At 49.1% G+C, this 288,358-nt stretch overlaps 2 protein-coding genes across 12 annotated transcripts in view; both read right to left on the reverse strand.

Annotated features, from left to right (window-relative positions):
• Positions 1–23,004: 23,004 nt before the first annotated feature.
• Positions 23,005–179,459, reverse strand: Mob2 (MOB kinase activator 2). Of its 3 annotated transcripts, none has more exons than XM_072287946.1 (5): positions 179,266–179,459; positions 46,170–46,342; positions 44,317–44,413; positions 39,478–39,602; positions 23,005–33,777 (listed from the first exon to the last, which is right to left on the reverse strand). In XM_072287946.1, exons 1-5 carry the CDS (start codon positions 179,268–179,270, stop codon positions 33,293–33,295), a joined length of 885 nt encoding a protein of 294 aa, XP_072144047.1. In that variant the 5' UTR covers positions 179,271–179,459; the 3' UTR covers positions 23,005–33,292. The 3 variants fall into 3 exon arrangements, with proteins under 3 accessions (XP_072144047.1, XP_072144046.1, XP_072144045.1); XM_072287945.1 differs by lacking the exon at positions 179,266–179,459 and adding an exon at positions 149,580–150,103; XM_072287944.1 differs by lacking the exon at positions 179,266–179,459 and adding an exon at positions 46,837–47,021.
• Positions 179,460–204,903: 25,444 nt separating this feature from the next.
• Positions 204,904–288,358, reverse strand: part of LOC126537915 (mediator of RNA polymerase II transcription subunit 25-like) — a 105,657-nt gene continuing 22,202 nt past the window's right edge. The window contains exons 10-26 of one of the 9 annotated variants that reach the window (XM_055074535.2): positions 287,480–287,561; positions 286,363–286,602; positions 283,985–284,379; positions 281,420–281,568; positions 272,563–272,902; positions 260,135–260,149; positions 257,426–257,470; positions 253,651–253,671; positions 249,034–249,090; positions 245,937–246,026; positions 244,226–244,258; positions 232,137–232,199; positions 229,091–229,216; positions 226,995–227,237; positions 219,372–219,497; positions 211,134–211,298; positions 204,904–210,117 (exon numbers count right to left, since the gene is read on the reverse strand). In XM_055074535.2, the coding sequence (XP_054930510.2) occupies positions 209,926–210,117; positions 211,134–211,298; positions 219,372–219,497; positions 226,995–227,237; positions 229,091–229,216; positions 232,137–232,199; positions 244,226–244,258; positions 245,937–246,026; positions 249,034–249,090; positions 253,651–253,671; positions 257,426–257,470; positions 260,135–260,149; positions 272,563–272,902; positions 281,420–281,568; positions 283,985–284,379; positions 286,363–286,602; positions 287,480–287,561 (2,382 nt within the window). In that variant the 3' untranslated portion in view covers positions 204,904–209,925. Of the gene's footprint in view, positions 210,118–211,133; positions 211,311–219,371; positions 219,498–226,994; positions 227,238–229,090; positions 229,217–232,136; positions 232,200–244,225; positions 244,259–245,936; positions 246,027–249,033; positions 249,091–253,650; positions 253,672–257,425; positions 257,471–260,134; positions 260,150–272,562; positions 272,903–281,419; positions 281,569–283,984; positions 284,380–286,362; positions 286,603–287,479; positions 287,562–288,358 lie in introns of all 9 variants that reach the window. The other 8 variants (XM_055074533.2, XM_055074534.2, XM_055074539.2 and 5 more) reach the window with 8 other exon arrangements.

Below are 288,358 nucleotides of genomic sequence, written 5' to 3' on the forward strand. Positions count from 1 at the left end.
CTATAGCGCCGGTCAAGGGTAACATGAGATTGCTCGAAGAGAACTTCGTCTTGCAGTGGACATAAAAATAAGCTGGTGGTGGTGATGATGAAAACTAAGTATACTAAGTGTCGAACCCTAGACCTTTTCCTCGGAAGCGAAATGGCATGCGTGGGATACTGCGGCGGGTGACGCACTGGGTCAAAAAGGAAAATCAAGAGCCGAATTCACAAAGCTGTTCGTTCGTAAGCGCCTGTTTTGCATTGGCCGGCCGCCAATGCATCAGAATTGGTTGGTGTATCTGCTCTTACGAACAATTCTAGCGTACGAGGTCCTTGTGAATCCGGGCCCAAAAGCACTCGATGGTCTTTAACCAACTCAATTATCTGCTGTAGTGCTGGCGACTGCACTGACGACCAGCAAATTTAAATGTAGCTTAGACACAGGACCGACGCTATTTAAGGCGTCGTTCGGTCTACTCCAATTTGTCCTCCGCTCACCGTATTGACAGCGTCCCCACCGCCTGCATTTAGCGCGGGTGCTCTAAGCGGACGTTCATTTTACGGCAGTAGCAATAACAGCTTCGAAGTAAAATTACTGTGCGAAAGTTCCTGAAGATCTCCAATGGGTTCGATTAGTGGGCTCGACGTGCGAGTGCTCTTGTGCGATCATCGCGTGCAGTCAGCGTCGCAGATATATTTCCCAGAAAGAAAACTGTACTACAAAAAATTTCCAGCGCTTAGTAGAAAAGAGCAAGTACAGACAAAAGGATAGAAAGCAACGGGAAAGAAATAACGCTGGGAAGCTTTCCTTCTGTCCTTTAGTGTTCCTCCTGTAACGCAGTTTTCTTTATTTTTGTCTTTCGCTTTCCCACTTAATAAGCGCCGAAATTTTCTTAATATCGTTATGGTTACAACTAGCCCAACTTTCTGTAGAAACAATGTGCCAGCGGACACGCAGTGCCCTAATTCCTAAATTTTCGGTGGAGACGTGCAGTCGTCGTCAAAAGTTCACGGGGCACGGGTTCTGCAATATCTATGAACTTCTGCTACGTTAAAGCACACGCAGCTCCTAATAAATCGGCGTATACAGGCCACGCAAACCGCTGCCAGACTGCAGCTCTCGATTCTGGTGTTTGCCCGAATTAAGGTTTTCGGCGAATCCTGTGTCCCACGAACTCCTGAGGCCGACTGTAAGTTCTCCCTCTGCGCCCAACAGCAGTGAATATAATGCGTTGCGGATACGAAACCACTCAATAATGGTTCTTAATAAGCCGTGTTTGTCGCGCATTATTGGTCATCGACCTGGTGGCCTTTTTCCTTTTTTTATTTAACGCAGCGCACTTAGGTGCACAAGGCGCTCCTGACAGGAAAGAAGCGAGGGCGCAGCGTGAAACGATCGAAACGCACGCAAGATTTATGAAGGTAGCTGAGACGGGAGACAAGACTAAACCCCTGAGGATGCCGCAGTGTTTAAGAACGTCTTTTGTGTTGCTGCTCGCGCAAATGGTGTCGCCATCCTTCACTTTATTAGCGTGTGGTTCTGCCGAGACACTAGAACTGCTTTCGAGGTGTCCGATCTTGCGGCCAAATGTGTTCACCTTCCACTCATTATCTTCACGGGACCCATAGTTCACCAGGCTCGGAGACAAACCTATGCCGAACACGAATGCGTGCGAGGACGAATATTAAGCGAATGATCGTAGTCTAACGAGTTCTACTGTGTGAACGTGCCTGAAAGGAATTATGAATTTAAATTTAAGCTGCGCCAATAGCTGGTGTACGCATCGCGCCTACTACGCAGGCTCCGTCGAAGTAAAAATTACAGCACTCTTGGACGCCATGTTTTAAACACAACCTATATTTTTCGTTCCTTCAATAGCGAAGCGACCACTCTGATCATGGCAGGAGGCTCGGTAAGACAGAAAAGACAACAAAATAACTAGTGGCGCCACCCGCCGCCCCCACATTTTGAGCAACAGCACGCCGCTACGTCACGGATTTTAACAGCAACAACACTGGTCTGGTCAAATAATTATCGATAAAGGATTCGGTTACATTGGATTCAACCGGAGACCCAACTTAGATAACTTTCCCTGCACTAAAAGGTCTCAAATTAAAGAAAATGCACTGAAACTTGTGGCATTGCACTGACGTACCGGCGCTGTGGTTATGGGAAGAAATTACAAAAATAAGTGGCGGTTACTCCCGAAATGTGAAGCATTCATAGCGATATCAAAGTATTAGAAATCAACACGAACTAATGTTCGTAGTTCTGTCGACCGTATAAGTTGCAGTAAGCATTGGCTAAGTTAAATTAACAAGCGTGGTTTCACGCGCTGTTACAACGCTGACATGATGAAGAGCGCCGGCAGAAGAGAGCGAACACCTCGTGATGCCTTTCGCTTGAACGCGTCTCCGAAAGTTCAGATTGCGCGACCTCGAACACTGCGCGCGCTGGAAGACAACGCACGTGAAGTCACCAGCCATCGCGGCTCGCTGAAGCTTTGCACCCGCCGTAGATTACCTCCTAGATAGGCCACGTGACCCGCGTATGCACTCAGCCGCGTGGACAGTTATGCGCAGCACGGCAGAGGTAGAAGAGGAAACGCGCTCTCTACGGCTGTCCCCCCCCCCCCCCCCCACACCCGCTAGCGCGCGTTTCATCACGTGACCTTCAACAATGCCCACGCGAGAGGACGGCGCAGATCAATCCACCATCCTTCTCGGCTCTCTCGCACGCTTTCGTATGGGTTTCGAAACTAGCGCCAGCCTCGGAATTCCCAGCAACAAGGGCGTGACCTTTAGCCACGATCGGTTTCTTTTCCTGAAGTACATCGTGGGCGATAAAGTCGTTAAACGTCGACAAATTCAGTTAATCGATATGTCCGTTGTGGCTAACCGCAACTCTGGGACAACATTTCTCTGAAACACTTTGCCGGCGCCTGATAGCATAGTCCGCCAGATTATATATTACAGGGGCAATGAACTACACTTATGCCAACAAAAACGGCCGGGCAAATGCAGTCACATTAATGGGACACTAAAGAGAAAAGTTATTTTGCACACTAACAAAAAAGCCACTCTCACCGTTGTAGGAGTCATGGTAAGCCGGAAAACAAAAACGAAAAACTGGTGACGACGTTACCTCAAAGTTCCAGCACCAGCCCCCCGTGACATCATTAATTTTGACGGCGCCTAATCGGGCATGATAATTTTCTATCGGTAAGTATGGACCGGACAAGACTAACCTAAAAGAGCCAAAGACTGAACTTCACAAGTTTCGACAACATTTACAGAGCCCCGAATGCGAATGCTACTTTGAAATCCGTGACGTTACGTCGCACAGACGCGCTGGCTCTGGGTCTTGGGTGCGATATAAAAAAAAAAAATTAAAATTCATTCCCCACCCCCCTCAATTATCAACATCTACAAGCAGCATTAACAAAAATGGAGATTTAAAAGAACACTTTATCAGTATTCTTTTAAACCGATAACCACCGATTCTGACCAAGAATTTCGACCAGTGATTTAGTGAACTCTTTAGTCTTTAATTAACGCTAATATGGCAGATACGCGTTCTCTTTTTTACTTCCTTTTTTTTGCATCTGGCTACAACACAGTCACCTGCATGTAACTTAGAAATCATTATGCTGCTTTGGATGTGCTCAGCATGTTGTAATTGCTGAAAATTTCCGCAGTGGGCCCCACAGCACTCTTCCAGTGCAGTGAACGAACGCACGTTTCTGTGGACCCTGTTCACAGTCGTGCAGATTCTATGAAGAAAATCGTGCAGCTTTTCTTTGTTAGACGAGATAATACGGTAAAGCGACACAAGGAACGAAAGCAGAACTTACAGGGGATCATATGAGTGTGACACGCGGATAAAGGTTACTGTGAATGGTTAGGGCCTACACACAAGAGTTAGAAGCACGACAAGAAGAAAACAGACTTTATCACAATGCAACAGACGACAAAAAAAGGGGGCAAGCTATAGCTCTCAGGCATTATAAAAAGAAAATATCGTTTAATTATTCTCATATTGGCAGAATAAAATGAAAAACTTGGGACATTTGGTCGCCTCTGAGTGGGTCAAGTCGGGACTCAAAACATGTACTCAATAGCCTGAACGGTCCCGCTAAATGCAGGACGGTTGGTAATCTCAACCTGAACAAGCAACTTTTGGGACACTGTGTGTATGCGACTGAATGTGTGCCCAAACAGAGAATTTGAACCACTGGATGCGTGCCAATGGCCCAAAATGTGTGGGTACATGCCCGAACAAACAAGCAGAACAAAAGGCACGAAGTGGAAAAAAAAAATGGCAGCAAAAGCATCCGAGTGCGTAGAAAGAAGTGAACAAAATGGAACGACAGCGCGCTCTGAGTGAAGAGCGTTGAGCTACATAAAGAAATTAAGAAATTGGCAACATGAAATTGCAGGAGGCATCCTTTAATCCTTCAGAGAAGTGCGTAAATTGCATTGTTTTTGGGGTGATTTCGTACGAACACTTCCGGGATTGGCATTACGCTCACATTACATTTGCTTTAACATTTTCGCGAGAATCGTAGGAGACTTCACTTCAGGGGATACCGAAGCGCCCCTCAGGGTTGGTGAAACAACACGGTCCACGGGTTGCATACACTGCTGTGAGCACTTCAGCATAAATTTGCAGTCGTGCGCGGCTTGTGGAGCTCGCAAGGGAAGCGCTAAGTCATCTTTCTCTGAAACGCTCTGTTTTCAACAAAAGCCTGCTCTTCATTCTTTTTTGGACGTTTTATTTCGTAATATAACAAATTCCCATACGTGGCTGCCATTGGCCTGTAGCTGGCGTCGATAAAGAAGCTAGGGTGTTCGGGTCAGTGAGCTTCTTCCTATCGTCAATGTGTACATAATACTGGCGTGAGTGAAAATCTGCTTTCGAATTTCGAAAATTACGTACTTTCGGAAGAAGCCGACTGTCCTCTGCTCACGCTCAGCCGCGGCCGCCCGCGTAGGAATTAAACTTTTGGTCAAGCTCATCGGTGTCGCAGCCGTCCGTCTCTCTAATTTCGTCTAGTTTTGAGCACTCAACTAGCCTAGAACCAAGCGAAACTTAAAGGGACTCTAAAGCAAAACAATAAATCAGTTTATACCAATAAAGCATTGTTTGAGACCTCTGCAGTTAGTCATTTCAAAATAGTAGTTTGATTATTAGATTACAAAATGGAGGTCGATGCATCAGTATTTGAATTGCGCGCCGAAACCCCGACGCCGGTACGTCAGTGTGACGTCAGGGATTCCAGAGTATTGTTTCGCATTTGGGCCGCGTTGGCTGAGTAAAGGTTCCCGAGATTTGCAATGTTTAATATTTGGTTCCTTCAGAACACAATGTAGTGAATCTGTACCGCGATATATAATTAGTAGTCCCTAGAAGATGCCATCAAAATCCATGACGTCACAGCGACCAGGTGCGGGAGCCTCAAGGAGGCGTCGCCACCCGTGCTTCGTTGTTGCGCTTGTTCTGGCTTACCAAGCCTCTTATCGTGCTAAGAGTGGTGCTTTTGGTGTCGTATAAAGGTAATTTACTGATGCAGAAGAAATCATCTGTCTCTTTAGTGTCCCTTTAAGGTCAGACCACAAGCACGCTTGCAAGTGCGCGCACACTCCTCGCGCCTCCTGGTTAGACGCCTCGGCAGACTCCGCTTCGTATTGAGCTATATACATAGTATGCACGTACGTCATTCAAGGATACTTCGCGACCTCCGGTTTACGGCGGCGCCATGTTGGGGTACCAATAGGCCTATGCGGCGCCTGTTGATAAGGTTCCCCAAGATGGCGGAAGGTAGCGGAAACAGACGACAGCAACGGATGTGACGTCACGTGCATACTACGTATTGATAGTGCATCAAAATGCGCAAGTTGGATGTCCATTGGTCAAGCTGGAGCAGGACAAAGCCGGTCCGCACCACGTCGCAAAGCCTGATTGGAGCACATCAGTGCGAGCGCGCACTAAAGCTCTGTCGTGCACGAAGCAAACGCGGCCCAAACGCACTACACTTGCGTGTAGCTGCGGTCTACGACGTAGTGTAAATACCGCGGCCACCGCGGGTCGCCGCGATGAGTCCGCTGGCTGAGTGCATTGCGGCTCGCTCAGGGCAACCGCGTTTGACAACGTTTGGCGCACGGCAGGCGCCAAACTAGGAAGTAGCGGCCTCTACGTGAACATGAAAAATCAAATTTGAACTGCGCGCCACGGTGACGTTCAGTATAGGCACTGCGTTGTGGGCAGGCCCCGCTCCGCCTTAGCCTTCGCAGTGCAAGCCATTGAAGAAAGCGCGGAAGCACCACGTAGGGCACGTATGGCTGCCAATGACTACGCTCCCGCTGAACGCATCGAAGTACTTTTTGCGGCAAAGTATTTCTAAAATAGCCTACTTTAGATTCAAGTGCATATCTCGACTTTGATCAAAAGTGGTTCAGGGCCCTTTTAACACCAATTTCCACAAGCGTGGGATCCACTGAAATTTCTGCAAGAGCCCAAAAGAGGAAAGGTTGAGTTATTGCTCAATTTGTAATATGGCGTAATCATCCCTTATTCTTAAAACGCAATCGCCCTCTACAAACAAAAACTAAATCGTGCACGACGTATACTTGGCATAGAAAGACGTTCGACAATTAACACCCGCTTCACACCCCCTTACCTAGCTTTTAGGGAGGCCATCCCCCCTCCCCCCATACCCCAATGCCGAAAAATATTAGAGTACCTCACAGGCCCTTACTAAGGTCTTTGACCGATGAAGCGATGTCAGTGCGGATCGCTCTGGAAAGCGATTACCAATTCAATCATTACTATATTGTTTAACTCACGTAACATTATTTTTCGGTATGCCAGAAGAACTTGTGAGCAAGTTCGATTTTCCTTGTTGTGGAATGCCGTATATGAACTTTGTGGGGTCACAGCTCGAAATTTCCCTTTATAGTTTCCCCCTGACGACCATAACGCATAAATGTATTATCAGAACAAGCTGTCGCGGATGTACAATCATTTGTGACTCAAACCTCCATAGCATATCGCCGAGCAAACGAATCAGAATCAAATCTCATGCGCCTTACAGTGCACGCCGGTAAGGTTGGTTTGTCCAGAAGCCAGGCGGCCGAAGCTGCATGCGCTGGTAGACTGCATCGACCCCGTGGCGTGCTCGGTACGGGGACGACGCCGGACGCCTGGACTCCACGTAGCGGTACTGAGTGGTCGAGGCGCCGCGCGCTAGCCCGGCGATGACGGGCGCCGCTGCCGGCGGTTGCTCGGGCGCCGATTCAGATTCCACTTCGACAACTTCCCTGGTCACTGTCTCGATGACGTCGTTCTGAGGTCGCGGGTCCCTGTCGGCGTCCTTTAGACGGCGCGTGGTCTTCACGGTCTTCTTCAGGGCTCCGCTTGCCACGTTCTTTTTAGCCGACAGTTCGACAACTGTGCCCCCTGCTTTAGCGCCGTCAGGCTGTTTCTCGACAGCGGCTTGTTTCGCTTCTGTTTCGGCAGGTCCGATCACTTCCGTGATGGTCCCTTCGACGCCATCCGAAGTGTCGGAGTTCCTCCCATGCTTGTGGCGATTCTTCGGACGGCGCATTGTGGTCACAGTTTTCTTAACGGCTCCTCCGCTGGTAACGTTACCGGCCACCGATGTCGAATCCTTGCTTCCATCGGCATCACTTCGATCATCTGCGGCTTCCTGTACTTCTTCTGTCGTGGTCTCCTCGGCAAGCTGCCTAGAACGCGGTGTCCTGCTCCTGTCACTGTCCTGAACACGTCGCGTAGTTGTCGTCGTCGTCGTCGTCGTCTTCTTCTTGACGACTCCACGCGAGTGCTTTTGAGCCGGCGTCACCACGGGGGTAGCGGCGATCACAGCGCCATATTTGCCGATTTGGAAAGCCTGCATTGCGCCATAGGAACTTGGAGGAGCGTTGCTGTCGCACAGACTGCATGATGACGGCGAGAACAGCAGGTGGATGGGCGGTCCGGCCGGTGCCATCTGCGCATCTTCTGGGTTCGTTTGCACCGCTTTGTTCCCTCTGGAATGGCCACGTTTCTTGCGCTGCTTTTTGCCCTCGTGGCTCTTGGCGCTGATCTTGTTGAAGGTTATTGAGTTCTTCTTCTCCTGCGTCTTGGGCGCCTTCGCGTCCGCTTCATCGTTCACCGCTGCAGGCGTCTTCTCCTGGTTACTTACCTCTAGTGCTGGCGACGACGTCGCGGGGGAAGTTGTGTCCTTTTCTTTCGCCCCACCTTTGTTTTTTTCCTTCGGTACGCTTTCCTGCGAGGGCGGTGCTTGCTTTTTTCTTTCAGCCATGGTTTCGATACGTGGTGTCACAAAAAGAGTACTTTGAGCGCTGTGAAACTGGCTGTCGTCCGCATTTTCCGGGACGGCCTTTGAACCGTCGTCCTTGGGCTCCTTTGGCCGACTTGATTCACTCCTATCGCGGCTAGTGAGAGTTTTGTCTGCCCTGTCTGCCTTGACGTCGGTCGTTGTCGAACCGCCTTTCCCGACGGCAGCGCCCGAAGGCCGGCGTGAAGTGCTCGGTTCAGCGACGAGCGGCCGCTTCCCGGTGCCGTCATCTTTCGCATCAGCCTTCGATGCCGGGTCACTACCCTGTACGAGACTGCGTCCCTTCAACGACTTAGCGCTGCTACTCGCCTTAGAGGGGGAATGGAGCCGATGCGGCATCTTGGTGCCGAGCGCCTTCACACCGGCCTTAGACGCAGCATCACTACTCTGTACGGCGCTCGAAGCCTTCGACGCCTTAGGGCTGCCACTCGCCTTGGAGTCCGATACGGGGAGAGGATTCTTGCCGTGACTCTTGCCGCTGGAAGGCCTCCTGCTGTCCGTAGACTTCATACTCCGGCGAAATGAGTAGGCCTGTAGAAAGAAGCGCTGCTGCTTCAGCGCGCTCGCAGGGCTTCTTCCTCTTCTTCTACATCGAAGCGGTGTAATCTGTAGTCAACGGTACAGTCTCTGAAGTCAACTCTAAATCCAATATCTTGGAGGAGGCAGTTGCTTCTGCGGTGCTCTAATCACCGGAACGTAGATGAGGGTGCTACAGTGGAAGTGCAGATCTACTTCGCTGGTTCTGCCGGTTTAAACGTTCTATCTTTTCAACCTAATCCAGATGTAATTTTACTGCAACCAATTTTGTTGTCTCCTGAAAAACTATTTTGTTTGCATAACTTTAGCGGGGCGCCTCGCTGAGAGATGGTAAGCCGCCGTCCTCAGCTAGGCACCCGAAGACCAGGAGTGGGCCGTCCAGCGGGCCAGGGCCGTTGCCGTAGATCTTCAAAAAATTTTCCTCGAGCGATGGACCCTTCGCAGCCTAGCCCCGGGCACCAACATCAATAACCGTTGGACAAATAAACTTTATTCCTATCCTATCCTAGGTCGTTTCGCTTAGATCGCCCGTCTATAGGTGGGCGCTTGTCAAATATGGTCTCAAGTAAATTTTGCCACAAGGCAAATACTTCGTTCCGGCTGATGTCTCCAAAATGTGAAATAAATTGGAACATTTAAAAGAACGGTCATCATCATCATCATCATCATCATCATCATCATCATCATCCTGTTTTATGTCCAGTGCAGGACGAATGCCTCTCCCTGCGATCTCCAATCACACCTGTCCTGCGCCAGCCGATCCCAACTAGTGCCCGCGAATTTCTTAATTTCATCGCTCCACCTAGTCTTTTGTCGTTCTCAAGTGCGTTTTCCTTCTCTTGGTACCCATTCTGTAACCCTTATGGTCCAACAGTTATCTAACCGGCGCATTACATGACTTGCCCAGCTCCATGTTTTCCTCTTGATGTCAATGAGAATATCATCTATACCCGCTTGCTCTCTCATCCAAACCGCTCTCTTTCTGTCTCTTAACGTTATGCCTAGGAATCTTCGTTCCATCGCTCTTTGCGCGGTCCTTAACTTGTTCTCAAGCTTCTTTGTAAGTCTCAAAGTTTCTGCCCCATATGTCAGCACTGGTAAAATGCACTGATTGTACACCTTCCTTTTCAATGATAATGGTAAGCTTCTAGTCAGGAGCTGGCAATGTCTGCCATGTGCGATGCAGCCCATTTTTATTCTGTGAATTTCCTTCTCATGATCAGGGTTCCCTGTGACTAATCGGCCTAGGTAAACATACTCATTCACAGACTCTAGAGGCCGACTGGCGATCTTGAACTCTTGTTCCCTTGCCCGTTTGTTCATCATTACCTTTGTTTTCTGCATATTAATCTTCAACCCCACTCTTACTCTCTCTCTGTTAAGGTCCTCAATCATTTGTTGCAACTTGGCTGCATTGTTGCTAAACAGAACAATGTCATTGGCGAACCGAAGGTTGCCGAGATATTCGCCGTCGATCCTTCCTCCTCAGCCTTCCCAGTTTAATAGCTTGAATGCTTCTTCTAAGCACGCAGTGAAAAGCATTGGAGAGATTGTGTCTCCCTGTCTGACCCTTTTCTTTATAGGTATCTTCCTGCTTTTCTTGTGTAGAATTAAGGTAGCTGTAGAACCTCTGTAAATATTTTCCAAGGTCTTTACGCAAGCGTCCTGTACTCCTTGATTACGTAATGCCTCTATGACTGCTGGTATCTCTACTGAGTCAAATGCCTTTTCGTAATCTATGAAAGCCATATAGAGAGGCTTATAATACTCTGCGGATTTCTCGATAACCTGATTGATGACATGGATGTGATCCATCGTAGAGTATCCCTTCCTGAAGCCCGCCTGTTCCCTTCGTTGACTAAAGTCCACTGTTGCCCTTACTCTATTGGGGATTATTTTGGTAAATATTTTGTATAATAGTGGGAGAGAGCTAATAGGCCTATAATTTTTTCAATTCCTTAACGTCTCGTTTTTTTGTGGATTAGTATAATGTTTGCATTCTTCCAGTTTTCTGGGACCCTTGCAGTCGATAGACACTTCGTATAAAGAACCGCCAGTTTTTCAAGCATTATGTCTCCTCCATCTTTGATTAAATCGACTGTTATTTCATCTTCTCTTGTCACTATTCCCCGTTTCATGTCTTGCAAGGCCGTTCTGACCTCATGTCTAGTGATAGGAGGAGTTTCTGTATCCTGTACATTATTGTTTCTAATGGAGTACCCCTGACTCCTCTGGGTACTGTACATGTCTGTATAGAATTCTTCCACTGTTTTTATTATACCGCGAGATTGCTGATGATATTGCCCTGCTTATCTTTCAGTGCATACATCTTGGTTTGTCCTATGCCAAGTTTCTTTCTCAGCGATTTCAGACTGCGTCCATTTCTTAAGGCTTCTTCAGTCTTTCTCACGTTATAATAGCGAATGTCACTTATTTTCGCCTTATTGATCAGTTTTGACAGTTCCGCTAATTCTATCTTATCTCTTGAGTTGAACACTTTCATTCTTTGTCGTTCTTTTATTAGGTCCTTTGTTACTGGTTGCCTTGGTGCGTTGCCTCCCATTTCAATTGCTGCCTCTGAAGCCAGCCTCGTTACGGTTTCATTCATTAACTCTGTGCCATCATCATCATCATCTCTATGTTCTAAGGCTGCATGTTTGTTTGCAAGTACCAGCCTGAATTTGTCTGCTTTTATCCTTACTGCCTCTAGGTTGACCTGTTTCTTCTTGACAGGTTTAACTCTTTCTCTCGGCAAATTGAGGTGAATCCTAGCCCTCACTAACCTATGATCACTGCACTTTACCCTACCTATCACTTCTACATCCTACACTATGCAAGGATCAGCATAAAGTATGAAGTCAATTTCATTTCTTGCTTCACCATTAGGCCTTTTCCAGGTCCACTTTCTGTTGCTACACTTCCTGAAAAGGGTGTTCATTATTTGAAGCTTATTCCTTTCTGCGAGTTCTACCAGCATCTCTCCTCTAGCGTTCCTAGAATCGACGCCGTAGTTGCCAATTGCTAGTTCTCCAGGCTGATTTTTCCCCACTATTGCATTGAAGTCGCCCATTACTACAGTATATTAAGTTTGCACTTTTCTCATCGCTAATTCAACATCTTCATAAAACTGATCTACTTCCTCATCATTGTGACTGGATGTTGGAGCGTAGGCTTGTACTACCTTTAATCTATACCTCTTATTAAGTTTGATTACGACTGCAGCTACCCTCTCATTATACCTAGAATTCGTCAACGTTGCCCGCTATGTCCTGATGGATTAGGAATCCTACCCCGTATTGCTTCTTTTCTAGGAGACCTGTTTAGCAGAGAACATGTCCGTTATTCAGCAATGTATAAGCCTCATCAGTTCTAATCTCACTAAGGCCGATGATATCCCAAACAATGCTGTCAGGATTGGGGGCTCAATCCCATCGCTCGTGGTCCGTTGTCAAGATTGGAGTCCGGCATGAATTCGAAGGTAGCTGGCCCATGCCGTCGTCCAACTTATCCACGCTGAGGACGTTGATGAAGGGAAGAACTGCTTCTCATCGAGAACGAGGAATATGGGTTTATTTACAGTATTTAAATCAGTCTAACATGACTGCTTGAGAAAAAGAGTGCCAGTCCAACATGACTGCACGAGAGAAGTGTGTCGAGCATCCGCACAACAGCCGTTTTTAAACACTCGGTCCGCCGGCGATACAAGGTGACGCGAACGTTCGTTTACTCATTGTAAATTCGCCGCCGCCCCGCAGAACAGTTTACGCACACAAAGGCACACACATTCCGATGTCCGGAGCCGACGTCAGAGGGGAGCCGTTCCGGGTACCACGGAAACATTCTGGGTAGCTCGTTGTCCTGTGTGCCGGCCGGCGCGTGAGAAGCAACCAAAAACGGCTTTCCCGCGGCAGCTCACGCACGCGTAGCAGATCAGGTACGCGCTGGGGAGTTCGGGCACAATAGTTCGCCCGACGAACTCATTCCGTCACAACGGCGCTGGGGCTGGAGGATGGCGGCGGTGTCAACACAAAGCCCGCTTCATCGAACGCATCCTAGCTGAAGCGACGGAGAGTGGGGGATGCGTGTCTTGTTCCCCGGTCGTAACTGGGTGGCAATCTTGCATTGCAGCTCGCCATTATTAACAATGCCTGATAATTCTTCAAAGAGTTCTGCTAACCTAGCCTCACTCGAGAAGGTTCGGGTGTTAAACGTTGCAAGGGTCAGTTTCCCTTTGGGGGCCTGTCCGGATCCACAGATTCTTGGCACCCTCTGCTGCGTTAAGGGTCGGACCGCCGCATGGGTCAGGTGCTCCGCAGCTGCTGGGGACTGAGGGCCATTGGGTAATTGAATTAGCCATTTGGGAGGGGGTGGCCGAATACTGCACCAGGGAGGCCAATTCCTGATCTGGTGAGGGAGTATGCTGTTGAAGCTTTGTTGGCCTTCCTAATTTGGTTGTACCTGGATTAGTATAGCCCCACTCGTTCTCGGCATCTTTTGCCGGTGACAGGCATCACTCCAGGCCTGCGGACGCTGTGTGGTATCTTAGGCAAAAGATGGTTACAATGCCTTTCCAACTGAAATTTCTTTCAAAGTCAAATAATAAACGTGCATTGTGTCAGTTTTTAAGACCTCAAAAAATTGATTCCGCGTCCCTTGAACTTGGAGTCAATAGTTTTAACCACCAGTGATCAAGCTGACTCTCTAGATGTAATTTCGAGAGGTTAGGAGACCCGATTCGCCACATGTCTTGCCTCCTCCCCTTAGACATAGGGCACATTACAAGATTTCTAAGAGATTTCTCAGTCAGAATTGTCCCACGCTGCTTCACGTTTACCAGCTGCAGCCCCAGGTCCCGATGGACTCACTGCTAAGATGCTTAAACTTTTTTTCGACGTTGCTCCTAACGTTTTGTTAGACGCCGTAAATTATTCTAGATACATTATGCATGGATCCCTCCTGTGTGTAGTATTGCGAAGGTGATTCCACTGCTCAAATACGAAATCAAAGGGTATGTTCTAACAATATTCGCCCTATTTCTCTAACATCAAATTTCGTAAAATTAACAGGAACGATGGAAATATGACAGAATGAAACGCATATGATTAAATTGGCGACCACATGAGAATCGTTGAGCCACGCGCCCTTCACGGAATCGGAAATTTGGGATGCCTTACAAGGCCTCAACGGACGCTCCACTACGGGCCCGGACGGGGTCTCGAACAAACTGGAGGAACCTAGACGGAAAGTCGGTCGAGAAGCTCACCGAAGAAATCAACAGAGCGTGGGAAACGGGACGAGTACCAGAGGTCTGGAAAGAGGCCTCGGTCATACTAATATCGAAACCAGGTAAACCACTTGCGGCGGAGAACATGCGGCCAATATCGCTAACCTCGTGCGTAGGCAAGACGGCCGAACATGCCATACATAACCGAGTATCGCGGTCCACAGAGAGAGAGGGCCTCTTCCCACATAACATGGTGGGCTTCAGACCGGGCCTCTCCACACAGCACGTAATGTTACTACTCAAGAAGCATATAATTGACGGCGTGACCAGAGACACCAGGGGCATACTGGCCCTGGACCTAACGAAAGCGCTCGACACGGTCAAACACAGATTTCTAATGGAAACGACCTCGGTGATGGGGCTCGGCCGGAAATTCCACTCTTACATAGGCTCCTTCCTCAGAGACAGAAAAGCCACGATCAAAATAGAACAGGCCACGTCCGATTGGTACACGCTGGGCGCGAGGGGCACCCCACAAGGGGCGGTGTTCTCCCCACTATTATTCAATCTGGCAGTGAAAGGGCTCTCGGACCGGCTGACGACCAACGTCAATTCAACGTCAATAACGCCCTGTACGCAGACGACATTACGGTGTGGTGCACGGGAGCGTCCGACGCAGAAGTCGAGCGGGCTCTTCAAGAGGCGCTGGACACAACGGAAGAGTACCTGAAGGAAACGGGACTCCGTCTGTCACCCAACAAATCGGGACTGTTGCTGTACAGGCCCTCGAAACAAGGCATGAGGAATTTGACGCCGATCGGTCAAATACCGATCAAATTACACACGAGTGCCGGCCAGCCGATTCCCAGAGTGGACACTATAAGAATCCTGGGGCTGCTAATTGAGGCTAAAGGCGGTAACACGCAAACTGTCATGAAACTCACGTCCAGAACGGAGAACATGCTCCGGCTAATCCTCAGGGTGACGAAACGCAGGGGAGGGCTCAGCGAGAGCAATCTCATCAGACTTTACCACGCCTTCCTCATGAGTCACGTAAATTACGTAGCCTCGGCGCTAAAATGGACCAAGAGAGACGCGGCCAAGATAGAGACACTGATGCGCAAGAGCATCAAAAGGGTGCTAGATCTTCCGATCACTACAAGCACGGAGCGGCTCGATCGGTTAGGGGTCCACAGTTCACTATCAGAAATCATCGAAGCGCAGACCAAGGCACAGGTCGTGCCACTGTCGACCACCAGGCCCGGCAGACGCATCCTAGAAGAAGCAGGGATAAATGCAGAGGCAGAGTGCAACGCACGCAAGGTTGCGCTCAGCGCGGCCGTCTCGATACGCTGGGATGGTACGATAATTAACGCAGCGTCGTTCAAGGGGGTAACGTCCGAAGTGGCCGAACAGGTGGCAACAGCCATGGCAATGAGGGACCCCGAACGTCCTTACGTCTACACAAATTCGCGATCGGCGGCCAGAGCATTCGCCTCGGGCTCGATATCGCGGGAAGCGGCGGCCGTCTTCGGCAGCGAGGGAGCCGCGGGTCATCACATCGTCAAATGGTTTCCAGCCCACATGGGGGCCGACGTGTACCCCGAATTTCCCAACGCCAACGAGCTGGCGCACGGACGCGCGCGAGGACTCACGCACCGCGGCGATCGTGGCGAGCGAAGTGGCGGGGAGGGAGGGGAGCACCGAGACCCGCTGCTCACCTTCAACGAAATAACAACGCACTATCAGCTGTCGAGGAGGACCTTCCCGCTCCCCCACGCTAAACTAACTAGACCACAGTCATCGATATTCAGAATGCTTCAGACAGGGTCGTTCCCCTCGAGAGGCAGACTGAGCCGTTATTCACCAGAAGTAGAGCCGCAATGTCCGGATTGTGGCGAATCGTATTGCTCGCTAGCGCACATGCTCTGGCAATGCTCCGCGTTAAGCGGCACCGTGTTCAGCAAAGAAGAAGACTGGGTGGACGCCCTGCGAAGCGACGACCACCAGACCCAGCTCCGGGCCGTCCAGAGGGCTCACGAAAGGGCGGAGGCTCACGGGCTTCCCGTCCCAACGTGGGTGCGGCCCGCGACCCCTGCCGACCACTAAACCAAGAGTGGGTGGGGAGGGGTTCCTCAGGACTCAATAAAGTTATTTCCTCCTCCTCCTCCTGCCAAATTGGATTTAGGCCAGGGATGTCAATCTGGTGCGCACACATCGACCTGGAGAGCCGAATTCAGTTGGCCCGGTACCGCAAAGAATGTGCTGCTTTAGTTGCACTAGACATTTCTAAAGCTTACGATAGTGTAAAATACTCGATTTGAATAGAGAGGATGCAGCATATAAGGATTAGCTGAATACTTTGTAACGTGGACTGCAGAGTTCTTGTAGGGCAGGGAGGTTTACTGTGCTCACAGTGGAATCTCATCATAATAATTCAGACAAATGCGCCGGCTTCCGCAAGGATCAGCTTTAGCAGCGCTGTTAATATCTTGCTCAGCTCCATTCTTTGTCATCAGAATGCAAGCACGTTCGTTTACGCTGATGCTATAGCGTTTTTTTTTCCTTTTTTTGCTTCGGCAAATGATGTTCAGTCACTGTACGAGTGCTTCCCGGAATACTTATGCGAGTTAGAAGCATGGCTGGGCAATATCCACTTGTTTCTTAATGTAAATAAAGGCGCTGTTCTTGTCTTTCCTCTACAAGACCCATTATTATATCCCTTCCATGCCGTCGTTCCACTGTTCCACAAGTGTAAAAAGTCGGGTACCGTGGAATTGTTTATGATCGAAATCTTAACCGGCGTCCGCATAATGAACATATAACTTCAAAAGCTTCCCGTGCAATAGGGATATTGAGACGGATAAGCAATTATCGATAGAGCAGGCGCAGAGACACACCGATAATGATTTACTGCATGTATCTCCAACCTATTCGCTTGTGTGTTATTCTCCGGCTCCCCTGCTTATGCACTTTTGTCTACTAGTTTTGCTGGAACGGGAAGCGCTCCGCTTATATCTGCGGCTACCAAAGTTTGTAGCAAGCGCCGTGCTCTGTAAATAATCACGACTACCTTCCCTAAGAAACGAGATTTAAAATACCCACCGTTCAAACATTCATCAGGCTCTATGAATCTCCAGTAAGAAGGTCCCAGTCGAGCTTTATCAGTCAACCAGCTCTACTTTTCGGGGTCTCATGGCCTCAGTTTCACACACCGCAGATGATTATAACAAAATCGTTAATAAGCCTGCCAAATGTAAATGTAAATGATGTAACCACGGTAAGCAGTACCTCAAACACATTGGTTATTACTTATTATGATGACATATACCCCAAAAATTCAAAAGAGTTTCCCTGGCATATTCTTAACGGCATACTCCAGGATCACTTGAACCAGCTCCGCACAAACGTAATTATTGCAACGGATGGTTCACCTTGTGAGGAAAAGGCCGTAGTTGGCATCTTTTCATCGTCATTAGATTTGACTTTTTCATTGCAGCTCCCAGACTTCCTTACAATATTTCTGGCGGAATGACTAGCTGTTCTCCTAGAATTGCGCTTACACTACAGCCTTCCACGACAGCAACGGTAGTAATCAGACTCTTTATCGTTGTGCAACTCGCCTACTGCTCTCGGCGAGTCACATGCTTAAAACTTTACACTCACTGGCTCCAAGTCATCTGCGAAGTCTCCGTGTAGTATGGGTGCCTGGACACAGACGCATATTTATGAATGAAGCGGCAGACAGTTTGGCCAAGACTTCTCTAGGAGCCACTGAGAAGAACCAGATGGACACCCCTCTCGTCACGGTCCTAAAGGTAGCACTGGCACTACCCCAACATGCGTCTGTGCAGCTCCTGGACGCGCTAATGCGGTAGCCCTAGAGCTCGCTAACCGGGCGCCATTGGAAGAGCTGTCCAAACCAGACGACGCACCATCAGAACCAATAGACTACACTGAAACTCTACAACATTACAGCGATAGCAGGAGACGCTTCCCCCCACCACACCACTCCCTTAACCGAGAAGATGGCGTCGCGTGGCGACAGCTACAAACTAACTCATCCCCGTGTCTCTTTTACCTTCACCTCTTCCACCCCACACAATATCTCTCATAATGTCCCTAATGTGGAGCAAAGCCCACAGTATATCACTGTACCTGGGAATTCCCACACCCTCCGGGCCACTCCCCTATTCCTTCACCTTCCTCCTGGGAGACTGCGCTGACCAGCTTAGACCCGCAAGAGCAGCGACGGCTGATCCAGCGGGCACGAGTGGCGCGTGCCAATGGGGCCCTTAGGGGCCCTGATCTAGGGGCTGCACCCTACGAGAAAGTCGCCCCGCCTTATTAACAATCAATGTTCTCTCTCTCTCTCTCTCTCTCTCTCCATGTCATCTTCCTCGGCCGCCTTTTATTGCGATACCGATTATATGGTGTTGTGCCCGGCGGTCCTTCACAGCGGGGGGATGCCAACCCGGACACATGCAGTTGTCATGCCTCATCATTTACTTCAAGGCAGCTCGCTTGAAGATAGCAACGTCGTCTCTCTTGACCGTCACGAAGAGCCAGCCCATCAAGGCCGTTATGGTCGGCCGTTCACTGCGCGACAAAACTCCGGTCACGGATGAAGCAATTATGGGAAACGAGCAGACGGCCTCGTCAAATGGGTTGTTGAACGTCCACGCCGGAGATGAGGTCCGTGCAAGGCTACGATTTTTCGCACCTGTCAGACGCACAAAATGGCACGACCACGCCGGAGACGGAGTCAGCGTACGATCCCGGTTCCCCTGTTTGTGCCCAGTGATGTGCTTGTGTTTCGACAAAACTCCCGTCGGAGGGAAAGGGTAATAAACCTCTGGATTGGTGATACCTGAGGTCATCGGTCTCCTGATGCCGGATTGGAGGAAGCGAGTGAACAATGACGACGCAGGGCATAAAAAGCGGATCCAGACGGCTGTGGGTAAAAAAGAAAAAAGGGGGTCACTCGGAAGCAGTGAGACACTCGGACATGCAAAGACGCTACCATAGTGTGCTCCGATAGTTTGAGCCGTATTGTAAAACTCAACCATGTGCTTTATTAAACATATTCCTTTTCTTTCCATTCTCTTAAACGTCGCTCGGAACCCTTTCTCCCGGCACCTGGCACGGCACCATCCATGGAAACTTCGTTTGCCGCACGGACCCCAGACTTCCCAACAATGGACACTCCAGGCGCTTCTCTGCCGTTGGCGTCGCCGCGAGGCCCCGTATATAGTCCCAAGGGCGATGAAATCGTCGCCGCGCGCCGTATGCTGTATGCACGAGTGAAAGCGTGCGAGGGCTAGCCGGCGATCGCGGCTCAATCTTGCATACGCAAGGGAGGAAAGCGGAGAGAAAGCGCGCCGTCTGCCATCGCGCGCAAGGCTCCGTGTGGCGTGGCTTATACCGGCAGGATAGCTCCGGATCCCGATTGTACTGCTGTATTCGCACTTCTGGAAGAGTAACCTACCAATCTACATCAGCTTCTTTCATCATCAGCCTATTATGCCCACTGCGGGACGAAGGCCTCTCCTGGCTAGCTATCTTCAATTGTACCCGTCTTGCGCTAGCCTGTCGTGCCTGCAAATTTCCTCATTTCATCACACCGCCCAATTCACTGCCGTCCTCGACTGCGCTTCCCTTGCCTTGGCACCTATTCTGTAGCTCTTGACCACCGGTTATTTGCCCTATGCAATACATGGCCCACCCAGCTCCATAATATCGGCTACCCCCGTTTGCACTCTAATCCGCACGACCGTCTTCCTGCCTCCGAGTGCTATATAAGCCTAACATTTTTTTCGTTAGATCACTGACTGCGCGGTTCTTAACTTCCCGAGGAGAATCACGGTCACTAACCAAGTCTGATGAAATATCCGACGTTTCGAAATCGCCTACGGGTTCCTTGTTCACAGAGTTGGACAGCAAACTGTCGTCACTTGTGTAGCCAGCACGTGACTTGCACGAACAAACAACACGAACGTGCGCAAATGGCAGATATATTCCCTGCTGTCCGGTTCATCGCAGCTGGCGTCGAGTGAATGATTAGCGATTCCAGGAGCCGCCGGGGTGACACGTTCTTTTCCTAGGCGACAACAGTGCCGTTGTCCCAGTGACGGCGTTCGTCATGGCGTTCGTCATGCGACTGTTATTTCTTCCGTCACGTTTGGGGACCTTGAGCCATCTGGAAAACTTCCCCGTTTCGCCAATATATATACTTGATGGCAATCAGCAGATAGTATCTTATACACGACCCTTGGGTATGATTCAATGGGCAACTTGTCTTTCACATTCATTAGCTGGTTCCGGAGTTTGCTGGTCGGCATGTGGGCAATGCGCAAGTCGTATTTCGAAAACACGCGTGACAATGCCTCGCTGACACCCTGGACGTAAGGGATGGCTGCACGTGCACAGATTGTCGTGTTGTCCGTAAGCTTGGCTGTAATATCAGCTTCTCGGTCCTGCATATGAAACGACTAGATTAGTCGTTGCGGGTTAGCTCACGGAGGACCGTCCGTAATTTATTTTGCAATGCATCGCCGCCTGAGCAGACGCTTACGGCGAGTGTTATCAAGGACGATACTACGGCCGTCTTGCGGCAGATAGGATAATAGGAATTAAACTTGAGGTAACGACCCGTGTGCGTAGCCTTCCTGAAAACCGAGAAGGCGGGAGCGCCCTCATCCCGGCGAACCAATACATTTAAGAAAGGCAGCAACTTGTTCCTCTCGTGTTCAACGGTGAACTGTACGTGCGCATTATGTACAGTCGCGGACAGAATAAAATGGACCACGGGATCTCCGAAAACGTTCAATTCCCGAGCAGCCTGTAGCAGTAACCAGTAAAACTGCCCACGACAACGTTGTTAGCATATTCTAGTCGAGGTCCAAAATGCAAATACCAGATTGCGTTGTGAGGTTGCGGAGATATTCAGCTTTTTCTTAGATTTCATGGTCCATAATATTCTGTCCGCGACTGTACGTTCAGGCAGTCCAGAAAGCGTGGGACGTCCTGCTTCTTCAAAATGCAAAATCAGTCATCCACGTTGTGATAAAAAAGCTTTAGGTGTCGGTTTGCATGCGGCCAGTACCTTTTTTTTCAAGGCTTCCATTAAGATTGGCCGTGGTAACCGATATTGACGCACCCTTCGGCGTGCCATGCGTTTGCTGATAAAGGCTGCCACTATAAGAAAAGTATGTGTTGCTTAGACAAAACCACAGCAGCTCGCCATGTTCGGGGACATCGAAGGGCGTGCAACCAGGAAGATCACTGTCTGCTTTTTTTGACAACCTCCACGTTCGTGCCCGATACACAAGATTGGCAGAGTGCAATGATTGTATACCTTTATTTTAAACAGCAGCAGTAAGCTCCCGGTGATGATTTGGTAATGCCTGCCGTATGCGCTCCAACTCATTTCTTTCGTGTACCTTTAAGGGAGTACTATCATGACGCTTTCGACTTGTCATTTCTTCTGCGTGTATAAAGGTCCAAAACGTGTGAACTTAATAAATGAAACCAAATGAATAAATTGAGAAGCTCTTACTTACTCTCTCTATTGTATGTATATACACTCGAGCGCCTCCTACAGCGAAATGACCTTTATAAAGAAGGAATAATTATGTCCCGGTACTATTGCGCGCTGTGCTGCGCGCGACCTTTACAACAATATTACCTGTAAAACGAATTATTTTGGAGGCCCCAAGCACTTCGCTATCAAGGCGTTCGACGGTAGTTTATTCTAGCCTCGCCCCCTGTCCTATTTGCTCCACCCCCACAACCCCCCCCCCCCCTCCAACTTTTGACCGCCGTTCAGATGACGGCAGCTATATAGACTGCAATAGACAGTTACAGAGCGGTCAGAAGCAAATTCCCTCACTTCATTTATTTCATTAAACAACAAATTACTACTTAGTACTACTACTATGCGAGGGGCGTGCGGCAGAGTATAGGGATTTAAAGGGAGAGCAGAGTCAAGCTAAAGTGATAGATTAGTATTCGATAATTATTATCGGACAGATCCTTAATAAACGAGAAATTAATGTAAATGCAGGACATGATTAGCGACTTTACTGAAGTACTATAGCGCCAAACAGACAACACAAGAACATTCCCCGGAACATTCAAGTACTTGCCCGATGACGAAACATTCCTCAGTTAAATTCTATCACTAGTACTCAACCACTCGTTGCAAAAAAAAAAATCCTTGTATCGTATTACAAGACGAAATAAAATGCTACTTGTCCAGTTTGATTCCATTTTTAGAAAGAATAACTCATTAAAGTTACCCTCGACAACGACTCGGGCGGTCTAAAGGTTTGGTTTGCGCTCGACTCCGCGTCGCCCACGCTATCGCGTTTCAGTAGTTTCGTTATCGCATAGTGCTGCGCTGGTTTTGCTGGCTCGGGAAGCTCGCACAAACTGCATGTAGCGGAGACTTCAACATCCATGTGACGTCACCGGATGCCAGAGTAGTTGCGCCACATCATCTGCAGCGGCAAATCCACCGCTCTGTTGTGGTGGGCCATAGCTCCGTCTTGGCTAAGTACCGCCGTCTGTCGGGCGCCGTTTTACTCACCGACGGCAATACGCCGTGGACGGCAGCAAATGGTGGTGGTTATGGCGAATGCAACGTCCCCCCCCCTCCAGTTGGATGGCGGGAGATCTGAATTCCGATAAATGTATTCGAACCCTTCATACGCAATTTTCTCGTACACTAAGTCTTGGCACGAAACAAGCGTTGCGAGCTTTTGTAATGGTACTTGGACAGTACACGTCGACTTAGTATCTGCCTTTAGTGTCTCTTTAAAATTTGTGCTAGCATACTGCATTTAAAGAGCAAGCGAATGCAGTGAACGTTGCAAAAGAATGACACACAGGACGCACAGGCTGGTACCATTGTACTAAACTTTATTGTACTTGACTAGTTCCCTCGAAGGTTTTTTATTCCTCTCTCTCTCTTTCTCTCTCTCTCGGTCTATTTACAAAGCCCGCCGCAAAACACAGTACTATATCCTCGGCTCTCCTCTGCGTGTGTGTGCACTTGTGTGTCGATTATCAAAGGCGAACAAGAAGAAGAAGAGGGGATAGCACACATGCGTCTCGTCTATGTGTAGAGTGTGTGTGTGTGTGTGTGTGTTTGCGCATGTTTGTGTGTGCACATCGCCGCCACACAGCATCACGATCACCAACATAATCACTCTCGTCAGTCGCGGCAAAGGCCGCAACCTAGCGCGCGCGCGACATCGTCATCAACACACACATAAGCGCCACTGGCGCGACACGCACGTACGCCACGGAAACAACAAAAAAAAAAAAACACAACGAGAAACTGACCGGCACGCACGGCCGAACGTACAGAAGATGGAAACGAAAACAAACACACCGCTGCGCTCTCCAGCAAAAACAAATACACAGTACGACAAACGCAGAAAGCACGCCGCCCGCTGACCTCCACGCGCAGGGTCCCCCCCCGTCCCCAATTTGGTCGTGCCTGCGCGTGCGTCGTGATCACGCAATGCTTAGCCAACGTCCAAGCCGGGTCAAACGTGAGCCGCCATCGGCGCTTGGACTACTAGGTTTACACCACGGAAGACCGCGTCGGCATTTATTAAGAGTGCGGCCGATTACGGGGAATGCCGAGATCACTTCGAATGTCGCGCATTCGTGCAGACCCAAATGTCCGTGTGCGTCAGCACGAAACGAGAAAAAAAAAAAAAAGCGACCGCAAACACTGGCGCTATATTCTGGACATTGTGGAATTACGCCATACTGTCGAATTTGCCATCTGTTACAGTTCCCACTGGCTCACGCGACTACCAGATACGTTTTACTCCTCTCTCTCTCTGTCTATTTACAAAGTCCGCCGCAAAACAGAGCACCATATTCTCCCTACCCGATTGGTTCGAAGACGCCGTCAAGGCGGAATTCGATTGCAGGAACAGGGCGAAAAGACTTGCGCGTCTTCCGTTTCGTTCTCGCATCTCTTCCTTGAGCTTGTATGCCGCAGACTTGAAACGCAAAGCGAATCGCAGTTCGGTTTCTACGGCCGGCTTTTAACACTGAACTGGTTTAACCGCCACGCATGTTAGAAGGAGGGGGTAGGGGGGGGGGGGGGGGGGAGGCGTACACGGAGCACGCGGGAAACGCTCGATCTGTTTTCGAGTCTCGGCGCCGACAACGAGCAACACTGGAGCGCTGTTCATCGACCACTGGGAAGATTCGACAAGAGGCGCGCGATCCTGTTCACCGCGTTCCTGCAGTGCATGGCCAGCAGTGAAAGTTTTTTTTTTTTTTTATTTGGCAACCAAGCACTGGCGTGCAGTCACCTTCGTTCTCGAGTCATGGAGGAAAAAGTAAATCCGAGCGATAGGAACCGTTCAGTCGTCGGGGGAACATACTGTTCTAGAACGGTTCGGCTCAGCAATTCAATACGCATGGTTTCGAAAACGCAATCACGTTCCGAAGCACTTTTCTCTAAAGCACTTATGCCACAAACGTATGCGCCTCTTGCAGATTTCAGCCATTTCCGCGAGTATTCGCCGTGGTTCCGAATACCGGCTCGTTCGTGATTGTCGCCTGCGATTCCGCCGTTCGCTTTCGCGAAAACGTCACGAATCGACACGCCTGACGCCCCGTCGACGTCACACTCCCGGGCGGCGCCAGAAAAGCAAGAAAGAAATCGGCACCCCACTCAAACGTCTGCAGGACTGAACGCTGCAGCCATTTGCGCAGCGACTCTGCGCCTGGAGGTCACGTGAGACGTGCGCCGCGACCGACGTCACAGCAGCGCAACGGCGTCTGCATCGGCGTCGAGCTGACGTCACACGCGGTGGTGGCGCGCGCGGGACGAAGGCAAGAAGAGAGACGCACACAGGCACGCACTGTGGAATGCACGCACAGTTTCTTTTTTTTTTTTCGATAAGAAAGGCACCAACGGACAGGCGTGTACTATTTCTCACACACACACACACACGCATCGTCATCGTCATCGCTGCTGCTGCTTCGCGTCGCAGCGCACCAGTAACGCTCCACATTTTTTACCCCCCCTTGACCCGCACTTTTGCGCCTCTTTCCCATTCAGGCGAGCCCCCGTAGAAGACACGCTTGCCTCTGCATTTTCCTTGTATGTGTGTTTTTATGCGTGTGAGGTGCTTGTATCGTTTCCATGTGTGAAGAAGTAAGTGCTCACCTACCCTTCCCGTGTCCAATTTTTTTAAACAAGTCTCTGCGCTTGAAATTCCACACCAGGATGTGGCCCAGCCGATTCTCGGATGTCGGAATTTCCAAGCTACTACCCTGCCGCTGACACATGCCAATAGAATTTCTCCGACAAAATACACCTCGCCAATGTAAAGGTAATTCTGTCATAAAGGTTTCACGCAGCTGGCTATGCTGACGTGATGCAAGTCTACGACTTTAGCAACGTTCGTGCCACACTTAATTAGAAGATTAGCCTGTGATGGCGCCTCTTACAAATTTGACATTCTTCCTACAGCATTCTGCAAGCAAGATCTGACATCGGAGAGTCAACTGGAACCCCTGTCACACATGGGGCACGAATGAGGCAAAATGACAACACAAGAGAAATGTATGGACCTTTTAGCTGACCAATTAAGTGGCACAACCAGCTTTACTAAAGCCGGTTCACAGCCACACGTCGTAAAACAACAACCAAAATGTTGTAGAGGGGTATCGAATGAAAAATATAAAATAACACCTTGCTACAGCTTACACAGTTCTTTTTGTGGGTGTGCGTCTGCCACCTAGTGTGACAGGGGTTGGACACTGGCCAGCACAGATAACTTAAGGTGTGCACAACAGTCGGGAGCGGTAGAGGTGCTGTCACGTGTCTGCGCTCTCTGTATAGAGTGATGGTACTATAGACATCAAAGGCCCCATAGGAAACAGGCAGGGGGAAAAGACAGAGGTGCATTTAATTCAGGTGCACAGGTAGCACACCTTGGCTCTGCTGCTTGGCACGTGGAGGCGAGCCGTGCGAAGCCAGCGGCATGGCCGACGATGCCATGCTGCCACAAGACCTGCACAGCACGCACCCCGAACAGTGCAGGCGGAGAGACTCGAGTGGCCACCGGCAAAAGGTGGTGATATCGTTGCCGAGAACAGTGGCTGCTCAGCTGTCCATAGTAAGAGTTGTGGCAAGGCAAAGACGAGAGACTGGCTTCGAATCGGCTCAGCCCGAAGCAAGAGCTGTGCTTGCTCAATGGTCGGGTTACTTCGCCCCCTTCACCCGTGTGCCATCAAGTGTCCTACACCAGGCGAAACGCTCCCGATTCCTGCCCCAGGCAAATCTCTTTGTCGCTATAGGTCAATGGTAGAGATAGAGATATATATATCTATATATTATATGTATGTACATCTAACACAGTGCTCACTTTTCAGCTCATTTAAACAAAATAATTAACCAACAACGGTGACCTGTCCCTCCTACCCTCGTTCGACAGTCAACAAGCTACATGCAAGTGCGCCTTCCGTGCTCGCCGAGATAATAAAACACCGCAACTGCCACCACCTGAATGATACAAAAATAATAACCAACAGAAACGGGAATAATACAGTCCAAGGGCAGAGGCACTGCTCCCTCAAATGCACACACAAACACACACAGGCCTTGCACCATACGGGGAGCTCACTGGTGCATGCAAATGCGGGATGAACTGCGCTGGCGGGCAGCATAGGCCAAAGGTCTAGGCTACTGGGAGGTGAAATTTCGCTTAAAGTTCGACTTTTCTCTGTACAGTGCATGATGTGGATCTGAGCAGCATGCAACTACGAGAGAGGGCAGACTGTGCCCTTTAATGCTTTGTTCTCCGTTAAGTGCCCCCCAAATTTTCTTTTGCTCTTTTGTCTCTCCCAACTGGACTATGCCAGCCCAGAGAGGGTACAGCGCATGACAACTTGAAAAACACAGTCACCCTTCTATACCATACTTAAATTAGCAAGAGGCTTCATCATTAGCAAAATTAACTTATCAGACACGTCAAGCAATGCCTAAACTCCAACTTGGATAGTAATCTTTCGCTCAACTCTTTAACTAGCCATTCCCTGTCATGAGCATAGAAAACTGCCTCTGACGATGAACACCAGAGGTGTCGCACTGCGTGCGCCTTGCTTTTAGGACTGCTAGCATCATGCGTTTCTACATGCTACACTGTGCTGGTATTTTTCTTTTTCTTCGCAAGCTTTATGCAAGCGCACAAGTGAGTTCTACAAATGGCATGAGCTTCCCATCCAGACAACTGCTATTTGGGCAGGAACCTCCGCAAAATGTAGCTCTAACAATTGCAATGCACCGGCAGACTCTCCTGATGCACATCCACTCACACACGGACAGTTGAATGCGATAACTAAAATGTGAAAACAAAAAGAAAAGAATGTCAAATGATGCACGCTTGCAGCCTCTGTTGCAACTCGTTCCTTGTGCAACCTATGCCACCTTTCTGTTTCCCGACAACAGTGCCTTGCACGGCAGCATTTGCCATCCGACACCATAATCACAAGAGCCAGTAAAACAAGTACACAGAGCAACACAAACTCGGGTCTGTACATACTCTGATGGCCATGCCGGCACATGATCAAACGAGCATGTGCACAGATTGTGTGAAATGACTGCATATTTTGACAATAGACTAACACAAGCAACCCAGGCTAACAAGGCAACAAGAGGTACACACATTGTCAAGACGAGCAATAAATAGGACCAAAAGCAAGAACGGAAAAAAAAACACCGGAAAAACAAGCCCACTATTTACACACATGCATATGAGTGCACAATGCACACATACACACAGGTTACACAATCACAATTCCTGAAAATCAAACAAAAAATAATTAGGAAAACAAAGGTTGGAAAGACATGGTAACGTCCTGCCCCTCATAGTATTTGAAGTTTCGGAATGGCTCTTAAAATGGCAAATTGCGAAATATTTGCAATGCCAAGCAAAGAACCAGTGCAGACGACAGAACCTGAATCTAAAGCATTTCCACATGGTCACAGCTGAACTAAAATGAAACGCAGCTGCTCACTTTTGTTGACATAACAACCTGTGCCTGCCATAAGATAACACTCCTGCAAGCTTGCCACCTTCTGCACCCTCTCGAGAAGTCTTACAAATTAGACAAGTGGTGGGCAACTATCACATAGTTATGTAGCTAAATGACAGAATTGAGGATAATGTTGCAAACAATGCATAAGTTCAGAAATTTTCAGAACCCCAGTGTCACGAGAACACAAATGCCCGTAAAATGCAACTAGCATAGGTCTACGCTTTGTAGCCGAGAAGATATGCTAAGCCTTTTGAAGCTATCAACTTTGCCTGCTACATGCACAAACTACGCAAATATTGTTAATATGTCTCCTAGTCCATATTATTTTCAATATCTAGCCTTAATGCTTGCTTATGAAGGAGCCCGATAGAAACGAGAAAGCTCCCGCTGAAGATGATGTAATTACTTTGTGGGTTGGAAAGGAGCTAACGTACAGACTCATGCAATAGCCTCACCCTTTCCTTACTATATTGCAAAAAAAAGTAGTATGGCTGCTATCGAGTTCAAATTTCCCGCTTCACCTGAGCTCTGAATTATAAAAATTAATCCATCTTCTTTAAAAGCATAAAACACCGGGGGGGTACAAAACACACTAATTCTGCAACGCCGAGTTGTGAAAGCTGCCAACCTACTGACATCAGACAACACAATCAGCTAAAGAAAGCAAGAACAGCAAACTGTTCACTGTGTTCATCCCTATCCCTAACTTCTCTCTCAACGGATAATGTTGCCCTACTTACACGTTTATTGTGCTTTACTTAAAAAATATGATACGGCTTAATATAAGACTTTGCCAAGAAACAGCCCCTTTTCACCAGCTGGAAATTACGGACACCACTTATAAGCCCATATATAATCCATATATGGGAGTTCAAAGCTGCATTTCTGCTATTACACGAGTCAGTACGTCAAGCTGAGGAGAAAAAGTGGTAATGCAGACTGCAAGATGTTACAGAGAATGGTTTGACAGCACAAAGCGTAAGCTAGCTGCAATGCGTGAAATTTCCACTCTCTGCAGATGAAGGCAAGAACAGAGACACTCGAACAAGAAAAACGGAGGGCGCAATCTATCTCTAGCTGGTGCTCGAAGCAGTTATGCCTGGTTCGCTCGCAAGAACTCAGCTGAAAAGGCATGCCATGGGCTTCAGATCGTTTTGCACACAGTGCCTCACCAGGAGTACTGCAACCTGAAGTAGCCATGGCCCTCAGACTGCACCTACTAAAACAGTTTGTGTACACACCGGCCACAGCTATCCAAGTTTTATGCTTGCCTCCCAATGGGAAGTGAAACTAGCCCCCATCGTAAGGTACCACTGAGGCTGCCTTTAAAGAAGCGAGTTTGTTCCAAGATACTGCAGGAGTGGGTTAGGGTACACGCAGATAATTTCTTAACACTGTTCTGCAAGCCATGATGCCGCTCAAAATATTGCGGGTCATCACAAATTTTGAGAAACTGCTGCAAGAATTACAGTTGGTGCAGCCTAAAAAGTTTTTTTTCTGAAGCCACAGTGAACAGCAAAAGCCCACTGACAGAGGTGTCAGAGTTGGCATGACTTCTACATGTTGCTAAACCTCTCCAATACTAGCAGCTTAAATTAACGAACACAGTCTGTAACTCAAGACGTGATGTTTGAAGATTAGTACCAAGCCTCTTGCTCTGCATCGGTTAATGTGTAAGGGCCATTTAGAAAGCCAGACAAATTCTTAAAAAGATGACTTAGCTAAGGCTACTTCTGATGTCTAATGTCTCTAATGTGCCAATGGTTGGTGCAACTGTAGATAGGCCTTCGATTTTTGAAAATTACTTTGTTTATAGACTAGTGACACTAGTGAAAATGTGAGCTCCTAAATGTTTTCATCAAGCAGCTTAGTTTTGCCAATACTTCCTAATCGCTATCAATGCAGCTCTACACACATACTTTCAGTAGCTGTTAGCTTATTAACTGAACCCCTCCCTTCAGCACCATGTCTAAATGGTTACAATTCTCGGAAGTTCACTTGCTACGCTGATACATCCAATGTCCACTGCTGTCATGCAGCCTGTGACAGCGGGCTGCCGAGAGCTGAAAGTTGCGCTCAACTTTAGCCTCAAGAATGACTTCTCAAAAGCAGAAATCAATTAAACTTCTTGCACGCAAACACCACCACCACTGTCGTTTTGCCCGTTAGACAGCTGGTCCATCTGCAGAGAATGCAGCAACGGCCGATTCACTGACATGCACCTGGTGCACGATGCAGGCACAGCAAGAGCAAGACTGTTCACATTTCCAGCCATGCACATACACTGCATCACCGAGAAGGACCACTTTTAGAAGCCCACAACACGGAAGCCATCGGAAACCAACAACCAATGAGGTGCAGGAACCACAAGTGGAGGAGGCAGGTGAAACCAAACAGTGTTTCTTCCTTGCAGATTGACGAATGACGAAGCAGGTACATCCTCGACAATCGCCACCTAGACGTACGTACAAAAACAGGTGGCTAAACAGTTGAGGCAAAGGCAAGAAGGACCTCTTTGCAAGCTGCCATCATCGACCCTGTCCACCCTCCCTGCCAGTGACGATGATGGTCGACACACCCATTGCACGTGCAACTCCAAATGCCCAGAGGGGGGGGAGTGGATTCGGGCGGGGGGAAGGGGGGGATAGAATGGAGAGAAGAAAGACTTGCCTAAATCACCAACCTCTAGTGCTTCTTAAAAATAGAGCATCATCCTATTTACATATTCTGTGTGTTTGTGTGTCACCTCGCACACATGAAAGTCCCAGCTGTGTGTCACCTAGTGGCTATGTATGTGTGTGCGAGTGTGGGCCGAGGCGACGACAGAAAATAAATAGGCCCCCCTCTTGCTCTCTCTCCCCATTTTATTTCCCTCCTCCGCTCCTGCGGAAGAATGACGAGTAGACGCAATTGTCACCACGCCACACAACACACATACACACGACCCCACCCCCCTCCTCTCCTACTTCACTAAGTGGGGCTGGCAATTGTGCGAGTTTTTGGAGTAACCATGCGTTGCCTGCCCGAACAACCTGGCAGGCACCAATTTGGGTCACCAACCAGACTGACTCGTATCATGAGCCTCCAACCTGCAGAGCAACGGAGAAAGTGGCGGGACTCCCGTGACCTGTCTACCAGAGTCATTTCCACCGGTGCAATCACTCTCTTGATACAAGACAGTTCTCAATACAAGGTACAGCCACTTTAAGCAACCTTCGAAATCAACTGCAGCGTGAAGCCTTGTAAGCTCGTGCCTACCAAGAATGTACTATTGCAGAGCTTGCAGGCCCTGTCCCTTCCCGACGGAAAATTGTGGATGACTTCAGAAACAGGGCAGCCATGACACCTATGCAGCTTGGCATAAAATCTGGGAAGTTGGTGCTTTAACCCTTAGATTATTAAGCACTGCACTGGAAAGCGCTTGCTATTCTAGAGGATGTGCACTTTCAAATGAATGCACACAACTGTGCCCAGAAGATCGAAAATGCTGACAGGGTGGCACAACATATTCATCACAACTGCAATGGGTCAATATTATTCTGCACAAAATACTCTTTTTTTCTGAATATAGAAAATGCAACGAGCAAAATATTTTATCTCTCAACTACAATTTTCATAAAATGCTGCATCTTAAGTGCAACAATGTAAACAAAGAAATAGGCCAAATTCGAATCAATAATCTATAAGAAATGATTTCTACCTGATCACAAGTCCAAATGAATTGCAGCAAAATGCAAAACAACATGCACAAAAGCTACACCTAACATCATTTTCTTCATAGCAACATATATCAGCCCACAGAAAACACACAGAACAATTCTGTCTGTCCAATGTCTTTTATGTGCTGATCTACCGTATAAACTTGTGCAAGAGCAGCACTCTTTTTTTTTCACAATTTTCACAAGGTGCGGTCCTTACACGAGACCGAAATTATTGGTCAAAATGGTGCCAGCGAATCTTTCGCACACCCTGGCACTGGCTATCTAGTAGCAGCACAGGGAAGTACGCAGAATACCGAAATTCGCCAGTGTGCGTGCGCGGCATCAGAGCACATTGACTGCTTCTTCCGACAATGTGACTGCTGCTCCCATATTTCCCAATTCCCAATTTTTTCTCCCATATTTTCGACTGCCAATTTGGGGGTGCAACCCTTAGAAGAGTCTACACGGTATATCAGCTATGAAGTATTTCCAATTCACCAAAGTCGTCGCAGTCTTATTGCAGTTTACAATCTCTTCTTTTTTTCCTTTGACTCAGTTGCTGGCACCATAGCTACTTCACCAGCATGCTTTTTTGTTGTTGTTGTTGTTTTCTTTCTTTCCCAATGAAAATGTCAGCCTTTTTCCTGACCCTGATTTTACGCAGACACTGACAGTGCGTTTTTTTTTTAATGGCAACCAAGACTTCTTGCCACCGTCACACAGGGTTAGTTATCAAGCTAGCGCCATGCATGGAAGGTGCCTGCAAGCTCTAGCAAATTAATATTCACCACGTGTTCCGCCACTTTCATGATCCCAAAATGATGGACATAGTGACTCTCCCTAGATCAACCACTCCAGCCAATTGCCTAGTAGTAACCCCCCTCCTACCTCAGCACAGACATAACTATCCCAGCTACTGTCGTGAAGGTTGCTTTTAACTAGCTGGGGGTTCAAAACGAGCTACTCTGCAGAGGCTATTCCACAAGGCCCGTGCTTTTTCAGCACTCGTGGCACGGATGTAGTACCGCCCTGCAGGGGTAGGGGAGAGGGGGGTAAAGGCCTCCCACGCCTGCCACATAACACTGCCATAACTGCGACTATAATCACTCTAGTGTCAAGCGGAGGATGGGCAGAGCAGCGAAGCCACATTTCAACCCAGCGTAACAGTGAAAACAACAAACAATTTGCTTGATGCTGCTGCTGTTGCCAGCAGAGCCACCTAATCACACCGAAGTGACGTCATCCCCTTCGTGGCACCACCAGCGACGAGCACAGCACTACCGGCTGTTGTGGATGCACGACGGAAATGCCCCCCCGATACCACTCTCGGGGGAACCGACAATCCACACCACAGGCTGCTATCACCACAGGCACTCGACAAAACGTTAACAAAGCGGTGACCGCAACGACCTACTGCGCGGGCACCACACTCCCGGCCGTTGTAGCGGCCATTGATATCGGAGCTGCCTCGATGCTGGAGGTAACCACAGATCGCTGCATCGCCGAAGGCGAGAGGGATACGTCCATGGGGGCAGCCACTGAAGCCGGGGTGGCTTCCGCAGCTGCAGAATCTTCGTCTGTGCTGCTGCCTGCTGCGATGGCCGAGGAGGAAGGCGTAGAGGAAGAGGCGGCAGGGCTTCCGTTGGCGCTCTCGGCAGGCGGACAGAGTCCGAGGGCAACGGCCAAGTCCTGTAGCACGGCGGCATCTTTGGGATCCACCAGATTGAAGCGCGCGTTGAAGAGGGTAAAGTGGGCAAATATCGAATGCAGGTGGCCGTGCAGCTGCAGCAAGACCATCTCCCTGAAGTGGGCATGGTACAGGTGCGCCAGGACATGCAGCAGAAGTCCATGGATCTTCTTCACCAGGGACTCGAAAGAGCTGGGAAACTCGCGTTCTGCAGAGAAGCAATTCAGGTCCCAAAGTGAGTCACCGAAGCAGGCAGGGTTCACCAAACCGGGCACGTTCACAATCCACGGAATTGAGCAAGAAAGAAACATCACACAGTAGATGTACAACACCGAAGTGTTACTATCAACAGGTTTTAATGCTACTTGATTGGCACCAATATGTACAGGCACAAGGGATCACAAACAAGGCGAAACGAAACAACAAAGCACACAATACGTTCAAATTGGGTTATCACCAACTAGTCCAATGCCGTGTGCTTTTGTAATGCATTTTAGGGACAGTGTAGTATGTTTCCAGCATTCAGGATATTAAAGTGAGCGGATGCTTCACAGATGCAGCTGTGTCAGAGATGGTGCGCAAATATTTGCAACGCACCTTAAAGGCTGGGCAATATGGAGCAAAATATCAGTGCCAGAGAGGTAAACATCATCCGGTGGAGAACGCATGATACCCAATGGCAGAAAATGTTGCACACGCTACAGACCTGGCTCGGCCAGAAAAAATTCGGCTGAGCAAATTTCGTCGCCAGGAGTGGATAACACGTGAGAGGTGCACTCGCCAGGTGTTGTGAGGAGCTATCTCTTAAGGCGGCCGGTCGAGAGACACTGCAGGTTTTAACAGCAGAGCTGTTCAAGCAAGAGCTCTGGCTGTGCCAAACGTTAACAGAAAACTCTGCTCGCCCAAGTGGAGAGGGTGAGAAGGCTAAGCGAGGTGGAGGGAGGCTAAGCAAGGGGAGGCTAAGCAAAGTGGGGGAGGGGGACAGCTGTGTATGAGCATGCGGTGCGGTGCAGCTACCATGGAGAGGAGATGTGGCGTATGGGATTGGCTGAGCCTGGTGATGACATAAGCTCTGACGTGCAGGTGCTCTCCTGGAAGAGAGGCGACGTGTGTGCCGGCAGCATCAGTATCCAGTCTACTGTCGAGATGAGCAGACCGAAGAAGGTACTTTCTCCTGAAGAAGCTGAGCAAATACGAAAGAGGAAGGAAGCTGCTCGTGAGTGTATGTGGTGTAAACAGGAATATCCTGAATATAAGGCTAATGTTGCCGAAGCTAAGCGCCAGAATATGGGTGACGATCCGGAATTGTGGACCAGACAAGCAAAAGCAAAACGGAAATACGACGCCACACATAAGGACGAACGGCGTCAAGCGGCTAGGCTATCTTGGTTTTTGCGTCATAGAGAACTTCAAGCAGAGAGAGAGGATGGCCATTTCTGGTGCAGACGGATGACCCAGGCGAGATTTTCTGAGCGTTGAGTTTGGACACAGTTGTGTGGTTTGCGATAGACTGTGCTTCAATGTGAATTTAAGCAAGATAGGCAGTGTGTGTAACGAAGAGCAGTGCGACAGTGCCCTCGAAGTTCTGCGAAAAGCGTTCCCCGAGGAACCTTCTGTGGCTGACATATCCGTGCGCAACACTTGAAAGGACTCTCTGCTTGATGGGAAGTTGCCCCAGCTAAGCAAGACAAATGGCTACTGCTATCATCCGGGACCGTCACATCTGCCTAAGCTCAACGATGTCGAAGAGTGTTTGATTGCACTACGCCTTCCCATAGCTCTGCTGTTTCGTTAGTCTTTGCGACATTAAGTGGCTCAAATTTTTTTCCTATTCTGTTTGTAAATGCATGTATATACCTCCTTTTTCAGATTACTTGGCAATTAACAACAATTATTAGAATGAAAACCTCTTTTGAGCGCAGCTCCTAGGCCCCCGTTCCTGCGTTGTGCGTCGGACTCGGCGTAACAGGCAAAATGAACGAGCGGAGCACAGCAGAGGATTAAAGACGGCGATAGAGAAGAGAGCGCGAGGAGGAAAGCGTAGGGGGAGAGCATGGCAAAAGGGTGAGGATGAAAGCAGAGTACCGCACGAGACGTACTCCACGATGGCAGTACAATACGATATGGCACCACGATAGAGTGCATCGTCACCCGGTTGCCAATGACGTCATTACTAAGGCATGCGGCGAGTGCGTCCACTAATACCATATATGGAAACGAAGTGCTGGCGTGGGCTTCGGACCCAGAGCACATGTGCTACTTTGCCTGCGCCGCAGCTGCTAGGGAATGCGCTCCACACAAGTCACGCGTTCTGGTGTTCATGCTTTCTTGCTGAACAATGCATGACGCAAGCGACGGAATTCAAAACACCTAATGAGCTGGACTCAAATTTCGCATTAGGTAGTATCGTAATCGTCAGTGAATTTTTTATCGTTTTCTTGTTTTACAAAAAGATATTCACCGAATCTGACAACACTGACAGTGACGTGGCAAACGCATGGCAGTGTCCGCCTATTTTTCGCTCCATGTAGCCCAAGCCAACGAACAGTCAGCGTCGTGCCACCGCGTCTATTTCTGCCACTTGAAGTTCATTGTGAAAGTTTGCTCCATGTAGCCTGAGCTTAAGTAAATTTTTGCTGAAAAAAAAACCATTGGAAATGAACAATTCTTTAAAGCCTTGCATCAATGGATTTCATTACCAATCAACCCATCTGCTGCAGAGCTTTAGCCAAGCAACAGTGAAAGCAGTGACGCGAAAAATATAAACCAATCTTCCATGTTCCCACAATTTGCCGAAGAAGTAACAAATGCAATGCAATGGATTGTAGACTTAAAAGAAACACAGAGTTCACAGTATCTCTTTTAGAAAAAAAAAGAAATTCCACAAGGCCAGCAGTTGGCAGCTATTATTCCATGGTTTATAGCTTGATTATGCACAACAAAAATGCACTCACTAGCACTACATTGCAAGTCAATATGATTGGCATTATAAGCTAGTCTGTTGGAGTATGGATTGTCCGCAATGTGAGAAATGCAGCGGCTGTGTTCGCTAATGTTTTCTTTTGCTTAGCCCTATGTTAACTGTGACTGTGGATAAAAGATCTAGGGATGAGAGTGTTTGTTTGTTTGTCTGTTCGTTTGTTTATTTATTTACGATGATGACACTAAACCAATTAGGAGGTGACCACTGTAGCCACTGCCGCCTCCACAGTTAACAGAAACAATAACAACATTACCATAACACCTGCACAAGGAAGCTTGCTCCGTATTTCTTGATCTCAGCGCGTCATTCTCCTGTGCTGGAGCTTACCCCAAAGATTCAATTTCACATCACAGCAACTGTAGGTTGACCTACTGTTGTGCAAATGTGCCATCTAAAAGCAACATACACAAAATGGTCACGCCCATCACGTGGCCTCCGAGATCTCGTACCATACAAGGGCACACCTCCTCACCTCGGAAGTAACGCTTGCCATTATGCGAATCCTACTATAGTTTCCTTTGTGCAATGTTGTCATGGCTGGGCATGGCTCAGCATTCAGCATGGCATGGAGAAGTGGAGAGCTCTGACGTATGCAACTAAGTCAAGCTCATCTGAAAATATTTTTCAGCATAGTTTTACACAACAAACTTTGGCGATGCCAAAATGTCCGGCGATTTTTGTGCTGTTCTTTATAACATGACTTGAACGCACCTTAACGAGCAAGTATTGCAGCCGCTCTCCTTCATCGAATCAGCAAAGGGCTAGCCCAAACACCGGTGTGGGGTGCAGGACAGGACTTAGCAAGTCATCGTTGGACAGTGGTGGTAAAACGGCGACTGACTGACAAGAGATTAAGTAGGAGACTTGAGTGATGGGCGAAGTGAGGCAAGAAATTAGGGTCATAGGAAGACCGATGCGTCCCTGCCCTATCCCTTGACACCAGACAGCTATGGCCAGTCTCCTAGCTGCGGCTCACCTATTCCGTCGCAACATGTGTTGCTTGCTACTTGCCTCCCTAAATAAACCCCTCTGTAGTCCTCATGAAAGCCGTAACATCAGCCACGAGCAGGTGTCCGGAGGCGGGATGCTTTAAAATCTGTCGAAGTTGCTCGCCTTTCTGCCGCTGCGAATTACGCATGACAATGATGTCTGGTTTCGTAATTTATGAGATAAGCCATTTCTAACGCGGGAAGTAGGCCTGCTTCAGACTGTCTGCCTCACTCATTCCCAAGTGTGATCAAATAATGATAGGCATCGCACGGTGAGGACGGTAGAGACTGACCACAACACCATGACTGTGAGTTCCATATAGAAATCTCTTGATCGAAGAAGGATGCCAAGTCGGGGAATCAGGTCAGCGAAAGTGAGAAAAACTTGCATTGCATCACACTACCGAAGTTCTGACACAAAGTTTCGTTACTGTATTTTAAATGTAGAAGGACATAACATGTGCACTATGCAGGAAGCACGATTGAGGGATAGGCAGCGTGCAAAATAGTTTGCGCCTTCTTCCGTAGCCATGGCCAAACCACTCGCTAGAAGATGTGGTTAGAAAACAGCACTAATCTCCACTGTTGTTACCAGAGGAGGCCTCTTTTTGCTCTTTACCTTGTTCTCCAGCACCTGTTTTACTCCTTCTCTTTCTGCATCAAGTGATGACTGCAGGAAATGCCATTCCTCTGTTCATGGAAAACGGGTAGGTCGGCTGGTTTTAACGCACCGTATGCAAAAATCAGAGTTTGCTGCCTTGCACGGCTGCTTAGCATTCGCTAACCAAGGACTCCTCCACAAACTGCATTTCCTCCCACCAAGTACTGTGCCTTCAGGGAGGAAGCGCAAGCACAAAGGCTTCCTTAGAATTCCTCCAAAAACTTATTTTTCTCATTGTCCCAGGACACCCCACACCTAGCTACTGAGAGGGAATGTATTATTGCCATTCAACAGCCTTTACTACTGCTGAACCCTCACTGAGCAGAGGAAATTGGGGGTTACAAAGCCAAAGCTGTTCAATGGAAACAATAACCTGTTCTACTGGTCTGTAGACAAGAGCATTTCTTGGGGGGGCACCCCTCTCTCACACATTCGCGGAATATTTCTGCAAATGGCGGGCCACGATGGGTTACATTGATCACAATGGGTTTATAAATGCTGCTGCTCATGTAAATGCATCAAGTTGTAAGCACACTACAGTCATCTTCTTTTTAATTGTTCCCCCCAAAAGCAATGTCTAGGACTGCCACTGTCCTTGTGCATGCACTGTTAAGCTTTTGGCGACATTGACTCTCACTTACTAGTGTGTCCCGAGTTGGATGCAGAAAGTATTAATAGATTGACTGAAGCGCAAGATTGTCCTGCATCCAAGTGCAAGTGCCATTTTGCTCCCACGATGACAATGTATATTTAGGAGAGAGGTGCTTCAGCTCCTAGAGTTCATACTTGATATGCGGTTGGTGCGTGAATGGCAAACCCTGCTGTCCAGTGATTTTGATAAAGAGCAACATGTTGCTTTCCATGTCGAGTTCCTTGCGATACCGGGTGTTACCAGATAGACTGTGGCATGCTTCAGACGCTACCACGTTTGATATAGGTGGCACTCAAGGGAAGGGGGGGGGGGGGGGAACTGCCGGCAGCGTTTGCAAGGCTAGGTCACCCTGCAGCAAGTGACAGTCCTCCTCGTCCTTTTCTCACTACTTACAGAGTAATCAAGCCAACTGCGCTTAATTTAATGTTCAGAGAATATGATGGGATGAAGTGACACTTCATGACGCACATACAATCAATTGAATAAACCATTTATAATGCCTTGAAATTGTTTTTGTGACCTCTAAGTTAGCTGCATGATGGCTCAGTCCCTGTGTCCTCGCAGCAAGTAGTACTGCTGGCAGCCTAGCAAGTGGCATGCAATTAAGAGAACAGAGCACTCACCAAACTTTGTTGGGAAGAGGGACTCATCGTTGACCGTCTTTTGGGTGAAGGTCATCACATAGTCTATGTACTGGGGAGCAGCCACCTTGCACTTCTTCCCTTTCTCATCAAACCACAGGTATTGCCTGCACAGGAGAAAGAAAGAGAACAGGCATCAAGCAAGGTACTACTATCAGCATGAACTGAAATGCAAATCAGATCTGGGGTAGCATGCACTTTCTCATTTTTGCCTCCACCGGTGTATGTGATGCTTGAGTGATATATGCTTTGTTTGGTAATGTTTCGAGGGAACAAAATGTTGAGCAACTAAGTTCCCATAATTTAACAAAAGACATGTTTTAGTTATAACTTTTCCTGATCACATTTCAACTTGTGCGACAAATCATGTCAAATGCAAAGACCACGGTGGTGTAAGATGTACTTTTTAGGTGTGGACAGCACGCCTTGCAGGAAGGCCTGAAGACTTCTTTCAAAAAGGCGCACGACATGACTGTCCGATCATAGGTCTGTCACAGGAGAAGCGGCAACATTTTCTGTGGAAAGTGCATTGGAAGCAGGAAATGGGAAATGCGAACCAGACAGAAACATTCGTGCCAGTCCTGTGAGAGATAAGCGAGTAGACATTCTGCCAGTTGCGATGGCAGCGAGACCATTTTCTTTTGTTCTGTTTTTTGCTAGTATGCGGCATTTGTTGCGGCATTTTTGCGACGTGCCCACACCCGAAGAATATGTATTTCTTACACCATGCCCAAGACAGAAAGGGAAGTGCGAGCAAGTCGCATTTCAACAGAACTTGACCAGCCGCACTTGAGTCGGCATCGAACCTGACAGGTTCATTCCAAGATTAATGCTCACCTCAACCAGCAACGCTTGTGCGGCTAGCATCACATGGTAGAAGGGACTGGTGTGTCAAGCTAAGACTAGGTACGCGCGACCTCACGTGGAGATGATGGCAGCTCCCGGTATCACACAAACCAGCAGTGTGTGAGGCAAGGTTGGTGCCTGTGAGATTTGGCCCCAGCGACCCATATTTATTCGTTTATCCTTCTGGCTGTACACTCGGCAGATGTGCACCTCTCACAAGCCCCGTCTCGCTTACAAGATTGCACCAGGGATACAAGAGTGAACTAACGAGAAACCTGCTCAACAAACAAACATGTCTAAGCCTGACACTCGAGTGCACAGCGACATCTAAGTGCACAGAAAAGACCATTAGGGAACAAAAGTTGTGCCACTGTTCATTCTATGCAAGAATTCAGCATGGTGAACAAATCAGACGACGAGACAAGTGATATATGAACAGGTCAGATTCGCTTATGTGCGAAGAGTGCCTCTGTCCTGTTCGTATATCCCTTGTTGCATGGTTTGTGCTGTTCACAATGTTGAACATAAACAAACTAGTCCAGTTGAGAAATTCCTATGCGCATGTTTCTTTCCTTCCATAGATAGGTGAGGTGAAAAAGCCTCGCATGTTCCAACTGTGAACAAGGCCCGTGGGAATTACTGTAGTTTGCCTGCTGCTCGACAGGTTATTAATTTCCCTTTGCTGCATGCAGTCTGTCCATACAGTCAGTCGCTTGGAGCCTACTCAATCTCTTCTAGGGGAAAGGAAGTGGAGCTTCAGCAAACACAAGGAATTGCATCTGCAACTGCAACAAAACAGCACAAAACTGAGCTGAGGCATCATATAACACTTTAAGTAAATGCTTTGTAGAAGACACTGGCCTTAACAACAACTAGTGCGATATTTACGTGCACAAACAAAAGCATCCGTTGAACTGAAATCACCCGTCGCAGACACGAGCTATCCTGTGGCTCTCTAAAATGCTGATTGAAGCAGAGAAAATTACTTTGTGCATACAACTGGTAAGCGTTATACCCCACCGTTAGGCAAAAGCTGTTGAAATCATAGCAGAGATATTATGTGGCAGTGTTATAGCAACAGGTCATATGATGGAACAAGGCAAGAGTTATTTCGTTACTAGTGCCAAACTTAGCACGAGTAGGCAGGAATGATTTCACTGAATTCCGCTGCAAGAGAGTGCAAGGTCACTCACGATTTCTTAAACAAAATTAAAATAAGCACAGCCAGAGGAAGAAAAGAGCAGTGGGTCCTATCAAACAACTTGTTCAATAATCTTTGAAACAGAAGTAATAAAGATATGACGTAAGAGGATCACGGTGTTATGTAGAGGAAAATGCCACCGTAAATATGAAATACAATGGGCAGGTCTCCCAAATCCGAGAAAGATGCATTCTAACTTGCCCCCATCAGCAAAAAAAAAAAGCCACTGGCAATAGGAGACAAAATGAAGGTGTGAAAGCTGGCACTATGAAGCAGACAGAACTGGCAAGTGCAACAACGTAGAAAATCGGTAGTAAACTATGACAGCACAAGGTTGAAGGGCACAAAGCAATAAAGGGAGGCCATATTGCCAGGCAATGCATAAGTGAACGTGAATCTCCCAGAAGTTTTCCATGCATTGTAAACACCCTGCACGCAGAATGGAACTCATCATAGCCTGCCAATGGGCCTGTAACAAGTACCGTTACAGACAAGTTGACGAGCAAGAACACAATCAACTGAAATGCATGCGGCAATGAGTTAAAAAAACAAAGCAACCTCTCTCCTGTCATCACACGGTGTGATTGTTTTGTTCAATGGTGACTTGTCATCATGGATAAACAAACCAAACTGTCGTTCCTCTTTTCTTTTTTTTTTTAGCGCTTACACCTTGCACAGATCAATTAGGTGCCTAGGTAAAGAGATTGCATAAGCCCGCACCCCTCCTCCACCGCAAATATTTTAGCTGCACAGTTGGGTGTAAGGCCCGCTCTAGTGGGGGGCACCGGATTAATTTTGGCCATCTGGGTTTTTTAATGTGCACCCAATGCACAATACATGAGAATATATTCATTGTTGTGGCCAGGACCGAAACCTCAACCTCGAGCTTGGCAATGGACACACATGCAATTATGGTCAAAAAGTGTGAGCCTAACTAAAGGTCATTATTGAATGAGTATTCACATTATAGGCACAGCGTTATTTTCCCGATGTGAAAACCTCTCTCTCTCTCTCTATATATATATATATATATGTATATATATATATATATATATATATATATATGTATAATGACCGAGAAGCAGGGGAACTTATATATATACATCTAAGAATTTTTTTATGATTTGACACACATACGTACGCAAATGTCCTTATTTTCCGAACAGTTCACCCAGGAACTGATCTTATAATTAAATTACAATAAATTATAAACCGAACCTAACTTTTTGTTCTATGAGGCAAAATTACAATTTGATTATGTGGCCCCCCATAATGCTTTTTACCAAATTTATTTTAATCACCTCTTTATTAAAGCAAATGGCTTTCTTTGACTCTTTCAGCCATTTTCATGGTTGGTCGGTGGTTGGTAGCCGGAGCTGACAAGGAGAACGTTCGCTCTCTCCCGTTTGCTCATTAGTTCGTTTGGGCTATTTGCTCACATTAACAATCACCATCCATGGTTTCTGCACAATCTTAATGCATCCCAATCATGGCACACAAATGTACGTGCTACAGCCATAGCTGTTCTGGGCTCGCTCCCCAAGTTGTTTTGCTATCTGCGAATGTCCGGTGCAGGAATCCGAAAGCGCCTTGCTGATACATAAACAAATAAAAAAATAATAAAATAAAAAAGTTATAAAATAAAAAAGTATGCTATGCCTCGAGTGCATTCAAACCTCTGTACCAGAAAGTAACAGTCGAAGTTTTACCTCTCAGAAACTCGGCCAATGCTACAGAAGTGAAGAATACTGTGCCTGGAGTTTGATGCCCTATGCCCTGAAGTACAACTAATTTCACATTCCGGGGCGGGAATCTCCCTAAAGAGACACACCCACGAGCAAGTGAGCTCATCACATGGTGGTTTCTTCTTTCCACAGGGCAAAAGGAACAACAACGATAATGCTGTTTGCTCTGCACTACCTTTGGACTAGCGCAGAATGCGCGACTGAGTGACATTTTGGGATGAATACCTCGGAGCACAAGACCTGCAGAAAAATCAAACAAAATGAACTTGCCTTGAGATAAAGTCGTCTTCAAGTTTAATAGATACATTTTAATGCAGTTCATTTGACTGTACGCTTAATGACTATAATTTCATGCAAGCAGTGTCTCCCCTAAGGAAGCTACTTAGACAGCAGCAACAAGAACAACTAAAAAGATCACGACGAAAATGCACAGAGCATGAACCTGTCTCCAGGTATGCACTGTGCCGCAACAAAAATGGGGCGAGGTGATGATGTCATGGGAAAAGGCTGGGGAAAACAAAATAATTCTGGGGTTGTACGGGCCAAAACCACGACCTGATTATGAGGCATGCCATAGTGGTGGACTCTGAATTAATTTTGGCCACATGGGGTTCTTTCAGGTGCACCTAGATCTAATCTCATGAGGACTTCTGCATTTTGCCTCACTGAAACGTGGCCGCCGTGGCCAGGAACAAACCTGGGGCCTTGAGCTCAGCAGAGCAACACTGGGCTACTTGGAGGTAACAAATGAAAGGTAGGGATAGAATGTCACTTGCGCACATCGGTCAAGGCCAAGGGAGAGAGCTTCGGCCCATTCGTGCCATCGCCTCGCCGCATTTCATCTGCTTCTATCTCTGCAGTTGCAAAACCTTCAAAAACATTCTCGCAGTGGAACAATTAGAGGATGGTGCTTTACAACTTTTCGAGTGAACAACCAAGATTTCCAAGTGCACCTTGTGACGGGCCCTTTGACATGCAGTCGTGCACCGCTGCAAATTGGCGCGACACCCTGGAGCTTTGGGTACGCACCTGTTGCCTGGGCCAGTCATGTCGGGGCAGCCAGACATGGTGCAAAACTCGGACACCGTCCCGTACAGGAGGTTGATGTGGTCAAAGAACGCCAGTGCTGCAGGTGAAAGAAGTGATGTAGATAAATCAAAACGGTTAAAAAGAAAAGATACTCCTTTCTTGAAGCATGTTTGTTCATGCAGGACTACAAAAATTTAAACTGAAGTCCTGGGGAAGGTAATGTGTGATGTCCAGAGAAGGTACAACAAATATGATGCAGAACAGTAATGAATGGTTGCACTGGATGTGTTACCTAAGAAAGTGTGTTCACAGAATGCCAATACTGAAAATAAGCGGTTTGTTTCATGCAATCAGGTCTCACTTCGTTTTACAAGGTAAGGCGAGTTCAATAAAATAGATTTACCTTCAATGGTTTTCAAAGGCATTTACCAGGTACAGAAGTTTCCTCATCCAAATAAGTCCCTCAAGAGGTGTTCTACCAATTGATAGGATTGCGCTTGTACTGAAGAATACTGGAATCAGCAGAGACATTATGCAAGGAGCGAAAAAGGAAGGCATCTATGGACTCCCAACTTGCGCTCACTTTTGTATCAGCTGAAGCTGGCCTGTGAAGTGGAGTTTTGTTAAATGCAATGCAGCTGCTTCTTAAATGAATGCTCTCATTTACATACTGCATAACTTACAATAGCAAATACCAGCTAGCAGAGGCATCTGTTGAACATCAAGTCAATCACGATGGCTTTAAGATAAAGAAACTGAAGTAGTTAGCTTACATACAAACACAGGAAGGTGTGCACTGCTTTACATTATTACGATAGGTTTCTAACTCCACCTCTTTAAAGAACAAGGTTATATGACAAGTGCACAAAAAGTATTTGCACAGATCTGCCTGAAGTTCCCTGTGTGAAAGGACTTGAGAGCAGTATGCACAACTTCTCAGTATACACAATAATAAGAAGTTCCAAGTGACATCCAAATACATTAATGTTAACTGCGATGATACGCTAAAATAAAGTGATTGACGTTATGCAGCTCGTCTATGCCAATACTATTCACCAAATCTGACACAATGTGCCTGTTTGCCTGCTACCTTGGCACCGTGCTGAGGCGAAAGAGCGGATCTTTTAAAACGCCTAAGCTTGGCAGCTTCCTGTGAACACAGTGCTCAAGAAAAACTACACTGTAGAGATTAAACTGCAGCCAACTAAATTATTATTTTATCACTGAAATAAATAAACGAAATGGTACTTTAGGTGTTAAATAAGCAAAACAGCACCAAATGTCAGCTCATTTCTGCGGCAAGCAGAGCCTAATCAAAACACTGCGCATTAATGTGTCGTCACTTTATACGAGCTCCTGGCTGTCAGATTTTGGGCTGCATAAAATATAAATTGTGAAGCTGTTGTGAGCCACTGACCAAGCACTGAAGGAATGAGCAAGCACAAGCCAGTTCACTGCCCCATTCTCCTGAAAAGCTTCAGTGGGAGTTTCGTTTTACGTCTACAAGGCCAACGGGAACAATGAATACAAATATCCAAAGGTACAGTTGTTGGCCGTTTACCCCTTTGTTGGATATGGCACAACGCTCGGCTTGAAACCACAAAAAAAAATGAAGCACTGCGCACTTTTTCCTCTTTGGTGCAAACAACAAATGGTGCAGCCACTGTTTCTCAAGTCCCTTTCAGAACCACCGACGTTGCGTGTACAAACTTGCAAAGCTGCGACTGGAGAGACAGCGACCCCTGGCGGAAAGCGTCGATAGGACAGTGCAGCAAAGAGAATTTCTGAGAACGGTAGTGGTGACTAGCGAAAAGGGGGGGGGGGGGGGGGGGGGGGCGAGATAGGGCGCTCACTGTGCGATGCGAGCCACTCGTTGTAGTCGAGCCCCTCGGGCAGGTCCACCAGGTCGCGCAGTCGCGACTCGGGGATGGTGCACTCGAGCACCGTCGACTCCAGGTACATCTTGGGCTCCTCTTGGCCGCCGCCGCCGCTCGAAGATGCATCCTTGTCTTTCCGGCGGGCTTTCCTGCGAGATGAGATAAAGGAATGGGGCGGTGTGAGAAGGGTGAGGGGGGACTGGCTGCACATGCGCGTCGCTGTAGATATTGGCAAACGAAAAACCAAACAGAAGAGTCTTAAACCGCAGTTTCCAAGACTACCGGGGCGTATCTGACATGAGCCGTCGTCAGGTACCAGAACTCTGGAGCAGCAGACTTAAGGCCTGCGTTGTTGGGCGGCGGACAAGGCGTGCAGTACGCCGCTGCCAGCTGCAGCGTAGCGGCGGTGTGATTCTGGATGCGTTGTTCTGGACGGGCAACGCGTTCAGAATAACACCGCGGGCCACTTCTGTGTCTCTCTCTCTTTAACTAGGGGGATCTAAACGATGCTCACAGAATCACCGCGGCGAAACAAAAAAAAATATAATGACACCAACAGTCATGGCAATAACAATTATGCGAGTGGCATACGCGGCGATACGCCACCATACCGGCATCGCACAACTACGCCTGCTATACTTGCCACTGCTGGAAAGCGATCTCCCCCGCACACAGCCGCGCGCTGCCGTGAAGCCACCCCGCGAAGAGAGCGAGACGCGCGACGCCAGTGTGTCCGAACTGGCACAACTTCATCGCTCGGCGGACGCAGTAGGACGAGGAAAGAGACGACGACACTTGGCGCGTACGCGGTTGTTCGCACCGCGCGCGAACTCTCCGTGAGCGCGCGCTCAAGTGAGAGCAGCCGCACGCGTGACAGCAACAAACTGTTGCGCACTTCGACGAGAGAACAACGAGGCAACCTGATGGAAGAGGGCCGAACGACGCTAAAGCGAGTCCCCCCGCGATAACGACACGAGAGAGAGGACAGCGAAGGCGGCGGGCGGGGAGGTCTCTCAAACACAACCGCGCGGACCGCGCGATTGCACAAACAAGCGACCGTGTATGGAAGAACGGCAACAAGCGGGTGAGTCGACCGTGCACCCCTCCCGTTTTTACGACTGTATATACACATGTAGGCGCGCGCGCACGCGTGTTTAACGCACCACTCGAGGCGCCCACGCAAGCAGCTGTCGCAAAGCGCGCGCCGGACCAATATAGCTAGAAGCGTTGACAGACGCCTCCCCCCCCCCCCCCCCCCCCCCCCCCCCGCGCGCGCTCCCAGGCCGCGCCCGTCTCTTCTAACTCCGGCGACAACAATCACGCGCTCGCGATCGCTCGCCCGCCCGCCGTTTGAGTCCAAACAGCGTTCCTCCAAACCAGGAACAAAGCGCGCGCGCGCAATTCAACCTAACTTTACGCACAAATATTGCTGGACTGACAACGCGACGATCGCTGCGAAGACGTCCTCGCAATTGTCCGAGCGGCCGCCCTCTTCGAGCTCGAGCGGAGGCACAGCAGGGTGCCTTATAGAAGTGCTCACCGTGCACGAGTAGTGAAACACGTCTGGACGATGTCATTACGCGACTTTCTCGATTATCCGAAGGCGCCAATTCTCAGGCGTACGACTGCTGAATAAACAGTCTACGTACTCCGCATAGCCGACATTGCTCCGTTTCGTCATCAGATTTCTATCGTTCGAAAGATCGTCGAAAGCGCGAGCGACGACCAGAAGAGTAAAAGCACAGCAAACAAAACTAAATTTGTAAATATGCCCCCGCCCCAATTTCTCGCGGCCGCGACGAACGGGGTTTTCAAAAGTGAATTCGCCTGCACCGCACCGCAAATACAAATAATCGCTCGCATCTGACCTATTTACGTCGATCTGTATGGGTTCGCTCCTCCCATCTCGGGAGCTCCTGGCGACGGGGTCGTCGTACGCCAGCGGAGGCGCTAAGAATGAACGGGAACACTTCGCGAAGCGCGCCCCCAGGAACGGACCAAGAACAGAACAGGAAAAAAAAAAAAAACTCAGTCCCGCTAGAAAACACACTAAATGGTCGTCACGTGACAACGACCGCGCCCTTTGCTCCGCGCGCGGGCGCACCCTATTGTGCGACTGACGGGCGGGCACACGAAAGCTGGGGGGAAAACAACGGCATCAACTTTGGCACCGCGGTGGACGAGGCGCAACAAGCAGTGTTTTCGTCCTTTTGTCTGTGCGCGCGCACGTACGAGCCAAAAATAGGAGCGCGCGCAGAGGCGACAACAAAGCGAGCGCGCGCGCGCTGTAACCACGGCCTCCTCCGCAAGTGCAGGCCGGGCGTACACACACACCGTGACGACCCGGCTGGGGACATCACAGAGTCAACAGCGAGAGACGAGCGGTGCGACAGGCAGGCTGCGCCAGAAACTGGCGCAGAAAGGGGAAGAGGGCTCTCGGAAACAGTGAACGCCCAACAGCAGCGTGCAGTCACAAACCTGGCACATATTGGGAGAGAGAGAGAGAGACAGCTACGAACGGCGGGATCCACAAGATGCCCACGGCGGCTGCGTGTGACACCTTCTGGAGGCTGTAAGGGTTGGAGGACAATCCCACCGCTGGCAACCAGTTGTAGGATTGTAGTCGGGCATGTAAAAATGTGGTAGCTGGCCCATGCCCGTCGTCCAACTCACCCACGCTTGGGACGTGGTTGTAGGGAGGAACTTGCTCTCATCGTGAACGAGGGCTACGGGATTTATTTACAATATCTAAATGAAGACAGGAGATACAGTTCATCAGTCTAGCAAGACTGAAAAGGAAGCACACAGCACGAAGCACCCCGAGCAGCCGAAAAACTGCTGCTTAAAAACCCTCTGTCCTCCCTAGATCCATAGGTGAGGGAAAACTGCCGCAGCCTTCGTCCAATCGGACCGTCCAATGTCGTCGTAGTCGACCCGCCTTCGAGGGGGAGGGTTTACACACTCACATCCACACTTTGGATTCACAGAACACACAGAGCGGAGCGGGTCCTCGTAAACAACTTGTCACGCTTGACCCCAGCTGACGCCTCTTGATTCCAGAGCTGACTCCTCAGATAGCCGCCGCGACTGTCATTCGACTGTGACGAATTCTGGGGCCCGTGAAAACGCACAACAAAACACCCTTTTCCGGGAGTTCTCTTGCTCCAAGTAGACCGTGAAGGCGACAGCGAACCAACCAACAATACTCGGAAAGGTGCGCAGGTCAGTACCCCTGCAGGCCGATCGTAATAAGGCACACATTTCAGGCGACGAACATCTGGGAGACGCCGTTCTTCGATTCCCTGGAGGATATATGTCTGATCGTTATAGGAAGCCTGCGGAGAGAATCCGTGGCCCGAGGCTACTGTTCGACGCAGCTTAGTTCTTGCAAATGCCCTCTCCTTGTATTTGAAGGAAAAACTTTATTCGATTCGAAGGTATAACTCGCGCGTACGTTCCCGGTTCGGATGTATGCCGCGTCCCCGAAAACCCGAAATGCGAGCCGCGGCCCCAGACCCTGAACAAATTTAGGTTAGAAGAACTTTCGTTCATTCTCTGTCTGTGCGTGTGTGTCTGTGTGTCGGGTACGTGCCACTTGCGCAGATGAAACACCATCACCCCTCGGTGCCACCATTTCAATGACCTCTGCGACCGGCGTATATAGCACACCAACTAGCTGACACTGTTGAGAGGCACTAAGCCAACTCTTCTTCGCGTCGCCATAACACCGGTCGGCGGCAAAACCCAACGAAGGAAGGAGACCAGCAAACGGCAGGCAACGCCCACAAGGCCAACCCGACGGCGACGCAGAGAGGTGCGCGCATGCGAGAAAGCGAGCCCACTCGCCCAGCGAGCGTCGCCGCCTGCGATGACTGACAGAGGAGAGCGGTTGCCAAGCTGCATGCGGCGTTGTTGTTGTGGGCGACGGTGGTGCTTGCTGCGGGTGCAATTTGTGTGCGCGCGCGCGCGGAGAGCGACGGCGAGGTTGGAGGGAGCGAGGTTACCGCCGCTCGACCAGCGAAGCGTGCCAAGGTCCAGCCCGCGCCGCAGCACCGGCGTCCGTTTTTTAGGGGCTGGGCCGCTACGGGGGGACGCGGCCGCGCAAGGGGGGGGGGGGGAGGGGGGGCGGCAGCGGAGCGGCGCGCCAGCGTTGTAGCCCCCGTCGGAGCCATCGATCACGTTTGTTTAGGTCGGCGCGCGCGCAGTGGGAGGAGAGAGCGAAATCGCCAGCACGAGGTGCGCATTTCCCACTTCGCCGACCGCGCCCAGAATTATACGCTCGTAGGGTAGGTAGACGCGCACGCACACACCGAACAATGAATCCGCGATCACCGTCCACCGTTTCAGAGAAGCAGCCGCTAATAGGTTGGATACCGGTCGCAGCGAGCACGTATCGATTGAACGGGATGTTAAAAAAAAAACGGCCGTGTGTTGATTGATTGATTGATTGATTTATTTATTTATTTATTTATTTATGTTTTAACGTCCCAATGGAACACTGCGATTATGACAGAGACGCCGGGACTTCGGGTTAACTTTGACCACCTGGGGTTCTTTATAGCGTACACGGTTGCACATGAATCTAATGAGCCCACGGGCGTTTCTTGTGCACTCCGCCCCTGTCGAAATGCGGCCGCCGCCGGTAGTCGAATCTGCGACCTCGTGCTCGGGCGACCAGCAGAACGCCACGGAGTCTGAGCACCGCCGCGTCTTGCTAATCGAAACTGGCCCAACTCGCTTCCCTATACAGGGTGTCTTAGCTAACTTTAGCCAGGGTTTTAAAAAAAATATGCGAATGCCACGTACCTGGATAGAACAAAGGTGAGGTTGTCTGACGTCGCTTGGAGATAGTCAAACTATTTTTCTTTCATTCCGTCTAATTACATAATTAGTCTTAATTGATCAACTTCTTAAACATTATAAATAGATGGAAAGCTCCCAAAGACAAGATTGCACAGAGCGACATGAGAAACTCCCGATACAGCTTTCTCTTCCTCAATACGCGTTACATAAAAGCGATTTTCCAAGCGTGAAAGCCCGCGAATACTGCACACAAAGTGTCTCTAGCGGCCAGTCGCGCGGCAATATTGCGTGTACCGCGAAAGGCGTGCACTGGCCGGCCGCTATCTCGGCGTACATTTACTGCGAGGGAAAGAAAAGAACAAGAAGAACAAGCTACTCGCATCATGCGCGTCGTTATACTACGGCCGATCCGTTGACGTCGATTGTACAAGCAGTGGCGGCGGGTACGCATCCGAGCGACCACACCGAGCAATATTATCGGGAGGCACGACGCAGAGCTCGGACCTGCGTATACACATGCAAGCACGCGACGGCACGGAAAACTGCGAAATTGCGCATACGTCGGTCACGGTTGCAGGCACGAGTGGGACACAAACAATGGACCTAGCGGAAGCACTATTCCAAACATCGAGGCCGCCTATTCGTCATAAGCAAATTGCGCGTGATTTCATTTATTTACCATGCAACGGCGCAGAAGGTGGTCATCGGGAGGAGTGTAGGGGTAACCGTATGTACAGGATATGTTAACAGGACTAGCATCAACATCAAAACGGGTAGTCAGACAGCAGGGAGCAAGAAAAAAATTCGCAGTTCCGCCGAGAAAGGCGAAGCACCGATTGCGACAGCAAATTACTAGACAGTTGCGCGAAGTAAGGATAGTAGTTTCATCGGCCGTACGAACTTGTAAACATTCGCTTACTAACTAAATTAACAATGACTGAATGTGTGAGCGTGACTCAGCGAGGACGTAGAAAGAAACAGACACACAAAGACTCTTTGTGTGTCTGCTTCTTTCTACGTCCTTGTTCAGTCGTGCTTACACATTCTATCATGGATTCAAACCAACCAGCCCGTCAACGTGTTTTAACTAAATTAATCAGCACGGTGTCACCCACCCGCAGGTAAACGAACATCGCTCGATGACAGCGGAAACTGTCTGTGAAAACGCTGGAGTTTCCAATCGCAGCAGCAGCCGCGAGCCAATTGACCTCCGTGCGTCTGTCGCCTCAACGCCAACGAAACGTCGAAAGCACAGCGCATACGAAGATACCGGCACTACGCGCACTCTGAAAACACCGCAGATCGCTTTGATGATGAGGCCCGCGCGGGAGGATGCTTTATCCACGTCGCAGATCGCTTTGAAGACACACGAGCGCCGGCAACGCGTCCCTATACGGCGTCCGCCAAAAGGCTGTTTCACATGACGCGACTTTCAGTCAGCGACACAGCGAATTCCGTCGCTCAGCGACCACCGCGACGTCGCCGAGTCGCAGCAATCGGCGCGATGTGGGAGGGGCAATGTGTGACGAAACAAAGCGCCGTCAAAATAGGCGCTTTCCTGTTTTACGCGCGGCGGTATAGCTCTGTGGAGCAACGTCGCGCGCCAGTTTTAGCTATGTTTTAATAGGGCGTACCGACCAGCTCTTGCGGCTTAGGAGCTTCACAAACATTTTTCTTTTCTTCCGCTTACACAATTCGTTCAAAAGGAGAAGCTGCACGCTATCCAGGTCGGGAGAAGGACGCCGCTCCAACATAAGGCACGTACCCACTTGGTCGCCACCGTCGTCGACCTCTTTATCGCTACAACTTGCGCCAGCTGCTTATACATGCACACAACAGTAGCTTGTTCTTCTCCAAAAGCAAATACTCATCCAGGAAAGAAAGTTGTGGCTTCTATAGTAACAAGGAAACTAGAGTGTACTAAACGGAACCACCCGACCGACGCCGCACAAGCCGCACGCTCATACTTGCGGTGTTGTGCAGCGCCTCACTCACCGTATATGCAAGTTGTCGTAAAGTCTCAACGCTTTTATACGTTAAAAAATGGTGTACCTATTACATTATCGAACAATAATAGGAAAATTCGAATATGTGACTAGTTTCCATGTTGTTTTTATTTAACGATGCAGGCATGGATACTTCGTGAGCAGGAGGCAACCTTGCGCATCGCTGCGACGGAAACCACGCTGCTGCAAACGCATGTGAAAGCTGACAGCGAAAATCGCTGCGCGACGTGCGCGGCAGAACGATTTTTTTTTTTCGCCCCAATCGCGCCATGTGAAATAGCCCAAAGGCGTTTACTACGGTGTCCCCGATTCGCGTGGCCAAAGCCGTAGTAGACGCCGCGGTTGTCACCACTATGTACGGAGCGGCGAGCGAGGATATCGAGGCAGCGTAGCAGTCGCCCGAGAAGAACGCCCCTCCTCTCTCGCCTCACCCCCCTTGCCTCGCTCGCACACGCGAGATTGAACCGCGTTCGCCAGCTCACCCTTGCATCACACGTTTTCACTCATGTTGGAAACCTCATGGAGACGGCAGAAACGCGCCTGGAGTGTCCGTGTCCGATATCGCAATAAAATGCAAACACAGAAATTGGAAGTTAAGGACATACACTGCATCTAGTACTGGAGTACAGTACAGCAATGATAATTACAAATACGATCACAAAAAAAGAAGGAACAAAACTGAGCATTCCGAATGGACAGTGAGAAGGCCGCGCCGTGGCGTAAATCCAGGGACACAAGTCGGACAGACGCGGTTGTGTGTACACAACGGCGGAACGTGATCACGCCATCATCATCATCATCATCATTCGTTCTGTCACGCCGGTCAGGCCCGAACGAGTACGTGTACTACCGCATGCGCTGTCGCAAGTCGTCGTGCCGCCCTGTAAATCGTTCACCAGCTTAGAGTGTGTGGCGACAGCCGCAGCCACTTGTAGGCAGAGACGAGTTTTTTGCCCTTTTCCTCCCGAGACTGTCGAGGGGACGCCAGCAGCCACTGCGTAAAAAAGCGGGCACCGAAGGCCTTGGCTGTCTGCACGCGGTCAGGGACCGAGGGCAAACGAGAACGCGGAGGCGCCAAGCAAAGTCCAGCGCAATTTTTTTTCTGACCCGGCTGCGTCGGCAGCAGCAGCCTTGGGAGCGACATTTGCCGGCGGCCTGACGCCATCCTTCGAAGCCTCTGTTCACTCCCAAGGATAACTATCACTCGGCGAACTTTCTTTTTTCGCTTTCCTTTTTCTTACGCAACAGACTAGAAAACGACTTTTAAAGCGTTTCGCGCACTTCATCACAGACGGAACGGAACGACTCCGAAACGTCGCCTGTAGTTCCAGCACCGGCTATATATAGTCCAATGATGTGTTCCCAGAAGCTCGAAACTTGGAAGATGGGATGCAAATGCTGGAGACACCGTCGAGTTATAATTCCTCCACAACGTCAAATTTGTTGATCGCGGCAAGTTGAGCCAAGAGTCCGTGGCAGTAGCCCTCGAGGCCTCCTCTCCGAATTGGCTCAACGTGTCACGCCACCGCCGAATTCGACAACGTCCAGAACCACACCCATAATCGAATTGACCACCGCCCGCAGAGTTCCTTAACGCGCTCCTATATCGGATTACACGAGCGCTTTCGCACCACGCTTCCGAGGAAACAATATGCGGCAACGCCGGCGGGGTTTCGACGAAGTCTTTTTTGTTGCCCAATGGTTTCGACACTGCGACGGGATTGGCTACACCATGGCCATTGCGGCCTACGCGACGGCCCATGAAGGGAAAGCGGGCTCTGCCATTTCTGCGCATATATACGCAGCGATCCGGCAAGTAGATGACGTCACAATGCAAGGCAGAAGGCATCCACAAGGAATCCATTTCTGCGCATGCGCAACAATCCGGTACGTACATGACGTCGCAATGCAAGACAGAAAGCATGCACAAGGTCCCGTTGAGCAACCGGCAGGGAAAGAAAAGAGAAAACAAAAACACCTCGCTAAAATTTGTTTCGATGCACCGCAATGACGTCACGAAGTTCTTGCTTGGCTCATCCAAACCTGCATGCACAAGCTTATATAGTCCTGGCAGCTTTGTAACAACAGAACAAGAGATGATGCCAGGGCAGTCGGTCCAAAGGACCGCCCGTTAGTGATGCGCAAAACTAGCGATAGTACAAAAACTGCCAATAATAGTACCGATTTACCAGGCGATCGATATCGACATCACCTATCGGTAGCTCACGATCGATTATGTAAGCTCACGTAAACGCTGCAACGTAATATTGACGACGATTCCTCGCTCCCAGTAGCACGAACCGAGTGTTACTGACGGTTAGCTACCGCGAAATTTCTGGCGATACCACTAGCATAATATACACCCCACGGTCAATAGCGAACTACCGCGCAACACTATGCATAGTACTATAATCGGTACCTTTTTGTTATATTCTCGATAGTTTCACAGCGAAATATCGTATAGCTACCGATAGTTAGTACTTTGAATAGTCCCTTTTTTTTCACCATCAAAAGAAAACTATTCACACCATCGACAGACAATTTATCAATAGTTTTGCTTCACTACCGTCATACGGCTGCTCGTTAATTCGTTTCCCGCTGCCTACGAGCTCCCCACGTAAGCCGAAAGCGGCGACAGTGACGCCCGCCAGTGGCGTACATGCCTTGGCTTGTCGTCCATGAGGTGTTTGCGGCATCGATATATCGTTTATAAAGCTTTTCGGTGGTTTGCGGCTCTGCATTCGCTTGCAGCACATGCAGCCAGCAAAAGCATGGCCTTCGAGAATGGTTGTCGCTACTCCGAGAAGGCTGTCGCCGGGGCGTAGATTTGGACGACACCCGATTGTCTTTACGTTCACTTTCGCTCTTGCAAACGCGGGGCAGGAAATCCGGCTAACCTCCTCGCGCAAGGAAGTGTAAATACGCATTTCCACTTTCCCCCTGTTTACGAGGTTTCCAAAAGTTCGCAGCTCGCACTTAATCAACGACATCCGCCCTGTATGCTCGACAGAGGGAGAAAGGAAGATAGCTTTGGCGTCAGTTTTACCGCAACGAAAAAAAAAAAAAAACTATATTACGCCATTTCTTCGTGCCCAACCCGCGCACGTTCCGAGTTTCGGATAGCGAAATCCACGACGCCGAAAAAGCCACAGCCGTTTCTTTTTCTTTTCTTTCTTTCTTTTTTCGAAGCGGGAGCAGCTACTACGATGAGGCAAAGGCCTGCTTGGGACGCTCGCGGAGAGTCGAACCGGAAAAAATAAATACGAGATGCGCACGCAAGCGACAGCACGAGAAAGAGCGCCGCGGCTTCCCAATACCTTGCTAAAGAAGCTCCGTGCACCGGGTGGCAACAGCCAAGCCAATCCGATAAAAAAAACCTTACACAGTGCGCGAAAGGAAAAACAGCGGCAGCGAAACAGTGCAAGCTGCGAAGGCTCGGAACAAGCAACACGCTCGCAACGGTGCGCGAGACAGTGAGCGAGGAGCAGACGACACTCGACACCCCTTTGTCATCGTTACACGCAAGAGCGTGCGCGCACGGGCGGTTCGCTCGGCTGAACTAGGTCAGTGTGTAGCCGAAGCAACGCCGAAGTACGAGCCGGAGCCAAAACGCGATCGTGTTCCGGAAAACTTACGTACTATGTAGCAGCGTTCCAGACGCGCGCGTTTCGGCTGTCCTCCGCAATCGGGGGTATCAAAGTCGCCGCGTCACATAGTAACCTGCCCCGCTTTAGCGCTATTCAAGTCACCTGCAAACGCCCAAACGCGCAACAGCTGCAAACGCACGCTAACCTAACCGTACAGCGAATTAGTTGTATAGGGCCGCCACGGCATCGGCGTAATGGAAACGCGATGCTAAAATTTTACGATCTACTTGCCTCTCGCGTACGCGCAGGCATTCCTCCGCCTACGCAACGCGTAAATACGTAGGCTACATATTTGAGATGTTTTTTTTTTCCATTCTTTGTTCTCGTATTTATTTATACCCACAACACTAGTGTGGGGGGTCACAACCAGAAACATTACTATGGCAGGTAATTAACGTCGCAAAAAAGAACCAGACAGAAATGTAAGTCACGCACAATATACGCACAACAGCTGGAGTCTAAAGCACGGCGATCATGACGTGTTTCCGGCTCCGCAATAGCACAACCTTCGGGATCGTTGCTTATTCTTTTTAATTTTTGTTTTGTTACTCAAACCAAACTATTGATATGCGTACATTTGACAGTCGCGAGCTCTATAGATTGACCTGCTATGCAGTTTTCGACAAAGAGCACATCGAGCTACAAACGAATCACAACATCTCGCTACCCACGTACCATGTCCTGGGAGTGTCACCCCGAACGACGTCGACTTCGTGAGCGATAATGTCACGTGCGAGTGCTTTACGATACCGCATACTAGCGTACAGTCGCGCCCATAGTCATACTGGTCACATTTTTCCTTCAAGAGAAGTCCCTATATATATATATATATATATATATACAAAGAACGCCAGAGGAATTCTCCCTGAACACAGATTAACACAACGTCTGCCCTCGGTGCTGCAACTCGCGACTTGCGCCTCGTCCTCGAAGCAACGACGCTGCTATCTCCATACAAATCAGCGCTACGCGTTCGTCGAGCTCAACGTCAAGAACGGCTCAACGTTAACGCAAGCGAACCGAACGTGGCCGTAACCACTGTCGCTTTCTACTCGGCTCCCTCGTAAAATCAATTAGGCTCGACAGCCAAGTAATGGTATACGCGCAGAAACCCGACAACGTTTTAAGCCGTAATTTATGCAACCCTGACCACTCCCCCCCCCCCCCCCCCCTTCCCCCATTCGTCGCCGTCCTTCGGCGCCGCCACCGCGTGGTCGTCAATTCTGCTTTCCAGCAAATCCCAGCAGCTTCGAGAAGAAGACAGCTTCGAAGGAGGTCACCCGCCCGCGCGCACGGACACTCGGCGCGCCGCGAGACACAACGAAAAAAAGAAAAAGAAAAAAAAAAAAGAACACGAAGAAAAAAGAGAAAACCAGAATGAAGCGCGCAGAACGTGCGGAAATGGGGGTGAACAGTGCAAAAAAATGCAAGCGAGACAGGGGACGCGAATGATTAATGCATGCGAGAAGGGTGTCCCCTCGTGTAAGGAGCCATGTGTATACGCGAAGCCGAGCAGATATTGCGCACGCCCTTCGGCAGTGCTTTCCCCGATCCCTTCCCTTCCGCAGCGGACCACCTGCGGAGACGACAAGCCCGAGGAGGGCAGGTGGCGGCGGAAGAGTCGTTCCATCTCGCGTGCCGCCTTCATCCATCGCGGCGCCGTTGCTATCACTGAACGCACACACACACATACACAAGTCATATTTTAATCGCAGATGAGAGCTTCAAAAAGCCCTAAGTTTCGTATCATCTCTCTCTCTCTTTTGCAAAGTGCGCGAAAGGCGGCTTCAAGGGCGGACGGAGAATCGGAGACGTGCGCTCGACGCCTGTCACATTCCAAGAAGTATGGCGGTGGCTTTTTATAAATGTGGGCGGGGGGGGGGGGCTGCCCCCCCCCCCCTTCAAGCACGTTTTCCACGCGCATTGAGCGCGCGGGCGCGTGCGTTTATGCACACGAGTTTCACAGCTCATCTAGAGGGTTGTCAAGGTCGGCGAAGCCAAAAGGTCAAGAACGGAAGGAGTGCACCGCCGTCGCCGCCGCAAGATAACGGCGCTCGCCTCGCGAAGGCGCTGATGCAGGTGGTCCGTCTCTCACATTACACCCCCGTCGCGCACGCGTCAACGTTGCTGTTGACTCGAGCGTCGCCGCGGCTCGCCTCGTGGCAAAACACAAAAGACGAGACGCGGTTGCGTACTGCGGCCGCGCATTCGAAAACAACACGCGTTGATGTGGTTGTTCGGCGCCACAAACCAGCGGTACGCAGCCCTTCAAAGAGCGAAAGTTCAGTAAGCCCTTATGCTACGAATAGCGGGAATCGCCGTGTGAACATATATACGAACGTGAAAGAAGGGATCCGAGGGGCCCGATTTTTTTTACTATTCATATCGTAAGAAGCCAACAAGGACACCAAGGCCAGCATAGGGGAAATTATTTGTACATTTTAAATGAATTAAGGAAATGGCGAATTAATGGAAATCAAAGTGGATGAAAAAACAAAATCAACGTGGCCGCAGGTGGACCACGAACCCACGCCTTCGAATTACGTGTGCGATTGAGCGATTACCGACGGGGCGACCGCGGCGGGCGAAGTTTCCCCATCCACTTTCTCGAGTAGTTACGTTTATCTACTAGAACACCACTCGCAAGCCTTGGCGGCGCATGTGGTACATGGTTATATATATATATATATATACGTGCGTGTGTGTGTGTGCGTGTGCGTGTGTGCGTGTGCGTGTGTGCGTGTGCGTGTGCGTGTGTGTGTGTGTGTGTGTGTGTGTGTGTGTGTGTGTGTGCGTGTGCGCGCGCGCATAACCCGCTTAGAAAACGCCTTCAAACGAGCATACTGCGAATCAAACAATTCTCAGTTTCAAATGAACGCGCCATAATGAATACAACGCAAACGAAAGCCTTCGTGAGGAGCGAAAAAGATGAAAAAATCGAGTGAGAACATCTTAAGCGCAAAGCACGACACGGACCATATTAGGCTTATCTAAGCAGAAAAACATAACCGTGCATGGCTCTTGCGACATGTTTTCCGGTCTCTCTCGCTATTTACGTCACATCGGCTTCAGCGTTGACAACCCGCGCGGCTAGCTGTCATCACCTCCCCCCCCCCCCCCCCCCCCCCGTCACCACACACACACACCTGTCGAAGGCAAGTATACGCCCGGCAATGCTGGAGAGGTTAAGAAAACTTCGCTACTCCCGCTTTGCGCGCGCACCGCGCAAAATGTGAAAGGGGGGGGGGGGGGGGGGGGAGTAAACTACGTTTAATCGTCGATTCCCGCAAATGCGTCAGTCGAAACACCAGTGGCTGCACAACTGCAGGGGCATTAAACGGCAATCTGACGTTCGTTTTCACATTGGCGAAGCGTGAGCATCGGACGCTGCCCCGTCCGTTCTATAACGCCACCCCAGCAAACGACCAGGAAGCGCAGTGCTCGCGCGCGTACAGCAATTACGTGCGCTGGGCATCACTAGTTCCGCGCAGTGAACGAGAGGCTATAGGAGGGGAGTGGGGGCTCGTTTCAACCAATCTCAGCAAAGACAACGGGGTATACGTGGTTCGCGAGATGGGTCGAAGCTGGGGCTCGCCCACTGGTGCGTTGTAATTTACTAATCCTTCCTCGAAGTTTCCGTTCGGTCGGCGTCGCCCGGTGAGAGATCGGCGTGGCGCCTCCAGCACGGACGAGCGCCCGCGCCCTTCTGTTTTCTCTCGACTCCGATTGGCTGACGCGCGACCCCGTAGCTTTCGCTGTGCTATAGCTGCGTGAAACAGGCGAGGGAGTAACATACACCGGCCGCGAATTAACTCACTCGCGTCCCTCGAGGGGCAAGCACGCAGGGGACGACACACACACGGACAGACGACGACGCCTCGCGGCGCAGCACAATGCACACCTCGGGCCGGCCGAGAGGCGAGCGCCACCGGACCGCAGCGCTCACAATGGGGCAAACGAAAGGTCCACCAAACATCCCCGCAACGCGCGAGATCTCTTTTTCTTTCTTTTTTTCTTTACGAATGGCAGAAACACCGCGAAAATAAGGACGACCGGCAGCTATAGCAATAATCCGCGTACCCTCTTCTGTACGCGTCGGTCATTAGGGAGGAGGCGGCGACAAATCGAGGGCGGCGCGAATTAGAAGCGCAGCGGCGCAGAAGGAGGCTGTGAAAGGCTTTACTATTATAGCAGGAAGGGAGGGGGGGGGGGGGGGATGGGGTTGGAACGACGGCGCGAGCCCGTGGCTGGCTGGCTCGGCCGCTGGCGGCAGAAACTCGCGGCCGGTGTAATCAGCGGCACGGACGGAGAGTTTTGTATGCAAATGAGTCCGCGCGTGGCCCCTGCGCGGAAAGCGCGCGAACTCGGCTATGCACATCGAGGCGCAAGCGAAGAAACACGGCGGCCCAAGACGAAAAGGCAACCTGAAAGGCCGACTGATTGCGGTTTAACGTTCCGGATAAACGCAGACAAGGAACCGTGAGAGATGCCATATATATATATGCACGCGCGCGCACACGCGCACACACACACACACACACGCACACGCACGCACACACACACACACACACACACACACACACACACACACACACACACACACACACACACACACACACACGCACGCACACACACACACACACGCACACACACACACGCACGCACGCACGCACGCACACACACACACACACACACGTGTGTGTGGCTGCGATTAATTTCTGACCAGTCGGGTTTATACCTACGCCCGAACTTGCGACGACACCAATCACCGGAGGTCGAAGTCCAAGCCTTCGCGCTCAGCACAGCGTAACATACGCTCAGCCACGGCTACGTACGGATGTAATATGAAAGGGGCAGCCCACCTAATTCTCTACCTGGGCGCGTATCTGCAGAAACACTCTCAGGCGAGAATTGTTCGTAAGAGCGAATTGTACCCAATCCTAATGCTGGACATATTACCGAAGCCGGCCGGAAAATGGTGGAGAGCCCTTACGAACGAAAAGCTGTCTGAATTCGGCCCCTGAATTTATAGGTGTGCCTGAATTTCAGCGCGAGATGAAAAAAAGAAAGACTACATTCATGTACTTTCGTTTTTGCTTCGCCGTACTATAGCTACAGCTATAGCCGCTATAGCTATGTCGCCGTGCTGTAGTTACAGCACGTGTTACTGTAGTACTCGCGTACTACAGTAACACGTGCAACACACACGGTTTTTCCTTTCTTTTTTTCTGTACAGCTGTTCGCGGTTCCTTCACTAAATTTCCGGGTAAACGACGCAGTCATCCACATTTTAAAGCCCGGTGCACGCATGAAAGCGCAACAGGCTGCGCTGCGTAGTCCGTGCGCACAGCGACACCGTTGTATATACGGCGTTACGCGCACGCACTTTGACCGGCAAATCACGCAACATATCGCGTCCGAAACAAAAGATCCTACAGCATACATAACCTCTCTCATCGGGACCTGTTCGTTCCCGTTCGGTCTCGGGACGGCCAGTCGACGCCGGCCACGCCACCGCCCTGCAAGCGCGGCTCGTGCAACTTCGTGTTCGACACTCGCTCGCAGCCCGCCGGGCCTAGCAGGAAACGGATAGCAGGGCCACGAAACAGGCACACACACCAGCGTGCGCTTCCGTAAAGCGCCACGCACAGAAGGAAACTCGAAGCGACGGACGAAGACGCTAAAAAAAGAAAAGAAACAGAAAGAAAGAAAGAATGAAAGAAAGAACGTATTAAATAAGAAGCGCAAGGGAAGCGGGAGTGGGGGTCTATATTCGCAGGGGCGTACCAAACCTCACGCCGAGCGTCCGCGCAGGCAACAACCAGGGGGAGCCTCGGGCGCTACATCGAGGACACGAGAAGGAGCGATACACGATGGCCGTGAGTACGAAACACCGCGGTATACAGTGGGAATAATAGCAAAGGGCAGAAATGATGCCAGCCGAGACGAAATGGCAACAAAGGTATCAGCAATGCGAGAGGGCGTTATGCGCAATGCGAAATTGAGAGGGGAAAAAAAGAAGGAGAGAAGGCAGTTCAACAACCACGCCGTGTACGCGTACCCTCACGCACACGAAAAGAAAAAGCGCATCAGGAATGGGCTTCCCGGTCACCGCCACCGGTCTGAACAAAAACAAAAACTGCCCCCCCCCCCCCACTCTTCCTCCTCCCACGGTCGCTCATTAGCGGGCGACAGAGGAGCGCACCAGATCAAGGCTCCCGTCGCCTGCTCCTACTCGGAACTGTGGGTCAGCGCGCCGGACAAGTGCCGCTTCCGGTACACCACGCCGCACGTCACTTCCGCTTTCCGTCCAGACGACACCCGGCACCACCGACTGCACGATCGACGGGGGCAGACCGACGTGTACGGCCGCCGGCTTCCCACCCCCCTTTTTTTAATGCCGGGATTGACGCAGCGAGAAATCTCGCTGCGCGTTGTTTTCGGGGCTAGAATGGGACTTCTAAATTGCCGCCGCTGTACACGGTGCTCCATCGACCGCAGTTTCATTACCCGCGCTTCTACGTAACGCAGAGTTCAACTGAGGCGGCTTTTAAAGCTGAATTGTCTGGAAGCATGTCGTATACAGTTATAATGGTACATCATGGCTGCACATCATAGCCGCATTCCTATTGTTATCCGAAAATGAATTACAGCTGTCAAAGCACGCAATAACCCCCCCCCCCCCCTTCTCTATTTAAAATATGATCACTCATTCCGGCGTAGACGTGTCACACTAGACAGCCTTGGTTTGTTCACTCGACGTTACTGCGGCACTTTCTGTTACGAACGGAAGCCGCAGTGACTCGCTCGCTGTCCGGCAGAATACATGTTTTATGATCTCCTTCATTATTCCCGCAGTGACAAACGCAAGAAAGCAGACATCGCAAGATTTCAAGACGGCAGTGCATTATCGCAAGATAAAGCACTGGGCCAAAGGCGACATAGCATATACGACTTCCTCAATAAACCGTTTATCGAGGTCGTACTTCGTTTTGCTTTACATTACGAGGCGGCTGAACGTTCATAGCTCAACGCTTTTATTATTTTTTTTTTGTCCCACCAAGACGCACGCTCAAACCGAGCCCACCAGCCTGCGTCGCATTCGTGAAGGAAGTAATAACGACGGTGTTTTACTCGCCGGCTCGGCGCGAACCACTTATATAACTGCGGATCCGCATACGAGAGCTTAGAGACGAGAACGACCGTTTTTATACCGGGGCTACAAAGTGCGACTCGGCAATCCTATATAAACACCGAGACGTATAGACGTGCGAAAGTAGTGAAAGCACGAGCACAGCAATGTCGGCAACGAGTATAGCTACCGCACTCGCTCAACTGTGCATGCCGGAGTTCTACAAGACGAAGTTACAACCCTCACGCAATAGTGGAGTCTGTGCGGCGGTCCAGACAGGTGAAACATTATAGAGACGCAATAAAAATGCGCCAGACGCTATACTATCTGCTCGTGAACCGACGTCGACGATAAACGTCATGATGACTTACGAGTCTGGTGTCTCGCTTGTAGCTAGTTTCATTTATTGCGATCAGCTCTATAGGCTGGGTGGCGTGCGTTGCGGCGAAGAAACCGCGCACTGCATGTACGTGTACGTGGAAGACGAGGGTATATACCTCGCGGTACGTTAAATCTCACGCTGGAACAATAATAACTCGTTTAGCGCCTAACAAACTGAGGCCACATTACAGGCGCGACTCGTTCGAACAGCTTGCAAAACCGAAAGGCAGTCCCAGCTAAAGCGCAGCGCCCAAGGTGTGCGGATGTCGAAACATGCATGCCCGAAGTCTTGCGGAGACCCCTATGGGACGATAATGGCGGTACATACGTGCATCCCAAACACACACTTGCTGGAACCTGAACGTACACTGCCATAATGTACGTAGTCAGCTACGAAGGCATGCCTGCTAAGACTCGTATACGGACTCAGCTTTGTTGGCATTGAACCTGGTGCGCGCACAGCAGGAATCTATAGACGAAACCGGCAACAGTGCACAGAGTCGATATACGAAACAGGAAAGGAAACACATTCGGGGTCGGCAGGAAAGCGAAACAAACGTCGATGAACCACGCCTGACGTCTACGTTGCTCCGAGGCATTCGCTATACAGACTAAATCGGAGGCCGTTCAGAGGTATACACGGTCCTCGCCTCGCAATCGAGCGCGCAAGCAACCGGACCACATATACAGAGACGCGCGATAAGCTCCGGGAAATGCGCGCATCAGCTTGCTGCTTCTCTCGGCGCAGATTCGCAACGCGCTAGCATAGGCACCATTTCTGTGCGCGTGGCCGTCACAATTTCCGCGCGACGGCATCAAGCGCGGGCAATGTGTACAAACGCGCGAGCTAGCGCGTCGGGAGATTGTCCTCCCGAACGCGCGATCGACGTCATCAGCCACACGGGCGGAGCTGCATATGGCCGCGCCGACTCGCCGTATGCACTAGATACAGGCCGTCTGCTAAACATTCGGCCATAAATGGGGCTAACAGACGTGCGCTACAGAGGCACGCTTTACTCCGCGCCTAACTGCTGTGAGCAAGGACGCTGGTTCAGTTAAGACCATAGAGTTTCCTACAAGAATTACTAGAGGGAACTCTGGCGCTAGTGTCTACGGGAGCTGCAATGGGAGCGGTTGTCTCAGCATGGGAATTATGGGAAGTACATGGATTTGCCTAAACTTCGTCCTTTTTGGCTTCAAACGGCTTTGTGACTTTCTAAACTCGTCATTTTCAACAGTGTATTGCGTAATAATTAATTAAATAAACATCATTAAAATTGCCCGACGGTAGGATTCGAACACAGGGACTCTAGCACAGAAGCCTGATATTGAAACCATTAAGCCACGGACGCACGTATCGACAAGCGAATGAAACGCCCTTATGAATTTATCGCGGGCATGCCAGTGCCTTCAGACGCTTGGCGCGTTCCGATTTGGCCACCTGGACAAGCTCAATCGTTGCAATTAATAGAAACTGTACGCGTTCCCGGCGTCTTCTGCACTTCGAAGAATATAGATTGCGCCGAAATATACGACAATAATATTTATATAGCGTAATATACAAAGCCACAAGAACGTCTGAATCCACAAGCACGAAGATCAGACAAATCCATGTACTTCCCATCATTCCCATGGTAGGACAACGACTGCAGCGCCAGAGTTCCCTCTAGTAATTTTGTAGGAAACTCTATGGTTAAGACCATGCTGCCGCATGATACGATATGAGGAGATCGACAATGTGCCAAAGAAGACGGCCAGCAGAAGAGGGGGACATTCAGGCACATCAGTGCGTCGGAGGGCAAAAAAAGATTGAAACGGACGCGTTGAAGATAAAAATTTCCCCTGTATTAGCAAATTGCCTTTCTATATCTCCAAACACCAGAAAAGACACTATTAACATGCACGAGCGGAGGCTTGGCGAGAGCCACAAATAAAAGAGGCTAAAAACGCAAGGACGAGTGGCGAGGCCACCCCGGCATTCTGGCGCCAGCTCGCCGTGACGTCATGTATATTTTGCAGGCGTCTGATCGCGGGTCATGTAGCTAATTGCTTATGGGAAAAAAGAAAAAAAAAAGAAGGACGCCAACGTGTTCTGAATGAGCTAAAGGTTGAACATCGAAAGTTTCGGGAACGTTTAGCGGGCCAAAGCCGTGGCGGCCCAAATGCGAAACAAACATACTTTGAAACCGTGACGTGACGCTGACGCGCCAGCGCAAATTAAAAAGGAAACGAAAAAAGAAACCGTTGATCTTTGTTTCGCCTGCTAATAATGATCAACCTATTATGCAGGAATTCTCGAACGATGGAGCTTTCGAACAATATCAGGCTGAACTGATTTGGCGCAATTTTTTCTTCAGTTCCCCTTCGAGCGAGCAAGCCTCTCTCCGTATACCGCGCAATCGCACAAAAACCGTCCTCCTCGAACGCTTCTCGCGCGAGACACAATGGTCGGCCTGACGAGGATCGGAACGGCGCGGGCGGCTCTCTCCAGCGCAACGCGAGCCATCAATCTCGGATTAGTCGGGGACCCGCGAATTCCCTCAGACGCAGCGCCGTCCGTGCAGCGTCTCTCTCCCTCCCCTCCCACTTTCTCTCAAACAGAAAGAGTACCGCGGCGTCACGACACGAACGCGCGAGACTCCGCAGGCAGCGTTTGAAGGGAACAGGAAAGCACCGCTTCCGGCCTCGCCGCGCAGGTGAGGGTGAAAATGCGCCAGCGGGCGTCCTAATTTCTCGCCCGCGCGCCTGCCAGCCCCCCCTCCCCCCCCCCCCCTCCTGTCTGTCCCTCACTCATCGCCACTCATTCGCCGACTATAATGGTACAGGTACGGCACCGCAGTGCAGTGCCTGTGTCGATAAGCTATGCGGCAGCTCGTAGAACCCTGTAATATGCCAACTACCGTGCATATGCCACGCTGAGCTTGGTGCCTCGAAGTGCTCGGAAAACTTAACGCGAAATCCACATTTGCGTTTCCGATATGCTGGAGTGAAGTTTAAAGCTCTGGATAGTTGAACAAACCAATTACTAATTGTTCGCTATACCAATTAAGTTTAACTCAAGCGACGGTTCACTGCGAAGCTTATATTTATTTGTAATATTTTTTTGAAAAATCCGGCTTTCCGCCACAAAAGTAAATAAATAAATGGGAACATGTTGTTCCAATTATACTCGATGTGGAACGTACGACGTGTACGGGCATCGCGGGAATAATATGCAGCGCGCTATCGTTCGCTCGCGGGCGAACGAGACAAAAAAAAAAACGCAATGAGCCCCGCGCCATCGCGTACAAGGGCAAACTAGACGGGCCCGGGAAGAGCGCATTAAAAACACGGGCAGTGCCCTTCCTGCACACCCACCCCCTCGCCCCTATACCCTCTCTCGGGCAGCTCGGTCGACCTGCTTTTTCACCCGCGACGGACGGACGACGCAGCGGTCGTGGGTGACAGCAGCGGAACACGCGCGCTTCCAGTTCAAGGTCAACGGAGGAGAGCACCTTCTCCCTGGCTCGAGGTACGGCATCGATCGATTCGACCCCTACGTATAGTAGACGTAGTAGTAGTAGTAGTGCACCTCCGTCGAAAAGAAAATGGAGCGCCAGCCGCTCCACGGCACCGGCAAGACGAATGGGAGTGGAGGAGGAACTAGGCGAAACATTTTGTTCAAGCGACGTTTTTCGTTTTTTCTTTTCTACTTTCTCTCTCTCTCTCTTTCCGGACGGCCACCCGCATCGATCCCTTAACGTTGCCTCTAATGCGCTGCCTTTCCGACACGGCTGCACGAAGGAAGGCACACGTACACGAGATAGGAGGGATCGCAAAATAAATATACGGGAAAGGAAGCGCGCACGGGCCGGGGTCAAACAAGCAGACGGGCTCGGCAAGTAGCTTCGTCAATGCGATAGCATGCTCAGCGAGAAGGTACAAGCGGGGAACACACCGTGGCTGCACGAAACGTGGCTGTCGCCCGCGTAGCCCCCCCCCCCCCCCCACCTCCCCGTAAGAGCAAAGAACACCGCTTGACCGCGCGCAGGCACAAACGTCGCTCTGCGCGCCATTTCAGCAGAGCTCGATCAGCTAAATATGGATGGGGGAAAAAGGAAAGAAAGAGAGAGACAGAAAGAGAGCGTACGACCGCGACTGTACCGCGCACTATACTTGACCTTGACACACCTTTAAATATGACGTGAACCAGTTGCGTGAACTGAATTGTGTAATACAGTTTAGAAACGCAAGCCGGTGCATGTGTTGTTTTTCTTGCGATAACACAACCTGCACAGGATTACAGGATAAGACACGTCTCCGGACTTTGGTCGCTGGAGGCCCAAGTGGGCCCGTTCCGATGGAATAGACATTCACCCAGCGAGGACCGCAGGGAACGCCCACCGTCCAGAAGCGCTGCACGGGGTTCAAACCTGACGCAGACGTTCAGAGTATTGGCAGAAAAAAAAAAAGAAACGTCGGGATGACGTAGAGCCAGGGTCGTTACAGGCATGGACAACAGTAGTGCTATAGTGCAACAGAAGCATGGACCTTTTCATGGAGGGATAACGTAAAGTAAGGATAAGCGAATTAAACGCTGTAGGCTACGATAGGTGCGGAGAAAACCTGAATAGCTGAAGCAGGCTAGAAGAGTTCAAGTGGCGTCGCCGCCTCGTTTCAAAGGGGATGCCAATAGACATCATCATCTCACCATCACGTGCCTTTCTTTTGTGTGGTCGTGCGTTTCGCGCTTCAGTTAAGGCTCCATCCGTGTCCTCTGAGATAACGGCGCGAGGTGCAATCTCGGAGGCAACGCTCCACCAATACTACAAACCATCCCTGCCCCCCCCCCCCTTTTTTTTTTCCTTTTTTACATCTACTACTACTACAAATGCTAGACTACGTAGCGGACAAGGAAAAGAAAGACCACGTTTGCAACAAAATTACAGGAAAAAAGCGGGCCGATAAGGCGGAAAACGACTTGCCTCGGCCAACTACAACTGGGGCCGTGTTCTACAACATTTTGCTCAACCAGTCAATCAGCGAACGCCTGACGGCGAACGATCGCCGAAGTGGATCGTTTCAGACTACGGCCCCTGATGTCCGGCTTCAAACATGGGCCCCGAGACTGCGCGCGCGCTGGAGGCCACGGTTCTCGGAGGCCATGGTTCGAGAGACTATACCAAATCAGAGGTTTCCCGTTTCTCAGACACTACAGGAAGTGAAGTGGCACCATAGCCGTCAGCCACTTCCTTACAATACGTGTATGTGAATGCGGAGGCAATCGCAGACTTGGAAGTGTTTACGGCGGGCCATTTTTGGAACCGACTGTATGGACCCCATCGAATATTCTAAGGACCATACCGACTGCCCTCCACGCGACGGTTCACTTGCACAATGAGACTCCCATCGGCCGATAGAAGAATTTGCGCGCCAGTCCGTCTGCAAGCGCGTCATGGGGTAAAATCGCGCTGACTGCACTTATCCGAGGTTCCACGAAACGTCACATGACACCAGCGCACAAAGTTCAACGCCGATGCGAGAAAAAAGGGAGAAGAAGAAAAATAGACGAGGCGACCTCATTACGAGCGTTCCGCGAACTGAGGCTACTCGAGATAGCAGTATAGAAAACCGACGAGGTGTATGTTAGTATCATATATGCGTAGACAATCAGAGCGCCGCATCGTACCATCGCCCCTTTTCTTTTTTTTTTTTTATTCTTCTCACGAGAATGTTCCAACCGATACCCTGTGCAGGGAGAGGCAGTGACGAGGCATTGAAAGAGGCCTGTCAGTTTCATCAGCAATAAGAAAAAAGTGAAGGATCGCTCAAAGAAATTCGAAAGGCATTCAATTCGAAATTGATGAGTTTAACGTTCCGAAACTGCACGGAGCATTTTTTTGACCCCCGTGACCGTCCGTCCACGCATTTAGTCGCCCCGTCGGCATGCGGCGGGGGATCGAACCCGAGACCTCGCGCGCTGCAGTGCGACGACGGCGGCTAAAGATCGAACGGGGCATTCGACCTCGCACCAACCTGCCGATTTGAAACTATAGCGCATTACACGGCAATCTGACACGACGGCGATATTAGGAACGAGTGAAATTTCGTGTATTATGCGAGCCATAAAACTGCATGGACTGCAGCGTTGAAGGCATAAACGCGGTGATGACACAGACGCCTATGTCGAGAGAACATGTAGAGGGGACAGGAATTATTCATACGCGAAGCGAAGCTGCGCCGTACGCAGCAGTTAACGCAGAGTACAAAGAAGACGCTTTACAGTAGACGTTGGCAACTTTTACTGTAACAGAACGTAAGAATATTGGGTACTAGGCGCGAACACACACAAGACACAAGGAAGGAGACGGGACACAGCACCTCCTTGTGTGTCTCCTTGTGCCTCCTTGTGTCTTGTGTGTGTTCGCGCCTAGTACCCAAGATAAATTGTGACCAACTCGCCCGACAAGACGTACTTTTAAGAACGTAAGAAAACGGCAAAGATATTACACATTTTTTTTCTTCGTAATTTTCATACATTTCTCGAACGCGGTAGATACCGATCACGTTCTGGGAGATCATGCAAAACGACCCACGGCCGCCAAGTCAGATGCTAAGCGCTGAACACAAACTACACTGCTATTCCCACGCGTGTGCCTGAACACAAGTCTGTTAATCGACCGATTGACATAGACGCTAAAACTGAAGATTAGTCACCCTGAAAACGCTTTAATCGACGTCTATATATGGCTACATATAAAACGAAGCCTCTTCATCCACGCTTTCTGCAAGACGCTTCCGACGGGGCAAAAAGAGACATATAGGTGAACCCGACAAAGACAGGTCGAGTCGATCGGCTTGTCCGGATGAAAAAAACCGGTCGTCTGAATCGTGTAAACGCTATAGTGGGTCGAGTCGAGTTCAGTCCACCCGTCTGCAAGGGGTGAGTTGACTCGCCGAACCGGCTTGGTAAGATGCCCGTAAAGGACGTTGGGTCGGGCTGAGTTGGCTACAGTTCCGACTCGATCCGCTCGCGTCGAGCTTGTGCCAAAACGAAGCTTCTGTGGGTCCTCTCCAAAAACTGATGCAGCACAATTGTTTCAGCGGCATATATACGTGCACGCATATGCCAACGACGAGACGCCCGAAGGGCGTCAAAACTAAACGAAAACAGAGCTTGCACGCAGAGGTGAGCAAGCGCGCACCCCCCCCCCCCCCCCACACACACACTAACAGTGCCAGTCGCGCTCAATGACAACATTCACCGTTCGCACGTCCCGTCGTTCAGACACGTTATAGGCCGCACAACGCCGGGTGTGCACATACATACGCGCCCGCACTTCACACGCACGAAAGTCCGGTTGGCCCCCATTCAAGAGCGAGCAAGGCGTGGGACGACAAAAGGAAACGAAAGAAGCGAAACGCCCTCCTCCGACGTTTCCTTTCAAACGCAAATCCGCTGAGCAAAGGACCCGCCGCTACTCGAACCACCGAGACCCCGTTCACACAGGCGCAGCACAGCGCGGCTCAAACGAGCCATCCGGGCGCGTCGCCCATTTAAAAAAAAAAACGCCGAGCGCAAGTGCAGGCTGTGTCTTTTTCTTTTCGTTCTTTTTCTCTTTCTTTACAGTCTCGATATTCGGAAGACGCAGAAGGCGAAAGGCGAAAGCCGTTGCCCACCGCATGTATAGTGTATACGTTCCGTGGTGTACAAAACTCGCAAGGCAGGTATACAGCGACGGTGACCGAAGGCGACGCGCGTCCTTTTTGCGCAACCGAGCCAGCGAGTGGGTCGAAGGCCGAGCCAAGCACTATACTGCACCAGGGTCAGGCCCGCACGGGAAACAGAGGTCGTGAAAGATAACGGCGGAGAGAGAGAGGGGAAGAAAAAGAAAAGCCGCGCGAGCGCGCGCTTTCGCGATACAACGCCGTAAACATCGACGCTGTCGCTCACTAGCGCCCGCATGCAAATGATCGCCGCAAAACACGACACAGAAACCATATCCGGAGTTTTTTTGTTTGTTTATTTTTTTTCCTTACACCCCTCCTCTACGGACGACGCGGGCTTGCGCCAGAAAGCCCGAGGTCACTGCAGGAAAGCCACCGCTTTCGCCCGCGCTTACGCGCACGTTGAAGCAACGCGTTCGGTAATCTTGTTTTCGTTTATTTATTTTCCTCTTCTCGCTGAGCCCTTCGTCCTTCTGTAGTCATTTCAACGTATTTCGTTGCCTCCTCCCAACCCTTCTTTTTCCTTTTCTTTCTTTACCTTCCACTAGCATAAGCCGAAGAGAAGACTCGGGCGCCTTGCCCTGCGCCCGAATTCTGAATATAGAGGTCGCGTTTTTGCATACCGGAACACAGGGGCCGTTCCTTTTGCCGCGACGGCTGACTCTAGCAGAGTGCCAGAGCATCCCAAATCGCGAAACAAAAACAAGAAAAAGAAGAACGAAAGACCAAAGCTGCGTTGCGCGCCATCAGCTCTGGCACCGACGTCGAGCCAATAGCTGTGCGGTTGCGTGCGCAACCGCAACGGTGCCGGAGGATTTACGCCCGTAATAGGATATAGCGCCGGGCCAGTCGACGCGTCATGTACGTAAGACGCCCAGGCTGATGACTTTGATAAAAAGTAAAAAAAAAGAAGGAAAGAAACGAAGCGCGCTGCGAAAACCCATTTGAGCGCCTTACGAGGGTACGTACAGAGATGGACTCTTTGTTCTCTCTCTCTCTCTCTCTCTCTCTCTCTCTCTCTGTGAAAAAATAAGGTTCCCAGAAGGAAAGTAGTAGACCAATCTCGCGCTTCATTTCACACGGCAGGCCCAGAAGCGACGCGGTGAGAACAATGTCGCTGTGCGACATCGTCGAAACAGACCTCCTATTACTTGACACCACGGTTTCCGTGTGAGGGTTAGTAGCGCAGCGACAGCTTCATCGCCAGACGTCGACGGCACGAAAAACATTGAAAAAGGAGCAACCGGTGTGCAACACATGGATGAAGAATGGCACACCATAAACTAATTCACACCCTTGAGAGCGTGCATAAGGGTGTGAAAAATCGGGCTATAACTCGCAGCATTACGGATGTAAGGGTGTGAGTTACGCACTCTTATGCACACGTAGGGGGTTAAATGAGTTCAGACAGTGTAGGAGTATGGATTAGAGACGTTTGTATGCGATATGCTGGTGAGCAGTACGGGTATGCGCGTGCCTTTCTTGACGCAATTATCAAAGAGCTGTGTTGGCAGGGCAGTTGGTCCGCGCATGCGCGCGTGGACCAGCGTATAATGTATACTTAGGGGAGCGCCTTATTTTGACGTACAGAGCAAGCAGCCCCGGAGAACAAGGATGGCCACGAAAGCTCGCAGACACGATCCCGTAACTCACGGAATTATACCAATAGGCGTGCTTTCTGGTGAACTTCCAAATTCAGGAATTAAAACGCTCACAAGAAACGTAAGATTATCACGACATTTCCCTTCTTTTCTTTCTAGCTTAGTCGGTAGATAAACGCATATACCCCGCTAACGTATAGACGAATACACTCAGGAGGTTAACCTCATGCTTCTTCGATGGAAGCAGAGTACTGCGAAGGACGGTCCGAGGGCACTCGTAACTGCTCCGACGCACAACAGCGGCGCTATAGCATGACGGAAACCCTTGCACAGCTACGTCAAGGTAAATCTTTCAAAGTGAAAAAGAAGTTATGCTCCTCAAGTGGTCCAGCGCAGTCGCGCCTATATAAGCTGAATCCTGCTAGCGCGACGGTAAGACAGCGCACAAGGCGAGAACACAGAAGCTGGCATGCGCACGCTGCTGCAGCATCAAGAGTCGCGCGCTCACCTAAATATATACGCGTATACTTATCGCGTGAAAATATTCGCCCCTTTACAAAGTACGTACGCCTGCAACGTGCAACAACAACAAAAAGATGAAGTACGTAAGCGTGAACGTCAGCGCCGTGTCTCAACAACGCACGCAATGCAAAAGGGGAGGCTGGAGGGGGGGGGGAGGGGGAGGCACGCACAAGTGCGGGCAGCTCTTACGCAACGAGCGCCGACAGGGAGGAGACGGGCACAGCGCTAGCCATCAAGCCAGCACCTGCGGCCCGTTAAAACGGCAGCCGCATCTCGGACACGTCACACACCGTCGGAAGGGCAGCGCTAGCTCGGCGGCAGCCGGCCAGCTGGGTCCACAATAAAACCGCAGTCGCGGGGGCTAGCTCGCCGCGTGTACGCCAACGTTGGCGCCGGCGGCTGCGTTAACGGATGGATACAGCGCTAAAGCCGCGTACACGGGCCACCCGCGAGACGGCGCATATACAAGTGGCGATTGGGCAACGGACACGAGCACACACAGGACACGCGCAGGCTGCCTATAACCTCCCCCCCCCCCTTTTCCCCTACGCCCTGCGCAGTAGAAGTGTTCCCCAGGGGAAGCACAAAGGCACCATGAGAGGTTCGTTCCCGGCGGCTGGGAAAATAAGCGAGAGAAAAAAAGAAGCGATCTGCCTCCTATTCGAGAAACACGAAGCAGCCCGAGAACGACGACGATGCTCGTCTCTTGCGCGAGAACGGCAGCCATCCATCACTCACGCGGCGCGACAGGTTTCCAAGTTCCAAATGCTTCGCGCACGGCAGCGAACCAGGCGTATGCGCGAGCGGGCGTGTGCGAACGAACGCACGAACGCGCAGCCCTATTCGACCACCAACGGCATCTTCCAAAACTGTTCTGTCGACCGGGCGATGAACCACGTGAAGTTATGTTCACCCGAACTAAAGCCCATACGAGAGACTCATACAGAGTTTTGCGAACAAAACCACTGTCTGTCTGTCTGTCTGTCTGTCTGTCTGTCTGTCTGTCTGTCTGTCTGTCTGTCTGTCTGTCTGTCTGTCTGTGTCTGTCTGTCTGTCTGTCTGTCTGTCTGTCTGTCTGTCTGTCTGTCTGTGTCTGTCTGTCTGTCTGTCTGTCTGTCTGTCTGTCTGTCTGTCTGTCTGTCTGTCTGTCTGTCTGTCTGTCTGTCTGTCTGTTATCACACACACACACACACACACACACACCGCGCAGCCTTCACAACGGCACGCGAAAGCGAGGACTTCTTGGTATTTCGTCTTTTTTTTTATTAGTGTTCGGAAACGCACTCACGAGGTGGCCCGGCAACCACGAGCATCGGCAATCGCATGCAATGTGCATTTCCTTCGTACGTATAGTGTTGCGCGGCGGCTACTTCACCAGCAAGCTGTAATCGGGGGCTATATCACGTTTCACGTGTTTTTCTGCGGACGCAACTGAAAACGAGAACCCGCACGTAAAAAAAAAAGTGCATTCCCCTCAGTCGCGACTACCAAATATGCGTTACGTCGCGCGGCACGAAGAGATCTACGCCAACTCAGTATCAAAATATATGCCGCAAATGCGCTCAATTGCGAAGCCGCTGTTTTATACGCACGAGAAGTACTTGATCTATATGCTGTGCATGTCAGTTAACCGCGGTGTTTAACACGTTTAAATATGCAAATGCGAAGTGGCCTCTCTCTGAGTTCTGCCTCCGAAATTACCTATATAATGCTCACATCTACCGATGCTTTTGAAATAGTGTTCTCAATTTCATTCTGAAGTGTATATACGTATAAATTCGTGTTTATTTTACTGACAGCTACGTTTTACGCTTTACACCACTGCTCGCTGAATTCAAGTTTCGCTCATTTTCGTTATTTATAACATGAATATACCACGACTTTATTCCTTCTAATTTCCTTTTTTTTCTTCTCATTTATTTCTGATCATGCATGCGTTTTGTTTCACACCCCAAATGCTACAGAAATTCTGAATATTGTCTACTAATGCGTAAGCATTCGTTGCCTCAGGTATTACTTAGCTTTTGCTTACTTATGTTGCTAGCTTATGCGTGTCTACCCACCATCGCTTTTTCCGGAGGCAAAGAATGCTTAGGCATTATTTATTTATTTATTTATTTATTTATTTATTTATTTATTTATTTATTTATTTATTTATTTATTTATTTATTTATTTGTAATTACTGCAGCAGGAGTGGATTAACCGAGGAAAATTATACAGAGGAAAGTACGATACAATGATGAAGGTGACGTGCTAGGACCATTCATCCTGGATGGCAGATACAAAACTTCGGCCCAGGTAAGGAATTCCAGTTTTCAATGGAACGAAGGGGAAAGCTGAATTTAAACTTATTAACGACTGCAAAGGAGCGCATCAAGTTCCAGTTGTGATGTCGTCTCATCGATGACTCTGGCGCGACGTTAGTATAGTTGCTTTTTGAAAGTCTAACGGAAGAATTCACGATGCTGCGCAAGAAATCTAACACGATGCTATGCGGCGACGTGAATAGAGAGAAGTTAAATTCCAAGAACGAAGCGCAGAAGAGGCTGAAAGGTCACGATCATAACGGTGACATAAATCTTACAGCTTTTTTCTTTTTTTAATTGCTTCTAGCCTGTTAATCTCACACTGCTTGTAAGGGTTCCAAACGACATATGCGTAGTCGGCAACAGAAGGTATTAGCGATTTATATAACAGTATCTTAGTATCTTATGAATAGTTGGATAGTGTACCACGTAGGTAACCTAATTTTTTTATTGCTTTTGTTTGTTTGTTTGTTTGTTTTTAGTATTTTGACAAGAGTTTCACTAAGCATCACCCGCATGCTCGCATGCTGGTCAATTCCCGGAAGGCGCTACAAAGGTAGATGGCACTTTCGCCTGTCAGATAAATCGGTTGGCAACTGTAAAAGTGTTCGTGGCCGGCCGCCAGTGGTTGCATTTACTTTCATAGCTGTCTGACGCGCAGCTCCATGCTTCACTGAGTAGTCGTAACTCTGACTCGCATTCAGGAAAATAAAAATAATCGTAGCGGCCTTACACCAATAAACATGGTACATTGCTTTTCTGGTTATCCTTTTCGGGTATTATTTTCTTCATCTCATTGAAGCAGCCACAGCCGCTGTGAGATAGGTGGAGGCGGGCTGCCAAAACGCTCCTGTACCGGCGCCTTGGGGGCACGATATATAGTATAAACCTCAGGTGGTCAAAAGTAATCCAGATACCAGCACCAATCGCGTCCCTCGACGGAAAGCTTCGTGCCGTTAAACCACATGAATTTGTAAGCGAGGTCTTTACCATGCACGATCGTCCTAAGAATCTGAGCCGAGTACCATCTCTCCATTGTTACGTTTCGCCTACAACGCGCGGTAATGCCGGCGCGGATGCAACGGACGCCGGGGCTTTGTTCAAAGCGGCGGACATTTTGGCCCGTCCGACGCCGCCGCAACGCCTACCCGCCAAGCGTGTCCAGGCGTGTTTCAGTGCCACGTGTCTTCGTGTGTGTGTGTGTGTGTGTGCCCACGCTTGTCAAAGCGCGGCATCAGGGGAGCGGAGCTCCCCAAGTGAAGGTTGGCGATGCGTCACTACACTCGGTTCAGCAGGTCTCTCGGCTCGACAGTTCGCGCCGTCGTGGGGTCATGCTCCGCCGTCCCGTGACCTTCATCCCGTGACCTTCATCCCGTGACCTTCATCCCGTGACCTTCATCCCGTGACCTTCTCTTTTGGACCGCGACGCCGAGGGTATAAGAGCAGCTGCCCCCGGACGCCAGGAGAGAGGCTCCGATTTGTACTGTTGAGTTACGTGCTCTCCCGTCTCTCCACTTCGGTCGACCTGACCGGCCGCTCTTTTGCTATGTTAGAATAAACAAGTTGTTCTGTTACCAGTCTTCTCTTGCTTTGCCGGGACCTTCGGATGCTTCCAGTGCCCCAGGCCGCCAGGCCAACGCTACCCTTGGGGCTTGCGACCCATTGGCAATAACGGGCGTCAGCACCGAGACCCCAAAAACTCGTGCCAGCGGGGCGATTACTACATCTGGTTGCCAGCGGTGAGATCGCGACAACGGAGGCCAGCAGCGAAGAGATGCGGTTGACTGTATGCTGAGCAGCACAACGACCATCCGGGAGCAGCGCAACGAGCCCTGTGTGATGACTGGTTGCCTGCAGCGGAACGACTGCGCTGAAGTCTTGGCTGCGAGGTTTGGTGAGTGCGGGACTTTCTTCTTCTGAGTTTTGCCAGGCTTTTGTTAGTGTTAGAAACAGAGCTGGTAATTGTGGTTGTCGTTGCTGCCGGGTTAGTTTGCGGCAAGACAATAGTAGGCAGTAGAGAAAGCAGCATTCAGAGCAGCCATGGATTTGAAGTCGTTGCGCAAACCGATATTGCTGGAGCTTGCAAGAGAGTTGGGTCTGGATGTCTCAGACAAACTCAGAAAACCAGAACTGCTAAGGGCTATTCTTGAGTTAGAAGCTGAGGATGACGAGCTGTCGGATTGCCTTGAGACCATTGAGGAGCGGGCAAAAAGACATGAGCGCGAACTTATAGAACAGAAAGAAAAAGAAGAGCGTGAACACGCTTTGGAAATGAAGCGTCTCGAGTTAGAGATGGAACGCGCTCGTAATGGAAGTCAGGCACACGGTGCAGGAGAACGAGTATTGTTCAAAATGACTGACCTGATGCGGCCGTTTAAGCTTGGAGAGGACATTGGTTTGTTCCTGGTTAACTTTGAGCGAACGTGCGAGAAGCAGGGGTTCTCTCGGGAAACGTGGCCACAGCGCTTGCTCACTTTGCTACCCGGCGAGGCGGCCGACGTAGTCGCTCGCTTGAAGAGAGAGGAGGCAGAGGATTTCGACAAAGTGAAATCGAGTCTGCTAAAAAAGTACAGGCTGTCAGCGGAGGCGTTCCGACGGAAGTTTCGGGAAAATGAGAAAGGCAAAAGTGAGTCATATACAGAGTTTGCCTACAGGCTTATGTCAAACATGCAGGAGTGGCTCAAAGAAGAGAAAGCGTTTGGTGACCACGAGAAAGTTCTGCAGTGTTTCGGGCTAGAACAGTTTTATAGTCGGTTACCTGAGAACGTGCGGTACTGGGTCTTGGATAGGCCAGACGTTAGTACGGTGGCTAGAGCCGCTGAGTTAGCCGAGGAGTTTGTGACGCGTCGGGCTCGTGGAGCTAAGGACGGTCAAAAGGGTGAATTTGGCTCCAAGTTTGAGAGGCCAAAGTTCACGCCCATGAGAGCAAAGGGGGACACACGTAGTTCGGATGCGAGTGAAAGCAGTCCGACCGAACGTAAGGAGACGGCGGCAACCGAAGCCGAACGCAGAAAGCGGTTCGAGACGAGGCAAGCGCGCGTTTGTTATACATGCCAGAAGCCGGGTCACTTTTCGGCGCAGTGTCCAGAGACAAAAACACAAGTCGTGTTTTTGTCTATATGCAGCACTGACGAGAACATGAAGCTTCTCGAGCCTTACATGCGAGACCTCCTCGTGAACGGGAAAGAGTGCCGAGTGCTTCGCGATTCCGCAGCTACAATGGATGTAGTTCACCCCTCTTACGTAGAACCCGATATGTTCACGGGCGAGTGCGCATGGATCAAGCAAGCAGTGGAAGCTCATAGCGTGTGTCTGCCGGTAGCAAAAGTGCTTATTGAAGGACCTTTCGGAGCACTTGAGACGGAGGCCGCAGTGTCATCTATGCTGCCCCCCCAGTACCCGTACCTATTTTCGAACAGGTCCGATCACCTCCTGCGTGAGAAGGGGCTTTTGTTTGGTGAGGCTAGCGTTCAGGCCTTAACCAGATCGAAGGTTCGGGAGCTCGCTGCAAAGGCGGTAGTTGCGGGGCCGACGTTGTTGAACGATGAAAAAGGGTCAGAGGCGCAGCAAGCTGGTATTCAGGGCACGCCCGAACGGGATAAAATTGAGCCTGTAGCGTTAAAGGCACCAGATACTGGAGAGGAAATTCCCGATGCGGGAAAGTTAGAAGAGCTTCCGGTCGAGCTTCCGGGACTAGGCTCAGTGACGAACAGGAAAGACACCGATCAAGTCATTAGTGACTTAATAAGTAAAGCATCGCTGTCGCCTGAGCAGAAAACCGAACTACACCAGCTCTTACAAGAGTTTCAAGGTCTGTTCTCTGAGAGGCCTGGTAGGACTTCTGTCCTTACTCATGACATAGAACTTACCTCCCCAGAGCCAGTACGATCCAAGGCGTACCGGGTGTCACCCCGCCAGAGCGATATTATGGAGGCTGAGGTAAAGAAAATGCTACAGCTCGGTGTTATTGAAGCGGGTGAGAGTGATTATACCTCCCCTTTGATTTTAGTTAAGGTACCGGGCAAGGAACCTCGTCCTTGCGTCGACTACCGCAGGCTTAATTCCATCACTAAGGATCAAATTTATCCGATCCCTAACATCGAGGAGCGCCTTGAGAGAGTGAGTAGCGCTCAGTTTATTTCCACCCTAGATCTTGTCAGGGGTTATTGGCAGGTTCCACTTACAGAAGAGGCTAGTAGGTATGCGGCGTTCATTTCACCAATGGGGACATTCCGTCCTAAAGTTTTGAGTTTTGGTTTGAAGAACGCGCCATACTGCTTTTCAAGCCTCATGGATAAAGTGTTGCGGGGACAGCAAGAATTCGCTTTACCGTATCTAGACGACGTAGCGATATTCTCCGCATCCTGGCCTGAGCATGTGGCGCACTTGCGGGCAGTGCTAACCCGCCTGCGCGATGCGGGCTTGACAGTCAAGGCTCCCAAGTGCCAGTTAGCACAGGCCGAGGTTGTCTACCTCGGACACGTGATTGGTCGGGGTCGACGCCGCCCCTCTGAAATAAAGGTGGCCGCTGTGCGAGACTTCCCGCAACCGCGCACGAAGACCGATATTCGGTCGTTCTTAGGTGTCGCCGGCTACTATCAGAGGTACATCCCCAGGTACTCTGATATCGCGGCTCCCTTGACGGATGCTCTAAGAAAGACAGAGCCGCAAACAGTCGTCTGGGATGAGACGAAGGAAAGAGCTTTTAGCGCCCTAAAGAGCGCCCTAACAAGCCAGCCTGTGCTACGATCGCCCGACTACACAAAAGGGTTCGTTGTTCAGTGTGATGCTAGTGAGCGAGGCATGGGCGTTGTACTGTGCCAACGGGAAAATGGAGAAGTAGAACACCCCGTCCTGTATGCTAGTCGTAAGCTGACCAGTCGTGAGCAGGCGTATAGCGCCACCGAGAAAGAGTGTGCGTGTATCGTGTGGGCCGTTCAGAAATTGTCATGTTACCTAGCCGGCTCGAGGTTTATCATTGAAACGGATCACTGCCCTCTCCAATGGCTGCAGACCATCTCTCCCAAAAATGGCCGCCTCCTGCGCTGGAGCCTCGCTTTGCAACAATATTCCTTTGAGGTGCGTTACAAAAAGGGGAGTCTCAACGGTAACGCCGATGGCTTAAGTCGAAGCCCCTAACGTGGGAATCAGCCTCAAAATTGCTTGTTACTGATGTTTTTCTTCCTGAGGCAGGATTTTTAACCTATTGCTTTTGTGTAGTGTTTCAAAGTGATGATGTGCTTTTTAGTGCAATTTTTCCGATTTGTGGACGCGTTCTGAGTGCTGCTAAACTACTGTAAGGAACTAGGCAGCAGTATAAAAGGGGAAAGAGCCTGGCAGGGCTTAGTGAGGGTTGTGCCGTGCTTGCTGACTGAGCGGTTGACTTTCGGCGTAGTTCTAACGCTTGCCGGAAACGAGAACAAAAATGTCAACTCTCCCGAAGTCACTTTGCAGTGTCCTGTGTGCACCTGAACGTGAGAACGAGGCCTTCTCTGTGCGCTGCGCTCAAGAAACGCCCAAGGACGCCCAACTTCGGTTATGAGCATCATCGAGCGACATCCCTCCGGACAGTGGATGCAGTCCCCTGACCTTCGGGATCTCCTTCCCCCGGCGGGGCGGTCTGTTACGTTTCGCCTACAACGCGCGGTAATGCCGGCGCGGATGCAACGGACGCCGGGGCTTTGTTCAAAGCGGCGGACATTTTGGCCCGTCCGACGCCGCCGCAACGCCTACCCGCCAAGCGTGTCCAGGCGTGTTTCAGTGCCACGTGTCTTCGTGTGTGTGTGTGTGTGTGTGCCCACGCTTGTCAAAGCGCGGCATCAGGGGAGCGGAGCTCCCCAAGTGAAGGTTGGCGATGCGTCACTACACTCGGTTCAGCAGGTCTCTCGGCTCGACAGTTCGCGCCGTCGTGGGGTCATGCTCCGCCGTCCCGTGACCTTCATCCCGTGACCTTCATCCCGTGACCTTCTCTTTTGGACCGCGACGCCGAGGGTATAAGAGCAGCTGCCCCCGGACGCCAGGAGAGAGGCTCCGATTTGTACTGTTGAGTTACGTGCTCTCCCGTCTCTCCACTTCGGTCGACCTGACCGGCCGCTCTTTTGCTATGTTAGAATAAACAAGTTGTTCTGTTACCAGTCTTCTCTTGCTTTGCCGCGACCTTCGGATGCTTCCAGTGCCCCAGGCCGCCAGGCCAACGCTACCCTTGGGGCTTGCGACCCATTGGCAATAACGGGCGTCAGCACCGAGACCCCAAAAACTCGTGCCAGCGGGGCGATTCCAACACCATCCGTACAGCACCACAATCTCTGCCATCCGAGTTCTCTTTGTAGCTTCGGGTCATCCACCCGAAATGCCGGGTTGGGTGACATCCCCCACCCCCTCCCGTTTCATAACGTTGCTGCTATCCTCTCAGGTGCGTGCATTGCCGGAGAGCGCGCGTCACACGAGAACCGAAAGCACAGAGACAACGCTCCCTCCGGAGCCGAACAACTCTCATTGCGTACAGGTCTGTCTCATCTCGCGGCGTAATTATTAATCCGTCCGTTCCTCCCCCTCCATTCCGGTTTGATGACTTCCTTTCTTATACTGCTCCGTTCGCGTCTCGCACACACAACAGGGAAGGTGCAGCAAGCAGCAGCAGCAGCAGCCCGACGTCTCCGAGGTGCACAATCAATCGGACGCGCACGCACATCACGACTTCGGCATCACCCACAGCAAGCAAGCAAGCAAGCAGCGCGGTCGACCGCGTAGAAGAAGAAGAGGAGGAACATTCGCGTCCGCAGGTTCAACGTCCAGCCGGAACGAGACACGCGCGCGGGCAACGGCGGGGGCGGTCGCGGAGGATATACGGACGCACACCGCGGCGGATTCGTGAGGCGGTGGAGGATGAAAGGGGGGGGGGGGAGCACACTATACCGTCCCGCGCCTCTTTCTCACCGAAGCCCTGGCGCGTGCCGCGCTCCTTGACCTTTCGCCCGCACGAAACCGCACGACTCGCGTCGCAGGTGGATCGTTGCGCGTTGATCCATTTCGTTAACGAGCGCCGTATTATTATTCCTGCGGAATATATGTGCCGCATACACACGAGGCCGGCCGCAGGTGCTGTTTTGCATCATCCTCGGGTCAAGCGTCGCCGCAGACGAGCGCATCCTCTAACGCTTTTGTTTCTGCCTAAATTAAATTCAAAATATCCTACATTATCTGCCAACTTTCACAAACGACGACGCTCATAGAATCAGCCACGTTCTCCACAGCAGCGCGCATGCGTGCACTGGAGCCGCCGGTGAAAGTCGAAACACGGCGCCGACACCCGAGTCGCGCAGCGCACTTTGCGTGATCGGATGGCACGCAATTCCCGCTGAAAAAAAAGAATTACGCGCATGCGGAATCCGCGCAACGCGCGCGCAGCGAGATTGAGAAATGCGAAAGGTGACGCGGAGATTTCAACACCCACGGGGTCAACGGTCGCGACGTCGCGCGCGAGAACTGTCGACGATTTGCTGTCTTTGTCTTGCACAAGACGGCGTATATACAGTGCGTAACAATCACGGCGATTCCCGAGACACTTTCTCCGAGTATAGTAGATATATGCCATTACAGCGTCAAGGGACCGCGCACATATACAATGCTGACACAGAGGTCGCTGCCGTTCCCGCGCATGGGCTTCGATCACCGCCCCGACGCGGAGATAATTGCGGATTTAAGGACGTGATCCTCCCTCGTGACGCTTTGCACCGTCGTGCAATCATCTACACGTATACGCTCGCGTATTATCGACAACCCAGTGAAGCTGCACAGGAAGGCTGTGTATACGCGGGGCTCGTTGTCAGCCAATCGGGATAACACGGTTTTGCGAACAAAGCTACAGTCCCTGCGCCGTGCGCTGCAAACGCTTCCGCGAGGTTTCCATCCAGTCGGCGTCGATCGCGCGGATCGAAGGCGCGACGAAACGACGGAATTAAAGAGCGCGCCCTTCCGGATCCGTTTCTCCCTTTCTTATTGGCCGACGACGCGATCCGCACCTTTCTTTCGTGCGCGGTACAGGAGGGATGGAATGTTTGTTACAGGGGTGCGGGGCTCAAAGCAGCGGTTCGCGAGTCCACATAGCAGAGAGAGCCGCAACGCACCGCGCGCATTGCCGTATGCAGGCTCGCGAGCCAACGGGGACGAGGAATCGAGGCGAAAGTGATGGCGCGTTGGGAGACAGATATGATATAGTGAGACTACGATTGGCACTGTTACGCAACGCGCCCGCGTGCGGCGGCAGCCGGGGAAGGTCGTCGCAGCCTCACTGCTTCACGTAATCCATCGATTATTCATCCCCGAGGTGGGTGGATGGATGGAGGGAGGCACGGATCGGATGAGACGTCGCACGCTGCGTGGACGCTATTGGAAAGGCTGAAGGAAGGTTATAACGTCGACGTCGTTCCTCGCCGCGGCATCACCTGCTCCGAGCACGCGCGGAGCGTACAATTATTGTCGTTATACGTACACTAGCCAATATATAAGCCCCCGGGCGCATGATTGTTTGGCAAGCAGCGCGCCTCGTCAGCAAAGGTCATCGGGCGCCCACACGAAGCTCATTTCGGGGCCCGTCTGGTTCTTTGCTCACTTTCCCTAAACAGCTAAGGGGGTGCAGCTGCCACCGAGTGTATTCGTGGGGAGCGCACACAGGACAGTGACGGATACAAGCCGGTGTATGCGCCCAAGTAAGCGCGCAAGGGAACGGTGATGCTTCGTTGTCTGGTTAACGTGCTGCGCTAGCAAAGGTATCACGAGATAGAACGGCGTCCACAGAGTATCGACTGATTGATTGATTGATTGATTGATTGATTGATTGATTGATTGATTGATTGATTGATTGATTGAGTGATTGATTGATTGATTGATTTCAAAGCTCCCAAAGCAAGCCGCGGGCTATGCGAGACGGCGTATAGTATAATTTTGATCACGTAGGGTTCCTTATATAACGCGCACCTAAATCTAGCTATACACGAGCGTGTTTGCATTTCACCTCCCCCCCCTCCCCCGAGATGTGGCTGCATGCCACGGCCGGGCATCGAACCCTCGACCTCGCTCGACCTCGTGCTCGGCAGCAGAACGCCCGCCATACAGCGCCACCGTAACGTGTGCGCCGTGAAGTACACAAGCACAGCACGGCGAACGAACTGCGGCGTCAGCAGCAGTGGCGTCAAGGCGCGACCGAAAGAACGGTGCAAAGGGCGCGCACAGAGGTGCGCCAGCTAAGGGCGAACGGAGGAGTGTGCGTAGGCCTACGGAGCCATCAATATTTCCTTTTCGCCATCAGCAGAAATATACGGGCGTCGCCCGGGCGACACTGCAGGTCGTTCCACGCCCTGCAGAGAGTGGTTTCCGAGCACACGGCAAGGACGGCGGGGACAAGTGTCGGTTACGCGATCGAACGCCACTCTGCGCACCCCCCCCCCCCCCCCCCCTCACGCCCGCTTCTCTACTGGCTGCGCCTCCCCTATTTTTTGCCCCCCACGTCGTCCCAATTTGCACTGCACGGAGCGGGCGAGGCCGGCTGCTTTTGATTTTCTTTTTTTTTTTCGCCGTCGCGACTAACGGGCACCGCACCGCGTACGTGCATTCGAGTATGTAGGCGAGATGACGTCCTGTACACCTTTACTGACCACGTTGTCCGCTGCCTGTCCGCAACGCGCTGCTGCAGAGTCGCGTGTTTGCCGCTACGAAGCGTGCGCCGCGAAGTACGTGTTATGTGGCACTGTGCTAACCAAAGCGACACTTGCGAATGTACGTATCGCAACAATCTGAAGTTAAGCTATGGAGTTAGCAGGCGGGACTGAACTGGGAAACGCCGAGAAAATGGGCGCACGAGGAGAGGCAGACGCAGCACGAGCGAGAAAGATCACGAATAGCGCGGCTGAACCCAGCACTCGAAGTATATATAGGCAAGTCAACGGACACCGCTATAGAGGCCAAAAAAGAAAATATGGGAGGGGGGGGGGGGGGCTTTCACGGTATCAGACCATGTGTGAATACTGATGACAATGGCGGACATTATAAATGATTGAAAAAGAAAGAACAGCGAACATCGCGGCATCTCGCGCTCCGACCGCTACCTGGCGCTTTTTTACTCTTTTAGCCTCTAGGCATACGGCCTGGGCGTTAGCACTACACACCGGAAGCAAAAGATCGAGTGCGGAGGAGTGAACAAGCAGAGCAGAGTGAATGCGCGCTCTCGCACGACCGCGCAAGCTCGTTGGCTCCCGAGCCTGCAGCTTCCTACGTAGGCGAGTGGCGCGGACTCGTTGAGAAGCGCATCGCAGGCGACACAAGCACGCCGATCGCGTCGCCGCTGCTGCCGCACGCGCGTATATATACGTGGTGCATACACCCTGACGTGACGCGAATTCGCGCCAGATCACAAGGCGCGCGCGTGCGCGCGGTACGATGAATTCGCAGCGCCGACCCTGGCCCATTCACCTCGCCGACGGTCCGGTCACGACGAGAGCGAGCGAGATGAAGCGGCCGACAAAGCGGAGACGCGCGGTCAACACACACACACACACGTGCACGCGCCGGTAACGGGTCGCCGACCACCGATTTCGCCATAGGCCAGCGCCCGCCTACACCATGACGCTCCAACGGCGGGTGGAGGAAAAGAAGAAAGGGAGGGGGGGGGTGCAAGGACCACGGGGCCGTAACGCCGCCTCGTCCCCCCCCCCCCCCCCGTCACAGCCCCCTCAATTTGTGGCGCGCACTGCTCGTCACGGCGACGGCTTCTGCTGCTACAAACCACGCGACGCGGAACCAACAATAGCGGACCTCCAACCGTGGAAGTCCCGTTACGTTCGGCGGCTATTAAAGGGCCGAGGCGGACCGAGCGCGTCGCCGCTATCGTCGCAAGCCCGAGCGAGGCAGCCATCCGCACGAGGAAGCTCGCGACGGCGCTCACGCGGGCGTACTACTTTGGACGCGGGCTTATATATGTTTTAACTCGCGACACAATTTGGGAAGGCACGGTGTATGACGAGCGTATATAGACGGCGCCGGTCTGGGCAGTCGTAACCTGACGGCCGTCGACAAGCCAAGGCAAAGCAGCGTTGCCCAGACGGTAACATCCCTCAAAGGATGTCTGACTCTGATGAAGCACGTCGAAAATAGTTGAAATAAATGCAGCGCGTCAACCCCGTTTGCTTCTTTCTGTGTTCTTAAGAAGAACGTAACCGTGCATCATCGCTTTCCGATACGAGTTCTATACACAAAGTGAGTGAAAGAGAATCGGCACACGCTGTACTACTGAAACAGAAGAAGAAGAAGAAAAGGAACAAGTGGATAACATGAGAGAACGTAAAAGCCAGTGTTATCGATTTTGTATTTCGAACGTATTTCCGTACTTAACGAAACAAATATCGAGCTTTGGCAGGCCGCTGTCTACATCTGTGTGTACGCCCGGATGATATGTTCGCAGGTTCTAAAGGACGAGCTCCGGCGAACGACTCTCGCCGTCATAACCCCGGCTAACTTCCAATCAGCCATCCACTCGTTACTGTAGAAATATGTGCACGCAATTCGTGCGATTCCGGCACTAAACCGCTGTTCTGGTTAAGCGCTCCAACTTCAGCGAATCGAGCGCCGACATTTGTGTGTTCTCCGGCGCTTCCAACGAGACATATGCAAGTACGCTTGCGCGGTATCTACTAGAATTCGCGATACCGCGTTGTTGAAGACGATTTCGTTGAAGCGAGCGCAGGAGTGCCTAACTGAGCTCGCATCGAACGGGAGGGAGCGCGACGAAAAATTCAGCGCCAAAGTTACGAATACGTAAAGGGGACGTGCAGATAACGCTAGCGCCGAGTCCTATACATCACTGTGCCCTCGCCTCCTCGCTCGCTGAATTTCTCGACACGAATCCAAGATAATCCACTCAACTATAGGCTTCCGTTTCCTTCTTTTTTATTCTTCAATTACAATTTCGAAGCGAGTGGTGACCTTCCACGCCACGGCGGTGACACTTGGTCTCCCATGGAGTTAACTGCACATACAGGAACTGTCGTATTCGACGAAGTGAATCGACATCTGGTGGAACGGCGAAGCAGCAGCCACTGGAGCACACACACCGAGCGACATACAGCTGCACGAAAACATGATCGCACGCGAATATAGCTTCGGCAAACCAGCAGCTGCTGACGCCGAGCAACCCGATGACGGTGTCTCTATCACTATACTATTATCTTCCACGAACGTACACCGCTCGACACACACACACACACAATGCTATACAGTGCTTCGAAAGCGCGGCCGGAAAACAACGCGATATGAGCCATTGTATAAGGGGCGCAGCACACGGCGGCGCTGCGGGATGCAACTGAAACAGCGGGAGGACGAGGAAAGAGGGCCGCGCTACACAGCCGAGCGTCTTTCTCAGCCGCCGCCGCGAATTTTACGCGGTGAATGGAGGAGACGCGGACGCATGCTGCTGCTGCTCCGAGAGAACAGGACGAAGGAGCGCGCGCACACACACAACCAAATGCGCGTGGAGAATGAATGAGTGAAAAAATAAAAGGCAGCGTCGGCCGCCTAATCACGCTCTCATTATTGGGTGCAGCGAGGCCCGTCTCCGCCCGCCCCCACTCCCCACTTTTCTTCTTTAACGCGCGCTTGTTCGCAGCTTGGACGCGGCGCGCCAAATTGGTTCGGCACGTCGGCCGGGAAAAGAAAAAAAAAGTTTCCGGAGTGAGACGCGGGAGGCAAAGATTGCGAGCTGGGTGAATAGGGGAGGCCTCGGACGAGATATGGCGGAGGCATGCACGAGTCAGAAACTGGCGTAGGTAATCATACAAAGGACTTTAAAAAAAAAAAAAAAAGGAACACGTATTTCCCAAGCGCGCAGTGAAGTTGGGATGACATAAAAAGGGGATAGGGGGAAGAACATTCGCGCAGAGGGGGTGGGGGGGGGGGGGACGCAATGCCAAGTCAGCAAGCCGAACAACGGGGTACAGCGGCGGATGTAAAACTGAGGTGCGTGCAAACGAAATAACGACGCACTCTACGCCCCAGAGAAACAAGCATAATAAAAGGAAAACCGCAACACAGCACAGAACGAAAGCACAGTTGCGAAAAAATAGAAGATTCGCAAGAGTTTGCAAGAACTGCTTGTGAGTGCATGGACAGCCGCACTCGCAGAATAGCACGTTCAGTCAGTACTAAATGCAAGTACATTAAAGCACGGTTACAAACGCAGGCGAGCCTGGAAACGTAGCAGTGCACTCAAGTCGTTCTCGACTTGTTCGCGTTTATGTTGAAAGTATACCAGTTGATTCGTCCCGCGATGACCGTGAGGGAAGACTGAAGCTGATACCTCGTTACAGCTAGGCAAGACGGTGACGTTGATTGCAAGGTACCCAAGTGCTTATTGAAAAAAAAAGGAAAGGAATATGCAAGCAATAGAGAAGAACAAAACCTTTACAGAGACATCTCAAGACTACGGTTGTAACGTTCTCATTATGTTCAAACCGTGTTATACAACATCTCCTCTTATCCGAACCTCACCACCAATCCCACATGTATTTAAATGAGCACCCATACATTGCCCTCGCCCCATCCGTTCGTCCAATCACACTGCGGCGCGAGGAGTGTTCCACGCTACGGTTCGTTATTTATCTTCGATGCGCGCACACAGAAAATCGTCAACGCTAGAACGCTTGAAAGAGCAGAGAGGCGGGAAATTTTTCACTCTCTCTGCGACCCACGAGTATACACCATAGCCAAGTAACGCAATTCGCTCACTTTTACGCCCGAAAGCTGCACGCCCAAATTCACGAGGGACGCGCAGTAGTCGGACCCGGAGTAAATTCTACCATTCGTGGGCTCTCCAAGCTGCACGTAGCTGCCCGTCGCATGACGAGAATGGGACATCGTCACGCCGGGGACCAATTCACGGTTTACCCATAGAGAAGGGCGCACGTTGCATTACACACCGAGAGGTGCAAAAAAAAATAAAAAATTCGAGCGGATCTTCACGCCCCGGGCGAGAGGGTGATGCCGAGGCTTTTGGGAAACCGGCAATACGAGGCGACACCATCTCGATTTCCATCACATACTGTACATATGCTCCGAGTTCCAGCCGCCATCAGAATGGCAACTCACTGACCTCGAGCGATGGGAGGTCGCGGTGTCCAGCTCCGACCCAGCTGTCCAAAAGCAGCTGGTTAGCTGGGCTTCGGAAGTCGCCGGACGTCACCGACTGCTGGCCACTTCACGAGACCAAGGGCCAACCCAGGAATAGCTTAAGATACGGCTCAATATTTATTAAAGTTTATCACCACCACCATCTCGACGTGACACGCGCGAAGGACTTCAGCGACGGCGGGGAAACGCAACAGAGCGGCCCACCACCGACGGCAGCATATCTGGCACGACGGCAGCAGCAGCAGCCACGGTCGGCGAAGCCCGGAAGCATAAAATTCGCTAATACGAAGCTTCGCTTTAACGCGACGGGGTGACCTGCTGCGGACGCAGTAACGGGGAAAACGGCTTGACCGAAAGGAGGGGCAAATCGAACCCAGTTTCGGGCTTCTACAAACAGCTCTCGCAGTACAAAGGCGGGGCCGAAATAAAAAAAAGAGCGAACCTGTCGGCGTGGCGTCCTAATACGTTGCGCGGCGGAGAGTGGTCGCGGGCCACCGAACGAGAGGCCGCAAGGGACGACGCCGACCGAAATAGCCCCGCAAACCGCGAAGGGGGACGGCGGAAGAACGGGCCACGTGAAAGCGCTGCAGCGATTAGAAACGCCAGCAACGGGGGGGGGAGTTGACTGTCCCCACGCCCGGTTTTCGCCGCGTGGTCATATCACGCGGTCGCGCTGCTGCTCGTGGACTATGATTAGAAACGCGCCGGGGTATGCAGTGCGTATATAAAGGACGGACCTCACAAACACATTAAGGGGAAATCAGCGCGGCTTCGGGAAGGCGACCACCGCCCGGCCAGAAAGACCAGAAGAGCACCGAGGAACGGGACCACCACTGAAGAAAACTTGGGCAGGAGGGAAAAAAAAGAAAAGAAAAAGACGTATCGAGATTTGATTTGACTGACCGACTAGCTGGGGACTGCATGCCCAGAACTATAACACGCGCACTCGAAGGACATCATAGCGCGTGTGGTGCGTGCGCATTTGTGAGTGTCTGAGAGAGAGAGAGAGAGAGAGAATGAGTGACAAAAGTGCGGTGGGAGATCTAGAGATCCAGAATAATTTCGACAACCTCGCTTCCTTTTTTTTTTCACATGCACCTTGCGCAAGGTACGGTATACGAGCGTTTTTGCATACCAACATCATCGGAAGGCGGGTGAGAAAGCGGCCGGTAGTCCGAGCTGGTCAACTCGAGCTCGGCGAACTCGAACTCGAGCTTGCCGACTATCGACTGTCCTCTTCCGCCGACGAGCACTGTTGGGAGGGCAGAGTCTTGTGTGTTCTCTAAACGCGGATAAGATAAGTGATAGCGATAATAAAAAGTTAATGCAGTCGTCCTCTCTTATAGCTATTTTAGGAACTTGCGAACACCGAACTTCGTGCCGAAAGCATTCCTGCAACACGCACAGTCCCAAACATCTCCCAGAACGTGCCCAACATCAATGTTGCTCGAGAAGACGAGGAAAAGAAAGAGATGAATAAAAGCCTGGTGATTGTACGAAGTAGTAGTAGTAGTAGTAGTAGAGGAAGTAGAAGAAGAAGACCAAGAACAAGAAGAATACAAGAGCCGGGCATACGGCAGGCACGAAAGACGTGCTCTCAAATTCCTTATCCGGATCCAAGAGGCGCGTCCAACGCGGGCAGGCATCGAGAGACTAAAGACGGAGGAGGAACGACGGCACGGCTCGCGTGCTGCACTTCACGCACGCCCGGGCAAAGTCGGGGAAACGAAAACGGACGCGTAACGACCCCGTTACGCTCTAACTAAACACAGCCGGGGAGGTCCGTGCTCCCCCCCCCCCCCCATACGCCCTCGCGCTGGTGGTGGACAGGGAATGGACGGCGCTTGCTGCAGCTGCAAGTATACAGATGGAGAAACACGTACGCAGAGGCAACCCGCGCACGCTCCAAGGAGTTTTACAACAACCATCACTCGCTCCTAGCCAGCCGCTCTATGTTCTTTTTTTTTTTTTTTGGTAACCCGTCTCTTTCCTCCTCGAAGTGGCACGCGGCGGACGACCCGCGCTTATCAAAAAAGTGATCCGGTAAAGACAGAGAGAGAGAGAGGGGAGGGGGGGGGGCAATGCCAAAATTGCCGTCTCGGTTTGGTCAGCGGCGCGAGGCGAAGCACGCGTGCGCGTCTATCCTGCAAGACACGCGACCATGACGGCGAAGACGGACGAGAGGTGCAATTTCTGCGCTCGCGAACACTTTCTTTATCTCCTTTTTTTTTTTCTTTTCGCCCCGAAGAGGAGGAACGCAAAACGAAAATAAGAGAAATCGGAGACAGCGCGAGCTGTTTTGTCCCTCCGACCCGCGTTATTTTGATCCCCCTCGAGGGACCGGCGCCCCGCCCCGCGTCCTCCAGACACGACTCGAATGCTGCATGACGCACGGGCGCGCTGCTGCATTCGAATGGCGCGTGGACAGAAAGTGTAGAGGTGCATAGAGAGAGAGAGAGGGGGGGGGGGGGGGCACGCGCGTAGGGCTCAAGCCCGCTCGACACGCCCCGACAGCAAAGCGCTGGCCGGGTCAACGCCAAAGTCGACGCGCAATAAGAGCTATACTGCTTCCGTACAAAGCTTGTTGGTTGTACGAACTGCTACTTACATACATGCCATGGTATAAGAACATGCGCGTGTGTCTTTTTTTTTTTTCGTTCGCGGACGTGTCCTTCGCGCCGGCTACACCATGACCCCTTCCATAGACTTTCGTAAGAGAAGTTGCGAGAGAAAGTCTCTGGCGCCAGAGAGGTACCTACGGCAACAAGTAATGCAACGCATTTCGCAGTCAGCATGGAAGTGACTGCTAGTACATGGATTTGACTAAGCTTCGTCCTTCCGGCTTCGATGGGCTTTGCGATCTTACAAATAGGGTAGGTAGTCTTAAAGAAAAAAAAAATTGCGTTACAAATGCGATAATTGGCGGCGTTTTCGGGGGGGGGGGGGGGGGGTGCCACGGAACTCGCTGTCATCGTGCGTTTACATAGCGAAGTGCGTGATCGCTTAGAAACCGAGAAAGATCAGGCGTAATAAATAACGATAGACAATAAACCCGCGCAGTAACCATCGTTCTCGCGTTAGCTGAATGATCGCAGAGCCAGAAATTCGCTCTAGTAATTTTTACCATGTAAAGTCGAGCGTCTGTACAACGAAATGACGCGTATAACTAAGAAATAATTCTGTCGCGGTTGCACTACGGGTGCCGCAGTTCGCGACCTTTACAACGAGGTTCCCTACCTGTATAACGAATGATTTCGGAGCCCCCCAAGTACTTCGTTATAAAGGCGTTCGAGACCGATTCGACAACGACACCACCTGCAACTCTCGCATTCTCGAGCAGTGAAACTACTACGACAGCAGCCAACACCGCATTAGCAGAGACTTTAGATATGTCACATTGCGGTACGGAACGGAAAAGCGAGCGATGGCGCGGCAAATATTTCCGTCGTGGCGCAAAGAAAGCAAGCACGTATTGGCAGAGGAATGCCCGCGCCAAAACCGCCGTCCGGCTCATATACCGGAAACAGGGCGCAGCTTATAAACACCCCCCAATGTGAACACCATCGAGTGTGCACTCTATATCCTACCCGACATTCCGCCATTTAACGACGTACCGTGAACAAAATAATAATAATTAAGTTACCCAATTAGAAGGCGCACGTCGGCACAACAGGTGCTCGAACGTTGAGAGCTGACAAACGGCGCCGTGCACGCACATGCAAGTGTTCAGTTACGCTCTTTGTTCGACGCAATAAACGTAGCACGAGTTGCTGAAATTAAGCGAAATGTTGGGTATACAGGAAAACACGGGCCGCTGGACGCCATCCCCCTCCCCCCCCCCCCCCCCCCTCTACCCGGTGCGTCGAAAACGAGACCGCACCGCGACTACAGATTGCCCGACCAACACCCGGGCCAGAGAAGCATAGCGACCTTCGCACGGCAAGGTCCAACGGAGCACGCAGGACCCCCATGCTTGCAATATAGCGAGCGCACGATGCATACTAAACGTTAAAAAGAGATCGATTCACGAAATATACATTCAGAAGTGAGAGAGGAACCCCCTCCGCAGCTCATTAGACCCGAGTCGCTGCGCACCCACACTACAGTGTGTAGACTTCCTCCCCAGAAGCTAGCCGCATGCAGCGCATGCGTGCGGTGGCGTAATAACCGTTCTTCCCAATACTTTTTGTTCTTGTTTTTTTATTTCCACTTCCTCCGCTCCCATAATATACTGCGACCTCCCCCCCAACAACCCGTACAGGGCGAGAGCTCGCCTTCCGGGTTTTGAAGGTCATCGTCGCGATCTGGCCCGCGGCGAGCACAGCGAAATCGATCGATGGCGCCCGGGAAGTGGGTGACAGTGGGAGGAGGAGGCCAAGAAAGAAAGAAAGGAAAAAGAAAAGGCCGAGGCCTGCTCCGACCTTGTCCAGGCAAGCGAAGCGCCACGAATCGGTGCACACACACGCCGTTCTTGCGTCGGCTGCCAACCCCACCACCCCGCTTCGTACACTCCTCTCATCACGGTACAAACCCAACCGCGCCTTTGGGCCCCACTGAGAGGGAGTGGGGTTCTCTTCGGAACGAGATAAGGACATATACCAGACACTCGGACGGCGGCGAAATAAAACCAGGGCGCAATATACTACTATAACTGCGCCTTACAATACACAGAGGCCTGTCATATAACTTCAACTAGGCGAAATAAAACAGGGCGCAATATACTACTATAACTGCGCCTTACTATACAAAGAGGCCTGTCATATAACTTCAACTAAAGTACCCTGAAGGCCGACACGACCGAGCGGGAGGGAGTCCCCAAGCCCTCGTACATATACATAGGCCTTCCGCCCCCAACACAATTTTCGAATGCAATAAGCGATTGACGGCTTAGGCACCCCGGCTATCGGCATTAATGGAGTCTCCAAAGCCGCACGCGAACTACGCGAGAGGTGGTGTAGTACAACTTGACTTCCACCACCCGAGGTTCATTGACGAGCACCTAATGCACGGCAGGCGTATACACCTCGTGCACCGCCTATAGAGGCGCCACTGAAAGCCACCTAGCGGACGCTTCCAACAGTACACGCGGGAGCAGTAGCAGACGACAACCCTTTGCAGCAAGGATGGCTGAAGTTCGGGGCTGCGATTTCTCCTTTGTTCGGGTGCCAGGCTGCTTCTTCTGCAGTGACAGCTGTAGGGAAGATGCTGACCTCTGTGCGTGCGGGTATGAACACGATGTTACCGGTGTTTGGGACAACATGGTCCACATACGTGCAAGGTGTGTCCCGCAGACAAACGCCATGAACCCCATTTACATGACGTGGAGCTCATGTTCACTAGCCGATAAATTTTGTTGAGTGATGCGATCTCTCGATGGTTTTTTTTATTCCACCCTTGCCGGAATGCTGCTTCTGTACCTGAATAATAAGCACCCGTCGTAAGTGCAGACTTATATCAAACAAATCCGCACGGTGCAATCTCTGCATATGCCGTTGTGATTTTTCTGCCGATGAATACATATGACATCGCCGAATAAGTGCAGTCGAAGTCGCCTCAAGAAGAGTAATTGCCAATTTATTGATGGAAACGCGTACACTAGCCAACGAAGCCACCGAACACACGGGTTAATAAAAGCGCGTGTTAGTGCTGTACCACCGATGCAGTTCTGCTGCATACGCCGATGAACTACCGTTCCTGCTGCAGTTTGTGTAATTTTAAATTCCCCAAGGGAGCTGCTTGGAAACGTACAAAGCTAAAGACTGACTAACTTTTCAGTACTTTTTTATATTACTAGAGAGCGGTGCCACATGATATATCTAAAGGCAGAGCAGCGCCAGTCAAAGTAGATGAGCGCTGGCGGCAAGGCCCGGTTTAGTCGTCTGCAGCGTAAGTATAAGAAAGAATTCAGTTGAGTACAAAACTCACGTGCAAGAAGGGACTACGTTGTGAAACAAACAAATCACTCGGCGTGTTAAGTTTACTCAGGCAGCATCGAGGTGTGATGACTTCCCAAACGGGACGCGAACTTTTCAGCGAGAAATGGAACAAAAATACCATATGCAGCAGCTATTAGCAATCCTCGCCCTGAACTACCTATTTTCTAAACACATTTCCAAAAACGCAAACAATATCTAAGATGCCCTCGGGCGAAAAGAATAAAGCTGGTAAAGAAGCACTTCCTTGGTATCATTGCTATAAGACACAGCGTGATTTATACCCTTTACAAACAAGGCAGGGTGAAAACTTCGCAGCTCAAAAGAATCGACAAGAGTTATGCATGGAGCAACTAGCAGCAGTTAAACATGTGCAAAAGCCACGCATAAAATAAATGTAAAAACATGAAGTGCGCGACAGCTGGTGCGAGGATTTACCGCGCCACATGAAACCAACAATTTCAGTTCTTGCAAACTTCAGTAGCTTTAACATACAACGCAATGCGCTCGTGCAGTCGTGCTGCCTAGCTAGCGCAACGCGGTAAAGAAGCGGAAAACAATATAAGCGGCAAACAGCATTCCCAACTTTAGCGAAATGTCTTTAAAGCTCATGCTGCACTGCAGACGAATTTCGTTGCTCACGCGTCCATGATCGAGTGGAAACAAACAGTGGCGTAGCTAGGTCGTCTGGCACCCGGGGCCCATAGGTCTTCTGTCACCCCCCCCCCCCCCCGGGTGTAGCCGGTGGAAAGAGGGGTGTCTGCAGACGTATATGACACCCCCCTCCCCCCTGGCCTTTTGCACCCGGGGCCCACGGCCCCGCGGCCCCCCCTGTTGCTACGCTACCGGAAACAAGCACCGACGAGACAAAGGAAAGGATGAGAAAAAGAAATTTCCCTTCGAAGCGACGATCCATTTTTGCTACCGTTGCTCCCGCTGATGATGCTCCCGCCGGGAATGATTAGAACCGTATCGCCGGCACGTTTTCACCGGTATTTGAGCCCCCCACCCTGCAACAATTCTTCGACATTCCCGGAAGCTTTGGCCACCCCACACGTGCGAATGGTGTTGCCTATCTTGCTCTGAAAACGTGAATAAGACAGAGAAGCACGATCAACGACACAACAAACTACGGCGCGCGCCAGGCTCCTCTCCCGCGTGTTCTGCGCAAGGCCGCCACCAGTGGCGCGTCCGTCGGCCTGCACGACGCGTATAGGAGAGTCGTCTTTGCACAACGCGTCCCCCCAGCGGAACGACGCCACGCAGCGGCCAGTGCAGGAACCGAACCCGCGACCTCGTACTAACTGGTCTCAGCAGTATGTTAATAAGCTTATTAAACCATTGCGCAACGGTGGGTGTCTGCACGGCTACGAGAAAGACACAGAATGTATGTAGAGAGGCTATCGTGCACCGTCCAAATTTGACCGTATCGGTGAGTTGATTGCGCGCCAAAAAGAAAAAGAAAAAGTAAAACTTCAGTACAACACCGGGACGCGTTTTCTATTTCTATATAGAAGAAGAAAAAAAAAAGCGCGTAAATCGAACGAGAAAGTGGGACGGGGACTCTGGAGACGCGGGCGCCTGGTATGCGATGCGCATGTGTCACGTTTCCTCTATTCTACGTCATCGCGTTCTACATACGCGAGACGCTTCTTCCATAGAACGAATCAATACACACGCCGAGTTAGGTTTTAAGTGCAGGGCACGAGAAGTTCTAGAAAATTGCCAGGAACATTATCCTCACTCATGAGACTCGTCACTTATGCCCACCCGTCGCGTGTGGGCATAAATGTGGCCGTGTGTGTGTGTGTGTGTGTATATATATATATATATATACAAGCATCATAAGCTGCAAGCTTGCCGCTCTAACGGGCTCAGTACATGTAAGGCAAGCCGCCGCGAACCAACATGGTATCGTTTGCCGCGGGACGTCCTCGCCGCGACCTTATCAAGTGTCTAATCTTCCCCGAAAGGTTTCACGATCAACGGCGGCCGATCGAGTGCACATCGCAAGATCATAGGAGCCGCAGCAGGGCTACATAAACCACCCTGCCTGGGCGCATATAATAAAAGCGCGCTCACCCACTCACGCCGCCGCCACCACCACCACCGGGCAACGCGCGCAGCGCGGATTACTCGAAGGCTATATATATGCACGCGCGATAAGCGAGGGCTGCAACGCACCTCCTCGACGACACCCACCGAGAAGAAGATAAGACCGAGCAGGAGGACACGGTAGCGGCTGTCCACCTATGGCGCCCACTGTGCGCAACACACAGACACGCACGCACAAACAAACCGTGCTGATCGGCCCCGGCGGTCGAAAAAAAAAATACGCCCAGGCTTCCGCGTACGGCGGCCGCCACGCGCGCTTCGTTTGTGACCACTCGATACAGCGTCCGCGGAAAAGAGAGAAAAAAAAAAACACTGGACAGCGGGCCGGGGAAACTGATAACCACGCGCGCGGCACGCCCAGCGGTTAACCGTCTCTCTCTCTCTCTCTAATATATATATATATATGTGTAGCAAGGCACTGCGTCTCTTCATTATTACGAACCCGTATAGGGTACATGCTCAAATTACGGACCACGTTTGCAAGGGCCAGAATACCCCCCAACGGACCTCCACTGTCTGGACGGTGAACACGGCGACAACGGTGGGCAAAACCAAGAGACACCGAGAGCCTGATTAATGTTATATATGGACATCGTCAATACGCACCTAACTCCCGAATCTGGGGCGGAATTCACAAATCGTTTTTTTTCGTAAGGAATATGTCTGGCACTGGCCGGCCGGCGGTCGCCTTGCCTCATCAACGTGTCCAGCAACGCGCGATTGGTCGGAAACCGTCCTTACGAACAGACCTATAAGCGTAAGAACGCTTTTCGTGAATACAGGCCTACAGATTGTTCTTTTATATACGCTCGCACAGGTGTTTAGACTAAGCATACTTAACAGAAAGTTTCAGCTTAGGGGATGCAAGCGGCTTGCGTACGCAAGAACTATAGGGGGGCGACGGTGCATTCGCACGGCCCGACGTAGGGGTCCGCGCATGCGCAGTGGACTTCAGAAGGAGGTCTGGTAAGAAACATTCGTTATACTCGCAGGACACTATGCAAGAACGTTCACACTCATTCATTACTAATAAAGGGAAAATCAAACATCGACCCGTTCGTAGCAATTACTACAATCAGGACGAACTTTTGTTCAGCTCTGAGGCTTTTCTTTCGAGGAACCCATACGGGTTTCCTTCGTAGTAATTGCTACGAACGGGCGGATGTCTGATTTTCCCTTTATTAGTTACTTCTCCCCACCTCATGGGTTTCCGCAGAACCACTACGTCATTCATTACTGTAATGTGGACACACACATTGCTTGCTATAGAGAGAACTTCGTCTCGAACGTCTTCCACAATTAACTATAGCTCCCGGCTTTATATGGATCTCAATTATCCCTCTCGCGTCGAACGCACTCAGTGCGCCGTACAGAATTTCCGCACAAGTCGCCGAAGGAGGGAGGGCTATCTTCAGTGTTCGACGCCGGCAAAGTGCCAAGCAAGGGTGGCCAGAAGAAAGCGGCCCGGCCCCATAGGTGTTATATCCAATTCGAACGCTACTACGCGAGCCGCCATGTGCCGAAAACTGACCTTGATTACAATTAATGTTCGGGGGCCGAAAAGTTTTTCACGAGCGACAAACAAAAATGGACACAGTATATAGAACGGGCACGACTGTACGCACACAAGGCATAGAACGCTCGAGCGGACGTCCCATTGTTTCCCCTGACCACGTGGTGTTTCGAAGGTGTGACGTGTGACCTCCGGGAAATTGCGTCAAATGCAGGCGACGTGTCACTCAGACTCGACACTGCACCCAGTCACCGAATTGCACGGAAACGAATAACTTTAACTGCAGCGAACCGAAGAATAAAATGCGTAACAGAAAAAAAAAGAGGACAGCAAGGCCTCACCCCGTCATTGTAACCAGCAGAATTCTTTGTCACAAACGTCCGATTCGGAGCTTCTCACAGCGGACAGAGCAAGTGGGGCACAATGTATTATGTAAATACAGGCGCCAGCCGGTGCAGAATGCGGGCGAACAAAAGGTACCGGCTAACAATTAAGCATTATACCGCACCGAGATATACCCGGCGAAATGCTCAGCAATTCACGTCGTCGACCCTTGCCTCCTCAATATCAGGTCGTGCTCTAAACGGCCGTCGTTGTCCTTTCGAATGAGAAGTGAACTGTACATTTCCATCAGGATGGACACAATGATCTATTACACCTGTAGACGCATCGAACAAAGGCCACAGGGAGAAGCCCGTTCACCTCGTGCCCCTTTCACGCTTTCCCGTGCAATGTCCACGAGCAACCACTCCTTCCATTCTCCTCGACATCGCTCATCGTTATACTTTCACCCCCCTTCCCCCGCTGCAGAGCAGATGTGTCTCGAGCAGACTGGACGATCGGCCTTTCACAGAAGCAAAGGTCCTGGGAGCCTGCACCCTCAGCCCATCAGACCAGAAGGCCACACGAGCTCCTATACTGTACATAAAGGCGATAGCCTATCGTGTGTCCGGCAGTAGATATGCGTTGCAACCAGCTTTTGAGTGTCACTGACCTACAGACTCACGTCTTCTTTCTCTCCCTGTACGTGTAAGGTAGCAAACTGGACAAGGTCTAGTTAGCCTTCTTGCCTTTCCTTCTTCCTCTCTCTCTCTCTCTCAGCAGGCCACGGAGAGCGCACTAGCTGAGTGACCGACTTCGCGGCCTTTCCCGCAAATAATGCCTCTCTATGTTTTTTTTTTTTTTTCTCGAACGTTCTTCAGGGACGGAATTATTCGAGCTTGCGCATGCGCGAGACTGCAGCACCAACCGGCGAATTCAGCCAAAATGCGAGCCGCAATAGGCGCGAATGCGCACCGCCAGAGACCCCAAAAACCTCTGTTAGTACCGGCGCTAACGGTGCAACCAAGCCGCGAACAAAAGCGCACTGACGCTCGGCGCCAAGCGCACCGTTACACGCACTGTACTACATGTACACGCTATTACAGAGACAGCTGTACAGGCTTGCGAGGCGGGCCTCCCACGTCGGCAGCCAGAAACGGAAAGGAAAAAAACCCGCCGCCGCCGGACCACGCAACGTGTTCCGAGCCGGACAGTCAACCAGAGGAGAACGACAGGCAGAGAGGGACACGCGGGGAGGCTCTCCAGAACCGGCGGCAGGGCCACGAGAAGATCAAGAAAGAGACAAGACGCCGCAGCAGCGAGAAGCAGAAGCAAAGTGATAAAGTACAGCTGAAGCAAAAAGGAAACGGTGAAAGCGGTCGCTGTCAGCAGACGTTTCGGCATCTCGTGCCGTCCGAGGCGAAGGATAAAAAAAAAAAAGTCGATATCCTCGGTGGCCCAGTTTCGGTTTCGTTTAGACCACCGCTCTCGCTCATTCTGGCAAACCCGCTTCCTATAAACTTTCTTCGCTAACTCCTCCCCCCCCTTGTCCGGGATATCCTTTAGAAGTGCGCCAGCGGCCCTCCTCGTCGCTCGAGCTGCCCCCGGAACCGGTCACGTAACCGCGCGAAGGACGAGCGGTATTTTCCCCCGCGCACGCGAACTCACACGCCTGGCGGAGGCGCCTCCGCAGTGGCTGGCACTGGGCGAGGCGCCTGGAAACAAGAGGCGCCTTCCCTGCAAGCGGCCCCGGCAATCTGTTATGCATATTTAAATGCGCGTCGATCTTGTATAAGAACGGCGGCGCGTTTGCGGGGAGTCGCGGTGAATGGCCCGTACACGGGGTCCAAGCCTCGTCCACGCAATAGCTTTAAACGGCGAGTCGTTCTCGATTTAGCGACGGTCGAAATACTGCCGTGGGTGCGCACCAGGTTATTGTGAACGCGGTCGAATTCCCGCCATGTTTTGGTGGCACATACGCCAACCTGCTCATAATATATATTGATTCGGAGGAAGTAGAAAAAGATGCAATTTTCCGCTACCCGTGAGGGAGCACAGCCGTACAAAGGTCCCTTGTACGGTACAACTTACGCAGCAGCCGACCATAGCGCCGCCTCCCGGAAAAGACGCGAAGCGCACCGCCACCTCCTATCTGTGCCCTGGGGATCAGGCTTAGTGTATGGCTTCAAGCAAATATCAGGCTTCAAGCTAAAGAGAGGTTAAGTACAAGAAAACACACATCGATGTGCTGTCGCGCCATAATGGTTTTACCAGTATCTCCCTAGGGACCAGCTAGCTCACTAGTACCCTGTGCTCAAACAACAGTCCTGCTCCGCCATATTGGCCAATTCTCCATCTTGTCAGCTGTCATTGGCATAAGGGCTGCGACGGCCCCTCTGATTGGCTCATAACGCCAACACGGCGTGGACAACAGTTTGAAGTAGCGGAGAAACATCCCCCACGCGGGGGCACAATCGAAAAAAAAAACATAATAAAGAAAATGTGCCTTCTAACGTCACGGCATTAGCACATTTCGCGAGAACTTCCGTCGCTCCTGCATCCGCTGTAGTTGTGTGTGCGCTTGCTTAAGTGCGAGAAGGAGAGACGCACTCTCCGCGCCTCACCGCCGGCATTTTTGTGGTCACTGGTTGTACGCACAACGATGCGAGCCTGAGCAGGTGTGCAGGGAGCTCATACACTGCTACCGAGTCGATGGCTAAATCGCACGTCATTAGAAGGCAACGCGCTTTCACTGAACGCCAGACGCAGTCGCATATATGCCTGTGAGTAACAAAGCAAAAGAAAAAAAAAAGAAAACAAGACGCCTGCGCCCAACTATGCGTATCGGCGCGGCGCCCCCGCAAGCGCGCCGACGCAGCCGTCGCATGCAGAGCATGTGCCTCAAGCGAACCCGGCCGCAGACGCTCGTCACACCTTGAAGCATCGCGCGGCACGGCGTGGCGTTTAGAATGGAGGAGCCCGGGGACGTGCCGCCACAGATGATTCACGGAACGGGGGCAACGCGCCCCCCTTCTCTTCGCATCGGGGGTCAGCGAGCACGAACTCTGGAACGACGCCTCCTTGCTCCCTCCCTCAGTACAACCTCAGAGCCATGTCAGTCGTCGTTCTTTTTCTGGACCAGACGTGCCTCGTCGTCGCGTCGACTTGACAGAGCGCATCGTTTTTGGCTATATACAGCGCGATGGGAAATGCGCGTGCGCACGAAAGGCTGGCGTTGAACTGCCGCCTCGACAGGCACCTCTCCGGAGAGAGACTTCCTCTTCTCCGTCGTGGAACAAAAGGCAACCTTCGGCCCCGACCCAGATCCTAGCTTTTACTGCGGGGCTGTTTATTCGAGTTGTTACGGTTTCGGCAGGTGCCTCCGATGGCTTCCGACAAGGCTCGCGCCCTCGAAGCGGCCATGCACACTTTAAATTATCTACCACGCTATCCCAGAGAACCAGTGCGGAAGGAGCCCACCCTCTGCAAGCATGCGTCGTTCGACGGTCCTCACGACCCGAGTCGGCAAAAGTTAACGGCCCGTTTGCATTGTCACCGAGTTTGTTTGTTTGTTTGGGTTTTTTTTTTTTTTTTGCAACATCAACATCTTCTAGGTTTCGGCACAAGTGCTTCGAGCTCAGCCATACGGTCACGCCTGTTTTTTTTTTTTTTCTTTGTCGCCGGCACTTTCGCAGTGGCTACTGGTACAGTGGTTCTTGATGATTAACTACCGATATCGCGTGCATACAGTTTCGGGCGCTTTCACTTCTCATTTTTTCTTTTGGGTGGTGAAACCTCGCGCACCTATAATGCCACACTACTACAGCATTCACGACTGAATGCTAGTACTTGCCCGGCACCATAGTTGGGTCACCATCCTTCAATGTGCCGTGTGTTCAGCTCTCAATCTTCGCCCGGTTTTGCCACCTACGCAGCTGCGCCCGCTCCAAATACAAACGGCTTTATTTGCGGCCTACGCCTCGATCATCTCCCGGCCGTTTACAAAAAAAAAAAAAGGAAAGGACGTAATAGAGAAACTAAGCCACAGCGACACAAAAGGCCCGTGACGTGATCAGAGACATCCGCAGGAGACGACCACGCGCAGCCGGAAGTCCCTCCATATATACGTGACCCACCGAGGATGGCTTCTTTCTTCTGTCAAACTTATAGAACAGTTGCGAACGCCAACCTTAAACGGCAGACACGGGGCACATCCGCTCTCCACTTGTGCCGACCCAGGCAGCAGCAGTCACCAACAATCAGAAAAAGAGAGAGAGAAAAAAAAAAGAAAGACGCGCATAATGGAGAGTGCCACCGACACGGAAGGAAGGATGGGCCGGCCGACGCGCACGCCAGCATCGAGCGCAGCCACGGGGCGACAGTCGAGGCGTCGCCGGGACGCCGTGTACACTTCCGCACAACCCTCGGCCCGCGGGACTGACCCACTGACCGACGAGGCAGGCCGGAGGAGAAAGGGGGCAGGAGACGTGAGCGCGCTGTCGATTTCGCTCCGAGCACCACCACGGCGCTGCGGCGACACGGACTGGCGTCGAACGTCCCCCCTTTCACCCAGGGCACTTGCACATAGGCCACCCCGCAAGCGCGTGGACACAGACAGGGCTTGACAGGACAAGTAAAGAGGGGTGGGGTGGGGGAGGTGAATGCGCACACACACGATCACAAGAGCGCATTGTCGAGAAGGGTGCGAGAGGCAACTACACGGAGCTGACCCTTGGCTCCGTTGACTGCAGGCGCAGCTGCGACCCGTCACCGGAGGCGGCGTCGACGCCACACTTTCACGCCCCCGTTGGCGGATTCGCTGGACGCGGCCACGGTGCCTGTGTAGTGCGCAACGGGGCCACGAAACAAGAGGAACCGAATGCGAAGCCGGAACTATAGACCGTTGTGGCCGCCACGGTGGGCCCGAGCTTTGTTTCAAAGAAAGCACCGCGATCAACCCAGTGTGTGTGTGCGTGTGTGTGTGCGTGCGTGTGCGTGTTAGTCCACGGTGCCCGTACGTCAGATCTCAAGACTAACAACGCTACTTCCACGCCCCCCTTAAGGGTCTCTGAAACGGTTCGGACAAATTTTGTAGACGCGTAAGGTGCAGCTACAGGAAGTCATTCGCACCACAATTTGTGTGAAGCGTCTCGTATCAAGAGAGCTACGGACGATTACAAGTTACCCTCCCTCCATAGCAACGTATTTTCTCCTCAACTCGTTCGCCGAGTGATTGGGAGCTAAGCTCCGACCTCGCTGGCTCTGCGTCACGACGGAACGCCCCGTGTTTCTACTTCCGGTTGTCTTGGAGCCAGCGCGCGATGCTTTTTCAATCTCTCCGCCAGGCGCCTGGCAGCCGATCCCAAGCCAGCGCTATCGAAGCAGCCTGTGTTGCGAGCATTCTGTCACGGCACCGAGCGTGTCCGTTACCAGTCGCTACGTTTGCGGCCCACAACGTAACAAGGGCGAATCATGGTGCTTGCGAAAATAAAGGTCGAGATCAACACTGACCGCGGAGCTCTCGTCAAGACGGAGCACGTTGTAACACAAGCGGACGACACTTGCTGTGTGCCGGAAGTGCTTAAGTGTAGTGAGAAATCGTCCTTGTGTATTCTCTTTCTGTTACTTTCTTTTTATAGAAACTATTTAACTCACATTCCAACTATTTCGAACAACATTTGTTCACGATAATTGATTGATTAGTAGAGTTTATTGGCGCAAGGGCCATATGTGGCCAAAGAGCGCCAAGTCGATGATCCGTGCTAGTCAATGTTATGTGAGTGTTGATTGTGGGGAGTATATGATACACGGCTGCATAGTGGCCTAAAATATTCGCTAAAAGATGGAAAATATACATATGGTGCAATGTGGCTGTAAAAGGGCCTAAAATTTTATTCGCTCTGAAGTGCGTAAAATACAAGTATAAAAAATGACAGTGACTGATGGTGTCTGCAATGAAAATAGATGTTTCGCGAGATATGGATGATCAGTAAAATATGTGATGGCTGTAGCACTAGTGCCTCAGCAAGGCCTTGAAAGCAAGGGCTGGGAAGCACGTGCTCTAGAAAATGGTTTCATTGCAGCTACGACCTCCAGGTGGAGGCCGTGCTACAAGTAGCCTGGCCAAATTACACTTAAGGTGTCAGTTTCAGTTAAAAAGTTTAATACTGATTGAAAAGTAAAAAGGGGTTCATTGCTGAGAAAGAATGCTGGGTGTAATGGTATGTGTTGCAGATAAGCGGAGGGGAAGTACTTTTTCCTTTCTGCCTCTATTTCAGTGCATTGGATAAGAACATGAATAACTGTAAGCCTGTTGCCACATTTGGTACATGTCGGAGGTTCGCTTCCCGTCAAAAGGTAGGAGTGAGTGGCGTACGTATGTCCTATTCTTAATCTACACAGAAGTACTTCCTTATGTCTTGCTATTCTTTCAGTTATCCAGTTCCCTAATTTTGGTTTGATAACGTGGAGCTTATTCAATATTGCATTATCCCATTGATCTTGCCAGTACTTCCTCAGTTTATGGCGTAAGAAGGGCTTAAGTTCTGTTGCTGCTATGGGTCTATCCACATCCGTTTCATTAAAGACGACTGACGTTGCATTTTCGTCAGCAGCTACATTGCCTTTTATGCCCCTATGGCCAGGTACCCAACATAGGACGATGTTTTGGTTGTACATTAATGCTAGGCATAGTTGTGTGTACAGTTCATTAAAAACAGGGTTCTTATGTTTTCGAAAACTCATTAGGGCCCTTATTACGCTTAACGAATCTGTGAAAATGATGGCCTTATTCAGATTTGTTTGTCTGATGTGCTTTACAGCTGAGAGTATTGCGTACGCTTCAGCCGTAAAAATACTTGTGTTAGGATTTAGAGTACCGGAGGTGGAAAAAACTGGCCCAAGAGCTGCATATGCGACACCAGCAGATGACTTGGAAGCATCTGTGTAAAACTCGGCGCAGCAGTACTTCGCTTGGAGTTCGAGGAAGTGTGATAGTATGTGTGCCTCAGGTGCATGTTTCGTTATTGCAAAAAAAGAGATATCGCACTCCATGGTCTGCCAATCCCAAGGCGGTGGAAGGCGAGTGGGAGGCATTAGAATATTTTCTGGGAAGTGTATGTCGGTTTTTTCTGCCATTGCTTCCAAGCGCAGGCTCAAAGGAGTTCTAATAAGTGGGCGGTTACGGTAAAGTCTGGCAGCGGAGAGGTCGCTAACGATGGAATGGCATGGATGTTCGGTGTCTGATTTTAGCTTAGTGTAGTATGATAAACTTAGGAATGTTCTGTGTAGATGTAAGGACCATTCGTTGGACTCAACATAAAGACTTTCAACAGGGCTCGTTCTAAAGGCGCTTGTTGCCAGTCGTATACCGAGGTTGTGGACTGGGTCAAGAATCTTTAGCGCAGTCTCTGTTGCGGAGTGGTACACCACGGCTCCGTAGTCGAGGCGTGATTGTACGAGACTCTTATACAGGCTAAGCAGACACTTCCTGTCACTGCCCCAAGTTGTTCTAGAGAGCAGCTTGAGGAGGTTCATGGTCTTCAGGCACTTTTCTTTAAGATATTTTAGGTGTGGAATGAAGTTGAGTTTTCTGTCGAGGATAACACCTAAGAATTTGTATTCAAGGCTGACAGTTAGTCTTTCTCCCTTAAGGTTAATATCTGGTTCTGGAAGTACACCTCTCTTGTTTGAGAACAGGACACATGTGCTTTTTTGAGGGTTCAATCTAAAACCATTCTCATCCGCCCACTTTGAGAATCTATTCAAGCCAAGCTGTAGCTGTCTCTCGCAAATGCTAAGGTTACACGACCTGAACCCTATCTGAACATCGTCCACATAGACTGAGTAGAAGAGCGTGCGAGGTAATATGGTGTGTAGGGAGTTCATTTTAACGATAAACAGCGTACAGCTCAGTACTCCACCCTGCGGTACACCTGTCTCCGGTACGAATGGTCGAGATTGCACGTTGCCAACTCTAACACGAAATGTCCTGTCAGAGAGATAGCTTTCAGTTATTCTCAGCAAGTTGCCGCGAATACCCATTGCAGAAAGATCACGAAGGATCCCGAATCGCCACGTAGTATCATACGCCTTCTCCAAGTCAAGAAATACTGATAATACAAGCTGTTTGTGGACAAATGCATCCCTGATGTACATTTCCATGCGCACAAGCTGATCTGTCGTCGATCTGCCTTCTCTGAAACCACATTGATATGGGTCTAATTTCTTGTTTATTTCTAGATAGTGGACCAGGCGACTGTTTACCATCTTTTCAAAAAGTTTGCATAAGCAGCTCGTCAATGCTATAGGCCTATAACTATTTGCCACAGAAGGGTCCTTACCCTGTTTCAAAATAGGAATTATGATGGCCTCTTTCCAAGCAGAGGGAATGTGGCCGGAAGACCATATAGAATTGTAGAGACAAAGAAGGGTTTTTTGTGATTCAGACGGCAGGTGTTTTAGCATTTCATATAGGATGCGGTCAGAACCTGGGGCAGATTTGTTGCAGCTATTTAGTGCTGCCTGAAGTTCCGCCACAGAAAAAGGTCTATTGTATGCCTCGCATTTTGTGCTTTTCCGTTCTAATGGTTGTCTTTCTATTTGCCTTTTGTATCTTTGGAATGTTTCAGAGTAGTGCGACGAGCTGGAAATCTGTTCGAAATGTGCGCCAAGAAAGTTCGCCTGATCTTCCATGCTGTCGCCTTGAGTATTTACCAGAGGGAGCGAGTAAGGCTGTCGACCGTTTATTCTCTTCACTCTATTCCAAACCTTTGTTTCATCAGTGTATGAGTTAATGCCCGATATATACTTTCTCCAACTTTCTCTTCTAGCTTGTCGCCGCGTTCTCCGACCCTGGGATTTGACCTGTTTGAAATTGACAAGATTTTCTGCCGTCGGAGAATCCCGAAGTAAAGCCCATGCCTTGTTCTGTTTCTTACGCGCTATTCGACAGTCATCGTTCCACCACGGAAGACGGCGTTTTGTGGACAATCCACTTGTTACAGGGATACATTTGGAGGAGGCGTCAAGGAGAAAAACCGTAAAATATTTAACCGCAGCTTCTATGCTTAGAGCACACATGTCGTCCCAGGATAAAGAAGCAAGCTTTTTGAACTTTTCCCAGTCAGCTGAGTCAGTTCTCCAGCGAGGTAATTGTGGAAGGCATTCATTAGCCATTGGTGTGCTTAGAACTACAGGGAAATGATCACTCCCGTATGGGTTTTTAATAACTTTCCATTTAAAGTAAGGTAGAAGGGTAGGAGATGCAATGCTAAGATCTATTGAGGAGTATGTTTTGTTTGCTATGTTATAATACGTGGGCTGCTTCTCATTCAAAAGACATGCACCTGAAGAAAAAAGGAACTGTTCAATCAAGCGACCTCTCGCGTCACAGCGCGAGTCGCCCCATAGGTTGCTGTGCGCATTTAAATCTCCAAGCACCAGATATGGCTCAGGCAGCTGATCTATTAATGTTTGGAATTCTTGTTTGTGAAGCTGAAAATGCGGCGGTATATACAGTGAACAGATGGTTATCAGTTTACGTAAAAGTACAGCTCGAATGGCCACTGCCTCAAGGGGCGTTTGTAGCTGTAAGTGTTGACAGGCTATAGATTTGTCTGCTATGATGGCTACACCGCCTGATGATGCGAGAGCATCATCGCGATCCTTCCGAAAAATAACATAGTGACGAAGGAAGTGTTTATGTTTAGACTTCAAGTGAGTCTCTTGGACACACAGCACTTTTGGAGTTAGTTCATTAAGGATTTCTTGGATATCATCGAGGTTGCAAAGCAGGCCTCTGATATTCCCCTGAATAATTAGTGTATCTATATTAAAATAAATGTTGTGCTATGTGTCGAAGAGAATGTACATCGTTTAGGTTACAGAGCCCTTTTGGGGTCCTGTAATTGGAATTTTGTCTTTCCTGGAGCGGTCGAGAAAATCGCGCCGCTCCTTAGGCGTCAGCTGCGCCTTCTGACTGGGTGTTGTGTCCATGGCCTGTTGAGAGGCACTGGACACGTGCTCTTGCGAGCGGTGTGTTTTCCGTGGAGGCCTTGTCTCGGAAGACAAGGCCTTGGAGCCCACCGTGCTGGTGGTTGATGGGCTTGTGTTGACCTCTGAGCTGTGCTGACTGGTGCCAGCACTAGCAGGGGCCTCCGCTGGGGTCAAATTCGGGAGAGGTAGGGCAGCCTTCGCTGCTCCCACCGTGGGGGCGGGTGGCGTTGCCACACGCTCGCTATGCGTCGCGCTGGCGTCCACCAAGTGCCGTTGTGGTACTGCCCCCCGACGTACCACTTCGGCGAAAGATGTGCTCTGTGCAAATGTTGGTGCAATGCGTTGTCGTGCTTCTCTGAAAGTTATGTTTTCTTTTACCTTTATCGTAATTATTTCTTTTTCTTTTTTCCAGACCGCGCATGATCGAGAATATGCAGGGTGGCCACCGTTACAATTGCTACAATGGGGCTCAGCCTTACAGTCATCTGCGGAGTGATCATTGATGCCGCATTTTGCACATGTTAGCCGCCCTCGGCAGCTCTGGGAAGCGTGGCCAAACCTCTGGCATTTAAAACAGCGTCGCGGGTTGGGGATATACGGTCGTACTCTGAGTTTGATGTATCCAGTTTCTATTGTCTCTGGTAACGTGCTAGAGCCAAAGGTAACTATGAGGTGTTTAGTTGGCAGCTCCTTATTGTCCCGTCTGATCTTTATTCTTTGTACGTTTATTACATTTTCATCCTTCCATCCTTCCAGGAGTTCTTCTTCGGTCAAATCCATCAAGTCAATGTCAGAAATTACGCCTTTGGCCGTATTCATGGTTCGGTGTGCTGTTACACTGACGGGGATGTCTCCAAGTTGTATAAGGTTCGTTAGCTTGTCGTGTTGTGCTTTGTCTTTCAATTCGAGTAACAAGTCGCCACTGGCCAGCTTGGTGATTTTATAGCCGCCTCCAATGGTCTCTGTGAGACACTTCGCCACAATGAATGGTGAAATCGTTCTTGCCTTCTTGTCAGGTTTTTCACTGTGTACAACGTGAAATTTCGGGAAAGTCTGAGTGGGTTTGAGAGAAAACTGAAATGTAGCATCGGTGCGCCCCCTTTTAGAGGGACGATCGGTTGAAAAAGGGTTGGAAGTTCCCATGAAATATGTTTAGTATTCAGCGACGATGTCAGTCACCCACCACCGAGCCCAACAAGGGGACAAGGCTGGGTATGTGGTGAAACAAGCCCTGCCATGCCAACTGTACGTCGTCGCTATAACCACATATGTTATAACCAAGGTAGGTCATACCACACCAGGTTAACCCTCGCCGCCAGGAATGTTGGAAGTTATCAGAAGAAAAAGAAGACAGGAAAGACTAAAAGGGAGAGGGAAAGACGAAGATGTGCGAAGAGAGAGACAGGAAAAGGCGACTGCCGATTTCCCCCAGGTGGGTCAGCCTGGAGGTGCCGTCTATGTGAAGCCGAGGCCGAAGAGGTGTGTTGCCTCCGCCGGGGGGCCTTAATGGTCCAAACACCCAGCATCGGCTCAACCGCCAGGATCCCCCTTTCCCCAGACACGGCTAAGCCGCGCACGGCTACACGCGGGAGCGTCCAACCCTCGTGTGCTCGGGTCCGTGGTGTCGCAACACACCAAACGCCTGCTGACGCAGACGCCCCTGCGGGGTTTGTTCACCATAATGTTGAAAACAAATTATCGATGACACGCCCTGGGCAGCCAATGCTGGCGTGATATGGTCACCTCGCGTCACCTGGTCAGCAACAGCTGAAAAATACAGCCGAGTGGTGCTCGGCGATCGGTAGCGATGTACATATTTAAAAGCTTATAATAAACTACACGCTTTATGCGGAATACTTAGGTGGGTCAATTAATAATCACAAGGACCTACCTTAATGACTCAGTACGTTTGTACGAAATCTTCAAAGTCGTTTCAGGGTCCCTTAAACTGCGCTCGGTTGTCTGAGCGCATGGGCACTTTGATCGAATCATATATATATATATATATATATATATATATATATATATATATATATATATATATATATATATATATATATATATATATATATATGCGCTGGCGATCAAAACGCCGTTCATCGTCGCATGACCTCAAACAGAAAAATCATCCACGACGCAGCGAAGAAATCACTTTGCGTGCATTTGCGGGCTTCTTTCACGTCCCGGAAAAACACCTTTGTGTAGCACGAATTTGTAGCACGAGTGTGTAGCAGGAGTTTTACATGTTGGTCTACAATTTTCTCGTTGACATTTTTCATTTAATTATATATTTGAAAAGTTGATTAATTAAGACCGCTTATCTAATTAGGCGGAATCAAAAATTATCTTCAAGTTACGGTAAACAACATTACCTTGGTTCTGTCCAGCCACGTGGCATTCGCATATTTTTAAGCTCCGGTTAAAGTTAGCTGAGACACCCCGTATATATGCCGTTATCTGTACGACAAGGCTTTCCATCGCGGCGCTCTTTGCTTGCACCCTCCGAGCTAGAATATAAACGAGCGCGGCTGACTTTCCTCTTCGGATAAATAATGGCACGGGGATAGATAGACTGCTTCTTTCGACTCGCGTCTCTCGTCTGCGTTCCGAAGAAGAAGCAAACGAACAAACAAAAATGGCCGGCGAAACAATAGGCCTAGTGCTCGTGAACACACAGCAGCCCCTTGACACACACACACACGCGCGCGCACAGACGGGCATTGTTTAAAAAATCTCGCCATGCGCGCAATCTCCTCCACCGGCTCCATCCACGTCGTCGTCGAACAATCGAGAAAGCGGTTGCGAAAACTGCGGCCATCGATAACGCTGATCCGCACGGTCGACGGAGAGACGGTACAGCAAAGCCGCGATCGCCATTAGAGGTACAGGGTGAAATAGATGAAGGGGGCGGACATATATATATATATATATATATATATATATATATATATATATATATATATATATATATATATATATATATATATATAACAGGACTGCATGCCGCAGAGCCCCAACTCGGCGGTGCCTACAGGGAGCTATATCATAAGACGAAGCGTCAGGGATAATGAACTGGAATCGGTAATTATACACGCGCGCGTTATTTCGCCACATCCGACCGCGCCCATCCATTATTCGCGGCCGCCAGCAGGATCGCGGTAATACGCAAACGTGCGAGAGCGGCGAAAAAAAAAAAAGATAAGATACGGAGATTCGCATGCACGCCTTTTTTTTTTTTTTTTTCATAACATCGTCCTCTTCGTCCGGCGAACCTGCAAGTGTCGGCATTTCTCGATCAATCCGCCGCGAGCGCGGCGTGGCCCTGCAGAAAAGAGACCGGAGGGCGGGTGGTGTCGATGCCGAGCGTGCCAAGGTATACAAACAAAAGAATTTAAGCAAAGCCGGCAGCGGAAGGACGCAGAGATCCCGACGACGACAAACAGACTGGAACAGCCGGCGGCTCCCGCCAGTGTTTCTTTTACTGCCGAGTGCGGTTTCGACTAACAGTGACCGACTGACCGACCCGAATGTTGCGCCGCCTCACGTCCCAAAAAACCACGCGAGCTCTGCCGTATGTATATACAATCTCTCTCCCTCTCTACCTCTCTCGTTTGCGGTTCACTTTCGTCGATCACCTGACAGGCCCCCTCGACGGCGACGACCACTCCGCAAGCGTGCGGCTGGGCACGGTGCGCGCGCTCTCCTCCCCGATTTTTCCGCCATCCAGGAAGGACTCGCCCCCCTCCTCCCCCCGTCCACTTCAAGGCGACGGAGGAGAAAGAGGAGGCACGCTTTCCCTGGCTGGGCCGCCTGGATATACTTAGCAGACCGGGCACACACATCTCGGCATCAGCACAGTTATACTTAGGAGGAGTATAGAGGACGATGGGAGAGTGGGGGGGGGGGGGGGGTTGGAAGTGCGTCGCTTCCGCCATGGCACCGCCTGTACACACAGAGACCGCCGTCTGCCACGCAGTGGAAAAAAAAAGAGAAAAAAAAAAACCAGTCGCAACAGCGTCTTTACGCGCTTTATTTCTTGACCGCCAATGGACGGCTGACGCAGGTTCCCGGTCGCGTGCCAAGAGCGACAGATGAAACCGGTCTCTTCCAAGTGTCGCGTCTCGCTGCACGGTCACGATTAATGAGGTGGACAGGTGTGATAGTACGCGAGTTATCACGTACCGCACTGATTATACGCTTCACGAGTCGTCTGTTGAAAGCACCTCTCGCACTGCAGCGATCGATCCAGGTAGTTAGCCTCGCCTGGAGTTTTGGTCGACCAACGACTCCCTCGCGTATTGCTCTTTACCATGGACAACGTGTGCACACGTTGAGTTCGCTGCGAAGATTACTGTTTATTGAACACACGCATTTGTCTATCTTCGTGCTTGCCGCTTCAGACGTTCTTGTGGCTTTGACTTATTACGCGCAATGTACCTGCCTTTGTGTACTGGCCTTAATCTCCAATCGCTTACGTCTTTTCTAAACATGCACGCGACAGGACCCTGCGTGCATGCAGAATCGTTGCGAATTGTTGCAGTTCACACAAAAACGCAACGTTTCGTTTCATGCGACCAATTTGCAGTCGCAAGGTCGGCTGAAGTGAGAAAGACAAAGTTCGTAGCAAATCATTCACGCTACATATTCGTCGTATCCATGCTGGCTGAACCGTTTTGCAGCTGCCCTATAAGACCCTATATATAGCGCCACACTTCGTTAATTCGCAATTTTTTGTACGAAATTGCGCGCGCATGCCCGTCGCTCCGCGTAAGCTGCGCGTGCATAAAGCGGAACAGCACCGGCAAAATAAAAATGACAAAAAAATAACATTAATCCGTCGCGAAGACGCGCTCCGCGGCGGCGACTGGCGCATACACGCGCACACACTTCACAGAGGCAATCGATTCAGTCTGGGCGCGCAAAGTGGGCACGTCTCCACGACGGCGAACGCGCCGTGGCGCGAAGCGCAGTCTTTTCAATGAAGTGTGCCGCCTATATACGTGCACGCATATTGCGGTACGGGCGCTTCGCAGGGAGGCCAGCCGATGCGGACGGGACAAGTTTCGCCATCTCTCTCGACCGGCTTCCATTCTTAGCCGCGCGCGCGGCGCCCTTCGCGGTTTGCTGTTGCTGCGCCGAACCGGCACGACGACTGGGCCGACCGGGGGGCTTCATCGGAGAAAGTGCGAGTGTGTCGGGTGGGGGGGCTGCTTGTCTATGCACATGCACCAGACAAGCGCGCGCGGGTGGAGCGCCAGATGTGCTTCTGCTGCATCCCGGCAGTTGCGCAAACGCTCGTTCGCACTGTGGGATGACGCAACACCGACAAGAGAACGACGAAGACGCCGGTGATCGGCCGACTATAGTCGGCAGAGACTGCGTCGCTGAGGGCCATCCCGTCACATTGAGCCGACAAATAAAGCCGCCGGCGCGCGACCGACGACGGCGAGTCGTCGTAGTGTGACAGCATTTCTCGACGCCGACAAAGAGAGAGAGAGAGAGAGAGAGACGGTCTGCAGACTGTCGTCCGGCCATGCAGTCTTCGTGAGACCGGCCGCATATAGAGCGAAAAACACCGCATCGACAAAGAGACAGCCGCAACAGCTGCCCTTTCTACATATACTTAATCGTGCTCAAAATTAATGGAAACATATACTTCCGAAGTTGAAAAAGGCACCAGCCGCCGCCAGCAGCCTTGCGTCGTGTGACAACACGAAATGGACCGCTCCCGACTTCGTGCAATCCGCACACGACAAGCGCGGAGCGACCGAGACGGCACGGAAAGCGAGAACCTGCTATACCGAAATCGGCAGCGAGAGCCGTTTGCGAAGCCCGCGGCCGCTCGCATCGGCTCGTCTCTGGGTGATGCGAAGCTGACTGCACGCGCAAATCTCTATGTTTTGCACCATTTCGTCCGTATTTCATTTAGGCTGGCGCTGCGTGGTTTCCACAAGAACCTTCCTTTTCCACTATATTTGAAAGCAAAGCACGAACAGCGGCCAATATAAACAAATACGCCTCGTGGCGCCTTCTATCGAGCAAAATACAAGCAAGCGTTCATAATGTATCGCATCTGACGCCTGACAGCACTTCTATGTCCAGCTTATATCGCTGCCTTTGTTAGGCCTACTGGGCAAAGAAACCGAAAATGGGTCTGCATGCCCCATTTCGCCCCCTCCATGCCCTAGACAGGGGGGGGGGGGGGTGGCATGGGGAAGGTATAACATAGAGAGAGGGGGGCACAGACGCACACGGACACGGCCGGTCACCCTCACACTATCGCAGCCCAGGATCCCGCGCAGCAAAATGAACGCCAATCGAGGCTAAATTAAAGGTTTGCAGTCCTTGAGAAGGCCCCTCGTTAAGGACAGCTTAACCACCGCGTAGCCTTCTGCTGCTATGGCGCACGGGTTTATGACTTGTGAAGATCCCGAAGCTACTGGGGAAGTCGGCGAAGGTGTACCCATAGGGATGTCGAGTTAAGCACCGAACAACTTTTTGACACCTCGTTATACTCAGCTAGCCCTTACAGTTTACCTGAACGATGATGGCTCGCGCATAATTACGTTTTATATAAGCCGCTGGTTTTCGTATCTGCGTAAAGCTGGCCTCCGGGCTTACATGCACGCCACGTGCATTACGCCACGTGACAACGCAGGCGAATAACGCTATAATCACTAAAAAAGAAAAAAAAAAAAACGACCTCCTTCCGATTCACATGAACGAACGGCATTACGCAACGAGGCCATGCTGCGTGTGAGCGCGCACCACATACGCGCCACCCAGTACGACGCGCAGTGTATGAAGTCAGAGCTCACGCATTACACACACACGCTACAGCATAGCGGCAGATCTACGGGGGAGCGCGCGTATACACGGCGATCCAAAGACGGGGAGAACTCGATTACTCGCGCGCGGCGCCCACGTTCGAGACACGGGTGGGAGTCATCGGCGCTGCATGCGGGGCGGGCAATTTCATCAAATGGATGGACACACACACACACACACACAGTGCCCGACGTCGCGTGTGTGCCTGTCGCAGTCGCATTTCGGGGAATGCTCGAGTACACACAGGCGCGCACACACAAAAAAAAAGAAAAAGAAAAAAAAAGGAAAGAAAGGACAGTTACAATAAGAGATAACACAAAGGGTGGTGCGATTCGGACGAGTAGAGCGACGCATATACGAGTTTGCCGGAAAAAACGAGGCAAATCGCAGCAGCCACTGACAGGGAACCGACGCGACGAAACGCAGGCGCGGACAGTGCCACCGAAATGGCCCCCGAAACAATCAACGAGGCTCGCCGAGGACAGACGTAGAAAAGATGGCGAGTGGCATGGGGGACGGGGTGGGGGGGAGGTGTAGTGACTATATACTCGCGTTTTAAAAAAGCAGCGCTGCAGAGTTCAACCACAGAGAAGAAAACGGCACTTCATAGCGCAAGCAGGGTACAAGAACGCTGCGTGCGAAAAGCGGCCGCGAAATTTCCTGCGCTGCCGCGCTATAACTATATACGCAGCAAAGCCAAGAAGGTCAGGTATATAAGAAGGCCAGAAATGTGAAGCTCCTCTCGCGCCGGTTCCCGGCCGTTGTTTACGGTTGACTCGGTTGTGTTTCTATATACGACAGTGCCGCGGGGTGGGTCCTCTCGAAAAAAAAAAAAAAAGAAGGAAAGCAAAATAGCGCAGCGACTGTATGCAGCGCGCCGCTGTGCACCGACCGGGTGCGCAGAGACAAGAGGTCGCTTATTAAGGAAAACAGAAGAGTTGAGGAAACGAGTGCGAGGGAAAGGGTGCGGTAGCGGCGAGGAGCAGGAGGAGCAAAGAGGAAGGAAATGAAAATAGGCATTGCAACACTGAGCAGCTGCGACCCACGAGACAGAGAGGACATCTAGAAAGTCCGAAGAGGTGAGGGACGAGAAAAAAAAAAACAAGGTGCAGAACTGCATGCAGTGGCTTTTCGTCCACCGTTCTTCTTCGCTGGCAAAAACAGAGAAGCGCGAGAAAAGAAGAGCACAACGGAGAACGAGTTAAAAAAAAAAGCAGGCTTGCAGAAAGCAACGTGTGAAAACCACGAGGCTTACAAGCGGGGCAAGGCGTGAGACCGGGCAAGTTGGCAATTCCATGATGCGCACAGCGCGACAGCAGAGACAAAGGGCGGGGACAGAGAGGGACAGCAATTCGTTTATTGCGCGGACGCCGTGTACGTCCACTTTCCCCCTTGCTCATTTCCTGATGCTCATTGGTGCCCCTTTGAGAGCTTGAAATATGCAAATTGCAAGGTGCAAATATGCAGGGTGGTGGGGGCTATGCGGGGTGAATACATATAAAGCACCACGGGGCAGAGCGTGCTCGTGACACTACATTGCCCTAGGCTAGCGGTTTGGCGTCACGCAGCCCCGGCATTCTGAGAAGGTTAACTCGCAGGATCCGAACAAAAAAATGCTATACCTTTTCGTTCACTGCTGCATGTATATAACAAAAAAGAAAATGTTATAAATATAAAGAAACATCGCCTACACACGCGAACATACGCCCTGTGGCCTCATTTCATGGACGAAGAGCCGTCTCAAATAAAGTTACATTCATTCATTCATTCATTCATTCATTCATTCATTCTCCCGCACACGCGCTGTCTGCTTCTGGATGAACTCCTGAACACGAACGGCCGCGGCACACAGTGGAGAGAGGAGTCGGGTCACACGGTTCAGTTATTACGAGCGTGCACGTGTGCGCGATTCTCTCAGCGTCTCTGTTGCCAAGCAACCACGTATCCGGGAGCTCTCGAAGGCAGAGAGCGCGCGCGCACGACTGGTGCACCTCGAACGTGTGTGTGTGTATATATATATATATATATATCCACTTCCATTTGCTGTTTTCACGTCCCGATTCCCCCGACCCCCCTTTGGAAAAGCTCGCGAACCCGAGACGGCTGCCGAAGTACCTCCACTCGGCCACTCGAACCGTTCGTTGAAGTGGCTGCGGGCGACCCACTTTTTCCTTTCGGCGAAATTAATCTATCGCTATATACGACGGGCAGACGGTATACACGTACACTCAACCGCAGGAGCAGCAGTTGGCCGTTATCAACACGTACACGCGGGCCGCACCACTTTCGCACACACTATATAGAGTTTTCCCCATTAGGCGCGCCGATGTCAAAACCGCATTATATGTTACGCTGCCTTATCAAGGCGACCACTTCAGAAGCGCCCGTTTCGTTGCTGCCGCAGCGAATATGATGGCTCCCCCCCCCCCCCCCCCTCACTTGAGCATTGCACCACTCGACCTCGCGTCGAGACGCGGCGCGCTGCTGATAGCACTGACTGACACGGCGATATCAGGCGGGGGATAAAGATAAAGAGAGCGTTAGAGGGCTACAGTTCACATATGGCGCGATACCGAGCGAATCTGTTGGCACGATTCGAGCAGTTCTGCTGAACCAGCCAGTATCAGAGCGCAGTGAAAGCGATATCTCCCAGAGTGAGCGTCAGAGAATACGTCCCTGCACATCGCATGTAACGCGAGGATTCATTTGGCTCGACTGTATTTCTCTGCTACAGCACATAAACGGCCGGTGTCATGTATAGTGATTCATTCCGCTCGATTCCAGGACATCTCTTATCATGCACAGTTCACGGCCGGCTGATATCGTTCATAACGCGAGCGGGCCGGGGCGGAGCATTGTTCCTACCACTGACAAAGCGCAACTAAAAAAAAAAATAGAATTTGGAGATCATCGATGTATACATTATACAGACCGCACTTTTCCCGTCAGACATCTCGCAGGAGCGACAGGCGGCCCGCAGTCTTATCCAGTCAGCATTGGCTGAAATTTGATATCTACCGGAAGAGGTCGGTTCAAAAAAACGGCTCCAGTAAAGAAAACGCATCATCGTAACACCGACGAGTGGTTGCAGATTAAAAGCTATACAGAGAAAAAAAAAATACATTTTGCTCGACAATATTCGTAGCGGAGGCCGACATCACAATGAGTCAGACGATCGCTAGCAGACTTCCTCATTAACTAAGTTTCGTTAAGCTTCGTAAACTTCAGCAGGCATGCTACGCATTTGCGGAAATGAAATCGATGTATGTTCAAAGCACGTCGTCCTTAGTGTGTCGCAAATTCCCGAGACAGTACCGCGAATTTGGAGGTATGTCTGTCTGGAAACTGCGGCGTGCGTTTCCGTTCATCGTATCGTTGCTGCCCACAAATCCCACTTACAAAGAAACACGGGATCAAGGTACGCCGAATTCGCGTTGAGTCCGACTTTGATGATGAATGCCCGGCAACTGCTGCTATAGACTACGAATGCCTACGCTAAGCAGACATTCCACATTGATGCATTGCCGAGCTCCGAAGCAGCGACATGTTCTACAAAGTGGCAATTCGAAGTTAATTTCAACTCTTAGTCAACGAACCGTTCTCAAGGTCTTTCTACATAATGCCCGCCCCCATTTGGAAATTCAGCCGAAATAAATTATCACTGATTCCCAAATATGCAATCTTGTACAATTTGAGACACAATAAGCCCCGATGTGGTCTTGCGGCAACCACCGAGACACCAAGGCTGTTTTTAACACCCGCGGACGGAGATGAGCCGTTACACTGAAATAGAGCTACGAAACTGATCGCGGATCCGATAACGTCCGATCATATCGCAAACAAACGGGACCGGTCCACATCTCCTTGCAGCGACATCTAAACGCGGGGCGATCACTTCACTTGCTTTAGTTCCTATAGGCTGTGCTCGTTATACGCGTTGGTATACTACAGATCTACACACTGCGCCGCCAGAGGGAGCTATAACGCTGTACAGTTGGGAGATGTAGTCCACGCTAAGCTGCGAATTTCCATCCCTTCCGCTAAATAGCAGCGCCCCGCGTATACGCCGGCCCCTGCGGTACGTATATAAGGGTCTTTACAACGCAGCTCCTCGTCGCGTCAAAATGGGCCAGATCTCGGCTCGTTCGTTATCGTATACCAACGGTGCGAGCATGCATTGCCACGCAAATACGTGCAGCACAGCTGGCTACAGATCACTCACGATGTCAACGGATGTATGTGTCTAGACGTTGATACATGAAGGGCGCTTCAGAGGGAACGGCCGGTCGTTAAAGCTCGTCCATTCGAAACCACGCCCTATCGTATACCATTCCTGCTATTAAGATGGGACGAAAGTATCGGTCAATCTATCGGGCGCATCTTCCAGCGCTCGGTGTGAATGGCCCCGCGAGGAGAAGTGGCGCTGTATACAAGTGGCACCGCAACACGCACCACACCGCACGAAACGTCGTCAGACGGGCGCTGGCCAACGCCTAACACGGGTGGGGCCCGCGGACGCGGAAAAAAAAAAAGCAACGAGAACGAACGCCTCGTCGGCATCGGCAGCTCACACGCGCAAACGAGAGGCTCATGAATTATGCAGGTTTCCTTGCGTTTCTTTATTTTCTTTAATACGCGCTCAGTGAAATGAGAATCCGTGGACGCGGCAGCGCTGGGCGCACAATAACACACATGCGGCTATAGCTACGCCCCGTGGGAAGAAGACGAGGCGCTCCGCGCGGCTTGTTTTTTAAAAGCGCGCGCAGCGCAGCCGCTCGTAAAACGCACTGCGCCGGAGAAGCGCAGTCCACGGATTGGGTTAGGGGGGGGGGGGGGGGCGACATTGAGGTGCACTTTACGATTCACCGCCCTCGTCGAAGTCGCGACGTTCGGTCTCTGGGCTCCGCCCGCCCACACACCGAAGCGACCGCGTTTCGACGATAACGATGGCAACAAGCAGCGCCCTAAGTGACATAAAAATTGCCAGTCGCTTAAGCGTAAGTATATCCTTACGTGCTTTGAATGCGAAAGCGTAACGACTTCTCTAATTAACTGGTTACCGCGGCCATTATACGTGACGACATGCGGTGTCACGCGTCCTTCACAACTCTCATCATTGCTCTGATGTAAACCAACGTTATAGCCTACCTTAATCTACCTCAATCCATTTTCATTCACCCTCATTCACTTTACTCCCCCTTAAGTCACCTTCAGATTCAATTCAGATCGTTCTGGCTAAGAAGCTATTGTCTTGAAGCTTTTTTGTTTTATTATTATTCTTAGTTGAATAACAAAGAGACTGCGCATGTTGACAAAACTTATGGGGTTTTACGAGCCAAAAGCACGGTGTGATTATGAGGCACACCGTAGTGGGGGAGGACTCCGGAAATTTGGACCACCTGGGGTTCTTTAATGTGCGCCTAAATAATTACATAGCAGTCGAACAATAACCACTAAGCAACCGCGGCGGGAGGACTGCACATGTCCAACCTGCAAGTTCAGATTTCTTTCCCCGATCTCCGTGACCTCCGCATTAGTTTTGAAACTGTTTTTGATTGATTGATTGATTGATTGATTGATTGATTGATTGATTGATTGATTGATTGATTGATTGATTGATTGATTGATTGATTGAGTGAGTGAGTGAGTGAGTGAGTGAGTGAGTGAGTGAGTGATATTTAACGTTCCAAATAAACACTGGCACCTACGACTGCCACCGTAATGGGGGACTCTGGATTAATGTTCACCACCAGATTTTTTTTTTTTAACGTGCACCTAAACGAGCGTGCTAGCATTCTGCCCCCTCCGAAATGCTATCGGTTATCGAACCGGCGACCCTCGTGCTTGCTCAGCAGTAGGACGTCACAGCCACTGGGCTCTCCCACGGCGGGTTTCGACGGTGCGAGTGAAGGGTTCCGAACGAAGTCACATGCCGCAGTCCCTCGTCGGCCTAGCGCGCCTCCGTGACAGAGCCGCGTAAGACGGACCGTCGGCCGGCCCACCCCGCACTTCAAAACCGCGTCGTCACCCGCTACGCGCGAAAGGTAAACAGCAGTTTCCTTTCTTTATGTCGTCCACGCGTTTCACGAGAATTGCCGAGGCGGCCACGGAGAGTCAAAGGAATAAAGACAAAAGGAACAATAATAATAAAAGAAACAAGCGGAGTGCCGCGCCTGCTGCTGCCGCATGTGCTTTCACCGCGCGCTTTGCAACTTGTCACATGTCCAACGAGCCGCGCTCGCGGCCGTCTCTCGCAGTTTACGATCGTCCTCACAAAGGCGGGAACGAACAAACGCCGCAGCTTCCCCCCGCTCACTCAACCAGTCGTGCCCTCCGCGATTGAGACAGAACCGAACCAGCCGAGCGAGCGAGAGCAGATTTATTTTTACGCATTTTGCGTAAAAACAATAAAATAGTGAAGACAGGCATTTCTTTTTCCTCAGACTTCGTTTGTGTTTGTTTCTTTCTCTTTATATTATTCTTTCTTTTTTTTTGTCTCCACGCTCCGTCGGCCGCACATATCTTTTTTTCCCCGCCACGCACGCCGCCGCGTTCGAACGACAGCGTCGCGCTCACCTGCCCCGCAACAGCAGCGCACATGCCTCCGCCTGGCGCTGGCTGCCAAATTACCTCGCGAGAACAATCGCATTGTTAAAGGAGCGGACGCAGCGGCCCAGCAACGGAGGCAGGAACGACAGCGGAGCGCGCGCACACACATACGCACCTTCCGCTCGCTCGCTCGCACGCACGCACTCGCGGCGGGAACCGGGACACCCCCGTCGGCGGCGGTCGTGCAAACAAGGGGTGCGGGCGAGAAAATCATTCACGTGACCAACCTCCTCAAAACGCGCGGCAGTGGCTCGCGCCATCGAAAACGCCAACCCGCGCGGGCACACAACCGTGTGGTGAAAGGTATCCAGCGCGATAAGCCATAGCGCAGGGAAACAGGGTACAGAGACATTTGCATTAAAAAAAAAAAAAAAAAAGAAGGAGAATAAGAAGACCCTTCGCCGACATACGACCACCTGGGCGACTCCCGCGCGAAAGACAACGAAGCTGCGGTGTACTAGAGAGTACGCAAACCGTGTTCGGGAGTCCCGTGCCGGTCTCGTTCGCCACTGCTCGAAATATGTGCAAGAGCTTGCATAGAAGAACCGAGGTGAAACAGCGCGAAAAAGACCTCAGTTCTAAGTATGAACCAACTAGCCCTCATCAAGATCTTACTAAGAGCTTGCAAACGCTTCACTAAAAACACACACACAAACGCAAGCTTTTTGCGTCAATTCCTTCGCTGTATAAGTTTTTCGATATTTCGCTATATCCAAGCTCAGTACTTCAACGCTTTCCAGCAATACTTTCGCGCGTGGTTTCCACCCCTCTGTGCGATGCGCCTGTACTACATACCTCCGCGACACAGGTCACGCCGTCAAATGTGGCCGCCAGCGCCGCACGACAAACCGCCAAGTACGCTCCCTTCGCACCTTCAACGTAAACGATACAGAAGCATCCCAACGAAGAACCGAAACGCGGTCATACGTACGGGCAAACAGAACAAGGGCTGCTCGTCCAGCGAGCACGACGTCACCGAGCTCGGATGGCGCGTGATGCAGTCACCGACGAAGGCAAGCCACGGCCGCAAGACCGAAGAGTGCCGCGTTACGTCTCAATACGGCGATGAGCATTGATTCGACGTTTTCACACGAGGTCGTCCTGTCATCGGCGCGCGCACAGACTACGACGGGGCCCGCGCGACATATATGACTGTGACGCTCGACCGAGAGGGGCTCACTTCGAGGCGACACCATCCGCGCCGCCCCTCCGTATAGAAGCGGCCATGACCGCGAAGATCACTCTGCCTCAACCTGGCCCCGACAGACCGAACTATTACCAATTGGCGAAAGGGGCCCACTTCGAAGGCATATACCGTGGGGACAGCGTCAACCTCGGATTCCCAGATAGCTGCGCGCTTGCGCCACGTGCAGGGGAGAAGGTGCGACATCGTGGGAGGGCCTATATTGCGACCGATTCGACTATTGTGATTGGCCAGATCCATCAGATTCCCTATCCCTAGTCCAGTCTCCTGGGGAAGACGACGGTATATTAAAAGCGGAGACCTTTTGGTGCAGTGAGAGAGAGAGAGGTGTACTGACGGGTCCCGATGTGAGCTCGAGACCTTTAATACGCACCTCCGAGGCACTAGTGGGCTTCCGTATCTGGAGCCAGCATGAATAATGTAAAATAAACCATTTTTCCTTCATTCCTACAGCCGGACGTACTCGTCAATGTGCCGTGTGGATTGCTGATCCAAACGCTACACCTCGTGCCGCAACAGTCGCGATGTCGATGCGAGGTCGTGCTATACGTTTCATCGCGGCCGGTCTGCCCGCGCGCTTTCACGTGGTCCAGTCAAGGCGAGGTCGTAGAAAGAAAGGCCTGCGAAAAACCTTTTTTTTTTCTCGAAGGCATTTAGTAGAGCTATAGGTGGCCGAGCTTAATGTCCAAAGCACGGCTACAGTTGTAAACGACATATCAACAGATAATTCCAGCGTATCTGCGAAAGAACGAAGGAGGGGGGGGGGGATTAACGCGTTCCTCCTGCCCATCTCCTTCCCGAGCTTTTTTTTTTTTTTCAGCAAAATGAGTGGAGGGATTACCCATGAAAGAGGAGGCCGCGGTGCTTGTCTTGATCAGAAACACGATACACGCAGGAGCAGTTTTCATACTGCACAGCAAGTCACTGAAATGGGAACGAGAAACTATAGCGCTATATATCAGAACGAAACAATATTAGCGCTAGAGTATATAGCATACACAACGCCCAGATTTACTGGAATATCCCGACGCTCGAAACAATCCCTTTCAAAAAGTTCAGTTCCGCAGACAGAGAGACTGAAGTCGCCCGCAACTCCCAACATAATATACGGCGCGGTTTTATCGCGGAGACAGAGCAAACGACACTAACATCATCATCGCCTATATGTAGCGTGCATATATATATGCTCGCTGCCACCGTTCGCATATATATATACACAGCCACATCTCGGCGCACGCTCACGCGGGATTACTTTCTCGCAATGCACATAATCGTATTCTTTTCTTCCTGGCGCGCATATATATATATACACATATAGGCGCCCTTGCAGCCGTCTCGGCACGCTCCAGCGCAGTCAGCGCGCGGAGACTCGCAAGGCCACTCGGTGGGCGAACAGCCTCCTTTTCCTCGGATGATGCAACCAAGTCGATACGGGACAGCGAAGGACGGCCGGCAGCACACGGCAGACTAACACAGAGAGGGCCTGCAGTAGGACAGCGTGCAACGTTGCACTGACCGTGCGAATAGAAGGCGCGCAGCAAGCTAACTGATTGATTCGCGAGAGCTTAACGTCCCTATATAAGTCACACTATAGAAGCGATGAAAGATGCCGCAGCGGAGGACGCTGGATTAGTTTTGAGCCCCTGGGGTTTTCTTTGGCGTGCATACGAGTCCAAGCTGGCGAGCGCTTCCTTTGCATCGAACCCACAACCTCGCGCCCTTCAGCAGAACGACGCATGCATAGCTATTTCGACCCTGCGGCAGCTATATAGGTTGTGGGGTTCTCCTCCCGTGCTCTTGGGACAAAAAGGAACGACAACACAGTAGTGCAAACAATCACAAGGGCATTTATTGCACCTTTCATAGATCAATGCCAGCTAGCCGAGTTGCTATCCACAAAACATGCCGATGGGCGCGCGACAAATCTAGAAGTCCGACTCACCGCGACCGGATAGCGAGCGAATATGTTCGCCCCATGCTGGATCCCAACGCCTGGTCGTTCGCGTGTACGGTCACGCGAATGGTGGCGCGTTCGAAGGCGGCCACGCGAGACAGTCTCGCAGAAGCATGGGTCGGCGCCCGCGCGGGACGTCCGCGCCCCTCGACGATCTCGAACCAAAGAGGAAGCGCCTTGTCTTTCGGCGCCCCAGTAACCCCGCCTGTTGGCGGCGTTAGCAGCGCAACACTCGCGCCATCTCTCGTACTGCGCCTCAACCACTCCGACCGCCGCGGGCGCCAGGCCACGCGAGCCGTGCGGGAAAACCAACATACCAGGGGACGCATGAGAGTCGCGCATCCCCATAAGGTAAGGACAGCAAACCAATAATGAGGTTCGAAAAGAAGCTGCCCTCTTGTTCTAAACAAGAGCTGTCTTGAACTGAACTATGACACTACCCCCTCCGAGATGTCCGCCTAAAGGATTATCAGGAGTGCCTGCCTCCGAGAGAGCCGTCCTGGCGCGAATGACTTCGCTTTTACAGGGCCTGCATTCTGCTTTGATTACGCTCAATTCTGCGTGACGTAAGGTTCAAAGCAAGCCTCGATTGGAGCGACGATTATTCTTATGAAATGGAAACGCTTCGCAGTGAAAATAACGCGCTCAATGGAGATAGCGTAAAGGTGCCGTTGCTTCGTCGCTCGCTACCGTAAATGTGATCTACGGAAAATGCTTACACGGCCCGTAAGAAGCGTTTTAGAGCGCAGCACCCGTTCCTACGGCGAGAGGCGGCGGCGTCGTAACCGAGCGAACGAGCACAGCGAAAGATGGAAGAGCGAACGTGCAGCGGGATATGAAAGGCGCGAGCCGCGAACTACAGAAACCAATGAGAGCGGGCACTTCAGTGACATGCGCGCGGGAAACTGGTGTCATGCGGACCCGCCCAACCGCTCGACGCGCATCGGTCGGGAAGCATGTTTTGGTGCGAGGAGGGTCTGACAGGGCGCAAGGTAGTCCCGCGCGGGTGGAAATTTTAGCGAATTCCGAGGCTGTCGCAGAATTTTATGGAGTCACCTTAGACGCTCATATCATTTTAACCAGTGCTGCTAATTTACCCTAAGGACCCAGAGCTGTGCCTTAAATCTGGGGGGGAGGGGGGAAGGGATCACATTTCGGAGCTGAGGCTTACATAAATGAAAAGAGGGGGATCGAAATTCCAACGATTCGAACACTAACGAAAAATAATCAAGGCGGGGAATAAAAGACTAAACCGAGCTCTGAAACATTCAAAGTTAAAGTCGAAGTCAGCAGAACTCGAGACCTCAATCAAAAGCATCATCATACATCATCATCATCGTACATCAAAAGCACAAAAGCGACGAAACTAAGAAGGTGATCAGGAGACGTCACTTCGCAGAAAGGTTAGAATATATCGCCGATGCGAAGGAAGATTAATCGCCTTCCGTGGCTGCCGCGAACAGCTATAAGCGCGTTATAACCAACGGGATGCATAGAAAACAGAGAGATCGCGAACCTAACCTGCTGCGCTAACCAGCGAGGTCTCGGTGTCAAAATAAACGGAAGCGCGCGCATATGCGACGGCGTTCGCTGAACTGGAAGAAATTGGATTAACATACGCGAATCGGATAAAATCCGAGCATAGCATACACGCGTCATTCCCGCGTATGGCAGCTAAACGATCAATAAAAGTTGACTGCTGGGGAGGGCCCGGCAACAGACCCAGGCATTCAAACCTATATAGACGAATTGATCCGAATAACGGGAGGGGGGGGGGGGGGGCGTATAATGCAGAGCGTATAATGCGCGGGTTGGCCGGGCCGCCTTCTACACAGAGCGACCCTTTCATACGGCCAACCAGGCCATACCATACACACCTGCGGCCGCATGCACGAAAATACCGCACGCGATTCTCTTTCCTCGCTTTTGTCTCGTCGCTGCCAGCGAAAAGAGATGCGCGGCACGAACCTTGCACTGCTCCGCACACGCGTGTATCCTTCCGCGCCGTCCGCTCACAGCTCGCGCTGTTCTCTGGCCGGTCGCACGCTCTGCACGGGCGCAGGCTTTCGCCGTCCTTTGATTCGTCTCGCCGGCGAACACCGAACACGCACGTTATCCCGCCCGCAGCAACCCTGCAGGTCGTCGCGTCTACTGTCTCTCTCGAAGCCCATTGTCCGGGACGCACACAACGAGCCGACCGCAGACTGACCCCGAAACAAAGAAAGCAGGGCCGGGGCCCGGGCTCCGGCTGGAAATACGCGCACACACACACACGGCGCCCGAGCTCTACGCCTACCACAGGCGAGCCTCCTAGCTCTCCTCCTCTCGATTCCTTTTAGCCGCCACTCCGCGAGAAAAAAACAATGTGAGCAGCGCGGGGATCGCGCGCGCGATGAGAGCCCCCTCCCCCAGCGAGAGTTATTGTGCGTAAACCATCCCCTGGATGCCGCGTCACATAAGACGCAGATGTGAGCAGTCGCGTTGGTGGCGCCATCTTCCGGCGCAGAGTTTAAACGGAGAAGACACGATGCGTTCATTGCAGTGACCAACCATATTGTACTGTAAGCTGTAAAGCAGGGGCATAATCGTTAACAAGCAGGTTTTTTGTATTTACTATTATTGCGACAGCAATTGCATGGACACTGCAGGCGAATTTTCGCCGTCGCCGTCGCCGTGAGGTTCCGTATATATTTAGGTATCTGTATGTTATATACCACGGCATGATATATGACATGCGTTATGTACGGGGGTATATTGCCATACCATTCTGTCATTAAAGTTGCTCACACCAGGTCTAACATTCCTGACAAAATTATTCCGAGAATTTTGAGAACGGCAGCCCACAAAGAAATGTCATGAAACAAAACACCGACAGTGCATGCCGTTTATATTAAATCTGTCCAGACTTAAATATTAGAAGTACGAAACAACAATAGAGCTCAAACCTGAAAATTGTGTAACTTTATTGGCGCGGCTGTGCGCTACCTCCGCGATCGGTACAGGAATGCGCTTTGAAACTTACCCGATACGGAAAAGTGGTGGCAAAGTCGGTAAGAAAGACGTTGGCTTTAATTAATAAACGTAAATGAAACTGTGCGATGGCAGGATTCAGAGAGATGACCCCTAGCACAACGGCTGGTTTTTATTTAGTCAGCTTACGTTTACTTCAATTCCAAACTGCCACTATATAAAGCTACCAGTCCTACACTAGGTGTAATATTCCTACATGCTGCTATCGCATTCATTGGTTCGCCCTTATGGCGAAACTGTGACATTCTTTCTCCTTGACGAGCACGCACATGTTACAGAAAGGAGAGAGAGAGAGAGAGAGACGTTCCCAACGCTATGCGGCTGAACACTGCGTCACGGGATGTCGAGATCAGCGCTTGCTGCTCCCCGCCCGCGTCACAGGCATTGCGCAAGGCGCCAACAGGCACATTGACAGGTCACATGTTTGCACGATGTTGCCGCACAATGCCTTCGCGGCTTCCAAATCTTAGCGGAGACCCTTTCGAAACGCTGTCGCATCGACGGGCGCTGTCTCCAACGTAGTTGGCAAGTGGCACGCCTACGCACCGGCTGAAGTTCCCGGCGGACGGACAGAGTCTCAGTAATGCGACGCCCCAACCACTGTGCACAGTGCAAAAAAAGCAATTCGATGAAGCGATGCTGCGCAATCGACCAGCAAAGTCAAAGGCACCGACTGCGTGCGTGCGTGCGTGCGTGCGTGCACACACACACACACACACACACACACACACACACACACGGCACTTAACTGAATCACTTTTGAATGCTGCGCACAACGCGGAGCCAAAAGTGCGCTTTTGAAAAACCTTTTGCCGCAAGACGGGCGTAGACATAGCTCCATCAATACAGCCACGACACCACGGAGTGATGCTGACAGCGCTCAGAAAGGAACCGAGAAAAAAAAAATACGTTGAAAATAATATACGCAAGCGCGCGACGATACGCCAAGCGTCAATCAGCCACGCACCCACACACCCGGAGGGCTCCCAAGACTGCCCTTTTAGCAAATGACCGCCTTCCATCAGTCGACTGGCCGCGCGCGGGTGTGTGAGTCAGAAGAGCGTGAGTCACGTAATAAAAGCCTCCCGCGTACCCGAATAACTAGTATACAGAGACGACTAACCATTTCCCCTTCGCTTGAGGAAGGAAACGACCGGTCCCACCGCCTCTCACAAAGGCGCAAACGCGGAGGAAATCACCGGCTGATGCAACACCTCGCCGCTCACAGGCAACGCGAGCGCATACAACTTGAGGACATTCGATATGTGAACCGGACAGCACGTCTAGCGTGCGTTTCGTAATCGCACGACAACATGCTGCACTCCGTATACGCACGAGCCCATAACCATAACCGAACCGGTCCGCCGGTCAGTAACACGCTCCGATCAATTAACCGCACAGCGAGGGCTACCCACGTTGTCTCGTGGAACTGCGGCCCTCATCGCAGAGGCGCTCGAAGTGTCGGGAGACACGGCCGTTTGAGACGGTGCCTCGTCCGACGCGTCCTTATAATAGACCTTTCCTACTCCTCCTAATTGTTAACCTAACCTTGGCTTCCCCGCACCGCACTCCAGCTCCAAAGGAACAACGCCCCCCCAGTGCGAAACCGACCGCGCTATAGAGAGCTCGATAGTTGCGCACGCGTTATGTGGTCACGGAAGAAGCCGCATCGACCATACCCCTCCACCACGCAGAGCTAAACTCCCCGAGCGTATATATACCCGTTGATTTCAAAATTGGTTGCAGCGCCGCCGTAACGCCCCCCTAAATGCGCAGTGGGGAAAGGTTTGCTCAACAATTAGCATGTATGTACGAGAGAGGCCTCCCAAGGAGGGGGACAAACCACTTCCTTTGTATGTGGCAGAGCCCTCGAGCGTCGCGGGCGCGGCTGAAGATGTCAGCGCAGCTACGCAGCTCTATACACCAAAACTCGCCCGTTCCCATAGGAAAGTGCGGAGAACATAATAGTTTCCGTGCGTGATGACCGCTATCACGCAAAAAAAAAAAGGCGCTGTTATATAACAAGACAATGCCGCACGCGGTGGCGCTTAACCTAACCTAACGCACCCGACGCACCCTCGCGCGCTTGATGTCTTCATCGCTTCTACATCTGCACTACGCATATACTGAAGCAGCGCCTTAGGGAGCTTTAGGGTACAGTAATAATTGAGACACAGAGGGAGTGAAAGAAAGGAGAACGGCACGGACGTTTATCAACCACATACCCTTCCGGTTTACCGCCCCGCACAGTGGGGCAATCGCCGTTAACTTTCATGCCTGTCTGCTTCTTCCCTTTACCTCTGAAGCTCATATTCGAATTTCTTCTTGTCCGCTTTTTGTTCGCGCGACGGAATGCCGATTGGCCGGCGTGAGACGATGTTTGGTGCTACTGTATAAGAACAAACAAAAACGAACACGGCCCGCAGCTAAATGCGTTGTTTGACCTCAACGCATATATACACATATCACGGAGCGATGACAAACGCGACATTCCTTGCCCCCCTTTGTGCAAGCAGCCACTGCATCTCCGCCACCAAGCGGACGACGATGTACCTACATCGGCCGTGCAGCCGCACAAGCAAGCCAATGCGCCGCCGTCAAGAGCGCGCTTTTTTTTTTTTTTTTTTTACTTCTCGGATAAGCGTCAGTATATGCAGAGGATACACCCTTTGGTGTCTTTGGAGGCCGCAGTTTTACACGCATACGCCGCAATATTATGCCTCTCACGCTCGACGACACTCGCCTCCTCCTGCCCCGCGATCACACTTTAAGCACGTGGCAGGAATGACGAAATTCGCCGCCAAAGCGCGCGAGCGCGACACTTGCAGCGAAAAAACGCCCGCCTACATAGCTTCTGAAACTCCCCCAAATCTAGACGCAAAAGTGCAGAGAGAGAGAGAGAGAGAGAGAGAACTCAGGACTACGAAAAGCTGTGGTCATCTCCTTCGGAGGTCGCCGGCGGATCTGCTGCCAAGTCTGCTATCAAGCTTTTTTTTTTCAGTTTTTTTTTTTAACTTCACGCGTTCTCGGTATTTCTTATTCAAACAGTATACACACACACGGCCTCTCGCTCTCGTTGGCAAGAGCGCGCACTGGCTTTTTCCACCGAATAAAAGTGCAGCCGTGTTGCAAGGCGACGTGTGACCATGATAGCGCCTTACGCGCGGCGGTCCTCAACAGAGCGATGAGCGTCCGACTGCTGGCGTAGTCGAACGAAAGAAGAAATCGGCAAACTCGCGCGATTCCTCCACGACTCTGAGCTCATTTAGGTGCAAGAGCAGGAGAGAGAGAGAGAGAGAGAGAGAGAGAGAGAGATAATTTAGTAGAAAGGCAGAGAGGTCGGTCTGAGCTAGCATGATCTGGCCTGCTACTCTGCAAATAGAGAAAAAGGACAGAAAAGACTGATGAAAGACGATGATGAGGACAGGAAGAAGGGATGCATATATACACTGACACGGTAGTTAAAAGATTAAAATTAAATTATGGGGTTTTACGTGCCAAAACCACTTTATGATTATGAGGCACGCCGTAGTGGGGGACTCCAAAAATTTCGACCACCTGGGGTTCTTTAACGTGCACCTAAATCTACGTACACGGGTGTTTTCGCATTTCGCCGACACGGTAGCTTGCGACACAAGCGTCTTCGTATACTAGACATCTCTACTACTAGCCTGGAAATGCATGCGCAGACACTTCGCAGAAACCCGCGCAAAGGGCGGCTCCAAATGCATGCGAGCACTGCGGAGAACCCAAAAAATAAAAAATAATAATAAAAACGATTGCTGAGATTTGACAATTAGCCGCAGAGCGCAGAGTGGTATAGCTAGCACCGCTTGCGGTCAGAAAGCCGCAACACACAGCACAGCCGGCCATAAGCACCTCGACTACAGATATATCGTAGCCTGCAGCCGAATCCAACGCGACGCCCGTCTTGCTGTCGACAGTCCGCACCGAGACGGCCGACACAAACGGTTAACGATGCCGCATGATGAAGCCCAGCTCGCACATATACGCTTGACAGAACAAAAAGCAAAAAGAAAAAATCGGGCGACCGCCCGTTACAGGTATAGCACGCGATTTCTAAACGAGGTATATGATCAGACAAGAGTAAATACAGTTACACGGCGCCACGACGCCCCACTTCCTCCGAGCACGCCTCGGAAGATGCAAATAAAATGCACGCAGCAGCAGCACCAGTAGCAGCTGTTGGCCGGCTGGCTAATCCAGTGCGCGGGCACGGTGACGGGAGATCACGTGACGCGGTGACGACGGGTATGACCGGCATTCGCTGCGGCAGAGAAGGGGGGGTCTCAGAGTCCGGCAGCGACGTCCCCGAGGGAGGACCTGTCAGGACGACGGCGGGACAGACAAGAAGAGGCGCCGCCTGTCCTTGCAAAACGAGGACGGGCATCAAAGAACGCAACAAAGGGCGCCGCGCGTCCACGTCGGGGATCTCCTGGACGTCCTTCGAGGCGGCAACGGCGCCATTCATTACGGTCGCTCACCCATCCGCACGACCCTCCTTCTCGCCCCCTCGAACAAAAAATCAAGAACCTCGGAGCTCGCCGTATCGCGTCGGCATCGCGCACAAGAGCGAGCCAGGAGGGAGTGGCCCCCTCCAGGACTCCACGACCGAGAGCGACCCGCGAACGAGGCGAGATGCGTGCAGCCGGCGCCGACGCCTATACGAGGCCTCGGGGCGACCGCCGATCGTCAAGACACGACGCATAGGTGCGTTTTCAGGAGGACAGTCGGCCCCAGAAGCTTGCGCGATTTGAGAGAGAGAGAGAGAGAGAGAGAGAGAGGGGAAAGCGGCGAATCCCCTCGAGGTCCAGGCACGTAGCCTCGAATTCAAGGTCTCGGTGGGTAGCAACACTTCGAGATTTACATAGTGGTGGTGAAAGCTTTATTTCAGTCCCGCAAGTTAATAGGGTGAGTTTCACCCTGCCTGAGCGTCTGCCACGAGTCCTTCTGGCTCTGACGGCGTCGTCGGCCCGCTGGACCAACGCTACTAGACTAACGTAGCGCTGGACTACCCACAGTCGATACACAGCGTCCCGGTAAATTAAACGCGGCAGGCCTTAAAAGAACACAAGTTCCCCGAGTTTGCCGCGTGACCAGTTTCCCCGTAAGCGCTTTTCGTGGCGTACTGCAATACACGCAAGGATCGCCCCTAACGTGTACGTGCTCGGCAAGAAGAGGGTACTCGGTCGTTTCTTTCCTTCTTTTCCCCCCAACACGGACACACACCAGTTGCGGTCGCACAGTTTCGCGCAACGGTGGCCCGCGGAAGCAGGCATTCGCGGACACGCTCCACGGCGTGCAATCGAAGATTTCTCTCTCTCTCTGGAAGGTGGCCGCCGTGTAAGTGGCCCCCGAGCGTGCCTTGCAGGAAAGCCCCCTAACAAAGGAAGAGCAAAACTTGGCACGTACGGTATACCCCTCAGCTTAATGCTGCTCCGACAGTTCGTTCGACAAGAGCGCCGGTTATGCCCCATATCCTACATCACGCTGCAACGATCGATGCATCCTTGTCGGTGCAACGAGAGTAGATACAAGCCTCGCCCCGTCGAGACAGTTCTTATGCAGTGGAGACCTCGCAGCCTTTTGACTTTCGGCCTCGATTCTATTTTCCACAAATCTGAACGGCGCACAGGAAGGCGAGGTAAAAGAAAGAAGAAAAAGTTGCAGGTTAAGCAGCTGCACTGACACTCCCTCCTCGATCACCTCGACGAAGCTGCTTAGCGAAACGCGTGAATGTGTGTACAAACAAGCGCAACAGGCAACACGACCAAGGAACACTTGAGCAGGTCAGAACAAACGATAAGAAACAAGTACACAACGCGACGGCACGGCGCATATGTCATCCTTAAACGGATGAAACAACACGGAGCAACACGGAGGGAACATTCAGTTAAATTATATTTACTGCGTGCATGTGCCAAAACAATATTCCGTGCACCGGTAGAGGCTTTATAGCCGCGAGATACACAGCCACGGGGCTAGTAAATCTGTATCGCCCACAAAAGAAATACGGAACTGCGCAAATCAACGAAAGAACGTTCGGTGCGTGAGGCTTCCAGCCCCAACCGAATGTCGCGGACCATGCGTACTTTCGCGCGCCCTGCATGTGCCGCCACCAAAGAAAGCTGTACCGCGTCTGCCCCGCTGCACCCAAGTAGTGCGGGTCTCTCGAAGCAGCACAACGAGCGGCGGCACCCACAAAGGGTACTGCTGGGACGCAACGGGAAACGCGCGCACCGCGCTAAATGCCAAGGGCGCCCATCTCGATCGCCGGCCCGCAGCAGCACAGTCCCCACGCGTATACGCAGTGCAAAACAACAGATAAGCGACGGTACACGCGGTCGCGTCAAGTGGGGAAAAACAACCGCATCGGCGCAGGACAAGAGCAAAGAAAAAAAGTGTGCGCTGAGCAGTGCGGCGCGATCGGATAGGCATCTCCGACAGCCCCGCGTCACCGGCATTAGCGCCACGGCACCCCCCCCCCCCTCACCCCCTCTCTTCGCCTTGCCCCTAATCTACCGACACCACATACGAGAAAGAAACACCGCTCCCCATAGAGCCGAGCCCGCCGTGGCCGAGCCCGTCCGCTTTGGCCGATGTCGGCCGGCGTGCACAAGCCGAAAGTCGAAGCGTCGACCGCTGGGCGCGGTTCACGCTCATCCACCTCACCAGGTGGCGCTCGGCACAGCAACGGTATCACACGACCGCTGCGGTCGGTGACCTAAACACTTGCCTCGCGCGGGCCGAGCAATGTAAGGATCGGGACAGCGACGTCACGCGGCACGGGCCAACTTGTGTGCGAGCGATTCAACGACAAATGAGAGAGGGAGACGAGGAGAGACGTGAATGAGACAGAGACTTGACCGCCTCTGCGCGCAGATACAAAGCGTGACGTCACTGCCCTGGACACTACGTCTCTAAGGTGGGCTTGCAGTACAGCAAAAGCTACGGGGCTGGCTGAGGCACCGCCACACGCGCACCACTTGTTGCGCAAAAGTATAATTCCGTGCTTCGGTGTCGGTTACACTGCAGATACGCACAATATACATACATATATACACTGAATATAGTCAAGCGCTACATAAATGTGTATTTTTCTAACGTCTTCAACGAGTGACTGTAACACGTTCCTTTTGTGTGTGTGTGTGTGTGTGTGTGTGTGTGTGTGTGTGTGTGTGTGTGTGTGTGTGTGTGTGTGTGTGTGTGTGTGTGTGTGTGTGTGTGTGTGTGTGTGTGTGTGTGTGTGTGTGTGTGTGTGTGTGTGTGTGTGTGTGTGTGTGTGTGTGTGTGTGTGTGTGTGTGTGTGTGTGTGTGTGTGTGTGTGTGTGTGTGTGTGTGTGTGTGTGTGTGTGTGTGTGTGTGTGTGTGTGTGTGTGTGTGTGTGTGTGTGTGTGTGTGTGTGTGTGTGTGTGTGTGTGTGTGTGTGTGTGTGTGTGTGTGTGTGTGTGTGTGTGTGTGTGTGTGTGTGTGTGTGTGTGTGTGTGTGTGTGTGTGTGTGTGTGTGTGTGTGTGTGTGTGTGTGTGTGTGTGTGTGTGTGTGTGCGCGCGCGCGCGCGCGCGCGCGCGTGTGCGTGTGTGTTAAAATGATAGTGGCTTGGCACAAGTGCGGATTGACATACGTCGCGGACTGACATCGCCATGCACTGCCGCTTGACTCACGCGACCTGCGTTGCACTGCAAAGCGATTGCGAGATGCGCAGTATACGTACAGGAGGTGCACGACACTGACGCAGCTCGTCAGTGGAGTTCGGGGTCCGACGACCTACAGGCACTGAGCAGTTACCCCGACCTAGCACGTCCTATACGCTAAACGTTCCGGTCCAGCCACTTCCTTCCAAACAATTGCGACGGCCGAAGCCACAATTACTGGTAATGCCCGTATAGTCGTCTGACGCCGGAGATCTCTCGCCATGCACTTCCTGACAAGCAACTGTGCGACAGAGCCTACGTCACCGCCTGCCACACGTGTGAATCACCGTCACCTCGTGAACTGTTTACAATATGCAATTACTCCTATGGAGGCTCTCGGAAATGGCTTATCAGCTGCACAGTGTGCGTTCGGCCGCTTTGAACGATAAACATAGCAATCGTATTTCCCGCTTGTGTTACCAACCACTTTCGCGCTCTCGCAGAGGGCGTCTGTAAAACGATCGAACCCGGTTGTCATCCGTATGCGTAGTATCTATGTACCTGAAGAATCGGGGCTTGTTCAGAACTTCCTCGTTCGCAATCATGAACGAGGAAGAGGTTCCGACCACCTCACTGACCACCGTGTACATAACTTGCGTGCACTCCTCACCTCGAGGAAGCGTCGAGGTTGACAAGCTCGTACACAGCGATACGGTTAAGCAGCCCAAGAAGAAACAAAGATGACAATCTAAAAACAGCCAAAGGCACTGCTCTTCTCTCGGCACACGATCCCCATACGGCCAAGTTCGCCACACGCAAAGCTTCGTCGGTCGCAGTCGACAGGTCCGCAAGACAGACGACGAGCTCGAGACACCTGCGCGTGCTTTGTCGTCGTGTACGCCTTGTAAACACACCCGCGTACGACGCTGGCGTTAACCGCGTTCCCCACCCCAACACACGCACACAGCCCACCGGGGCAGATTCCGAGTCACGCGGTTAAAAATACAAGCACGCGTTTGGAAAGCGCCGCCGTCAGTCCTGACGGACGGCGACAGGTTGTCGTCGCGCGATATGCCGGCGGGAGGGGGGAGGGGGGGAGCCAGCTGGCCGAAGGACGCCCGCCAGCCTCGCGAGAGACGGCGGCTGCCAAGATATAAAACGCGCAGCGACGAGGCTGCCGCGTACGTCGTCGTCGACTCCGGAATAACGGGCCCGCGCGGGCCGATACGCTATATAAAGAAAGGAACACCCTCCCTCCGCCCCCCCTTTCCATACGCGCACGGTAGATTAGGACGCGGGCGCGCGCTACCACCACGACCCCCCACCCAACTCGGCATCCACCGACCTTCGACTCCTCTCGCTCGCGTTACCGACGGTTCTGATGCGCCGTTTATACTTACTCGCAATTCTTTCTTTCCCTTCGGAGACACATCAGATAGGCGTGCGTTCCGTTTCCTTCGGCCTCGCCCATCCGCCTTCATATATATACCCGGCGGCATAATCGACGCCATCGCTCTCCTCAAGGCTTTTGTCCCTCCGATCTATTATACGACACATACGCGAGCACTGTTCGTATACAAGCACGCAACGGAAAGCGACGATACGACGAAAATACTAAGGGGGGTGGGAGGGGGCAGAGACTGTTCGGTTCGACCGGCGGAAGGCAACGGAGGGTTCCCGCCGCACCTTGGCCGCGATCCCGACGGTATAATAAATTAGGCGACGACGATATACACGGACGGTGCCATCTACGCAGGCTGCAGGGGAAAGAAAGGCCGCGCGTCACACCTGCCAACTCTAACGGAGTTTTTATCCCTGTCTTGTACACAGCGCTGAGGTCACCGACAAAGACAGCGACGCCGCAAACTCGCCGCAAAGCGACGAAGACACGCAGGCTTGTTGGGCGTAGAGTCCGTCCGGTGAGTTTTCTGGAACCGCAGATGAAAGCGCGGTGGTACATCTGTCCTTGTCACGAAACTGGGCAGTTTTAATTGGCGCAAGTGAGGCGTGAGGTAAATGTTTGTATTCGCTATTGAACGCCGAAGAAGATGCTTCCACTACAGTTCGTGCGCGAAGCAACGCCCAGTGAAACGCTTCACTGCAGCAGCGAAAGCCACATTGTCAATGCAGTCGAGAATTGCGTGCAACCTGAAGATAACGGGAGAAGCGCGCTGGAGCACATCGAAATGCTGGCGTCTCAAGAGCGAACAGACGAAACGCACAAACGACCTACATTGCAGGAAGCTTGTCATAACATGGGCCCACGCAAGGTGCACCCGGCGGTGCACCCAAATCACCACCTGCGCCGAAAAAAAAGAAAACGCACCCAACAACGACGCCACGGTGTGGGCAACGGACTGCACGGCCTCAGATGATGCGAACACGTACACTGTGCGATCTCATCGGAAAGCTTTAGCTTCATGGTAGCTTTGCTACGGCGACGAGGTCGCACACGGCATTAGAAAGGAGAGGGTGCCCAGGTGAGAAACGCATCTTAATTTTAACGTGAACTCGCTTCACCTCGTTGTAAACGTTTGCACCCCTAGTGCGAACTTCGACCGGTCTTCTTGTTCTGCACTAGTTGCCGGGCGGCCGATGCACGGCAGAAATTGAAAGCGTCGCGACAAGGCGCATATGGCCCAATCTCTTTCCCCCGATTGCAGCCTCGCTCGAGAGTCTTTTACTGAACCAGGTTATAAACCAGCCGTCCACGCGGTAGGAGGAGGCGCAACTGGGGCTGAACGCCCAAGCGTCGACTGCCTCGGCTCCGGACATGGGCTCACCGGAAGAAACCGCGCCGTGCGACAGCCGCAATAAAAGGCCGTAAAACGATAAAACGCTACAACAAGTACGACCGCGGGCAGCGTTTGCGGCAAGATACCTACAAAGGCACCGAGAAGATGAAATAAGAAAAAATGGCTGCGAGCCGGCGGCACGGAGAAAGGAAGAAGACAATCGACGGGCGGAAAACGAAAGCCGCAATCGCTCATCGCCAGCGCGACCTCCGTACCGGCGCATGCAGTGGGGCGAGAGAAAAGCGCAATTCAGCGCGCCGCCACGTCGAAGCCGCGGGAAGAGCAAAGATAAGCAAGCGGGCGAAAGGGCGCGCGTCGCGGTCAAGCGAGCGCGCAGGAGGGCATTTCTTGCGCGCAACGCGTCGCCCCATCGTAAATCACGCACCTCGCGCGGGCGCGCCAACGTCACACGCACGCAGCGCCTCGTGTTGCGGGTGCACAGTCCCGCCAACTCGCTGGGGGCACTCCGTGCAACTTTGCGCACGGTATGCACATATATATATACCTGTATATACACTACGGTACAAAGCGTGCTGTGTTAGAGCCGCTCGCCCCTTCGATAGCCGCCTGCGCTTGTCCAGACAAACTGCGCTCCTAGCTACGAGCGCAGTTAGGCGAGCGCGCTTGCTTGTTTGCCGAAAAGCGCGAGCTCTCGCTTGCTCCACGCATTGGATCTTTCAGCAGTATAGGGGGTAGGGTTCATAACCCACGTACCTTTCTTTTATCACTATTATTATTCCGCTCCCTTACCCGGCTTTCTCCTATACCCATTTCTTCTCCTGCACGTGAAAATAGTCGAGGCTGGTGGTCGCAACCTAACTGAAAGCACTACGATAGCTTTCTCCGCAGAGGCGACTAACGAACAATGGAGGCAACGTGCGATCCCATCACTCGGTGTATGCATACAGCGCGCGCGCATAGACACCGCGGAAGGCCATCGCAAACGAGACGGTGCGAAGTACACGAGCGAGACAAAGGGGTCACAGAAGGATGGTTACTTGGGATTGAACAACAATGGAAGAACACATGATGCCTCGGCCTGTATAGGGCCAACGTTCAAGGGGACTCTCGCCAGGCCTGACGGAGACAGCTCCACCCCCCACCCCCCCACGATTTCGATCTGCAAGGAAGAACAGCCGGCAACGTGGCCGACATCCCCGGACATAACCACGGCAACTGTATTTCAACGAAACAACCACCTCACTAACAGCGTACACACGTAGGATAAAGGTACACGCACAGATGTTGCCCAGGCGCTGCCGGCTTCTTGACAGCGGGCGCTTTTAGAAGAGCAAAGGTGTCGCGCACGAAATGCCGACTCCCGACAGAGCTCTCGGAAAGCCGTGTGCGAGGCTGCGTCGACTCATTTGCACGTGCGTAAGAACAGTGCTACACCAACTTCCATGTACCGTCCACTGTCAGTGAGAAGTAGTCGCTGTGCACATGGAAACAGTCAGATCGGCTATAGCGCGCGATATACGTGCAGTACAGGGAAAGCGAGAAACCTACGCAGTCGGACCTGCATCGACTATATTCTGGCACATGACTCCACAAAGTTCCGTTCGATCTCGCGACATGCGAGATTCACCTTGTCACCCCACTGGCTACTCGCGTGAGACACGTTTCAAACGTTTCAAACGTTCCATGGGCGCAAGCAGAGAAGCTGCGTATGCGACAAGGCGACACCGAGAAAGCAGACACTCTCTTCTCCTTATCTATACCCGCAGGGGGCACGGTCGAGTGATCCAGCCTTGCGAAGCGCCGCAGCGGACGGCGGGACGAACTCGCTGCGCCGCTACACACACCGCGACGCCACGTGCAGCACGTCACCAGGTCAGCGTGCATCTGTGTCAGCACAGCCGTCGACGGGTCGCGCGGACGCGGGATAGAGAGAGGTCGAACGGAGCGCAATCAATTCGAGGCCGAAGTCCGGGAAGAAGGCTGGGGGGACGACCCAGGCTCGAGGGTGCGTGCGCGCCCAAGCAAGCCCGCGCTCCAACGCGAAGGAGCTGCCGCCCATATGGGACGACGGTATACGCGGGAAGACGGCATGGGCTTCTTCGTGCGCACCACCATCTCGCAGCAGCAGCAAGCCACCCTCGGGGCAGCTGCCGGGCGCACTTGGCTGCGCAGCTGGGTCGACGGGGCACATTTGCATGCGCGCTTGCCGCCGTGACGGTGCGACGGCAGCGAGAGGGGGGGGGGGGGGGTGGAGAGGCTACGTCCGCGCCCCGACCTGCCGCACCCACAGCGCACTCTCGCAAGATGTCGGGCCGCCGCCACCGCGTCGGGTCAGCCTCGCAGGCCCGACGACGTCTGGAGAGCAGTGGTCGTGAGGCGAGACGCGGCGGGCTGTGAACAATGACCGGGGACACGGCGCCGCGCGCTCGGTTGCGTCGTGACGGACAGAACCGCACTTTCGCGACGCGCATGTGAGAACGCTGCGTTGGAAACGCCGCGTGCGTCAGGCTCTCGTCAGGGCTGCGTCAGAAGGTTGTACGTACATCCGCTGTTGACAGGGGAAGGCCTCGGCTCGAAACACGGGTCGACAGAGATAGAACGCGGCAAGTGATAAATCTGGTGGCGTATATATAGGTTCGAATCAACAGGAAAGGGGGGGGGGGGGGGCAAGCAGCACAACTGGAGCAGCGAAGGCTGGCCATACATAAAATCGCTACCGCGAGGCCGTTGCGCGGTGGATGGGCATGAATAATACCACTTGCGCGGATGTCTGCGGAACCGCTGCGAATACCTCAACCAAGAACCGTGCAAGGGCGCATCGCTGAAACTCAACTGCGCGGATGTGCGTAGCGCCTACGCAGTGCAGTATACGTAAACACGTTCCTTGCCGAATGCATGGCGGCAACAACGCTCTAGAAGGTATCACGCCCCAAAAAAAACAAAACCTTGCCCCGAGTCAGCGCCACCTGCGCTTCTCTCATTTGGCCCTCAGCTGTCTGTAGCACCGTATGGCGCATGACCTTAAGCCGTTCCATCAATGCCAAAAAAAAAAGGTCGCCACGCAACGCTCCTGACGGCCCACAGACATCGCGGACGGGTCCCCATTGTGTCTCGGTCTTCACACCGCGCCTTTAATTCCCCTCGCAAATCGATACTCTCGCCGTCTATACGAAGCCTGCGACGTATCTACGCGTATATCCACCACGGGCACCGTCAATACTACGCTCGTCAAACGCGGCGAACAATAACATATACTGAGAAGCACACTACGCCGAAAGAGCGAACAGGGGGGCCTCGCTCGGAGAAAGCAGCCGGCACAAAAAAAAAAAAGAAAAGAAAACGAGTGCGCGCCGCAGCAGAATCGATGTTCGTTGGTCTCCTCCTGGGTTAATCGATTCCGAAGTGGGCCGGGCCGCGGGCGCAGAGACGCACGTCCGTCTTCGGGGAAGAAAAGGCGCCCCCAACCCCCCCGAAAAGCCGCCGACAGCCACCACTCCCGATATTATTAGGCGGGGACCCGGGGCGTTGCTACTACTGTACATCCACACACGAACTGCATGTAGTGTAATATACAATAATAACAATAATAAGAAGAAAGGCTGATTCCTGCCTGTCACTTCGAACCTCACTCTTTCGATGAGCGTGTGTGGGACCTCGGGCCGAAACCCGTTCGTCGTCGATTATGACGTTGCTACTGTTGTTTATGCGACTTCACCCTTTAGAACGGGCGGACGCTAGTGCTGCGCCCCATCCGTGGTAACGCTAATTAAAACGCTAAAATCACAGTTGGAACAAAGAAAACAAACGCACAGCGGCCGCAGGAGAGCCCCGCGTAGTGTGCGCGGTTGCAGACGATCCCGTATCGGCGGAACTGTGGCCGAACGGGCACCGCCACCGCCCCCCCTCCATTCCATCCTGCATGCAGTCGCCGAATTTAGGCGAAAGCAAAACCGCGAGCGCGAGGAAACGAGGACTAGAAATATAGATATATAAATAAATCAACAAGCAAGGACGAGTCCCTGCTTCTGTTAACACGCATTCCCTTCCATTTCAATCAAGCACGTTCGGAACGAGAAAGTCCCTGCCCTGTGCTATAGAAGAAACAGATAAATAAAACGGGGACTAGCGGACGACGCGACGAAATCGGCCACAAACGACAGTCGCCTGCTCCCTCACACACAATTACGCCGCTAAGGAAAAACAAAAGGGAACGACTATATATATATATATATATATATATATATATATATATATATATATATATATATATATATATATATATATATATATATATGCGAGCAGATTGCGCCGCTAGATACAACAGTCGTTCTTCTTCTGCCTGTGTCCCGTTAACCAGACTCCGTTCGATTATTCCGTTGCACTCAAGAATGATGATCGAACGCCGCCGCGCATGCCCCGTCGCAACAGCAGCAGTAGGGAGCGCCTGTGCCCGCTGCGAAATTCAAATCGTGCCCCCTCCCCCTTCGACGTGTACGTGGGCGTGTCCAGCACGCGAGCCCTTAGCTCGGATAGGTTATTATTATTGTCTACTCGTCCGTTGCTGCTGCCCGAGATTTGACGGGAGCGAAGAAGGAGCCGAAGGTTGCCCCAGATAAGCCGGCAGCGTCGGTATAGGCCACTTATGTGTGGCACTGGCCGAGAGAGGTCGCCTGGTGTACATCGTTTCCCCTCGCGTGTACACCCGTAAGGATTTGCGTCCACCTAGCAGAGGCGCCGAGCTAGGTTCGAAGCAGATGGATGCATTTAACTGGTCAGCGGTCGAGGCGAGCAAGCGGCGTTTAGAGTACTGTTGGAGGAAAAGCAGGGAAGACAGGACTGGAGCCGTTTACATGCACGGCTTACAATATACAGAGACGTTTTAATGGAGACAGAAAAGATAGACAGAAAAGACATAGGCCAAAACGCTAGACTGCAATATGCGTATATAATACCAGATTAGTGCAGGCAGGTTATAGGTGACTCTTTGTCGGTGCCTCGTTTCGAGGGCAATTAATGCCAATAGAAATCATAATCATCATCATAACCAGAGAAGCCACAGCCGGTACAGAAAGAAAATTTCGCCCAGTCTTCCACCACTTTCTTAGCTGAGGGCCTGAAACTGCAGAAGGCGCGCGCAAACTCGTGCAAGAGGATGCGCGCGCATATTTCTTCCGAGACCCGCAAAATGCGCTATAAGCGCTTATTGGCTGAACGTCACTCAGTAAGGAAAAAAAGCATGTACGACTCCTGTGTTTCAGAATCGAAGCGGTTGACCGCGGAATAAGCTGCAGACATCTGCAGCGAAAAATAATACGGACCTAGCTGGTGACATTTCGAGCACAGAATAACTCGGCAGCCCGAACGCACAGACGCCGACACAAGTGGCTTCTTCGACATGTCGTGCCGGACTGCCCGAAAGTGTTGACTACTTACTTATAGCGAGAAAGTAACTAAACTTAGGCGAGTTCTTAGACACCATAGGACAATTTCGCCCTTTCGGAGAGTCTTGGCGACTATTTTTTAGCGACATTTCTGGTGACACAAACAGCCAGTTAGTTGCCCCAGTGAAATTCCTCAAGTGACTTTTGGCTGAGCTCAATGCTTCGCCCACACAGTTTGTCCCGAGGAAGACAGCGCGCGCCTGCATTTGTCGCTAGTAGTTCCGAAGACACACCGAAAAACTTGTCAGTGTGCCATTAAGTTAGAGCTGCTTTTCTTGGCAAAGCCCAATACTGCAACCTGATACCATTCTAATCGTGCTGCCATTCTTAATTCCTACGGGTGACATGCTATGTCGCCAAGAGACAATTCAAAGCCACATTAAAAAAGAAAGGACATTACTGTCCGAAACACGGCGTACTTTTAAATTGGCTGGAAATAGCGCTTGCTTGCTGCAGTCCTAAGAAATTCTGGGACGACAAATGGAAGCGACCTCCCCCAAGGCTTCCAACGATGATGCAATAGCTTCATTACAAATTGACACGGGGCGAGTCGGTAGGAGACTGAACGCTTCGGAGTTAAGAAGAAGGAACGCTGCGTGTCTTCCCCTACCGCCACGCGTTTAGAAAAGCAACATCTGGAGGGCGCAGTCGCGGAACGCAGACGTATCGATCGCTATTCTCATTCTCGTGGGAGTGACTCATCAGGGTCGGCATCACGTACAAGTGACTCAACTGCAGTCTCCAAGCACGCAATCGAAATAATGCGACGGAGACTGAAAATGAATGACCGCGACCGACGACATTTTACGATTGCCAAGCAAATTGCAAAGCGCGTCTTAAGGGAGGGCGGGGGGGGGGGGGGGGAACGCGACACGTATATACGTGTCTGCAATCAGAACCTTGCGAATAGAGACGCACGTCCTAAGAGAAACGTCTCCCACCGACTTTACGAGTGCAGGTTCAATGGGCCAATTAACCGCCAGAACGGCCTCCCCCATTTCACACAGCAGATACTTGCACTTCCAGCGCAACGACCCCTAAAACAGCTGGTGATTTCCTCTGACTATACCACGGCTACAACTACATAGGGACATTCCAATAATAAGACAAATATTATTAAGCACTATGGCACGACCGCGATAGATTTCACCCAGTGAGCGTAAGCGCAGAACGGAGACACGCGAGCGCGCCTATTCATAGGTGCCGCCTATTCCAAGAAGGGAGGAATCAAAGAAAGAAGATGGCTTAAGTGCACTTGCTGATAAGCCTAATTGGTTGGTTTATCTTCTTAGAAATACGTAAACGTGCTATACAACAAACTTCGGTGAGACGAAGCAGACGGGAAGTGCGGCCGTCTACCTCGCACTCGACGTATTCCTAGGAAAAGGGGACGAACCCGCTGGCGCCCGCATCACAAATGCGAAACGGCGAGCATCTTCCACTGGGGGGGGGGGGAACGGATCAAAACGGCCGAAGAAGAACGTGTAACACGGCAGAACAGGGCTCTCGAGACGGCCGGTTACGGCATTTCGCAAGACTTGAGCAACACAATAAAAAATAATAAAGTAAAAAAATGGAGAGGGAAACATCCTCTGACTGTTTCTGGACGTGGCGCGGCGACGGCGGCTCCAGCAACATTACAGGCAAAAAAAAAACCTTGCCGCCGCACCGTCACGACTCTCGCGCGGCAGAAAGTTATAGCGCAGCTGGCGCTCACGCAGATTCGCGTCGGCACAACACACACACACACACACACACACACACACCCGACGCTGCGACCGGGCCGCGGTGCCACGAAGAGAAAATGCGGCGCCGTGCAGCAAGAGAGGAACGAGGTCAGGTCTCCTAGCAACGACGCGAGCCGATGTTCCAATTCGCCTGCAAACAGTTCGATCATGACACACACACACACACGCTCTCACGTCCTTGATGACGGCGTCGGCGTGCCCCAACCCATGCAACCACCCCTTCTCGAGCGAATTGAAGCGAGCGACCCTGTGACCGCGGAGGGTCTGGGCACAGTAGCAGCAGACAACGACGAGCAGACGACGAGGGCTGGGTGCGAATCACGCTGGATATGGGACACACGGATCAGTCATACGAAACTTTCTATGACTCGACCTTCGAGAGTGTGATGACAACGCGACCCGCATAGCAAGGACTGTACGCCGGTAGGATGGGAAATGTGATAGCACCAAAGAAGCAGTAAAGAAGGTGAAGGAAGGTGCGAGAGGGGGTTCTGACAGCAGACGACGCGCAAAACTCGCTCCACGAGGTCGTCTGCTAGTGCTGAGACTTCATCATCTGCCACATTTGTGTAGCTCTGCGACTCTGGAGTACAAAAGAAATGTCTAATTGGCAATCTAGCAATGATTACAACAAACGCTATATACGGAGGAGTCTTCCTTGATGGATGACTACCGATAACGCACCACTTTTGTGTAATCTAGGAACCAGCTGAATCACGGAAGTGAATTTTGCTCGACGACTTAAGTTTCCGCGTGGTGTGCGTGACGTGCATTATACGAGGGCGAATCGGAAAGTCTTTGCTCCTATTTTCGTTTAGCCAAATTACGGCTGTAAATGCGAAACCTACATATCCATTCCCAGCGGAAGACCTTTCTTCGACCGGCCCGGCCTTATCTGCCAATAGCTCAGCGGCACGGCGCTGCTGTCAGTTGTTGGAAGATAGACGGCGGTTGTACTTCACACGTCCACGGAGTACGAGCGACTAAGTGCGATTCGTTTTCTGTGGTGCAAGGGACGAATGCCCATCGAAATCCATAGGGGAAATGCAGCCGACGTGTGGGTAAAGGTATCTCGCTTTGAGAAAGCGTGAGTGGTGGTGCTGCGAGTTCGCAAAAGGCCGTCAAGACTTGCATGACAATGAGCGTTCAGAGAGGCAGCGCGCGTCGCTGACTGACCACTGCGATAGGACAAATTCAGTGCTGCAATGAGACGAATGTCTGAACCGGTGTGGCGACTCTTTGGGAAAATAGTGTAAGGTACGTAAAGTAGCAGCTTATATTTGTAATTACCTGTATGTGCCTTATTTTGGCTAATAAAAAAATCGGCGGCAAGAACTTTCCTATTCGCCCTCGTATATGCTACCTAAAGGCGGGGCAAGTGCAGTTCACAGGCATACGAAAGATAGCAGGAGGGCAAGGGTGGAGATAGGTGTTCCAACAAAAGACGCACGGTCAATGTGGGGCACGCATACAGGTGACGTGCAAACCTGATTAGAACGGTTTTGTCAGCCACAGAAATACCTCAACGACGTCTTCTTTGAGCGACGAATACAGCACGTCAACATGCAGTACAAACGCGACCTTCTTGGCAGTAACGTTTGACACACGTTGGTCCGACGCCGGCGTTGACAGTCTATGCGTATCCCGCGTGGGAGATTCAGACACATGCTCTTCAAACACAGATCGCGCACAAATGCAACCTCTATATAGACAGTTGTGGAGCACCACTTGCGGCACTTAACGACGATGACGCGTGGCATAACGCGACATTTTGAAGATCGCAAACCAACGACGCAGCTGGCGTCTCGGCGCAGTTGTAATCGGCCACGCTTGAAAAGATGACGCAGCGGGAGCGGCTAAGGTTCTGTCACGCGCACGACGCAAGCATATGCTAATCGCAGCTGCAGCGGGATAGCACAACTGGGGCATCGACACGCGACCAACTTTACCCACAGCGATGTGCTGGTGACCCACAGTCGCCAAAATACAAAAGCGTCGACTCACCAGACAAAGTTGAGCATGAACATCCCGCGGTACTTGGCTCGGGCCACCGCGCACATGAGGCGACGAAAAATCCGCTGCGTCTTGACGCCTACATGCTGGGCCGCAGCGCTGTCTACGTAGCCGCGGTCGAGGTAGCAGCAGTCACGGTTAGGACACGACGCGCCGACCGCCAGCGTCGAAGCGCAAGGCACTTGGGGGGAGATCGCAGAAGGCCGCTGACACGTAGTGGCATCATGCGGTTGCGGGGGCAGTGGAGTGCGCCTATCTGCCTCGCGCGCCGATGAGACGCATGTCGACGACGCGGCAACAATCACCCGCACCACAACGAAGAGCAGCACCGGAGGAGCACATACACACACGGCAACGCAACGCCGGTCGTACGCTACGCAACAACGCAGCTGCGACGACAAAAGAAATCCCAAGATCCACGCCGGGACGGGACGCACGGCCTGCACGGCGACTGCTACGGGACCACTGCGCGGGCAACCGCTCGAGCAGACGACGACCGCCACAAGAGCAGACGAGCGGTTGTGACGTCATGACCATCAGGTGATGCGCCGCGAGCAGACGACGGCGGTCGGCACAGGCAGGCTCTGGCTCCCAGCAGCCCTCGTGTGGCGAAGTGGAGAACTGTGAGGCGCTGTTTCGTGTCCTCGGAGAGGGGCGACCGCGTTGTCAATCCCGGAATCCGTGTTTGTTGCCAAGCCGTCGCACGCAACGAGGCCTTCCGCCAGCTTTTACGATCCGGTGGTCTGACCAATTCGTAACTACGATGAGTGCTAAATTAATGTATATAACGAAAAGCGATCAGATCTAACTCCGCAAACAAAACGATCACCGCTCCTTTTTGTGGTAGGAGGTAGAAGGTAGGCTTTACCGCACTCGTGGTCGCGCGGCAGAAAACCCAGCAACCAGGATAACGCAGAGCGCAAAAGATAAGAGGAGAAGCAGAAGCTATCATTCGCAAAAACGAGCCGCAAGCCCTTGTGAATAAAAATATATGAGGGTGTAGTAGAAAATACCGTCCAATAAAAAGCTGCCCTGTTTATGCGATACAGGGCAGTGGCGAATCAGTGGCGATTTAGCGGTAAATGCGAAAGAAATGCGTTAGCATTACGTCACACCTCTTTGCGGTCCCGGATCCATTGCTTAAACCGCGTTCACCACATAGCAAAGTGTTGTTCGGGAGCTCACTCGACACACGTCCCACCTCTACGAGGAGCGAACTGAACGGGCGTTGGTCAGGAGCAGCCCACCGTCGGTTACTACATATACCTCTACCACGTGACCGGCTACCGACACTTCACTCACACTTTTCTTTTTTCACTTTGACACTCCTACTGCTGACGTATTGACATAAGCTGAACTGCGAGAACAGTAAGCATTATTAGCCAAAAGAGTGCGTCCGACGGGCCCGTAGAAGAATTCGTCGCACTTGTGTGCGATAAGTCGCAGGAAGCTGACACACAATGACGAAATCACGGCACACTTCAAGATACGCGTGCCGACTGCAATCTGCACCGCTCCTCATTAACGACTGTCAACGTCATGTCCATACTGTAACGACTGTTGAAAAATTCCGCTGCTTATGCATACCACGTGCAACTGAAGAAGCGAGTACACTCGGAGTAATAAAGCGCAGTTTTTTAGCGGGGCGAAGATTTCCTTTCGGTAGATATCTGCCAGCAATGAAGAGAGTACAGCACAGTTAACCTAATTCAGCCTACAACCCTCAATGCAGTATTTAGAAAATAACATCTCTTGCATCTTTGAAACCTATCAAATTTAGTTCACTAAGATTCCTTACTTTTCTTGCACTGATACTTTATTTTCTGCTGAATTTACTGCCTTTTGCTACTGATACTTTGTTTACTACCATGTTATTTTGTTTTTTTTCTGCGCTCGTGATATACATTCAGCTGTTTGTTTTCTAGGTTCCGCCATCCATCTACCTTTCTTCCGAAATATCAACTTTCTTTTTTCGATGCGTATTTTCTATAGCATTGTACTAATAGAATGTCTTATATTTCTCTGTCCGTACAACGTTGCACGACCTGAAGGTATAACTTACCATCACTTAATTATAAAACCCGTCTACACTTGACGCAGGTGGCACTTCACGAGCGCCGGCCGACAGATAACGGCTTCTGAAGACACGGCGACTTCGTTCTGTCAAATGCATGCGCGTGCTGCTGCCGATCCGAGTTATTTGCCGAATGACACGCCGTGACGGATTCCAATGGCGGCCTGTCCGCCATTGGAATCCAAGAGAAGGGAAGCGTAGCAGGGGCCGGCAGAAGGTTAGGTGGGCGGATGAGATTAAGAAGTTTGTCGGGGTAAACATGGCCACAATTAGCACATGACAGGGGTAGTTGGAGAAGTATGGGAGAGGCCTTTGCCCTGCAGTGGGCGTAACCAAGCTGACGACGATATTGACGACGAGCGTTAAACTCCCGACGACCTTCTCGCAAACTGCACGCGCACGTTATTGCGAGATGCCGTCGATAGCACCAAGCGAAAAAGTTGGACGAATGCGAAGTCGTCGTACGCCGACAAATAAAGAGATGACAGAGTACTGGTGTGACATTACCGATTATACACAGAGTGATCATTTTTTTTTCTAATGTTTTATGGATTTTTTTTTAAATAGCCTGTCGCAGCTAACGTAGTTCTAGTCCTTGAGCAGGATTGTTCATAGAGGGAGACATTGCTTGTACGAGAAAACGAAACACATTCAACTAATTAACAAAATTTTACTAATTATCTCTTGGACTAATTACCTTACGGCACATATTGCAATTTACGAGTTCTAGCCGATGAGTTTGCAAGGTGTATCCACAGGGAATGAATTTCCAGAATAAGGCCAGTTTGGAGACGTGCGGCATCAAACTTGCCGTAAAAATGGACTGTTGTTCCGTGAAAATGGACTGTTGTTCCACCTAATTTTTTTAACATAACGCGTTTTCATGCATTGAAGCACAAAAGTAGCTGGAACGCCTATGTATGTCGTCCTACACTTTGGGACATACCTCGAAACTAGTGTCATCCTGGAAATTCATTTCGAGTTTATGCCTTGCAAGCTCACCGGCTACAATTCGTAAATTACAATGTGTGCCCTAAAGTAATCAATCAAATTATTTAGTGTTTTGGTTAATTAGATGAACATGTTTCGATTTCTCGTGCTAGTGTTGTCCGCCTCTTCGAATAATCTAGGTCAAAGACAAGAATTTCGTTATTTGCCACAGACGACATTTAAAAATTCCATAAAACAAAAATTGTCACCTTGTATACACAATGATCCAAACCTAACAAACCGTAGAGGGAAACAATCCCCGCATCACGCCCAAAATAATCTACTGTAATAGGTGGTGTCCAAATTCACGCCTTATTAGGTGGCGCCCTCTGTATTTAAAATGCAGGCGTCAAAGGCTGTGCTTTTGTTTGTTGAAGGCGCCGGAGGCGATTCTGGGAGCCGGAAACACGTCATAGACGTCGGAATTTGTTCAAAACGTCGTTGGAAATGGTGTTCAAAAGCCGACGTCTACGACGTGTGCCCGGCTCATGCAATCGCTTCCGCCGCACGCAACCAGCAAAAGCATAGCCTTTGAGACCCGCATATTTAATCTACAGGGCGCCACCACTGGGATGGTGGACAGCCGTAAGCCGGGCCCGACACTCCGTGCAGCGACCGTCAACGAGCACGTTTCCTTCTCTCTCTTTGCTCGTTTACCCTCTTTCGGTCAGAACGTTGCTAGTGTCCCCCCCCCCCCCCACCTCTGTAAAAGCTGGCCACCATTAGATCATCATCATCATTTGGACACCACCTACGAACCAGCTGCGGTTTCGGCACCTAAGAGGTGGTTGCGTCATGCCGTCATAATCACCGCTCACTCCATAGACGGCGTTTACGATGCGTTTCTGGCTCCCGAATCGCTTCCGCCGCATGTAGCCCCAAAAGCATAGCCTTCGAGATGGGTTGCTGTTGTCCAGAAAGAGTGGCCACGCGGCCAAGGATCTGGGCCTAACCGATTACTGCGGTCGCTGCCGCTGTCACCCACGCGAGCGTAGTCAGAATAAACGTGCGCAGCATTTTTATTTTATTTACCAACAACGCCAAAGCGCACAGCCTTCATCCTAAACGACGTTCAGCACTAAAATGCGTTTTGCAAAGCAACAGCAGGTGTTTTGGGACGGCTGAGGCAGCACGTTCCAACATGACGACGTGCTTTAGAATGTTTCACCTCAATACAAACGTGTAATACAGTGAAGCATATTGATTGGACAAAAGCGAACTTCGTACGTAGGGTTCCAGCCAGCGACGGTTGTCAGTGCGTCGTCCAGAACAGAAAAACCCACCCATAAAGAATGCTTCGCTGCGGATGACAACCTTCGCATCGTCGTTAGTTGGTCTTGCTTCTTGGGCAATCAAATTTTCGAACTGTGTTCTGTGTTATTCCCTTTCGAAAAGCGTTTCTTATCGTGGGCAGGACGAGATGATACGAGTTAGTTTGAAACGTACGTCGTTCGTTTCTGCAAGGAGCACATCGACTAACGGGAATTATGTGTCCCCCAAACCTAAGGCACCTGGCACCGTAATACAGTGAACACTACTTTTCTCAATAGAAGCGCGCCTAGACACCATGAGGTTGTTCTTGCTTTGCTTATATCTGTTTTCGGCTCGTGAACCCTTTCCGAATCCCGGCATGTGCTTTCCGAGATGAAGGAACAGTTCAGGCACGTCAGTGACATGCGCAAAGGTTTGACTTCACCTCGTTAACCTGCACAGCAACAGCCGCAGTGTGTCTACACTTTCCCGCGACACCGGTGCGGTAGTCGAAGGGACCAGCTTGAATTGTTCGCTCGATGTTAATATGAAAATAATAACCCGATGTATATGTTGCTGCCGGTAAATTCTATTACAAATTTCTGCCTTGTCACTGCGTTGACTCTGGTTTCGGGAACGCACGTACCGGTGATTTTGAAACTACCTGCAACCGCCACCTCCTCGACTTCGTAGACATGACCTGCAGTAAACATGAGCCTTCCCTTCTTGAGGTTAGCGCCGCGAAAGAACATGTCCCCGGTAAGAGAAATCCCGCCGCTGTGATCACGGACAAGCTGTTCTACAACGAGCCTCTCACAAACCGCGCGCGGGAGATATTCGTATTGCCGCCGGAGATGGCGTCTCCCTGTCCCCTCGCCCTGACGAACGCCGAAGCGGCCGCGAGGTGGCGTTTTCTGTCGGCCGACGGTGGCGCCACCTGGCAATGCGCAGGGTCAGCAGGGTGCGCATTGCAGACGGGTGATCTGCTAACACAACCGAATAGTATTTCTACTTAGTCACGCTAATAAATATGAATTTTGATTGCATGGGTACGTATATTGATAAGCACGGATAAACTCGTGGCGCTGACATCCCTCCCCTGCATCCCGCACCCGTCGGAATGCGGTGCGACACGTCGGGGGCACCGGACGCGGGACCTGCTCCAACCACCGACCGAGGCTCCAAAGACGCTGAGTCATCGCGCAGCATTGCGCACTCTGCGATTCAAAATATGTCAGCGTTGACACGCCGCGAGTTATTTGTTCGGCAGGAAGTTGCCGGCAGACCCGGTCATAACACAGCACCGCCGAGACGAGGCGAATGGAAAGGCGTTAAAAGAACGCTGGAACAGCGGTCTCGGAAATCCCCCGGCTAAGTGCCGGTATCTCGTTCGACCGGAGAATGCGTACGCCTCTCCTTCGTCGATGTTTTCGGAATGCGGCACGAAGGGGAAAAAAAAAAAAGAACGAAAATTTTATCGCGAGCAGAGGACGCAGCACGAGGCGGACGGCCTCCGTGTTCGACTAGTCGTTCCAAAACACTTCGACAACGCTTCAAAGCTAGGTCACGTAAGGCAGAAAAAGCAAGCTTGATTGTGGGCTCGGATGACGACAGTGAAGCCCGATTAACGCTATTTCAACAGCTTATTCCAGTAATAGCAGCTTCATAAATAAAGAGCCACTAAAAAGAAACGTTCTTCGAGCGGGATTAGTGAATTATACTTTAACGATACAAAAAAAAAAAAAAAACACGTTATTCATGAGCCAGGAAAAACTCGAAAAAAAAAAAAAAAAGGCTGGTAGTGACGCGGCCTTGAAGTTACCACAACTCACCGTGACGTCTCGCATTTTGACGGCGTTTGCGCGGGCACGATGGACTACCTTGTATTTTGAGGAGAAATAGACGGAAAGACAGGAAGCTTAGATTGCATTCTAAAAGAGCCGAAGAGCGAACTAAAGACGTAGGCAAGTTGCGAGAGCTTTTACTGCGCCACCAAGGGCCGAAAACACGAAAAGCATACTTGGAAAACCGTGACGTCACACTAACTTAACGGCGTTTGGCTATCGGCGCGGAATGTGAAAAAAGAACTGATATTTCCTACATCGAATCAGCCTACTACCGCGAAACTACCGAAGGTAGAAAAGAAGATATATCAGTCTGAACTGATCTGCACTTCTCTTTGAAGGGCAACCTCGGCATCTTTTTTTTTTTTCTTTAACCATTAACCATATCGTTTTCAAATGGCATTGACAGTCCGCCGAAACAAAAACAAAGCTGCCGAAAGAGAAACGGGTAGCTGCTTCGTGCGACGTCTACGGTGAGTCGATGACGTCAGAGCCTACGCAACCGGAATGTAAACACGCAGAACGCGTGGTAAACACGCCATGCACGTCGTGTTAACGCCAAAAAGCGCGAAGCTGACTGTGCCTTCTGACGACACCGGGAGCTTATCTAGCACGTCGCTGCCTGACCGCTACCCCTCGTGGTTACGGTGGCTGGCTGTGCTTCGGACGAAGAACACGAACTCTGTCGGCACACGATCATCCTTCAAGTGCCTAGGGTAGCTTGTTTTTGCGAGCCCTAAAGCTTCCATCAAGTACATGCAGTGTTTCATAGCACCCCGGAGTGAAGTGGGCACTGCTGCTTTGCTTGCAATAAGGGATAAACTCGCCCAAAAACTTGTTTTACTGAAGAACACGTGCAAACAGAGCAAAGCCACTTCTCCCGAAGAGCGTTGTTGGAAGGAAACCGGCGACAACAGCCACCCTTCCGTGTTCGCTGCGCTCTCCTTGCAACCCTCAGCACACTTATGCAACCCTCAGCATCAGCTCCCACCCCGCTTTACCGCGCGGCTACAATGCCTGCAAAGCGAAGAACAGTGCTTGCAGCGGCGGGCGTCTGTGGCAGCGATTATTGTCAGCCGTCGTCTCGTAGGAGAAGGAGCGCGGTTCGTCGTCTGCTGGGCGAGGCGGCGGTGCATACGCTCTGGCGTCAAAACAACAGGGTGGCCAGCAAAAAGTTATGCATTCGCGGGCGTGAGTCAAGAACCCGCAACCCATCGTTAAAATGCGTGTTCAGGAAAACTAAATGACTTGCAGTCGTATCTTCTGCCACAGATAATCAGAGTGCCAAAGAGAACCAGAGTGTCAAAGTTGCCCTTTAATGTCCGCTCGAAGCTGTCTTTCACGACATTCGTAGCACCACCAGAGCACCCCCACGCAAGAATCAGTCGAATGCTCCAAGAGTGAAGCGACGAGAGCTTCTTACAATATCACCTACGTTTGGATGTGATGGCTCCGGACTGGCATCATTTTCGGAGAACCATGACAGCCTGTAGGCGCGCCTGGCTATAGCACTGTTTCGTCTGTGACAGCGGTCACTTTATACAGTAAAACAGCGCGTAAGGAGTCGTTTTTAATGCGTTAACATTATGAGTGTCAGTGTGGAAAAAGTGTAGGAAACCGGCCCGATAGGCAACTCGCATAGACGGTGACGCCTGATTTTCTTCAGGGTAATACACTGCGAGAAACCCTGCACAGCACGCACATGGCCTCCGAAATCTGGCAACGCGCGCGTCAGAGGCGATTGCACGCAGTATAACCCAATACCAGGCAACATGGACCCTAACCTGCATTCCGGTAGCAGGAGACCAAGGGCCCAGTACATGGGAAAAAAACATTCATGTTCCATACCACGGTCCGTTTTTCGTACGCCGCCATGTATGGGACGAAGAACAAGGGCGCAGTAGCAGTGGTATGCTACCGCCGAGGCCACGTTACCTCCGCTGCATCGACCCGTCCCTGCACGACTACGAAAGCCGAAGATCTGGCCATCGCGGTAGCCATCCGCGAAGGCCAACGAACCACTGACGATCCTCACGGATTCCCAGCAGGCCTGCCGCAACTTCCTACAGGGAAGAATCAGAAGACCTGCCGCACAAATACTCAAGGAAGACATTGAAGACATCACCACCCAAACCATCATCTGGATGTCGGGCCACACTGGCATCACGGACAACCTGCAGGCCGACAGAGCAGCTCGAAGATTTGTGCATAACCGAGCATTCATCACACCGGCTGCAGAAGACCCAGACCCTGTCGACCTCGAGTATTCAGCCATCGTGAACTACCACAGACGGAGTCGCTTGCGATATTCACCACCCCATTGAAATCTAAAGACAGAGGATGCCGCTGCCTGGCGTAGGCTCCAGAGGCGGCACTTACACGAGCCTACACATATTACATCGCATGCTGCCCACAGCATACAGGGACGGATGCCCGTGGTGCGGGGCCACACCAACCGTATACCACATTACGTGAGAGTGCACGCTACACAACATATAACACCCAGACAGGAACACCACGAGGGAGAAATGGGAGGCACTGCTGTCCAGCTCGGCCCTCGACGACCAGCTCAAGCTGATTAAGAGAGCTGAGAAGATGGCAAGAGTCAGCGGAGCTCTGGACTAGGGGCCCCGACCATTAGCGATTATTCTGAATATTATTTAAATAAAGTTTATCTAACATATCCTATCCATAGCGCCCACCTCTATCTGCATGCTGAGAGGAGGATTGTACGGTCGACTACAGTTGGTCTGGCCTTCTAACTCTGACGGATTATCGCAATATGCCGGGGACAGACATAAGCACAAAGCAGACAACGACAACCGCTACAACCAACGACTACCGATACGCTTGCACTTGTAGCACGCATATGTGCGTCCCGTCAAATCATCTCGCCGCGCAACAACAACTGCGACATAACAAAAAAAAGTCCCGCAGATCAAAGAGCACGGCATTCACTCGGGGGATTTGGCACTGCGCGTGCAGACCATTTGCTGACAGAAAAGATCCGAGTCGCGCATACTCGACCATACATATTATGTGCAAGCTCAAAAAAAAAATTATGGGGTTTTACGTGCCAAAACTACTTTCTGATGATGAGGCACGCCGTAGTGGAGGACTCCGGAATTTTCGACCACCTGGGGTTCTTTAACGTGCACCTAAATCTAAGTACACGGGTGTTTTCGCATTTCGCCCCCATCGACATGCGGCCACCGTGGCCGGGATTCGATCCCGCGACCTCGTGCTCAGCAGCCTAACACCATAGCCACTGAGCAACCACGGCGGGTTATGTGCAAGCTCGTACGTGCATGAACTCGTCGTTGATACAGATTTGCATACACATATATTTGAAGAAAAGAATTTACGCGATTAAGCAGGGAGGAAATTTAGCGTTTATTTTCTCTCCGTTTCTTTCGGAAAGGCGTAAGGAAGCGGGGTGGAAGGGGGGGGGGGCGGCAATTCGAACGCTCTTGTCGGAAGGCGTGCTTGTACAGCTTCCGCGGTGCGCAGCGCAACGTGACACTCCCATCGCCCCGGCGGCGTACTACACATACACACTTTCCAAAGCGGCGAGCGCGAGTCAAGCAGCGGGCACTCGAGAACAACGCGCTTCGAAATGGCGGAACCGACAATCGCGTCTTCTGCGCGGCCACGGGAGATGTGCGCGGTGCCGACAGCAGCTTGGAGATAAGGACGCGGAAGCCGAACAGAACGCGGACGGAGGGAGGGTGGGAGAGCACAGCTGCAGGATCGAGGAGCGCGCAAACATTATACGTAACAGTGCCCGCAGCGGCAGACAGAGAGGAAACGGCGGGGGTGGAAGGGGGTGTCGCGCAATCGAGGGAGCCCAAATCTCGAGAGCTTCCGCTGCACTGGGCCCGCGACAGATGCGGCCTCCGTTATCGCCGCTCCTTATCCGCCGGTCCAGTCACAACGCAGCTGCGCGTGCGTTCGCGCCCCTGAGAGGGGTGACCCTCGTGCAGCCGCGCTTACCGAGGCAGATTACATACGATCACGAGGAGCACGTTTATCTCCACTGGTCGCCGCGCACAGCAGGAAGAGGAGGAGGAGGAGGGATGACTCTCGAAAGGAGTGCGCGCTCCGTATCGCACTGTTATACATGCGCCGCGCGACTGGCCGCTCGACGTACTGTGTGCGTGTCCGCGGACTTCTTTCACGCTCGGAAAAGCACTTTTATCTAGCACGTATCGAGTAACAGAAAGCTGTATCGGGAGCCTATTTCCTGTCACTCTATACAATTTTCTCGTTGACACTTTTCGTCAAATTATAATATTTGAGAAGATGAATTAAGTAGGACTAATTATCTAATTAGGCGGAACAAAAAGATATATATATTCTGAGTGTCTCCAATCGACGGCAAACAACATTACCCTGTTTCTGTCCAGCTACGTGGCATTCGCATAATTTTTTTAAAGCTGGCTAAAGTTACGCGGGACACCATGTGTACATTGCGCTCCTGCTTATATATATATATAGCACGCCGCGCAATACGAGTGCGAGTTTGCGGCCGACAACAGCTCCCCGCCGTGTGTTAGCGCGCATGCGCGTCTCACAATGACGACCGGGCGACAGCGTGCGCCACAATTAACTCGCACGAGGGGACAAAAAAAAAAAAAGAAGAAAGAGAATCAAATACCCGAAGTCGTGTTCACGCGAGTTGCGACGGGAACGTCCCGGCCGACCGTCCACGACACGCCCGTGGGTGCACTGCCTGCGGAAGCACTGCTTGGCGCGTGTTGGAAAGCAAACACGCGCGACGAGGGTCGCGTGCGACGCCCAACAACGTAAGCGAGCGAGCGCTAACGCTACATAGTCCTTTTGTCACCGCGCGCGCTACAACCACGCACACACCCAATTAGCCTAAACCGCAACTCTCGGCCAGCGGATACGTCGCCTCTCTCCCCTCTTCTCCCTGCACCTCTAGGAGGACACCGACGTGGGGGTCGACAAACGTGGGGAGGGGGGGGGGGGTATCCACGGAAAACAACGCGCTTCTTTCTTTCTTTCTCTCGGTCCCACCTCCGTGCACGCACAAGCGAAAGCACAACGCGTGAAAGGGAAGGGGGTGACGAAAAGGTCGTTCACCGCGCCGTACGCGCTTTATCGGTCGTAAAAAAGAAGAGCCGGCGAGCACGAGGCCGCATAGTGACAACGAGGGTGCAAGCACGCCATCACTCCCCGCCACCCAAAATTTAAGAGACCCATTCCTTCTCAGGTTTGAAAGAGCGGCCAGCTTCGGCCCGGTGACGTGCATATATACGACCGAAGGACCGCAACACGACCTCGTGAAGTCGCCTTTTGCGATCACGACAGTGCCGCGAGACAAAATGACCCCACGAAAATGAACTTTGACAGCCTGTTACAGAGAGGCCAAACAACCACCTCGTAGACTCCTCCGGATTAATAAAATTTTTTTTTTTTAGTTTTAGGCAAAATACGCGCACTGTACCAATCATTCTCATGGTGGTTGAAACGCCATGCTTCCCGCTTCCGTATGGACATAGTACTATGGCTGTCGAAATACTCGGCATAGACCGCGAAGTACACAACTAAATCTTTAGTATGGTTCCGATTCTGACGAATACGTCAAAGAAGACAGCTTCGCGAAGACAGCATCGAAGTCATAATCAATGCAGGCTACTTTGCTGTGCGAACAACATGGTGGCTGGGCAGAAGGCTTTGGGCAGAAGGCTTTGCAGGCAGATCGCCTGCAAGAAATGTATACACACGCTTTCCTGTGCGCTTCATGTAAGTTACGTTGTGCTTTTCAGATGTTCGCCACTAGGTGGCGTCACAGAGGCGTCTTGGGTTCAGCCCTTCGGTTCGAAAATAGCACGGGGAAAGTAAACATGTCCGCAATAGAGATTAGTAAAATGCGACTGGAGGTTTGGTGGCATAAAAGTAGGCAGACCACAAGCAACGGAGGCGAACAAGAACAAATTTCCCCATAGTGGTTCAGAAAGTTTGACGCTGGGAATTCTATGACTTTGGAACGCACCGTTCCGTTTCAAAGTCATAGCATCCATCTATACATCCGTATTCCCTGCATCTTCCAGGACGGTTCCAAACACGTTGCGCTACCCGGGCTTGAAGCTGCACGCCTCCTTAGCTGTCTGCGTTGACTGTCTCCGATGCTGGCCGGATTTAGAACACAACCTTTAGAGCTAGAAGATACCGCTATAATAATATATAATTTCAGAGCGCAGCTCTCAGGCGCCCGTTCCTGCGGCTAGCGTCGGCATTGGCGTAACCGACCGGACGAGTACAGCGAAGGATGGAAGAACGAACGCGGAGCGCAGCAGAGGATGAAAGACACGAGGAGGGAAACGGAGGAGGAGCCTGAAGCGGAACCATGAGGTGGAAAGTGGAGGAGGAGGATATGGCGAAAAGTGTGAGAAAAAAACCGCAGTGCGGCGACGATCGCTACGAGATGGCGCCAGAGCAGCGCGCGTCGCCTGCGAGGTCTGGGTCTGTCTGCTGCTGCTGTGAATCGCGCCCACGCTTCACCCACGCACTGACTCGCGATCTCCAGATTAGCAAGGCAGTCGCGCCGCACTTCGCTCAGTTTGCAACGTGCCGCACGAGACACAGACTGTCAGCGCCAGCCAATATATATCGCGAAATGAAAACACGTATAGAGCTGCGCTCGAATTTCGCATTAGGTGGGAAGCTCTATGCTTTACATGAGCCGCTACATCGACCCGAGACGCCGGCGCACGCATACACACCAGCAGCCCCTGCCCCTGCGGGGGCGACCGAATCAAACAAACCGCCAACGCAGGACCTTCCCGTCGTCAGCGGCGGCGTGGGACGAAGGCGACAAACGCCGATGCGCGCGGACGAGCTCGCTCGCTCGCTCAGGGCGCCCAGCCGTGCGCTTGCTTTTTGTCAGTGTGCGACAGGGACACGGGTAATTGGATAAAACGAGTGTATATATGCTTGAGGTGTACGTATAGCAGTGCCGTTTTACCTCCAACTAGCACAACCCGGGAAGACGCGCCCCCTTCGAGATTCATTCTTACTATTATTTTCGTACCCCACAATCCAGCACGTCTTTCTGCCTCTCATACTTTTCTCAAGTCTTGGAGGAAAAGGAAGGTGTGTGTGTGTGTGTGTGTGTGTGTGTGTGTGTGTGTGTGTGTGTGTGTGTGTGTGTGTGTGTGTGTGTGTGTGTGTGTGTGTGTGTGTGTGTGTGTGTGTGTGTGTGTGTGTGTGTGTGTGTGTGTGTGTGTGTGTGTGTGTGTGTGTGTGTGTGTGTGTGTGTGTGTGTGTGTGTGTGTGTGTGTGTGTGTGTGTGTGTGTGTGTGTGTGTGTGTGTGTGTGTGTGTGTGTGTGTGTGTGTGTGTGTGTGTGTGTGTGTGTGTGTGTGTGTGTGTGTGTGTGTGTGTGTGTGTGTGTGTGTGTGTGTGTGTGTGTGTGTGTGTGTGTGTGTGTGTGTGTGTGTGTGTGTGTGTGTGTGTGTGTGTGTGTGTGTGTGTGTGTGTGTGTGTGTGTGTGTGTGTGTGTGTGTGTGTGTGTGTGTGTGTGTGTGTGTGTGTGTGTGTGTGTGTGTGTGTGTGTGTGTGTGTGTGTGTGTGTGTGTGTGTGTGTGTGTGTGTGCGCGCGCGCGCGCGCGCGCGCGCGCGCGCGCGTGCGTGCGTGCGTGCGTGCGTGCGTTGAATTCCTTAAAGCTTAAAGGGCCCCTCAACAGGTCTGGCCATTTTGAGCTGACAGGTGTGTCGACGTCTTTAGCGCAAGTGTGCCTACGTACATGACAGTGCTGTGACGTCGCTCATAGTCACACGTGACATTGAGAACTATTCAAGGCAACATCAGTTATCTGTTTAATCTGTTGCTTCAGTGGACGAACTAGAGTTTAGGGAAAAAACAAAACACGCAAACCTAATGCCTGCGTGTTTTTTTTTTTTAATTCGTACCATAGCAAGAGAGATTCCCACGTCGTTCAGTCGCGCGAGCAGACAACAAAACTATGTAATCTTCTACCGTGTTAAAGCGCGGGATCATGCTCTGTGATTCGCTTGTGTCTGCATTAGTGTTCGTGTAGCACTGACCTATACGGCTAATCATGTGTTCTCGTACAGAGCGCGTAGAATCGTCTTCTGCGCCAAACAACACAACAGCTCGCGCGCGGGACCTTCGCCAGAAGTGCGCTACTCAGCAAAACCGCGAGGGAAAAAAAAATGGAGGTGGGGCTCGTGACGTATTCGTCACGCGATCCTCCGGCTCCAGTATGGGAGAACGCAGGGAAGGAATTTCGCTTGCGGAGGCTAGACGGGTCAAGTGGAGAGAGAGTGTCTGTGTTAGCGGTGACGCTCGCCTCTTGAAATAATGGGTTCGCAGCACTTCGAATGAACCAATTTGAGAAATTCTTGCGGTAGAACACTCTTTAGAGGGCCAGTAACAACTTCCAGCGCATAACAAAAATTTGTTATGCGGCCTGGTGACGGGACCTTTGAGGACATAACCGGCGTAGAGGCGCAGAACAGACGACGATGCGCTTTTGCCGGTACTCCTGAACAAGGCATATATATACCCTGTCCGATCTTCTTGAGCACGCTTTGGTTTACTGGCGCAAATGATGTAGTGACAACTATTAAAGCCACGGTTGTGTACGGCGCAAGAGACGGGCGTCTAAAACCAACTTGCCCAATTTTCTGTTCCAAGAAAAATATTACAGCTAACCACTACGACACTTCACTGGACACCGGCTTAAAAATATTACGAACCCTTCCCCTACGGAAAATGGGGGCGAAGCTTGTCCTGCGTGCACCTGACCTTCCTCACGGTTACCTAACCAACGGGTAACGGTGCCGGATTGCTTCGGCCTCCCGCTCCCATCTTCTCGTTGCTGTCCGATTGCCTGGGCTCCGGCGGCTGTAAAGGCGCGTTTATTGTCCGAAGTTATCGGCGCGGGCGAGCGTCGTTAGACGCCGAGCACGTCCGAGTGCGTTGGCCGCGTCCGGTCACACTGGCGGCGCCAGTGCGTCGAACCATCGGTCGAACTATAGACGCTGTTGTTCTCGCCAACGTGACGTAACGTATGCGCGCGTTCACATTACGTCGGACTATATTTAGGCCTTAACGGCTGGATTGGCGCGCCGACGGCAAGCTCTTTGACGGGCGAGTTCTCGCCGCCACTCGTCGAACGCTGCCAGTTCTTCGGGGGGAACGCACAACGCGTGGCCGCCGTCCCATCCGTTTCCCGAGAATGAGCTGAACGGACACGAAGCCGGCGCAGCGCGCGTGAAACCCTTTCCTGCCCTTTCCCTCCCTGGCGGAAGCGAAAGGCTCTGACTGGTTGCGCGCGTAGCGTGAGCGCGCGCCTATGCAGCTGGAATCCTTGCTAATGACTCACGCTCCGGCGCCGACGCAGCTGTCGACTCATCAAAACGCACTTTCCCGCACCTGCTCTGCTCTGGGAGCAACTAGGTTTTTTTGCGTGACCAGACCGCCACCGAAACTTGTGAGCGAATACAAGAAAAAAAAGGAAATTTCAGTGAGCTAATCAACAGAGCACCCGAAGTGTCACCCTCAACTAGAGCTATAAGCCGGACATCTGCACAGCGACTATGGTGGACAGTTTTCGCCAGATCGCTCTACTAACGCGGAACTTGCTCAGCCTTATACCAAAGTGAGAACATACAGAACTTTGTTTTTTGTGCTCGTTCGTTGTTGGTAGGTCGCCTTAGGACGCCTTGTGGCGGTGATAAAACCACAATACTGTGAAAAACTTTTTTTCTCGGGCAAATACAAGTAACTTAGGCAATAACGTTGTCGCCAAACAATTCATATCGATAATTCGACACAACCATGGCACAAGAGCGACGAGGATGGCAGGTCAACTGCACGTGAACACGGCTCAGCTCAAACGTCGGGCGAACCAAGATAGAATCGTGATCCATGTGTGGCGGGTGAAGGCACAGTAGCTGTATACACTTTCCTTCGTGACTGGACCAGTTCCGTAAAGCCCACACGACGCTGATACGATTACCAACCACTGCGACAGACACCACCAACTACCACCCCCAGCAGTTGAGACAAACGAAATAAATTTCACGCAGACATACACCGAGCAATTATTTGGCACCGACATTGAGTACTCGACGTGTGACTGTTACACACCGCTATCAGAAGAAAACGAAAAAAAAAAACGAGAGAGTGCACATCAAACTGAGAAATATCCAGTAGAGAAAAATCTTACTACCTATACATATAGCGCCCGTCATTAATAAACAGGCTTCGTACAACGCAGTTCAAATAAGTATTTTCCTCCATTACTCAAGACTGAATGTGACAACGAGAACAAATTGATCATTTTTCATAATTCGCAAGTGCGCTTCTCCGCACGGCGCATATGCCCAGCTAATGGTGGCACCGGTCATTGTTCAAATGAGGACGAAGTGCTAGCTGCACGTGCCCGGGCTTAATTGTATCCGTGTGGTTTCATCACACGAGCCACGTGTACATTTTCCGCGTCATAATATACAAGGAAACCCTGCTTGTTGAGCACGTTGCTGGCAGACAAAAAAAAAAAAAAAAGCCACTGCGCCGCCATTCCTTGGGCAAATTGCCTCGCAGGAAAGCTGTACAATTATTAAACGGAGTCTACCGTCTACAGGTCGCAGAAGAAACAGCACCATGCGTCGCATTTTCTTTTTCTTTCTTGATCCGTAACAGCAAATGATTCTTCAGTGCCAGTGAAAATGTCGGCAGCTAGGGCGCTGTTTATTTAGTTATTTTAATTTGTTTTATTTATGACGTACCCACAGCCTGCCTATTGGCGTTACAGTATAGGGGGTTTACGAACATAGGGAAATAAAGCAGGTAAACATGGCACGGCACGGGGTTCACGTAGATAACCATTTAGATTGCTCTCATTTAGAGCCGCACAGGGAGCGTGCACGCACAGCTGTCAACCCATGAAAGGAGAAACGCAAATGAGATTTACACGTTCAGCACATTTTGCGTTAAAAAAAAATAAACGTAAGCATAGTGTAAACACAGCGCAAAAAAAAAAGGAAACAAAGAAGGTTTCGCGGTTGCATATGCGTGACGCTTCCGAGACGATGCGATGGGGAGGATTTCGAAAAATACTTGGTACGGCGATATTCATGCGACGGCGTACTCCTTTGTTGCTCGTTTCCTTAATGAGGCCGGAGACCGCGGTGACCGCCGAGACCGCGTCAACTGATCGCTAACTCTAAGCGTAGGTTGCCAGGTGAAAGAAAGCGAAAAAAAAAAAAAAACCGGTGCCCGCGCCAGCTTAGGCTGCACATGTGGCTTTTCTTGGACAGCGATGCGGCTTCCCGACTGTCCCATTATGCGGTCGGATAAACAAACACGGATAAGCCACTGAGCTTTCGCTCTTCATATTGCAACATGCATTGGCGACCTCATGATCTCTTGTAAACTGCACGTGCTAAAACTATGATTAAGCCGTTTTCGCAGAAAAAGAGTAGATGATCTTTCTTTTTATCTTGACTTTCTAGGAGCACTATAGAGAATAATATTACGTTCAGATGGACCGACAATTAAACGCGTGTTTCTGAAATACCAGAAATACCGGAAACAAAAGCGACAGAGCTATCTCCATTAGGCGCCAATTCTATTGCGATGTCTCTCTTTCTCATTAGATATAATTATATATATATATATATATATATATATATATATATATGCACACTGACGCGTACAGCTCCTGAACACAAACAACAGCGTTGAAAAATGCATAGTCTGGTGCAAGGAAGTCTCTCCTAACTAAAAAAAAAAAACGAACCAATGAAAACCGAAGCCATCGCTAACCGTTCCTGTAACAAACACACAGACAACCGACTGAGCGGTTCACTGTTCGCTTGCTGTAGACGCGGCAACCGGATCGCCAGCCCAATTCGGTGTCCACAACCGGGCAAAGTTATACCTCGACCTCCCAGCGATCTCTGCTCATTAACCGGCAAGCAACAAAAAAGCTTTACCTCTCTTTCTCTCTCTCAATTTTGCGAGCTATAGGAGAGCTTCCAGGGGTGTGCGAACGTTCGAAATTTCGTAGATGAATGGAATGGTCGTTGTTATTCGATTCGCTAATTTGCTGCTCGAAATATCGCGTGGACAATTTCTGCTTTGAGTAGCGCGATTCTGTTCGAAATATAGCGTATATGACAACTCTTATGAGAGTCCATAGGGAAGAAGACGAATTCGAGTAACTGTTCCAAGATAGAGAGAGAGAGAGAGACGAAGAGGGAAAGGGAAAGGTCAACCAAGAACGTGCCCGGTTGGCTACCATACACTTGGGGAGGGGGCAAAGGGAAGAACAGAAAAAGGCGAGAAAAGAAAAATAATATAATGATCAGTCATTCACAGTCGGTCGCAAAGGAACCTCCCCTGTCATAAGCGAATTCATACAGTCCAGTGTCCTTCAAGAAACGCAGAAGGGCCTTTGTGGCCTTTCGCATGCGAGAACGCCTAGGCCATGGCCAAATTACTGTTCCAAATTAACATCTGTGGAAGTTCACGTGGCGCGGTTGCAACGCAGAGGTATGTGCCACGCAGTTACCGAGAAAACGCGCACGTAGCGCACATATTTAATCCAACAATTTCTAGTAATTCAGTAAGAATGCCTCGGGCCTCGAGGCAGCCCACGTATTTGTTGTCAGGTTTTAGGCAAACCAATTTACCGTTTAACCATTCTGACCACGCTGGCATTTCCTTGCATCAGTGCGCGGTGCTTTGTCGAATAACCCTTAGCTCCGGCGAACACAACGCTTAACACGGATATGGGTGACTCGCTGGCCGGACACGCATTTCATCCCCGCCAGTAACACGGTGCACCAGATACGATCATCTTTGAGTCGTTTCTCCTTTACAAGCTCCTCAGAGTCGTGGATGGTGTTAGACGAATTAATGATGTAAATACGTGCAATTTCTTTCGTTAGCCAAGCGAAGTCCACGCAACGTTAGCAGTACTCCGTTTCGCTTACAACTCGGAAAGTACTCAGCACTCGATTCGATATCCATAGGTCACTGTCATCGAATATTCGTTCTCGATTCGAATCGCGGGTACAGTTCGCGATTCGAACAACCCTATACAGTTCCCAGCTAAAATCTCTATCCACCTAGACAGGGATGCGTTGAACACGGAACTTCGCATGTGTTAAGTGCACTCACTAGTGTAAGTGCCGCTCGTGGCGGCAGCATGCATCACGAACCGCCGTCACGTGAGCAAGAAACAAATAAACAACAATAATAAAGTACTCCCACTCGGCAATAGCTCCCGAGGCCCTGCATGCCGCTTCGGAAGTTGTGTGTGAACGCGAACATGCGCGGTGTTTGCGGAGCACGCGCGGTCACGATGAGTCCCGGCCAGACATCACAGTACATCACGCCGCGGTCAGTCCGTCATGACTCAAGCGGACGTTCCCGCGCGACAGTTCGTTTCACACCAAAGTGCGGTTCCGTGTCGTTCGCATGCGGCCACGACGCTGCGCATACATCGGCGTGACAAACCGCTCTTCCTCTCCGCACGTCACAAACCATTACGTCATCGGACTTCTGTCGCACGAACCGCGCGGACGGCCGTTCTAATCAAACGCTCGATCCGTCGCACTTCCAATGTTCGCCGGGAAATGGACCTGCCAAAATATAGGGGTTGTCGATCCGGCTGGCAGGGAGCAGGTTCTAAATAAAAAAAAATTAAAGCGATGCCTTGCATGCGGGTGAAACCAACTGTATACGTTGTTACGGAGAAGCCGCCAGAATTTTTATGATTCACATTAATAGATTAATTAGTACTCGTTATATAACAAATTTGAAATCCCACCTTTACGGCCACAACATCAAAACAGCGATTGCGCAACACATTCGAAGACATAATTGTCAGTTTGCGACGCGTATAGAGTTCGCGTGCGCCTCCACAAATACAAGAAAAGCCCTCCCCCCCCCAGCCTGTTTTCAAGTTCCCGCAGCAGCTCGCCACGACGTTACATTATTTCCACGGGGTCTGCTGGGTTGGTTAATTCTCGAGTGACAAACACAGACTACATTTACAGGAGGTAAACATAGAACTTGGTGAACTTTAAGAACGTTTTCTGCATCACAACGGCCAAAATACGAGAAACACATGGCGTCACAGCGACGTACGTGCGCTATAGGGTTTCGGCACGAAGTTTGAAACGCTAAAGTGATCCTTTTTCTTTTTCTTCTAGTAATAAACCTCTATCCACCAAATCAATGAAAATAGAGCTTTGAATATGCTTTAGCAGTCACGCCTGCTATATATATGCATTCAAAGGCAGTCGTGGCCCAACGCTACAGCGCTCCACAGTGGCTTTCTCATAAATGCGGGGGAAAAAAAGTTTACGCATATGGTGGTGCGTCAAAAACAGTTGAATGTGGTCTACGAACCACGTGTTCACACAGCGGCAGTACAGTCAATACCTAAAATATTCTTTGTTTAGGCAGTGCTAATAAGAACACCAAAGAAAAAATCGTGGCGGTTTTTAAGGGGTTGCTAACAACACACGTTGGTTTCATCAGCATCGTTAAAAAAGTCGTTAAAAAAAAGGCACTTGATCCAAGTTAAGCCGGGACATTGGCGAGCAACCGAGTCGGCGTTAAACGCGAAAGTAGTTTGTTCGAACCGCTTGGAAAGCACGTGGGAAAAGGTGTTGTGCGGCTCGGTGTCGGCCCCGATAGGTGTAATCAATCATGGCGCACAGGAAGCGTACGTCACGTTCCTTTTGCTGCCGTCAGCACAAGGGCTTCCAGAACCGCCCGGTTTGCCGCGCGACGGCGTGCGGCAAATGTGCACCCGTCGCAGGAAGGAAACTACGGCATGCCCCCGCCAATCACACCCCCGCGTGTCCCTTCCGTGCGCATGCGCAGAGTCGCGCGACCGGGGCGCGGCCGCTGTCAGGTGCGAGTGTCATCCGAGGCTCGTCACAGGCGCACCTACCACTCGACACCGACGACGCGCACGGCCCAGTGTTCCACGCCGTTCCGTATATACAGGAACGATCCCAAAGCGTCCTCACACCGAGTATTTTAATCTCACCGGACAACGAGCTATATCGCGTTGACAGATGGGTGCCTGCGACCTGATCCAATTATTGGTGTCTGCGGTTTTATTCAACGACTACACGCGACGTAAGTATGAGAAACAAAAGGTTTGGAAGTGGGAAGGGAGGTTGTACGAAAGGTAAGTGGCGTCCGCGCAAAAAAACAGACTTGCCTGCACAGACAGCAGGCGCCGCCCATACAGTCTCCAGACTGCCCGCTGAAATCGCGAATTAAAACGGTTTGCACTGGCCGCTATGGCATCGTTCGTTTACAGGAGGGTTTGTTACAAAGACAGTCGCCAAAACGCATTAAGCCTTTATCTCTCTATCGGTCCTTTTCGTTTTTCTTTCCTGACTACACCGATAAGGTTTCTATCGTAATCACAATACCACCCTGTTCGGACGCCAGCGAAACGAAAAAAGAAAAAAAAATACATTATACGTTCTCGTTTTTCAAAGGCGTTTACCTTGCCGCCCGTTGCTGGAAACGTCGACGAAGCGCTGCTAGTTATGTGGAAATGCGGCCACGGAGGGTAGTCCGCGGGTTCTCCACACATCTATATAAACAACGCGCCTCCTTATAAACGGGTCGGCGGCGGCGACGTAGTCGCAATCGTCGCCTACATACGCCGGTCACATCCTGTGCCGCGGAGCGCTGCGTTCCATGCGCACCAAGAGTAAAGCAGCTGCCACGCCGGTCAGTAGGCCCAGCGGTGTTGCGACGCTGGTTCCACTGGTCGGATTACCGGTAACGCCGGCTCGGCGGTGGACGATGACAGCGTGGAAAAGGCCTCTACAGCCGGCGTAATGCAGGCAGCGCGAAGGAACTGCGAGATCACCCCCCGAGGAGTTCCACACAACGGTAAAAATACCAGCCAATAGATTGTTCGAGAGATTATATAGGGTATTGCGACTCGGGGTCGAAGACGAGAGACGGACTCTTGGAGCAGACGAAGAGGAGACGAAAAGCTTTATACAGTATGTACAATATAGCAGGTAATAGCATAAAGTATAGCGGAGCCCAAGAGCGCACCAGACCGACGGAGCGGCTGGTGGCGACTCTCTCTCCTAACAATGGGCCGGCTCTGCCTTAAATCGCTTTGGGCGTCCCATCGTCGGCAGGACCGGTGCCCAAGCAGAGCCAAGAATGAATGGCCAGAATAATAACAGCAGGGATTCCGGCGGTAGCAGAAAACGAGATCGCTCTCTAAACAACGGGACCAGAGGTGGCAAGGCACTGCAGTGAAGGTGACCTTGAAGCCAAGACAGTGGTGGGCGGACGAGGCCACACAGCAGTACACAACTCCGGTACGGTATGCAGCGACGTCTCGCAAAGCTGTGCTCGACGAAAACGCGGCACTATTATCACGCCCGATGAACGACTATGTTCTCCTTCGCTTCTGGCGGCAGACAAAAAATAAATAAAGAACGACAAAAAAGAAGCAAAACGAACTCCTTAGAATAAGCCCCAAAGCTCATACCATATTCGAGCAGTACATCCTGTAGATGACGTAACGCGCAAAGGCGAGACCATACTTAGCAATGGGGCACGCATGGGACGTCCAACATTTTTTTTTTTTTCGAGGCGTTGTCATCAATAGTACGTAGCATCGGTTTTCCCAAGTGACGTCACAACGTGAAGGTGCAAGCCTTAGCAACGCTACCTTACGTCGTACGAGGCCCTGATCTGAGCCGACTCCCAGTAACCTTAGCTTGATGTCCAGGAATCGCGAGTTCCTTAAATATTGAAAGAAATAAAGGCTCGTCGAATGTAAGCCAACCGAGAGATTCATCCAAGTGAGACGAATCACTTGCTCACCACCAACGACGCCGGTCGCCATATTTTGATCCACTGCCGCGGAACACACAAAAGCCTCATTCTCTAATGTCCGATCGCAACTCCTCTTTGTCTACATCGATTGATCTATCCATCGTCTACTGTATGTGGACATCAACTGATTTCAATTTTTTTTTTCAATTCCATCATTTGTAAAAGTCCCCACTTACATAGGCCTCGTGTTTCAGCATCGGGACACGACGGCTGGTCAAAGGCTTGGGTGCATGGATGGATGTTATGAGCATCCCCTTTGGAACGGGGCGGTAAGTTGCGCCACCAAGCTCTTACTATAATACCGCCTAATGTCCCACCTAGGCTAAAAAAAAAAACACGATAAATTCCTATAACCAAGTTTTCTCACCCCCCAAGCGCTGTCCACTGATCGTGACGCAGGATGGATGGATGGATGGATGGGTGGAAGGATGTTATGAGCGTCCCCTTTGGAACGGGGCGGTGGGTTGCGCCACCAAGCTCATCCGCTGACCGCGACGCCGTCCTGTCGGCGAGAAAACCAACTACGAGTCGGTGTGTCCGCGAAATTGTGCGACTTCACCGAACTCCACAACGAGAAAAATGAAATAGCAGTAGACGTTCAAGAAACGCAAAGCAAGCCAAACAAAATGAACAACCTTTTCAATCAGCAACGTTCTTTTTTTTTTATCAGGCCAACCTGTCATTTCGGGCACTTTTTTTTTTTTTGGAAGGCAGGACGACGACAGCACTCGAGCGAACTTAACAATCTTGTCCCTCACCGTGGCGCGTCAGTCGCTTCGCCCCAACACAGTGGCTTTGGTGACGCCCAGAGTTGGAAGTGGAGTGCCCGAACGAACTGCTAAGTTCGTTAGTCGATTCCTTGACACTTTCTTCCCCGCACAGACTACGCTGCCCACGGTTCTCTCCCTCGAGTTAGGAAAGCGGCCCGTCGAAAAAAAAAAAAATATCGCGAGAGGTGCTTGAACGAAACGTGCTGGACAGGCCCGCGAATCAAATTTTATCCACCCCCTCCCCCTTACGCGTTGTTCCGACTGCGAAATAAAGTTAGTCACGGTGTACTTGAACCCAAAAGAAACTGCAGACTGTGCAATTTTTGCCAAATTTTCCTACTAGCGTTATATATATCCGCTTAGCTGTGCCGGGGCTTTTTACTAAAACACGTCAATCGACGTGCCTTCGGCAGCTTAGCGCAAACTAAAAAACATCTGGAAAAGGGGGTTTGCTTTCGCATGAACGCCCCCCCTCCCCCCCCCCCCCCCACACACACACACGTTTTATGGGAGTGTGGCGCCTTCTCTGCGCGGGCCTCCGATTCAAAGCAGGCAACAGTGACCTACAGAGCGTGGCCTCTGAGATTAGCAGATCAGCGATGATGCAGCGATGTCACAGACACTGTTTGGGGGGCGGGACCTCGTAAAGCAATGGAGAATTAAGCCAAGGGAAGCATAGGGGAAGTTAACTGTGGTTGAAACGGCGACGTCGAAATAATTAAGAAAAGAAAAATGAAAGTGGACCAAAAGATAATTTGTCGCCGTTGGGAGGCGAACCCACAACATCCGCATTACGCGTGCGTTGCGCTACTAACTGTGCCTCGGCGACAACTACCAATCCGTCCACTAACTCTGGCATTTATGTCTACTAGACCACTAGATCTTGACAAAGGAGTGTTAGCCAACGCAACTCAGAGATATGATGGACGAATATGGAACATCCTTTTGCCCGATGACATTACGTACAAGATGCTAAACACGTAGCGTGCGGTCCCTTGTGTAAACCAGCTCGTAACGTTGTGTACTAGAATAAGGATTAATTATAATATTGCGATTTGAGCAAGGCCTCCGGTTGCGTGGATGCCTACTTGGAACTACCCGCAACAGGTACAAAGTATTCTGTAAAGATTCTCCACATCTCCACAAGCAGGCGACAGCGCTCACGAAAGATGAGATGGTGGCGGCACAATTTAGTCAAACGTTGACGGACGAGAAGTGTACTCACTCTTTATGCAAGGTGTCTGACAATCATTCACGTCCATTGTTGGGTAAATCGTGGTGAATGTTCATTAAGCACTCCCATCACACAAGCTTAGTTTCTATGGAGAGACCGCTCGTGATTTAACCAAGCGACGAAGTGCGATTGGTTAAGCATCCCACCGATAGCTTTTCTCAAAACCTGCGACAATAAGTCGACGCAGGAGCATATTTTTTTTCTTTTTTTGCACAACGGCGACACACAACATCGGACTAATATACTTCTCAAAGGAGCTTAATTTTTATTTTTCATCGCGGAACCATAAACACGGGGAGCGCAGCGCGTATTCCGCGGCAGCCCGTGCTGGAGCCGCGCGCTTTTTGCCCCTAGCAATATGGCCGCCGGCGGCTTCACTCGCTCCCGTAGGCTGCGGCTGGTCACGACTTTGGTGCGCCTACCATAAGCACTATGAGTCATTTTTATTATGCTGGAAATTTCCTTCTCGTTATCCGAGTTATACGACCCCCCCCCCCCCCTGTGGCTATTTGACGTAGAGAAATAGCAGAGCTTAAAAAGGCTCAATATGCAAATAACGACGATCCTGTTCCTTTGCGCCTGCCCTTCGCACCCTTGTCTTCATAGCTACCTTGCGACCATAGTATGCTGCGCTGTGTTTAGTGCCTCAAAATTAGAATTTAAGAGCGGGAAACTGAACGAAACGTCCATTGTTGCGTTTGTGATATGCTGCAGTGAAGGTTCAGCTGTAGATAATTCGGCAAACCAATCACTAATTAATTAGTATATTACGTTAAGTAATTGCATTAAGCACAATAAAAATTTCATTGGTTGTTCTTAACGTACTCTTCAGGGTCAGAAATAAATGATAACAAGTTGTTCCAATTTCTCTTGATGTGGGACTGTGTTTGGGCACTGCAGGATTTCGGTCCTCAATCATTTGTTGCAAGCAGTCCCCAGCGTTGCTGAACAGGACAATGTCATCTGCAGAAACAGAATGTTGTCCCGTTGATATTTAGCAGCAACAGCAGCAGCAGCAGCAGCAGCAGCAGTAGTAGTAGTAGTAGTAGTAGTAGTAGTAGTAGTAGTAGTAAATGGCTGTTCATTATTTTCAATAAATAATGGAAAAGGAATGAAAGGAAGTCACTGCTTTTATTTTCTTAAACTACTATTACTAATTTTGCGCGAACCGCCCAATTATCGACCGATCGCCCACGGTGGATAGTGGCAACAACTGTTGACCGCGGTGACGTACGGTCTAGCGCAGGCGGCTGAGACGTGAAGAACGTTCGATCCAACAGGATCCACCACGGTTGCTAGGGCGGAATCGACAGAACGAGATTTCTCTGGTTATAAAGGCATCCGTGGTTGACGTGAGCTCCAGGTGGGGGGTACGGCTGTACCGCGGACTCTCAGGGTTCCCAGCACTGGGGCGTGCGCCAACCAGTGTTGCCACTGTTTCTTGCTAGGATTAAACTGAAGGAACGCTCAAATTTCGCTAGAATTCGACGAATATTACTGGCTCTGAATCCGCTAAAAATCCGCCACGAGAATCTTACAAACATAAAAAATATATTAAACATAGTAAGACAGACAGTACTAAAGACTGCAAGCGTCATATTAGCGATATTCAAATAGAAGTTTACAATAGAGGTTTAAGGGAACAGTCTACATAAAAGCACAGCGCTCGTTCAATATATATATATATATATATATATATACATAAAAGCTACGTTTTTTTAATTCATAACATGTAACAAGACGGATAAGGTGCCTGGACACCGCATGGGTTACATTATCAAGTAAATGTAAAGCAAATAATTGTTCTCATTTAGTTAAATGAAACGGTACAGAAAAGCAGCATACGCAATCAGCTTAATATTCCCGTTCATTGGGTCGAGAGTGCCTTGAGAAACGTCATGTGAATTACAGTATAATATATGACAATAACAATGTGGCAACAGTGGTGCCAACAATGCTCCAAGGTAAACGGTAACTCTTCAATCGTCCTCGCCTCTACGCATGGTGAAATGAAATAGAAACACATGATTATCTTTCTAGACCGTAAGTTGTCCGTGAGTGAAGTCAAGAAAAGGCGAAGGAGCAGCCCCCTCGACAGGTGGGTTAATTAATTAATTTATGGGGTTTAACGTGCCAAAACCACTTTCTGATTATGAGGCACGCCGTAGTGGAGGACTCCGGAAATTTCGACCACCTGGGGATCTTTAACGTGCACCTAAATCTAAGTACACGGGTGTTTTCGCATTTCGCCCCCATCGAAACGCGGCCGCCGTGGCCGGGATTCGATCCCGCGACCTCGTGCTCAGCAGCCCAACACCATAGCCACTGAGCAACCACGGCGGGTGACAGGTGGGTTAGTGACCATGTCCGTGGTCACGGACCCAGAAGGTGGCCATAAGTACTTATCACGGCTTCGCTCCGCATTCATTCTAAAACAAAAGTAAAATGGCTAAAGAACGAAGAGGTATACCGTTAACATCGTGCAATAACGAGGAAACAATGAGTAGGGCTACTTTACTTCAGGAGAAATGCAAGTGAACACAAACTGCGCGCATGATGAGAATTCAGAAGCCACGAGGGGATACATGCGAGCGCTATATTTCAACTCCGTGATGACGTAGTTATGGTTTGTCGAATGTTCCTGACACGATGTCAAATTCCAATGCAGAAAATTCGTTTTGTACTACATACAATGCAAACCTGACCCCTGAACTAGTAATAACTGTCCATAGATGAGAGGTGCCCGTAACTGTAAACGAACGATAGCACGCTGAACGCCACAAGACGAAACTTTTCTCGCATACGAGAATTCCGCTTAGTGCACCGAGTGATGAGCTTCTATTTGCACAACTACACGGAAGCGATTAAAACTGATCACATTTCACTTTCTCTTCTTGCGCAATACAGTGCAACCACAACGCAAAAGTCGCTTGGCATCGCGAATGCGACCGACAATGCAATGACTCATCGGCCCTCAGAGATAACAAAGAAAACGATCAGCGACAGCGGCTGTCCCCTTTCCGTCGTCAATGTCACGTCACGCATAATCGGGAACTGCTCAGACGCCGCTTCGCTGGCGCCCATAAATTCACACACACGCGCACGTCGAAAAAGGGCCGCTCATTAAACGGTCGTCGGCTGTGAGAGGCGGTCACATCGCCAGCGCGAAACCTACGCTTTATTGATGACAGCGCGCGAACGAATCGCACGGCGCATTCGACACTACGATGGAGCATGCATGCGTCGCGATTTAGGGGTCGTCCCCTTAACGACCCGCCGAGACGAGCAATCTCCTCCTTCGCGTAAATCGCTCTATGCAGAAAAAGACCCCCTCTCGAGTCTGATCGCCAGCTGTAGTATCGTACACCCTCCGGACGCTCAGAGCGTCTCGGGCAATCTATAAACATCGCACGCACCGGAATAACCTGCCACAGAGGTTTCTTTCGGCCGCTTATCTCTCTCACGGTGTGACGGGAACAAAACGCATCGCGTCAGGTGTGCTGGTCGGTCAAGCGCGGTTCTTTCGACTGCTTTCGGCCGCGCTGCGCCAGCTGATTTCTCGCGAGCCTGACCCACATACCAGCGGGCAGGCGTCGCGTTCTCTCGGACTAGAAACAAACACTCCGCGACCACCTCGCGGCCGAGCCGGAGCAAAACATCAGAGCACCATCGCCGGGGTGCACGAGAAGACTCGTCCTCCCTCCCACCGACACACACGGTCCCTCAGGATGGCGACAACAAAAGCAATACGAATAAAGGCATCGCGTCGAGAAGGAGAGCCGAGCTTCGTTCACCCGGTGCTCGGCGGACGACCTCAGCGCGTCGTACTACATACAATGCGCGGTGCTCTTCGCGCTGCTTGCCGAACTGGCTAGAGCTGGAGAGAACAGTGAACTCTCTGCCGGGAACCAGCAGACCTTGAAAGTCGCTCTTCGGCAGTCGGCAGCGCTGCGCGAGGCAGGCCTCTCGCGGGCGGGCGCGGAGGACCGAAAATGACCCCGCTCGGCCTGCGCAGTACACACAACATGCACACACGCCTACACAACACTGCTCGGACGAGACGAAAACAAAACAAGAAAATGCGGAGTGCGGTCGTCTTCTTCCGCGAACGGTCACGAAGTACAAACCTTCGGCGACGGCTGACGTTCGTTCGCACCGATGACACCGCTCGCGTTTGTTGAACTTTTGCTTCCGCGCTGGGATCAGAGGACGCAGGAGAAAAAGGGGGGCAGGCCGCAGTAAAGTGTGCGTCCGGTTCCCCGGCGCGCCAGCGCTTTCGACGGCCCTGCGAAGCGGCTCGAACGGTGAGCAGCAACGCGTTCGAACGGGGGGGCCCGACGACGCCGGAAGAATATGCCGCAGCCTGGCGACACGCCGATTAGGCGGACAGGTGCTCGCACCGAGGGCCCTTTCGGAGCTCTGGCTGTTGCGAAGAGGATCGTACCGGGCACAAGCAGTGCGTTGCGTTGCCTCCCACCATCGCCGTCCCGCTCCGTGTGTTGTTGTGCACGAGCGGCGGTGTTACCTTTGCTCGGACGAGAGGCAAAAAAGGGGCATGCGCGCTTGACAGAAAAAGGCGGCTGCCGACACGGGCAGCGCGCGCTCGGCTTACCCCATAAACCAGTCGACGGTGTCGCGGAGGTATTCCGGTAGCCTATCCAGCTTGGCGTTTGGGTGCTACGCTACCGCCGGGAAAGATTTTTCATCAACGGCGGCTCGACGACGGCAACACCGATCCACAGTCAACATGGCCGACTTCACGCATAGGAGCGATAGTTGCGCCGCGCCGGCGACAGATGGCGAGACCTGTCCAAAATCAGCTGACTTGGGTTCACGCTCGCTACAGTATTTCTCGGCGAGCGCGAACGTCCGCGCCGGAGAAAAAAAAAAATTATGAGGACAGGCGCGGCGCGGCGCTGGCGTCGCATTCGGCCTCAATGGCACTAAAATCTGAAAGCTTTTGACACTCGTTTTGAAACTGCGATGGGCTTTAAAAAAATTCGCCTAGGACATCCACTTGATAACCCTGCCTCCTCCAAACATTGCGAGCAGTATTACAAGTCGCATTTCATTATTTATGCAGTTGCTACGCACTATCAAATGTGACGATCACGAAATGTACCGTTCGGTGAGACTATATTGTATTGCAATAAGTCAAATAAGCATAATATTCAGACTCTTTCTTAACCTATGGCGACACAATTAAGAGAACATAAGTGTAATGCGTGGAAAAGTTCGGAATTTTCAGCGTCTTAATAACCACCGCCTTGTTGGAAAATAATATATCTGCTTCAAACCGAGACAACAGTTTTTATGCATGTCTGAATAAAGCGCACGGTGATGGGAAGGGGCATACACATTGCTGTTGCGTTTTATCTCGGCCAAAATTGGACTTACTTTAGCAGTAGTCGGCTGCCGCAGGGGAAGAATAGAACGCCAGCGCCACCACCGCCCTCTTCCACTTTTTCTGGGTGCAACGTTCTGGTCCTCACTATGTTCCTTCGTGTCAATGCGTGATTTCGCATGCGCACCTGCGCACTGGGTTCGCTTCCGCGCTGGCGGCAGGGTTTAATTTGTAGTGGCGCATTTTTTGAGCGTTGCTATTTCTGTGACGTCTTCCGATGGACACGCGCCTTGGAACGTCACATTATTCGCCTCCTGGAATTAGCGGAGGGGTTCGGTGAGAAGGTTCCTCGACGGCAGAGACGTTGATGTGTCGCCGGGGGCAGTTGCGCTATTTCGGTGTCTAAATGCATGACCCCCCTGCGACGTATACGTCGTATACGTGTTGTGTAACAGTAGACGAAAAACGTACCCGTCTGCACACGCGGTTTTAGAGAGCCTTCTAAATCTGTTTAACAATCATCAGTTATCAGCCGCGGTATGTACAGCGACTGGCGGCGATCTGTCAGTGAGCACTGTAGGTCGGAGGTTCGATTCACGACCACGGTAGGCGCATTCCGCTGCGGGTGGAAGACAGAAACACTTGTGCTCCGTGTTGGTGGTCTAAATTAATCCGCGGCCCTCCGCTACAGGTAGGCCTTGCGCTGGTTTGGAATGTCAAACATCATGATATATTTTTTTAGTTACATTTGCTTTTGTGAACAAGAACCCGCTCGAGCACGTTTGAACGAGCGTAGAATGTGTACACAGTGCTTGTGGCCGAGCTGAGAAACGAAATTACACGCAACTCGCGACAAGATATCGCATAAGCGAGTCGCTGCAGGGCTAAAATCGTCCAATGTAAACAAGCTTCAATAAACAAGGTTACCCCGAGTGCCGCGGAAAAAAAACAAAAGAAATGCTATGCTTAACAAAATATAGTCTATCAATGTTTATTTTACGGGCCCAGCAACAACCACTATGTCTTATTACGGTCGTGCAAATGAGGGCAGAAAAACAAGAAATACCGTTTCCACTTCGTTGCTGCGTGATGATAGCCGCATTGGAGCAAAAAGGAAGGGAAAAAAAGGACGTACGAAGAGTGTAATTTAGCAAATAAACGCAAAACATTGTGAATACGGACCTTCACGATAAGCTACGCGAATAATATTACCAAAACAGCTGGAACAACAACACATTAATTACCATAAGCAATGCATAAAAACCGAAATGTTATGTAATGAAGCGCCAGGCCACGGGTGAAGACAGGATTGCTCTCCTCATAGCAATTCAGGAACGTGCTCGAAAGGTCAAGGCCCATGTAGGAGCTGTTGAAAAAAAAAGGAGAAAAAGAGAGACATTCATCAACATCTGCACGCGCGGAAAATTCCTTTGCAGTTATGCGGGTCAATCGTGGCATGCCGCTTTTTTCGCGATGATATTTTTTATTCTGTCCCCTCACAGCTCGCAAATCGCGCAAATCAAAGCGCGCCCCACGCGGCTACATACACTAAACGATTCTTCACTCATCGTCACTGCCCCACCTCGCATCACGTCAGACCCTCGATCGCCAACCTTCCACAATTGAACTTGAAAAATTAAATTCTCCTGTTTTACGTGCCAAATTCACTGTGTGATTATTAGGCACGCCGGATATATAGTGGGGGACTCAGGCTTAATTTTCACCACCTGGGGTTCGTTATAATCATACGAGTGTTTTCTTTCTTCCCCGCCCTCTCTCTTTTCTTTTTGCATTTTTTTTTTCATTTCGCCCCCATCGAAATGAGGCGCAGCAGCGGGATCGAACCCGCAACCTCGAGCTCGGCAGCGCTATATGCCAAAGCCGCACGGTCCATAACCGCGGCCGGTAAGCTCATTTTTTTTTCTTTTTTTTTTTTTTTTTTTAAGGCGGCCAAATGAATTCGTGACGGTGTCCGCGGGGGCGCATACCCACGAGAGAATTGGCTCTGGAACGGAAGCCCAACGTTCGCGCACCTCAGCCCACAGAAATTGGGTCCGGGTAAATAAATCAGCGTCATATATGGGTTTACCCAGGACGTTAATGGCGAAGGAGTACACCGACACGACATTCTCGGCTTTTCATTTTGTTGCGTTAATTTAGGGCCGCGCCCCTCAAAACCCCGTTTAATAAAAAAAAGGGGGGGGGGGAGGACCTCAGCGGGGCACCCTAAATGAACCCCTCTCCATTTCGTTTCGCAGTAGGTGTTTTGACTGTACAGTGACAGCGCTTAGGTGCACGCATATTCCGGCTCCTCCACTCTACTATATTAGAAACACAGGGGAACCGCCAGCCCTGCATTCACCGTCCCGCTGTCCCAATCCGACACCTTTGCCAGACGCCGGCCTCGGAGGGTTAGCGCAAAAGTAACGAAGCGAAAGAAAGGAGTCGCATAGGCAAAGCACACCGCTACCGGCAACGGGGACCATCTGAGGGGACAGGTCGCGTTGAAGAGCAATGGAGAATGTAAGCATTGCGCTCTTCATACCTCCGTTACTGTTAGGTTATTCTAAAGACTTTGCGCCGGTATACGTTCACTGAAAGACGTCGCGCGCTCACTCTAGTTTGTTCCCAATATTGAAGAAGAAAAAAAAATGTTGCGTGGCCCCTTTAACTGACCTCTTCCAAGCACCGGAGCTAATTCTTTTCCAGGGAAAAGAAATTAACATACTTTCGCGAACCCCCCCTCCCCTCCAAAACAAAAGGAAGTTGAATAATGGGTTCATTCATTTTGACCTCAGAATATCGTTACGAGAAAACCACGCTAAATTTTGGAATACCTTGAAAGATAGTGTAGTTCACACATTTTTCTGTCTTATATGCAAATTGACAACCGATCTAGGCATTTGAAACCGACGTCATATTTACCTATAAACCAGGACAGCATCCGACTCTTCCACATCAGCTCTCGATCCCTTGCCTAAATTCACGGCTTGCTCATACGGGTCGTTCAGCCACTACAAAAGTCGTCTGTAGCGTTCCGGAGGTCTCAACCTTGGTTGGTTCTCCCAATCTTCTTAATTTTTATCAGAGATCTTCTCTACTCCGATTCTCTACTCCGACGCTTCGCAGACGGCTGTGCAATTCATCCGTGCAAGATTTGATTGAACTACAAAAAGACCTAAATTCAATTGAAACCTGGCGCCCTAAGTCATTACTCACGTTCAACATTAGAAAAATGTAAGCCAATGCAAGTAATATACGCAAAGAGTCCGCCATAGAGCTTGCTCATTGAACCCAATAACCGCAGCACATGTACATTATGGTTGTGTCATACCCCCAACCATAACACACACACACACACACACACACGCAAGCACTTGTGCCCCTACCTAGCTGGTTTTGCCCCATTGTTCTCAAATCTGTATAAAACATTTATGGTACACAACAGCGAACTAGAACTGCACCTATGCGATGAGAAAAGTCGCACTTGAAAACTGTGCAATAAATCTGACCACGCGGTGCGCAAGAAAATATCTGGCACAAACGTTTGACAACGATGCCCATTAAAGTTTATTTCCGGCAGCTTTCCTGTCGTCTGTGGCAGCTACTTACACGTGTTCTCGCAACAAAATTTCACCAGAAAAAAGAACTCATCCCCATTAACGATTCAAGTTTACTGCTTGAAGCGCCCCTCACCAGGTCTGGCCATTTTGAGCTGACAAGCGCAGATCATACATTGCACGATAACAATCGTGTCTGCAAAGTATTGCATCACTATGCGCCGCGGAAAGATCTGAAATTTCAATCCGAACGCCGTTTCCCTCTTCACTCGCGGCCGCCGCGCTTCAGGCCGGACGGTGACGTAATCGTGCCCCTGCACCTACGTAATCGTGTCCGCAGTGTGACGTCGCTCGTGGTGACACGTGACTTCGAGAATTATTCAAAACAGCATCTGTTATCTGTGCGATCTGTTGCTTGAATTGACGAATTGAAGTTTACAGAAATAATAAAACACACAAACTGAATGTCTGCGTGTTTTTTGTTTTACTTCGCACCGAAGCAAGAGAGATGTACTTCCGCTTCGTCTGCTTGCTCCCACGGTCGTGCGGTCACGTGCTCAGGTACAGAAACTGCCATTTTCTACCGCGTTCCAGCGCATGATCACGCTCTGCGATCCGCTTGTGCTGCCCCAGTATTCGTGTAGCACTGAATTATACCGCTAGTCATGTTTCCTTGTGCACAGCGCGCCAAATCGTGCGCTGCGAGAACGAGACAACAGCTCGCGCGCGACGCCGTCGGCGGAAGTGAAGTGCGTAGCAAAAAAAAAAAAAAAAGAACGCGGGACCTGTGACATATGCGTCACGTGACCCTCGAGGTCCGGTACGGGAGAACGCAGGGAAGGAATTTCGATTGCGAAGGCTAGACGGGGCGAGTGGTGAGAGCGTCTTGCTTGGCAGTGGAGCCCGCCTGCTGAAATCATGGGTTCGCGGCACTGAAATATTTCTATCTCGGCTATTAATGAGCCGATTTGAAAAACTTTTGCGACGGAATGCACCCTAGAGAACACGTAACAACTTCCAGCGTATAACCAAAATTTTCTATGGGGCCTGGTGAAGGGCCCTTTAAGAATAAGGGTGTTGGCCTTAAGGGTACAATCTTTTGTTTTAATTGCGCGGCCTCGCGTTAAAACAAGGGTCTCAAACGTTTATACGATCGAAGCTCGAATACGCCTTTGCGATCCGGGGTACAACAAATTTGCTAAATTATTGCATCGGAAGTAATTACAATTCGTGCAGCGCTTTTCACCACATATACGTATACATTCCTCGGCAGAGCATGACTCGAATTACAACGTCTATCGGACTTGATACGTACGTTACATCTACACCTCAGGGTCATTAGACTGTGCCCCGCGTTTCTTCTTTTTTTTTCGCGTCTCTCGCAAACTTTACTTCGGCTTCAATTACTTGCACGGAGAACGTCTCGTTCCGCCTATCGGCACCGCGCGCGTTCTTTTTCACTGACGTGGTTTCGACCAACAGAAGCTTCACCCCATCACAGTCATGCCGTCGCGATGGAAGAACGCAGCAAGCTATACCAGAACTACTTGTCAACTAAAGCAACCTACTGAAATTTAAGCGACTATTTTGACAAACTAATATTCAGTGTGACGTCATCTATGTTCATATGGGTCTTATGAAATCGATAGTTGTTTATATTTTCATGCTACCACGTTTCGATTGCAGCACATGAAAAAGAAACAATCGTACAGTGTTTTTCTAACGCGCTCATGCTGTCACCGAAGTTGCGATATATTGGCTACAGTACATTCTAATTTTCACTGACGTATCGTTTCAGGGAACTTTGAAGAAAGTAGAGAGGGGGGGGGGGGGGTAGTTTGCGTGTAAGTCCCTCCTCTATTGGGTGCCCGACATGTGATATAGATGTTTTTGTTCGTCACCACATATTCCTGTCAAGTGGAGACCAACATTTCCTCGGGATCTTGTGATGGCAGGCAACTTGTCTTTTGAAAACAAGACGTATACATCTTGTCATATGTCTCCGTTAGCGGTGTACCGGCTCTACGTTTGGAGAGAATTCGTCTACCTGAAACTTGCCCGACGAGTGTTTTTTTTTTCCTTTTTTTTAAGCCAACATTGAATCCCCTAGTGTTTTATCCCAAGCGCCCGAGGCGGCATTCGACCAAACAGGTATGCGTTCCGATTGAAATTGTTATATATGCGCCCCGACTAACACGGATAGATAGATGTCTTGCTAACACAGATAGATCTTAATTTCAAATAGACAGCTGCCGGCTACCACGCGTTAAGCGGGAACAGCGTTGTGGCGTGAACTAGACGAACGAAATCTTCGCTTGGGTTGGTTGTTGTTCGACGTGACATGATGTAATCCCCTATACCGGGAATAGCATAGCAAGAGGGGCTAAGGATGTTCTTGTTCTTGTTCCCTATAAAAAATGTCGCAACCCACTCTGGGGGATGGGCCATGAATCGGGTGGTGAAGGAACTAAAAAGAAAATTGTACAAAAACAACATAATAATAATAATAAGAAGAAGAAGAAGAAGAAGAAGAAGAAGAAAAGTGATGATAAAGTGAACTTGACTCAATGAATAAAATAATGAAAGAAATAAAGCCATATATGCTACTGATAGCACTCAATACTGATATAACGAAAAACATTTAGCTTGCGAGGCTCTTTATTTCACAAGTAAAATTAGGGCAAAGATGGCATAAATTTCTATGGCCGTAACACAGCGCCGAAGCACCAAGTGAGGCGCAGTCGAAGCTGACGCGTAGGGGATCTTCGAGAAGACGCTTCCTTTGCGGCAAGAGATGAGAGAAAGTTAAAAAAAGAAAAAAAAAGAAACTGTTCCGTATAGGTTCGGTTTCAGTTCAAGAATGAGACCGATAAAAATGAAGCCGGAACCGAGAAAATGGAGCCAGACGGAACCTGCACAAACAAAAGTTGAGCGGAGTGAATTCGACGACGTGGCCTCGCACAGAAACTTGGAACTTTCGTGTGGGCCGGCACCGCCTCGAAAGAAACCAAGATGCCGAAAATCAGCGCGATGTGCGACAGACACAATCCGGCAGAAGGCCTCGACCGAGCAGCCAAGAATTACAGAACACAAAGGTAGAGGGACGTCACTGCAAGGGAATGAGCCGATTCGTTAAAAAAAAAAAAAAAATCAGTGTCGTGGTTCCCACGATAAATGAGAGTGGAATAACTGGCCAAAAACGAGTATATTACTCCCCTGTATGGAAATGTAAGTAACGTGTATTCAAGGAAGGTAGGCAAGAACAAACGCTCACCAATACGATAACGGCTGACGAAATCGACGAAATGCATCAACATATACAGGTTTTCTCAACTATAGTGCACCAATATCTAGAAGTATTCAAATGCCACGTAGCTTGGCCGAACCTAGGCAGTGTTGTTTGCCGTCGCTTGAAGATACTCAGTTCTTTTTTCTTTTTTTTTTTTGCATTCCGCCTAATTACGTAATTAGTCTCAATTAATCGATCAACTTGTCAGTGAGAAAATTGCAGAGCAACATAAGAAAAGAAAAACTCCCGATACAGCTTTCTGTTGCTCAATACGTGCTACATAAAAGTGTTTTTCCGAGCGTGAAGGAAGCTTACGAATACACGCAAATTGCCTCGAGCGGCCAGTCGCGCGCCAATTTTACGTGCAGCTTACGAACGGATATGTAGAGCAATTAAAAAGTGACAGGGAGGTGACGCAGGATTCGGCCCTGCGATTTATACGTCAGTCCAGCGCTTCTATCGCGGTGGTTCGTGGAGATAAGCAGACTGCGCTGTCACGTGCTCCGCAACTGTTAAACTGTCAGCTGCGCACCAGGGATAAATGCACCGTTCGTTCGTACACGGCATGTTTCAGAGCACTGAAATCGCGACGCGCAAGCGAGCATGTCGCGAGCAGTTTTTTTTTTTTTTCTTAATATATTTCGCGGGCGTTCTTTAGCACGCGGTACGAAAACACAAGCGGCGCGGTGCCTTCTTGCCCCCTGCCGCTGTACCACAGCCGCTCACTGCATAGCACTGAACTTGACGTTACAGCGCAAACACCTAAGACGAACCACAAAAGGAAAACACGACCCCCCCCCCTCCACACACACACACTGGCGCTAACAACTTCCTTATTTCTTCGTCGTCGATGCATATATATATACCTAGGCCACACAACCGCGCAGGCGCACAGAATACATTACTGACATCTGCCAACTTATCGCATACGCAAACGTAGGAATTCACATTCAGATGGGTGCAGGGACAAAGATGCGTCACTGATGCAATTATTGCCTTGTCTTTTTATGTGGTAGGCCTCTAAGGCAAGCCGCGCATGTTCATTCTTGCTTTTGCCAAGAATTAACGTCCGGTGAAGTCGCGCCTGACAATTGCTGCAAGGGTTTATATGCGCAGCAAGGTGCGTTCCTCTATCTACATTTTTGTTTACTTTTTGCGCATGTTCCTTGAGTCGCTCATTGACGCAACGTCCTGTCTTGCCAACGTACGTCTTGCCACATGAGAGTGGAATGCCATAAACCACGCCGACGGCGCACGACACGTATGAGGCGCCATGCCGAATTAGGCATCCTCCTCTGCTCTCTCCGCAGGTGCGGGAGCATAGCTTTGAAAGCTTGTTTGGCGCAGAAAATGCCAAAGGAACACCATGTCTGCTAACAACTTTCTTGAGTTGATGGGTGACCTTGTGCGTATAAGGGACCACCGCAGGCCTTCGCGTTTCACGTTCGGCGACCGGCCTTTTTGTGGTTTTTCTTCTCTGAATCAGAGCTTCAACCACGGCAGTCAAAAGCGACATAGGGAACCCAGCTGCCAAAAGTCGGCTGATCTGATTATCTGATGATCTGATTATAAAACAAAAAACAAAAATGTAAATAGAGGAGCGCACCTTGTTGCGCATATAAACTCTTGCAGCAATTCTGAGGCGCGACTTCATTGGACGTTAATTCTTGGCAAAAGCAAGAATGAGCATGCTCGGTTTGCCTTAGAGGCCTACCACATAAAAAGACAAGGCAATAATTGCATCAGTGACGCATCTTTGTCCCTGCACCCATCTGAATGTGAATTCCTACGTTTGCGTATGCGATAAGTTGGCAGATGTCAGTAATGTATTCTCTGCGCCTGCGCGGTTGTGTGGCCTAGGTATATATATGTATCGACGACGAAGAAATAAAGTTGTTAGTCAGCGCCAGTGTGTGTCGTGTCTTCCTTTTGTGGTTCGTCTTAGGTGTTTGCGCTGTAACGTGAAGTTCAGAATTATGTACCAACTAGGCTCAAATGAGTTTCATTGCATTGTAGTCGTTCCCAGCTGTGAATGACTAACTATTGTGTCTATTTTCTCTCCTTACCTGTTCTTCTATTTTCTCCTCTCCCAGTGTAGGGTAGCCAACAGGGCGCGTCCTTGGTTAACCTCCCTACCTTTCCCTCTTCGTCTCTCTCTCTCTCTCTCTCTCTCTCACACACACACACACAGCTGGATGGATGGCACGCAAGAAACTCTCACTCTCCTCTGGTACGGCTACAACCAGCACGTTATGGATTCCAAAACTTCTCTTTCTCGCTAGTTCTTTCAATCGCCCCCCCCCCCCCCCCCCGCTCCCCACGTGTAGGGTAGCAAAGTGGGCTCAGTCTAGTTAACCTCCCTCCCTTTCCTTCATCTCTTCTCTCTCTCCCCCTCTGACCAGCCAAAACATTGAATTCACTTTTTTGTTTCTTTTATTAACTGTAAGCAGGAAGATGTTGATGCCTACTGGACGGCGCCGGCAACTACTGCTTTCTTAACTGATAGATGATACTCTAGAAGGAAGTGTTAAACATAGAGAAAAGCATTATAGTGGCGGCAGTTGACAATAGTACATGGTGTTCATATAGTGCATAATGACGACGTTAATGCACACGCACACGCACCTACATGCACACACAAAACAATTGTTTCTGAGCAGTTTACAAGCGTTTGAGTGTGTTGACGAACATACGGCGACCTTCGTTGGTGGAGAACAGCGCGCGCACGCACATACAGAAGAACCACAGGAACATGGTTATAAGAGTGAATACGAGAAACAAATATATATAAAGATGTGTAAAAAAAGAATAGTCACTCCGACAAATATAGCGTCGTGATCAAATTTGCAATAATAAAATTTAATAACTTTTAGATATTCCGAAGTCTCCATTTTAAGTCGAAACAAGGCTGAACTAAAAATGCCTTACAAAACAGAACGCAAAAAAATTCTGGGATCATTCCCTAATTGCCTTCCAAATAATCCAACGCACTTCCCATCCTTCGCATAAAGAAGGAGGCTCTGGGATTTCTCATCGATAAGGCTCAAACACTTGCGTAACACTCATTTGCGACCACTTTTTCCTTGCCCAGGAGGAAGCAATTCCAGATTTGTCGATTGCGTAAAACAACGATGCGCGGGCAATTGCGTAGGCGTTTTCGGAAAACAAGAGGGACATTTACAAATCTCAATACTGCGACGCTTTTGCTGCTTCATCGACGGGAGGCATCGCTTCACGTCGATGAAATTCTTCGGGGCGTTTTTTTTTTCGTACGCATTGACGTTCCAGATACTTAAAAACAAACAAACAAACAAGTTATTTGCAGTTTTCGGTCATAAGCGCAAAGTGTCACGATTTTGACTACAAACGAAAGCTATGATAAAAAAAATCGTAAAGATTCAGCGTGTTCAGATAAAGACATATTCCTTGAGCCAAATTGTTTGGCGTGCATTTTTAATTGGTACAGATGCAAAGCATTCTGAAAGTTACATTGAAAAGTATGATCCAGAAACGCAGTCCGAGGACGTTCTTTTTTTTTTAGGCAAGGTTCTGGCGTGAAATGCAAGATTCTTTCGAGAGCAGCTGTACAAGTCCTAGACGCTCACTTTCTACTTACACCGAAATATTTTTTTCCGATTCACATTTCTCTCTTTAGTGGGCAAAATATTATTTTCAACAAATTAAGGTGCCTTGTGGATGTCTCGTGCTGACGATGCCCTCTCGGTGAGCGCATATTTCCCCCCCCTCATCTTTTAAGAGGTTCAATACATACAAGCAATTGTCTCGCAAACCAGATTTTTTTTTTTTTCAAGGGAATTTTCCACGTCTCAGTAATTTCTCTCGTCGTATTCGAGTGCTGATTGCCGTGTTATAGTTTGTTAACGAAGCTTTCCCCTCAAGTCTAAATATTTTAAGGCAGTTTGTCGTGTGCGTATCATGGCCACGCACGCTTATATCGCCTTCCGTTTCTCTACCACGGTTGCGCTTTAAAACCACGACGCTGCAAGTTTGCTTCAGAGACTATCCTTTCCTTCCCACTTCTCCGCCCTTAAACTGGCTCTCTCAACTACTACACGCAGAGACAAAGCAACAGCGCGCGCATTAGATCCCATAGATGAGATGAATATTTACAATTATTATTAGGGTTATAATTATATTCGAGTGCTGATTGCCGTGCTATCGTTTGCTAACGAAGCTTTCCCTCAAGTCTAAATATTTTAAGGCAGTTTGTCGTGTGCGTATCATGGCCACGCACGCTTATATCGCCTTCCGTTTCTCTACCACGGGATGCGCTTTAAAACCACGGCGCTGTAATTTTGCTTCAGAGACTTTCCTTCCCTCCCTTCTTCTCCGCCCTTAAACTGGCTCTTTTAACTACTACACACAGAACAAAGCAACAGCGCGCGCATTAGATCCCATAGATGAGATGAATATTTACAATTAGTATTAGGGTTATAATTATATTCGAGTGCTGATTGCTGTGCTATCGTTTGTTACCGAAGCTTTCCCTCAAGTATAAATATTTTAAGGCAGTTTGTCGTGTGCGTATCATGGCTACGCACGCTTATATCGCATTCCGTTTCTCTACCACGGGTGCGCTTTAAAACCACGGCGCTGCAGTTTTTGCTTTTCTTTTCTTTCTTCTTCTCCGCCCTTAAACTGGCTCTCTTAACTATACTACACGCAGAGACAAAGCAACAGCGCGCGCATGCGATCCCATAGATGAGATGAATATATATATATATATATATATATATATATATATATATATATATATATATATATATAGAAAACTATCAGTCATAGCTCTCGTAGTATAGCCCTCTGGGCCGTTTCCTTCTTTTTTTTTCGAAAGTAGTCCTATTAGGGTTCTTGTAATTACACGAAGGTATTTCGCCCTCATCAGCAGCAGTCCTTGGTATAGTTATTCTGGCGGCTAGCTTCCCACGCTATGCGTGCCGCCATCGCACCTGGTTAAGCTTTTCCTAGACGCTAGAGTTATGCTTTGTCCGCGCAACCTTGAGCGATCGGAAAGCGCGTTTCCCCCTCTTGGCCGGCGGAGAAGGGAGGCTTCGTTCCGGCCGCGAAGCTCTCCACATCTCTGTAAGGTGCCTTGTGGATGTCTCGTGCTGACGATGCCCTCTCGGTGAGCGCATATTTCCCCCCCCCCCCTCATCTTTTAAGAGGTTCAATACATACAAGCAATTGTCTCGCAAACCAGATTTTTTTTTTTCAAGGGAATTTTCCACGTCTCAGTAATTTCTCTCGTCGTATTCGAGTGCTGATTGCCGTGTTATAGTTTGTTTACGAAGCTTTCCCTCAAGGCTAAATATTTTAAGGCAGTTTTCCTAGCCTCTAAAGCCGCTCGAGTTCGCTCTTCTCCTCGAGCGGCCATTTTTCCTAGAAAGTATGCCTTCCAACTGTTTTTTCCTAGAAAGTATGCCTTCCAAAACCGACTATCGCGGACAACATGAGTCTCTTTCCACGTAAGTGTGAGGCTCGGAGCAGGAGCTGTGGCGCTTGAAAGTAGCCTGGGGCCTGACGAACCAACCGACTGAGCTATCTTTCCGGGCAACATCGAAGGGTCACGAGTTCAAATCACCTGTTATGTTCCTTTTTTTTTTTTTCGCCCCATTTCTTCTTTTTTTCTTTCTTTTAATGCCTTTTCCTTTATTTTATCACTGTACGGGAACCCTCCTAAAAAAAAAAAGAAAAAAAGAAAGAACGATATATATCTTCAAATATGTATGGCCTCACACTCACATGTGCAGGTCATAAATACCAGGTTCTCTAGCCGAGTGCCATCCATGCGGTATAACCGAGCTCAGATTGGTCCACCTTGACTGACCAAATAGGGCACCACTGTAGGTTAAATGAGGCGTACAACTCCTGCGGGACCCGCCGTGGTTGCTCAGTGGTTATGGTGTTAGACTGCTGAGCACGAGGTCGCGGGATCGGACCCCGACCACGGCGGCCGCATTTCGATGGGGGCGAAATGCGAAAACACCCATGTACTTAGAATTAGGTGCACGTTAAAGAACCCCAGGTGGTCGAAATTTTCGGAGTCCTCCACTACGGCGTGCATAATCAGAAAGTGGTTTTGTCACGTACAACCCCATAAATTAAATTTTAATTTAACTCCTACGGGGACGGTAGAGTATCCGTCTCCAGTGCAAGAGGACCGTGATTCAAATCCCGGTGCCGCGCTATTCTCCACCGGAAAATACAAAAAAAAAACCGTGTGTTGAGAAAATTGCACAAACAGGCCTGGAGTGCGGCCTGATCCCGGTGACCAGAACCGGTAACGCACTCTCTCACCAGAGCAGGATTGGCCACCCTGGTGCAGTACTTGGCCACAACCTCCTATATGAATACAACAATCGAACCCCGGCCCTCAGTCCCCAGCAGCCGCGAAGCAACTGACCACGGCGGCGGTCAGATCTGTGACGCTGCAGAGGGTGCTAAGAATACCTGGCTCCGGACAGGCCGCCATTGGAATCTGAACCTGGCAACGTTTAACGTTAGAACGCTATCTAGTGAGGCGAGTCTAGCAGTGTTATTGGAGGAATTAGAGGGTAGTAAATGGGATATAATAGGGCTCAGTGAGGTTAGGAGGACAAAAGAAGCATATACAGTGCTAAAAAGCGGGCATGTACTGTGTTACCGGGGCTTAGCGGAGAGACGAGAACTAGGAGTCGGATTCCTGATTAATAAGGAAATAGCTGGTAACATACAGGAATTCTATAGCATTAACGAGAGGGTGGCATGTCTTGTTGTGAAACTTAATAAGAGGTACAAAATGAAGGTTGTACAGGTCTACGCTCCTACATCTAGTCATGATGACCAGGAAGTCGAAAGCTTTTATGAAGACGTAGAATCGGCGATGAGTAAAGTCAAAACGAAATACACTATACTGATGGGCGACTTCAATGCCAGGGTAGGCAAGAAGCAGGCTGGAGACAAGTCAGTGGGGGAATATGGCATAGGCTCTAGGAATAGCAGAGGAGAATTATTAGTAGAGTTTGCAGAACAGAATAATATGCGGATAATGAATACCTTTTTCCGCAAGCGGGTTAGCCGAAAGTGGACGTGGAGGAGCCCGAATGGTGAGACTAGAAATGAAATCGACTTCATACTCTGCGCGAACCCTGGCATCATTCAAGATGTAGACGTGCTCGGCAAGGTACGCTGCAGTGACCACAGGATGGTAAGAACTCGAATTAGCCTAGACTTGAGGAGGGAACGAAAGAAACTGGTACACAAGAAGCCAATCAATGAGTTAGCGGTAAGAGGGAAACTAGAGGAATTCCGGATCAAACTACAGAACAGGTATTCGGCTTTAACTCAGGAAGAGGACCTTAGTGTTGAAGCAATGAACGACAACCTCATGGGCATCATTAAGGAGTGCGCAATAGAAGTCGGTGGTAACGCCGTTAGACAGGAAACCAGTAAGCTATCGCAGGAGACGAAAGATCTGATCAAGAAACGCCAATGTATGAAAGCCTCTAATCCTACAGCTAGAATAGAACTGGCAGAACTTTCTAAGTTAATCAACAAGCGTAAGACAGCGGACATCAGGAACTATAATATGGATAGAATTGAACAGGCTCTCAGGAACGGAGGAAGCCTAAAAACAGTGAAGAAGAAACTAGAAATAGGCAAGAATCAGATGTGTGCGTTAAGAGACAAAGCCGGCAATATCGTTACTAATATGGATGAGATAGTTCAAGTGGCTGAGGAGTTCTATAGAGATTTATACAGTACCAGTGGCACCCACGACGATAGTGGAAGAGAGAATAGCCTAGAGGAATTCGAAATCTCACAGGTAACGCCAGAAGAAGTAAAGAAAGCCTTAGGAGCTATGCAAAGGGGGAAGGCAGCTGGGGAGGATCAGGTAACAGCAGATTTGTTGAAGGATGGTGGTCAGATTGTTCTAGAGAAACTGGCCACCCTGTATACGCAATGCCTCATAACCTCGAGCGTACCGGAATCTTGGAAGAACGCTAACATAATCCTAATCCATAAGAAAGGGGACGCCAAAGACTTGAAAAATTATAGACCGATCAGCTTACTGTCCGTTGCCTACAAAGCATTTACTAAGGTAATCGCAAATAGAATCAGGAACACCTTAGACTTCTGTCAACCAAAGGACCAGGCAGGATTCCGTAAAGGCTACTCAACAATAGACCATATTCACATTATCAATCAAGTGATAGAGAAATGTGCAGAATATAACCAACCCTTATATATAGCTTTCATTGATTACGAGAAAGCGTTTGATTCAGTCGAAACCTCAGCAGTCATGGAGGCATTACGGAATCAGGGTGTAGATGAGCCATATGTAAAAATACTGGAAGATATCTATAGCGGCTGCACAGCCACCGTAGTCCTCCACAAAGAAAGCAACAAAATCCCTATAAAGAAAGGCGTCAGACAGGGAGATACGATATCTCCAATGCTATTCACAGCATGTTTACAGGAGGTATTCAGAGGCCTGGAGTGGGAAGAATTGGGGATAAAAGTTGATGGAGAATACCTTACCAACTTGCGATTCGCTGATGATACTGCCTTGCTTAGTAACTCAGGAGACCAATTGCAATGCATGCTCACTGACCTGGAGAGGCAAAGCAGAAGGGTGGGTCTGAAAATTAATCTGCAGAAAACTAAAGTACTGTTTAACAGTCTCGGAAGAGAACAGCAGTTTACGATAGGTAGCGAAACACTGGAAGTGGTAAGGGAATACATCTACTTAGGGCAGGTAGTGACCACGGATCCGGATCATGAGACTGAAATAACCAGAAGAATAAGAATGGGTTGGGGTGCGTTTGGCAGGCATTCTCAAATCATGAACAGTAGGTTGCCACTATCCCTCAAAAGGAAAGTGTACAACAGCTGTGTGTTACCAGTACTCACATATGGGGCAGAAACCTGGAGGCTTACGAAAAGGGTTCTGCTGAAATTGAGGACGACGCAACGAGCTATGGAAAGAAGAATGATGGGTGTAACGCTAAGGGATAAGAAAAGAGCAGATTGGGTGAGGCAACAAACGCGGGTAAACGACATCTTAGTTGAAATCAAGAAAAAGAAATGGGCATGGGCCGGACATGTAATGAGGAGGGAAGATAACCGATGGTCACTAAGAGCTACGGACTGGATTCCAAGGGAAGGGAAGCGTAGCAGGGGGCGGCAGAAAGTTAGGTGGGCAGATGACATTAAGACGTTTGCAGGGACAACATGGCCACAATTAGTACATGACCGGGGTAGTTGGAGAAGTATGGGAGAGGCCTTTGCCCTGCAGTGGGCGTAACTAGGCTGATGATGATGATGATGATGATGATGGGACATCTGTGTACAAAAAGTTCGTGCAGTGAGTCGGTAAAGAAGCGGGAGAGGGTGTCGTGGCGCCGCTGTCTCCTCTCGAAGGGACCCGGTTGTCCTCAAGAACGAGCCGGACTGCTTGAAGACAAGGCAGAATTTTATACGTGCACTACCGTGCACCCCCGTATTCAGTCGGTCGAAGTAGAGATCTACGAACAAACGGAACAAATGATCGGTATCAAATTTCATGTAATACCGGGCAAGAATGGTGAAGAAATTTATCGAATGTTTTAAACGACCTATGAAAAAGATGGCCCAAAGGAAAGAAAAATGTTCGTCTCAGGACTGCACCAGTGTCGAGAAGTTAATTTTCGAAGTGCCCGACGATATGCATTGACGTTCCAGATACTTAAAAACAAACAAACAAACAAACAAACAAACAAACAAACAAACAAACAAACAAACAAACAAACAAACAAACAAACAAACAAACAAGCAAACAAACAAACAAGCAAACAAACAAACAAACAAACAAACAAACAAACAAACAACAACCCTGTTTTATGCATTGAAGCACAAAAGTAACTGGAACACTGATGCATTTCATTGGACACATTAAAAAGCAATATATCGAAACTGGTGCCGTCCAGAAAATTCGTTCCAAGTGGATACACCTTGCGAACTCACTAGGTACAATTCGTATATTTAAGTATGTGCCGTAAGTTAATTAGTTAAGATATTATTTAGCGTAATCACGATGATTCAATTAATCATTTTGATTTCTCTTAGACGTAATGGCCGCCTCATGGAGTAATTTAAATCAAGGATTTGAATTCAGCTATGTCCAACAGGCATCTAAAAAAAAGAAGACTGGTGCAGCTAAAGAAAAAAAAAAACGCCCCGTAGAAATTCATCGACGTGAAGCGATGCCTCCCGTCGATGAAGCCCGCGTGAAAGTCGGAGCTGGAGCGAAATGTTCACTTCTTGTAGCCTGGTGCGCCTTATATTTTTAGGCTGTTCCACTCTGTTAAAGAGAGCTTGCGTGCCAGATGACGAAGCTGCCTTGTAGCCTCTGTCCTGGAAAAACGAATGGGAACGCTGGGTTCTTCGGGCAGCTTTGTGTGCGTGGTCATTGACAATGATCCCGCAATGGCCAAAGGTCACTGGAAAATAATTTCGTGGTCTTTTTTGATCGACGTCGTGGTGAAGTCTGACAATTTAGTACGTTCGCTGTTCGCGAGCTTCACGTCGGATAACTGACTGCATACGGTGTAAAGCCGGTCTCCAGTCGGAAAATACGGCCCATGTACCAGAACTCTGTTAGTCAATAAATTGAAGTGCACTGAGCAGAGCCGTGCGTTCTGCAGCCGTAGACGTCGTGACACGTGACGTATTGAATCGCAGTACGAGTCACCCCTCTCGTCAGTATAAGCATTGCACCGCCTGAACTAGTCAACGTAGTCGATCCATCGGTATAGATGTGTGCCTGGCTACTGTAATCCTCGTACAACAGAAGCAAGTTTTTTTTTACTGACGGTGGTAGATCTGACCTTTTTTCTGGAAGTCCTGGAATCCTGGGGTGTACTTCATGGACGGCACAAGCACAATGGAGGAGACACCGGCCTAGCCGCACATGCGCATCCCGATGTGAGCGAGGCACGTACGATATGCACTGACAGTTGTGCTAAATGACAGGCGGCGTCTTTCTGTACGGCGAGTGCGGCGAAGTGGTGGGAAGGAGTCCGGGAAGTGTACCCGACGTGTGCACGCATTGTCTCAACGGCGATGTGCGTCGTGATTGAATAATCTTGAGCAATGGCAATAGTTTCAGCCGTTTACGCGTTGCGTGGTATTCCAAGGTACATCCTAAGCGCTTTAGCCCGAATGCTGTGAACTGAACGCAACTTAGTTTTGCAGGTGTTGGATATAACGGGTAGGCTGTACCGGAGCCGTCCAACAAACAACACCCTGTACAGCTGTAACATGAATTTTTTGGACACCGCCCCAGTTATTTCCTGCAAGGAACGTGACTAGCTATTATTCGATCGCTTTTTCACGTGGTTCCCGTGAGGAGTCCAGGACAGGCCTGCCAATCACAACACCCGAGAACCTGTAACTTCTGCTGGACGATATTGACAATGACGCTGATTGATGTGCCGTGTGCAGACATTGGCTTCCGAGTAAATGCCACCACTACGCACTTCTCCCACGACACGTCCAGTCCTTGTCTACGAAGGTACCCGATGTCAATGTGGTTACCTTGTGAAGCCGAGTGCGAAGCTGAAGCCATGTTCAGCCCGACGTCCAGATACAGGTGTCGTCAGCGTAGATAGAGAGTTGAACGGCGCTTTATGGGTTCTCGGCTACTCAAATGAGGACCAAACTGGAAAGCGTTGTGCTTAGTACTCCACCCTTGGGGAGTCCGCGTCTGCTGTAATACTGGAGTGTCGGGCCATGTGTGTGTGTGTGAGCACGTAGAACACACACACACACACACACACACACACACGTGTGTGTGTGTGTGTGTGCTCATATTCGGACGTTGCGCTAAAGCAACACTAAAGATAATATTAACCCTTAGAAGCAAGGCAGTCATTACTAATTTCCGTTAATATACAGACCCTGTTATAATGACGTCGATCACTTTGTTCGACGTGTTTCGTGGTCCCGACCGAGTGTACGTACTTTTGGTGCCGAACTGCCCTTAGTTCAAAACAGGAAATCCACACACACGGCAAGAGAATATACAGTCGACATCTCGTTTCTTTTTTGTTCGATGAACATGGCAACTCCAGGCGAATTCTTGCCGTCGCCGTGAAGTTCAGGATACATATTGTCATGCGTTGTTACGTAGAAATAAACTAGGCAGAAACTATTTACACGGTATATTTGCAAGAATCACAAGCACTAACCAAGATGGCAGTCCACGTAAAAAATTCACCGACGATTAGGATACTCCTTAGGGATACAGAATAAAAATCGAAGAATATAGAGAAAGCCCCACAATTGTATTCCTAAGACACGATTGCTATAGTATATAGTCATTATTCGGGTTACTTTTGAGCGGATGGCTTTATTTTTGACTCTCTATGAGCGGCCACCGCGTCACTCGCAAAGCGCTCCCGACAACAAGCCGGCGGATCTGACGTCACACCTACCCCCAGCAGCCGCGGAGCGAGCTGGCCGGCTGCGCAGTTTTGTTTTCCTCGCGCTGCGCAGTGCAAAATGCAAAGTTCTAGTGAGAGCGATAGCATGAGCGGAACTTATGACTCCGACTTGGATGAGCGGCCTACTGAACGACCACGAACGATAAACGCGTATGCCTACGATCCGTCCGCGTCGTCAAGCGAAATTGACGACGACGACCCGCCGCAGCAGTCCCCCTCCGCGGTGCCGAGAGAGTCTGGACCAGCAAAGTGGTGTTTACACTGTGCATTCCATGTACACGCGTTCGCCTCGAGAGATCAGGGGCGGCATCGTAGGTGGAAACCAGATATAAACGCGGTTCCGGCGGCTCGGATCGCAAGCTCGCACCTGTCACGAATGAGTTAGCGAGACCAGAGGCGCACGCCTCATTGACAGTGTTGCATCCGTGGCGGTGCGCCCAGCGTGATTCACTCACGCAAACGCTTTGCCATGTTTGGCTTCAACAGAGCGAGGACGCTTATGCCTCAGGCTATGCAATGTCAGGCGACGTAAGGACTTTACTCTGCGTTCCGCGCAAAGCGGCTTGCTCCGCCCGCTTGGATGGATAGCTGCTAGCGCGTAAAACATGAAAGCCACCAATGCACAATACAGGTGTCGTGAGTACACACTGTACAAAAATAACAACGTAGAAATCGTTGAAGATATTGACGCGTGTAGACCTCCCTGTACCTACGCCCTCGGAGCAGGTGTGGCCGGCGGCGTGAGCATAACAGTCGGCTCAGGTGCTTGATGCGCGCAAGTAGCTGTTTTGAGAATAGATGCGATGAAGCAACGGGCGAGGATTGAAGCCAGGCATGTGCAGTGACTGAAATGCGCCTCTGTAAGCAGGAAACGTCTTGTTATTCACGGAGTGAACGAGTACATGCGCAGCGGTTTCAGCGTCCCGTTGTTTCATCGCAGCCGAGCACTCCTTCCCTTGGTGCACACGAGATGGCGCCACCAGTCTCATGTCGGCGAATTTTTTTTCGGCAGCCGTCGCTTCAGACTATCTTCAGACGATGCGGATTTCGATTCATTCTGGCAGAATTGGCCAAACATCTGGCTCAGAACGTCGTACAAACGACAAATTACGGTCAAACGGCACCTGTGCGCAAAACTACAGCGTGAACAAGTACGCGAGAAAAAGACTACCGCTGCCTGCCGTTTTCACATGCGCACAGCAGACCCTCGGCATTTTGCGGCGTTGACACGGCTGCTCCACACATCAAACCACAAATCCACGAGATGAAAGACGAGGTTTTCGAACAGCTCACACGAGGAAGCGGTACGAATAGGACGGTCGAACAACGAAAGCGCGTTGCTGCAAACGTCAACTGGCCCCTTCGCGCGCTCAGTGTGGACGATCGCTCGCAATGGGCCTCGAGGTGGGTAAGCGTGACGTGATATCCGGTTTTGCCAGAGCTTTCGGAGGAGGCCGGTAGGTGCTGTGATTTGAGAAATATTCACTAAAATAATTACTTTTCGCCCACTTCTCCTCAGAAAGAGTATTGTTTTGGTCGCTCTCGGTGCGACAGCTATCACTCGAGACAGAAATCTCGGCGACAAACTTTTTATTCACTAATTTTGAGGGCAGCTCTACATGTGTTTTCATTTCGCGATATAGTGGCTGGCGCGGACATTGTCTCATGCGGCACGTTCCAAACGGAGCGAGGTGTGACGCAACTGTCTCGCTAATCGGGAGATCGCGAGAGGCGGCGCGTGGGCGACGCGCGGGCGCGATTCACAACATCCACCGCAGACAGACCTCCGCTTATGCAGCACTGTTTCCATGCAGACGACGCACGCTACTCTGGCGCCGTCTCGTAGCCATCGTCGCCGCAAGGCCCCCTTGCGCGGCACTACGCTTTTCTTCTCCCTTTCGCCATACCCTCCCCCTCCGCTTTCCGCCTCATGGTTCCGCTGCCCCCTTCTCCACTTTCCTCCTCGCGCTCTCTCCGCTATCGCAGTCTTTCGTTTCCCACTGCGCTCCGCGTTCGCTTTCATCCTTCGCTGCGTTCGTTAGCTCGGTTACGAGGGACAACGCCGACGCTCGCCACAGGAACGGTTGCCTTATAAGAGCTGCGTTATAAAACACAAGGCATGTCGTTGCCTTCATCCACAGGCCACGCTCTTCGGCACACACACACACACACACACACACACACGCAGCACACACACGCACACACACACACACAAAGCATGTCTGCGGTGAGATTCAATCCCGGTACCGCGGAAACCCGGTACTCTAACCATCACACCAACGCGATTTTTCTTTATTAATTACGCCGCACACGCATGATTCGAAAGGCAGAATAGAACGTCCTTAGAGTTTCCCGCATACAATCTAGCACGTGGAGACCCTCGATGACGGCGCGTTTTCCGAACGCCTAAGGTGCCTCACTGCGCCCCTTCCCGCGGCAGGCAAGGACATCGAGGCACCTTACGAACGCCGACACCTTCCCGTCGGTCTCTCGACATTTCAGGGACCGTAGACTCACCTCGTGCATCGTCGATGTGCGACACCCGCAACACCACTGGCGGCGCTCTTCATCGCGCCAGCGTTGCTAGACGTTTAGCATATCTGACAGTTAGACGTTGTTATTCCCATCCTGCAAGAGTTACCTTAAGCGGTGCGTCGCGCCAAGATGCCGCACCCACGTATATTTTGAATACACACCATCTTCGGGCGAAGCTGCAAGCTTTCTTTGAAGACAAGATCTTGTTGGCTGACTTCACATGATTGGCGTACCTGAGATCTGGGTATCGTGTAGCCATTCTCGGAAAAAAGAACGGCCCTTCGCGCCTCCAGAGCGTCGTAGCGAGTCGCAATAGCTATCAAAATATTGGCTTCAACTAGACAAGAAAGAAGAATTAATCGCAGTGTAGGCAAAATTAATGGTACGGGCGTAATTAGCGTCAACCTAGTCGAAAAGTAACCAAAATGCGCTATACCCCTGTAAAGGGTGCACTGCCGTAGATATAGATTTGTTGAGGCAAAGTCGCCGTATGGCACCCTTTGGGAAATGGAGCGAGTTTTCGTGGATTGAGTAGGGCTCCCGCGAGACAATTCTGTCTGACAGGTGGCTTCGCCCGTGCCCACTGGGAGCGAGAATAAGTCGCAGGATATGTAAATTAAAGGTATGGGCATAATTAGCGCCAAATTAACTCCATTGAACCATAAACTGCAGTACCTCCGTGATCGGCCCAACTGAGCTCTTGGTCAAAAAATGAAAGGATCGACAAAGTGTTGACGCCAAAGGACACAAGGTCAACGTAATTGCACTTAACATGTCATAAGAATACGATACGAAATGAGTGAATACTGAACGTGAAAAAGCGACAAGAGATATAATAGAGAGATACATTCATCATTTAATCATCGAATCATTTGAACCACCAGGTACAGTCGACCGATTTTTTAACAGTAACCACACGAGCGTCGACTGGCTAGAGACTTCTAACGGCCTGAAGCGACGAGATTAGCAAGAGCAGCGGATGCGCACAAACTTCACTCGAAGCGCATGTTTCGTCTGCTAGGCTCTTCCCACAGGCATGACACCGTCCCTGTCGCGATTAACTGACACTGGAGTGTGTGCGATGCCTTTCAATGAATATGTTCTGGCGGAAGGTTTCCGAAATGACCTAACAATAATAACGTAGATTTAAAGAGCGCATTGTTTACTTTCCCCATTCTTCCTCAACACAGCTTGTCCTCTCCGCTGGAGCGGGGCGCGACCAATGACCTGCCTCTTTCGTTACCCGGTGTCCCAATTTACCGGACAGGGACAAAAGAATGGCGACTGCAGACTGGTCGGGTGCATTAAGAACTGCCGATGCTCTCTCTCACTAGATTGGAGGGGTGGCACACCGGGCACGCCCCCCTCCCCCTCTCCCGAAATTTGTTAGCCTGCGGCCTGCCCACCTCCCCGCTCAAGTGCGTGCCACCCGAAACTTCTCGCTACGCCCCTTAGGGGCGGCCATGTGTGCTCGAGCTTACCTTGGGCTGTAGCCCATGGTCATGAACATTCGCACAATGGCTAGCGTCAATGAGCCAGTGGCGTTACCAAATTTGTATTTTTTTTTTGGTGCAGGGGGGGGGGGGGGGAGGAGGAGAGCTCCCACTTGACCGGGATGGGAGGGGATAGAGGAGGAGCTGTTCAGGCGACATCTTGCAATGGTACACATACATTTCTGGGGGGGGGGGGAGGAGGGGTAGAACTACCGGTGTTCCGCCACTGGCTACGCCCCTGCTTGACACCGCTGACAGTAGCACAAGAGCTCTGGGCCTCGAAGGCCGCAGGAGAGAGCGAGCGACGTATTACGAGAGAATATGGGTTCCTTGCTGCGTGCAGCAGGTGATGCTACGGATTTTGCCAGGGTCTGCGGGTATCTATCAGTGATCACATTGCAACCTAAACCCAAATTAAAGACAGTCCAGGAAGCTTTCAGAACTTTTTGGGGTAGAAACATCCCACATACCAGAAGATACTTTAATATCTGCGAGATGCCAAATGCTGGTGCTGAAGTTTAGGGACAGAAGCGAAGTTTGGCTTTTGTCCTCTTCGCTGAAAATCAACCTTTTTGTGTCGATAATAAAAATGCAAGCTTATTGACAGAATACTGTACCTATCTAAATTGGTTTAAGGTATCCCTTTGTGTGCCTTTAATGTGATTTCCCGCTTTTCTTTACTATCATCAACCTTAATTTAAAGGAGTCCTGAACCACCCCTCGGGCTTGGTGAAGAAACAGTCCACAGATAGCATATGCTGTTGTGAACATCTAAGCCAAATTTTGCAGTCGAGCGCGGTGCGTGGAGCCCGCAAGCGGAGCGCAAGGTTACCTTTCTCTCAAACTCTCTCTTTTCAGGCAGAAGCCTGCTCCTCACTCCCTTCTGGATGCTTTATTTTGTAATAAAGTGGATTTCCACACACGTCTGCTATTGGTAGCTGCGGTCAGCTACGCAGCATAGATACCGCGACTGCTGCGGGGTGCTGCCACGAGTCCACTGGCTAAGGTCGCCAATGACAACCGCTTGTGGCTTATGTTTAGCGGGCCGTAGGCACCAACGGTGGAAGTCGTGGCGTCTATGTTAACATCCAAAATTAAATTTGAACTGCGCGCCCCGGTGACATTTAGAAGGTGGAGCGTTGTGGGCACACCCCACTCCGCCGTAGCCTTCGCAGTGCAAGGCAGTGAAGAAGGTATGGGAGCACAGCGGAGGCTGCGTTTGATTGCAAATAACTGTGCTTCTGCTCAACGCATTGAAGTAGTTTTTGGGGCAAGGTATTTCCGAAATGGTCTATTTTCACTCCAAATGCCCTTCTTCATTTCGAAAAAAAGTGGTTCAGGGCCCCTTAAACCAATTCCCTTTGGGGCAGCAACAAATGCTCGAAAGGCTGCTTCCAAGCTAGTGGCTTCATATTGACTTGTTTAGGAACACCAGGATGTAATCCAAACAACTTTGTGCAGTGCATGCTTTGTAAGTTCCTGTCAGTCAAACCAACCGTATGCCGCACAACTATAGTACAATGATGATGAAGGCTTTGTGCATGTTTGTGCAATAAAGCATAATTTATTATACAACAAAACAAAATACATATATATGTTACAGAGCATGGGCCATGCCTCGCATAGTAGACAAAGAGGGCCATGAAAAAGGCAATAGATTTCCATGAAATCTCACGAGCGTAAATTGAACGATATGCCCGAAGGCTTTGTTTTAAAACAGTCGGCAGTGTCCCGTTTATCTACTGTCACTTTTTACAACTTGCAGAGCTGGGCATCAGTCATCCAGCACGGAGAGTTCTATACCAAAGTAAACTGTACAATAAGTTGTGCTGTCAACGTCAAAACTTTACAAGGTGTGGAAACCGAGAAAGAAAAAAAAAAATACATTTCTACAGACTGAGCATGAGATCTGAAATTCACACTTGCAGCCTTCATAGCATATGTGACAAATACAGTGCCGTAGTACAGCACAGCTGGCCACAGGCACACACTGCGCCAAAATTCAGCCTCGCCACATAAAACATTAGCCGTGTAAAGTTTAAATGCTGATCGCACGCACAAGAAAAATAAAAACCAACAAAGAAATCAAGAAAAGTACTAAGAGCCTGTACAGTTTCGCCGGGGCAAGCTGCTACTCCGAGGCAATCGCGAGAAATGTTTTTCAAAGCTTACATCATTTAAAATTTTGAATGTAACGCCACATTTGATGCTCTTCACATCGTTCTCTGTTGTAGAGGTACCAAAGGAGTGGAGAGTTCGACTTGCTGGTGATGTGTAATTATTACTCACTAATTAGATGCAACGTGAGGGAACTCTAGACGAATAGGCTCAGGTGCACAGAGCACTGACCTGCAACCTGACTTACAAGAGTGAGTCGGCACCGTGCGCACCTACTCCTATCCCGAGCTGTACCTCTAAATATGTAAAGGGACGAAAGGACCAGGTATTACTACAAGAAAGACCAAATATCTTATGTAAAACTGTACACGAAGCAACAATGCCAAGGTGTTGTAGCTACTCCATTTACAGTTGCATGGAAAAAAATACGACACCTGAACTCTTTCGCTGGAGGAGAAGCAAGAGACGAAGAGTTCACTGGTGCTAGGTGAGGAAGGAGAAAATGTAATTAACACACTCAATATAACGAACAGACAGAATAATCTTTGCATGCAGGAATGATAAAGAGAGGAAACAACCTAGGTGACTAACAGGTGGCCGTAGTGTCTCTCTTCTCGTACATTACATACAAATGCTCTCGTTGTCCAAATGATAACTCGTACCTAGCAGCTCAGATACATTACATGAAAGTGCATAGCATACCTTGGAGCATGCTCGTACAGCAAGAGTGCAATAATTAGCACGAATTCGCTGAGAAAATCAGGTATGATACTATGCCGGCCACTTCTGCTTGATAAGCTATGAATTGGACGCTCACGGACCACGTTGACAGAGCTCATCAAAGCTGTACAGCACAACCTCTCACTTAACATGACAGTGACGCAGTCGCAGCATAGATAGAGAAATCGTAGTATTTACAAAAGGCATGTTTCCATACTCACTGTTCCGTGCCAACACAAAACACAAAAATGTAGCTTTCTTTTTTGTCTGTGTAAACAATCTGCAACAAATTGGCAGCAACAACAACGTCAACAAAGAAAAAGACACTTAGTACTTTCTTGCTGAGGCACTCTAGCGCAGTCAGACTTCCACTTGTTTTGCTCGGGGCTGTGCATTGTTCAGACAAGATGATGAAACAGCGAACCGCATGTCCCGCAACACATTTCTGGCATTAACACATCTTTGGTGTTATCTCTGGCATAGCCATATTGTGCACAATCCTCACCAAGCGATGATCATACTGTTTATCGTCGCCAGAAATGCTTCCCACAGAGAGTGTTCTTTAAGATCACATGGAACAGACTTCGGCTAAGATCACGGCAGCGGTCATCGCGTAGCATGAAATGTACCTGCTAACGCTACGTGACACCACGCCAGAAATATACATATAAAGTGCAGTTGGTTACAACACTTTACGCAACATGCCATTTGGAACATGGCAAATCAAGTTATGGAACGATACAGGACATGGCAATTCTTGTGGAGCCTGGGCACGCAGCCTCAAATTTAGAGTTCTAATCTGTTGTAGGTTTGTCAACCTACACAGGGATCTCTTAATTTAGAAGTCTCGTGCCTTAACAGAGCTGACATTCACATTTGTCAAGGAATCTGGGTCTTGTAAACTTATGTGCCCGATTGTGTGCACCGTGATGTCATTGCTGTATACTGCTTCAAAAATGCAACACAGATGTACAGGGTACAAAAGAGGCACCCAATCAATCAAACAAGAAGTTGTACTTCTGAAACGGAACGCATCCTAGCTTGACATTTTAGCCTCTCTAAAATTATGCGCCACAAAACAAGAACAAGCGAAAACAATAAAAAAGCCAAGTGTGCAACACACAGGAAAGATGCCTTAAAACAAAATGCGCTTTGTGTTGCATGCTGTCCCTGTAAACACACCGTAAACAATGGGCTCAGGTGAAGCAGTGCTTTCTTGCGCAGTGGGCTGCCATTCCAGGAATGGTTATTTAGTACATTCGCAACAGAGTGCTACTGTGAAAAGCAACAGAGCAAACAATACATAGTCAATAAATTCACACTGAACAACAAGCACAACAATAAAGCCCATAACAGGAGCTACGCAAGAATTTCTTCTTTACAGACTGCAAGATCCAGATCAACAGATAATAGGACTTGAACATTAAATTATAGTCAAATATTTTTCACCTTTTCTTGGTAAGTCTTAAATCACAGGCTAAGGATTGAAGAAAGACTGCAGCAGGTCTCTGATCAAAGTACTTGCATGCACAAAAAAAAAAGCTTGCTTCAACTACTGTTTTTAAAAACGACTCTATATTTCCACAATAAAATGCAGAAGAAAAAGAAAATCAATGAAGTATATTATTTCAGACAGCTGTACTCATATTCAAGTTGGATTCTTACAGAACCTTGTTGCTATTCTGGACGTTGTCCAATTCCACCGTATTGACGAACTCTGCAATGACGGTGCTTTGAGCCAATCGGAGGCCGTGGCAGCTCTTACTAGGCTCACAGCGTGGCTATGGCCCTCTGATAGAAGTGCCCCTGGTAACTTTAAACGACATCCTCGTGCTACACAACTGTGGCCAGTTTTACTCTCAAAGCACAATATAAGTAAGATACTGTCACATGCAACATCAGAAGTGCGCTGTGCTGACCGGCCATACACTCCATAACACTTTCGGGCTCATGTGGGAAGAACAACTGAACCTGCTTGAATTTGTGCCTCAGTTGGTTTAGCCAAAATGTACACTGTTGTGTGAAAAGCCGATATGCAAGTAGATACCAGACAGACATTCGCAGGAACGCGAACACTTGAAGTGACATACAGCGATTGAACAAAGGATGCCTCGGGCTTGGACCCAACGTTTCAACAAAGGGATTTGTCTACGCCTGATGAAGACGATGCTGTTTGTCGAAACACTGGCTCCAGCCCAAGGCATCACTTGTTGAATCGCTGTTCACTAAAACGTAACGTGGTGAGATTTGAAATCTACAAAACAACAGCATCAACAAAGTGACATTAACAAAAGGCTCAACAAGGAGAAAGAAGACTTGCATGCTGATACAGTACATTCGCTTCAGAATTCTACTTAGTAGTGGTGCTAGAACTTCGGAGAACACCAGTGGCAAGATGTGCAAGCTTACAGAGGGTTGTAAACAAGTAAACAAAAGGGGTGAAATTCATCAAATGGTGCAAAACAGCTGCTGAAGGCAGCAGAGCTGTTTCGAGGGAGCATTCCTTCGAGTTGGCGAAAGCTGCTGCTATGCGAATAAATTTCCTATAATGTGCGTGCTGTGGAACATATCTGTATGTGACAGCGCCGTGACGCACAATTAAAATGAACAACAATTGCTAGTACAAACATAAACGAACTGGTAGGGTACTTTCATGTTATTATTACATAACACTTTATCGTTGCTTCTTTACTGCATCAATCACTGTTCTGTCAGAATCATATGGAAGGCGGTACAACTAAAAAAATTTTGTAATCTCTGGAGGGTCATCTTGTCCCCAAACAATAATAGTCATCTATCTTGAGTACCTTTGCCTTTCTTAAATGCTGCGTGCCCACTTCTTTCAGGTAATGAACGGCATGCACGCTATCGGCATCACATAGCATTCTTGAGCAATGTATCTAGGAAAGGAAATGCAAGCAAGACAGGTGATTATTATTGTTTGGGGACAAGATATGCTTCAAAAGGTGCAAACTTATTTTTGCACATTTAACACACAAAAATTACTTTCACCAGATATACTCTTGCTCATAACGTGCATCCTCTGAGAAGCAAAACAAAATGAAAAAAGAAGACTAAAAAGGCCATTCCAGCTTAGATGTTTGCTTCCCATGCAAACAATTATGCAGCAGATTAAAAAGAAAATGTTGTGCTTTATCCAAGTAGCTTAACGTATGATTTCCAGATTGTAATGACATGATTACGACAAGATTGCCATGGCAATAGCTCAAGCGAGAAAAATTTTGTAAACATAAGTCCTAGTCTTTGAAGTTGTTTCATTGCTATTTGTGCTTTATGCCTGGAGTGGGTACGAACGTGGTTCCATGACAAGACCCACCAGTGGCTTTTCATATGCGCACATCGACAGAACGCTTGACGAATTCCACCACAAACGAAATCAGAGACCGCCGAGACTCCGCGAGGGTATAAGATGCGTGCATCGAATATGTACAACGCATGCAATCAGAGTGCTTAAGCAAGTGAAAGCGATGTGGACGCGAGGAAATCAAATGTGGCCCTCCACTTACTTGCTGCCCAAACTTATGCCACCTGCAAATGACAGAATGGCAGTCAATGACAGTCGTAAAAATGTTGAAAATGGAAAGATGTTATGTCAGTTGAAGAGTGTCTGACGTAAAGCAAGCAAATATAGCCACCGAAATTCACTGCTCTCACTCGAGTCTCCTCAGAGGAGCGAGGGAAGGAGGGGTGCAAGACAGCTGCGCCGATCAGCCGTTGTGGGGTCCCCCTGCACCCCCCAGCAGGTCTAGGAGAGCAGTGTCGTCCCACCCGGGTCCACCGCCACCCTGCGACTGGGGCCCCTGTGGGCCGGGTCCTCCCATGCCCAGTCCTCCTGCCAGCTGAGCTCGAATGCTGGACTGCTGTTGCAGGTTCTGCAGCATCTGTTGCTGGCGCATCTGCTGCACACAGAGCAGGGGGGGGGGGGGGAGGTCACACCACTGGTCAGGACAGACAGTACTGCCGTCTCAAAGACATTGCATACTGAAAGTTTTCGTTGGGTTCACATTGGTGGGAAGCACACAGATGTACAGCTGCGTTCAGTGCGTGCTGCAAGAGGGTGCCTGTGGTCAAAGGGACTCCAAAAATGCAGAGGGGCACCGAAACATGAGAAAACTGTTTGATAACTACTGGCAATTTAAACGGTGTTTAGCTCTCATTTTTCTTACGTGGCCGCTGCCAGGCAGTATGGGACCTCTCTGACCACAGGCACCGTGTTGCTGCTCACAGTGAATGCAACTGCATTCCTTATGTGAAATTTTCCCTCACAGTGAATGCAGCTGCATTCTTTATGTGAAATTTTCACTCACAGTGAATGCAACTGCATTCTTTATGTGACATTTTCCCTCACAGTGAATGCAGCTGCATTCTCTATGTGAAATTTTCCACAACTCGAAAATTACCTCAATTTTTCCAACCCTGCAACATGGTTGAAGCGATTGTGCATCCAACCCACTATCTCCTGTTTAGCAGTAGAATGCCATAACCATAGCCAGAAGAGTGCATGGTAGCGTAGCATCTAGGCAAGCTAACTGCACTCTAATAAACAAATGATAAACCCTTTAAAGTTGAAATCAACAAACCTGCACTATGTGCAGTGGATTTACGAAAAGAATGCACCACCGCGGGTAGGTGCACGGAAACTGGACATACCCGTTGCGGCATATTAGTGTCTATAGCATTACACTGTTTAGCTAGAGGTCATGAGTTCAATCCAGGTCGCAGTGGCCACATGTTGATAGTAGTGGCGAAATGCAAAAACACTCATGTACTTATATTTAAGAGCCCATTAAAAAAACCCAGCTGGTCAAAATTATTCCGGAGTACACCACAACGGCGTGCCTCATAATTAGATTGTGGTTTTGGGCAGGTAAGACCCCAGAATTAAAAAGAGCATTGGACAAGTATCAGTGCTTACCTGCTGAAGAATGTGCCTGAGGTTGGGTGTCTGGTTTGGTTGGAACCTCTGCTGCTGCTGCTGCTGCTGCTGTTGCTGCTGCTGTTGTTGCTGCTGTTGTTGCTGCTGCTGCTGCTGCTGCTGCTGCTGTTGCTGCTGCTGTTGCTGCTGCTGCTGTTGCTGCTGCTGCTGCTGAATCTACAAAAAAAAAAAGACAGCAAGGAATTCACTGTGTAGCACTTCGCCAGCAGAGTTGTGTCACAATTGCTGCTCTCCATCAACATGTCTTCACGTAGAGTATAGACAACTGATGATGCATATTTTATGGAGTACAGGAGGTTACTGCGGCTCTTAAAGGGACCCTGAGACGATTTTGACGATTTTCTACAAATGTACTGAGTAGTTAGAGCAGGTCCTTCTGATCATTAATTGAAGCATCTAAGTGCTCCACGTAAAGCGGGTAATTTATTATAAGGTTTTAAAAATGCACATCGCTGCCGATCGCAGCACACTGCTCGGCAGAATTTTAAGCCGCCCCTACCCATATGACAGAAATCACCCATATGACATCGGTGGAGCGAGCTATCCGATTGGCTGACCAGGGCACGTGATCGATAATTTTTCCAACTTTATGGTAAACAAATGATGTTCGTAATAGTTGGAATGTTAGTTAATTTGTTTTTATAAAAAGAAAGTAACAGAAAGAGAATGTACAAGAGCAATCTTTCAGTACTCTTAAGCACTTCCGGCACACAGCAAGTGTCGTCTGCTTGTGTTACAACGTGCTCCGCCGTCAGTGTCGGTCTGTCTTTTCGCGAGTGCTATGATTGAACTTTGTTGCGTTGTGGACTGCAAACATAGCGACTGGCAATATGTCAAGCTGCGACATTGTGTCCCTCTGCAAGCCAGTGCACGAGCAGACTGGCTGCAGCGCATCGGACTGCCGCTATCCGATCGGCGACAGGATTTGCACGATTGCGGCCATCACTTTACACCGGAAGATTACTAATGCAATAGCGTTTCGCGAGTCTGGTATTAGGGTAAACGGAAGCGCAAGAGGACAGGGCCTGGCCATGTCCCCTTGCGTGTCGTTTCATGGGATGAACAGAAGCGCAAATGTGAATGGTCTGCATGATGCAGCCACCTGGTGGCATAGAGCTCAACCACACACAGTAGCAGTAACAAAATGTATTTTCTTTGGTGCTGGTGTAAATTTTTCGCAGGAGTGTAATCGTTAACACGTTGTTTTTGTAAATGTTTTACACTTGGTTAGAGCAATATTAGCTCTTTCTTTGGCTGGTTAAGCTCTGCGCCAACGGGTGGCTGGACCGTGGAGGCAGTTCACGTACGTCTACACTAAAGTTCCTTCATCAGCTTGAGTTTATGCCTCCACCGTTCCGTCGAAACGTTTAGCTAGTATGTGGTTACCGGAATATGAGACACATTCGGCGCTGCGACAGAATGCTCGCAACGCACGCTGCTTCGATAACTCTTGCTTGGGGTCGACGGCCAAGCGGCTAGCAGAGAGGTTTCGCGCGGGCAGGCTCCAAAACAACCGGAAGTGGACAATGTGACGTCGCATCGTGACGCAGAACCAGTGAAGGCGGAGCTTAACCTCGATCGCTTGGCGAACGAGTTGAGGAAAAGCATGGCTAGGGAGGAGGGTAACTTGTAATCGCTTGTAGCTCCATTAATACGTAACGCTTCACTTAAATTGTGGTGCGAATGTTCTACTTAAGCTGTACCCTACGCGTCTACAAAATTTGTCCATACCATTTCAGGGGCCCTCTAAGTGCTGGCAAAAAAGAAAGAAATGCGATCCAAAAACTATATTTCTTTTATTGCACACCTAGGCAGCAAAATTTTTGCAGATTCTAAATATATATGACGTGGGGATAGTAAATTATCGACTTGTGTCTGAACCTACACAAATTTAGTCGCTAGCATAACGTTCCGTCCATCTAACCTCATTGTAGTTGGTGAGATACGAGTCACTGGATGTGTTTATAGCACAGAAAACATTGCCATCCCTGTCAATGCTTTCAGTTGAAGCAAGTCGCCTTCGGAGCTTGATGAGATGACTGAATCAAATAAAAGCCACACTATTGCAACAGGCCCGTCAACACGAAACTGGCGGCTGCCATTTTGAAAATTCCTACTGAACGAACCTAGACGAATGGAGTCAGTAGGCCCCCTAGCGAGGCCAAAGAGGGAACTCGCTAGGAGGTCAAAATGGATTGGACCAGACCCGTCCGTTACTGGCACTTGGAAAAAGCACCTAAACACGTGGAGGAGCAAGACTTGTCCGCGGTGTTAATATGAAAACAATTCTAACTGAGCAAGGCATGTCCACAGCACTCAAAGGGTTAAAAGAAAGACTGCAAAGAGAGATCACCATGACTGGGGACTGGAACATTATTGCTGATAAGATTACTTTGCTTTCAGTAATGTGACTGGAGACGAAAGATGGGTGCAGCATTATGATGCTGAAGGGAATGTACATCAGCATGCAACACAATCAAAATCTAAAAAATTTGGAGCCTAACCTTCTGCAAAGTAACTTCGTGAAAACCCAGATTTAACAACCATATAATTGTGACCACTGGCAACGTTTGTGTTTATTGGCTATAGTTGCAGTCGTGCTAATATTGAAACTTATCTGCATAAAAGTGAACTTATCTGCCAATTTAACATTGCTGCACTTTGAGTTGCCTACAGTCAAAACCATTTATAACAAACAAACCAACTACGGCAGGCTAAAGCTAACCCGCCTTATTCCTTTGTTTATAATCTCTAACAGGAGGGTCATGAGCATGGTGAATAAAAGCCTGTCAGTAGCAATTTTCAAAAAAAAAAAAAAAAGGATACACACTTATCTGCTCACGCTTCAAACATGACAAGTTAGTTTTTTCTCTTCTGGGTAAGACTTGCTTACCTTGTGCACTTCTTTTTTGGAAATGTATTGGGCACTAAAATTCAGCTGTAGAAACTTGTTTTGGATAAGCTCTTCATATCAGTATGTTCTAGTTCACTTGTTAAAGCCACGGTAATTTCATTTTTTTGCTTTTCTTTTTTTATATTAGAGCACCAGGCTGAGTGTTCAGCAACATCATTTTGTTCTATTTTTCCCAGCATTTATGTATTACATAGAGAGACATGCTGAGTGTTGTGCAATATCGTGGCCTGGGCAGGGATTGGCACATTGTACGGCATTCGTTAGCCTTTTCGCCACCCCTTCCCACTGAACCACTGGATAAGATATGTATGCTTGAATTAATGATGAAATAAACTTCCAAACTTGATAGTACCACAAAATCTGGCTGCTATATCAGTACTTTGTTATATACTGACTCGTTCTTAAGAATGCTAAAAAATTAGCAGCACTGAAGCTGGCACTGGCAGTTACAATTAGGTAGCATAGTGGTCCGGAAACCAGATATTCAGTGTCACTTTTGTTCTCGGTGCGATCCCGCCATTAGCAGCAAATTTTTATTAGTAACGTCCATTTAAAGAACAAAATACGGCATCGTACAGCTACCACAAAGTGGGGCCTGGTTCCGATCACCTGTCATTTCGAAACTGCGATCGAAGCTGCCATCTTGTATTAGAGGGATTGTGACATATATATTACTACCAGTGGGACATGACTATATTATGTACATGAGAGCAAAGCATTCTGGTTGGCGGGAAGCGTAAACTTCGGGAGCTACTGCGGCATGCTGCCATACTGCGAAGGTCTCGGACATCACGGTCTCAGCGTTAGTACTGCGCATCAGCCACACGAGCTGTAAAGTTAAGTTGTCTATGTTGCCTCGAGTGAAAAAAAAAAGAAAAAATCAATGTTTGAAAGGTAGAACGTCACTGTGAACCGCTATCAGCAATTGGCGACATGTAAATGAAGCGGTGCCGAACGCGATTTCCTGAAAATGGCGTAGTAACCGCCAAACCTCTGCAACTTCGAGTGGCGACGGCGCGTGGTGCAGCGTTCTCACCGACTTGGGCCATAAGAATATCGACACTAAGGAAGGCGAAGTCTGAGCGGCCGTTGTTCGCATTGCGGAGGGACATAGATGGTCCTTCCAAATAATTGAAATAGGCGCAATGCACGTTGCACTGCACAGGCAACTGTGCAAGGACGAGAGTGCTGCCGTTGTGGCATCCAGTATCACGCTGGTGTAACCGTCAGCTCCACACTTCGCATTATGCTGTTTATGCTGTGCCACAGAGTTTACTGCAGTTATTGTAGGGAAACTATGTGCTGTACGCTCTTCCCTGGAGGCGTGCCTTGTAAGTGGGCGACCTTCTTCGTGGCTTCCGAAATCTGCACGTGGTGGTCGCTCATCTCGAAGGCCATATCATTGTTGCGATTGGACTTAACTGGGGTGCACGCTACCGTGCTGCCAATTTGGTCGCATTTCCATGCCTTGATACTTCACGTGCACACTCTTTACTGCGACCGGGTTCAAAGTGTTTGTTGTAACAGTACGGCGATTTTTTTGAAAATGCTCGTTATATCTGGAAGCAATTTCAATAGGCAGGGTCGGAAAATCGTAAATGCACTGAAATGTGGTCATGATAACCAATAGATGGTTAAATCTGGGATTGTTATAAGGGGGTTGGATTGCATCAACTTGCCTTTACACTGCAGTCTGCTAGCCTTTTGGTTAGATCAATACAGTCAACGACCAGTTATTTGGACAGCCCCATGGCACCGCCACAGCAGTGCGTCATGCAGTAATTCAAACTCCGACTGCACGACCGTGTGCTACTCTATTTACTTGATTCTAATGCGCCCTCGATTGTAACATGCACCCGTTTTCCGTAACAAAAAGGAAAAGAAAAAAAGCCCTCAATTGTAACACACACCCGTTTGCCGTGACCTAAAGAAAGAAAAGTCTTTTAAAGTACCGCGCACCTCCTTTTTTACAGAAATACAACTTTCTTTTATTTGCAAAAACAAAGATTTACTCCCAATGCACAAAAGTTGCAATAAATAAAAAAAAGTGACAGTTTCGCCCGAAAGGCGAAGCATCGATTGCAATAGCAAAGTAGTAGACATCTACACAAAAAGTACGGACAGTAGTTTTATCGGCCGTATGAACTTCTAAACCTTCGCTTACTAAATAAATTAACAGGCACAGTGTCACGCGTGCACAAGCAAACACAAACATGTCTCACTCAATTATCACGGAAACCTTTTATCAGAAAGCAGGAGTGAGAAAGTGCAGTAGCAGGAGCGAGCAAATTGACCTTTGTGCAGCCTCTCGCTTCAACGTGAACTAAGCGATGAGAACACAGTGCGGTGCGCCTAGATGCGTAGACTCTGTCTCCATCACAGACCGCTTTCAAGACAGGCATGGCCGCGCCATACGCTGCCGCCGCCGGAGTATAACGCCTAGTCTGTTTGAGCTAGTCCTGCACGTAAGTTTTGGGAACACCGAACGCCCGTGATGTGGCCTGATTTCCGTCCATCTCTGCACACGTCATCACTTTCCTTTTAATTACAGCATCCTGATGAACTTATTAGGTCTTCGCAGTCGGCACTTCTATGCTGATACAGCAAATGCTGAAAATAGGAAGATGGACAGTGGACTAACCTAAGCCTTGAGCTCATGCGGACGGGCAGTTTGCGCGTGTTTCACGCTCGCTGGCGTTCTCTCTTGTCCGAATTAGTGATACCACGAGAAAGCGGTATCCACCTACAGCAATAAGATTTATCGTGCCAGTTTGTTAATACTGAAAGAAGGGTAAACTGCATGAAAGGAAGAAACGCATACAGCGAAGCACAGAAGCTGCGTTTCTAAATGTCGTGTGTTTCTTCCTGTCTTAACGTTTCGCGCAGTTTAGGCTCACGAGCCTGAATATCTGGCCAAAGTGCATGATTGTAGGATGATCTTCATCCCCACAGAAGCTTCTCACCACACCAATGAAGTGCCACAAAACGAAAGATGAGATCGGTCTTTGTACACACACGAAAAAAAAAAAAGAAAAAAAAAGGGAAGAAAGAAGTCGGATTTTTCATTCCGTGAAGATGGTTAATGAGCGAAGCTGAAACGTGCGGCCCCTGTGTTTATCACTGGGTTAATCCCGAGGGTTCATTAAAGTATTTCTCAGTTACGAGGTTACACACACAATCGGCTGCGACGGAGAGAACGACGTCACTGACGGTACGCCCGCAGTCCGCAGTTGTCGCTTGCGTTCGATGTCTCGAGTTTGCTCGACGGCGTGGTTAGCAGCCTTCTCCTGCAATTTGCCGCTTGTGATTCTTCGAAATTAAATTTCTTCAAAATTATATCTTTCTGTTACGTAAGACCATGAGTGGCTCATACTCCCTTAAGCAATGGCTCATACCCCCGTAAACGTGGCCTCCCCATTACGACGACAGAAGTGAAGTGAAATTCTACGCTGGAAAGATGAACGGCCACGCAGCCAGCTGTGGAAGGCGACGACGAACGCGGCAGCAGTGGCATGAGCGCGTGCCGTTGATTTTGCAGAGAGTTCCCGGTCAACACGAGGAATCGCTCTGTTTCACGCAGAGCGAAGCGTCTCATTGCTGGGAGCACAGAAAAAGTGGTGCGCCAAACTGTCGACGTCGTTCCGATAGCGGCCTATGCAGCCAGGTACGCAGCACGTCGGCATCGTCTGCTGATATTCTTAAGAAACTCGGCGAAGGCTACAGTTCCACGGATGACATGCTTGCTGAAATTTGATGTCAACAACGAACCACAGAATACACCAACGCTGCACCGCGTGCTTAGTCCGGCCCGCCCACGTAGCTGGCTAGTCAGGAAGTGAAGCCGGGCGCGACTGCAGCGCCACGAAGGCACGGGCAGGTGGCGGTTCTGCGCAACGGCGCCGAGTTTTAAAACTGAAGCTAGTCTAGTAATGTTGGCTAGGCCTGAAGCGCATATGAGGCGGCTATTTTGAAATGCTGATGGCTACATGGTAACACAGATTTAGGGTCGCACTCGATTCTAACGCACATAAAGATTTTGGACCTGTTTTACCAGAAAAAAAGTGCATTAGATTCGAGTAAATACGGTAATATGGCTTCCGAGTAAAGTAGAAATAGTCATATTTTTGTTTTGAGACGTTGCTGGCATGGTTGTTGGCCATGTGATCGGCACTCTGCAAAACAAAAACTAGTGAAGCGTATCTGGGTCTATTAGTCGCCAATGATAATTCGGTGTATGCAATAACTGAACTTTCAGCTATCTGTAAAAACAGTGTGACAATGGTTGAGATCCGGGCTGCGATTTTGTGGCGATGCTTTCCACTTGATCCTATGCCACTCTTATCATCCACCGTTCGTGGCTGACTGATCCCATTGATAACGCAAGCGAAGCGTCGCACTGATGGAGTACGATAAGCATGGAAAGGAATAGCATAAAAGGCATTGCTAGAAAATGGGGGCCACAGAATGACTAGGCCAAGCGCAAGCATATATGCGTGTAGCAACACGCATTGACAAATGTGTGCCATATTCTTGGACGGTCACTTTCGAAAAATGCACTCATTTGCACGATATTTCGCGTGACCAGCACCAACTGTGTCGACAGGAGGCTGCGTTTCTGCACTTTGATAACATATCTGCTTGGCACTGTGTTAAGAATGCCATTGTTTGCAAACGCCGATGCATTGCGTCTTGTCATAGCCACACAAAAAATAACATGTTTGCCAATATACCAAGAATGCCATTGCACCTAGACACTGATGTGGCTTGCCTACAGTCATGCGAAATCGAAGTTATCCCCGAAAGTGACGATTCGAGAATAAGGCACACCTTGTTTGGCCACTTGTGGAATGAAGTCACTATTTTTGAGCCAATCCGGCATTTCGAACTCTTGATTATTTGCACGTTTTCGCAGTCCCTGCCAAGTCCGAATTATCGGTTAGCAACTGTAGTAGAGTGACTGCCCCAGAAAGGTAGTGGCATCCGGTTAGGCCCTTAACCAAGATGAATTCCTTATAGACTGCAGAGATTTCTATCTTTCTTCAGTAACTTCTGTGCAATCTTCAGGTGGATGACAATGTCCCCTCATATGCGACCTGCAATGATGTTTGTACAGTTCTGAGCAGAAAAAAGAACAAGGTCAATCATGCATGCAAAGACACACACACACACACACACACACACACACACACACACACACACACACACACACACACACACGCACGCACGCACACACACACACACACACACACACACACACACACACACACACACACACACACACACAAAGGCATGCGAGCTAAAACCTGCTGTACCTGATGGGTGACGACACGCTGGCGTTCCAGCATGCTTTGCTGCTCTTGGGCTGCCTTGTACTGGAGCTCCTTGGCCTGTGCTGCCTCCAGGGTCTGCTGCAGCTGCTGTATCTTCAGCTGCACAGACGCACACACAAGGATGAGCTTTGGTTTAACGGCACAGACAACACACAACACTTAAGAAAAAACTGCAATTCTCAAGTAGACAACCACACTTTCAGTGCCGCACAGTCCTGTCACAAAGTCTCATGTGCTGTGACACTGGACAGAACTCTCCTAAGTGGTTGCAAAGTCAGGTAATGCATTTGGCAGATGCTTTTCAGATGCGAACAACAGTTTTCAATTGTAGGCACTTTCTTTCCAGCTTGGTCACCCACAAGTTTGACTATGCTCAAGAAAAATTCTGGTTTTCACATGCCTTGTGCTCCATGTGGCTGACCACCGAGGTCCATGGGCAACTATATCTACAATAGCCAAGTTGGAGCCCCTACGAGACCATGGCCAGATGTGAATAGTATATACAGTGAAACCTCGTTAAATTGTAGTTGGCCGAAATTCGGAAAAAGTATGTACTAAACGGTAGTACTGTTTAACTGAAATAGCATGAGATCGCCCAATTACCTGTTGAAAACGGAACACGGAACTCAGAGAGAGTGAAATGAAAGGGGAAAAGAACGTGCAGTATTTATTCACTTTGCGGGACAAAAGTGTTATTTTCGTTTGATGCCGCGGCGGCCTAGCACGATGACACGACGTAACGGCAACGTGAAAACGTTGCCGTTACATATTCTCCATGCACGCACGCGCGCGGTAGTGCTGCAGAAGTCCTGGGGGGCCTTTTTCATTGCCGGCTGCTGTTCTTGTCATGACGATTGCGTTCATGAGGCTGACGTAACCGGCAGCTTCTACCACTGTCGGGCCTGAATCACCTGTGCTGTCACTTTCCGTGTTGTCCTCATCACTGCCGCTAGTCAACACTTCAACAACAACAGAGGCAACGATGGCAAAAAGTCGAGCCTCGTAGCCGACATCCCTTCGCGGTTGCAGCAGTGCTGCCAAGCAACTTCTTCACATTCCAAATGCCACACACCATAGTCCAGCAGATACTTGTCGCGTGCCAGCGCCGACTTCTTCGTGTCACGTTCGATAGCACGGACGATGTATAATTTTTCTTCTATGCTGAGCACCTGATGTCTTTTTTTATCTGAGCTTCAGCATGATGCGAGTCCTCGCTTGCACAACGCCAAAACGCTCTCTGGCACAATGCCGAAATGATGTTGATGTGGCTTCACACGCAAATGCACAGGGCACTTGGAGGCTGTTGTTCCGATCTCTGAGGCTTGTCATTCTGCCGGGCCACCCAATTTTGTTGTTTTGCCACACCGCCGTGTTTGCACGATGAAAAGTGGAAACGCTACGTTTTAACCGATGCGTACGCAATAAGCTGGTACGGTTTATGTGGATACAAAACACATTATGTTCAATGGCCACTGAGTCGGGGATTTGACTTTACTACTTTTAAAACAAAACTACTGTTTAAGCGGGTACGGTTTAACGAGGTTTTACTGTACAGTCGAAACTCGCGATAAAAAAATTCCATGACTACGAAATTCTCGCGACAACAAAATATTTTCGTATCACCAATGAACGGCCAGAGGATTCAATGCGTTTCCAATCTCTTGACAACTACAATCCCGCATCAACCAAGTTTGCTGAATGTAACCCCACATATTACATGCTTGCACAAGGCTAGCAGGCTTCAAAATGTGCACAAATGCGATGGCCTTGCACTAAAATTGCCTAAAATAACACCACATCACACTTGTGTATGCGTCGCATTTTTTGTTTACAAAAACAACCAAGCACCGGAAGCGATCGCGCTGGAAACATGTCATGGCCCCTATCTTGTTTGTTGATCACCTATTTGAAGTGACAGCATGTTGCTACTGACATGTGACGACGGTTTTTGCACACCTCGTGCAGTTCGTAATGTGCACCTCCACGAGAAAAATGCAGCAAGAACAAGGAAATCTCCGTCCCACCGACGTGGAATTGTTTATGTCGCTTGAGATGGCAGCCGCAGCATGGAGTGCTACGACTGCCATCTTCCCGAGGGCTGTGATTGATCGACTGTCCGGGAATACACATTTCTTGTTTCAAGAACGCTGGGTTTGGTGCTACCCGATAGGCACCGTGTGCGGATCCAGCGCCGGACGTAGATTTGCGTGAAGAAGCTGCAATCTGTATTGACAGCCTTCGGGTATACAAGATAAGACCCCTTTCGCGCTTGGCACCGCATGAATCGGTGCCTACAGGCGACAGCGTGCACTGCAGATATGCTGCTGCACGCATGGAGTGCTGTTGCTCGGCGTCCGACGCTGGGTTACGCAAAATCTTGGAAAAGTGATCGGACCTCGGAAAGCAATAGAACGAGAATACTGCTCCGTGGCAGTGCTGCCACTGCTGATCGATGCATGCATCGCGCTTTGTACTGTTGGCAATGTGGTTTTATATCCTCGAGCAAGCTTGAAAATGTAGGCTATCAGAATTTTTACAGTAAAATTTCGTTCTGTGACACATTACCTATCTGTGCTGTGTCATTTCGCAATAACGAAATTCTCACAAAAGCACATTTCTTTTTGCGTTCCCCGCCGATTTCGTTATTGCGAGGTTCAACTGTACATGTGTGCAGTGGCGTAGCCAGAAATTTTGTTCGTGGGGGGCTCACTTTGCAGCTCGGCCTCCTCCTTATCGAATTAGTCGAGGGACCTATATATATATATATATATATATATATATATATATATATATATATATATATATATATATATATATATATATATATATATATACCTGTCATTCATTCAACAACCTTGTTTACATTTTCGTACATATGCAACGACCAGGGGAAAATCTCAATGACGCTGTCCTTTGTTAAAATGTATTGCGCAGGAGCAGCTGTCACCGCTCGTGTATTGCGAGCACATGTAAAAAAGCAGGAGTTCTGCAAAATATACGAGGGCGAGTCAAATGAAAGTGAGCCAATGCGAATATATGATAAACGGGGTACTTTATTTAAAAGTAGTCACCATGAGTATTTAGACACTTGTCCTACTAACGAGTCGCGTAATTCCCGTCTCATAAAACTCCTTGGATTGCTGCCTCAAAAATCTGTAAATGACTACACCTCATCTTCCGACACGAATCTGGTTCCCTTGAGCAGTTTTTCCAAATTTTACCAAATGTGGAAGACGCAAGGCAACAGGTCTGGGCTGCATGAGGAATGTTGCAACGTTTCCCACTTGAACTTTACCAGTTTCGTATTAACCACATCAGCGACGTAGGAACGGGCAATGTTGTGAAGCAAGATGTTTCCAATGCTCAATTTTCCACGTCGTTTGTTCTTGATTGCGACACGCAGCCGATCCGACCTTTCACAATATCTGAAATGATTTAGAGTCTCTCCAGGTTTAGAAAATTCGATCAATAATGGCCCCTAACGATCTAAAAAGAAGTCAACACTTTTCCGGCAGAAATGACGGCCTTTGTTTTCCTTGGGAGGGGTGAATTCAAATGCTTCCACTGTAAGCTTTGCCGTAGTGCTTCAGGCTAGTAGTAGCGGCACCATGAGTCATCCCCGGTCACAAATGCAGAGAAAATGTCGTCACCCTCATCTGGGGTTCTTTGACGTGCACTTAACTCTAAGTACACGGGTGTTTTCGCATTTCGCCTCCACCGAAATGCAGCCGCCGTGACCGGGATACGATCCCGCGACCTCCGTGCTCAGCAGCCCAACACCATAGCCACTGAGCAACCACGGCCTTTTCAATTGTGTTGGGGATGATTGCACGGTGGCTTTGGCCCGGCCATGGATAGTCTTTGTAACTTTCATGTCCTTCTTTGAACAGTTTGCTACAATGCTTCACAGTGGCCAATGAAACGCAATGTTCAACGCATACGGCAGCCATATGGCGAATAATTTCTTTTTGGGAAACATCTTCATTTGTCAAAAACCTCACGACACCAAGCTGTTCAACTTTTGGAGTGTTCATTATGTCACGTAACCCTGTTCAACCCAGTGTATGAGAACATTAAAGAACATTTAACCTCACCTCTGCATGTCACTTGTAAACGAGATGCGTATGTGCTACGCGCATGCCTCGAAAATAATGAACCGAACCATTATTGCGCGGGGCGGCTTGTCTCACTTTCATTTGACTCGCCTTCGTACATTAGAAATTCGAAGATACAATGGAATATACAAATGTGAAGACACAGCGTGATACAGGGCAAAAATTGGCAATGGAAACAAAGTTCACTGCGCATATACAAAAAACCTCGCAACAAGATGTTTAAATATGCGTATAAGTCTCCAATAAATCTACGTACCTAAGAAAAAGTCACTAAATATAATGCGTCAAACAAGGCAAATAAACAGGTTGCGCAACCACAGATTCACAGATCACAGCACCCCCCCCCCTCCCTCCACTCCAAAAATGTATCGCGTGCGGCAGAAGGCGGCGCGCTTCCTCCCCGCTTTTCTCCCTTGCGCACACAAGCGAACGCGTTGCAATCCGTCGAGTCCCCGCAGTGCTGGCGGCGAGCGACTATGCATTGTTTCTTTTTCTCGTCTGCTAGCCAGAAAGCGTGCAAAACTCTGCCAGGTGAAATTGCAGTCGGCCAGAGAAAAACGTACTTCATTAAAACTTCTTTTTGGGCGACTTGGTGCATACTTGGCATAAAAATTGTAACAGCGCAAACACATGCAACCACTAAGTAGCAAAGACGAGACACAAGCGCCGTGACACAAGCGCTTGTGTCTCGTCTTTGCTACTTTGTGGTTGCATGTGTTTGCGCTGTTACAATTTTTATGTCAAGAGAAAAACGAACGCGCATCCAAGTGCGCCGCGCGGTTGTCGATGCAGCACGAGAAAAACGCATGCGCTCTGGCTGGATCGGCAGCCCGCGGGTTGGGAGAAGAAAAAAAAAAGAAAAAAGATGAGAAAGAGGCCTAATGTATTCTCGCGAATAAAAGTTTAGGTAGAAAAATCAATAAGAACTTAGTTACAATGGTGGCTTTAATGTCTTGACATGGATGCTTTGGCGCAGGTGAAAAAAAATTCATATTCTTTTCTGTGACCTGATGGCACAAATGAACCACCACAACGCTTTGTCTCATCGGACCTCGCTGCGTGCTTTGTCAACTTGTATCCCGACGTACGACTTTAGAAAGGTCGATGCACCTTTGGCGTCAATTGTTTACAACAGCATTAAACCCACAAAGTTCCGGAATCGAACATCTAAAGCACGACTTTGGAAGTGTCAATGCACCTTTCGCATCAAAATGTTATTGGAACTTTATACCCACAAAGTTTCAGAATTGAAATCCAAGTGCTCCGTAGATTCCGCGGCCTCCACGAGATGCCGAGACGAGCCCGCTCGCCATCAAAACGCCCTTGAAATTTTGTGCTCGGTGGGGCTCCTTGCGTTACGATATGTGACTCCCCATGCATCGGCGTTTCTGCGAAATCCAGCCCGATTTCGCAATGTTCGCGCTAAAATGTCTTTTCGAGCGTGAATTCAGGACGTTCTGGACAAAATCGAGCATGATTTCCGGCGCCGAGAGTTGTTTTAGTCGGCGGCGCATGACAGCACGAAAAAATTTCGGGGGGGGCTCAAGCCCCATAAGCCCCCCCCCTGGCTACGCCCCTGCATGTGTGTAATGGCCGCATATACATAACAGCTGCACCTCTAAATTTGCAAAGAATATCAGAAAAAAGATATGTACATTTAACAATTACACGCATATAAGCGGCACAAATGATATCAGAAGGTTTGCAGCGCCATCTACTGTGTGGTGTGAGAATTCCAGAACTTTCTTCTTTAATTACTTTTGGCAGGTGACACGCAAAAAATGTGCAGAAATAATCAAGAATAGCTAGAGCCATGGCCACCTGTTCGCGCTTCTAGTTTTATCACTAGTTTTATCTCGTTTGTCGATCATGCACAATCTCGAAACGATCCTCTCTGTTTGCTCCTGCGCTCGTGTTCACAAGTTTGCCGCTTTCATCACTTCTGAATGGGGAAATATACGAGCTACATCACTCACTTTAAGCTGAAAGTGGTTGGCATTGGCAAAGGAGATGAAAAAGAGTGGCTGGATGAAAGGTTGGTGCTGACGAAAAATGTGTATGACGATGGTGCATCCAAGGAGATGCAATTCACTCAGGACAACAAATGTACAGAGGCATGCTTTCCGAGGGAAGCATGCCTTTGTGTAAAAGCCGTACTCCCAATGTTTTTTCACCCCAAATGAAAAAATACCTGTGGCCCTTACATGCGTGCGTGCACACACACACACACACACACGCACGCACGCACGCGCACGCACGAGCGCACACACACACACACACACAGAATGTTGTACTAGTATCTACTGCAGTAACATTGCACAGCACCGAATCTTTCAGAAAGTTCTGGAGCAGCTCGCATCTTGTGATAGTGACACATGAGACTTATTGCAAGTACAAAATTCCGAGTGAGACTGGTGCCATCATGTGCTGGGAGCAGATAAAATTTTAGGTGGGCTCAAAAGACTTTTTTTTTTAGGAACTAAGGATTCTACCTCCTGGATTAGCGTTTCTCGTGCTTCAGAGCTCGAAATAACAATATGGTAATCGCTATGACGAAAGGTGTATATTGATATTTCCTAGTGATGGAACAAATTAAATTGTACTGATATGCACTAAGGGGCTGCAGAATGAATGCTTTCCAAACCACAACTTTCAGCAACTGCTAGATAATAGTGGCTGCTACAAGTTTTCTTGTATGCTGCCTCTAGTTGTCCAAAAGCTTGCATATTAATTTGTGCATGCCCTTCTCAGCGGTCTCGTAATATGCAAGCCTTACAAATTGGTGAGACCAAGTTTTTGGCATCCCCAGTGGTTGGCCTGCAATATGGAGCCACAATGTGGCAAGGTTCAACGTGTTCAGGCCTCTACCTTGTTGCAAGGTTTCTAGCTCGGCCAATTGCATATGACTGACTTGAGCTGGCCACTTAAGCACTCCATGCAGCTACTTTAGTGGGATGCGAAAGGGAGCTTTACTCCATGACCTCAAGTTACAGCGGTGTCACATGTAGCCAGTGGTAGTGCTATTACAAACCCCGCAAGAATGCTGAGACATTGACAGTGAGTCAGTGTGCACTAAAGGTTTAATTCCCATTACCAAAACCTATTCATTTTTTTTTTGTTGAGTTTAACTATGTTGTATTACCTATGCTCTATCTCGGTACTAGTTCTATGTTATCACCTATACTCTATCTCAATGTTGCGCGCTGCGCAACACAGAATACCAAGCCTTGGAACACTATGCCCTTTTCGCAGTGCTGCAGGGATTTACTGTGATGGAGCATAGTCATTATGGCACCCTAAAATTGCGAGCCTTTCCAGACCTGACTGAAAGCATAGCCCTGCTGTGACTGCTGTTCTCAGTGTTGTCTATTCCTCTGTGCTCAACATGCTACACCCCATTTTTCTGACAGATGGTGTAGACAGTGGCAGTACGGGGTGAAGCACTGTAATGAAATAAAAGATGGCTCCTTAGGGGACTGACCAAGTTCTGCTGTCGCTCAGCCTCGAGCTGCGAGAGCCTGTTGGCCTGCTGCTGCGAGACTGCGGCCGCTTGTGCCCCCGGTGGGAGACCAGGTGGCGGGCCCTGGGGTGGACCCGGGGGACCCCCCTGGGGCTGAGCACCCAGTGGCCCCCCTCGAGGCCCCCCCACCCCGGCCATGGTTGGAGGCTGTGCATTGGGGGGAACCTGCTGCTGCGGGGGCCCCTGCTGCTCGGGAGGCATTAACTGCAAAGGCAGGATAGAGGGTGGGGAATGGGTCACTGAGACAGCTTGGACACCTTGAAAAGACCACGATGGGAACGTTTTGTTTTGCTGCAGTCATTGTTTGCGTGAAGAGCCGAAGTGCCACCCGGACAAGTGTAAAACTAGAGGCACACGAAGGAGAAAAATGATAGTTGCACAAAGTTGCTCTGTGTGCCCATTGCCTGGCCTTTCTGCATAAATGGCTGGTTATACAGCCTTACAAAATGGGATGTTTGTGTGGTCTCTGTACTGCTCAAATACTGATGGAACAGTGCATACCACGTGAAGAGAGTCTCAAGCAAAGTGCAAATGTTTAAGCGACAACAATGTCATTACTGCACCTCTTCAAGGTCACAACTGTGTGTTGCTTTAGGGAGGGGGGGTAGCTCAATAATGGGTGTGATTTTTTGTTGATTAACTTTTTCTTTCCTTGCTTCGAAAACATGCTGTTGTGCATGTTTTTTACATAGAAAGTTACCCTGCCTACCCAGCCTCTTTCCCTAGTTTCTTTTATTGGTTCCAGAAGTCTACTATGATGCAACAGCTTACGGCATTTTATGTACTTAACGTGACAGTTGCTTACATCAAGCATTTCCACAACTTCTGTTGCCTCACGTGCAAACAAAATCAATAATACCACACACCATGGCTACAATTCATCCTTGCAAGAAATAGTGCATGCAGATGCCAGGGTGTCAGATTGCGTAGGCGCCAAACTCTCCCTGGAGGATATGCAACTGCCAAAGTTTCACAGTGTACAATCATGAATGGTAATAAAGGCCAAGTGAGTAGCTAAGTGTGACGATGCTAGCATTTCTCAAGACTGCCACATACTGCAATTAGAGCTAGAAATAAGCAGCAAATAAAGCCCACTTCCCCTTATTCATATAGTGGAGCAAACAAGAGCAACAAAAAATAAAGGCACCAAACTGAAAAAGAATGCTCTTTTGAAATGAGAATTAACATTCACCAATGGCCAACGACATGCAAGCCAAGGGCATGCGTTGGCGTCCTTGTCTTGCTCAAGCATTCCATGGTTATGGTGTGAGTGACAAGAGACAAGCCAAAGGTCAACAAGCATTTGGTTTAGGGCACAGTGTGGTCGGGTAGACCGCAGCCACACCGGTTAAGCGTTCAATCAGTGCCCGGAGCTAGCTGTCAACAATATTCAGCAGTAATGACCACAGCAGCCTGCATGCGCATGTACCAACATGAATGTTCAGTACATGAAATAAGCTGCCGATTGAGCTGTCCTTGTGGGTTAGCGAATGGTTCAGTGACCCATCTTCTATAACCAAATGACCACAGCGGCGTCGCGATTGGTCATTGGTTGTCTACATTGGTTGTCTATAACTGTCGTTCTTTACCACCTTTCTTTGCTATCTGCTGGCAAACTCTAGGCAAGCTCAGTGATATGAAACCATTCTTTTCCTTGTTCTTGGAGAAAAAAAAAATTTTTTTTTTTTACTCTTTGCGTCAAACCTTTCCCACTAGGCTGCGCAAAATTTGCCAGGCCATGCAATACAAAACTCATTAATGTTTCCCACACTACATCCCCGCTAGGGCTCAACATATGTGGCTTTGCGTGAAGAAGCTTCCAATGGAATGCATTGTTTGTTCAGCGGTGAATGATGATGCGACTATCCTGGTTCTTCATACAGGAGGCTGTTTACTGGGCATTTCAGCCCGTCTACTTTTTTTTCGCTCTTTAGATAAAGTCTTGTCGCCTCTTACTCTGAGAGGACGTGCTACACGCCTTAATAACCACACTGGGTGCAGCTGCTGCCTGACTAAGGGACACAACACACGTGACTGTTGCATAAAGAGTCTCAAACCTTAGGACCTCGTGATCGAACAACCTCCTGCAGATGATGGCTGTTCGTCGCAGGCTGGGTGTGAGGTGCAATGCCACGCGTGAACTCAGCCTGGAGTATTCCTTGTGCTTGTCTGGAGGGCTCGGGCTATTGTGGGTGATGAGAGGCAGGTGAAAAATGTGCGTTCCGCAAGAAAGGTGGGAGAGACACATGAAATGGCACTGTGCCCAGCAGCTACGCAGCCAGAGCCAGGTGACACTAAATCTACAATGAAGACATTAACATGCACAGTCACAAGACGGCCTGCACAGTATGCAGCTAGAGGAGCTGCTTTGGTTATGGAAAGCATGAAATGAGCAAATAAGTGACGACGGACTCTTCAGGGACTTGTCCATGACTTCAACTTGCAGATGTCAACAAACAAAAAAACATATGCTATTAGTCTCTCTTTTTGCGACAACGCTGCCACCGTTAAATACTCTCAACACGGCTATGACTGTGATCAGCGCAGAGGCATACCAAACGAGCTGCCTTCACAAGACAGGAGAGCTCTCTAGCCAGCAAAAGAGCGCTGCTCTTATACGACAACCCCCATAATTTTATAGACTACACTCTATACGCATCCAGGTGACCTGCAAATCTAAAATAATCCTGATGAGCTCACTACATGTAATGCTTGCATGGTAGGCACCTGCTATTCCATGACATACCTCTCACTCCAGATAGTGAATCGGAGTGTGACAAGTTTAGCGAATGCAAAGATGAAGCACAGAATGATTCCTTCGGTATTTTTTTATGGCTGAAGAGTTGCATGTTGCAAGTGGCAGACCATTCGATACATAATACGAGATTAAAGAGCAACAGGACTGAAGGGAGTGCCAGCTTTCTGAATAGAAACATGGATGCTTAGCATGGATGCTAGGAATGGCTAGAGACATTGCTCAGCCGCACTCATCTACTGCAATGATTTCTGTACGTAGGGAGCTAAACGTGTGGTCGTGTTGGGGGACGAAGGCAGAGTGGCAATGTTGAAAGCTTCGTGAACGGTTATCAAAGGTCACCTCTGATCTACTGATTGCCAACACATACAGACCATAATGCACTGATGCCTGTGCGCATAAGTGCCTTAACCTCAGCAGGTCTGTGTGACAGTTTGAATAGCCTGCCACTAGATGACAGAGAGAGGGAAAGATTGCATGAACAGCTTAATTGCTTGTAATGCCTCTCACATCTTAAATCGCCATAACACACAAACCAGCCCAAACTTCCATTCTTGATTAATCAGGACATAGACGTTGGATAGGAATGGTACGATTGTGCCACACGATTGTGGCATTCTGCTGTTACCATGCTCCGGGGGGTAGACCAAATTACCAGACGCATGGCCAACAACTTCTCAAATGACAAACAATTGATATCACAGAATAATGGGTATGTTTGCCAGGACCAGCGAATCTTACATATTAAATTTAATAAATAAATGAGGGTCAAATTAATGAGCTTTCGCTGTAACAACTTCAGATTGGGAATGTTAGAGTCTGGCATGCAGAAACTAAAGCGTTTTACAGAAGAACACTCGATTTTTAGGGCGGACCTTTCTGTATACCAAAGGATCAGAATGCAGCCATGTTCACAACGCAGTTGAAGAAAGTTGACATTTTCAAGCCACATCAGCCAAGTGCGAAACAAGCACAGGACACTAAAGCTGCCATTCTTCTACACGCAGCACCAGCGTGCAACTGTCGACAAGTCAGGATTCTAATGGTCATGCTTGACAGGTTAGAGAACGTGGGCATTTCAAGCTGGGAGTGACTGAAACACCAAAAAACACAAACGCAGCTTAGAAGTGAACCCAATCTAATGAAGGTGAGATAAACAGCACTTTTACAGCTATCCCATATTATCCCATACGACTGAAGCAACTGTAACTGAGAACACCGCAGAGGCTGTCACACAGAAGCCATCATCTACATTATTCCCCTATAACACTGACATCACTCACAGAAACAGAGACTACATATAATGCTTTACCCACAATCTCTGTCCCACACTCCATCCCCATCAATTACCATTTCACCACAGCGAAATCATGTCGGGGTCCTGTAAGCAACATGGACTAATATTACATTCGACTGGTTGCTTTCAAGTGCTCTCGAGGTGTGCTTCACATTTGGCTGGTTGAAATCGAGTGATTGGAACACCTTTGCCCTGTTCACTGCCTCCACAGTGTTTGTAGCGTTCTTTCACAAGTCTGCCATCATTTAGAGCGCCACGCATGAGCTCAGCATGCTTGGAGGCACTCTCACCTTTGTGCTGGGAGTTCAGCCTGGATCTTACAGTTTTGGCCACGTAGATGTTGCAACTTTTCTGGTGGGAGCTCTGTGTCCCCGCACTTCCCGGGCAGAAGCCCTCAAGGTGGGGGAATCTTGTAATTTGTTGTAGTGCTGGCACAACAACAACGACATAGAAGACACGTCAGGCACACAACGTTCTGCGTTGTCCCATGTGCCTTCTACGTCCATGTCGTTCTGTCTGCACTCTTACAAATTAGAAGATGACCTGCCAACAAGTCCGTATAGCTATCCTCAATTGCGGAGAAAGGTTTATGAAAGGAAATATTGTAGCCCCATAGCTTTGTGTAGCTTCACGAAGCCTTGTAGCTTTGTGCTCGCTTGGGTGGATCACAATTTTCTCTTTCATACACCTTGTACGTCTGCCACACACTTTTAGAACAGAGGCGGTGCTCACAAGTTTCGGCTTCCAGTCACCCATTGCTATGGCAATCATGGATGGAGTACTTATTGCTGCAATCTGGGATGGAGCGTGGTAGCAACCAGCCGAACGTACAATAAATGCAAAGCATAGAAGTGCATACGTGAATACGAGAACAAGGCATAAAGAGAAAGAAAGGAAAAAAAAAAGAACGAGAAAGAAATGAGGTGAGTACATATAGGGAGAGAAAGAAGATCCAAGACAAGCCATTTTGTGAGGAAGGAAGAAAAGAAAAATGGCATACAGTAGTACACCGAGAGCAAACAACCAAACAAACAAAACAAAAGGTCTGTACCGTCTTTGCCAAAATGTTGTTGCCAGGCCACATAGCAGCAGAGTACTGCTGCCCTGGTGCTGCCTAAAAAAAAGTGAACGTAAGAAAAAAAAGAAAGACTGAAACAGAAACCAACACATTTGCATTCAGCAAAACACAAAGCAGAGGAAACAACAAAGGAAGGCAACAAATAAAGAACAACAAAAACTTATGACATTTGTAGCCAGAAAGGTGGAAAAAGGAATCCTGTACTCTTGTCTTCCTTTTTTGTTCTTGGCTCTCGACAAAAATAGCTGCTCTTTGCTTCGTCAATCTACTGAGGTGAATATGTATAGTACTTGTATGACAATTAATTTTATTGTTATTTAATTTTTTCTGAAACACTTACAAGCTGGCCTCCTATTCATTGCCATATGAGCGTCAAGGTCACATGTCCGGAAGCATGTACACACCACAACATGTGGCCACACATGGATGCAGGCACGCCCACATACATAGGTAATTTGTTCTTTACAAGACTTCTAAAATGTTATTACCAACTCAAACAGGAGATAACACAAGAATAGTGCAGATCCACAGACTCAGAAATGGAATGCCTGAAGAGAGATCTTTCACTGGCACTGACAGGTAGCTAAAACAGTGTGCCTAATCCTTCAGAGCAATGTGTAGACTGGCGGTGCATGATTCCGTAACTTGACAGACAAATCTGAAAGTGTGTCTGGTTTGCTGATCTAACAGTGATTACAGACTCGGAGCAGCACAGTTAAATTACAATAAACAAGATCTACTTTGGACCAATAACTTGGTTGAAAAAGTTACGGCAAGGCTTCTATGTTTCCGCAGTCCACACAAAACTTCAGAGCCTTTGAGAACACTTGCAGTGTCTGAAATGTCATTAGTAAACATTTATGACAAGAAACTCAACAACGAGGTGCACAATGAAGAGCACTGGCCATTCTTTTGCATGTTATGAACATAATGAACGAGTGCAGGAACATGCAGGCTTGGGAGTCAAGTTGGTGGAACTGTGGGACAGGCCCTGCCTAATGCTCAAAGCTGCTCACAGATGGCACTGCAAGCATTGTCACTAGAGTTACCATATATACTCATATATACTCCCACATGGAGCAGATTTGTGGGTCTGTTTTCTATAAGCTTCTCGCACTTCCATTCGTCGAGTCCGGTCACGTGGATTCAAACAACCTCGCAGCACAGAGAAGCTGTCATTAAGGCACAGATAAACATAGCCGGCAATGGCAACACCACTGTGCCACCACAGTTTGGCACCTTACCTATTTGATGACTAATGCCCAAGTAACTGCTTCTGAATTTAGTCCATCTTGCTTTACTTTCATTGGCACAAAAATTGCAAGACAAAGATTTTTTTTTTATATAGAAGTGTATGAATATTTGAAATTTCGAATACGTATTGAATAGTATCTGCTATTCGATTCGTATTCAATTAGAGAATCCACTACTTCGAACTTGTCAAATACTATTAGTTTCTTTCGAATATAAGGGAAAACAGCACTTATTGGAGTCCCGAGGAAGAGCGAAGTATGGCAGTGAGTGTAAGGAGCACACTTATGCATATAAAAGAGCGAGCCAATAAAGGTGGAGTGAGTTGCCGTCCAATGTAGGTTGTGCTCTGTCGAGATAATCGACCATGCAGCAGTCACTACCTTCCTCCTCTCCACAGTGAGGACTGTTACAAATTACTCTGCTGCGAAAGAGCTGCGGTTGTTGTGCAGAGACAATTTCCAGTCATTTTCCTCCAATAACAATTTCCAGTCATTCAACAAGAATGGCACGCTTCTAAACAGACTATATATGAATTTGTCTAAATTTTTTATTTGGCCAGTACCACCCTGTTTGCAGGCGATGCTGTTATATCGCATTTCTCTTCTTCAATGAACACACCACAGTATGTGAACCTGGTGATGTGATGTTCCCTTGTTTCATTACTGCAACTGTCACGGTGCCCGGAACTGAAAAAAATGTTTCTTATTTACAAGCTCCTCAGTTGTCCGGACGTCGAGTTGGAAATGGTATTACATTAAGCGTCAAGTAATGTATATATAAGCACAATTTCTTTTAATCAAATGGATTCTGTGTGAACTTCACGTTTCACTTTATTCACAAGTAAGAAAATATTCAATATTCAATTTGATATTTGGAGCTCACTTTTCTCGAATATTCATATGTGATTCCATTCGGAAATTGCACTATTCAAACACCTATAATATTTACATTTTGTACTTGCTCTCAAGATTGCAGATTTTAATGTTTTTCAAAAGATGGCATTACTGCTCCGTGCGCAGCAAAGGATCCTGTGTTAGGGGATGCCTCAAGCACATGCAACGGGATATTTCTATTCATTCAGAATCAGAAAACCACCATAGCTCAGACGTGTTAAGTTCGTAATAAAGTGGTCCTTAATTATCCTGGATAAAGTCGACTGACCACGTGGGTCGACCACGATGTGTGGCTTTCCCTCACAACCTTGATTTGTTGTGAACGCAAGGTGGTGGAGCTCTTAAGCAACTCTGCTCCCTGCGGGAGCATATACAGTAACTCTGTGCCAACAATTGTGGCAAAATCGAGTATTCTTAGTAATATGTGAGGTCAGAATTTATGCCACAGTGGTCGCCAGAAGAAACAAAGGAAATAAACTGTTCTTCCCCGGCACTGCTGGATGTAAAAGGAAAGGCTTCCTCTGCAGGTCCTACAGTCAGTCAGGAGATCCACTTTAGGTAGGAGTGTCTGAATAGCGAACAGTAGATTTCGAATCAAATGTCGAATCGAAGCAAGGAAAGAAAAGCCGAATGTTGAATCGAATATCAAATATCAGGATATTTAACGCAAACATTCAAGCTTCCAAATTTTAAGCAAAAATCACAGTGCTGCCCATCCTTAGGATGCTAATCAAGTTACTTTATAAAAATCTTGCTAGCTATCGGTAACTTAAGTATCTCTGAATCGAGATGCATAGTATGCTCTGCTCATATTAAAGGGAACTCCAAATCAGATACTGCCCTCCCTCTCTGATAACTCAGTTCGTATAAGAAGGTCCGGAAACTACTTTTTATGAATGGAATGTCTGTCAATTAGAATTAAGTGTTTTTTCCCCCTGAAGTTGAAGAAACAGCGAAGCTGCCTTAAATACCGATGGGGTCTTCAGTTTATTAGTGCCCCATACTGTGCCTAATGGCAATCTTCTATTGCTTAGAAAGTATTGCTTTCCAGTTCACTTCCAGAAAACAGGAGGGCTTTTCCATATTCATAGCAGGTGGTTTCTGTGCTTTATCATTAGCTTGCTATGATTCCAGTCCGAGCGATAGACAAAAGTGAGGATGGTGCATCAGGTTACTCAGAACTAATCCGCAGAGCCATCGGCACCGACGGTAAAGAGTTCTCAAATAGGGAGGCCCACAGCAAGTTCGCGCGATGTGGGTAGAAAGCTCAGAACTGTGCGAATCTGCGTGCGTGAACACTGAATTCGAGTTTTCAATGTGATTAGTGTGCCTTACTGTGGCTAATCAGACCGATCTTTGTACATGCTCTCATGCTTTCCATACACGCTGCTTAAAGTAGTTCCCTCTATCCACATTGCATTAATCATTTCGATCGGCCCCACTGCAGCAGTGTAGCCTGCTTTTTATTGGCAGCCGCATGCTTAAACATAGAGTCCTCAGCACAGTGTGCACAATCCATGAATGGATGGATGGATGCTATGAGCATCCCCTTTGGAACAGGGCGGTGGGTTGCCCCACCAGGTTCTTGTTATTATATTGCCTAATGTCTTACCTATGTTAAAAAGAAAAAGAAATGGAGAAAAACAAATCCCGCAATGTATTCCCATAACCGAAGTTTCTGAACCCCTATTGTGAACTTTGTTTTTGCATGCCTCCGTTGTTTGTCGCTTCTCTACTTTTCTTCCACCAATTTTCCAATCGCGAAGGAAGAAGTGCGTGCTTCTTTTTTTACAGGCTAAGTTCTACAGGCTAAGTAAGAATTTTTCTACAGTGATTTTGGACAAGGAGAACACAAGCAAGTGCTGGAATACCAAGCGCGTTAACAGCAGGAATAATTTCTGCTCAAGTAACAGCTGGTGGTAACAACGCTTTTTGTGTGGCGAAGGCGGGCTAGGGCGGCCTGACGCCAGCATCAGTGATGTGCTATCACTAATATCCCACAACGCAGCCCTACCCAGGCCGTCGGAATGTGCAGCCAGATGTTAGCGTCGGTAGAGCCGGCACAGGGTACAGTAACAAGTGTCAGATACAACGGTGAGTATAGAGGTGTAGCTAGACATAATGTTAAGATACAGGAAGAGGGAAGTGTGCATCAGAGAGAAAACAGGGATAGCCAATATTCTAGTTGACATTAAGAGAAATAAATGGAGCTGGGCTGGCCATATAATGTGTAGGGCTAATAACAGATAGACCATTAGAGTTACAGAATAGGTACCAAAGGAAGGGAAGCGCAGTTGAGGATTGCAGAAAATTAGGTGGGGTGATGAAATTGGGACATTTGCAAGTGCAAGTTGGAATCAGCTCGTGCAAGACAGGGGTAATTGGAGGTCGCTGGGAGAGACCTTTGTCCTGTAGTGGACATAAAAATAGGCTGCTGCTGCTGATAGACGTAATAAGCACCAATATAGTGAAGCATTTGCAAAGTCTTTGGCAGGTTTCGACGAGTGGAAAAACAGATCCCCTAGGACTTTCGAAGGGTGTGGGAACTCCTTTATATGCAGCTTTGCTGCATTTGATGTACGAGTGTTCAGCAATTACTTTTTCTTTCTGACATTCGTCACTGACCTGTTATTACTAATACTGTTATTGCATGCCAGGTTCTCAAAGCCACTGAGGAGCTTGAGCATGTGACACAAAGAGAATGCACTGTGCGCGAGCTGTGTAATACAAATGACACGGCGGTGTGTTTCACTCTAAAGCTGCTTGCCTACACTTGCTGGCAACACTTGTGAGAGGAAACAGGCAAATGACAAAATCTGTCTCAGTTGAGCAGTTTTATTTTTCCCGTTACGATGGCCCCGGTGCATGCATGCAATGTGTAAAGACTTTGAAACACAATGATGATTTCCTGAATTAGGGTAAAAAAAAAAAAAACAAACACAGTCTTCAAAGGAGTTAAGCCTGCGAAGTGAAAAAAAATTTATCAAGCAATGAATGTTATTAGATAAATGTCCATCACACCGAGCTTTGAGGTTATTACTTTTCGGTAAATAAACATTCACCGACTTTAATCAACCATTTCTGCTGCTCAACAAGACATGGCTTGAGGGCGCTTGCAGTTCGCACTGACGATTACAGTAAGGATCACTGCGGTTTTGTGTGTCTCATTCCGTTGTCATTTATTTTGGGCCCATTACATCTGCTATAGCAAGTACTCCTCACTAGACCATATCCCAGTTCTTTGGCAAAAGAATCACTGCACTATGCATGACGCCACCTGTTGGTATCCACAAGCATCATGTCCTGCCCATGCTGTGCTGTGGCAGTACTGCGGTTTTGCAGAACTTGCCCGACTGCTTCCAAGGCAGAAAAGAAATTACCAAGCCCCCAGTTAAGCTAGTGGAAAGCTGTTGTGTTAACTCAACGTTACCTTCAGACGATCACAGTGCCATGAAAAAAAAAAGAAAGTGTAGTCACTGTATTCGCAAACAAACCAGATACAAATTATTGCCGATAAGGTTACTTACCAGCCGAATACTTACGTTGATAACATTACTTTTAAGTAAGAAGAAAAGAAGACGAGATGTTTTGAGAACATGCTTCATGGCACCTTAAGGCTGCCTTATGATAGGCAAAGGTGTCCTTTGAATACATTTACGGCACGGTAGTAAGGCTTGAAAGGTTTAACAAGTACATTGTCTCTTCACAAGCCTACAAGTTTACTTCATTTGTAAGGCACCAAAAGATGCCTTGCTACCTCTCAAGGTGATAAGTGGCAGCGACGTGAAACAAGTTTCAAACATGCACCAAAGAGATCCTGAATCACCCCTCGAGATTGGTGAAAAAAAAAAAAAAAAAGTCCGCAGATAGCATACACTGCTGTGAACACAGCTAAATCTTGCAGTCTTGCGCGGCACGTGGAGCTCGCAAGCACAGCATGAAGTCACCCTTTTTTTTTTTCAAACTTTCTCTTTTCAACAAATGCCTTCTTCAAACTCTTTTAGGGGCTGCCCTATTTCATCATATAGCAGGTTCCCATAAGGGGCTGCTATTGGCCAATAGCTAACATTAATCAAGAAGGGTGCTTGGATCAGTGCACTTCTTCCTACTATCACTGTGTATATTTACTGACACAGTTTAAACAGGCTGAAGTAAGCAAAGAAATCTGCATTAAAGGTTTTTGATTATGTGCTTCTGAAAGTAGCACTACTGTACCATCATTGACTATCGTCAGCTAATGCTATGGCACGTGTGCCCCCCGTAGGAACGAAACTTTGGCCACACTGCTTATCAGTGTCGTAACTGTTGGGTCTCGCCAATTTCAATTCATTTTGAACACTCAACTAGACTCGAACCAAGCAAAACTTAAGGTCAGACCTTATGTACGCTTGGCATCATGTGCTCACTCCTGTTCTAGACATCCTGGCAGGCTTCGCTTTGTGCTGAGCTATTGCGCAAAACGTGCAATCTGAATGTGGCTACTATCCGTTGGTCAAGCTGGTGCAGGACAAAGCATGTTCGCACCCTGTAGCATAGCCAGACTGGAGCACATGAGCATGAACATGCACTGCAGCCCTGTCGTGCACATAATTGGCCACTACAGTTGCATGTACCTGTGCCTGAAGTGTAACGTAGACACTGCAGCCACCGCGGGGTGTCGCGACGAGCACACTCGCTTAGCACAAATGCACGCTCCAATTGGCATCTGTGGGTGATGTGACTCAAGGCCCGAGTGCCAACATCTGAAGAACAAACGGGCTGTCTGCTTCCTGAGTCGCCCAACCTCAAGGTGTGTCGCGATCGTGTTCAAAGCTCATCACATTAGGAAACCTTTCAATGTGAGTCAGGAGTGCAGCATCCATCGCTTGGCCAATGTGAGCGCTGCCGACTACTTGCATGAGCGAACATGCTGATGAAGTTCGTTCAACCCTCGAAAATTATGGGATTGCTGTACAAATACGTGTGAAAGGAAATAGGCTACTCATGTCACTTGGTGTCAGAAGAGCAGCGGGTAGCAATCTGGTACACTGTAGCACAGCAAAGGGATGAGATACTGAACTCGACCGTAAGCTGAGGGATAGCCTCCGAGTTTGACACGTCGTAGGCGCCGAAATTAGAAGTAGTGGCACCTATGTGAACATCCAAAATCAAATTTGAACTGGAGGCATGGTGAAGTTCAGCAGGCAGGGTGCTGTAGGTACACCCTGCTCTGCCATAGCCTTTGCAGTGCAAGGCATTGAAGAAGGAGTGGGAGCACCACAAACGGGATCAAAGCCATCTTCGACTACCAATAACTCTGCTTCTGCTCAACGCATTGAAGTGACTTTTGCGGCAAAGTGTTTTTGAAATTCTCTATTTTAACTTCAAATGTATTTCTCAACTTCAATGAAAAGTGCTTCAGGACCCTCTTAAAGGGGTACTGACATGATATTTTCGAGTGTTTTCTTGGTTTAAATGAAGGTTGGGGACTTCTGAACCCTAGAAAATATATTCGCAAGCCTCAAAGCCCCCCCAAGTAACTTAAATAATACATGCCTGCCAACCTGGAAACTTCAGAAGAGAGAGTGATTGTGAAGAGGAAGAGGCGCTATTTTCGGCAATCCTTCAGGGAGCACGGTTCAGCGCCTTGACCTCGGAACTCGGGATATTTGATGATTGGGAGGAAGGGGGGGGCAATGATGATGACAAAACTAAATTGCACTTTTCTTCTGGACCACAGGCAAATCAGAAACAGCTCTGAATGGCTGCCAGTGCAGTTACTAAACATCTCAGCACTAGTGCTATGACCAGAGACTGTGCATGTGCGCGTGTATGATTAAGAAACATACTGCATTCCATGACAATGGCCTCTTTAGATGTTTAAGCGAACATAACTTAATGGAACTGACCGTTATGCGATGGATATCAGGCCTTTGTCTCACGTGCAGTCATCAGTGCCTATCTTGATTTGAAGTGAACTGAGTTAGGCATACGCTGCCTATACACAAATGGTCTCGATCTAAATATGACTTTGGCTAACTACTTAGTACATAGTGACAATTACGATGCAGCTGTGCTACACGATGCATTTTTAAAAATGGGGTCGGGGTAGCTTTTCAGTATATATATGGCTGTGTCCGTACAATCGGGAGGATATATCAGGATTCGGCAGTGTCCTGGACAAACTGGGAGCGTTGGCAGGTATGATAATAGCTTTTCTACAGGTTTCAGTTTCACTTCTTACTGTGTTGTGACATCATGAAGCACTACGTGGTCATGTAGAAGCAGGACATTGCTATGTTTTGACATTCGCTCTGACTAGCTTGGTTGTCTGCTATGCTGCTACATTGGACGTCACAATGAGTAGCAGCATTTGAGACCACCGAGCGAGCCAGTGCAAGTGTCAAAATATCGCACCGTCCTGCTCCCAAGGGACCACATACTGCGTCATGACGTGCCAACATGGTATCCTCCTAGGGAATTAAATGGAAACTGGCTGTAGAAAATGTACTATATTATTTACAGCACTCTGAGGCTTGTCACAATCTTTCCTGGGCTCTAAAGACCTAGGACCTTTACAGCCCCCTCCTCCCCCCCTCCCCAAAAAAACTTAATAGCCAAAAATATGTCGGTACCCGCTTTCCACAGTGCCCAGTACTTAACCGTTTATTACGCTGTAACCTAACCGAAATGTGATCCATGCAGTTTTTGTCTGGTGTAAAACAGACACATCAGCACAGAATGATGCCACAATGAAAAATAAAAAAAAAAGAAAGATGTCAGAAATATGTTTCTCATAACTGTAACAGTAAAGTTGAAAGAGGATTGATTAAACATGTTATACGGATGAAGCCAGAGTACTATATGTAAAGTTTGTACACATGGCGGCAACAAATGGCTGGGCACAAGCTGGGCTGCCAAAGTATGCAGTGCACGGTGACGCAGTGTACCAACCCTATATCATATATCCTCATGCAAGGTCCATGCACTGCCATGTCTGGGATTAAACATCTAAAAATTTCACCTGCACAACTTTGACCAACGACACATCTCAGAAAGCAAATGGCTCATAGTATGATAAACTTCTTGCATCACACTGCTGCTTCTCGAGTGTCTTTGTTGTGACATGGCACAACAAAGTGGCAAATGCTTTGGTGAACTACTTCATTATCTTTCTTTCTTTTGCAGCTGTGCTACTACTACTGCCTAACTTCTTTCATATCATAGCTCATTTATTATTGCCTCAGGAACATTGTCATGAGCATGGTGAGAAGACACAGAGAAAAAGTGAGCAGCATTAGCACCGATTGCAGCAAGGATAGCTGTTTGCAGTAAAAGAGATGTTCAAAGTTATCTGTGCAAGAGACACACTTGCGCTTTCTAAGTGCATTAACTTGCCTGGCGGCCACGGCCATGCAGCTGCGATCACGAGTGGGACTAGCTAGCAATGCAGTGTGCACTGCACCATTTTTATGCATTATCAGCGTCGCATATGGGGGTATCAAGCTTAGACTATTCTTTAGTCTCTAATGAACAGTAGAGAGAAGTCTGTTGGCGCAAAGCATGGGCGTTGTCACCTAATTCGTATCCTGGAAATCTCTGTGGCTCAGGTCCTTGCACTTTCCCAAACACATGCAATATGCAACCTGCAATGCTTTGCCGATGCAGTGACAAACAGGCACTTTTGTCTGTGAAAGACACTCACTTTTAAATGCCGCCACTATTGCTGCAGTGGTTCTCTGTGTGCTCACAACCTGTTCACTGACTGTACACGTTGCCATACTGACTTGCTACATTTCTCATATGCATTTATGATGTAACCAGCTACTAAGGCATTCATAGTTGCAACATAGCAAAATAAGGACATCTCATATTTTGTGTAACGATTCCTGCAAGTTTCTTTTTGAAAGCATTACTCTTGTGTCCACAGGTGCGCTTGCCTTCTCCCTTTTCCCACCAATGTAGAGCCTGTGCTTGCAGATGACCTCTCTTTGAAATTGAGCAGTGTCAGCTTTTAAGGTGACTCAACCTAAAATAAACGCTTTTCATTGGTCACATATAGCTTTAACTAAGCCTGCTTTTCAAGCATTACAGAATACACATTATATTACCTCTTATTTGTATATATGGGTCATGCCTATAAAGCGGGGACTAAAATTTAGAAAAAAAAAAGCAAGTACAGCTCTTTCACAAGTGTGTATGATATTTGAAGCTGCTCAGAATATTAGAATAAAATTCTCAGTGGCATACACATCTTTATGGCAACAGAACAAGGTAAGCTGAACAAACTGGAACAACGACAGAAAAGAAACAGCGGCACTCAACGACAGCACGCAAACATCCACTTTGCAACAGAGCTGAACAGACATAAAAAAAAAAAGAAGTGAATGTCTTGAAGCCTGCAGATAGAAACAAAACTTTGTGACGCTAACTTTTCATCCCATTCAGCTTCATGCGGGCTTCCTTGCTTTTAGTAAGAGTTAAAAAAGTGAAATATAACAGAAAATTTTGGCAACTAGCAGTGGCATTCAAAAGTGGCAGAACAGTCAAAGCGCCCACCTCTATTATCTTCTGCTCCCACATCAACAATGCACTTCTCATGTTCCTGAGAGACGACACAGCCCGCATGAAGCCACACAGAATTTCCTACAAACTTACTACAGCTAACTCTGGTGCTGTGACTGTTGATCTACCACAGGAATCATGGTTAGTACCCGAATATGTCGAACCTTTCAGCTAGTTCTTTAGACGTTCTTGTGCCATTATTTATTACACTTAATTTTTCTGTATTTCCAAGCAATCACATTTTTTTAAACACATGAAGGCATTATATTTCTGCCCACATGCATACCATAATATTCCGAGAGATGCCCCACCCCTGTAAGAAAACCCACGCCGGTTTTTGACATGATTTGAGATTTTTTTTCCAGAACACTGAAAGATAGCGCATTGCTTGCAATCGCACTGCCCTGGGGGGGGGTCACTGAGGAGACCCTCGCAGCAAGACCTTACGAACTTCGTGTCCAAATAGCTTGGGCACCCATGTCTGAGAAAGCTGTTGCCCAACTGTTCAAGCACTGTGGAATATCTACCACTCCTGATGGGTCCAAAGACAGCGAACTCTATGAACGACTAGCATTGGCAGTTCACCCTTCTGCTTCTCTGCCAACCATGTCTGACCCTTCTGCGTGGCAAAGTCATCTACATTTTGTTTCATGGTGACAGAGACTGTTCTTTTGAATGTTTTGAGGAAGACTGTACAAGGACATATTAACAAACCTTCACAACCTTTGGCTACGAAAAAATTTGTTTTTTTTTCCAGGTTTTCTTTACTGCAGACAGAATGTTAGCCCACTCCCTCTTTTTACCAGATTTGCACCGGATTTTAGGTAGGCTACATCTCGGGATATTACGGTAATCATTGCAAACTGTTGCATTTGTAATGCAATAATTCATTCAAAATGATGAATGTGCAAAGTGACAAAGATGTCTGGACGAAGTTTAGGCAAGTCCATGCTTTGCCTATCATTTCAACGGTGGCTGAACCCCCCTAGGTTCAGCTCCCGTAGACACTAGTGTCAGGCTTCCCTCTAGTAACTTTTATAGCAAACTTCATGCAAGAAGCTGATACAATGAGAAAGAATGCTGCTTTCTCTCTGACCAGGCACTGCAAATTTTTCTGAAAGCTTGACAACTCATCAAGGAAAGTCAGACGACACATTTTCCACCCATTGCATTTACGCCTTGTGTGATGCTACTTTTTCCATATGGCTGGCACAGAAAGGTGAAAGAAACAAGTCTTGTATCATTCACAAGCCTCAATGTATCGTAAAATAATCTGAGTGACAATGACATCGTCTGACTGGGCTTTCAAGTCTAAATCTATTAAGCAATCTGTAGGGAGGTGTGTGCATACGTAGTCGACTGCATACTCACTTGCTCATGCAAGCACACACAGTATTGCGGTGTCTGTTGAGGAAAGAAGATGCCTTGCTCACAAAAGACGCTAATGAAAGGGCACAAAACTCATTCACAAACAAGGCACCCCTCCTCCTTTCCCTTATTTGCCATGAAGCAGCCCCATTATAGTAGCCTATGAGACTTGTAATGAGCCTACCTGTGCCAGTTATCACAAGTCAAACAGGTGAAAACAGCAGTTTCCTTAGGATAAACATACACTTGCGAAAAATGTGATAGGAAACATGCAGCCACATGGCTGAGCTATGGAATATGTTTGCCACTAAAGCGACATAAATAAGGGCTAGGAACGTAATCGATGGTATAAGCAATACAGAAGAAGGATGCTGATCAGGCCTGGACACCGATGTCTGATCGATTCTTCGCTGGGGCAGCAACTGAACGATTCAGGCTGCTGCCTGCGCTCCATGTGCCTTCATCTTTTTTTATTTCCAGGAGGTGGCACCTTGCTTTTGTGTTTGTCCGTTTGGCAGTAACCATGTCATTCAGCAAAATATGAACTAGGCCAGGAACAAGTTTTTCTCAGAGTGTGGCTGCCTTCAAAATGAGCGGTATGTCCATCACATCATGACACAACAGTTTTTTTCAGCCCAGACATGTGTGGCTGCTTGCAATGATAGCAACCTCAGTCACAAAAGTGGAGGCTTAAAAACTGTTGAGTCATGATGTGCCTTAGTCATGTTAGCACTGACAACATGTGCATGCCATCTCCTGCACAAAATACAAAATTCCACATGACTGTGTGCTCACTAATGGCAAATGAGTTCACAGCTGAAGCTACTGCATAGCTTTGATTCATCCTCATTAAGACTTATGGCGAGGCCACGCAAATTCAGGTGCAGGGCAATGCAAATGCAACTAGGAGGCAAGTACCAGCAGTCTTGGCTCTCTGACAAAGTTAAAACGCTGCTGAGCAAAGAACCCTCACAATAAGGAGCATTACTAGGTATCTTCTACACATTGACTTAATTCTACAATGTTCAAACACAGCTGTAAACTACAAGTGATGAAATATACCACAGCTCTAGAAACCAGGTGACATTATCAATAGGTTCCAAGCAGCAGAAACGTGAAGGAACCACACTGGAAAACTACGATGCCCCACTTCACATACCAGCAGTACACACATTGTGTTACGTGCGCTATTGCCAAGGAGGATGAAATACAATAAGCCTAGCATGTGGCCTTTGGCACCTTCTTCTCCACTCTGTGTGATAACATGCTTAAAACAGAAAGCCTTCTCTTAAATAGTCAAGTGTGAAAGCCCGTGTGCTTCCTATGTACAGCATCAAAGTCTGCATGCTGGAATTTAGCTTATAGTTTCTTGCCAACTTTTTATGCATATTACGCACAAGCATGGTGGCAAGAGGTCCTTATAGATAGGGCTAAGCAGAGGCTTTCAAAACGATGCTAAACGAAGGTCTTGGAGTGTAGGTTATTTGATATTCCACAATGACTAGAGGTGAAGTGCGAAAACATGGCAAAGATGTCCAACACAGCATTCATCTGTGCTGGTCATGGCTGCCCAAGTACTTAATGCATTGGGGCTTCACCTCCAGTTATGTAACGTCAAACTTTCAGCTCCTTCCTACTAAACAGTCATGCCGGCAGACATGTTAAAGTGCCATTTATCAATCTTATCGCCAAACAATGAGGCATGCTTACTCACCGGCGCCATGCCCATTGTTGCGTTTGGAACCGGCGCAGCCATGTTCATGCCGCCCGCCGTTGCCATGGTACCACCAGACATGTTCTGCAGCTGTGCATAAGACAGGGGGAGATGCTTGCTCACTCGATTTGCATGTTGAGCAGCTCTAAGGTTAACAGAAAAATACAGACACGTTCATCTGTCCAGTGAAGTTCATTTAAGCAGTGAAGCTTCACCAACCAGCAGCGAATGCATTTATCTGAGTCAGGAAGCAGCCTATTTGTTAAAAACATAAACCATGAAGCTACTTGTGCACTTACAGTAAAGTTAACGAACCACTAAACACAGCCAACCTTTCTTTCTTTTTTTTGCTCGTGCTATAGAACTCTATTACACTTTGCAATATATTAAAATAGCACCTCAAGCAAGAGGTAAGGTTTAGAACCTTAACAACACCTATTAAGACTCATCTACTCTTCAAATGGCTACAAGATTTTCTGGAGTGCACGGCTGCATGACAGACAAAATAGTAAAGCCTGGCAGAGAAAACAAAGGTAACTAGGCACTTGTATTCAGTCTTCAAAGATCTTTTAACCAGGACAAATTCACCAACCCCAAATAAGATGCGCATAAAAAAAAGAGAGAAAGAGAGAGGACATGAGCTATTCACTCAATGCTTTCCCAAGTGAGCACGGCAGGAGGCTCTGGAAGGGGGAAGGAGGGCGGGGGCAAGCACCCCCACAGGTTTCATTGCAGGGGATCGCTGCTTTTCAGCTGTGGGGTCCAACCAGTGCCATACATTGCTATGGGTGAGCTGATAGTCAAACAAGTTATTTTGTTTTCACGAGAAGAAAAGAAAAAAAAAATGTTTGTGTTGACAAAATGAGCCCTGGCTCCTGCCCTTACACTAAAAATACACTTCCAGAGCCCCTGGAATAGTACTTCGACATGTGTAGCATAATGTAGCATAATGAAAAAGTAAAACAGAGAGATGCTGCCAAAAATGAAAAGGTCTAAAAAAAAAGCTTCAAAAAAATTTTAAGATGTTTTGGCTTCTGTACGGAAACCTTGTTCATCTAAACGCTTGGCCAAACGCATGTGCAGGTTAATGAAATCAATGGTTCGACGATAATTCATTGGTTGGAAGGAGGCATAATGAAAAGGTAAAACAGATAGGTGACAACCAAAAATAAAAATGTGTAAAAAAAACCTTCAGGACATCTCTGCTTCCATACGGAAGCCTTGTTTACTGGTATAGGAGCCCATTCGGAAGAGGCGAAAAGGGGTGCGCATAGTGCTTACAACTGTGCCAAGACAATGCTTTCAGGTGCAGCTCCGGTATTATTTCTCACACCCATACTGCAGAAGGCGCCGAAAACAATTTGAAAGTACCCCAGTCATGCAATGACACTCATTCACTGTCTCCTGCTCAGACTCACGAACGGACATGATTGTTGCCCAGACATCTGTGACACTTGTCTAACACCAAATAGCTTGGCGAAAAATATCCTGGTGAGGGACAAGCGTAGCAGAATGAGACGCATGCTTGCCAACTTAACTGAAATTGAGCCTCTATAATTGCTAAAGAGAATTTTGTCATCCTGCCTGTTCTTAGAATCAGTGTGCACACAATTTTCTGTGCATGTCCCCTTTCTGACATATAAAATCATGCAGGGCTTCGATTATTCTTTCGAGCCTACAATTGCAGCTGCTATGTACTTTGCTGTCTATGCAAGCAGAGATCAAATGCCACTGGTATCTATCTACCATTGCTACAGCGCAGGACGACCTCCACCAGAGCAATGGCAGACAGCGCTACTGTTCCTATGAAGTAAATCCGACATTCTTTCAGTAGAGTCACAGTAGACAACATGCACCTCAGATTTATTGTGGACAAAACAGCCAAGCAATGCATGCAAAACATGGCAGTAAATGGAACCCAGTGCAAAATGATTTGTGAAAGTGAAATGGTTTAGCTAGATCAGCTGTGTATACCTGGCACTCCTAGTGAGGCAGCACTTCGTATGTCTGTTTTCCTTAGGGTTAGCAAATAAATGTTTCCTTCTGCCATCCTTACGTTCAAAAGCAAACTAGGGAAAAGCAAGCAGTAACGATCTGCCAAGTGGAAAACCTGTGTTTAGTCAGCTTCCTGCCACAGTCACACAAACAGTTTAACGAATTTAACGAAGTTGCAGTGTTGAACAACATTGGTAGCATCAACACAGTGCACCCAAACGCACAGTACGCTAACATAAGTGTTATCTGAAACCTGCGCTCCAATTCAAAGGTACGCTATAGAAATATTCATCATAAGCAGTGACCAAGCAGACAAGGACAAGAAAGGAAGAATACAGGACACAAGTGCTGTCTTTAGCCATCCTCATCTGTAAAAGAAAAGCTGGATTGGTATACTAAACTTTGGCAGCAGGCTGGTCTCGCCAGGAATGGAAGACTAGCAAGTGAGAAAGAATTCACAAAAAAAAAAAAGAGGAAGAAGGGTCGAGATGCTCAGTTAAAATTACCATACTAGGTTCCTGCAACGCCACAGGTAGCAGAAGCATCAGTGCATAAATTGTAGCACATGAATAAACTAGAATCAGCCTGATGCTACTTAGATGTTTTGGAATAGGAGCACGCTGTCACTGAGTTGCATTTGAAAGTAACCACCATGTTCAGCTGTGTAACCTCCCAAAGAAAGAACCCTCAAATGTGCACAGAGGAACGTGAAATCTTTGTCATCACACCAACATTGGCATTGTGATTTTGGTGTGAAGTTCATAAGTTTGGCCCCCATTCCTAGAAAAAACCCCTTCACTGACTCCACGGAAAAAAAAAAAAATAGAGAGAGAGAATGTAGTTTTAGAAGATTAACCTGGCAGTCTAAGCTGATCTTATGTTATATTTAGAGCCCTTTTAAGTCCTGCTATTTGCAGAGCACAGAACAGACAAGACCAAACTTCAGGCCACAAGCCCAACTGTGCTAAAGTGGTAAAGGGTAGAAAAGAAAAGAAAAGAAGAAAGGCATGCTTAAGGAGTGTGCTTGCAGAATGTGGAGTGCCGCCAACGTTTCTGTCCTTGCAGAAAGCCCAAACAAGAGACGCAAAGCAGTGTTCTCTACCTCAGACGAGTACGAGTTCCCAGTGTAACTTGGACCGACTGTTGCATACGGCTGGTTCTGCGGAGAGACCAGTGCGCACAGTGAGAAGCGCTGTGCTCGTAATGTTGGGCTGCTGAGGGACAAGGAAAGAGCATGTCAACTTTAAATAGGCTCATCTATTCTTGTTTTTTTAATGACTTTTCACATAGCGTGGATTTCTTTTTATGTCCCGTTACACCGGCAAATCAAACAGCAACATTTAACAGATTAAGGTGACAGTCCAAGTAGCTCATTAAAAAATATATATATAAACTAGTGGCACTGAACTTCGCTGCAAGCAGCCACAGCAGTTGACAACCCAATATTGCATCGGCAAATGCACTGCTGTCGAACTCAAGAGGAATTTGCATAGATGTGCCAGCCAGTTAGGTTAGCATAATTGCCAGCGAGGAAAGACACAATCACACAAGGACACACTGACAGGACATGAGCTTGTCCGGTCAGTGCGTTCATGTGCGGTCGTGATTTTTAGGACAGACGACTATGCTAACAGACATGCGTGCACCAACTCGCCCACCAAGACGTTCTTGTGAGTTACATTTGCTCATCTGCATAACGCCACGGCAGAGGCAAACTTCTTTTCACTTTTCACGGATGAGTGTTGCTCACAGGTAACAAATCGAAATATTTCTTTTTTTCTTGCAGAGTTTCGGTTTTGAGTACAGAGTTTCTCGCTGAATGTCTTCAGCCAACACTGAATGACGCAAATGACAGTAAGCAAGCATCACTTGTTGGATAAGAGCAGGAAAAGAGGACGAGCAAAAAGCAAGTTGGCCTGAGACATGCTTTCTTTTGAAGTCAGAGGAAGCAAAGATTGATGCAAAAACCTCGGCTACAGTGGTGTCACACAGCTAAAGTAGAACAAATGCAATGTACACCCTGGAAATCTTTTAATAATAACGCGCGAGCATAGACCGCACGGCGTGTCAGCGGGCTTGTAGTGGTGGCAGGCACTCCTGAAGTGGACAGCATTCGAAGTGGGTGCCTGCGCAGATTGTCGCTGCTCCCTCTGCCCTGCGCCCCTACAAGACCACTGACATGCCATGCGATCGACGCTCGTGTGATATTGTTAAAGAATTGCGAGGCTGTACCCTGCTGTTTCACATTCTACGAGAACTGTCTGTACAAGTGCCTTACAAAGCCACAGGTGGCTTAAAGTGAAGCTTGCTTCTAGTGCTCTGCCCAGAGTTGCTGAAGGCAACAAACCTATTACTGAAAAAGGTTCCACTATATATTTTTTCTTTTCAGAATATCCTTATTCTCGGTGTATTTTGCATACTTTGATGAAAAATAAACGTTTCCTTCGGGTATTTTTATATGTCCCTTCCGTAAAGGGATATATCTCTTTGGAACTACGTCTTGAAGTGCAGATACACCGAGGTCAGGTGCGGCAAGATTTTGTGGGCGAAGCTCGTACTGAATTTTTAGGTTGTCACCGAGCATAATATGCGGTGTATCTCTGTGCATGGTGTGATTCAGTGCTGGTGAGCCACGTCGCACTCAATCTATGGTTTACATCAGAAATTTGGGTCGATCCGTCATGAGTATCCACCTTCTGTGACCACTCTGTGGCAGTGACATTATTACAAGCTATCATACTGAGACAGAATTGAAAGCACAAGTAGCGTGGCTATAGATTAGTTCAGGACCAGCAACTGCAGCAAACTTAAGCATTAGCTAGCTTCTGCCTGAAGCACATGGCAGTTAAGGTCCGCCTGACTTTGGTGACAAACTCGTGTAAGAAAATAATGCAGATAACAAGGAAAACTGACTGAGAGCAGTGCTTCCTATAAGAGCTGTCACAATATATTGTTTTTCCTACAAAGACAGGTGATCCCTTGATGTAAGCCTGAAGGCAGTGCAAAGCAATAGCTATTAGCTAGCTGGCTGTTGTTATATACACATAAGGCTCCTTTAGCCCTTTCTGAGCCAAAGAAAATGACAAAAGTGTACCAAATACCCTACAGACCTCTGCAGAAAATGTGGCATCATAATGACTATGCTCGTAATTTGCTATACTGGTACAAATTCTGGTGACGACAATATTTGCCAGTGGCAGAAAAAAGGTAAAGATCATGTTACAAAGAAGCTATTTCTGTAAACAATAGTTGCTTCTCGCAAGTTTTCATGAATCCCTAGTACAGATAGAACAAGAAGTAGGGAAACAGAAGGGTTCGATTTTTATTAATCACAACCATATAAAGCAAACAGGCAATGAAGCCAGGGAATGCACAAGGGTAATTAGCTGTGGTTGAAATTGAAATGCAGAAAATAATCAGGGGGGAAAAATGAAAGTGGATGAAAAGATAACTTGTCGTCAGTGGTGACCAGAACCACAACTTATGCATTACGTGAACCACAGCTACTTACACTGCTAGTTACCCTATTGCTTTCCTTGGCTTCACTGCCTGTTGGCGTCATATGGTTGTGATTAACAAAAAACGAGCTCCTCCGTTTCCTTTCTTCTCATCCGTTCATAGCGAGGGTCTTGAACCTGGCAGCTTTGATGCCATTAGGTAGCATACAAGGGTTTATTAGCCACGTGCCTGCTCTCCCAAGTTCCTGTGTTATGTGATGCCATCGGGCAAAAAACAAACAAAAACAAAAAACAAATAAAGAGTGTTTCACATCCGCCTATCACGGCTCTGAGCGGCACTAGTTAACCCTTGCAGGGCTAGATCCAGTACACGTACACAAGTTAGTGGACAGATTGATGACCGCCACTGTAGCACAACTGGTACTGCATCGCTCGCTTAATGTGAAGGTTTTGGGTTCGGTCCCCACCGGCAACACATTATCTTTTCGTCCACTTTCATTTCGCTTTTCTTCATTATTTTCTACATTTCAATTTCAATCACATCTAGTTACCCCTATGCTTTTCTTGGCTTCATTCCCTGTTGGCATTACATGGTAGCACATAAAGAGCATTTATATTAATTTTACTGCGTAGCCTCCTGTTCAAGTAATTATGAATATTATTAGTAAGCGACAGTTTTCGTCACGTACGTAACTGAGAACTTCAAAGCTCTCCAAAAGTCTTGTCCACGCTTCAGTGCTGTTAAAGCAACCAGGCATGTGCGGCTTCCTCATGACATGTCTTCCTGGTGGTACGCAACTCTAATGCCACACCCTATCAACGTGACAACTTTGCAAACTCTTGCAACTTCACAGCATGAACTGTGATGTTCCAGCTACTTCAAGCCCAAAATATTGTAAAAGAGAAATGTTAGTTATGTAGGGAGCACAAAAGCATCCAAGGCTATGATCTGCCAAGAAATGTGCTTGGGACCACCTGGAGCAAGCAGGTGACAACGCTAAATGCACTGTTATCAGCGCACGCACGAGAACAACTCGCAAATGCTGTGTCGGATTGTTTTATGACAATAATTGCCGCAAATGTTGCCCCGGGCATGTTCGGTAAGCTAACTACACAGTGATTCTGTTAGGCAAATGTGTCTGTGTTTCTTATCATAGAGGCCCCTGCAGTGAGGACTGAAAATAAATGTGCAGTTTTTATTACCTTTAATTTTTTTTTTTTAGTAAGGAACCTGATAATGCTTCATCTTACTCGACAACGCCGATATTGGTGTACATTTAACATTTCATTCTGGCCCAGGATGCCACATTCTGCACCAAGTGCAGCAGCAGCCCAAGGTGATGATTTGAAAGGCTGAAATCAGATTAGTGATCACTGTTAAGACACCTTGTAGAGCCCAGCATGCTTTTAATGCATACTGAAGCACACTTTTTACTTAATTTCTTTATGGTATTGCTATTTAGAAAGACAGCGAAAACATGAGTTACCCCCTGCGTGTGTATTAAATATGGAGATGGACAATATTCTCCATGGATATATGTATTCCATTAAAACATCCCTAGATGTAACAACACTATTCTCCATTACAAAAGAGACATGTCCTCTTGAAGGAATTGCTAGCCATATAAGCAAGAGGCAAATGCACCTTTGCCCTTATCAAATAAGTCAAGAAAAAAACAGAACATTCAGGAAACAAAGATAAATCAAGAGCATTAAAGAGAGAGAGAGAGAGAGAGAGAGATTATGAATATAGCTATTGTATAAACCTATAAAAGTGGTATCCAGCATATTTAGTGACATTGGAAAGCCTGGCAGATAGAAACTTCCAAGTGAAGGTCTCATGTATGTAGTGCATCAGAGAAAGAGAGGAAGGAACTGGACAGGTGACAGCATTAGCGGTAATTGTAAAGCCGTTTACCAAGCCCACCTTTACAGCTGTTTCTGAAAACTTGAAAAAATACAACATTGACATAGACTAAAAGAAGCAGTGGGTTGCCTTACGAGTTCATCATCGGAACCACGCAAAACAATAGGACATGCAGAGATGCAACATGAGACAGCACCGACTTGTGTCGTCTTTGTGTATGTCTTGTTTTGCGCTAACATTCTGAAGATAAACCAAGACAGATTCGCCCAGCTCTAAATTCTTTCACCAAAAAGGAAGCCGCAAGGCAAGGCACAGCGCACTCCAACTGTACTCACAGAACGACCTATGGCCCACCGCCACCAAGAAAAAGTAAAACACCGTCAAACTGACTCACCACCTCGGTGAACATGTACGCCTGGAAAGGTAAAAGGGGGCATTGGCAAACCTCCAAAAGGCAGAAGGCACACATCATGGGTTTCACTTTATGGGGACTAGAATCGGCACACTGCTGCTTCACGTGAGTCGCAGAGCCAAGGTGCGCACATTTTCTCTCAAGAAGCAAAAGCACCTCATTCCAATTTTTGAAATCTCATTTTAAGGAATAGTAATAGGTTGCTGTATCCTTTTAAGTAAAAATTACGGCTATCCCTTATTTTAAAATATGCAATTTACGTATTGTCATCAATTCTAGCACGTTTGTCTGAACTACTGTGCCATTTAAGTTTCTTGCTTAATGAGACCATGCCTGAAAGCCCCAGTAAAAGGCAGCTTATTTCAGTGTGCTGATACTTCCATTATTATTGTCATGAATACTATGGCATGCACTAAATATTCGTTATGGGCAATGGAAAGAAAAATTGCCATCTACCAGACTAGCACAAAGCTAGGATTACAGCCTCAGTGTCTGCCTCATCAAAGGAAAGTTCAGTTGGTAGAGCAACTTCTCCATATAGGTAATAGTGCCAGGTTCAACTTGCACACCACAAAGAATTTCGCAACTGGAGAGCTTTCTTTCCTAAACCTCCTTTGTAACATTGCGGTAAAGTCTGGTGGATGGAAATGTTGGTACAGCTTACAGGATTTTGCAGAATTTATTTTGTTAATAAAGTCTGGGTAACATGTTTTCCTGTACTGTTGCATGTAAAGGTAACAAAAGTGAAGATGAAGTCTGGGCAAAAAGTGGAGGGAGCGAGCACAATATCAAGTTGACTGCTCACTGCAGTACGAGCATTAAGGCTGCAAAGAAACTCGGTCTGTCACTTTCTTTTTGGCCACGTGTCTAAACTTTAGAGCTATTACTTGATAGCGATGCAGCTAGCCATTTAAGGGAAGAGGGGATACAAACACCTTCTGTGCTGCTGAAAGCATGTTGAGCACCCTAAAGTGACCTACAAGCAAGACCAAGAGTCCATCCTAAAATTCCATCCTAAAATTCCAAGTGTAAATAGGCATTTGGATGGCAAACATGGTGCAGTTTGTATTGATGATGACGCATGAATTTTCGCATGTTGCAAGGTTCAGGTATGGCCAAAGAGTGACCATAGGGTTGCAGTAATCACCAGACAAAATATGCCAGGGTGAAGGAACAATCAACAGTGGGCGACCCTAGAAAGGGAAGGGCTGCCAAAACATCTAAGTAATCTGTGCAGACAAGTTGCAGTTCCTTCCCAGAGTATGGTAAGCTATTCTGCTTCACGAAACAAAAGTAAGCATTTAGGACAGTAAATGGCTAAATATGCTAACTTATATCATGCAATTACAAAGATTCGTTTACCAAAAACTGGTGGAAGCAGATGATAGATTATAGATTATTGTGATAAACAAAGTGACAGTGCAACACTATAATTTATTTTTAAAATTCATATCCTGAATAATTCAACCAATTCACAGGCTCTCCAAGTTTTGACATTTAAAAAGTCAGCTTTATTTCTTACATACATTGTCCATATTTCTATGGCTACTCCTTCCTGTATGGGTATTCTTCCCCACTTTATGTGGATACCTTGACCGTGGGCCAGCCAGCACTATGCAGTGAAGTGTAACAGGTCTTACGCAATTTTAGTGCATCAAATACTGCACAGTACTAGTGTGACATGCATTGTGCAAAGTAAACCTCATCTTGGTAACCTTGTATAAAACACACAGAAATTTAGTGCAGAACTAACAGCAGCGTTTCTTTACTTGTACAAACAGTTGTTTAATGCGGAACCTGTTTTGTGTCTCAAAGTGGCTTGAGTAATTGTAGCATGTTCTCAAAGTGAGTGCGAAAGGGCAACACTAATAGTTATTATAGTGGCTGCTTGAAAAGCAAAAGGAAGCAGCCAACAAAGGCAGCTGAGAGCCAACAATGGAGCTCTCAAGTGTTCTTGTTGTTTATAGGAGTGCTGAAGACGGGCAAGTTAGCATACTTCTGAAAGATGAAAATGCTGAGAGATGATGCGCCCCATGGCAAGTAACAGGAATGCAGAAAAAACAAAGCTGCATGTTAAGAGACATCTCTGCGCAGCAAAATGTAATTCCTACCAATCATATCATAATTACGTGACCTCTTATATGTTTAATCGAGAAAAAAAAATTTAACACAATGGCTCATTTTTTTCATGTGACATGCTTCCCTAACAAGGCTAAAACACAAAAATGCGATTGTGAAAAGTGTGCAACCACCATACTTGCATACAGGAAACCATTTGGAAAGTGCTGAAGTACCAATGATGAGGGCGAGTTTGTCATAAGCCAAAAATGTGGCGACCGCCTATGACGAGCTGAGGTCATCAACATCCCTTAACGCGTTAAAGAGCCCAATCTTTAAGGACCTCCCCCCCCCCCTTTGCTAATGCAATGGAAAGCTACCATCTCAAACAACTACACCCACAGCAGTTAATTTGCGAAATGTGTTGAAAATTTTAAAACCAAACTTTTTCTATCTATGGAGTCTCTCGAGTTACCTTGTATGGACTACAGTGACAGCGATACCTGATATTGATAGTAGTAGCAAATGACAAAAAGTGAGCAACTTGAAACACACACTGATTAGATACCAGAGTGGCTATTTTATGAAAAGCTGTGATTGCAACCTTTGAACAGCAATCATAACCGCTTTTTATACTTTGAGCTTCGCGTCCGTCGTACACCTAAGCCTTTGCTTATTCAAAGTCAATAAGCTATGTCTCATATCGCCCTGTATTTCACACGGCTTAAAAATGAAGGGCCAAACTTATTCGGTGCAAAAATCACCCCCAAACGACATCAATCTCGAGACATTTTGTTTTGGAAACGGGCAAGTCGTTCTTGCCGGTATCAACAATGGTTGCTGTGAGTTGCTTCTTGGTTGCCAGTAACGGTCGCTCGTGTGACCCCTGTCAATCACAAGTGCGAATGTCCCTCAAAGGCCAACTTCAACAATACTGCAAAACAAGTCTAGGTTGAAATATTGCAGACATCCAACAGCCTCTGTGGAAAATTTTATACCTAAAATAAGAGTGGCTGAATCGTGAAAAGCTAGCACTAGTAGGATGTGTTTAATACGAAATCAGGAGGGGAAAAAGAAGAAATAAGTTATTACCACTTGTCAGAAACTATGCAGAGCCAACTACGCATGATCTCCGAGATTAAGGGGTGCTCGTGGTGTGTTTAAAATCTCAGAAGCCATTTGCTGGCATTTATACCACATCCCCTAACCACCAGGGACATGCATCGTCTGCTAAGCTGCTATTTAAAGCAGATGATAAATAGACAACTACCAGTTATGCACCTTTGCTGCCAATAGCTCCAGTAGCACTTACATATTTATAACCAATTTACCAAAAGTGAAACTTTGTTGCAGTTGGCCTTTGATGCTACCATCAAGCTACGTATACGTATAATCAATTGTCTGTACCATAGGTGAGGGCATGATGACGAAGTGCATCAATGCGAGGCATGTCTGCTGACTAGGGGTTTACACAATGCATTATTTGCTGTTGTTTTGAAGCTTCAGCAGCAGCAATGGCAGGTGTGGTCACTGCGGATAGGTATCAAACCCATGACCTTGCACTCAGTGGCAGAACACCACTCTCTTGTTGAGGTACTGCAAGAGTCGCCTCCGTCACAATATTTGCAGAGTTTTGTCTTCCAACACCTCAAGAAAGCTACATAAAAAAAGGTAGAGAGAAATGTGCGCATACATTTACCTGGTAAACAGGAGCTGGCGTTACACACATGGGCGGTGCTGAATTCTGGTTTTCGGTTTTTTTTTAAGATGGAAAGACAAAATTTTCAGTTCATAAGTATTAGTTACTCCAAACAAAAACAATAAAATATAATAATTGTTCCAAACAAAATGAGTAAAGCAGTCATACTAGACAAAGGAACAAGCATTCTGATGCATCCCTCCCCCCTCTTTCAAAAAGGAAGGAAAGAAAAGAAAGGTTTATGCCAAGTTTAGGTTTGAGATTTTGGCAAGGGTCAAATTCTAATAAACTTTCTCAGCATTTGTCCCTAGATACTGGCGCAACAGAAATGCTGATACCATAAGCATACTCATTCTGTTCTTGAGAAATGTAATGGGTAGAGGCCCGAAATTTAGAAAGCGCAAGCGACTGTCCTGTGCTACCTTTTAGTTATAGCTTACATGAGCCTAAAGCCAAGCTCAAGCACATGCATGCCTAGTGCTACTTTCATCTCAGGACTCTGCACACATATTTATACCTTATGTGCCCTTTACTTGAGAAGCAGGATTGTGTCCTTAATATTAGGTGTACCTTAAAGAAGGAGTCGCTCATCTGCAATGGCTGTGGAGTTCCAGTGGCAATGAACAGCGCATTAAAGGGGCACTAAAGGCAAATATTAGTGATAGGGTTGTGCTTGAGAACGTCTAAAGCATCAATTTTATCGCGATCAGAACTTTGCTATTTGAGAAACTGAGGTAAATGCAGGACACGATTAAAGACTCCTCCGCGACATTCAAGTACTAGCTCGATGACAAAGACACTTTACATCATAATTCTGTGACTAGTACTCAATTACTTGTAATAGAAAGATCATTGTATAGCTTTATAAGACGAAATAAAATGTTACTTCTGCAGTTCTATTTGATATTTAGAAAAAGGACTCATTGACCCTTGGCGACTATGCGGGCGATTGAAAGGTCTAGTTTTCTCCACTCTAGAGAAGCCTGCGCTTTCACGTTTCAGCAGTATCGCTAGTGCATAGTGCTGCAATGGATTTACTGGCTCGCGAAACTCACACAAACTACAACAGCAGACAATGCCACGTCCATGTGATGTCGCGAGATTCCCGAACAGTCTGCACCACTTCACCAAGAGCAGCTGCAGAGGCGAATCCAACGTTCCGTTTTGGCTCGGCTTTTGCAAGGCTGCACATTGGCGTTTTGTGCAGAAAACTGTAGTGCCGTCTGTCGGACACCGTTTTACTCCCCGACGGCAATAAATGGCAGTTATGTCATATGCAATGGGGGCGGGCGATTTGAATTGTGCTAAAGGCATGCGGACTCTTCAGACACAGTTGTCTCGTAAACTAAGTCTTTTCTTGTCAAGAAACAAGCGCTGCGAGGTTTCTGGAATGGTATTTTGATATTCCACGTCAACTTAGTATTTGCCTTTAGTGTCCCTTAAAGCTTTCACTTTGTCTCATCACATGTAATTGACAAACATGGGCTCTAATAACTTCAGTCGCATATTTTAGACTACCCTGTCATAGCTGTCAATTCTGCTAGAAGCACCAGCACTGTGATAACTGGAAGCACTTCTACAAACTGTCTTGGCTTAAATGGTTAGATAGTTCAGACTGCAGCTTGAAAGGAAAATCTAGCAGTGACACATATGTGCAACCATAATATTAGAAGAAGAATTGTACTAATACATATAAAAAGATATGTTAAAAATTACACTTTACACTGTTACACTTTACCAAGGACTGACATCAGGAAAGGAAAAGAGTCATCTTGATATCACTGTTGAACTATTCTCAATCTACAAAGATGGCAAACATATACGAGAAATGGTGCAGTTATTTTGCTCGCTGTTCCAGGTTTGTCTCCTATCTCTCAGGTAAACTTTTTTGCACTACTATACGGTTCTATTTCGCCTTTGCATTTCTCAATACTCCTTTTCCATTGGTGCCAATCCACACAAGCTACATCATTGTTTTCCCACCGAGCAAGGCCTGTATCATCACATGTTGTGCAATCAAGTCTTTAACTAAAGATAGCCGCATTAGTAGAGCATATTAACTGCTCTATGACTTAAACTTTAATGCCACTCATGCAGTGCCAGACATGCTTAATGGCATTAAAGCTTAATGCCATCTGTGGTGTAAAGCATTCTCACAACTCATTTGGTTGTCAAATGCATATTTGCACACCTAGGTTAGCAGTTACAGCTACTGATGATAAAACCATTTCTGAAGTATTGTGAAACAATTCTACATAAAATATTCTCATTATTTATCTTTTTGGTGGAATTTCTTGAAATATTGCCTGCCAAGAGAACATTCTTTTCTGGGCAACATTACGACTGGCAACAAAATTGACTTTATTTTGTGCAACTATCATCAGCACAATGTTTAATGTCATTAAAAAGATGCATGTAGCAGCAACTTGAGGCAAATGGCATTAAGAATGTGAAGGTAATTTTACTGACATTAACCTTGCCCATGTAGCCCAACAAGCTTGACTCCAATTCTTTCCGCCCACCTCTCTATGCTACAAAATACTTATGAAAGATGTGTCTCACTTTCAGGGAGGCACTCACATCATATATTACATTCACATGGGAACCCAAGTGTGAGTCACTATACGTATGGCCAACATTGGTGGCAGCCATGGATAGGCTTCGCTTGCCGATGTCCTGACTTAAGTATGAAAAGTAAGACACACTTACTGGTTCCCAGTGCACCTGCAATGAGTTAAGGTCGGGTGGGAAGGAAACAGAGAACATAATTACTGTTCGTGTGACCATGTGGATACACAGATAATACAGTCAAGCCTAAATAGTGTTAAGGTTCGGCAAGAAATTACTGCTATCATTGTTCTCCAATCTCCATGGCAAGTGGAAAAGCGCAAGGAAAGGTAAAAAATGTCAGCAAAATTTATGCAAGAAGTGCAAAGAGGCGTTAGTACTCGAGGCAGCAAACACACCTGCTTAGCAGTTAAAGGGACCCTGAAATTATTTTGACGATTTCCTACAAAGGTACTGAGTCGTTAGAGTAGGTCCTTTTGATCATTGACGCATCTAAGTGCTCTGCATAAAGCTTGTGATTTATTATAAGGTTTTAAAAATCTAAATCGCTGCTGATCGCAGCCCACTGCTCGGCTGAATTTTCAGCCGCCCCTACCCATTTGACGTCATTCACCCAAATGACGTCAGTAGGGCGAGCTATTCGACTGGCTACCCAGGGCACATCATCGATAATTTTTTCCAACTTTATGGTGAACAAATGCTGTTCGTAATAGTTGGAATGTGAGTTAATTTGTTTCTATAGAAAGAAAGTAACAGAAAGAGAATGCACAAGAACAATTTCTCAGTACAGCAAGTGTCGTCTGCTTGTGTTACAACACGCTTCGTTTTGATGAAATCTCCGCGGTCAGTGTCAGTCTCAGTCTTTTTGCGAGCGCCACGATTCGCCTTTGTTGCGTTGTGGGCCGCAAACATAGCGACTGGCAGTATGTCAAGCTGCGACATCGTGTCCCTCTGCAAGGCAGCAGACGAGCAGAGTGGCTCCAGCGCACCGGACTGTTGCTATCCGATCGGCGCCAGGATTTGCGCGTTTGCTGCCGTCACTGTACCATAGGAGGATTACTATCACAATAGCGTTTCGCGAGTACGATATTGGGGTAAATGCAAGTGCAAAGGGACAGTGCCTGGCCGTTTGACTGTGCCGTTTCATGGGATGAGCAGAAGTACAAACGTGAATGGTCTGCATGGTGCAGCCACCTGGTGGCACAGTGCTCAACCAAACACAGTAGCAGTAACAAAGTGTATTCTTCTTTGCTGCTGGTGTAAATATTTCACAGGATCGCAATCAATAACATGTTGTTTCTGTAAATGTTTAAAATGTTTTACATTTGGTTAGCGCAATATTAGCGCTTTGTTTGGCTGGTTAAGCTCTGCGCCACCATTTGGCTGGACAGTGTAAAACGACCAGGCCACTTACGTACGTCTATGCTAAGGTTCCTTCATCAGTTGGAGTTTATGCCTCCATGGTTTCGTCGAAATGCCCAGCTCGCCTGTGGTTACCAGAATACCAGACACGTTCGGTGCTGTGACAGAATGCTTGCAACGCACGCTGCTTTGATAACTCTCCCTTGGGGTCGACTGCCAAGCAGCTGGCGGAGAGTTAGGAGAGGCTCCGCGCGCGCGCTCCTAGAGAAACGGAAGTCGACGACACGATGTGCCATCATGACGCTGAGCCAGTGAAAGGGACACTAAAGGTTACCAGAAAGTCAAGTTAAAGTGATAAAGCCATGCTCTAGAATGTCTAAGGCGTCAATATTATCGCGAACAGAGCTTTAGTAACCGAGAAATTGAGGTAAATGCATGACACGATTTGAGACCCCCCGGCAACATTCCGGTACTAGCCCGATGACGAAAGCACTCCTCATAATTTATGTCGCTAGTACTCAAAAACTCGTATTAAAAAGATCATTTCATTAGATTATAAGACGGAAGAAAATGCTACTTGCCTACTTCTATTCGATTCTAAGAAAAAATAACATTTTCACGTTACCCTTGAGTAGTACGGGTGATCGAAAGGTTTCGTTTTCGCTCGACTCTGCGCGCGCTTCGGAGTTTCAGTTGTTTCTTTATCGCGTTGTGCTGCGGTGGTCCCGCTGGCTCGCGAAACTTGCATTTGGAACAAGCAGCGAGAATGCCACGTCCATGTGATGTCGTGGGATGCGCGAATGGTCCGCGGAACTTGGCCAAGGGCAGTTGCAGCGGCGAATCCAACGTTACTTATCACTGTGTGCCAACGAGTGAACCTCTCCGTTCGAAATGGTTAAGTGCCGTACCTCTGCCACAGCACGCTGGCAAAGAGCCGAAAAATCACATAGTGTGCTCGCTGCACTTTCGTCCAGAGGATTACGAGTTCAACGCCGACTTAGTGAAGTCGCGTGGAGTGCCTTTCAAAGCAGGCCGCCGACAGCACGATGACGCCGGCAGCGCGAGCCCTCAGCAGCAGGTCACGTTCATCAGTGCTTAAATCGCGAGCCAACGACCCCAGCATCGTAAGCCAATGTGTCATTGTCAGGGTCGTCCATTGCAACGAGCGTCGAAGTTGGCGTCATAAAATAAAGAACAAGCTTATCGTCGCGCGCTTTCCCTTCCGCTAGCCACTATAGTTCCGCTTTCGCGCTGCTGTCGGCTCTGTCTTGGCTCTGTTTTTGGCCGCGCGTTTTCGTTTTGCGCAGAAAAGAGGTAGCGCCGTCTGCGGGAGCAGTTTTACTCACCGACGGCGCAACGTCACTATGAGACCATGACGTCAATACTCCTCGATCGGGGGGCGGGTCATTCGAACTGCGCTAGAGCTACGCGGACGCTTCAGAACGCATTTTCTCTTAAAATAAGCCTCTTCTTCGCACGAAACAAGCGTTTCGAGGTTTCTGAGATGGTATTTCAGCAGTCTACGTTGACTTAATATTAACCTTTAGTGTCCCTTGAAGGCGGAGCTTAGCCCCGATCACTCGGTGAAGGAGTTGAGGAGAAAATGCATGGCTATGGAGGAGGGTAACTTGTAATCGTCTGTAGCTCTCTTAATATGAGACGTTTTACACAAATTGTGGTGTGAATGATTAACTTTACCTGCCCCCTACGCGTCTACAAAATTTGACCGAACCGTTTCAGGGGCCCTTTAACTAAATGGTTTAAAACCATGTCCATTAACCATACCTGCCAAGATTGAACTTTAGAATTCTTTAATAAGATCCAGCAGACACGACCCCCCCGCCCCCCATTACGAACATTCTTTTTGTTTTCAGTTTGCCCTAAGCACACTCCTTTTGTGAGATTCATACACACTTTATTATTGATGATTTACCTTAGCTGCAGCAGTCAAGAAGGAACAAACTGATATGCAGCACAATTATTTTGAGATTAAGTAGAACCTTAGCAGCGACCTTGCTCTTGTTGATTTTTCATGCTGTAACATAAACTTGCTCGAAGCGAATATCCCTCTGGTGTCCGTTCACCATCAGAAGACTTCCAAAAGTAACTTTGGAGATTGATGAGCAAAGCTTTTCATAAATAGAATATTTCTGAAACTTTGACGCAATGTTTGCAAAATTTGAGAGAGTTAGCAGGTATGCCGGTAACTCTTTCCCAGCGAGTTGAACATCTAGATATACAAGTTCGCCTTCACCGCACATTGTTAGGTGAGCTTCACTGCACGTGTATCTTTTCCACGTTGCATGTGACCTGGTGCCCCAAGAGAAGAAAGGGTACACTGATGAATTAGACCCAATTTTGAGAACAGCATGTCCTTGTATTACAAAGTATTTTTTCGAGATGGCACTACTGTCTGGTGATTTTCATTGATTGGAACTGGTTTCTAACAGTACAGCAGCAAATCCTACTTTGTAATCAGTTTCTCGTGGCCTTTCTACAAGGCCTTGCTCTGGAACAATTGTACTCAGAACCATCTCCTTGGCCTTTACGGTATTTACACGATTGTAAGTAGACTCGAATGTAAGTCGACCCCCCCATATCGCGTGACAGAAAAAAAAAAAAGGCAGAGCATACCCAAGGGCACATTCCATAACGAATATTTATTAGTATGCGGCATGGTCAGCGGATTACTTGTCTTCACTAGTGCTACTATCGGCATCACTGCTTTGGTCCCACAGCACATCGTCGTCCAGCGAAATTCTACATTTGGGAAAAGACTGTACTACGACATCTTGTGGAACAGCAGCCCATGCCGAATGCACGCAACCACATGCAGCCGTCAGGGAGGCTCTTTTGACAGGTCAGGTTGGCGTTTCCCGGTCTTCTGCCGCCAGCCACTCGTTGTACTTACGGCAGAGCAGGTCCTCAAAGGCACAGATCCGGGCTTGTTTCATGACCATGTCGCACTTCACTGGTAGGGACTGATCACGCACTTCAGCGACGTACCCTAGAAGCTTCACCTACAGCTCCGGAAAGCATCCCGATTTCGGCCTGTGGGAAATTCTTCACTTGCCGTCGCAGGTGAAAATTTTGCTTCGCTGCAGTCGCCACTGTTGCACCAACCGTTCAGAAACATCAAACTTGCAGCCCGCTGCGCAGCAATTTGTTTCTTCGGCGTAAAGGATGGCAGCTCTCTTGAACGCTGCTGTGAACGAGGGCCAAATGTTTAGTGGTTCTGGAGCACTCATGACGACTGAGGAAGCGTGGAAGTAGCACATAGCCGGCAGTCGAGTCAAACGCATCAAACTAAACGCTACCATAGAACACCTATATAAGCTACAGGGAAATAGAAACACATGAGCGGCGTCTGCTCTTCCATGAACTTCCCTGCAAGCGCCGCGGTTCTGGGGGTGCCACTGCGAATGGAACAGCGGCACTTCCATCGACTATCGACACTGCCCATGAGTGTTGCGTGTGCTGTAAAAACCTAAAAAATGTTGAAAAACCCTTCCGAAAAGCGAACAAAGGCGCGGGATAGTGAAAACTACGAGTAGGGCCATAGAGCAAACATAAAATTTTAACTAGGTTGTAGCTCCCCTGATATCTCGTTGGTCTCGTGTTTTTTTGGCTGTGCCATGTTTTGGTTTAGATTGTAAGTCGACCCCCCCACTACAGATTTTCCAATTCTAAAATATAGGTCGATTTACGATCCTGTAAATATGGTACTTTGCGCATATGTTTGTTTGGCTCAACAAAAAACAATCAGTATATTTAGATCGCTTTTCCAGAAACTGCTTGGTAGTGGAAAAGTTATCTGCAAGAATACCATAAATGTCTAAAAAGCTACAAGCAGCTACACAGTGAAATAACTAGTAGTGCAGTCTAGAAATTCCTGCCAGAAACTGGCTAAGCTGCTTTTTACTTTCTTAACTGTTGCAAGGGTGGACACAAAAATTACTGGACTTCAGTTTGCGGCTTTGGCCAGCAGTAATGGCGTGTAAATTTTTTCCAGCCACTAAGCAAAGGCGAGTATTATTAGAGATGGTGCAACTGCAGATGGACACGGGGTGCTGCAAGCCAAGCCAAGTGAAGAAAGAGAGAGCCCACATCAGAAAGGTGAAAACAGTACGAGAAACGTGGATTGAGTTAAAGGATGATGAAACTCAAGTGCTGTTTTGTGTCATCAATTTAACTCGGTTCACATGTCTTATGCTTTGCCATAAGACCCCCACCACCATCACTACCCAGCTGTACCAAAGCGGGGCCCCTAATGACAGTGTCGGTTGCTTTGCTGTCTGCTGCACCCACCGGGCACAGTAAAGTGACCTGAACTTTTATCTGAACAATACAGAAAAGATATTGTGCTTACCATGGCTCAAATATCACCAAAACATTGCATTTTAGGGTCTCGATCATTAAATACAGTCGCCGACTGATTTTCCGGACTCCGAAAATTCGGACGTGCTCGATTATTCGGTCAGCTTCACGGCACCACAATTCTCCCCATAGACCATAATGTATAACAACTGCCGAAAGTTCGGACACCTTGCAACCTCTCGTCTGATTTTTCGGACACTCCTTGAGCCAACTCAATCGAGAGCACCTTGCACCAACTCTGACCGGTGCATGGTTCGACTTGCTGAACGCCATTGTTTGTTTTGAACGGAGCCTCCTTGCCGCCCCCCGAAGTGGCGCTACTGCAAATCCCCGCTCATCATCATCGTTTCTGCCTGGTTCGATAGAGTGACTCTACAGTAGTTCCGGTTTCAGCTTAGTAAGCCATGTCAAGACAAGCCAGCAGCCGATTTGTTTCTTCGCGCATGACGCTGCGAGTAGGCCACGTTTTTCGTTTGTGCGACTGGTGTGGACATGGTGGTGTTTGCTTTGTGTGCTATATTGAGGTTCCGGTGATCCAACGCGACAACGGAAACATCGCGTCAAGTGTCTAGTGGCGCCGGCAGTGCCCGCGCAGACTGCGCTGGGGAATGCCGACAAGCGGGTGCCGGGAGGCCTAAGATTTGTCGCCTTCCGATGTGCTCCCTACTGACGCGGAAAATGTTCTGCCGAGACCTGCGCAGTGGTTGCATTGCAGTTCCGGACACCGTCTCATTTGACAGTTTCACAGGTGCTGACACTGCTGTACTGACATGCGCAGAACCTGACGATGGCAAGGTCATTCGTCAGGTTTCTGCTGCACCGCCGAACGATGACTCTGAGTCGGAAGAACGGCGCACCACGTGTTACACTGCCGTCGCATGCGGAGCATGCACAAGCAGTGGCTGTGCTTTCTGCCGCCGTACGACCCTCTCCGAGATTCAGGCTTATCTGATTGCGCGTAAACGGAACAGCGTGCAACGGCGCATTCACGATTTCTTCAAGCCTACTGCCGAGCCCGAATAAGTGCGTGGAAATAAAGGATTTCATTTTTTTTTCTTAATCTGCTTTTTCGGACACCTGTTTATTCGGACATTTCCGCAGTCCCCGTGAGGTCCCAATAAACGGTCGGCGACTGTATATCACATTTGGCGTTGTTAGTTGCCTAGTTTCTTACGAACAAAAACATGCCAAGTTGCCTTTGTCCATGCCCCCTATGGTGGCCACATCACAGCTCTGAAGGTAATAGACACCAATCTATGACTGCATGTGCTTACATACGTGCTGACATCATGGACGCACTGCTATGATGAGGGGTTCAAAAGAAAACAACAATTACTTTTTGCCTTGACAAACCAGGCAAGGAACAGTGAAAAGCATTATTTTGAACGATCCGTACCATCATCATGATCATCATCATCATCATCAGCCTGGTTACGCCCACTGCAGGGCAAAGGCCTCTTCCATACTTCTCCAACTACCCCGGTCATGTACTAATTGTAGCCATGTTGTCCCTGCAAACTTCTTTATCTCATCTGCCCACCTAACTTTTTGCCGACCCCTGCTACACTTCCCTTCCCTTGGAATCCAGTCCGTAACCCTTAATGACCATCGGTTATCTTCCCTCCTCATTACATGTCCTGCCCATGCCCATTTCTTTTTCTTGATTTCAACTAAGATGTCATTAACTCGCGTTTGCTCCCTCACCCAATCTGCTCTTTTCTTATCCCTTAACGTTACACCTATCATTCTTCTTTCCATAGCTCGTTGCGTCGTCATCAATTTCAGTAGAACCCTTTTTGTAAGCCTCCAGGTTTCTGTTCCGTACATGAGTACTGGTAAGACACAGCTGTTATATACTTTTCTCTTGAGGGATAATGGCAACCTGCTGTTTATGATCTGAGAATGCCTGCCGAACGCACCCCAGCCCATTCTTATTCTACTGATTATTTCAGTCTCATGATCCGGATCCGCGGTCACTACCTGCCCTAAGTAGATGTACAGTCAACGATTGAATTTTCGGATGCCCAAATTTTCGGACATGCCTGATATTTCGGATGTCTTCACAGCACCGCCACGAGCCCCATAGAATCAATGTATAAGGACATCTGACGTTTCGGACGCTCGAACCCCCCGCCGTCCAATTTTCCGGACTTTTTGACGGACAGAAGGTCTTTTGGCTCCTCGCGCAGCGCCCTTGAGAAGGAAATCCACTTGCAGCCGAAGCATATCACCACTTTGAACCACAACTAGCCGAATCTAGTCGTCACACACCGATTTGGTCTGGCCACGATGGCTATGTTCATCGCTGCACTTCCGCCTCCGGCGGAGTTTCCGGAGCGGCGCCATTTCGTTTGTTTGTTTGCGCAGGCCACATTTTGGCTAGCGTGGTGTGTGGTTGTCTGTTGTGTCAAGTGTGCTCTGCTAGGCCTAGGTGCTTCGACACTCGTCAGCGAACTCCACTGTTCGCAACTTGAGGATTTCGCTTGCCTTCGATGGCACCCACTCCGTCTTCGTCGTCCTCGCCGATGGCATCGAAGCGCGGAAAGCAGTACCGTCGGACGACGTGATCAACGACCTCCGCTCTGCTGGGGTTTCCATACCCACGGAAATAACTTTTGAACAGTTTGTTGACGCTGACAACGAGCTCGACTTCCGCGCAGAACTGACTGACGAGGAAATAGTCCGTCGGGTTGTGGGGGATTCAGAAGACTCCGATGTTGAAAATGAGGAGCCAATGCCTGTGCCACCTACAAGCGCCGAGTTGACGCGAGCACTGTTGACTCTCATCGGTGTACAGTGCTGACATGACCCTTGCTCAGATCGAGGCAAATATGATCGCATGCAACCAGAACGCCGTCAAAACAACTATCAACAAGTTCTTCAAGCCACTGCAGCAATAACACCGGCTGCCCGACGATGCACATGTACATAATAAACCGGCAGTCGGCTGCATACAGAGTTTTTGAACGCCTCTTTTTATAGCCACTTCACTGATGCTGTGGCAGGGTTTCGGAAGCCTGTTACTTCGCCCTTTACCTCTAGATCTGAGAAAAAAATAAAAAGGGTGCGTTTTTTTGCATGCATTCATTTTTCGGACTGCCTGAATTTTCGGACGTTTTTACGTTCCCTAGAGGGTCCGAAAAATCGGTCGTTGACTGTATTACCTTACCACTTCCAGTGCCTCGCTACCTACCATAAACTGCTGTTCTCTTCCAAGACTGTTAACCCTTTCGCTGTCACGGACGTACCGGTACGTCATCGCGCTTCCCCCCTACAGTGTCACTGACGTACCGGTACGTTCTCTATCGTGCGTTCAAAATTTCGCGCCTGAGCGCAAAGCTGGCGCTCCTAAACTGGCCACGCGATCTGTTGACTCTTTCTACAAGTTTGTATATTTGCCCCGACCTGTGTAGTACATGTATTGAAGAGTACGGTGCGACTGCCACTCCCCCCTTTCTCTTCGCTGAGTGGCGCGGTGGCTCCGCGTTTGGTGGATCATGCGTCGCGCACGTGTAGTTATGTGTTCAAGGGTTGTTCTGCCATCTCCGCTGGTTTGAAGGTTTTTATTTTTCTTCTGTTGGTATGTTTACGACGGCGCGTCAAGTTCAGGCGCACGCGCCGTTGCCTCTCCAAAAAGAGTGACTCGATTGCTGCTTTCGCTCTCTCGCCGCACCCTCGCTTCCTACTTGCAGCAGTAAACGTAAAGCCCTTCGAACTTTGTTTAGCCTTTTTCCATCTCCCTCTGCCTTCTTGATCACGCAACGTCCCGTTTCTCTCCGTTGAGCGGGCGACTGAAAGCGCATCCTCCCTGCGCACGGTTACTTTCGAATGGCTGAGCGCGCGGGACCTTTGTCTGCTCATTGGAGCGGTGGCTCAATTCCGATTCAGAATACGAGCCGAGCTCGGATTTGGACTCGGACAGCGTCTCATGCGAGGAAGAGATGAGTTCTGCATCGTCAGATTCGGATGTTGAACGGATGTTAGTCAGGCTGATGATGATGATGATGTTTACTAAAAACAGCTGCAGAACACTGAATGTGCATATTGCATTGACTATGTTATTTGTATACCAATCATAATCAAAAATAAATTGCTATGTTCATTCCCTGTTACGCTCGTTCCCTGAAACCAAGCCGACACTGGGGGTGCGTCACAGCCAGAAAGGTCCGACAGCGAAAGGGTTAAACATTACTTTAGTTTTCTGCAGATTAATTTTTAGACCCACCCTTCTGCTTTGCCTCTCCTGGTCAGTGAGCATGCATTGCAGTTGGTCCTCTGAGTTACTAAGCAAGGCAATATCATCAGCGGATCTCAAATTACTAAGGTATTCTCCATGAACACTTATCTTCCCAATTCTTCCCAATCCAGGTCTCTGAATACCTCCTGTAAACATGCTGTGAATAGCATTGGAGAGATCGTATCTCCCTGCCTGACGTCTTTCTTTGTTGGGATTTTGTTGCTTTCTTTATGGAGGACTACGGTGGCTGTGGGGCCGCTATAGATATCTATATGTATATATATATATATATATATATATATACATACATATAGATATAGTATTTTTACATACGGCTTGTCTACACCCTGATTCCGCAATGCCTCCATGACTGCTGAGGTTTTGACTGAATCAAACGCTTTCTCATAATCAATGAAAGCTATATATAAGGGTTGGTTATATTCTGCACATTTCTCTATCACCTGATTGATAGTGTGAATATAGTCTATTGTTGAGTAGCCTTTATGGAATCCTGTCTGGTCCTTAGGTTGACGGAAGTCTAAGGTGTTCCTGATTCTATTTGCAATTACCTTAGTAAATACTTTGTAGGCAACAAACAGTAAGCTGATCGGTCTATAATTTTTCAAGTCTTTGGCGTCCCCTTTCTTATGGATTAGGATTATGTTAGCGTTTTTCCACGATTCCGGTACGCTCGAAGTCATGAGGCATTGCTTATACAGGGTGGCCAGTCGTACCATAAGATGTAGTCTTATTGCAAAATTTGAACGCCGGGAAAGCCGCAACAAGTGCAAAATAATTTGACAACTTTCTGTGATAACGCAGGCCACAGTATGTACGTAGTGAATAATGGTGCCACACAGCAGATGCCGAAAGTAGGCCACATGCAACATGGCATCTTAAACTGAACATTCTCCCAATCTCGGAGGCCAAGCTGCGCATGACCAACCTTTGTTGTCTGCTGCGGTGGGGTGGCATGCATGATGAAACTTGACCAATTGGGCACTGCCACCAGTCAGAATTGGTCATTTAATCTGGCACCCCAGAGTGTAGCTTCATGGTTTTCTCTCTCCTTATTTTTTGCTTTTCAATGTTGTAAGTTGAGGGTGCGGCTGTTACATGAGTGCAAACCCTCACTCCAGTGTATACAGTAGATGTGCATTAAACGGTCTATAATATATTGCAGTGTTTTTGACATGCTGGAGTGATTTTTCAGTTGCAAGTAGTTCAGCAAACAAATAACTAATTAATCACCCCACCAATTAAGTGTTTACTCAAATAGTGTTTCATTGTTTTTTTGTAAAAAATGGCCAGAAATAAAGGTGAACAGGTCACTCTAGTTTTTTTCCCCCGTAAAACTATGCTTGGGCTTTACAGGGTTAAGCACGAGTGGTCAACCAAAGGCCATTGGCCAACAATGCATTAATTTCTCTGCCGTTGGCACAGGTAAGCTAAGCATAGTTTTGCCAGCTGTTGTGTACTAGAACTTCATGTTTTGTATGGCCACTGGCTTCCTTGTTTTGATTAAAATTAAATTATGGGGTTTTATGTGCCAAAACCACTTTCTGATTATGAGGCACGCCGTAGTGGAGGACTCCGTGCACCTAAATCGTGCACCTAAATCAAAGTACACGGGTGTTTTCGTATTTCGCCCCTCATCGAAATGCGGCCGCCATGGCCGGGATTCGATCCCGCGACCTCGTGCTCAGCAGCCCAACACCATAGCCACTGAGCAGTCCTTGTTTTGGCCCATGCCTTATATTACCTTGGATTTTGTGCTAGCCATAAGACACTGAAATTGTATTACAGCAATATCTTTCATCAGCTTATCCTGTAGCATCACAGAACTTCACAAACTGCTCACATTTGAACTAACGTCCCACTTTGCCCCACTGCCTGCACAAGGCACCGACCTCTAGCTAAGCCTTCGTATGTTCTTCTAGACTGTACCCAACATTCCTGTGGTGTTTTGATTTGATTTGATTTGAATGTGTTCCTTTAGCTTGGTGCACTGAAACTTCCTCAAGAGGTGTCTTTAGGCGTTTACCTCATTTACCTGCCTCTGTTCCTTACTGAGACCATCACAAACTACTAGTTCATGCCTTCGGCGCCATGTTTATGCTTTGAAACTGTGCCAAAGCATGAGCAATGGGAGGAAGGTGCGAGGAATTCAGAAAAAAGGGCAGATGAAGGTTCCTCAGTAAGTCAACTGCAGGCCCAATACCTCCCCTAGCCTCCACTTCATCAACATCCTGCACACAACTTCCTACCGCAACAGGTGTACGTACAACAGCGTCTCCGACATTCAACTTAATTTTCTCAACGCTGAAATAAAATGTCAGCATCCACTGGCCAGATACCCCTCCTATTCCTCTACTATCCAAACATTATAAATACAGTGGGAGGTTTTGCTGCATAACGGATACCCAGCGGTCCAGCAAATGCAGGTCCACAGGGCCTCAAATTTGGCAGCAGCTATTGGGGCCCTGGACTAAGGACCTCACCCAAATCTTTCTTTTAAGTCTTCAATAAAGGTTTTGTATCTCTCTCTGGAATACAAGCGTGAAGTCACACAGGCCAAGGCCACACCGCTCACCATCTTTGTCTTGGACTGCTGCTGCTTGCGGTGCGTATCGATGACCTGCTTGACGGCCCCATAGAGGCTCTCCTGGTCATTGGCCACCATGCCCATGAACAGGTTCTTCTCTGCCATGTACACCACTAGCATGAGCTTGATGTCAGCTGGCGGGCTCGCAAAGTGCACTAGGCCGAGCCAAGCCGAGCTCATGAAGCGCGACAGCTTGATGAGGTGCTCGTTTGGCTCGAAGGAGAGCACCACGCAGCGCGATGCGTTCTTTACCGCTAGCACCACGTTCATCAGCATCGACCGTGGCATCAGCTGCAGGGTCAGCTTTGGCGGCCATTTGTCCGCGCACCTGCATTGGGCCACGGAGACATTTTTATTCTTTAGTTTTGAAAACCACCTTTCCAAGAAAGAAAGATATGCAGTTGCTGCTGGGCGTGCCCCGTTTTCACGAATATGACCATGAAAAATGCGTTTATTTGACAATACACAAGTACACGATTGTCATGTTGCCAAGACGAAAGGCGATGACGCGAGTCATCTGACTTGGCCTCCAGCACACCATGTGCAACTTGGACATAGGCAGAGTAAAAGTTCCAGGTTGTTGACAAGCAGACAGCTTTATACAGTACAAGCTGCAGCATACTACAAGATAGATAATGTAAGTTTCATAATAATATACATATAGTGAAATCCCAATAATTCAAAATCTCTTAATTTGAATAAATGAATAATTCAAACCTAGCCTGAAACTACCCCTTGCATACCGAGCACAAGTACAGTACAACCTCGTTATAACGAACTTGCATCCAACACAAACAATACCTTTGTTATATCCGATATTCGTTATATGGATATATGTTCATTACATGCTAATATAGCCATGAAACGTTTAGCTGAAACATTTGTTATACAGTAGACTTCCATTAGTTTGACTCCAGATATCTTGTTTCTCATTTGATTAGCTCCCAATCAAAGGCCCTGGCCAGTGCGCAAGCATATCCATTGGCCCTCACCGGACCGTTCGAACTTGACCAGTCAGTCCTAGGAAGGTTTTCAAGCAAAAACTGTAGCTCATCATGTCTGACTGGGGTATTTATGGGATTCTAATGCATACTGCCTCTTTTTCATAACAAATGGGCTGAAAATAGCTTCATGATCTGTCAGCACAACAAACTTGACACAGATGAAAAAAGAAGAGAAGATCTCGGGTGCTTGCAATAGCTTGCATTCTGTAATAGTTTGCACTTTGCAATAGCTTGCAAATAGCTTGCGTGGTGGAATCAGATACAAAACAATAACCGCCTTTGTGGGGTTCATATGCTTTACTGCATAATGCCGGTGTATTTAGGCAAAGCTGACTTTAAGAAACAGTGCGGCAAAGCTGACTTTAGAAAACCGGCCATCATTGTGCAACACATGTTAGACCCTTCCTCATATGTCTTGCTAAAAGATTGGGCGTGCATTTACTTTGTTTAGAAGCTTCAATGTCATTTCTAAATTAGTTTTCCACTTTGGAAGCACAGAAAGTAGGTGCGGGCTTGATTTGGGGGCGTGTTAGACTCGGGCAAATGCAGTGAACGCTTGTTAGGATGCACTCAATCAAGCTGAATTCTCACATACAACGAACAACATGGGAATGTTTGTTTGGTTTTCCATAGACCCAATGCAAACAAAGAATCTGCTTAAAGGGCCCCTCACCAGGCCCCATAGCAAATTTTGGTTATATGCTGGAAGTTGTTAAATGTCCTCTAGGTAGTGTTTTGCCACAAAAGATTTTCAAATCGGCTCATTAATAGCTGAGATCGGAAATATTTGCCACTTCCAGAGGCTTTTCATTACTTCCTTTTTGAATAAAAAGATGTTGATTGATAAATATTCTCACGAACAATGGTCGAATTTGCTAATTTTTGCATTTCATTTCTGTTTGGCTGTTGCCTCTACTCTCTCCTTCAGTATATCGCTTAATTTCTCAACTGCTTGCGACTCTTGTTTACAGTTGCAAATTTTGCACAAAAACTGCTGTACAATTAGGGAAAAACCAGACGGGGTAACAGGTAACAGGTGACAGTCATATTGCTTATAGGTTTAACGGTTATCGCAGGGTTTGATGATGGACTCTGTTTGGCATTATTTTATTTTCCACCTTATCTATCCCATATCCCGGGTATATGGTCCCGAGGATTTGCCAGCACTGCGGCGAGCTGTCACTCGAGGAAATAATGAAGCAAAAGGAAAAGTTAAACACAACTGGCATTGTCTCCGCCTGAAGCTTTCCACGAGCATACAGACCAGCAGACTACGAACCGAATCCCTTTCCTAGTCCCTGGATCAGTCTAAACAAAGAAGGTAGAACTAACTGCTACAATTGAACTAACTGATACAAATTTATCCAATGTTTGTTTACTATCACAGCCCTGCATTTGTAACCCTGTTTTGCAGTGATTATTTCTACTCATCTTTGCAGTATTCTTGTATACAACTTTTTTACTGTGATGTATGTCCCCTTTACTCAATGCTCCTCATGGGGTCTGTAAGGCATTATGAAATAAATAATGAAGCAACAGTCATGCGCGTGATAGTTCACTAGATGGTGACAACTGAACCCATCTCGAGTTTCTCGTGCGGGCACTGAATCGATGAGAAAACTGGCCTTCACACCCCAGGAGATGCCAATTACTACTGCCATCCAAAAGGAGTGAAAATGGCAGCAAAATCATGACCGCCGAATAGCTGCCAAGTCTCAAGATTGATTTGGCGGCACTTTAGGAATGTGTATGAGTGGTGGTGGCCTGGGCGGGAAGGGAGGAGGGGCGGGGGGCCCCCCTGGGTAAGTGCCTGGCTTGAGCCACTTATACCCCAAGCATACACAAAGGGAATGAGCGGCGTCCTGGCCATGACGTCACTTGCGAGAGGGCGCCACTCCAAATTCTCGCCGCTAATAGCACACACGAAGCTATCGTCCCTCGGTGCGCCTAGACTACACAGAAAGAATAGTTTAGGAGGTGCAACTCAGCTCCTTCCCTTGTCGTCATAATCTCATGCAGGAGTGTGGTGGCGGACGTCGTGACAGCACCCCCTACTGAATGCTGGACACCTGATGTATGGTCACGTGATGGTTTGTCAAAGCCGTCGAAGCGATGCAGAGGATCCGTCTGACGCAGGGAGCGCTCTTGTCATCTGGTCGTGCATGGCTGCTTGATGCCAGTGTGCCGCCCTTGCATTAGATTCAAGATACATGTATTTCTTACATAGCTATAGCTAGAGTACACTAGCTGAGCATGGTGCCTGTCACTAAACGAGACAGGAACTATTACAACGTGCTCTCGCTAAGCTGGCCGGAGCGCCATGAGACCGGGACTGACCAGTACCGCCCCAAGAAGCAACAATGACTTTTTCGGCTGGCCAAGGATGACTGCACCTCCAAGGTCAGCGCAGTATTTATGCCTGCTGACCATTCCGCCAGGTAAATGCTTTTAGCAGACGTAGTCGTTCATCGTTCTCGATCCTCGCTTTCTATAGCTCTCGTCCACATTTTTGCAGGCATTCAAGGTCATTTGGAGCTTTGAAAGTTTGAGAATTCCGTACAGGACTTATATTCGCTGTTACAGTTTGGGACAAAGCATCTGCACCCCACTTTCGATAATCAGTGAATGCATACAAAGTGAACACTTACATCGTAGAAAAGCAGCGGAGGAACTGCAGAACTTACGAAGGGATGATTCTGACTGCTCGAAGCGAGCGGCAGACTCTGCTCCACTCTGCTGTTTCGTGTGTGCACGTCTGCCCAAACATGCTGCAGAAATATAATTAAATTTTGTTTTGCCGCTGTGGGGATGCGCGACTCTCACGCCTCCCCTGAGATCTAGTTTTCCCGCATAGCTCGTCTCCTGCAGGGCGGCTTTGCCCGCGGCGGTCAGAGTGGTTGAGGCGCAGTGCGGGAGATGGCGCGAGTGTCGCGTTGCTGCGGGGTTACTTGGGCGCCGAAAGGGAAGGCGCTTGGGCTCTTTGGGTTCGGGAAGCGAGCGGGACGGACGTGCCGCCCGCGCGTGCGCCGACCATGCTTCTGCGAGACCGTCTCGCGTGGCCGCCTTGGACACCGTTGGCGTGACTGTACACGCGAACGACTAGGCGTTGGGATCCAGCATGGGGCGAACATATTCGCTCGCAATGCGGTCGCGGTAAGTCTGACTTCTAGATTTGTCGCGCGCCCATCGGCATGTTTTGGGGATAGCAACTCGGCTAGCTGGCATTGATCTATGAAAGGTGCAATAAATGCCCTTGTGACTGTTTGCACTACTGTGTTGTCGTTCCTTTGTCCCAAGAGTACGGAGGAGAACCCCCCATATCTCCCACACCGCACAATAGCTATGTACTGCATACTCTTATTGGTACTTTTTAAGGCGGGTGATAACAAAGTAGAACAAATTCCTGTTTTTCATTACGTCAAAAAATTTGAGAAGCACCAAGTGCAGTTTTCTATACGCGCAAGGTTATGGTTGTTGATTTGCTCTTTCTATATGTGCCTGGCCATGACAGAAGATCGTTTGATCTTTCAAGTGCGCTAGTTCCTTGCTCTTATTACTGTATAAAAAGCATGCGATCATAAATATAAATCTCCAAAGAAATATTTACGCTAAAACAGTCTACAGGTATTTTATTCCTTGAGTGCGAACCGCGCTGGCGAAAACTTTATGGCGTCATCCGACAACCCAGTGCAAGCGGCCAGAAGCAGACGACATCGGGCGCCTTCGGAGACTGTGGTTACGCGTGCTCCACTTCGACCGCAAAGGACAACAAAAGTAGTTCCTTGTGGCGCTGTAAGAGGCGCTTCGCCAACGTTTGCCACTTTGCAATAGCACATCTGAAGCTGTGTGTCTCCTCGTCACCCAGTGTGATATTATCACGACGGGCACTAGCACCGGCCCATAGTTTCACTTCCTGCTATTCTTACTCTGTGGCCAGGACGCCTACACTGTGCGCATCTCAAATCGTATTCAAGACAGGGCTCAAGCGACTGCGCCATATGCAGCAGCCACCGGAGTAGAACGCCCTCTTGTAACCATTTGCTTACTAACGAACAGACAAACATGAACACATCACACTCAATGACTGAAGACACTCGCTGTCAAAACAGTGGCGTGAGGAATCGTGGCAGCAGCAGCGAGCAAAGTGACCTTTGCGCTGTCTTGTCGCTTTAATGCAAACTGAGTGGTGAGAACACAGCATACGCAAAGCTACCAGCCATCGGCCCACCTAAACTGTGCCCCCAAAGCAGATTGCTTTCAAGATAGAGCCCGCACGGCCGAAGTAGAACCCCCCTCCCCTTTTCCGGTGCCGTAATTGCAACAGGAGATGGCATGCTTCTTCCTTTTTTCCTCCCTTGCACTGAGCCGCCATCGTCGGCTCACCGTCTAATACTTTCACTTGCACACACAGCATACAGTGCATAAGGACGATGCGAACCCGGTACATCCGTATCGTAAACAAAACCTGCAGCAACTACCACAGGAGGCCAACCCAGAGTGCCTCCGTCTACCTTCTTCCTCTGTGACGCTTAGCCTTGTTTTTTCTGCGCCACTTCGCTCAGCGTCGCCTAGACTTTCCTCTAGGTAACGCTGCTTTGCCACACGCTCAGCGTGCTCCTTCATACTTGCGCTAGCTCAGAGCCTGCAACGATGACCTGTGAGGTGGCAAATGCTTGCTTGAACTCCCTAGTGAACTTTTTCCAGCCGCACGAAGGCACAGAAGGATTTTTAAGGTAATTAGGTGAGACGACGTCGTTTGTGGCTGCTTGCTAATTTGCACAGAAGCGACAAACATCCCTCAAGGACTGGTTGAAACCAAGCAAGAGTACCACTTGAAGACAGTTTTTTTTATTAAGTTCAGCTAAATAAATGCTTTTTATGTCCTTTTCCCCTTGTTGTAAGTCTACTCCATTTACCGTTTTGAAGTAGGATATGTGGGCGAACCTGGTTGTGTTGCCAATTATTCTTCTGAAAAGACAAACTCCTGATAAGACAAACAAATTTTTGTGGTCCCTTCGAATTCGTCTTAAAGGGAATCGACTGTACTGCCGAAAGTGGTGTGTTTTGCAGTTTTTTTTTCTTCGCGTTGCTTAATTCCAACCCGTTGGATAATTAGATCGATCTCACTGATCCTGTCAGGGTCAAATTAACGGAAGCCGACTGTACAGTAAAAGCTCGTTAATTCGAAATCGCTTTATTCGAACCGCCGGTTAATTCGAACTGATGCCCGGGTCCCTGCAAAGCCCTATGTATATCAATGGGCCGGAACGCCCGATAATTCGAACGTACCGGTATTCACGTCGGTTAATTCGAACTAGGAGCCGGCAGCCGACATTGCTTCTCGTAAATAGAAGTCGCCTCGTAACGAGTACAATGCATTGAAATTTTTTTTTTAATATGCACAGCGACGAGAATAAATAAGCCAGCGCGCATTTTTGCACGCACGAGGCGAGCCGCCAATTTCCTTGCTGGAGCCTCCGGCGTTGTTGTTGTTGCGACTGTTGCGACGCGCGGGCGCCGCCGCCGCCGATGCTCCGGAGCAAGCCGTTTCAGGTTTTCGTTGCGCTGCGGCGGCTGCGATCGGTGGAATGCACGAGTATGTAGTCTTTTCTTGTCGCATTTTGCATGAGCTTGCTCGTTTGTGTGGTATCTCGCCGCTGACGTCTCATCGACTGTGCCGATCATGGCGAGCCGTGGAAAGTACTCGGCAAAGGATTTAAAGACTAAAGTTGAAATATTGCAGGCGGTTGAATGTGGTCTCTTAACGAAGACAGCGATTGCCGAGAAGTATGGCATCAAAAAAAAGCACGTTGTCTACCTACATCAAGAACAAGGACTCTATCATCGATGCTTACCAAAAGGAGATTGAGCCCTCGCGGAAAAGACTACGGACGTCGGCTCACCCCGAGATGGAGACTGCTGTCATTACGTGGATAAAGGATGTTCGCAGCAGGAATATTCCATTAAGTGGACCCATAATTGCTGCGAAGGCAGCGGACTTCGCCAACTAAATGGGCATCAGCGACTTCAATGCATCGGAAGGCTGGTTATCACGTTTTAAGGCCCGCCACGGGCTGACGTTTAAGAACGTCTGCGGAGAGGCAGCCGCAGTCGACAAAGAAACCTGCGAAAATTGGGTCTCAGGTGAATTGAAGGAATATCTTACCGATTACCCGCTCAGCGATGTTTTCAATGCTGATGAAACCGCACTTTATTTTAAGTTGCTCCCAAACAAGACTGTGAGCTATAAAGGTGATACGTGCTCGGGCGGAAAGCGCAGCAAGGAAAGAGTTACCGTGCTAGTGTGCGCGAATGTGACGGGCACGGAACGGTGCCGCTTGCTCGTGATAGGCAAAGCAGCGAAGCCTCGTTGCTTTAAAGGCGTGAAGACTCTCCCTGTTGAGTACACTTCGAACAAGAAGTCGTGGATGACGCGAGCAATCTTCACGGACTGGTTGCGCACACTAGACAGAAAGTTCGCGGCACAGAATAGTAGAAATATTCTTTTGTTCGTCGACAACTGTTCGGCGCATTGTGACATCAATGGACTGAAGGCGATCCGTCTGGCATTTTTGCCAAAAAACACTACTGCTGTGCTGCAGCCTATGGACCTCGGGATTATTAAAAATCTAAAGACTCTGTACAGGCGCCACCTCCTAGAACGGATTCTTGTATGCATGGAAAGCGGGAAGCCGTATGATGTCAACCTGCTCGGAGCTTGCCACATGCTGGCAACATCGTGGAACGCCGTCAAGGCAGACACTATCGCTAACTGTTTCCGCAAGTGTGGCTTCAGTGAAACCACAGAAGCCTGCTGCACAGCCGACTTTGATGTTCAAGTGGATCAAGATGATGGCTCCATCGTGCTGGACCCTGCCTACGCTGTTTTATCGGAGGGTGTGGACTTCGAGAGCTTTGTCGACGTAGACAACGGCGTGGAGACAACGGGGCCTTTAACTGACGCCGAGATTATCGAGGCTGCGTCCAGTCAGCAGCACGACTCACGCGCGGCGAGCACGCCTGACAGCGACGATGAGTCCGACAAAGAGGACGATCCGTTGCCTCCTCCGAGCGCATGTGAAGCAGCATCGGGACTCGATCTGGCTGCGCGCTATTTCTCCACCGATGAGAATTCGGATGCTGCGCTGGAGATGTTGGGCAAGTTGCAGACAATGCTTCTCGAGTCGCGGCGAAGAAAGCGCAAACAAATGCAAATCACAGATTATTTTTCATGTTGATATGCTTCGATCATTATTCTTTTGTTAATAAACATGTTTTTGAAGCATAAATAGTGTCATATTTCATCATTAAGCCTGACGCTCACGTGGGTACATTTATCATTAGTTCCAGGCGCATAAATTGATTGGATATCTTTATTTCCTTTGGTGTTTGGACTCGCATGATTTTAATACCCGCAATCGCCGACCTCAAAGAGTAGTAGTGCGTATTCCTCGATGACGATCCCAGATATGGCTATTTTGGCTTCGGCCCTAGCAGCCAAATGCAATGGCCATCTTTTTTTTTTTTGCCGCCCGCTCGTTAATTCAAACTCCGCTTAATTCGAACAATTTTTCAGTCCCCCACGAGTTCGAATTAACGAGCTTTTACTGTACAACTAATCACGTTGAGTACTTTTTTTGTAGCCCCCAATCACCCCTCCCGTCAATTCCGAAGGATGTTTTGTCGCTGAGCAGCCAACATGGTGTTCAGTAATGCGAACCGCACTCGTTCAAAGTGACAGCACTAAATATATCTGTCTGACTGAGGTGTAAGCCAAGTACTCGAGCAGAAGGCTGTCTGCAGCAACCATTAAGAGAATAGAAGTGAGGACGAGTACGCACACTTCGGGCTCGCCGTTGATGACGCTGGTGGAGATGTTGCACTGGAGAGTGTAGATATTGCGTTGGTTTCCCGGAATTTTGTCCTGGTACTCCACTTGGCCTTGCCACACTGTTCGCCGCTCCTTCAGGCCCACCACTCCAGGACCTGCCTGTAGAAACAAGGCAGTAGACAGGTGAGCAGATTGTGACTGATTAAAAATGATTGACACACTTTGTTTACAACCATAGCAAGCCAACAGATAATGAAGCAAGGAAAAGCACAGGGGAAATTGTTTGTTGTTTTATTTGAAATGTAGAAGTAGTAAGTAGAGGTGTGCAAATACTCATATATACGAATACGAATCGTACAGTGAATCCTCATATTTCATTCGCAACTTGAATACCTACTATTTGATTTTTTGAATATTCGGTATATCTGGTGTAAGACCCAGTGTGGTTGCCGCCTTAATGCATGCGACCTTTCCACAATGCGAGGTCTCTGTCGTTACAAGATTTATCGGTCAGCAGGGCCGATCAGAACGATAATGTGATGTGGACAGATGGAACGTTGACAAAAGCAGCATGTATTTCGGAAAGCGCAATATCATGTGTGAAGATTGCGCCAACTAGCCATAGAAACACACGTAGACTGTATCGGAGCATTCTGTCTACACGTCAGTCTATTGCACAGATGAACTTGGTCCACATGCACATGGTATGGCTGCCGATGGACCCAAACACGGCTCTTCTCGGCAAACACTTGCATGGCAGATTCCTCGTTGGTGTTGCATATTCTTCGTGCATGCGCGCGGTTGCACTGCAGAAGTCGCGGGGCACCTTTTTCATTGCGGGGTGCTGTTCTCGTTGTGACGACTGCATTCATGAGGCTGACGTAACGTGCAGCGTCTGCCACTGTCAGGCCTGAATTGCCCATGTTGTCACCTTTCGTGTTGTCCTCATCAGTGTCGTTAGGCGACACTTCGGCAACAACAGAGGCAACGATGGCGAAAAGTTGAACCTCGTAGCCAACATCTCTTTGCGGTCACAGCAGCGCTGCCGAGCAACTTCTTCGCATTCCAAACGCCACACACTGTAGTCAACGGTAGATCCTTGTTGCATGCCAGTGCTGACTTCTTTGCGTCACGTTCAACAGCACGAACGATGCTCAATTTTTCTTCTATGCCGAGTACCTGGTGTTTTTTATCCGAGCTTCGGCATGACGTGAGTCCTAGCTTGCACAATGCCACAATGCTATCTGGCATAGCGGGCACGGTGCTGAAATGATGTTGATGTGCTTTCATGCACAAACGCACAGGGCGCTTGGAGGCCATTGTTCTGATCTCTGAGGCTTGTTGCTCTGCTGGGCCGGCCAATGGGGATGACGCACCACCGTGATTGCCCGACCAAGAGTGGAAACACCATGTGTTAACCGATACGTACGCAATAAGCTGGTACGATTTATGCAGATACAAAACACATTATGTTTGATGGTCGCTGAGTTGGGGATTTGACTTTACTACTTTTAAAACGGAACTACTGTTTAAGCGGGTACGGTTTAACGAGGTTTTAACAGCTGCACGATACTAAGAAAGCTAAGAAACCACCTCAACGACAAAAGCGAGCAAGATGACGCTAACATTATTTATGGCTGTGACCTTTGTCACACTGTACTTCGTATGTGACAGTCTTGTTCCTGATGCCATTCGTAGAGGCACATCGGTCTCTTTTTGTAACTTTTAGCAACCCGTCACATGACTAGCTTTAGATTTACACAGTGGGCGCGAGAGTGCCATGTGACTAGTGCACTGACCAGCTGGCTGAAGACATCTGCACGGACAGCGGATAGACAATGAGAGGAGGGTGCCTCGCGAAGATTTGCCGTGGCTCTCCCAATTTCAGAGCCTTACACAGGAGGCAAGTGACGATGAACCTGACAGTGAAAAGGCACCATTGGCCTAACTGTGGTCGACCTGAGCAGTGATGGCAATGCATGAAGTGATGGTCGAGTCACATGATGTGCCGTCCATATGTCGCAAAGATTGAGCTTCACGAGCTGACGAAAGCCCACAAAACCCTCCTACCTGAAAACCTGGGAAAACCTGTCTGCATTTTGGAGGAGAACTGGAAAGGAAAGCTTTATATGCAATAAAAGATTGCCATAAAACACAGGCCTACTATAAATTGAAAATCTCAAGATATTCACTACAACATAACTTTGAGACTTCTTCAGCTTCAGAGAGAAAAATGCGCCTGATTCTATTCAACAGACATTGATATTGATACAAAAGAATATGAAAGGAAAAAAACTGTCATCCGCCTAACTGTAGCACAAAGATACAAAGGGAACCCATACGGGTTCCCTATGTAGCTTTGTGCTACAGTTGTATGCTTGCCACACGTAGTAAGCCAGCATCCTTTCACTGGCTGCTGCATAAAAGGCTTCTTGCTTCTCAGCCTCTGTAAACTTTCATGAGAAGTTATCTACGATGCATGCACAATGGCAATGCCAAATTGCACTCTGCAGTTAGGTGGGTGTCTGTGATTCATGTGTGTGCGCATGCGTGCGTGCGTGTGTATTTTACTCACCACGGGCGGCGGCTGCTGTGCCTGCTGCTGCTGGGGTGGCATGCCCTGAGGGGGTCCACCCCCTCCCATCATGGGGGGCCCCTGAGGTGGCTGTTGCGGAGGGCCCTTGGGCGGCTGTGGTTGTTGTTGCTGTTGCTGTTGAGGCTGTTGCTGTGGCTGCTGCTGGGCAAGTGGCGGTCCGGGTGAGAAGTGGCCCCCTGGGGGCCCTCCCTGGGGCATCTGGCTCAGCTGTGCAGCCAGTGTGCTGGGCGGAGGACCAGCCGGTCCTGTTGGGGGCATCCCCTGCTGAGGTACGGGTGCACCACCCCCAACCATGGGGTTGCCTCCTGGTCCCACCACGCCGGGAGAGGCGCCTCCTGGCGGCACGCCCATTCGCATGGAGGGCCCCCTGAAGCCTGTGGGACAAAAATTGGCAACAATTAATAAAAGAATGAGTGTGCAAGGTACTGAATGAATCCCTTGATTCATGGGTGCATTGCTACGAAAAGAACATGTTGTTTGAAGTGGCATTGATGCTCACAGAATGCTCTGGCATAAAACAGGGTGTCATCTGGTATACCAGAGTCATTGACTTTGTACGGGCAAGAAACTTGTCCACATGTTGCAGCAAAGCGAGTGCAACAATGGACAGTGTGAATGGCAACACGTGAGCAATGTGCAGACAAGGACTGTCGTTCCACTCGCGAATTTTACTCCATGCTTATGATAAGTGATGATTAAATTCAACAATTAACACAATAAATGAACAATTTATTTCTCTAATACTGATGCAGTTTTACTGGAAAAGAGTAACGAAATACTAACTTTTCTGTTTCTCACCCCCAGAAACAATGTGCTGGTTTCAAAGGAGAGAGAAAAGAGCACTACAGGGTACAACAGTTCCAAATTTTTTTTAACTGCTTTATATTTTTTTACACAGAACACCATGTTCACCTTTTTTTAATTGTACCAGAACTTGTCATTCACAACTTAGCATGCAGAATAAAAACTAAGCCCTCAGCAAGATATTTAAGACTGTCATACCCTCAAGCACACTTCAGGGAATACATGAAAACAAACAGGATCAAAATTGGTTCAGGCATACCCATGCTACCCTTTCCACAGAAAACGCAGAGTGCCCAAAACACACTTTTGAGAAAATGTCTCTCAAAGTTTTTGGAGCAGTTCACATCTCTCAAAATGCACCAGGATTGTAATTTTTGCTGTATTTGCTCACAGATGACTTTTTGGGTCTCTGCCCTTTGATTCGCACAGTTCGAGGTGCCGATGTGCGAAATGCCTAGTCGTCGGTTCGAGGAGTCGACACTTGATGTGCGTAGTCGCGCAGTTTGAGGTACCGACGTGCGGAGTACCTAGCCGCACAGTCCGAGGTGCCGATGCGCGCAATGCCTAGTCGCGGGTGCGAGGAGTCGACACTTGATGTGTTTAGTCGCGCAGTTCGAGGTGCAGACGCACGAGAAGCCTAGACACGGGCTCATGAAGAGTCGACGCTTGATGTGAAAGCCGCGTTCCCCCTAAAGAATGTTGGGTGCATGCAGACCTCTTGGTAGGTCTTCAAGAGTCGTTCGCGTAGCATTCGACAGATGGTAAGTGCGATCATCATTAGCTAGACTAGGCACACAACATATTGCTGCGACAAGTTCAGGGTGCGATCACTACACGGGAAAGAAAAAAAAAAAAAAGATTTTTGAAGACAAAATTCAGGGGTGCGATCATTACGCGAGTGCGATCATTATGCGAGTAAATACGGTACTTCACATAGTTGTCTACTAATTTGCAGTTGCAGTTTTGTTTTTGTTGCAGTTGTCTACTAGTTGCAGTTGCAGTTTTGCCTTTCAGGCAAAACTGCAACTTTTTTTTTACTTTGTACATTCGTCACTCACTCTTTCCATTAATGTTAGACATCGCCACCAAAGTTTCAGAAGTGAGGAGTTTCAGATATTACGGACTTCGGCCGAAATGGACGTTTTTTGTTGGATTATCAAGGTCCGTTGTAACAAGAGTCGACTGTATGTCAACGATATGACAATATAGTAACGACAACAGAGTAAAGATGGCGGATGGACGACAACACGTCAACGAAGGAATGACCCCAATGGTGTGAACGTCATGAAATGACGACAGGATGATGATGATGGCATGACGAAGACGGCGTGTTGTTATCGGAGCTCACATCAACGCTTACATTTATCACCTGCCGTTCCGGGCTGCCTCGGTTTGCACTATATCTGGTACAGGTCAATTGTGCAAGACAGTGGCCACCAGCACCCAGCAGACCAGCACCCAGCAGGCAGCAGCCAGTACCCGAAAAGTGAGGGGAAGAGGCAAAGAAAGCTTCGCTTTAAAAAGAAAAAGAAACAGAGTGCAACCCCCCTCACCTGTCTGCATCTGAGGCCCTGTAGCACAGCTGACAGGTGTTGGGTGCGTGGGCCGCATCTGCTGCGGGGGTCCACTGGCCATTGGGGCATTGGACAGCTGGCTAGCCAGTAGGGGCATGCTTGTCTGCGTTGGGGGTGGAGGGGTGGACACTGGAGGGCCACCCGACACCACCGGTGACACCACGCCCTGCGGCGGCTGCTGGTTCCAGGGCAGACGCACGCTCCCTGCTGGACTTCCTGCTTGGGAGTGATGCAAACGAGAAGCACCTGTGGCCACACTGCAGCCAGGGCAACACAGCTGTGGTGGTGCACCAGTGCTGGCATCGACAAAGATCACTCCGAGCATAGGCAAGGACAAAGCTTAGAGGGTGTGCGTTGAGGAGAATGAGGACAGACAGTCTGGTTTTTCGGCCTCGTGCATCATGCCTGGGTAATACACAGAGTGAAAACGAAACAATGCACGAGGCAGAGAAAGCGGAGGCTGTTTGTCTTTATTCTCCTCGCTGTTATGCCCTCAAAGCTTTGTCCTCGCCAGGGCTCAGGCGATTTTTGTCTTTGCCAGCACTCGGGCGCCACCAGACAACAAACACTGGACCAGCCCGGTCCTCACAGGCTCGGATGCTTCAATCCACACACTATTGAAGTTAACCGTCATAGAGCGCAAGGACAGCAGAGGCGGAGCTGAAGTGCTTATTGACAGTTGCGGGTGCTCAACAGACCTCTATGTCCTTAGCACTGTGCAAACATCATTAACAGAATTTAAAAATTCTAAAGCAATGCGGGATCTATGAGAGGCGCTGTAGTACAGGGCTCCAAATTTCTTTCAGTGACCTAGGGTTACATTAATGCACATCTAAACAACAATACCTAGTAAGTACTCTTTTTTTTCAGAATCAACAATCATCATAACCCCACCTCCCAAATTGTGGGAGGCACCATGTTACGTTAATGCTCCGATTCAAGAATGCAGTTTTGATGCAACTCTGTTTGCTGAAGGCTGCAATGAGAACTCCTAATACAACAGGCACCCAGCTTGGTCTCAACTGGCCTAATACCCCATGGGACCATGCAGATTGATATGATACCCAAGAGAGCACTTGCGAATGATGGTGCTCACCAATGGTGACTGGTGATCGATTCTGGGTTGTCCGGTTCATTGCGTCAGGGATGGGCCGCAGGGTGACATTAGGTGGGTTGGGCTGCAAGGAAAGCAAAGCTACTGTGAAGTAGCTCTCTTGCATGCACATGATCTCATGAACATGTGCCATGATGCATGACACACATGCTAATCGTCCCAAGATATACAAATAAGCCCACTAGGGGCCCTATAACGTAAGGCTATTCCAATCTGTTTTTTATTCCAAACAGGCTATTAGCCATTCCTGATGGGTCAGAATGGTTCGGGTCCAGCTCATATGGGCAGAGCCCGAGCCATATTGACCTGTCACGGAAAGCTGGTTTTTCGGCTTTGTGCGTTGCCTTCAACTTCGTTGCTGGTTTCCCAACAATATGAATTAGCCAAGTGGAAAGCAGAAGCAAAAGACCGTCACATTGGAACAGAAGACAGCTGCCAAAAAGGCTGTCACATCAGGTGCAAGAACATAGTGTGTTGCACAAACTGAAGATTCTTTTGCTGTCGCATTATTCAAATTTCATTGCATAAGTGGCCGCATTGGTGGGCTGCGAGGCTGTCTTCTTTGCACGTTTGATGTTGTGCACACCATTGCGCACATGCTGCAGTGAAGGGCAATAATAGATATAACAATGTAACGGATATAACAGAGTAATTTCGCCTCCCCCTTTAACTTTATTATGCCTAGGTTCGAGTGTAAAAGCCTTAAGCATGATTGATTCACCATAAAAAACAAAAAAAACAGGATTGCGATGATGAGGAAAGGAATGTAAACCACAAACTAAAATACTTAGACAGCTAGCTCACAGTAACAATCTGTTTCTGGCAATCAAACTGAAATACAGCTCAGATGAGCCAAACTTG

The sequence above is a fragment of the Dermacentor andersoni genome, chromosome 4 (assembly GCF_023375885.2).
Source record: "Dermacentor andersoni chromosome 4, qqDerAnde1_hic_scaffold, whole genome shotgun sequence".
NCBI lineage: Eukaryota > Metazoa > Arthropoda > Arachnida > Ixodida > Ixodidae > Dermacentor > Dermacentor andersoni.

Bases quoted from the DNA above. Each gene is read 5' to 3' on its own strand.
- Mob2 (XM_072287944.1), bottom strand. From the start codon at position 46,946: ATGAAGTTGTGCCAGTTCGGACACACTGGCGTCGCGCGTCTCGCTCTC. The intron at 46,343-46,836 runs GCAAGTATAGCA...CTCATCTCGCAG, and splicing joins GAGATCGCTTTCCAGCAGTG to GAAAGCCCGCCGGAAAGACA. The intron at 33,778-39,477 runs GTGAGTGCTCTG...GCTTCTCTGCAG, and splicing joins CCTCTTCCCAACAAAGTTTG to AACGCGAGTTTCCCAGCTCT.